Raw genomic sequence first — 288,358 nt, 5'->3', positions numbered from 1 at the left:
AGGAAATGTGTCTAAACTCAGTGTTAAAAGAGAACGTCAATGAATGCATGATACCATCAGATGATGCAGGAAATTCAATTTATTTATTAAACTGAAATGTAAAACCACACAGCAGCAGCAGCAGCAGCAGCAGCCTTATCTGTCCGCCGCAGGGGCTGATGGGAGGTTTGAGGAGCTGTTAGAAACCACGACGCCCTCGTCTGATCTCACAGCTCGTCCTTGTTTGGCCTCAGCTGCATCAGAGCGCCACTTCTCCCCAGGTTCACCAGAGGAAACACCACTGCACAAAATGCTTTTCCTCCCAGCTGCTGCTCTGTGCTGTCTGTGTTCAGGTGAGTGTTTCCAGCCAATCAGGAGCCAACAAACTCAACCTTTAACAAACACTGTCACACTCACCTTCATCTGTGTGTCTGTTTCTCTACAGCGCTGGTTGCCATGGCAGCAGACCTGATTCAGGATGATTTAACATTGACCAGGAGAGATGGTGAAAAAGTCTCCTTCAGATGTAAAGGAACTGATCAGTGTGGTGGTACAAATGTATACTGGCTCCAGAAGAAAGACACAGAAACATTCACAGTGATTCTACATATTGATAAGAATAATGGTAAAATTGATAGAAGGTACAATCATCCCCAGAGAGATGATTTCTCGGCTGCAAGAAAAAAGAACGGCTGTGACTTGGTGATTAAAATTACACCCTCACATTCAGCCACCTACTACTGCGCCTGTTATAAAACTGGCTCCCACAGTGAGAAATGATCCCTGCAGCCTGTACAAAAACCTCCAGATGAACAGATGTCAAACAGTGTTTGTGACAGGAAGAGAGCAGTAAACCACAGCCCAGGTTCACATATTTCACCTCCATCTCAGCCAGAGTCACTAACAAACTGAGCTTTTAAATGTTGATCAGGTATTTCAGAAGGATTCTTGTTGTTCCACACAGTGAAAACAAAGGATGAATACAGAACACATGGACACTTCTTTGACCTTCTGTTGCAATAAATTTCATTCCTCCCTCACAATGCTAATCTGCTCTAAATGCCAAAACTTCCTGTTGCTCCTTCACAATAAAAACCTTCTTGTGCCCTTCCCTATACATCTATCAGCAGATTTCATAATATGAAGTCACTTACATTACTCATGGGTGTAGATTTGAGTGATTACAGAAGGGACATGTCGCTATCAATGTCAAGGTGTTGCTGAATTGTCCCTACCAACATTTTCACCGATCTCAAACATCTTTTCATTTTAACTTGACATGATGTTAACAATAAGATCTCTGCAGAGTTTCCAGGTTTGTGTGTTTTATGCAAAAAGTGGGTTATTATGATAAAGAGTGAAAAAACGTGATATGGGGGATCCCTGACCTGATGATCTGGTAACACAATGTCAAGCCGTTTTGCACATCGTTGACAAGCAGCAGCTCAGCGGCAGCTGCAGCAGAGTAGACATACAGATACACTCACATCCAAAGATTTATAAACAACAAAAGCAGCTGGCAGTCATTCATTTTCAGTGAAAGCTGGTGACAAAGGGCGTCAGACGCCTTGGCAGCAGTGAGCAACGCGATGCCAGAGCCAAGAACGACGAGTTGAAGTTGAGCAGAGTTTAACTATATGCAAATTAGCAGCGACACCGCTGAAGCAGCAACCAATTGCAGATAGGGATTTGATTTTCCACCCATAGCAACCACTGTACTAAAGTTCCTGGCAAACATCTGTTCCATTCCATATTGATTGATTGATTTATTGACTGGGACAGTGTGAAGATTAAAACATTGAAGATGCACTGCACCAGCAGTCAGCTTGTAGCTAGTTTGCATCTGTAGTCCCCAACAAAAAACATACAACAGCACAACGACAAACAGTACAAAGCAAAAAAACAAACAAAAAAAACACACACACAGAACACACCATACAAAATACAAAACTACACACAGAACATCACATACACCCACAATATCAATTAGAACTTGTCAAATTTAAATCAAGACCATAGATGGAGTTTAGACTCAATGGTCACAGCTGATTGGTCTCTTGTAGATTTTTTTAATTTGGCCTTGAATGTATTGATTGAACTACAGTTCTTCACATCATCGGGTAGGGCATTCCACTGAGTTGTGACTTTCACAGAGAAAGCTGACTGCCCAAATGCAGTGCGACGAAATGGTCTGATACAATCTTGTATAGACGATATTCTGGAGGATCTAATAGAACTTACTGAGTGAGTGTACACAAAGTCACATAGTGGAGGAAGGACCAAACCATTTAAAACTAGGCACAAATTTGAGAATAATCTAAAATTGTCAAAGCTCAGTAAATTGTATTTCTTCAGAACCCTACAGTGATGGAAATGCATTGGCTTTTTGTCCTGAGTTTTAAGAGTTTGTTTATATAAGGACTCAAGAGGTCTTATGGCTGTTTCTCCAGCCTGCCCCCAACATGTGATGCAATAAGACATATGGGAAAGAATCATAGCTGCATAAATATCTTGGCTGCGTCCGAGAGACAGTTTCTAATATGTCTAAAATTTGCTAAGTTGTACTTTATGGTTTTAATCGTTTTTTTAACATGTTTCTTAAAGTTCAAATTTGGATCCAGTGTCACACCAAGATATTTAAAATCAGTAACTATGTCAATTTTTTCACCTTTGATGAAAATATCAGCATTAGGAGGTTGTATCATAGTCTTAGAGAAAAACATACCCTTTGTCTTGTTTACATTTAGACTCAGACATGATTGATCAAGCCAATTTGTGATCCTTTCCAATGCAATTGTTAGCTTTGCAGCAGCTAACTCAGCTGTTTTTGCATGTGTGTACACAACAGTGTCATCTGCATACATTTGTAGCTCTGCATCATGACACTGTTGAGGGAGATCATTAATATATAGGATAAATAATAGGGGACCTAACACTGACCCTTGAGGAACACCCATTGTGCATTTCATATTACTGGACAGTGTGTCACCAACTTTAATACATTGTCTCCTATTAGATAAATATGAAGACATCCATGCCAGTGCTCTAGATGAGAAGTTAAATTGAGAGAGTTTCGATATTAAAAGATCACGATTGACTGTGTTGAATGCTTTACACAGATCTAAAAATACAGCACCAACTACTCCTCCTTTGTCAAGTGTCAATTTAATTTGTTCTATTAAGTGCAAGGTAGCAGTTTCGGTGGAATGATTTGCTCTAAAGCCAAATTGCATAAAATGTAGACCAAATTGTTTGTATTAAGAAATGTTGACAGTTGTTTGATGACAATTTTCTCAGCAACCTTTGAGAGTAGTGGCAATATACTTATTGGTCTGTAGTTACTGGCTTCAAGGCGGTCTCCAGATTTAAAAATAGGCGTGACAATGGCACATTTCCAGTCATCAGGAAAGGAGCTGTCTTTAAAAGACAATTAATTAAATGAGCAATAGGGGGAGTTAAAATATGTTTGTGTGATTTGACAAACATGGTGTCAAATTGGAAAGCATCTCTACTTTTGGAGCTTTTTAAGGAGCTGATGATTTTGTTTACTTGTAACTCATTAGTTTCTACCAGCTCGAAAACCTTATACCATCCATAGGAACAATATCCAGTTTCCTTTTCGTAATTTTTTTTTCCTAACTCATTTACAGACTCAAGAAAAAAAATATTAAAGACAGAAGCAACAGTAAGATGATCTTCAATTAACCTTCCCTGTACTTTGAGTTTAAAATCTCCTAAAAATTTTGGGTCCCTCCTTGTGAGATTATCAATGTTTTTCCAGATCAATTTACTGTTGCCTTTTGCCTCATTCAAAATAATGAGATAAAAACGAGATTTAGATTCTCTTAGCTCTTGGATAACTTTGTTCCTTAAACCTTTATAAAGCAGCATGTCAGTGTCTCTTCTAGTTTTAATTGCCTTCCTTAGTGCAGCATCTCTAGATTTCATTAGTTACCATAAATTTTCATTAAACCATGGTAAATTGTTTTTATTTTTAGATTTTATCTGTATCCTCACATTAAATATTTCCCTCACAGAGTTGATTCTGTGAGTAAAAGTATCACAGCCATAGTCCAGATCAACAGAGGACAGTACATCACCCCAGTTCAAGCTGTTAAATTCATTGGTAAATTCTTCTTGCTTAGCTCTGGGTATGCATTGAAGGATCATTGTCATAGGTCTGTATCTTCTGAAACATTGGTATCCAGGCACCATGAACACACTTGCAGGAGTTGTTTGTTTCAACCATGTTTCAGTCAGACAGAGAAAGTCCAGATTTGAGTCAGACACATGATGAGTTCACACGATAATTGCTCTTTGCAGTAATGCTTCTGATGTTAAAATGTCCACCGATTAGCCCCTTTGGTTTCAGCTTCGGGTCCCATAAGGCTTTTGCATGATTGACAGTTTGGAAGGTTTTGAATAACCTCTGCCTCCTCACTGCAGGGTTTCGACACACAGTGGTGCCAGCAGCAGGTTTTATGAGAGAGACACTGGACCTATCGAGGTTTCTACAGCAAGGTAGCGAAAAGTTATTCATTGAGCCATTATGCCTCGTGTTAACAAAGTTTAGTCTGTTAAGGGAGAAGCCCGGCTCAGAAAATTGCTGCTCATTCGTCACTGGCACCAGAGGAGTCCCAGACACATTTGGGCACAAATCAGAATCGAAGTTCTGAAGCACTGATCAGGGGTCACTGATCCAGGATTTAGCTGAACATCTCCGGAGAGCAGGATCAGCATGAAGAGGAGACCTGCTCTTCACTGAAATGGGGTGGCAGATGACCGGTCCACTGGATCGGTGATTCGCTCTGGTACCTGGGCTCGCCCGTGCTGCAGGACAGAGGAATAGATTGCAAAATATCCCAGTAAGTTATGATGAAAACTCACTGTAGGAGTATCAACTGGCCATGAGCCAGCATTTGTCCCAAGCTCAATCACTTGGTGTCCCAGTTGTTTTCCATCAATGTTGAATGCTCTGGCCAGACAGACACGTACAGGCAATACAGCAATGAGTACAAACAGTAGTCCAAAGAGCACTCCATGAAACACAGCCCAGGTGTTTTTGCTGATGAAACACTGCTTTGAATTTGACGCAAGGTTTGACAGGCATGCTCTGTGGTACGATAAATGGCCTCAAAGGACAGTCCTATGTAGCAATCCCATTCAGGATCCTGGTGGCCAGAGGGTAGAAGCTCCTCTTAAGTCCCTCGGAGAAAAGGCCGCCATCCGGGCCGTTAGGAACACCAGAGGATCCATGTGTCCAGGACCGTTTCCTTGGACGTACAGATGGTCTTACTTGATGTTTAATCTGATGTTTATGTTTAAAAGTCTGGACTGGCCTGGTAGCAGAGTTGGCAGGGGGATGAGCTGACCATCTCTTTTGCCCTCAACAGGCACTGATTTATCCACAAACACAGGACCCTTAGAAACAGCTGTAAAATCTGACATATATTTAGGCTGTTTTTCTCCAATTGACCTTTCTGAATTAACTTCAACGATTTCTTCATCCAAACCATCAACCTGTCTCTTAGACCCCATCTCAACTAGGCTGCTTAAGGAAGTCTTGCCCTTAATTAGCACTTCTTTACTAGATATGAGTGCATCATAGCACAGAGACAGCACTGGTGAAAGTCACAAATGATCTCCTGAGTGCATCAGACAAAGGATTTCTCTCTGTACTTGTCTTGTTAGACCTCAGTGCCACATTTGACACAATTGATCATCACATCCTATTACAGAGACTGGAACATTTAAAGGAATTAAAGGAACTGCATTAATCTGGTTTAAGTCCTATTTATCAGATCGATTTCAGTTTGTACACGTTAATTATGAATTCTCCATGAAGGCAAGAGCTAGACACGGAGTTCCACAAGGTTCTGTACTTGGACCAATACTATTCACCTTGTATATGCTTCCGTTAGGTAATATTATTCGGAAACACTCCATAAATTTTCATTGCTATGTAGATGAAACCCAAATATATTTATGAACGAAGCCTGATGAAACCAATCACTTAACTAAAGTCCAAACATGCCTTAAGGACATAAAGACCTGGATGATCTGCAATTTCCTGCAACTAAACTCAGACAAAACATTATTGTGCTTGGCCCTAAACACCTTAGACACATTATCTAATGATATGGCTCTCTAGATGGCATTACCCTGGCCTCCAGCACCACTGTAAGGAATCTGGGAGTTATTTTTGATCAGAATATGTCCTTTAACTCCCACATGAAACAAATTTCAAGGACTGCCTTTTTTCACTTACATAATACTGCAAAAATCAGGCACATCCTTGCCCAAAAAGATGCAGAAAAAATAGTCCACGCATTTGTTACCTCTAGGCTGGATTATTGCAATTCTGTATTATCAGGCGACCCTAACAAGTCTCTAAAGACTCTCCAGCTGGTCCAGAATGCTGTTGCACGTGTATTGACAAAAACTAGAAAAAGATATCATATTTCTACCATCTTAGCTTCGCTGCACTGGCTTCCAGTAAAATCCAGAATTGAATTTAAAATCCTTTTTCTCACCTACAAAGCTCTTAATGGTCAGGCACCATCATATCTTAAAGAGCTCATAGTACCCTAATACCCCACTAGAACACTGCGCTCCCAGACTGCAGGCTTACTGGTGGTTCCTACAGTCTCCAAAAGTAGAATGGGAGGCAGAGCCTTCAGTTAACAGGCTCCTTTCCTGTGAATCCATCTTCCGGATTCGGTCCAGGGGGCAGACATCCTCTCTACGTTTAGGACTAGGCTTAACACTTTCCTTTTTGATAAAGCTTATAGTTAGGGCCGACCAAGCTCACCTTGGACCAGGCCTTGGTTATACTGCTATAGGCCTAGTCTGCCGGGGGACTTCCCATGATGCACTGAGCTACTCTCTCCTCCTCTCCATCTGTATGTATTCATATACCATTACTGTATGTTACTAACTTGGCTTCTTCCCTGGAATTCTTCCTGCTTTCTCATCTGCAGGAAACCCCATGGACCAAGCTGTGGCCCTTAGCCGTGGGGATGTCCTTCTCCAGCTGTTGCTGCTGTTTGTTGTTGCTAGCCATGTATCTGTTGTTGTTGTTGTTGTTGTTGCTCTTGTTGTTCTGCTTCTTTGTGTCCCTTCCTGTTTTATGGGAGTTTTTCCTTACCGCTGTCACCAAGCACTGCTGATGGGGGAATTGTTGGGTCTCTGTAAATTAAAGAGTATGGTCTAGACCTGCTCTATGTGAAAAGTGTCCTGAGATGACTTTTGTTGTGATTTGGCGCTATATAAATAAAATTGAATAAAAATGAAATTGAAATTGAATAAATTCCTCAGAGCTGCACCATGCAGTTTGATACAAATCAGCACCAAATTTGTAGTTCTCCTGGTTGCAAAGTTTGTTGCAAAATAGGGTCGTAAAAAGATATATCTACCGGATATATCAAATATCTAGTACAGTCAAACTAGTAATTACACTGCATCTGGATGATCTATGTTAAGAAAAAGTAAGAATGTTGGTTTATTGCAGATATTTTAGCTAGTATTCTAGAAATGGGGTTTTCGGTTGGTGTTCAGTGTCGGCAGGAATTATGCAGTGCTTCAAACTGTGTTTAAGGAGTTTGTTTGTTATGGATTCAAAATGTTTTTATTCAGCCACATCATGTATTAAACTGCCTCCTGAATGCTTATCAATATGTTAACAATTGCAGTAGATTAATGCCTAACTTTCCTGCAACTAGAACTGGTTCAACTAGAATCGGTTTCTATGGTAACATACTTTGAAAAAAAAAACTGTAACACAGCGAAATAGAGGAAAATACTTCCGAGTGGCGGGTCCTCTGGTCAGCCAATTGCAAAGTTTCAAATTCTGGATTTCAAATTCAATTCGTCCCTGAGAAGCTCTAAAATCTACATTTTTTTTTTTTTTTTTGAAAGAACATCATCATACAGTTACATAAAACAACACAAATAACATAACAGCTCAGATACCTACATGACACAAAGACAATTCAGCAGTGTCCATAGGAACTACCATAGCAACAACAGAAAGCTTGCAAGAATCTCCATAATAACCAACAAACTAATCATATACATTCACTGAACGAATATCCTGCTAGAAATGTTATCAAAACACATTTTAATGCAGAAACTATCTTAAAATATTACATTTTCCACTGAGAATAAAAGGAATGGCAGCCATGACTTTTTGTTTGAGCAGACAGAAACTTGACAGTAACGTGACGTGGATGCAGGCCGATAACAAAGAATAGGCCACAAATATTGTAGGAATCTCACTAATTTAGAGCCATTATTGTAAAACTAATACATTTTGCGCTGTGGACCATTGTAGCTATTATACATTTTGATGTGAGACTGTTTATTGTAATACAGCTGCATTAAACAGCATATGTATACACTATCAATATGAAAATTATGTAATCCTCTTTATGTTGCCTCTCTTTGCTCTCTGTGTTGGTTTTCTTCTCACGTGGACCAGAGTCTGTTTGACCGGTGTCTGAAATAGACAGCCGTTTGTTTGGTTTTAGCCATTTCTCCATGTTGCTAATTCTAAAATTAATAACAACAAAAACAGTTCTTCTTTTTCTTTGTGCTTGTGTGTTTGTGTGTTTGTAGCTACATTTTAAGTGCCATATACTGAACCACGTTCCTGCAGATGTTTCACAATAAAAGTCTTGTTAAGGAAGGGATTCTGTCCACTGAAACGCTAGAAGGCTTTTAATTTAAAATGGATACAGGGAGTGTTGAGTTTGTATTAACAGCGTAATGCAGGGCAAATGAGAACGGATCAAAATGTGGCTTCGCACTAAAATATGACCAATTACTATACTTATCAAACAGAGGGAATTAGAAATAAAGGACTGATACCTTCTGCAGTTGAGGTAAATAAAGGCTCGGGTCACTATTTGAGGATATATAGACTATGTCTATAAGGGCCATAGCATCTTTTTAAAATATATATTGTATTGTTTGACAGAGTCCTTGCAATTACACCACATACCACTAGGGGTCGGCAGTCCACGGGTTGAGAAACAATGCTGCAGTAGATGACCTAATCAAATTATACTTTGCAATTGGATTTAGCAACAAGGAAATACTCATAATTTTAGCCCAGCATCACCATATTATCAGAAGTATCCTGACTTTGAAGAGACATTCCTGTGAACTGAGTCTATTCAGAAGAAAACAACATAGTGATTTGGATGATGGTGATGGCTTTTATGCATCAAAAACTACAACGCAATGGACAGATGTAAGAATATCACTGGTTACATCTACGGCCAATTCAAATGATATTTGTGATAAAGAAATACGATAGATCATCAATCACTATTCTATTTTATTCAAACACACTTTTTCTTATAAACGTATGACTTTATAGTCTCAGAGAGTATTCAAATTTTTTTCTCGTAAATTTAAGACTTTAATCTTGAAAATTCTGATTTTTTTCCTCAGAATATTACCCTCCCTCCCTGAGCTCCGTTACTTTTTTTTAACCTATGATGGCCCTAATATGCTGTTGTAGTTGTCTGTTTTAATCTTTTATGATTTTCTCTAATTTTTATTTAATGACTTTTTCATATGTACTGTCCCCACTTTCTTTCCAAAGAAACCATGTAAATGGTATTTTATGAACAGTAATACTCATTGTTCTGATTTTCTCCTTTCCTCCTTGTGTATGTGTACAGTTTTAAACACGTCTTTTTCGGGGTTTTTTAAAGCACTTTGAGCTGCATTCTGTGCATGAAAGGTGCTATATAAATGAAGTTCATTCATTCATTCATTCATTCATTCATTCATTCATTCATTCATTCATTCATTCATTCATTCATTCATGATGAGATGTGTTTGCTGCCCCCAGTGGTCGATAAGGCTTTTCTGTCAAAGCTCCAGTAGATGTATTATTATAACACACTGGCTGTTACCAACAGTAAACACAAGTTATCAACAAGGACCAAAATCTAAAGGATTCTAACTTCAAATGACAGTCTGAGGATAAAGTACAAGTCAGGAAGAGTATTTTGACTTTTATGGAGGACACTTTTGTCACACTGAGTGTCTAGGACACTCAGGCTACAGACCGGCTGAATTTCACATTACATATTTATGTTATTTTTCTATTTTTTCACAGCTACTGATCCCGGTGTAAAATCAAATTTTATTAAACTGACAGACAACATGTGTCATGTATTGGACTGATTAGAAATGTAGCAGGATCCCGCCTCTCTCTACCTCAGTAGGCTGAAATAAAGAGAAATACAACAAAAGAAGAGACAGTCATGTTGATATGAACATTAGAGAAACACATCATGGAGATGAAATATGATACTGGTTAATAATTTGGATTTATTCGCCTCAGCTGACACATTCAACAGCAGACAGGTTTTTGTCACAGTCACATTCACTGTGGGAGCTGATGACTACCTCATCTTTGGCTCTGGCACTAAACTGTTTGTAACAGGTAAGACTAAACTTTCATTTTCCTTCAGTTGTTTTATTGTAAAAGTTCTTAAGTTTATTTTCTGCTGCTTGAGGATTTACACATTCATTTTCCATAATAATTAGAGAATTCATTGTGCAACCATTCTATCATTAAATAAGCATCAGAAAGGAGTTTGTCTTCATATGTTTCTTGGAAAGTAAAATCTTTAAACTCTTCCAAATACTCAGAGAAACTCAGCACTGATATTCTAATTTCATTCTGTATTCTCATCAGCTGCTGTTCAATGAAACTTCTTCTCTCTCTCCTGAAAGAAATTAAATTCTAGATGAATGATTGTTGAAGATTTTCCTGCTCTGATCATCTGTTGACTTTTTATACACAATCTTGAGATAATTTAAGTAAATTTCATTGATGAGCAGGATTCTTCAGTCTCATACAGATTCAGAGTTGATTTCATTAAGCTCTCAGTCTCAGTCCGTCATTTCATTTACTACATTTCAGTGGAAACTACAATCACTAATTTCATCAACATGGTCAGAAAGTACAAAGTATGAATACAGATTTAATGTCAGCAAATTAGGACTTATATATTGTATTTTATTATGGATATATTATGGTCTATGGTGTTATGGTATTTATGGAGGTAAATATGTTGTGTTTTATAAGATATATTTAATATGATATAAAATGCAGCTTGACTAATGTTAAAAATTGGAGGCCATACCAACATCTATATTTGATTTTTTTAATTATTATCATAAAAGAATTGTGAGCAAAGTGTGAAATAAGCAGGATATTTTACAGCTGAAAACTTGTTAGTGCTGTCTGGTGGACAAACTATGTATTACTGGATTATCTTTGTCATCTTTGTTGTGTTATTTCTGGTTATTTATCTGCAGACATGTATGTGGTGATACCAGTTTATATATATATATATGTGTGTGTGTTTTTAATGTGTTTGTTTTATTTTATGTTATTATTATTTTATTGTAAATGTATTGGGACCATGCTGCATGGTGATTCTGCATTTTAAAGAAAACTGATTGATACATTTATATATCAATATACTGTACATATGTATTGCTGTGCAAATGTATAGTTTTTCAATCTCATGTATGATGAAGCATGGCATAAAGTTTAGTGATATATATCATAAAATATAGGAAACACAATTTATTTCTATTTTATGATGATGGTTAATATTCTGCATTCTGCAAATGTAATTTTATTATATTTTATATTATATTGTTTTTTTATGAATTATATGTAACAATTTAAATATTAATGAACAGAACTCTGTGTTGTCATCTTTTCATTTTTTTCTTTAACTTTTATCTAGATGAAGATATATATGAAAATATGTATCAGTGTAGATGATGTTTGTGGTGTATTGATGAGTAGTTTAGTGATCATGTAGTTTCCAGGATCAGATTGAATGCAGTGCAGTGCTGTAAGCTGCTGTTGACTGTGTGAATGTGTGTCTGTGCTGCTTGTTGCTGCTGTCAAGCTGCTGTTGAGCAGGTAGTGAAGCCCGTGGTGAGCGTGTACCCAGCAGCCCACCTGGAGGGGAAGAGCTCCCTGCTGTGTCTGGCCTCAGCCATGTCTCCTCCTCTGGTCCAGTTCTCCTGGAAAAGACAGAAGAAGAACGGCCGGCTGGAGGATCTGCCCCCTGCTGAGGGAGAGCAGCTGGAGCTCAGAGAGCAGAAACACACTGCCTCCATCCTGCTGCTCCATCAGCAAGAGAAGAGCACATATAAATACCGCTGCTATGTCAAGCACGAAGGGGGCACAGTGAGGGCCCAAACAGAACAAGGTAATGAAGGCTTGGTGACTGTGTTCAGCAGTGATTCAGCTTCATCTGGAGATGCTGTCAGAGAGAGCGAAGTAGCAGAGTACTGACATTTGTTTTTAACTTTTTTTTCTGTTTCAGATATTTCTACTCTTCATTCACCAACATCAGCTTCAACTGCAGCTCCACCAGCAACTCCAACACCAGCTCCATCAGCAGATCCACCAGCAGATCCACCAGCAGATCCACCAGCAGCTCCACCAGCAGCTCTTGTCCCGTCTCAGTACAAGGTGAAGCTGCTCTGTGTGCTGTACACAGTGCTGATAGTGAAGAGTCTGGTGTACTGCTGTGGACTCTCTCTGCTGATGATCCTCAGAAACAAGGGACCGTCCACCAACTGCACACATGCTGACTGATTGTTTTCTGCTCGCCTTTTCTCACCATCACATCTCATCAGTTCATCTCATCAATCACTTTGATCAGTGTTCAGAAATGTCACTTATGATGTGTTGTGGTTGGTTGTAAATTTATGTTTAAGACACAGTTGTCCTAAAACTATAAATACACACACGCACACAAACACAGTATATTTGCAGTTACTAAGTGTAAATTCTGTAGAACATTAATATCTTGATGCTCCAGTTTAATTCCACTTTTAATCATGACTTGTATAATAGTGTAAAATGAAGTTGAATCATTAGTTACCTGGTAGATATTTAAGTGCTTATAATATTTCTTTCTTGTGTATTTTCTTTTTAATTCATTATGCAGAGGGTGGCAGGTTTATCAAAGTCATTCAGAGTAACATTCTCAATAAACTGAAACATCACAGTTTTTGTCATTTATAGTCATCCATATTTTCATTGATTTGACTTTGGCTTCACATAATACACATAATCAGACACAGAATCCAGTAAATTAGCCAAGTTTGAAACATACAAGTAATTTGACTCTTGTCGTCAGTAGATCTCAGTAAACTTTCACATAGTGCTAAAAACAAATGTACAGGAAGATACAAAGAAAAGCTTACAGCTAAACGGAAACAACAAAGTAAAGACAAGTAAACATAAACATAAAGTTATTAAACATAAGCAAGTAGGTGTGGTGTGCCAACAAGTTCGGTGATGGGTCCCCTCATTATTTAGCTTGTGTATTGATCATCTTTTATAATTGTTTAAGTGTGAATGTACAACTCTATGCTGAAGACACTGTTGTTTACACACATGACGAAACAGCAGAGAGCTGCTTTGAAGCTACAGCTGCAATAAAAACGATCACACAGCGGCTTCATTAGTCTGCACTGAAGCCTGAATGTTGTCAAAATGATGGGTGTGTTTTTTAATTTTTTTCTAAATCACCAAAATACTGATCAGTTCTTGCAGTTTTATCAAGACAAAATCGATTGGTACATTTCCATATAATATGATTATAAGAAAATTAAGATTATTTATTAATTCTACTGCTCTGATTGATGATAACAAATGTAGGGTGTAGTTTTTTAAACGTCGCAGAGAGAAGTGGATGTTATAAATATTCTAACATTGTAAATTTAAACACTCGGCAGTCAAAAACTTCAATTTAGAAGAATATGAAAGATTTCAGAAACACCACAATTTAAAAATTGGTTTGTTGTATTAGCAAAAACAACTTCATAATAGAAACTGATAGTAAAACAAACAGGAACAATAAAGTAATACAACTATTAAATATAAAATCTTTATTATTAAAATATATATATTAATTATTGAATTAGTACATGTAATTTTATAAAATATTTATAGTATTATTAATTTGGGTTTTGTTATTCAATCAATCATTTATTATAATTAAGCTGGAATATGTGAGAAAATGAACTTGGTTCACACCAACATATGTATATGTGTATATGTGCACTTATATTTTTAATGAATAGGAATAGATGTATTCACTCAAAATATTTTAAATAATATGATTTAAGTTGGGTTCTTTGTATCAAAATCTATTTCTGCTTTCTTTTCTATGAGTCATGCATTTATTATCATTATTATTATTATTAGGATGTTCAACACCTCAATCACAATTTCAACCATTTTATTTTGATCTATTTGTTTAAACTTATTGAGTAATGTATTTGTGAACTCAGTACAGACTGTGGGACCTGAGCAGACTGCAGGAGTTTGAACGTCTCCCTTGATTTAATGATGTCAGTTTCTCAGCTCTGAGTTTAGGATTTGAGCTGCTTCTCTCACACATTAATAACACAGATTAAAACTGAGACAGCGAGCGCTGAATTCATACTGAAGTTCCTGGAATGATTCTTTAACCAGAGTCGATGGTTGTAACCGTCATTGTGTAAAGTGAAAAACCACAGCGAACAGTGTGGAGGCTGCTGAGCAGAAACCCACACGGCCCGTCTGCTGCAGGAAAGGAAGTGTTGATTCGCTGTCAACAGTTTTATATGAGTCCTAATAACCGCCGAGAACAGATTCATACCTGCTGCTGTACACTCATGAACTTCCCTCCCTCTCATTTGTCATGTGGGTCTTTTCTCTTGTTGTCTGTAAACCTTTTTTCCACTGAGCCCTCCACCCACACAGTCAAACTGAGCCCAGCCACCAATAAAGGCCACACATCTGGAGGTCTTGTCACTTTTTCTTTTTTGTTTTTAGCAAAGGTGCACTTTACAGCAGGGGAGGAATGTAATTAACTACAATTGTGAGGTATTTTACATGAGTATTTCCATTTTATGCTTCTTTATACGTCCACTCCACTACATTTCAGAGGGAGATATTTTACTTTCTACTCCACTACATTTACTTCACAGCTATAAGTACTAGTTACTTTTCAGATTTAGATTTTACTAGTAAAGCTGATGACGTATTTTATATTTGAAATACATTTAGTTCACTTCATAGGGATTTATTTTCATTTTACATATAAGGGTTTTTTCAGTGTTCAAAAAGCCACATTAAATCCCCTTTGACTCCATGTTTTAAAACAATACAACATGAAACATTTCAAGAGTGGTGAATACTTTTCACAGGCTCTGTATATATGTATATGATCAATGTAACCAATTTACATAAAGGGTACTTTTACTTTTGATACTTTAAGTACATTTAGTGAATAATACTTCTGTAATTTTGAAAGTAAAACCATTACTTGTAAAGTAGTATTTTATACTGTATTATTGGTACATTTACTTAAGTAAAACAGTTCAATACTTCTTCCATCACTTTACAGTTTACACTTGTCATTGCCGAGTGCTCATACATAAATGACAGAAGGGGCTGTTTGTCAGTATCCTCCAAATATAACACATATGAGTGTTTTCTGATCTGAACGTCTGATTTGTCAACTAAACTACCTTCAGTTGTCAGAAGATCATGGTCATGCAAATAAATTATTCTTACAGTAAAAGGACTTTTTAACCAGATAAATCCAGGAACTCATGAGCCCTGCACTGCTAGAAGCAAAATAATTATTGCCTTTATTCTTATTCTTCTTTTCATTTTTTTTTACATTTTTGGCATCATGAAATATTACACTTAGGATTTCTACAGTCAATAAAAGATACTAGAAGATTTTGCTGATGTTTGCAACATACATTTTAAAGTAAATAATACATGTACTCAAGAAAGGCTTCAGCAGCTTTTGGGCTCAGATTTCCAATTGTCCTTTGTGTAAAGTATTTGCAGAAATAACTGTCATCAGTTGGTTATCACCTCTATGTGAGGAGCTTTCTAGTGTGAAAACATTAAAGAGGTTTTTGGGAGAAAAACAACAGCATTTTCTGCTTTGACCAGCTGCTGATGTTGCTTGATTATACACGTTTGAAACTTAATTGTGTTATTGTCTGACTGTTTGTGTTCTATTATTATTTGTGTATTTTCTTTTTAATACAAGTAAAGATGACTTGTTTGTCTCAGTGTGGTTTGTGTTCTGCTGCTCTGATTGATGATAACAAATGTAGGATGTATTTTTTTAAATGTTGCAGAGAGGAAGTGAATGTTAAAAATGTTCTTACAGTGTGAATTTAAACACTCTGCAGGTAAAAACCTCAATTTAGAAGAAGATGAAAGATTTCAGAAACAGCACAATTTAAAAACTTAAAAATTATTAAATTAGTAAATGTAATTTTATAAAATGTTAATAGTATTATTAATTTGTGTTTTGTTATTCAATGAATCATCAAGCACGAGGGGGGAACAGTGGAGGCCCAAACAGAACAAGGTAATGAAGGCTTGGTGACTGTGTTCAGCAGAGATTCAGCTTCATCTGGAGACGCTGTCAGAGAGAGCAGAGGAGCAGAGCACTGACATTTCTCACTGCAACTCCAAACATTTGACTCCTTTTGTGTTTCAGAGCTTCCAGCTCCAGCAGCCTCCTGTCCTCCAGAGAGAGAGCCAGCAGACCTGCCAGCTCTGCAGCAAGCTGACTGTAAGATCACCTGCTGCCTCTCTGCATGCTCTGACAGCTCCAATGTCCTGCTGCAGTTAGGGCTGCTCATCATTGAAGGATTTAAACATACACTCCCTGATTCTGATAGAGTGTCCCACAGCACAACAAGTCCCACTGAGAGAGCTTTCACTTCACAGGCTGACAAATAACACCTTTTGGGGGCGCTATACTCAGTTTAAGGCCTCAAGGGTGATAGAACAAGTTTAGGGAGTATATCTTAAAGCTCCACTAATCAATAGTTTTATATTAAGAATGAATCTAATGACTAAATGAGCTTTTTAGCCTCTTTTAGCTCCTAGTTGTGGTTTTGCAGCACATTTCCTGTCTGCTTCAGTCTCAGTGTTTCCAGCAGCAGCAGCAGCTGTTTTCTGATAAACCCACTGTACACTACCTGCCCAGCAGCAAACAGCAGGCAGACCATAATATGTCAGAGGGGAGTTTGTTAGCTTGTTGTGGAGTTCTTCTGCCCCCAAGTGGTAAAAACTTCAAATCTATAGTAACCTGTGTGTTTTTAAACAGTATTTGGACTTTGCTTTTTATCCTTCAGCGATTTTAATTGTTATAAATTGTAGTTAGTTGTGGATTCAAAAGTTATTTTAAGTTGAAAACAGGAAATCAAATCCTGTTTGGGGCCCCTAAAAAGCTGGGTCCGGCCCTGACTTGTTGTATTTAATAAGGGCCTTTGAGCTGTCAGTCAAACTGTAGTCGACCCCTGTCTTCATGTAAAGCTGGTCGTCCCGTCTGGAAAAGTCCAAGTTCTACTGAAGAAAATGTGATGATATTGTGATGAAATGTCCACAGTTGAACAGACTGAAACAGTGTGGAGAGAAGACTGACCTGTGTGTGTGTGTGTCTGTGTGTGTGTGTGTGTGTGTGTGTGTGTGTCAGTGTCCTTCCAGTCTCAGTACCAGGTGAAGCTGCTCTGTGTGCTGTACACAGTGCTGATAGTGAAGAGTCTGGTGTACTGCTGTGGACTCTCTCTGCTGATGATCCTCAGAAACAAGGGACCGTCCACCAACTGCACACATGCTGACTGACTGTTTTCTGCTCGCCTTTTCTCACCATCACATCTCATCAATTCATCTCATTTATCACTTTGATCAGTGATCACAAATGTCACTTATGACGTGTTGTGGTTGGTTTTACATTTTCTCTCTTTATGCACAAGTTAGATACAGTTGTGCTGAATATATAAATACATATATACACATATATATTTACAAATTAAACCTTAACAGTTACTTTTTTAGCTCAGGTTTGTTTTGTTTCCTACTTTTAGCTTTGACTTGTATTATACAAAAAATAAAAAAAGAAATATACTTAGTTTTTAGTATTTTCAAACTTTTATTATGTTTATTGGTGTTTTATTCATTCTGCAAAGTTAAATTTGTCTTTTTTTAATTCATAACTGTGATATTCTCAATAAACTGTAACATCATCACGTTTGTGGTTTATGAAGATCTTTGTCTTTTGTTGATTTTTCTTTAAAATTTGTATTTGTACTGATTTTAATGCGTTATGCCCCAAAAATACACAGTATATTTGTAAATAAAGCCTTAACAGTTACTGATTATGTAATTTTATTGTAGTGTTATGATACTCTAGTTTATTTCCAATAAAGATTAACCTCTGAATGTACAATAAAAAAAAACTACAATTCAATGAATTCATTAACAATGGTTAAATAATTTACATTTTTATCATTTTCTTTAGTTAATTATCTTGTTTTTAATGAATTTTTTAACATGTTATACAATTGTCATTTTTTGTGATAATCTCAGTAATATATCCAGTCATTTGCAAATAAGCTGCATTTTATTGTAGATTTTGTAATATTAGAATTACAATTGAATATATCTAACATAAATGGAAGGAGTCTCTGTCTGTCTCTCTACACCTTGTTTTTCCAGCACATCCCACGAATGCTCGATCAGATTGAGATGTGGGGGATTAGGAGGCCAAGGCAACACCTTGAACTCTTGATCATGTTCCTCAAACCATTCCTGAACAGTTTTTGCAGTGAGGCAGTGTGGCATTATCCTGCTGAAAGAGGCCACTGCCATCAGGGAATACCTTTTCCATTGTCTGTGCTGGCAGGAGTGTGTTTGGTTATTAGCAATAAATAATAATGATCAGAGATAATGATTAATTATTAAACCATTAAATTATTAATATTAATTAATAATACAAGGCATCAATAAGGTAGTCTTAGTAGAGCTGATATCTGGGATGTCAGCATCCACGAGTGAACAGTGACAGTTTAATCCAGAGTTCTGACTCTCAATCAGCCACTTATCACAATAAATATGCACAATAATGACAAAAGACTTCTCTTTAAAGCTATAACTGTGTTCATTAATCTCCACAAGAAACAATAAAGTCAACAAATGTTTCAATTAACAAACACTATACTACCAACAAATACTAATCAAACAATACACATAGAACAGCAGCTGTGTACGGTCAACCACATGTAAGCAGAAGCATGTGTGTGGATGACAAGATGGCGGACATGATCTGGCCAGATGACGTCACGCGAGCTAAGATGGTGGATGTGATCTGGCGAGAGGACATCGCACGAGATCCAACATGGCTGGCGTGACTTTTGGAGGAAGTCACATCACGTAAGAATCAAATGGAGGATGTGACCGCAGCGTTTCTGTTAAACAATAGCAAGATGGTGCCAACCGATGGTCGGTGTCTCGATTTCACCCAATTCAACTTATCAAACACACGTGTCTGATGGCAGATGACGAGGGGCAGAGTGGCTCTGTGTCACACGCTATCTGACTGTCAGATGTGTAATAGAGGTGCGTGTATGGGTGTGTGTGTGTGTGGGTGGGTTAGTAGCGAGAGAGGGAAGAAAGAGGAGGAAAAAACGATTCTCAGCAGGGTCCCACAACCGCAGTGGTTGCTTTATCTACAGAGAGCGTGCATACGGACGGTGAACGGTACGCACGTTGTCAACTTACTTTTCACTCGCTGTGGCACAAACACAGTAGACAACACAAATAGTCTAGAGTGGTGAAAACAAACTAAACAGGCAGCAACTTCAAATACTCCTCAGAGTATAGCAGGCAAAAGGACTCGGCGGCCCGTCAAATCACACAACAAAATACAAGCAACAAGCTTATTAACACACAAAATCTAATACAGTCTCTGCCAAGACGACCTCTAACTTTTATCGTTCTTGGAAGTGAATCGATGTGTTTTTCAGTCTGTCAGTAAAATCCAGCACGGGTCCTACAGTGAGTGGTCCTAGTGGTGCCGTCCTTAGTTCCTCAAGGCTGATGGCGGCTGGTAGTCGACCCAGTTGGTAGACATCCAGGCACAGAAGTTTTCCGCATCTCTGTGAAGAAATCTTTTATCCTTCTCCAGCCACAGTTAAAACAGTGGGTTGCAAACAGTGGTCTCTCTCTTGGATCTGGTGATTGTGTTCGGGTGAACATGGGGCAAAGTCGGTGAGGGGAATTACACGTGCACAGGGTTACCTCCTTTAGTAAACTGGCTCACGGAGAAAGCAAAGCTTCTTTCAGGCGCGGTTACAATGTAAAGGCAATGATGAATTCTAAAGCCTCCTGGTCAGGCTTCAGAGTTTACATGTAGGCCTGCCTTTGTCTGACCCTATGGTTGAGGCCCAACACCATGAAGGGGTATACTTGGTCTGCAACAATGTTTAGGTAGGTGGTACGTGTCAAAGTAACATCCACATGAATGCCAGGACCCAAGGTTTCCCAGTAGAACATTGCTCAGAGCATCACACTGCCTCCACAGGCTTGTCTTCTTCCCATAGTGCATCTTGATACCATCTCTTTTCTCTTAAGAGTTAGTGACGGTGGGCCTCAGGCTGCAGCCAGTGAGTCGTCCTCAAATTAAAGTTTTCATTTGATGAATGTGGGTGCTGATATACTAAATTTAACTGAATGGGTTTTATTTGTATAAAGAAAAGAAAAACTATGGTATGGACGGTGGGCAAGTAATGTAATTGGTGTCTGTCCGAACACTATGTAACACCGGTAACATCGACGACCGTTGCAAGTCTACTGTCCACATGATGTAAAAGAAAACATGATTCATCAGACCAGGCCACCTTCTTCCATTGCTCCATTATTAAGTTCTGATGCTCACGTGCCCATTGTAGGTGCTTTCAGTGGTGGACAGAGGTCAGCATGTTCTGACACCTGTCTATCATAGCCAGCATTGATTTTCAGCAATTTGTGCTACAGTAACTCTTCTGAGGGATCGGACCAGATGGACTTGCCTTCGCTTCCCACGTGCATCAGTGAGCCTTAGGTGCCCATGACCCTGTCACAGGTTCACCGCTTGTTCTTCCTTGGACCACTTTTGCTGTTCTGGAGATGCTCTGACTCAGTCACAATTTGTCCCTTGTCAAAGTGGATCAGATCCTTACGCTTGCTCATTTTTCCTGCTTCCAACACATCAATTTCAAGAACTGACTGTTCACTTGCTGCCCACCCCTTGACAGGTGACATTTTAACAAGATAATTAATGTTATTCATTTCACCTGTCAGTGGTTTTCATGTTTTGGCTGATCGATGTATCTTCTACCTTAAAACGTTACACTCTGGTGGCTTGAATAAAGAATTAGATATATATCTTATTGTCTTTCCGCAGCGGTGGGTCCCATTCCCAGTGTAAAAGCTAACATATATATGTTTTTATTTCAGTATGGGTATGAGTATGTTCATGCTATGGAATTATATTATCCTAATGTGTTTGTAATGTCTTGATCTGCAAGCAATTGGCTTCATGGGTGTTCAAGCCCTGGATCATTGATTAGGTGCACCTGTAGAGTAACCCACATACAGGGTGACTCATCATGCATGTCTGGTTTTGCACTGAGGAAAATCCAACATGAACTGAAACATTTGCACTCTTGCACTGTATGCACTTTTGGACATTGTTTCACTGTCTGTATGGCCTGTAATGTAACAAATAGAAATATTTAAAATCCAGACATTAGTTTGAATTCTTTATTGTTCTCTGTGTGTGAGTCCTTCCTTGCTGCACGATCAACTCATCAATAAAATCAACTAATTGTTGCAGCTCCTGTTATTAGTAACACTTGTGCTTCTCCTGCTAAGACAAGTCACAATGTCTGATGTGACAAACAACTGTTGGTAGTAGTAGTAGTAGTAATAAGTCTGTTTATATAGTGAGGCAGTTTCAATGTGCTTTGGAAACACTTTAAAAAAGAATCAGAAACACAAGAAAGTGTTCAAGTCAAAAGAAAATTGAAAGAATATATATATATATACTCTTTATACACATTTGGGGCCATGAAAACAAAAGTTTGAAGAGACTAGTAGTAGTAGAAGCAATGTGTTGTTGCAGCCACATGAGGGCAGCAGTGTAAAGGTTTTATTACTGACAACTCAGCACAGAGCAGATAGAGGTAATACAATATAAAGTGGAGAATGAGATGTAAACTACAGCTTTAAAGTCTAATAAAATGTCAGAAAAACATAAATAACATAAAATATACTGTGTAAAATGTAATATAAATATTATATAATAAAAAGGGAGAAAATTACATTTGGTTTTGCTCCTGAAAACAGCTGAACATGTAGACTGGTGCAGATTGTATTTGGTACCAACCTTTTATTTAATAATCATGAATAAATATTCAGTTATTTAAAAATAAGCTGCATTTTCTCTTATTGTAATATTAGAATTATTATTGAATATTATACAAAAATTAACATTAGAATATTAGACTTAAAACAACTCTGAAATAAAAACATAGAAGAGATAATAATGAATCTGAAAAACATATTTTTAAATACAGTTTTCTTTGTAACAAAGCATATGAAGCTTATTATTATTATTATTATTATTATTATTATTATTATTATTATTATTAAGAATAATAAGAAAAGTTTCCAAAAATATCAAATCTGTCAGGATGAAATTTGAGGAAATGTGTCTAAACTCAGTGTTAAAAGAGAGCGTCAATGAATGCATGATACCATCAGATGATGCAGGAAATTCAATTCATTTATTAAAGTGGATTAAATAAATATAAGGGGAACATTTAAAGGTTAAAATCACAGTTCAGGAGGAGCTTTGTGGATTTGTAGTTTTTTTTATTTTCATCACATCTGTTCTACAAACAACAGAGAACAATCTGTGTTGCTAAATTCACCACCAACCTGAACGTGTTTGTGGTTCCATGAATGTTTTTGTGTTTTGTTGTGTCCCAGATTTTTGATCTGCTGCCAGATTAAAATCAAGATGAAGAAAATGAAAGTGAAGCACACAGAGAAACAGAGACGTGGAGGAAAACATATGATTAAAAAATAAGAGTCAAATCATTTTAAAAACCAGTTGAGATAATATCAGTCCGTCTCTGCTCTCCATCACTTTCACTGTTAAACTAATATGAGTTTGTGTTTCTGCTTCTTTTAAATGCAGCTGTAATGATTGTAAATATTTGAATAGAGCTGATAAATTCTCACATTAACACCTGTGAACAATCAAACAGTGATGTGTCAGTGACGTCCATCTCCATGGTAACTGTGTGCAGCCTGTTGCTCCTCCACTCAGCGGAAAACCACACAGCAGCAGCAGCAGCAGCAGCCTTATCTGTCCGCCGCAGGGGCTGATGGGAGGTTTGAGGAGCTGTTAGAAACCACGTGGCCCTCGTCTGATCTCACAGCTCGTCCTTGTTTGGCCTCAGCTGCATCAGAGCGCCACTTCTCCCCAGGTTCACCAGAGGAAACACCACTGCACAAAATGCTTTTCCTCCCAGCTGCTGCTCTGTGCTGTCTGTGTTCAGGTGAGTGTTTCCAGCCAATCAGGAGCCAACAAACTCAACCTTTAACAAACACTGTCACACTGACCTTCATCTGTGTGTCTGTTTCTCTACAGCGCTGGTTGCCATGGCAGCAGACCTGATTCAGGATGATTTAACATTGACCAGGAGAGTTGGTGAAAACGTCTCACTCAGCTGTAGAGGAACTGACCAGTGTGGTGGTAGTTATGTATTCTGGTACCAGAAGAAAGACACAGAAACATTCACATTGATTCTTGATATTGACAAGCGTAATGGTAAGCCAGATAAAAGGTACAATCATCCTCAAAAAGATGATTTCTCACCTGTAAATAAAGGGAACGGCTGGGAGTTGTTGATCCAGACAGTTCAACTCTCACATTCAGCCACCTACTACTGCTCGTGTCGTAAAGATGTTTCCCACAGTGAGAAATGATCCCTGCAGCCTGTACAAAAACCTCCAGATGAACAGATGTCAAACAGTGTTTGTGACAGGAAGAGAGCAGTAAACCACAGCCTAGGTTCACATATTTCACCTCCATCTCAGCCAGAGTCACAAACAAACTGAGCTGAGGACTAAATGTTTGTCTGTTGGTGTCAGGATTTTGATTTAAACATTATATTTCATTGATATTATTTATCAGCTATTTCAGCAGGTTTCCTGTTGTTCCACACAGTGAGAACAAAGGAGCAACACAGAAGCACAATGATACAACAAGATGAACACAAACAAACAAACAAACAACAATATAACACAGATAAAAGAGACAAATAATGGAGAGATGAAAAATGAAACTTTATTAACATTTGATTTAATAACAAAAATTGAGAAAATAATAAATAGAAAAAGATGTTTGACAGAGTTGAAAGTTTGAGATGAAGATAAAAATGGTCTTCTTTGACCTGCTGCTGGAATAAAGTTCATTCCTCCTTCACAATAATAATCTGCTGTTAATGAAAACACTTCCTGTGACTATTTCACAATAAAAGCCTTCAGGCAGCATTCTTCACGTCACATCTTTGAGCAGATTTGAACAGATAATTTCACTTTAGTAAAAGATTCAACACAATTCTTGGATTTATGACAATTTCCCCTCAACAGAAATGTGGTAAATGTAAATGGATTTTGCTCTGTGAGCAGCTGAGACTGTCTTCACAAGAGAAACGACAGCAGACACTGTTTGTTTCTTTTAACACGACCACCATCATTTCCTAACTTTAACCACGTGTTTATTATTGTAACCATGACGACGCAGCTCCCCTCATCTTAAGGAGGAAGTCATTTTAACCCAAACCATGATCTTTACCTAAACCTAACTAAACCTTAACCACAGGTTCTGATGTTTACTGTCCATATTCTAAGACAAATGGCTCCACTACAGCATGTACTATTAGAAATTTAATCCTTTATGTGATTCAAAATGTTGAACATCAATTGATTGACAAATAAACAAAAACTACGGCTCCTATGAAAATGTACCTGCATGGCAGCACAGGTACTAATGTCATCCTAACTTGGTTTAGTTCATAATACTCAACAAATCTCCTCAAATATGAACTTTACAACTTTTGAACTTTAATATTTTTATTTAACAAAACAGTAAAGTTGCAGCCGGACAGATAAACAATGAGCTGAAACTCATTATAAAGCTCCGTAAAGCCGAGAGGAGCTGCAGAGTCACTGATAATTCTCTGTAGGTTCATCACTACGAGCCACGACCAACACATTACACACTGACACATCATGGTTATTATAGAAATATTGATTATAGCAGCTTTAAGTAATTTGCATCATTACAAATGTCAGTTTGATTTTAAATGAGCTCTTAGTTGAGTTTAAATGTTGACCTGATGGTGGCGCTAGAGGAAAAGTCAGAGGATCAAAGTTATTATAATTCATCCTGAGGGGAACATGAATATTTCTACTAAATTACATGACAATCCATCCAATAGATGAAAAGATATTTCAGTCTGGACCAAACATGTCAACCTGCTGGTGGCGCTAGATTCAAAGTTAGAATCAATCAAGTCAAATAAATAATTGAATCCTCTGGGGACCGTGAACGTCTGCACAACATTTAATGAACAATCCATCCGTCCTTTGATCCACAATCAGATCCAATGGATCTGCACTTAAGTGGTGGACCGACCAACCGACTGACATTAGCATCCATATAGTCACACTGCTAATGTGGCTAAAATCAAATAAAAGAAGAGACAGTCATGTTGATATGAACATTAGAGAAACACATCATGGAGATGAAATATGATACTGGTTCATAATTTGGATTCGTTCACCTCAGCTGACACATTCAACAGCAGACAGGTTTTTGTCACAGTCTCATTCACTGTGAGGACTCATCTTTGGCTCTGGAACTAAACTGTATGTAGGTAAGACTAAACTTTCATTTTCCTTCAGTTGTTTTATTGAACAAGTTGAAAATGTGTTTTTAGTTTTAGTTTCTGCTGCTTCAGGCTTTACATGTTAGTTTTTTCATATTTAGTAGAGAATTCTTGATGCAGCCATTCTTCCATAAAACTAATCAATAACTCCTGAAAAGAGCTTCAAATCTCACTGCACACCACAAGTTCTTCTTTATTTATGCATCACTTCAAAGTTGGTTTACAGCCAAAAAGTCTGATATCAGTAATGTTACAAATAAACAGTATTTAATAATCTCACTGATTCAGCAGCAGCTCCTGTTTATTAAAAACAAGATGATATATGATGTGAAACATCATTTAATAAATGTTCCTAAATGTCATTTTAGAAGCAAATAGTGATAAATATATTGTGTGTTAAATATACAGTATATATTTGTAAATGGTAAAATGTATCTCATGATAATTGTGTGTTTATGATGATAAATATGTCTTTTAGTGGAAGATAAATTAATGCATGAAGACAAACTCATTTTAAATGTGTGATGAAGCTAAATATAATTTATAGATAAAATGTATAATTGTATATCTTAATCCATATTTAATATAAATCATATTGGTTTATGAAATCAACATGATGTCAAATATATAATGTAAAAAATATTTTAGAAAGTGTTTGATAGAAAATATAATGAATCAGATAATTTACATGTTGTCATTTAATTAAGAATATATATTATTATATTATATTTTATTTACATATCTGAACACGTTGTGGTAATTGTGTTTTATATAAAAACTAAAACTCTTTAAAAAGTTGTTAAAAGTATTGATGTATTGTGTGTCTGATTAGAGTAAAGTATATGCTGGTAAATATACTTCATATAAAACACTATAATCATTTACAAATGTAACATAAATATAATATATTTTAACCAAGTAATAAAACTATACTTCAAATCTTACTAAGACAAACGTCATCATATTATATTATATTATATTATATTATATTATATTATATTATATTATATTATATTAGACGTATCTGAACATGGTAGTCGTGGTGGTGGTAATATTGTTTTAAGTAAAAGATAAAACTCATGTTAAAATTATTTATTGATTTTTATTAATGAAAGTATATGTTGGTAAATATATTTTACATAAAACACTATAATCACTAGCAAATGTATTTTATGTGAGGCTGTTATGTCATGATATATTTTATATTTATAAACTTTATTATATTAGTAACTAATGTTGTGGTAAATATTGATAAAGTGGTAAATGATGTTTTAATCTTTATATATGACATATGATGAGCTTCCATGATGCTTTAGTTTGATATGATTATTGATACAGTGTCCAGTAGATGATGTTTGTGGTGTATTGATGAGTAGTTTAGTGATCATGTAGTTTCCAGGATCAGACTGAATGCAGTGCAGTGCTGTAAGCTGCTGTTGACTGTGTGAATGTGTGTCTGTGCTGCTTGTTGCTGCTGTCAAACTTCAGATGAGCAGGTAGTGAAGCCCGTGGTGAGCGTGTACCCAGCAGCATCCAGAGCCCACCTGGAGGGGAAGAGCTCCCTGCTGTGTCTGGCCTCAGCCATGTCTCCTCCTCTGGTCCAGTTCTCCTGGAAAAGACAGAAGAAGAACGGCCCGCTGGAGAATCTGACCCTTGCTGAGGGAGAGCAGCTGGAGCTCAGAGAGCCGGGACGCATTGCCTCCATCCTGCTGCTCCATCAGCAAGAGAACAGCACATATAAATACCGCTGTTCCGTCAAGCACGAGGGGGGAACAGTGGAGGCCCAAACAGAACAAGGTAATGAAGGCTTGGTGACTGTGTTCAGCAGTGATTCAGCTTCATCTGGAGACGCTGTCAGAGAGAGCAGAGGAGCAGAGCACTGACATTTCTCACTGCAACTCCAAACATTTGACTCCTTTTGTGTTTCAGAGCTTCCAGCTCCAGCAGCCTCCTGTCCTCCAGAGAGAGAGCCAGCAGACCTGCCAGCTCTGCAGCAAGCTGACTGTAAGATCACCTGCTGCCTCTCTGCATGCTCTGACAGCTCCAATGTCCTGCTGCAGTTAGGGCTGCATATCAGTCTGTTCACTTTCTGCTCATCATTGAAGGATTTAAACATACACTCCCTGATTCTGTTAGAGTGTCCCACAGCACAACAAGTCCCACTGAGAGAGCTTTCACTTCACAGGCTGACAAATAACACCTTTTGGGGGCGCTATACTCAGTTTTAGGCCTCCAGGGTGATAGAACAAGTTTAGGGAGTATATCTTAAAGCTCCACTAATCAATAGTTTTATATTAAGAATGAATCTAATGACTAAATGAGCTTTTTAGCCTCTTTTAGCTCCTAGTTGTGGTTTTGCAGCACATTTCCTGTCTGCTTCAGTCTCAGTGTTTCCAGCAGCAGCAGCTGTTTTCTGATAAACCCACTGTACACTACCTGCCCAGCAGCAAACAGTAGACAGACCATAATATGTCAGAGAGGAGTTTGTTAGCTTGTTGTGGAGTTCTTCTGCCCCCAAGTGGTGAAAACTTCAAATCTATAGTAACCTGTGTGTTTTTAAACAGTATTTGGACTTCGCTTTTTATCCTTCAGTGATTTTAATTGTTATAAATTGTAGTTAGTTGTGGATTCAAAAGTTATTTTAAGTTGAAAACAGGAAATCAAATCCTGTTTGGGGCCCCTAAAAAGCTGGGTCCGGCCCTGACTTGTTGTATTTAATAAGGGCCTTTGAGCTGTCAGTCAAACTGTAGTCGACCCCTGTCTTCATGTAAAGCTGGTCGTCCCGTCTGGAAAAGTCCAAGTTCTACTGAAGAAAATGTGATGATATTGTGATGAAATGTCCACAGTTGAACAGACTGAAACAGTGTGGAGAGAAGACTGACCTGTGTGTGTGTGTGTGTGTGTGTGTGTGTGTGTGTGTGTGTGTGTGTGTGTGTGTGTGTGTGTGTGTGTGTGTCAGTGTCCTTCCAGTCTCAGTACCAGGTGAAGCTGCTCTGTGTGCTGTACACAGTGCTGATAGTGAAGAGTCTGGTGTACTGCTGTGGACTCTCTCTGCTGATGATCCTCAGAAACAAGGGACCGTCCACCAACTGCACACATGCTGACTGACTGTTTTCTGCTCGCCTTTTCTCACCATCACATCTCATCAATTCATCTCATTTATCACTTTGATCAGTGTTCACAAATGTCACTTATGACGTGTTGTGCTTGGTTTTACATTTTCTCTCTTTATGCACAAGTTAGATGCAGTTGTGCTAAATATATAAATACATATATACACATATATATTTACCAATTAAACCTTAACAGTTACTTTTTTAGCTCAAGTTTGTTTTGTTTCCTCCTTTTAACTTTGACTTGTATTATACAAAAAATAAAAATAAATATAGAAAACATAACTTAGTTTTTGGTATTTTTAAAACCTTTATTACATTTATTGTTTTGCGTTTTATTCATCCTGCAAAGTTAAATTTGTGTCACTGTATTGATTTTGATGTTTTGTCCTAATATATAAATCCATATGCACAAAAATATTTGCAAATAAAGCCTTAAGAGTTACTGATTATACATTTTTTAGTTCAGTGTTATTATGGTGCTCTAGTTTATTTCCATATCAGTGTAACTTCTGAATGTAGAAAAAAATATATATTTTTCAAATTTAAAAAAATACACACACACACACACACACACACACACACACACACACACATATGAATATATATATAAATAAAAAACTATGGTGAAATATTTTACATTTTTATTATTTCTGTAGTTATTTATATGGTTTATAATTTATTCTGCAACATGTTATACAGACATGATAATCTGTTTAGTTATTTGCAAATAAGCTGCATTTTCTCTTATTGTAGATTTTGTAATATTAGAATTATAATTGAATATATACAAATTAATATTAGAATATCAGAATTAAAAACTTTAAAAAATAGAAATCATAATTAATCTGAAAACAGACATTTTTTAAAAAACTTTTGTAGTGTTGAAGCCTGTGAAATTGAGCTTTGAATTATAAGCAGACATTCAGTAGCAGATAATATTGTGAAATTTTATTAAAAATATTAGATTATACAGAATGGCCATAAATAGATTCAGTCTTTAGATTATAAATAGCCTCTAAATTATTGTAACTGTAACACAAATATTCAGATCAGACTAAAATGATGTATGCTGCACAAAATATTTACAGTGTAAAAACATATTTGGATTGTTAAAGTAATATTTAGTCTAAATATCTTATATATTTTATTAATATTTTAAATGGGTAAAGCAGTGTGTAGTTGTGTCTCCTCATGTTGCAGATGGGTTGTTATCAGTTCCACCAAAGAGACATGTAGACGACACCTGACTTTAAAGTCTTCTGAACCCTCCGGTGGCTTCGTCTTTACAAACTAAACCCTCAGAACTTTATTTCTAATTCTAGTAGAGATCACAAAGCTTCCAAAAATATCAAATCTGTCAGGATGATATTTGAGGAAATGTGTCTAAATTCAGTGTTAAAAGAGAACGTCAATGAATGCATGATACCATCAGATGATGCAGGAAATTCAATTTATTTATTAAACTGAAATGTAAAACCACACAGCAGCAGCAGCAGCAGCAGCAGCCTTATCTGTCCGCCGCAGGGGCTGATGGGAGGTTTGAGGAGCTGTTAGAAACCACGACGCCCTCGTCTGATCTCACAGCTCGTCCTTGTTTGGCCTCAGCTGCATCAGAGCGCCACTTCTCCCCAGGTTCACCAGAGGAAACACCACTGCACAAAATGCTTTTCCTCCCAGCTGCTGCTCTGTGCTGTCTGTGTTCAGGTGAGTGTTTCCAGCCAATCAGGAGCCAACAAACTCAACCTTTGACAAACACTGTCACACTGACCTTCATCTGTGTGTCTGTTTTTCTACAGCGCTGGTTGCCATGGCAGAAGAGCTGATTCAGGAAGATTTAACATTGACCAGGACAGTTGGTGAAAAAGTCTCCTTCAAATGTAAAGGAACAGACAAGTGTGGTGGTACAAATGTATACTGGCTCCAGAGGAAAGACACATCAACATTCACAGTGATTCTACATATTGAAAAGAATGATGGTAAAATTGATAGAAGGTACAATCATCCTCAGAGGAATGATTTCTCAGCTCTAAAAACACACTCTGAGTTGAAGATCCAGGTAGCTGAACTTTCACACTCAGCCACCTACTACTGTGCCTGTTATAAAAGCGGTTCACTCTCCCACAGTGAGAAATGATCCCTGCAGCCTGAACAAAAACCTCTAGATGAACAGATGTCAAACAGTGTTTGTGACAGGAAGAGAGCAGTAAACCACAGCCCAGGTTCACATATTTCACCTCCATCTCAGCCAGAGTCACTAACAAACTGAGCTGAGGACAATTTTCTTGTTTTGCTGCTGTCACTGTTTTTTTTAATATTGTATTTATCCATATGTTTATTATGCATTTCAGCAGCTCTCCTGTTGTCCCACACAGTGAGAACAAAGGATGAATACAGAACACATGTATACGTCTTTGACCTTCTGCTGCAATAAAGTTCATTCCTCCCTCACAATGCTAATCTGCTCTAAATGCCAAAACTTCCTGTTGCTCCTTCACAATAAAAACCTTCTTGTGCTCTTTCCTATACATCTATCAGCAGATTTCATAATATGAAGTCACTTACATTAATCATGGGTGTAGATTTGAGTGAGGACAGAAGGGACATGTCGCTACCAATGTCAAGGTGCTGCTGAATTGTCCCTATCAACATTTTCACCGATCTCAAACATCTTTTCATTTTAACTTGACATGATGTTAACGGTGAGATCTCTGCAGAGTTTCCAGGTTTGTGTGTTTTCTGCAAAAAGTGGGTTATTATGATAAAGAGTGAGAAAACGTGATATGGGGGATCCCTGACCTGACGATCTGGTAACACAATGTCAAGCCGCTTTGCACATTGTTGACAAGCAGCAGCTCAGCGGCAGCTGCAGCAGAGTAGACATACAGATACACTCACATCCAAAGATTTATAAACAACAAAAGCAGCTGGCAGTCATTCATTTTCAGTGAAAGCTGGTGACGAAGGGCTTCAGATTTCGGATTTGATTTTCCTCCCATAGTAACCACTGTACTAAAGTTCCTAGCAAACATCTGTTCCATTCCATATTGATTGATTGATTTATTGACTGGGACAGTGTGAAGATTAAAACATTGAAGATGTTCTACACCAGAGTTAGCTTGTAGCTAGTTTGCATCTGTAGTCCCCAACAAAAAACATACAACAGCACAACAACAAGCAGTACAAAGCAAAAAAAGAAAAAAAAACAAAAAACAAAACAAACAAAAAAAAACACACACAGATACAAAATACACCATACAAAATACAAAATACAAAACTACATACAGCACATCACATACACCCACAATGTCAATTAGACAAATTTAAATCAAGACCATAGATGGAGTTTAGACTCAATGGTCACAGCTGATTGGCCTCTAGTAGATTTTTTAATTTGGCCTTGAATGTATTGATTGAACTACAGTTCTTCACATCATCGGGTAGGGCATTCTCACTGAGTTGTGACTTTCACAGAGAAAACTGACTGCCCAAATGCAGTGTGACGAAATGGTCTGATACAATCTTGTATAGACGATATTCTGGAGGATCTAATAGAACTTACTGAGCGAGTGTACACAAAGTCACATAGTGGAGGAGGGACCAAACCATTTAAAACTAGGCACAAATTTGAGAATAATCTAAAATTCTCAAAACTCAGTAAATTATATTTCTTCAGTACCCTACAGTGATGGAAATGCATTGGCTTTTTGTCCAGAGTTTTAAGAGTTTGTTTGTATAAGGACTCAAGAGGTCTTATGGCTGTTTGTCCAGCCTGCCCTCAGCCTGCCCTCAACATTTGATGCAATAAGACATATGGGAAAGAATCATAGCTGCATAAATATCTTGGCTGCGTCCGAGAGACAGTTTCTAATATATCTAAAATTTGCTAAGTTGTACTTTATGGTTTTTTAAACATGTTTCTTAAAGTTCAAATTTGGATCCAGTGTCACACCAAGATATTTAAAATCAGTAACTATGTCAATTTTTTCACCTTTGATTAAAATATCAGCATTAGGAGGTTGTATCATAGTCTTAGAGAAAAACATACCCTTTGTCTTGTTTACATTTAGACTCAGACATGATTGATCAAGCCAATGTGTGATCCTTTCCAATGCAATTGTTAGCTTTGCAGCAGCTAACTCAGCTGTTTCTGCATGTGTGTACACAACAGTGTCATCTGCATACATTTGTAGCTCTGCATCATGACACTGTTGAGGGAGACCATTAATATATAGGCTAAATAATAGGGGACCTAACACTGACCCTTGAGGAACACCCATTGTGCATTTCATGTTACTGGACAGTGTGTCACCAACTTTAATATATTGTCTCCTATTAGATAAATATGAAGACATCCATGCCAGTGCTCTAGATGAGAAGTTAAATTGAGAGAGTTTTGATATTAAAAGATCATGATTGACTGTGTTGAATGCTTTACACAGATCTAAAAATACAGCACCAACTACTCCTCCTTTGTCAAGTGTCGATTTAATTTAATTGATTTGCTCTAAAGCCAAATTGCATTCAATGTAGACCAAATTGTTTGTATTAAGAAATGTTGTCAGTTGTTTAATGACAACTTTCTCAGCAACCTTTGAGAGTACTGGCAGTATTCTTATTGGTCTGTAGTTACTGGCTTCAAGGCGGTCTCCAGATTTAAAAATAGGCGTGACAATGGCACATTTCCAGTCATCAGGAAAGGAGCTGTCTTTAAAAGACAATTAATTAAATGAGCAATAGGGGGAGTTAAAATATCTTTGTGTGATTTGACAAACATGGTGTCTAATTGGAAAGCATCTCTACTTTTGGAGCTTTTTAAGGAGCTGATGATTTTGTTTACTTGTAACTCATTAGTTTCTACCAGCTCGAAAACCTTATACCATCCATAGGAACAATATCCAGTTTCCTTTTCGTAATTTTTTTTCCTAACTCATTTACAGACTGAAGAAAAAAAATATTAAAGACAGAAGCAACAGTAAGATGATCTTCAATTAACCTTCCCTGTACTTTGAGTTTAAAATTTCCGAAAAATTTTGGGTCACTCGTTGTGAGATTATCAATGTTTTTCCAGATCAATTTACTGTTGCCTTTTGCCTCATTCAAAATAATGAGATAAAAACGAGATTTAGATTCTCTTAGCTCTTGGATAACTTTGTTCCTTAAACCTTTATAAAGCAGCATGTCAGTGTCTCTTCTAGTTTTAATGGCCTTCCTTAGTGCAGCATCTCTAGATTTCGTTAGTTACCACAAATTTTCATTAAACCACAGTAAACTGTTTTTATTTTTAGATTTTATCTGTATTCTCACATTAAATCTTTCCCTCACAGAGTTGATTCTGTGAGTAAAAGTATCACAGCCATAGTCCAGATCAACAGAGGACAGTACATCACCCCAGTTCAAGCTGTTAAATTCATTGATAAATTCTTCTTGCTTAGCTCTGGGTATGCATTGAAGGATCATTGTCTTAGTTGCCGTGGTCTTAAATCTACTTTTAGTCAGTTTTCTTGCACATAGGGTTAGGTTATGATCTGATAAGCCAGTGATTAAATTATAACTTTTAGTTATTCTCTCTGGTTGTAAATATTAGATCAATTTGTGTACTGGAGCATTTTGCTGGATCATTGTTCTAGTTGGAATTTCTCTGTGATCATTTTTAGTTCTTTCCTCTTAGTTTTGTCCTCCCAGTTCACATTAAAATCACCCATAAGTAATAATTCTTTGTTGAGATTGCACTCTTTCAAGACTTCTGTTAGTTGATCATAGAAAGTGTCATCTGCAGAAGGGGGCCTCTAGACACCTATGATGTTAAAAGACATTTGTTGGGATAACATTATGTTGTCCCCATGGAACCCCATGGACCAAGCTGTGGCCCTTAGCCGTGGGGATGTCCTTCTCCAGCTGTTGCTGCTGTTTATTGTTGCTAGCCATGTATCTGTTGTTGTTGTTGTTGTTGTTGCTTTTGTTGTTCTGCTTCTTTGTGTCCCTTCCTGTTAAAGGGGAGTTTTTCCTTACCGCTGTCACCAAGCACTGCTGATGGGGGAATTGTTGGGTCTCTGTAAATTAAAGAGTATGGTCTAGACCTGCTCTATGTGAAAAGTGTCCTGAGATGACTTTTGTTGTGATTTGGCGCTATATAAATAAAATTGAATAAAAATGAAATTGAAATTGAATAAATTCCTCAGAGCTGCACCATGCAGCTTGATACAAATCAGCACCGAAGTTGTAGTTCTCCTGGTTGCAAAGTTTGTTGCAAAATAGGGTCGTAAAAAGATATATCTATCGGATATATCAAATATCTAGTATAGCCAAACTAGTAATTACACTGCATCTGGATGATCTATGTTAAGAAAAAGTAAGAATGTTGGTTTATTGCAGATATTTTAGCTAGTATTCTAGAAATGGGGTTTTCGGTTGGTGTTCAGTGTCGGCAGGAATTATGCAGTGCTTCAAACTGTGTTTAAGGAGTTTGTTTGTTATGGATTCAAAATGTTTTTATTCAGCCACATCATGTATTAAACTGCCTCCTGAATGCTTATCAATATGTTAACAATTGCAGTAGATTAATGCCTAACTTTCCTGCAACTAGAACTGGTTCAACTAGAACCGGTTTCTATGGTAACATACTTTGAAAAAAAAAACTGTAACACAGCGAAATAGAGGAAAATACTTCCGAGTGGCGGGTTCTCTGGTCAGCCAATTGCAAAGTTTCAAATTCTGGATTTCAAATTCAATTCGTCCCTGAGAAGCTCTAAAATCTACATTTTTTTTTTTTTTTTTTTTTTTGAAAGAACATCATCATACAGTTACATAAAACAACACAAATAACATAACAGCTCAGATACCTACACAACACAAAGACAATTCAGCAGTGTCCATAGGAACTACCATAGCAACAACAGAAAGCTTGCAAGAATCTCCATAATAACCAACAAACTAATCATATACATTCACTGAACGAATATCCTGCTAGAAATGTTATCAAAACACATTTTAATGCAGAAACTATCTTAAAATATTACATTTTCCACTGAGAATAAAAGGAATGGAATTTGTTTGGTTTTAGCCATTTCTCCATGTTGCTAATTCTAAAATTAATAACAACAAAAACAGTTCTTCTTTTTCTTTGTGCTTGTGTGTTTGTGTGTTTGTAGCTACATTTTAAGTGCCATATACTGAACCACGTTCCTGCAGATGTTTCACAATAAAAGTCTTGTTAAGGAAGGGATTCTGTCCACTGAAACGCTAGAAGGCTTTTAATTTAAAATGGATACAGGGAGTGTTGAGTTTGTATTAACAGCGTAATGCAGGGCAAATGAGAACGGATCAAAATGTGGCTTCGCACTAAAATATGACCAATTACTATACTTATCAAACAGAGGGAATTAGAAATAAAGGACTGATACCTTCTGCAGTTGAGGTAAATAAAGGCTCGGGTCACTATTTGAGGATATATAGACTATGTCTATAAGGGCCATAGCATCTTTTTAAAATATATATTGTATTGTTTGACAGAGTCCTTGCAATTACACCACATACCACTAGGGGTCGGCAGTCCACGGGTTGAGAAACAATGCTGCAGTAGATGACCTAATCAAATTATACTTTGCAATTGGATTTAGCAACAAGGAAATACTCATAATTTTAGCCCAGAACTACCATATTATCAGAAGCATCCTGACTTTGAAGAGACATTCCTGTGAACTGAGTCTATTCAGAAGAAAACAACATAGTGATTTGGATGATGGTGATGGCTTTTATGCATCAAAAACTACAACGCAATGGACAGATGTAAGAATATCACTGGTTACATCTACGGCCAATTCAAATGATATTTGTGATAAAGAAATACGATAGATTATCAATCACTATTCTATTTTATTCAAACACACTTTTTCTTATAAACGTATGACTTTATAGTCTCAGAGAGTATTCAAATTTTTTTCTCGTAAATTTAAGACTTTAATCTTGAAAATTCTGATTTTTTCCTCAGAATATTACCCTCCCTCCCTGAGCTCCGTCACTTTTTTTTTTAACCTATGATGGCCCTAATATGCTGTTGTAGTTGTCTGTTTTAATCTTTTATGATTTTCTCTAATTTTTATTTAATGACTTTTTCATATGTACTGTCCCCACTTTCTTTCCAAAGAAACCATGTAAATGGTATTTTATGAACAGTAACACTCATTGTTCTGATTTTCTCCTTTCCTCCTTGTGTATGTGTACAGTTTTAAACACGTCTTTTTCGGGGGTTTTTTAAGCACTTTGAGCTGCATTCTGTGCATGAAAGGTGCTATATAAATGAAGTTCATTCATTCATTCATTCATTCATTCATTCATTCATTCATCCATTTATTAATTCATTTATTCATTTCTGACAGAGTGACAAGGTGTGTTTGCTGCCCCCAGTGGTTGATAAGGCTTTTTTGTCAAAGCTCCAGTAGATGTATTATTATAACACACTGGCTGTTACCAACAGTAAACACAAGTTACCAACAAGGACCAAAATCTAAAGGATTCTAACTTCAAATGACAGTCTGAGGATAAAGTACAAGTCAGGAAGAGTATTTTGATTTTTATTGAGGACACTTTTTACTATTGCAGGCTACAGAGCGACTGAATTTTATATCCTGTATTTATGTTATTTTTCTATTTTTTCACAGCTACTGATCCCGATGTATAATCATATTTTATTAAACTGACAGACAACATGTGTCATGTATTGGACTGATTAGAAATGTAGCAGGATCCCGCCTCTCTCTACCTCAGTAGGCTGAAATAAAGAGAAATACAACAGAAGAAGAGACAGTCATGTTGATATGAACATTAGAGAAACACATCATGGAGATGAAATATGATACTGGTTAATAATTTGGATTTATTCGCCTTAGCTGACACATTCAACAGCAGACAGGTTTTTGTCACAGTCACATTCACTGTGGGAGCTGATGACTACCTCATCTTTGGCTCTGGAACTAAACTGTATGTAGGTAAGACTAAACTTTCATTTCACTTCAGTTGTTTTATTGAACAAGTTTTTAAGTTTATTTTCTGCAGCTTCAGGATTTACACATTAATTTTCTATAATAATTAGAGAATTCATTGTGCAACCATTCTATCATTAAATAAGCATCAGAAAGGAGTTTGTCTTCATATGTTTCTTGGAAACTAAAATCTTTAAACTCTTTCAAATACTCAGAGAAACTCAGCACTGATATTCTAATTTCATTCTGTATTCTCATCAGCTGCTGTTCAATGAAACTTCTTCTTTCTCTCCTGAAAGAAATTAAATTCTAGATGAATGATTGTGGAAGATTTTCCTGCTCTGATCATCTGTTGACTTTTTATACACAATCTTGAGATAATTTAAGTAAATTTCATTGATGAGCAGGATTCTTCAGTCTCATACAGATTCAGAGTTGATTTCATTAAGCTCTCAGTCTCAGTCCGTCATTTCATTTACTACATTTCAGTGGAAACTACAATCACTAATTTAATCAACATTAAAAAGTATAAAAGTATTTTATTATGGATATATTATGGTATATGGAGTTATGGTATATATGGAGGTAAATATGTTGTTTTTTATAAGATATATTTTCTATGATATAAAATGCAGCTTGACTAATGTTAAATATTGGAGACCATACCAACATCTATATTTGTTTTTTTTTAAATTATTATTATAAAAGAATTGTGACCAAAGTGTGAAATAAGCAGGATATTTTACAGCTGAAAACTTGTTAGTGCTGTCTGGTGGACAAACTATGTATTACTGGATTATCTTTGTCATCTTTGTTGTGTACATACACAACAAACAGCAATACATGTACATACTGTACTTATGTATTGCTGTGCATATGTATAGTTTTTCAATCTCATGTATGATGAAGCATGGCATAAAGTTTAGCGATATATATCATAAAACAGGGGTTCTCAACTGGTCTCACTCTGGGACCCATATTTTCCCATGGTCATTAAGTCACGACCCACTTTTATAGAATTCAAACCAAGCAAATTTATTTTTCAAAAATATCCTTTGAAAACACACGTATGTCACCTTTTTTTTATAACATAAATACATATATTTACATGTACAAAGTGCATTTCAGAGCACATTATTAAGAAACTGAGGAGGACAATAACAACTGCATGTACACTAAAATAAATATCAAAACTGCACAAAATAAATAAGGCCACAAAATTAGATATTATGGCAAAAATCATAATCACAATTATTTTGGTCAATATTGAGATCACGATTATTTACCACAACATTTACTTTTTGACTCTCATTTTGTCGATTGCCAATGCCGATATATGCACATATTTTTTTCCACCTGGCTGAGGAGAATATTACACATGCAATCATAGATTGTACTAATGATCAAGAAAGACAATATATAAGAGAGGAACTTAGGAAGACTGGAGTTCAGCATTAAAACTTTAATGATCCTGCCAAGTGGGTGGAGCAGTAGTTTTCTTTGACTTTATTAGACAGACAGGATTAATGTGTAGGATTTAATCTTTGGTCCACAGTCCGAGGCAGAGGGTGGCGGTAATACACCTAATACGCTGGTTGCCAACCGCTGATATAAACCAAAAAGGAGAAGAAGAAAAAGGTTTTTCAAACAGAGTGGTACATCTTGTCAGCCGAGGGGTTTTCCATCTGTGCAGCCGAATACCGCAGCACCTCCAAGGACTATAACATCCTGACGGCCCAGGTGCTTCCTCCACAGGCTCCACCTCACTCAGCCAGTTTGTTACTCAGGTTAAAGTGGGAAGAAGCAGCGGGTCTGTCGGGCAGCTGAGTGAAGTGGAGTCTGTGGAGGGTAGCCAAAATCGTAATGGAAAATAAGATTCGAGTAATCGCACAGCCCTATTTCATACTCTGAGTTGCAAGCACTTCACTATATATCAAACACTGGGGTTTCTATCCCTTTTTATCCTCAATGTACGAAAATCCACATTTTAAATACTCCGGGTCATATTTTGCTTCGCCATATTGCCTCTGAACGTCAACACAAACTTAAAGTGCACGTCAATCAAATGATGGTTACCATGGCTACGGCGCGAGACTGCTGCACATCTTTCCCTGTCAGAATATATTTTTTTCAAAATAAAAGACAAGTCCAATATCCGATGCGTATTAAATATTATTTATTTATTTTTGACCAGCTGCCCGCGACCCACCCAGAATGGGTCTGCCACCCACTTTTGGGTCGTGAACCACCAGTTGAGAATCACTGTCATAAAATATAGGAGACACAATTTATTCCTATTTTATGATGAAGGTTAATATTCGACATTCTACAAATGTAAATTTATTATATTTTATATTCTTATTGTTATTAATGAATTATATGTAAGAATTTAAATATTAATGAACAGAACTTTTTGTTGTCAACTTTTATCCAGATGAAGATATATGACATATATGAAAATATGTATCAGTGTAGATGATGTTTGTGGTGTATTGATGAGTAGTTTAGTGATCATGTAGTTTCCAGGATCAGACTGAATGCAGTGCAGTGCTGTAAGCTGCTGTTGACTGTGTGAATGTGTGTCTGTGCTGCTTGTTGCTGCTGTCAAACTTCAGTTAAGCAGGTAGTGAAGCCCGTGGTGAGCGTGTACCCAGCAGCCAACCTGGAGGGGAAGAGCTCCCTGCTGTGTCTGGCCTCAGCCATGTCTCCTCCTGTGGTCCAGTTCTCCTGGAAAAGACAGAAGAAGAACGGCCCGCTGGAGGATCTGCCCCCTGCTGAGGGAGAGCAACTGGAGCTCAGAGAGCTAGAACGCACCGTCGCCATCAGAGTGGTTGATCGGGATGCTCTCTACACATATAAATACCACTGCTACGTCAAGCACAAGGGGGGCACAGCGGTGGCCCAAACAGAACAAGGTAATGAAGGCTTGGTGACTGTATTCAGCTTGATTCAGCTTCATCTGGAGACGCTGTCAGAGAGAGCAGAGGAGCAGAGCACTGACTAATTTGTTTTTCACTTTTTTCTGTTTCAGAGGTTTCTGCTCTTCTTTCACCAACAACAGCTCTAACAGCAGCTCCATCACCATCTCGCACACCAGCTCCATCAGCAGAGCCACCAGCAGCTCCACCAGCAGGTTTTGTCCCATCTCAGTACCAGGTGAAGCTGCTCTGTGTGCTGTACACAGTGCTGATAGTGAAGAGTCTGGTGTACTGCTGTGGACTCTCTCTGCTGATGATCCTCAGAAACAAGGGACCGTCCACCAACTGCACACATGCTGACTGACTGTTTTCTGCTCGCCTTTTCTCACCATCACATCTCATCAATTCATCTCATTTATCACTTTGATCAGTGTTCACAAATGTCACTTATGACGTGTTGTGGTTAAATTTACGGTTAAGACACAGTTGTCCTAAAACTATAAATACACACATGCACACATACAGTATATTTGCAGTTATTAAGTGTAAATTCTGTAGAATATTAATATCTTGATGCTCTATTTTAATTCCACTTTTAATCGTGACTTGTGTAATAGTGTAAAATGAAGTTGAATCATTAGCTACCTGGTAGATATTGAAGTGCTTACAATATTTTTTCTTTCTTGTGTATTTTCTTTTTAATACATTATGCAGAGGTTGGCAGGTTTGTCAAAGTCATTCAGAGAAACATTCTCAATAAACTGAAACATCACAGTTTCTGTCATTTATAATCATCCATGTTTTTATTGATTTGACTTTAGCTTCACATAATACAAATAATCAGACACAGAATCCACTAAATTAGCCAAGTTTGAAACGTACAAGTAATTTGACTCTTGTCGTCAGTAGATCTCAGTGAACTTTCACATAGTGCTAAAAGCAAATGTACAGGAAGATACAAAGAAAAGTTTACAGCTAAACAGAAACAACAAAGTCAAGAGAAGCAAAAATAAATGATGCAAAAATAAGTGATGGGTCCCTGATTATTTAGCTTGTGTATTGATCATCTTTTATAATTGTTTAAGTGTGAATGTATAACTCTATGCTGAAGAAACTGTTGTTTACACACATGACGAAACAGCAGAGAGCTGCTTTGAAGCTACAGCTGCTATAAAAATGATCACACAGCGGCTTGATTAGTCTGGACTGAAGCCTGAATCTTGTCAAAATGATGGGGGTGTTTTTTTTATTTTTTTCTAAATCAACAAAACACTGATCAGCTCTTGCAGTTTTATCAAGACAAAATCGTTTGGTACATTCACATATAATATAATTATAAGAAAATTAAGATTATTTATTTGTTCATCTGCTCTGATTGATGATAACAAATATAGGATGTATTTTTTTTTAAACGTTGCAGAGAGAAGTGGATGTTAAAAATATTCTAACACTGTAAATTTAAACACACGGCAGTCAAAAACTTCAATTTAGAAGAAGATGAAAGATTTCAGAAACACCACAATATAAAAATTGATTTGTTTTATTAACAAAAACAACTTCATGAGAGAAACTGATAATAAAACAAACAGCAACAAGAAAGTAATACAACCGTTAAATATAAAATCTATATTATTAAATAATTTTAATTCATTATTAAATTAGTATATATAATTATGTACAATAGTAATATTCTTATTAATGTGGGTTTTGTTATTCAATCAATCATTTATTATAATTAAGCTGGAATATGTGAGAAAATGAACTTGGTTCACACCAACATATGTATATGTGTATATGTGCACTTATATTTTTACTGAATAGGAAACATAAATGTTATTATTATTATATTATTATTATTATTATTATTATTATTATTATTATATTAGGATGTTCAACACCTCAATCACAATTTCAACCATTTTATTTTTATCTATTTGTTTAAACTTATTGAGTAATGTATTTGTGAACTCAGTACAGACTGTGGGACCTGAGCAGACTGCAGGAGTTTGAACGTCTCCCTTTATTTAATGATGTCAGTTTCTCAGCTCTGAGTTTAGGATTTCAGCTGCTTCTCTCACACATTAATAACACAGATTAAAACTGAGACAGCGAGCGCTGAATTCATACTGAAGTTCCTGGAACCATTCTTTAACCAGAGTTGATGGTTGTAACCGTCATTGTGTCAGTAAAGTGAAAAACCACAGTGAACAGTGTGGAGGCTGCTGAGCAGAAACCCACACGGCCCGTCTGCTGCAGGAAAGGAAGTGTTGATTCGCTGTCAACAGTTTTATATGAGTCCTAATAACCGCCGAGAACAGATTCACACCTGCTGCTGTACACTCATGAACTTCCCTCCCTCTCATTTGTCATGTGGGTCTTTTTTCTTGTTGTCTGTAAACCTTTTTTCCACTGAGCCCTCCACCCACACAGTCAAACTGAGCCCAGCCACCAACAAAGGCCACACATCTGGAGGTCTTGTCACTTTTTCTTTTTTTGGAGTTTTTAGCAAAGGTGCACTTTACAGCAGGGGAGGAATGTAATAAAGAACAATTGTGAGGTATTTTACATGAGTATTTCCATTTTATGCTTCTTTATATGTCCACTCCACCACATTGAAACATTTCAAGAGTGGTGAATACTTTTCACAGGCTCTGTATATATGTATATGATTAATGTAACAGTGTGTGAGGCTAATTTACATAAAGAGTACTTTTACTTTTGATACTTTAAGTACATTTAGCGAATAACACTTCTGTAATTTTGAAAGTAAAACCATTACTTGTAAAGTAGTATTTTATACTGTATTATTGGTACATTTACTTAAGTAAAACAGTTAAATATTTCTTCCATCACTGCTTTACAGTTTACACTTGTCATTGCTGAGTATTCATACATAAATGACAGAAGGGGCTGTTTGTCAGTATCCTCCAAATATAACACATATGAGTGTTTTCTGATCTGAACGTCTGATTTGTCAACTAAACTACCTTCAGTTGTCAGAAGATCATGGTCATGCAAATAAATTATTCTTAAAGTAAAAGGACTTTTTTTTCTTTTTTTACATTTGTCGTATCGTTTAATGTTAAACTAAATATATACATACACACAAATATTACATTTCTTCAGTGAATAAAAGATACTAGAAGATTTTGCTGATGTTCACAACATAAATTTAAAAGTAAATAAATGTACTCAAGAAAGGCTTCAGCAACTTTTGGGCTCAGATTTCCAATTGTCCTTTGGGTAAAGTATTTGCAGAAATAACTGTCATCAGTTGGTTATCACATCTATGTGAGGAGCTTTCTAGTGTGAAAACATTAAAGAGGTTTTTGGGAGAAAAACAACAGCATTTTCTGCTTTGACCAGCTGCTGATGTTGCTTGATTATACACATTTGAAACTTTATTGTGTTATTGTCTGACTGTTTGTGTTCTTATGTTATTTGTGTATTTTCTTTTTAATACAAGTAAAGATGACTTGTTTGTCTCAGTGTGGTTTGTGTTCTGCTGCTCTGATTCATGATAACAAATGTAGGATGTATTTTTTTAAATGTTGCAGAGAGGAAGTGAATGTTAAAAATGTTCTTACAGTGTGAATTTAAACACTCTGCAGGTAAAAACCTCAATTTAGAAGAAGATGAAAGATTTCAGAAACACCACAATTTAAAAACTGGTTTGTTTTATTAACAAAAACAACTTCATGAGAGAAACTGATAATAAAACAAACAGCAACAATAAAATAATACAACTATTAAATATAAAATCTATATTATTAAATTATATATATTAATTATGAAATTAGTAAATGTAATTTTATAAAATATGAATAGTATTATTAATTTGGGTTTTGTTATTCAATGAATCATCAAGCACGAGGGGGGAACAGTGGAGGCCCAAACAGAACAAGGTAATGAAGGCTTGGTGACTGTGTTCAGCAGTGATTCAGCTTCATCTGGAGACGCTGTCAGAGAGAGCAGAGGAGCAGAGCACTGACATTTCTCACTGCAACTCCAAACATTTGACTCCTTTTGTGTTTCAGAGCTTCCAGCTCCAGCAGCCTCCTGTCCTCCAGAGAGAGAGCCAGCAGACCTGCCAGCTCTGCAGCAAGCTGACTGTAAGATCACCTGCTGCCTCTCTGCATGCTCTGACAGCTCCAATGTCCTGCTGCAGTTAGGGCTGCATATCAGTCTGTTCACTTTCTGCTCATCATTGAAGGATTTAAACATACACTCCCTGATTCTGTTAGAGTGTCCCACAGCACAACAAGTCCCACTGAGAGAGCTTTCACTTCACAGGCTGACAAATAACACCTTTTGGGGGCGCTATACTCAGTTTTAGGCCTCCAGGGTGATAGAACAAGTTTAGGGAGTATATCTTAAAGCTCCACTAATCAATAGTTTTATATTAAGAATGAATCTAATGACTAAATGAGCTTTTTAGCCTCTTTTAGCTCCTAGTTGTGGTTTTGCAGCACATTTCCTGTCTGCTTCAGTCTCAGTGTTTCCAGCAGCAGCAGCTGTTTCCTGATAAACCCACTGCACACTACCTGCCCAGCAGCAAACAGCAGACAGACCATAATATGTCAGAGAGGAGTTTGTTAGCTTGTTGTGGAGTTCTTCTGCCCCCAAGTGGTAAAAACTTCAAATTTATAGTAACCTGTGTGTTTTTAAACAGTATTTGGACTTTGCTTTTTATCCTTGATTGATTTTAATTGTTATAAATTGTATAGTTATATTGTTTTTAATATGTTCTACAACATTTTATACAATTGTCATTTTCAAATGTGATAATCTCAATAATCTGTCTAGTTACTTGTAAATAAACTGCATTTTGTCTTACTGTAATGTATATGATATATTTACTCTTTATAAACATTTGGGGTCATGAAAACAAAAGTTTGAAGAGACTAGTAGTAGTAGAAGCAATGTGTTGTTGCAGCCACATGAGGGCAGCAGTGTAAAGGTTTTATTACTGACAGCTCAGCACAGCGCAGAGAGAGGTAATATAATAGAATGATATGTAAACTACATGTTTAAAGTGTAATCAAAAGTTGTTATGATATAAATAATATATGATATAATGTGTAAAATAAAAATATTATATAAAGAAAAGGGAGAGAGTTACTTTTGGTTTTCCTAATGAAAACAGCTGAACATGTAGACTGGTGCAGGTTGTATTTGGTACCAACCTTTTATTTAATAATCATGAATAAATATTCAGTTATTTACAAATAAGCTGCATTTTCTCTTATTGTAGATTTTGTAACATTAGAATTATAATTGAATATTATACACAAATTAACATCAGAATATTAGACTTAAAACAACTCTAAAATAAAAACATAAAAGAGAAATTAATGAATCTGAAAAACATATTTTTAAATACAGTTTTCCTTGTATCAAAGAAAATGAAGCTGAAAGTTGTATTATTATTATTATTATTATTATTAGTAGTAGTAGTAGTAGTAGTAGTAGTAGTAGTAGTATTAGACATTGCAGGAAGTTCAATTCATTTATTAAAGTGGATTAAATAAATATAAGGGGAACATTTAAAGGTTAAAATCACAGTTCAGGAGGAGCTTTGTGGATTTGTAGTTTTTTTTTATTTTCATCACATCTGTTCTACAAACAACAGAGAACAATCTGTGTTGCTAAATTCACCACCAACCTGAACGTGTTTGTGGTTCCATGAATGTTTTTGTGTTTTGTTGTGTCCCAGATTTTTGATCTGCTGCCAGATTAAAATCAAGATGAAGAAAGTGAAAGTGAAGCACACAGAGAAACGTGACGTGGAGGAAAACATATGATTAAAAAATAAGAGTCAAATCATTTTAAAAACCAGTTGAGATAATATCAGTCCGTCTCTGCTCTCCATCACTTTCACTGTTAAACTAATATGAGTTTGTGTTTCTGCTTCTTTTAATTGCAGCTGTAATGATTGTAAATATTTGAATAGAGCTGATAAATTCTCACATTAACACCTATGAACAATCAAACAGTGATGTGTCAATGACGTATTGACAGGAGTTTGATTTTGATTTAAACATTATATTTCATTGATATTATTTATCAGCTATTTCAGCAGGTTTCCTGTTGTTCCACACAGTGAGAACAAAGGAGCAACACAGAAGCACAATGATACAACAAGATGAAGACAAACAAACAAAAAAATATAACATAAAAGAGACAAATAATGGAGAGATCAAAAGTGAAACTTTATTAACATTTGATTTAATAACTAAAATTGAGAAAATAATAAATAGAAAAAGATGTTTGACAGAGTTGAAAGTTTGAGATGAAGATAAAAATGGTCTTCTTTGACCTGCCGCTGGAATAAAGTTCATTCCTCCTTCACAATAATAATCTGCTGTTAATGAAAACACTTCCTGTGACTCTTTCACAATAAAAGCCTTCAGACAGCATTCTTCACGTCACATCTTTGAGCAGATTTCAACAGTAATAGTAAAAGATTCAACACAATTCTTGGATTTATGACAATTTCCCCTCAACAGAAATGTGGTAAATGTAAATGGATTTTGCTCTGTGAGCAGCTGAGACTGTTTTCACAAGAGAAACGACAGCAGACACTGTTTGTTTCTTTTAACACGACCACCATCATTTCCTAACTTTAACCACGTGTTTATTATTGTAACCATGACAACGCAGCTCCCCTCATCTTAAGGAGGAAGTCATTTTAACCCAAACCATGATCTTTACCTAAACCTAACTAAACCTTAACTACAGGTTCTGATGTTTACTGTCCATATTCTAAGACAAATGGCTCCACTACAGCATTTACTATTAGAAATTTAATCCTTTATGTGATTCAAAATGTTAAACAACAAGCAAACAAAAACTACGTCTCCTATGAAAATGTACCTGCATGGCAGCACAGGTACTAATGTAACGAACTTGGTTTAGTTCATAATACTCAACAAATCTCCTCAAATGTGAACTTTACAACTTTTGAACAGCCGGACAGATAAACAATGAGCTGAAACTCACTATAAAGCTCCGTAAAGCCGAGAGGAGCTGCAGAGTCACTGATAATTCTCTGTAGGTTCATCACTACGAGCCACAACCAACACATTACACACTGACACATCATGGTTATTATAAAAATATTGATTATAGCAGCTTTAAGTAATTTGAATTGTAGTTAGTTGTGGATTCAAAAGTTATTTAAGTTGAAAACAGGAAATCAAATCCTGTTTTGGGCCCCTAAAAAGCTGGGTCCGGCCCTGACTTGTTGTATTTAATAAGGGCCTTTGAGCTGTCAGTCAAACTGTAGTCGACCCCTGTCTTCATGTAAAGCTGGTCGTCCCGTCTGGAAAAGTCCAAGTTCTACTGAAGAAAATGTGATGATATTGTGATGAAATGTCCACAGTTGAACAGACTGAAACAGTGTGGAGAGAAGACTGACCTGTGTGTGTGTGTGTGTGTGTGTGTGTGTGTGTGTCAGTGTCCTTCCAGTCTCAGTACCAGGTGAAGCTGCTCTGTGTGCTGTACACAGTGCTGATAGTGAAGAGTCTGGTGTACTGCTGTGGACTCTCTCTGCTGATGATCCTCAGAAACAAGGGACCGTCCACCAACTGCACACATGCTGACTGACTGTTTTCTTCTCGCCTTTTCTCACCATCACATCTCATCAATTCATCTCATTTATCACTTTTTTCAGTGTTCACAAATGTCACTTATGACGTGTTGTGGTTGGTTTTACCTTTTCTCTCTTTATGCACAAGTTAGATACAGTTGTGCTAAATACACATATACACATATATATTTACAAATTAAACCTTAACAGTTACTTTTTTAGTTTAGATTTGTTTTGTTTCCTCCTTTTAACTTTGACTTGTATTATACAAAAAATAAAAATAAATATAGAAAACATAAACAAGTTTTTGGTATTTTTAAAACCTTTATTACATTTATTGTTTTGCGTTTTATTCATCCTGCAAAGCTAAATTTGTTCTTTTAAATCATAACTTTGATATTCTTAATAAACTGTAACATCACAGTGTCCGTTTTTAATAAAGTTACAGTATTTGGTCTCTGTTGATTTCTGTCAAGATTTGTGTCTCTGTATTGATTTTGATGTTTTGTCCTAATGTATAAATCCATATGCACACAAATATTTGCAAATAAAGCCTTAAGAGTTACTGATTATACATTTTTTAGTTCAGTGTTATTATGGTGCTCCAGTTTATTTCCATATTCTGATCGTAGAAAAAAAAATATTGTTTAAATAAAAAAAATACACACACACACACACACACACACACACACACACACACACATATGTGTGAATATATATAAACAAAAAACTATGGTGAAATATTTCACGTTTTTATTATTTATATAGTTAATTATATCATTTATAATTTATTCTGCAACATGTTATACATACATGATAATCAGTTTAGTTATTTGCAAATAAGCTGCATTTTCTCTTATTGTAGATTTTGTAATATTAGAATTATAATTGAATATATACAAATTAATATTAGAAAATCAGAATTAAAAACTTTAAAAAATGGAAATCATTAAGAATCTGAAAACAGACATTTTTTAAAAAACTTTTGTAGTGTTGAAGCCTGTGAAACTGAACTTTGAATTATAAGCAGACATTCAGTAGCAGATAATATTGTGAAATTTTATTAAAAATATTGGATTATACAGAATGGCCATAAAAAGATGCAGTCTTTAGACTACAAATAGCCTCTAAATTATTGTAACTGTAACACAAATATTCAGATCAGACTGAAATGATGTATGTTGCACAAACTATTTAAAGTGTAAAAACATATTTGGATTGTTAAAGTAATATTTAGTCTAAATATCTTTATCTATATTTTATTAATATTTTAAATGGGTAAAGCAGTGTGTAGTTGTGTCTCCTCATGTTGCAGATGGGTTGTTATCAGTTCCACCAAAAAGACATGTAGACGACACCTGACTTTAAACTGTTCTGAACCCTCCGGTGGCTTCGTCTTCACAAACTAAACCCTCAGAACTTTATTTCTAATTCTAGTAGAGATCACAAAGCTTCCAAAAAACCAAATCTGTCAGGATGATATTTGAGGAAATGTGTCTAAACTCAGTGTCAATGAATGCATGATACCATCAGATGATGCAGGAAGTTCAATTTATTTATTAAACTGAAATGTAAAACCACAGCAGCAGCAGCAGCCTTATCTGTCCGCCGCAGGGGCTGATGGGAGGTTTGAGGAGCTGTTAGAAACCACGTGGCCCTCGTCTGATCTCACAGCTCGTCCTTGTTTGGCCTCAGCTGCATCAGAGCGCCACTTCTCCCCAGGTTCACCAGAGGAAACACCACTGCACAAAATGCTTTTCCTCCCAGCTGCTGCTCTGTGCTGTCTGTGTTCAGGTGAGTGTTTTCAGCCAATCAGGAGCCAACAAACTCAACCTTTAACAAACACTGTCACACTCACCTTCATCTGTGAGTCTGTTTCTCTACAGCGCTGGTTGCCATGGCAGCAGACCTGATTCAGGATGATTTAACATTGACCAGGAGAGCTGGTGAAAAAGTCTCCTTCAGCTGTGGAGGAACTAATCAGTGCAGTACATATGTATTCTGGTACCAGAAGAAAGACACAGAAACATTCACAAGGATTCTTCGTATTGAAAAGAGTAATGGTAACGTAGCTAAACCTTACAATCACCCACAGCAAGATGACTTCTCAGCTGTAAATAGACAGAACGACTGTGAGTTGAAGATCCAGACAGTTAAACTCTCACATTCAGCCACCTACTACTGCTCGTGTTGGAAAGATGGTTCCCACAGTGAGAAATGATCCCTGCAGCCTGAACAAAAACCTCCAGATGAACAGACGTCAAACAGTATTTATGACAGGAAGAGAGCAGTAAACCACAGCCCAGGTTCACATATTTCACCTCCATCTCAGCCAGAGTCACAAACAAACTGAGCTGAGGACAATTTTCTTGTGTATTGTATATATTTATATGTTTATTATGTATCTCAGCAGGTTGTCTGTTGTTCCACACAGTGAGAACAAAGGATGAATACAGAACACATGTATACGTCTTTGACCTTCTGCTGCAATAAAGTTCATTCCTCCCTTACAATGCTAATCTGCTCAAAATGCAAAAACTTCCTGCTGCTCCTTCACAATAAAAAAACTTCTGCTCTTCCCTACACATCTGTCAGCAGATTTCATGATATAATATCACTTACGTAAATTATTGGTGTAGATTTGAGTGATTACAGAAGGGACACGTGGCTACCAATGTCAAGGTGCTGCTGAATTGTCCCTTCCAACATTTTCACCGATCTCAAACATCTTTTTATTTTAAGTTGACATAATGTTAACGGTGAGATCTCTGCAGAGTTTCCAGGTTTGTGTGTTTTCTGCAAAAAGTGGGTTATTCTGATAAAGAGTGAGGAAACGTGATATGGGTGATCCCTGACCTGATGATCTGGCAACCCAACTTCAAGCTGTTTTACACATTGTTGACAAGCTGCAGCTCGGCAGCAGCAGCAGCAGAGTCAGTGATGAATGAATGAGTGAATCTGAGGCAGTTAGTATTTATAGTTTAAATGTTTTAAACATAACAGAATATGAAAATGTCTTCACTGGCCAAAACTAAGATCATCTGATCATTGTTTTTAAAGAAGAACCAAAGTGTCAGTAAAAATCAAGAGTAGTTATTATTGCATATGAGTCAATAAGACATGAAAATTATTTATAAGGTAAGGTAGCCAAGGCTTGACCAACTGATCTGTTTGTGACTGTCATCATTTCATTATGAAAATCCACAGCACAGAGACACACAGACAGATGAGCGGCAGGTTCTCAGGTGAGCTCTGATGTCACAGTGAAATATCTTGCCGTAAGTTCAGGGGTTGAAAGGCAAGTCAGAAAATACATATTCAAGGTACATATTACATAACACATATTCAATAAAGTCAACATTTTGCAGTCAGGCTCTTTATGTCTGCACACATGTATGAATATGAAAGTGAAAAGCGAGGTAGAGAGCAAGTGCACATACACAACTATTTTGGCCATCTGACAAAAAATGTTCCTACCAAAGTTAAAACCAAACAACCCCTAAATGTTAGAGGCCAAATCTTTGATTTATGTCCCTAATTGGTTCTGGTCAGGTTTCCTGCTGTGAGCAGTGGGGTCTTTGGTTTAGTCTGTCCATCAAATCAAATCACTGATACAGAGCAAAATGACTATTGTCCAGATCAGATTTCTATAAAATGTTCCTGTTCATGATCCCCTGAGTATGAATTCTAACATTTATGGTGACCTCCTGACCTTTCCATTATCGTCTCCATCAGGACAAAAGTTCCTCTAGATGGACCATTGAGAACATTTTGATTACACTATGTTGCTCAAAGACACTTTGACATAAATGCGAACAGGATTGAACCACCAACCCTGCTATCAATGGAGGACCACTGAGTTCACCAAAAAATATTAGAGGGTTTGGCCACAACCTGCTTTTCAGCTGCTAGAAATGTAGCAGGATCCCACCTCTTTCTACAACAACAGGCCCACTTAAAGAACGTTGAGGCTGGATTTATAGTTCTGTGTTAAGAGGTTCTGGTGGCAGGACAGTAAAAGCTACAGCTCAAAATTAAGTGTCATTTTAGATTCTGGATGTCAAGTGCAGGTACAGTGTGATGGGAGCACCTGAAAAGATGTTGAATGTACAGATAGAGAGCTGAGACGTCAGAGAATAAAAACGTGTGCTCTTACTGTTGAATTGAGCACAACAATTGCGTGTTGAGCTTGTTTTGTCCCACGTGGTCCTCGTCTGATCTCACAGCTCGTCCTTGTTTGGCCTCAGCTGCATCAGAGCGCCACTTCTCCCCAGGTTCACCAGAGGAAACACCACTGCACATAATGCTTTTCCTCCCAGCTGCTGCTCTGTGCTGTCTGTGTTCAGGTGAGTGTTTCCAGCCAATCAGGAGCCAACAAATTCAACCTTTAACAAACACTGTCACACTTACCTTCATCTATGTGTCTGTTTCTCTACAGCGCTGGTTGCCATGGCAGAAGACCTGATTCAGGATGATTTAACATTGACCAGGAGAGCTGGTGAAAATGTCTCCTCAAGCTGTGGAGGAGACAGAGTGATTCTTTATATTGACAGGAGGGATGGTGAGATAGATAGAAGTTACAATCATCCTCAGAAAGATGATTTCTCAGCTGAGAGATGATCGCGGCGGGTCATGTTGGGCAGTAGATTCTCGCCACATGTGGCTGGGACTTACTGCCATTCCCAAGAGGGACTGGGATGAGCTCCTGGGAGCCCCTGTCACCTCTGATGAACTCTTTAGATCCATTTCATTGGTTACTCAGTGCTTTTAACGCCTGGAAGAGAAGTTGCAGCTTAGCCGTCATCAGTCACTCGCCCACCTTCAGAGAGAAGATGAGGCGAGGCGTAACAAAGCGATGGCGAGGAGGAGAGGTCATCCATAGCTCCTGCAACCTCCACTTCTCAGACTACTTTGACAGAAACACAGCAACACCGCCTACCTTGTGACCAAGGAGCGTGGGTGCAGAGCACTGACAGGCTTCACGGCAGTAGAAGGCTCACACTTGGACCGACGGCGCAGAAATAAATGTTGATGGGAAGGAGTGTCTCAACGGCCAGGGCTGTGTTTTCCAGCCGCCCCATACAACATGAGAATGAGGTTTTCCGTCCCCTCTCACCATGCTGTTTATGTTTTTAATGAGATGTTACCTGAAAAAGAGCAAGCTCCTCTACCCTCCACACCTCCCCAGTTTTCTATGACGTCACGGTGAATTCACTTCATTCCGTTTCACACGGTGTATCATGGCTGCCCAGTGAGACACGAGACATACACACACATCTGTTGCCACATAAATGGGATGAAGACAGGGTTACCAAACTGGACTTTACATTTCATATCCCTCATTTAATCCCTGCACTTGTCACTTTGATATATTTCATCAAACTGGACTTTAGATTGTGCATTGCATTCATCCTCTACTGATACATAATGTAATTATTTATGCTTTTTGCTCTTGTAACATTCATTCATTTCATACACTTAATTTCTTTGTCCAGAGCTCAATCCATATTTTCTTTTGTACTATCAATATTTCAAGTTATATCCCATTTCAAAATTATTACTATTCCATTCTGTAAAATTTCCATTCAATTTCAATATTACTTTTATTTCATTACTATTATTATTACCTTACTTTTGTCTACTTTTATTCTTCTGTGTTGTGTTTTTTGGGAGCAAACGCCAAGACACATTCGTTGTATGCTTGCACTGGCTAATAAAACAGAATGATTGAATTGAATTGATTGAATGGGCTACTGTAAGTCATGCTGACATAAAATCTCAAAACCAAGAATTATAACGATATAAAACAATCTCCAGGGTTGTGTAACTGTGCACTGACACCCAAAGATTCATAAACAACAAAAGCAGCTGGTGGTCATTCATTTTCAGTGAAAGCTGGCGATGAAGGGCTTCAGACGTCATGGCAGCAGTGAGCAACACGATGCCAGCACCAAGAACGACAGGTTGAAGTTGAGCAGAGTTTAATTTTATGCAAATTAGCAGTGATGTAGCTGAAGCAGCAACCAATCGCCAACAAAGACCACGCCATTTGAACAGTATAAAAGTAGTTTTATTTGGATTGGCGAGAGGGTTCAGGATTGGATGAGGATAGTGTGTGGTGGGCTGGATGGGGGTTGAGGAGAAGGACGAAGGGGTCGATTGCCGGGGGATGAATGGGAGCTGAAGGTTGGTCTGGGTCGTGTACGGTGGGATGATGGGGTCGAGGAGAGGGATGAAGGGGGTCGATGGCGAGGGGATGACTGAGGACCAAATGGAATCACAATGAGGCTGGAGCCTCAGGGTGGGGGACATGTGTCGATGAGCTTTCTGCTTTGTAATCCCCCTGTGGTTGGTTATGTGGAAGCATTTACCCAAACAAGTATGTCTTTGATGTCGGGAGGAAACCGGAGTATCCAGGGGAAACCCACGCAAACATGGGAGGACATGCAAACTCCACACAGAATGGACCTGGGACAGCCAGTGTTCAAACCCAGGACCTTCTTGCTGTGAGGCATAAATGTTAAACACTGAGCCACTGTGATTCCCACTGAGAGGGGAGAGAGGAGGAAAAAGGGGTTTGGGGGGGAGGGCCATGAGAATTCAGACGAATGGGAGAGAAAGGGATTAGACATGCCCATATAGGTATACACGAATGATTCAATTAGTGAGAAAGAGGGGCACGGTCTTGTTCCCAAACCTTTGTTATAATAGTAACTCGATTTTGATTGATTTGATTTTCTTCCCACAGCAACCACTGTACTAAAGTTCCCAGCAAACATCTGTTCCATTCTATATTGACAATGGAAGAGAAATTGATCAGCTATACGATTTGTCATTGTTTGTTTGCCGTGACACGAACATAACTAGCCAATGATGCTTTATTCCATAGGCTACTCAACCAACAATGTGACATTTTTATTTTTTAATTAACAGAAATATAGACTAGGCACATTTTTCTCTCTCTGAAACTAGATCTGGGATGGTTTGAGTCAATGAAATGAGAAAATCAAAACTTTGTTGTAAGAGCTAAACCAAATACATCTTTGGAAAGGTCTCCACCTGGAGAGTGACATATGTCAGTATGGGGATTCCACGTTGCTCCTGCTGTGAAATACTGACCTTTGAACAGTGACCTCAATGAATATTTGAAGGCTTATAATTCAGGAACAAAATGGGCTGCAGACATGGAACCAACTGTTACAGAGAGCTCTTGACCTCAGCTAACATGACTATAGTCAACAACTGGGGGCACTGTCAAATATGAATAAAACATGGTTAAAATTAATTTTCAACTATTTAACAATTAGATGTTATATATCTGATTACACAAATGAGTTTACCATCCTCTTAAAGTCCTCAATGTACTCTCAATTCAGTATTTACACCTTCCAGTTCAAGGAAAAATACTAATGTTTTTGAAAAAATTACAATTCCTCAGAGCCGCCCCATGCAGCTTGATACAAATCAGCACCACAGTTGTAGTTCGTCCAGGTACCAAAATAGGGTCATAAAATAGGGTCATAAAAAGATATATCTGCTGAATTTATCAAATATCTAGCAAACCTGAAACAGTAATTACACTACATCTAGATTATCTATGTTAAGAAAAAGTAACAATGTTGGTTTATTGCAGATATTTTAGGTACAATGTAAAAAATGGCTGTGAAATCCCAAATAATTTACTGTATTTCTGCACAGTTAATTGCTCTGAATATTTTTACATTATAGCTGTGTATTGGGCCTAAAAATACAGTAATCATAACGATACTGTAGAAATCAGTAGTGAACACACAACTATAGAAAATCACAGTAACCATTATGTGACTGTAAAAAATTACAGTAACTGTTATATTACTGTAGAAAATCACAGTGACTATTTTAGTGCTGTAGAAAATCTCAGTAGCCATACGTTACTGTAGAAAATCACTGTAACTATTATGTTACTGTAAGAAATCACAGTAATTATACGTTACTGTAGAAAATCACAGTAAATATTTTAGAACTGCAGAAAATCTCAGTAGACATATATTGCTGTAGAAAATCACAGTAACCATTATGTTACTGTAGGAAATCTCAGTAACCATTTTAGTACTGTAGAAAATCACGGTAACCATTACGTTACTGTAGAAAATCACAGTAAACATTATATTACTGTAGAAAATCTCAGTAACTATTTTAGTACTGTAGAAAATCACAGTAACCATATGTTACTGTAGAAAATCGCAGCAACTATTATGTTATTATAAGAAATCACAGTAACTATATGTTACTGTAGAAAACACAGTAACCATATGTTACTGTAGAATATAACAGTAACTATTTTAGTACTGTAGAAAATCACAGTAACCATTACGTTACTGTAGAAAATCACAATAAACATTATGTTACTGTAGAAAATCACAATAACTATCTTAGTACTATAGAAAATCACATAACCATATGTTACTGTAGAAAATCACGGTAACCATTATGTTACTGTAAAAAATCACATAACCATATGTTACTGTAGAAAATCACTTTAACTATTTTACTACTGTAGAAAATCACGGTAACCAGTATGTTACTGTAGAAAATCACAGTAAACATTATATTACTGTAGAAAATCACAGTAACTATCTCAGTACTGTAGAAAATCACTGTAACCATATGTTACTGTAGACAATCACAGTAACCATTATGTTACTGTAGAAAATCTCAGTAACTGTTTTAGTACTGTAGAAAATCACAGTAACCATATGTTACTGTAGAAAATCGCAGCAACTATTATGTTATTGTAAGAAATCTCAGTAACTATATGTTACTGTAGAAAATCACAGTAACCATATGTTACTGTAGAATATAACAGTAACTATTTTAGTACTGTAGAAAATCACAGTAACCATTACGTTACTGTAGAAAATCACATAACCATATGTTACTGTAGAAAATCACAGTAACCATATGCTACTGTAGAAAACCACTTTAACTATTTTAGTACTGTAGAAAATCACGGTAACCATTACGTTACTATAGAAAATCACAGTAAACATTATATTACTGTAGAAAATCACAGTAACTATTAGTACTGTAGAAAATCACAGTAACCATATGTTACTGTAGAAAATCAAAGTAACCATTATGTTACTGTAGAAAATCTCAGTAACTATTTTAGTGCCGTAAGAAAACCACAGTAACCATTACGTTACTGTAGAAAATCACAGTAAACATTATGTTACTGTAGAAAATCACACTAACTATCTTAGTACTGTAGAAAATCACAGTAACCATATGTTACTGTAGAAAATCACAGTAACTATCTTAGTACTGTAGAAAATCACAGTAACCATATGTTACTGTAGAAAATCACAGTAACCATTATGTTACTGTAAAAAACTCACAGTAACCATATGTTACTGTAGAAAATCACTTTGACTATTTTAGTACTGTAGAAAATCATGGTAACCATTACGTTACTGTAGAAAATCACAGTAAACATTATATTACTGTAGAAAATCACAGTAACCATATGTTACTGTAGAAAATCACAATAACCATTATGTTACTGGAAAAAATCACAGTAACCATATGTTACTGTAGAAAATCACAGTAACTATTTTAGTACTGTAGAAAATCACAGTAACCATTATGTTACTGTAAAAAACTCACAGTAACCATATGTTACTGTAGAAAATCACTTTGACTATTTTAGTACTGTAGAAAATCATGGTAACCATTACGTTACTGTAGAAAATCACAGTAAACATTATATTACTGTAGAAAATCACAGTAACCATATGTTACTGTAGAAAATCACAATAACCATTATGTTACTGGAAAAAATCACAGTAACCATATGTTACTGTAGAAAATCACAGTAACTATTTTAGTACTGTAGAAAATCACAGTAACCATATCTTACTGTAGAAAATCACAGTAACCATTATGTTACTGTAGAAAATCACAATAACTATTTTAGTACTGTAGAAAATCACAGTAACCATTACGTTACTGTAGAAAATCACAGTAAACATTATATTACTGTAGAAAATCACAGTAACTACATGTTACTGTAGAAAATCACAGTAACCATTATGTTACTGTAAAAAATCACAGTAACTATTTTAGTACTGTAGAAAATCACAGTAACCATTATGTTACTGTAGAAAATCTCAGTAACTATTTTAGTACTGTAGAAAATCACAGTAACCATATGTTACTGTAGAAAATCACAATAACCATTATGTTACTGGAAAAAATCACAGTAACCATATGTTACTGTAGAAAATCACAGTAACTATTTTAGTACTGTAGAAAATCACAGTAACCATATCTTACTGTAGAAAATCACAGTAACCATTATGTTACTGTAGAAAATCACAATAACTATTTTAGTACTGTAGAAAATCACAGTAACCATTACGTTACTGTAGAAAATCACAGTAAACATTATATTACTGTAGAAAATCACAGTAACTACATGTTACTGTAGAAAATCACAGTAACCATTATGTTACTGTAAAAAATCACAGTAACTATTTTAGTACTGTAGAAAATCACAGTAACCATTATGTTACTGTAGAAAATCTCAGTAACTATTTTAGTACTGTAGAAAATCACTGTAACCATATGTTGCTGTAAAATATCACAGCAACTATTATGTTATTGTAAGAAATCACAGTAACCATATGTTACTGTAGAAAATCACAGTAACTATTTTAGTACTGTAGAAAATCACAGTAACCATATCTTACTGTAGATAATCACAGTAACCTTTATGTTACTGTAGAAAATCTCAGTAACTATTTTAGTACTGTAGAAAATTACAGTAATCATATGTTACTGTAAAATATCGCAGCAACTATTATGTTATTGTAAGAAATCACAGTAACCATATGTTACTGTAGAAAATCGCAGCAAATATTATGTTATTGTAAGAAATCACAGTAACCATTATTTTACTGTACAAAATAACTAGCTATTTTAGTACTGTAGAAAATCACGGTAACCATTACGTTACTGTAAAATATCGCAGCAACTATTATGTTATTGTAAGAAATCACAGAAACCATTACTTTACTGTAGAAAATCACAGTAATCATTATGTTACTCTACAAAATAACTAACTATTTTAGTACTGTAGAAAATCACAGTAACCATAATTTACTGTAGAAAATCTCAGTAGCCATTATGTTACTGTAGAAAATCACAGTAATCATTATGTTACTCTACAAAATAACTAACTATTTTAGTACTGTAGAAAATCACAGTAACCATAATTTACTGTAGAAAATCTCAGTAGCCATTATGTTACTGTAGAAAATCACAGTAAACATTATGTTACTGTAGAAAAACACAGTAACCATTATGTTACTGTAGAAAATCACAGTAAACATATGTTACTGTAGAAAATCTCAGCAACCATCCGTTACGGTAGAATATCACTGTAACCATTATGTTACTGTAGGAAATCACAGTAACCATTACGTTGCTGTAGAAAATCACAGTAAACATTATGTTACTGTAGAAAATCACAGAAACTATTTTAGTACTGTAGAAAATCACAGTAACCATATATTACTGTAGAAAATTTCAGTAACTATTTTAGTACTGTAGGAAATCACAGTAACCATATGTTACTGTAGGAAATCGCAGTAATCATTATGTTACTGTGCAAAATAACTAACTATTTTAGTACTGTATTAAATCACAGTAACCATATGTTACGGTAAAACATCACTGTAACCATTATGTTATTGTAAGAAATCACAATAACCATATGTTGCTGTAGAATATCACAGTAACAGTTTGAGCACTGTAGAAATTCACAGTAACCATAATTTACTGTAGAAAATCTCAGTAACCAAGTGTTACCGTAGAAAATCACTGTAACCATTATGTTAATGTAAGAAATCACAGAGACCACCTTAATGTAGAAGATTACAGTAATTATTTTAGTACTGTAGAAAATCTCAGTATCCATATATTACTGTAGAAAATCACAGTAACCATTATGTTACAGTAGAAAGTCACAGTAACCATGTGTTACTATAGAAAATCATAGTAACTATTTTAGTAATGTAGAAAATCACTTTAACCATCTGTTACTGTAGAAAATCTCAGTAGCCATATGTTACGATAGAAAATCACTGTAACCATATGTTACTGTAGAAAATCACAGTAACTATCTTTGTGGTGTAGAAAATCACTGTAACCCTATGTTACCGTAGAAAATCACACAAACCATACTTTAATATAGAAAATCAGAATAACTATTTTAGTACTGTAGAAAATCAAAGTAACCATATGTTACGGTAGAAAATCATTGTAACCATTATATTATTGTAAGAAATCACAGTAACCATATGTTGCTGTAGAATATCATAGTAACACTTTTAGTACTGTAGAAAATCACAGTAACCATAATTTACTGCAGAAAATCTCAGTGGCCATATTTTACTGTAGAAAATCACACTAACCATATTCTATTGTAGAAAATCACAGTAACTATTTTAGTATTGTAGAAAATCACAGCAACCATATTTTACTGTAGAAAATCACCGTAATATTGATATTACTGCAGACACCGTTATGTTACTCTATCTGAGGCAGCAGCTTTCACTTTTGTAAAGAAAATAACTAACTTGCAGATTACTTTGTAATACCTCCAAATAAAACCCTCAAATTCATGGTGCAGAGTAAATAATTTAAAAATTAATTTGAAATAATTATTCTTTGCATATGAATTCAAATATTTGAAGATGACCTTGGTTGTTCATGCTTCTGCAGCTTTTGTAGTTAAATTATTCACATCGATTTCTGGCTGCTCTGAAGTGTGCTGTGCTAACATTCTTTTATTAGCTAATGGTCTGTTAGTGAACAGAATCCATAGTTAACCTGACTACATTGTGTTAAACTGAAACAGCTTCATGTTACAAATCTAACTTGTTAACACGCCTAAACGTTACAGATGTTAACTTTATATATTCTGCCTCACAGCACATGTGAGAGCACTGTAACGTGTATTTAGCCTGTGTCACCCCCTGGCTAACTCAACACTGTTATACTAGTTCACGGTGAAAACATCACCCTGTGTTTTTCATCCCATAATCACAGTATGTTTTTTACAGAAATACGACAGATCATCAAAGCCTATTTTTCCAAGTTTTTTTCTTGCAAATTTGTGACTTTAATTTCCAAGCATTTTTCTCCCAAATTTATGACTTTATAATCTCAGAGAAAATTCTGAGTTTTTTCTCAGAATATTACCCTCCCTCCAGTGGCGGATCTACCGGGGTGGCATGGGGTGGCAGCTGCCACCCTAAAATAATGCCTTGCCTCCCCTGCTGCCACCCCACTTGGCAGCAACGAATTCAAAGAAAAGTTATGGCCAACTTGACTTTTACGAGCGCGAATCTCTGATGTCCTACTGCACCGAATGCAGCACGAGAGCGTCAGAGCGGCACTACTGGACCTTTTCTTTGTTTATTTTATTTTTAAACTGTGTGGCGCGAAGCAGAGGAGCAAGGAGAGAAGACACGGGAGTAAAGAGGTAAATACCGATTAATTATCGAATGATGAAAGTACAGTCCTAGTATAACGTTAGTTGTAAGTTAGTTAGTTAGTGTAACTTGTACAGTTGCTATGTTGCTTTTAAGATGAAAAAATCTAGTTGAAGAAGGTTATTTTGTACATGTAACCGTTACATTAATATTGGCTATCGTCTAATTTAAGCTAACATTGATTAACGTTAAACGTCTGTGAATCCAGCAGAAATGAAGAGGAAAGGTAACATACACAGTTTTTTCGGACCGAAGAGAAAAGCCAAAGAGATTGAAAATGAACAATTGAGCAAGGTAGACGGAGGACATGAGGTGAAAGGAGAGAGAAAAGATGAGGAAGGAGAGAGAGGAGAGGACGAGGTGGAGAGAGAGGGAAAGGAGATGGAAGGAAAGAAAGAAGACAGAGACGAGTTGAAAGGAGAGAGAGAAGGGCAACAGAAACGCGACAGAGTTCAAGGCCAAGGTGACCAGGGACAGGAGGAGGTGACAGAACACAGCGGAGATTATATGGAGGGAGTGCACCACCAAGATGAGGACGGAGAAAATAAGAGAGAAGATGAAGTACAGGGCTCAGAAAGAGAAAGGGAAAGGAGTGAACCATCACCAGCTATCTCCAGTCGAGCTGGTCCACATGGTATGAAATAAGATAATGCATAAGATAAGTTACAGCAGCAAGTGGACAGTAAATAGAGTAAAAAAAACTCAGTAATAGAAAATACTGTATTAAAATAATAACCATGACACAATTTACATTATTTACAAGAGAAAATGTTGGTATTGATTAGTAATATACCACAAGTTAAACTCCATAACTAAGTATTAGCTATTATATGCTAATTAATGCCTTATAAAATTTTGCTACAAGAGACATTGCTTAGACTTCTTCAAATAAATATAAATATTCTTGTTAGTTAGTCTAAATATGAATAATTGGGGAACTTGTAAATGTGAAAGTGTAATTAGATGGGGACAGAATTTTAATATTTTGTTTGAAATGTATTTTAGATTGCCAAAATTAAACACATGAATCAAAAAATACTCTAAATGTTACTCGGTTTTTGGACCCATACCAGGATGTTTTTTATGAGTTGTTCAGATTGTGTAAAATAGCAGTTGTTTTACCTGTGAGCAGTGCATCCTGTGAACGAAGTTTCTCATCTCTTAGGCTCATTAAGACTTATTTGCGGTCTACTATGACAGAAAAGAGACTATCTAGTTTGGCTGTACTCAGCATTGAATCAAAACGCACAAAAGCATTAGATCTAGATAAATTTGTAAAACGTTTTGCTGAGCAGCATGGAAATCGCCGCATTCAACTGTTATAGACATGACATTGGATAGTGACTATTAAATGTCTCTTTCTTTGTTTTACAGTGGTGGGAAAAAAGTGTTCAGACACCCTTAAATATGTCCCCAGTCTCAACTTTTATGGAACCTACTTTATGTTTTTAATGTCTTTAAAATTTATTTAGAGTTTAGCTATGACTGTACTAAAATAAATTGTACTTAAAGACTTAAGAATGATTCTTAATGCAATGTTCAAAATGCATGGGCCCAAAAACTTTTTCACTGTATGTATAAAACTGTCCAGGAACAGTCTACTCACAAAAGTTCTTTGTACATTTTATGACTGGGAGCAAGGTTTATTTTCATGTGACTCCTTTCCAGGTTTGTGGAGATTTTAATTTAACATACTCTTTTGTAATGTTCTGTATTTGATATGATTTTATTGGTAAAAACCTCATTTGTCAAAAGTATGCTCTGAGTAACCATTAAAAGTCATGTCCAGTCCTTGTTTGAATACTGTTTATTTCCATAGTTGACCCAGGGCCATCAGTGACATGAGGTAATCAGATGTAGCAATACTAATTTTAGTACAGCGTACTGCATAGATCGTCATGGGTAAGTTTTACTTTGGATAGTTACTTATACAAATGCATCCTGCAATGCTACCACTCTGACACAGTTTTATTCTTCCTTTCACACATATGTCATTCATCACCAGTGTCCTACCTTAATGCTTTTCATGTGATAATGACCCACATACAGCAGTGTCATCAAAGTTCTTTCTCTCATTCAGTTGACTGTTTCATATGAAACACTGATTGCATGAGATTAAGTTTGTATGAGTTTGTAAATAGTAGCCCATGCCATTATATCCACATATGAGACATGTTTTTGAGTTATGTATAAAGTCCTGCAAGCAGAAGTGTTTGTGTAAATTATGTCTACTATTGTCTTATCAAACTGTGATTTAATTCATTGCCACCCCTTGAAAATTCCTGCCCCCCTTTTGCCACCCCATAAATATTTTTCTAGATCCGCCCCTGCCTCCCTCCCTGAGCTCCGTAACTTTTTTTTTTAAACTTATGATGGCCCTAATATGCTGTTGTAGTTGTCTGCTTTAATCTTTTATGACTTCCTCTAATTTGTATTTAATGACTTTTTCATATGTACTGTCCTCGCTTTCCTTCCAAATAAACTATGTAAATGGTATTTTATAAACAGTAACACTCATTGTTCTTATTTTCTCCCTTCCTCCTTGTGTATGTGTACAGTTTTAAACTTGTCTTTTTTAAAACATGCTGCTGAATTTTAAAGCACTTTGAGCTGCATTCTGTGCATGAAAGGTGCTATATAAATGAAGTTCATACATACATTCATTCATTCATTCATTTCTGACAGAGTGACAAGGTGTGTTTGCTGCCCCCAGTGGTTGATAAGGCCTTTCTGTCAAAACTCCAGTAGATGTATTATTATAACACACTGGCTGTTACCAACAGTAAACAAAAATTATCAACAAGGACCAAAATCTAAAGGATTCTAACTTCAAATGACAGTCTGAGGATAAAGTACAAGTCAGGAAGAGTATTTTTATTCTTATGGAGGACACTTTTTACCATTGCAGGCTACAGAGCGACTGAATTTTATATCCTGTATTTATGTTTGTTTTTTTGTTTTATTTTGTTTTTTCACAGCTACTGATGTAAAATCATATTTTATTAAACTGACAGACAACATGTGTCATGTATTGGACTGATTAGAAATGTAGCAGGATCCCGCCTCTCTCTATGTCAGTAGGCTGAAATAAAGAAAAATACAACAAAAGAAGAGACAGTCATGTTGATGTGAACATTAGAGAAACATATCATGGAGATGAAATATGATACTGGTTAATAATTTGGGTTTACTCGCCTCAGCTGACACATTCAACAGCAGACAGGTTTTTGTCAATATGTGTTTCACTGTGAATGTCATGATCTTTGGCTCTGGAACTAAACTGTTTGTAACAGGTAAGACTAAACTTTCATTTTCCTTCAGTTGTTTTATTGCACAAGTTTTTAAGTTTATTTTCTGCTGCTTGAGGATTTACACATTAATTTTCCATAATAATTAGAGAATTAATTGTGCAATCATTCTATCATTAAATAAACATCAGAAAGGAGTTTTTCTTCACACATTTCTTGGAAACTAAAATCTTTAAACTCTTCCAAATACTCAGAGAAACTCGGCACTGATATTCTAATTTCATTCTGTATTCTCATCAGCTGCTGTTCAATTAAATTTCTCTCTCTCCTGAAAGAAATTAAATTCTAGATGAATGATTGTTGAAGATTTTCCTGCTCTGATCATCTGTTGACATTTTATAACAATTTTGAGATAATTTAAGTAAATTTCATTGATGAGCAGGATTCTTCAGTCTCATACAGATTCAGAGTTGATTTCATTAAGCTCTCAGTCTCAGTCCGTCATTTCATTTACTACATTTCAGTGGAAACTACAATCACTAATTTCATCAACATGGACAGAAAGTACAAAGTATGAACACAGATTTAATGTCAGCAAATTAGGACTTATATATTGTATTTTATTATGGATATATAATGGTATATGGTATTATGGTATATATAGAGGTAAATATGTTGTTTTTTATAAGATATGTTTACTATGATATAAAATGCAGCTTGACTAATGTTAAATATTGGAGGCCATACCAACATCTATATTTGTTTTGTTAATTATTATTATAAAGGAATTGTGACCAAAGTCTGAAATAAGCAGGGTATTTTACAGCTGAAAAGTTGTTAGTGCTGTCTGGTGGACAAACTATGTATTACTGGATTATCTTTGTCATCTTTGTTGTGTTATTTCTGGTTATTTATCCGCAGACATACATGTGGTGATACCAGTTTATATATGTGTGTGTGTGTGTGTGTGTGTGTGTGTGTGTGTGTGTGTTTGTTTTATGTTATTTTATTATTATTTCATTCCCTTACTATATGTTTTGTTTTTTATTGTATTCTCTTTAATTGTAAATGTATTGGAACCATGCTGCATGGCGATTCTGCACTTTCAAGAAAACTGATTGATCTATTTATATATCAATATACTGTACATATGTATTGCTGTGCATATGTATAGTTTTTCAATCTCATGTATGATGAAGCATGGCATAAAGTTTAGTGATATATATCATAAAATATAGGTGACACAATTTATTCCTATTTTATGATGAAGGTTAATATTCTGCATCCTACAAATGAAATTTTATTATATATTATATTGTTTTTCATGAATTATATGTAAAAATTTAAATATTAGCGAAAAGAACTTTGTGTTGTCATTTTTTTCATTTTCTTGAACTTTTATCTAGATGAAGTTATATATGAAAATATGTATCAGTGTAGATGATGTTTGTGGTGTATTGATAAGTAGTTTAGTGATCATGTATTTTCCAGGATCAGACTGAATGCAGTGCAGTGCTGTAAGCTGCTGTTGACTGTGTGAATGTGTGTCTGTGCTGCTTGTTGCTGCTGTCAAACTTCAGATGAGCAGGTAGTGAAGCCCGTGGTGAGCGTGTACCCAGCAGCCAACCTGGAGGGGAAGAGCTCCCTGCTGTGTCTGGCCTCAGCCATGTCTCCTCCTCTGGTCCAGTTCTCCTGGAAAAGACAGAAGAAGAACGGCCAGCTGGAGGATCTGCCCACTGCTGAGGGAGAACGGTTGGAGCTCAGAGAGCCGAGACGCACCGCTTCCATCCTGCTGCTCCATCAGCAAGAGAAGAGCACATATAAATACCGCTGCTCCGTCAAGCACGAAGGGGGCACAGTGAGGGACCAAACAGAACAAGGTAATGAAGACTTGGTAAGGTAAGTGTGTTCAGCAGTGATTTAGCTTCATCTGGAGACGCTGTCAGAGAGAGCAGAGGAGCAGAGCACTGACTAATTTGTTTTTAACTTTTTTCTGTTTCAGATGTTTCTACTCTTCCTCCACCAACAGCAGCTCCAACTACAGCTCCATCAGCATCTCTGACACCACCTCCATCAGCAGATCCACCAGCAGCTCCTCCAGCAGCTCTTGTCCCGTCTCAGTACCAGGTGAAGCTGCTCTGTGTGCTGTACACAGTGCTGATAGTGAAGAGTCTGGTGTACTGCTGTGGACTCTCTCTGCTGATGATCCTCAGAAACAAGGGACCGTCCACCAACTGCACACATGCTGACTGACTGTTTTCTGCTCGCCTTTTCTCACCATCACATCTCATCAATTCATCTCATTTATCACTTTGATCAGTGTTCACAAATGTCACTTATGATGTGTTGTGGTTAAATTTACGGTTAAGACAAAGTTGTCTTAAAACTATAAATACACACACATACAGTATATTTGCAGTTACTAGGTGTAAATTCTGTAGAATATTAATATCTTGATGCTCTAGTTTAATTCCACTTTTAATCATGACTTGTATTATAGTGTAGAATGAAGTTAAAATATTAGCAACCTCTTAGATATTTAAGTGCTTACAGTATTTTTTTCTTTCTTGTGTATTTTCTTTTTAATACATTATGCAGAGGGTGGCAGGCTTGTCAAAGTCATTCAGTGTAACATCCTCAATAAACTGAAACATCACAGTTTCTGTCATTAATAATCATCCATGTTTTTATTGATTTCCGTTTGGCTTCACATAATACACATAATCAGACATAGAATCCACTAAATTAGCCAAGTTTGAAACGTACAAGTAATTTGACTCTTGGCAAATGTACAGGAAGATACAAAGAAAAGCGTACAGCTAAACAGAAACATCAAAGTAAAGACAAGCAAACATAAATATATAGCTATTAAATACAAGCAAGTAGGTGTGGTGTACCAACTGGTTCGGTGATGGGTCCCCTGATCATTTAGCTTGTGTATTGATCATCTTTTATAATTGTTTCAGTGTGAATGTATAACTCTACGCTGAAGACACTGTTGTTTACACACATGAAGAATCAGCAGAGAGCTGCTTTGAAGCTACAGCTGCAATAAAAATGATCACACAGCGGCTTGATTAGTCTGCACTGAAGCCTGAATCTTGTCAAAATGATGGGTGTGTTTTTTTTATTTTTTTCTAAATCACCAAAATACTGATCAGCTCTTGCAGTTTTATCAAGACAAAATCGATTGGTACATTCACATATAATATGATTATAGGAAAACTAAGATTATTTATTAATTCTGCTACTCTGATTGAGGATAACAAAAGGATAACAAATTTTAAGCATTGCAGACAGAAGTGGATGTTAAAAATATTCCAACACTGTAAATTTAAACACACGGCAGTCAAAAACTTCAATTTAGAAGAAGATGAAAGATTTCAGAAACACCACAGTTTAAAAATTGGTTTGTTTTATTAGCAAAAACAACTTCATAATAGAAACTGATGATAAAACAAATGGTAACAAGAAAGTAATACAACCGTTAAATATAAAATCTATATTATTAAATAATGTTTATTCATTATTAAATTATTATATGTAATTATGTACAATATTAATATTCTTATTAATGTCAGTTTTGTTACTCAATCAATCATTTATTATAATTAAACTGGAATATGTGAGACAATGAACTTGTTTCACACCAACATATGTATATGTGTATATTTACCCTGGTATTCTTCTGATTAAGAAACATTTCTTTGCTCTATTCATTAAAAATGAACAGGAGAGTTTTTTTGTTTGTTTTTTTACATACATCTAATGTTTATGTTGTTTTGTAAATATATATCACGTTTGTGTTTTATATTCAATAAAAATATTTCAAATAATATGATTTAAGTTGGGTTTTTAGTATCAAAATCTATTTCTGCTTCTATGAGTCATGCATTATTTATTGTTGTTATTATTAGTATGTTCAACAACTCAATATCATTTACAACCATTTTTTCTTTATCTATTCGTTTAAAGTCAATTTAGTAATGTATTTGTGAACTCAGTACAGACTGTGGGACCTGAGCAGACTGCAGGAGTTTGAACGTCTCCCTTTATTTAATGATGTCAGTTTCTCAGCTCTGAGTTTAGGATTTCAGCTGCTTCTCTCACATATTAATAACACAGATTAAAACTGAGACAGCAAGCGCTGAATTCATACTAAAGTTCCTGGAACGATTCTTTAACCAGAGTCGATGGTTGTAACCGTCATTGTGTTAGTAAAGTGAAAAACCACAGCGAACAGTGTGGAGGCTGCTGAGCAGAAACCCACACGGCCCGTCTGCTGCAGGAAAGGAAGTGTTGATTCACTGTCAACAGTTTTATATGAGTCCTAATAACCGCCGAGAACAGATTCACACCTGCTGCTGTACACTCATGAACTTCCCTCCCTCTCATTTGTCATGTGGGTCTTTTCTCTTGTTGTCTGTAAACCTTTTTTCCACTGAGCCCTCCACCCACACAGTCAAACTGAGCCCAGCCACCAACAGAGGCCACACATCTGGAGGTCTTGTCACTTTTTCTTTTTTGGAGTTTTTAGCAAAGGTGCACTTTACAGCAGGGGAGGAATGTAATAAAGTACAATTGTGAGGTATTTTACATGAGTATTTCTATTTTATGCCTCTTTATACATCCACTCCACTACATTTCAGAGGGAGATATTTTACTTTCTACTCCACTACATTTACTTCACAGCTATAAGTACTACTTACTTTTCAGATGTAGATTTTACTAGTAAAGCTGATGATGTATTTTATATTTGAAATACTTTCACTTTTCAGTGTACAAAAAGCCACATTAAATCCCCTTTGACTCCATGTTTTAAAACAATACAACATGAAACATTTCAAGGGTGGTGAATACTTTTCACAGGCTCTGTATATATGTATATGATCAATGTAACAGTGTGTGGGGCCAATTCACATAAAGAGTACTTTTACTTTTGATACTTTAAGTACATTTTGCAAATAATACTTCAGTAATTTTTAAAGTAAAACCATTACTTGTAAAGTAGTATTTTATGTAACAACTCAGAACCTCATGACCCAAAAGCACATCTTCAGAGACAGGAGCAGAGTCCAATATTCTTTAATCAGTCTAAAAAAACAAGCAGGGGTCACAAACCAGGCAGACAACTCAAAGGGACTAGGCAAATCTCAAGACCAGGAAACGGGCAAGATATCCGGTAACAGGCGAGCGGACAGAAAGATAAAGAAATGCTGGAAAGCTATGCAAACACATTTGACAATCTGGCAAGAAGCATGTGAATGTGAACCAGTATATAAGGAGTGACTGATGAGCCTAATGGGATCCAGGTGAGGAGATGGATGGGGAAACTCAGGTGAGGGGAATGAGGTGATTGCAGGGCAGATGGATGTGGCAGGATCTGCAATCACAGGAGAGTTAGTGATCAGGCAGGTGAACAACATGAAAAATAGTCACCAAGAGGGTGAACCCATGACAATTTTATACTGTATTATTGGTACATTTACTTAAATAAACCAGTTCAATATTTCTTCCATCACTGCTTTACAGTTTACACTTGTCATTGCCGAGTGCTCATACATAAATGACAGAAGGGGCTGTTTGTCAGTATCCTCCAAATATAACACATATGAGTGTTTTCTGATCTGAACATCGGATTTGTCAACTAAACTACCTTCAGTTGTTAGAAGATCATGGTCATGCAAATAAATTATTCTTTAAGTAAAAGGACTTTTTAATTAAATAAACCCAGGAACTCATGAGCCCTGCACTGCTAGAAGCAAAATAATTATTGCCCTTACTCTTATTGTTCTTTTCATTTTTACATTTTTGGTATCATTAAATATTACACTTAGGATTTCTACAGTGAATAAAAGATACTAAAAGATTTTTCTGATGTTCACAACATAAATTTTAAAGAAAATAATAAATGTACTCAAGAAAGGCTTCAGCAGCTTTTGGGCTCAGATTTCCAATTGTCCTTTGTGTAAAGTATTTGCAGAAATAACTGTCATCAGTTGGTTATCACCTCTATGTGAGGAGCTTTCTAGTGTGAAAACATTAAAGAGGTTTTTGGGAGAAAAACAACAGCATTTTTCGCTTTGACCAGCTGCTGATGTTGCTTGATTATACACGTATGAAACTTTATTGTGTTATTGTCTGACTGTTTGTGTTCTTATGTTATTTGTGTATTTTCTTTTTCATACAAGTAAAGATGACTTGTTGATCTTAAAGCTCCACTAATCAATAGTTTTATATTAAGAATGAATCTAATGACTAAATGAGCTTTTTAGCCTCTTTTAGCTCCTAGTTGTGGTTTTGCAGCACATTTCCTGTCTGCTTCAGTCTCAGTGTTTCCAGCAGCAGCAGCTGTTTTCTGATAAACCCACTGTACACTACCTGCCCAGCAGTAAACAGCAGACAGACCATAATATGTCAGAGAGAGAGGAGTTTGTTAGCTTGTTGTGGAGTTCTTCTGCCCCCAAGTGGTAAAAACTTCAAATCTATAGTAACCTGTGTGTTTTTAAACAGTATTTGGACTTTGCTTTTTATCCTTCAGTTATTTTAATTGTTATAAATTGTATAGTTATATTGTTTTAATATGTTCTACAACATTTTATACAATTGTCATTTTCAAGTGTGATAATCTCAATAATCTGTCTAGTTACTTGTAAATAAACTGCATTTTGTCTTATTGTAGATTTTGTAATATTAGAATAAGAATTGAATATATCTAACCAACATGGAAGGAGTCTCTGTCTGTCTCTCTGTACATACACATATATATGATATATTTACTCTTTATACACATTTGGGGTCATGAAAACAAAAGTTTGAAGAGACTAGTAGTAGTTGAAGCAATGTGTTGTTGCAGCCACATGAGGGCAGCAGTGTAAAGGTTTTATTACTGACAGCTCAGCACAGAGCAGATAGAGGTAATATAATATAAAGTGGAGAATGAGATGTAAACTACAGCTTTAAAGTCTAATAAAATGCTGGAACAATATAAATAATATATAAGATAATGTTTCCAATATATTATAAATATTATATAATAAAAAGGGAGAGAGTTACTTTTGGTTTTGCTCCTGAAAACAGCTGAACATGTAGACTGGTGCAGGTTGTATTTGGTACCAACCTTTTATTTAATAATCATGAATAAATATTCAGTTATTTACAAAAAAGCTGAATTTTCTCTTATTGTAGAGTTTGTAATATTATACACAAATTAACATAAGGATATTAGACTTAAAACAACTCTGAAATAAAAACATAGAAGAGATAATAATGAATCTGAAAAACATATTTTTGAATACAGTTTTCTTTGTATCAAAGCATATGAAGCTGAAAGTTATTATTATTATTATTATTATTATTATTATTATTATTATTATTATTATTATTATTATTATTAAGAATAATAACAAAAGTTTCCAAAAATATCAAATCTGTCAGGATGAAATTTGAGGAAAGAGAGCGTCAATGAATGCATGATACCATCAGATGATGCAGGAAATTCAATTCATTTATTAAAGTGGATTAAATAAATATAAGGGGAACATTTAAAGGTTAAAATCACAGTTCAGAAGGAGCTTTGTGGATTTGTAGTTTTTTTTATTTTCATCACATCTGTTCTACAAACAACAGAGAACAATCTGTGTTGCTAAATTCACCACCAACCTGAACGTGTTTGTGGTTCCATGAATGTTTTTGTGTTTTGTTGTGTCCCAGATTTTTGATCTGCTGCCAGATTAAAATCAAGATGAAGAAAGTGAACCTGAAGCACACAGAGAAACAGAGACGTGGAGGAAAACATATGATTAAAAAATAAGAGTCAAATTATTTTAAAAACCAGTTGAGATAATATCAGTCCGTCTCTGCTCTCCATCACTTTCACTGTTAAACTAATATGAGTTTGTGTTTCTGCTTCTTTTAAATGCAGCTGTAATGATTGTAAATATTTGAATAGAGCTGATAAATTCTCACATTAACACCTGTGAACAATCAAACAGTGATGTGTCAGTGACGTCCATCTCCATGGTAACTGTGTGCAGCCTGTTGCCCCTCCACTCAGAGGAAAACCACACAGCAGCAGCAGCAGCAGCAGCCTTATCTGTCCGCCGCAGGGGCTGATGGGAGGTTTGAGGAGCTGTTAGAAACCACGACACCCTCGTCTGATCTCACAGCTCGTCCTTGTTTGGCCTCAGCTGCATCAGAGCGCCACTTCTCCCCAGGTTCACCAGAGGAAACACCACTGCACAAAATGCTTTTCCTCCCAGCTGCTGCTCTGTGCTGTCTGTGTTCAGGTGAGTGTTTCCAGCCAATCAGGAGCCAACAAACTCAACCTTTAACAAACACTGTCACACTGACCTTCATCTGTGTGTCTGTGTTTGTCTACAGTGCTGGTTGCCATGGCAGCAGAGCTGATTCAGGACCAATTATCACTGACTAGGAGAGCTGGTGAAACAGTCTTCTTAAGCTGTGGAGGAACTGACCAGTGTGATAAAAAACAGGTGTACTGGTACCAGAAGACAGAAACAGACCCACTCAAAGTTATTCTACGTATTGATCTCACTGATGGGAGGGTTAATTCACGCTACAATCATCCTCAGAAAGATGATTTCTCAGCTTCAAGAAAAAACTACGGCTGTCAATTGCTCATACAGAAAATAAAACTCTCACATTCAGCCACCTACTACTGCTCCTGTTATAAAAGTGGTTCCCACAGTGAGAAATGATCCCTGCAGCCTGAACAAAAACCTCCAGATGAACAGATGTCAAACAGTGTTTGTGACAGGAAGAGAGCAGTAAACCACAGCCCAGGTTCACATATTTCACCTCCATCTCAGCCAGAGTCACAAGAAAATTCAGCTGCGGGCAAAAATCCTCTGCTTTGACCTGTCCATCACTCTCCTACAATGTTAATCTACACTTGCTACAGATTCTTCACAATAAAAGCCCTTTAGTATGTTTGTGTCATATCTAAACGCATACAGTATATGTACTTCAAATAAATATACTAATTAACATGTTCATTTGTCCCTTTTTCTACATTATCATTATGTCTTTATCTGTTGACAAAACTTGCAATACATTTTGTCTTTTCATTTGTTTTACTCTCATTTTGAATAAGACTAAAACAAATATTTTCATCATAGTTTTTGTTGACAAGATCTTCTTTCATTAGCAAAAAAGGAGGGAAAAACAACAACAACAACAATAACAACAACAACAGTAAAACAAACTTTGTCGACAAAATTAACACCAAGATTATCTGTATAGGTATATACTGTATATATCAACCCAGTCTCACATCAATATGTGTAATAGCACAAAACGTATTAGTTTCATAATAAAGGTGAGATGGTTATGTTCTTTTTGGCCTATTCTTTTCTATTGGCCTGCGTCCACGTCACATGACTGTCAAGTTTCTGTCTGCTTAAACAAAATGGCTGACATTCTTTTTATTCTCAATGGAAAATGCAAAATTTTACAACAGTTTTGGCATCAAAATATGTTTTGATAACATTATTACTGAGCGTGACTGTCAGAAACTTATAATATGAGTAATATTTAGACAAAACATCTGTCAAGGTATTATTTAAAATAAATTTATTGATATTTTATTAAATAAATTATATGCAATGGTAATAATACCAAGAACAACAATAACAACAGAAAAAATAATAATAATAAACTTTATGTCTACAGCCCAATCAATGCTTCAAAATGCAATTACGATTTTTTTTTTTTTTTTTAAAGTGACTATAGATTTAGAGTGACATTTATATATTTATATGCACAGTTCATACTGTTAATTATATGTAAACATGCTAGAAAGGCATCTTGGTGCTGTTGTTAATTATTGGTGTATATAATAATTATTATGTGGACACATTCATCTCAGCTGACGCATTCAGCAGCAGGTTTTTGTCACAGTGTGTCTCACTGTGGGAGGATCCAGTGAATCTGACAGATACCTCATCTTTGGCTCAGGGACAAAACTGTATGTAGGAGGTAAGATTAAACATTCATTTTCCTTCAGCTGTTTTATTGTAGAACTTCTTGAGTTTGTTGACTATTGTTTAGGCTGTTTCTTAAGGCTGTACTGTGGTTTTTGATCATTAGTAAATATTTTGTAATGTGCTGACTACATTAGTATCTGAAAGGTTTACAACATTACAGATAAATAATAAACAATATTTTTACAGTGATTAAGTATCTTGAAATGAGTAATATGAAGGAAAGTCGTATATCTATATCTATATCTATCTATCTATATATATATATATATATATATATATATATATAGATAGATATATATATATATATATATATATAGAGAGAGAGAGAGAGAGAGAGAGAGAGAGAGAGAGAGAGAGAGAGAGAGAGAGACAGAGAGAGAGAGAGAGAGAGAGAGAGAGAGAGACAGAGAGAGAGAGAGAGAGAGAGAGATGATGATGTATTTTAAAATATTTGACCATGGTTTTCTGTATTGATGAGTAGTTTAGTGATCATGTAGTTTCCAGGATCAGACTGAATGCAGTGCAGTGCTGTAAGCTGCTGTTGACTGTGTGAATGTGTGTCTGTGCTGCTTGTTGCTGCTGTCAAACTTCAGATGAGCAGGTAGTGAAGCCCGTGGTGAGCGTGTACCCAGCAGCCCACCTGGAGGGGAAGAGCTCCCTGCTGTGTCTGGCCTCAGCCATGTCTCCTCCTCTGGTCCAGTTCTCCTGGAAAAGACAGAAGAAGAACGGCCCGCTGGAGGATCTGCCCACTGCTGAGGGAGAGCAGCTGGAGCTCAGAGAGCCGGGACGAACCGCCTCCATCCTGCTGCTCCATCAGCAAGAGAACAGCACATATAAATACCACTGCTACGTCAAGCACGAGGGGGGAACAGTGGAGGCCCAAACAGAACAAGGTAATGAAGGCTTGGTGACTGTGTTCAGCAGTGATTCAGCTTCATCTGGAGACGCTGTCGGAGAGAGCAGAGGAGCAGAGCACTGACATTTGTTTTTAACTTTTTTTTCTGTTTCAGAGGTTTCTACTCTTCTTCCACCAACAGCAGCTCCATCAGCAGATCCACCAGCAGCTTTTGTCCCGTCTCAGTACCAGGTGAAGCTGCTCTGTGTGCTGTACACAGTGCTGATAGTGAAGAGTCTGGTGTACTGCTGTGGACTCTCTCTGCTGATGATCCTCAGAAACAAGGGACTGTCCACCAACTGCACACAAATGAATAACTAACTGTTCTCCAGCTTTAACTGCTTACTGAAAACTGTTAAAGCCTGAAGATAAAGTTGACAGCTGATCCTGGGGAAACTGAGGAGCTCATTAGCTTTTTTTTTTCTTTCAAATAAATGACGGTGAATTTAACCTGTTAATAAGTTTTGACTATGTAGAAACAACCTGTCAACACAACTCCACAGACCTGTCCACTGCTGACAAAAACAAATGTAAAAATAAAGAAGACATATTGTTGCATTTGGGTGACATACATATACTGTCATTACGAACAATACAGTTTATCTTATTTACTTTTTTTTTGTCTTTTCTGCAGTGTGAACAACCTCACCAATGAGCACGCTCAGTGATGCTCCTGTCCAGAGACAGAGAATGCATTTGAGGATGAGATAACAAATATTTTTGATGTATGATATGTATAATATTAACATTAAACTGTTCTATCAGGATAACTTCATAAAAAAATGTAAATATGAGTTATGATCAGAAGATAACAGGCTAATTAAGAGTTCCAACCTCAGCTTTTTATTTATATTTTCATTTTCATTTATAAAACTGTATATAATGTTCAATATAATGATTTCTTTCATGTTCATGTTTTTTTTTTCTTATCCTAAAGTTGCACCTTGTTTTTTGCGTTACTGACTATGAAGCACATTTTGTAAAATCTATTCTGTTTGAAAATAAAGTTTCATGTTCTCATTCTCAGTCTTATTAATAATAACAGTAAGTACTTTTATTTCTTTTCTGATGTTGTGTTATTATTTGTTCCAATGCCCAGTTTTCTTTTTTTTTTTTTTTTTCTTTTTTGAAACACAAATATTTAACCTGGGACTTTTTAAATTTTAAATTTTTTTTTCTTTCTTTCTCCCAGAGATGACAAACTATAAATCCTTTCTTTGAGCATGTTATTTAAAAAAATAATTATATATTTTTTTTATTCAAAGTATCACTTAAAATGATCATCAGAAGATTATATCGTCTTCCTGACATACTTTGGTAAGATGAACATTACTTGATTCAGCATATTCGAGGGATATTTTACTTAGAAATTCTCATATTATTGGAAATTATAGACATTATAGATAAAATAAATAAAATTTGTGAAAATAAACAGTGTCAGGTCTAACAAGTGTATTTTGTCATTTTTAAAAAATACTCCCACATTTGTCATTTTCTTGGTATTCTTTTCTCTTCTCACACCAAGTTAAACTATAACTTTTCCCTCATTCCAGTTTTCAGTCTAGTGTTTTCACACTAGAAAGCTCCTCACATAGAGGTGATAACCAACTGATGACAGTTATTTCTGCAAATACTTTATTCAAAGGACAACTGGACATTGGACATTTCTTTGCATGACCATGATCTTCAAACAACTGAAGGTAGTTTAGCTGTCAAATCAGACATTCAGATCAGTAAACAGTCATATATGTTATATTTGGAGGATACTGACAAACAGCCCCTTCTGTCATTTATATATATATATATATATATATATATATATATATATATATATATATATATATATATATTACTAAAGTAAATGCACCAATACCACAGTATAAAATCCTACAAAATTACAGAAGTATTATTCACTAAATGTACAGTATGAAAAGTAAAAGTACTCTTTATGTAAATTGGCCCCACACACTGTTACATTGATCATATACATATATACAGAGCCTGTGAAAAGTATTCACCACTCTTGAAATGTTTCATGTTGTATTGTTTTAAAACATGGAGTCAAAGGGGTTTTAATGTGGCTGTTTGTACACTGAAAAAACCCTTATATGTAAAATGAAAATAAATCCCTGTGAAGTGATCTAAATGTATTTCAAATATAAAATACATCATCAGTTTGGTAGTAAAATGTAAATCTAAAAAGTAAATAGTACCTGTAGCTGTGAAGTAAATGTAGTGGAGTAGAAAGTAAAATATCTCTCTCTGAAATGTAGTGGAGTGGACGTATAAAGAAGCATAAAATGGAAATACTCATGTAAAATACCTCACAATTGTACTTTATTACATTCCTCCCCTGCTGTAAAGTGCACCTTTGCTAAAAACTCCAAAAAAGAAAAAGTGACAAGACCTCCAGATGTGTGGCCTTTGTTGGTGGCTGGGCTCAGTTTGACTGTGTGGGTGGAGGGCTCAGTGGAAAAAAGGTTTACAGACAACAAGAGAAAAGACCCACATGACAAATGAGAGGGAGGGAAGTTCATGAGTGTACAGCAGCAGGTATGAATCTGTTCTCGGCGGTTATTAGGACTCATATAAAACTGTTGACAGCGAATCAACACTTCCTTTCCTGCAGCAGACGGGCCGTGTGGGTTTCTGCTCAGCAGCCTCCACACTGTTCGCTGTGGTTTTTCATTTTATTAACACAATGACGGTTACAACCATCGATTCTGGTTAAAGAATGGTTCCAGGAACTTCAGCAGGAACTTCAGTATGAATTCAGCGCTCGCTGTCTCAGTTTTAATCTGTGTTCTTAATGTGTGAGAGAAGCAGCTGAAATCCTAAACTCAGAGCTGAGAAACTGACATCATTAAATAAAGAGAGACATTCAAACTCCTGCAGTCTGCTCAGGTACCAGTCTGTACTGAGTTCACAAATACATTACTCAATAAGTTTAAAGAAATAGATAAAAATAAAATAGTTGAAATTGTGATTGAGGTGTTGAACATCCTAATAATAATAATAATAATAATAAATAATGCATGACTCATAGAAAAGAAAGTAGAAATAGATTTTGATGCTAAGAACCAAACTTAAATTTTATATTTAGATTTTTATTGAATACAAAACACAAGCAAGCATATATGATGTATATTTACAAAATAACATAAACCTATGTTATATGTAAAAAAAAAAAAAAAAAAAAAAAAAAAAAGGAAAAGAAAAAAAACCTCTCCTGTTCATTTTTTAATGAATGGAGCAAAAAACTGTTTCATTTTCAGCAAAAATAAAAGTGCACATATACGTATGTTGGTGAGAACGAAGTTCATTTTCTCACATATTCCACCTTAATTATAATAAATGATTAATTGAATCACAAAACTAAATTATTTAATACTATTGATATTGTACATAATTACATGTACTAATTTAATAATTAATATAGATTATTTGATAATATAGATTTTATAATTAATAGTTCTTTTACTTTCTTGTTGCTGTTTGTTTTATTATCAGTTTCTCTCATGATGTTGTTTTTGTTAATAAAACTTCCAGTTTTTCAATTGTGGTGTTTCTGAAATCTTTCATCTTCTTCTAAATTGAGGTTTTTGCCTGCAGAGTGTTTAAATTCACACTGTAAGAACATTTTTAACATTCACTTCCTCTCTGCAACCTTTAAAAAAATACATCCTTAATTTGTTTGTACATCATCAATCAGAGCAGCAGAAAACAAACCACACTGAGACAAACAAGTCATCTTTTCTACACTGAATCACTTTTCTATTTCTTTCTGTTGTATAAATCTAAATGAACTTAGTTTTCTTATAATCATATTATGTGAAAATGTACCAATCAATTTTGTCTTGATAAAACTGCAAGAGCTGATCAGTATTTTGGTGATTTAGAAAGAAATCAAAAAACACACCCATCATTTTGACAACATTCAGGCTTCAGTGCAGACTAATCAAGCCGCTGCGTGATCATTTTTATAGTGGCTCTTCAAAGCAGCTCTCTGCTGTTTCTTCATATGTGTAAACAACAGTTTCATCAGCGTAGAGTCGTACATCCACACTGAAACTATATTACAAGATGATACCAACCTGTTGGCACACTACACCTACTTGCTTGCATTTAATAACTTTATGTTTATCTTTGCTTCTCTTGACTTTGTTGTTTCTGTTTAGCTGTAAGCTTTTCTTTGTATCTTCCTGTATATTTGTACTATGTGAAAGTTTACTGATATCTACTCACGACAAGAATAGTGGATTCTGTGTCCGATTATTTGTATTATTTGCATTATTTGCATATCCAAACTGAAATTAATAAAAACATGAATGATTATAAAAGACAGAAACTGTGATGTTTCAGTTTATTATACTCTGAATGACAACAAACCTGCCACCTTCTGCATAATGTTATAAAAATGAAACACGCAGGAGAGAAAAAATACTGTAAGCACTTAAATATCTACCAGGCACCTAATGATGCAACTTCACTTTACACTATTATACAAGTAACAATTAAAAGTGGAATAATAAACAGAGCATCAAGACAATAATATTTTACATAATTTACACTTAGTAACTGCAAATATACTGATATATGTGTGTGTGTGTGTGTATTTTTTCAGGACAACTGTGTCTAAACTGTTTTTAATGAGAAAATGTAAAACCAACCGCAACACGTCAAAAGTGACATTTGTGAACACTGATCAAAGTGATAAATGAGATGAATTGATGAGATGTGATGGTGAGAAAAGGCGAGCAGAAAACAGTCAGTCAGCATGTGTGCAGTTGGTGGACGGTCCCTTGTTTCTGAGGATCATCAGCAGAGAGAGTCCACAGCAGTACACCAGACTCTTCACTATCAGCACTGTGTACAGCACACAGAGCAGCTTCACCTGGTACTGAGACGGGACAGGTGGAGGAAGAGCAGAAACCTCTGAAACAGGAAAAAAACAAATGTCAGTGCTCTGCTCCTCTGCTCTCTCTGACAGCGTCTCCAGATGAAGCTGAATCACTGCTGAACACAGTCACCAAGCCTTCATTACCTTGTTCTGTTTGGGCCTCCACTGTTATCCCCTCGTGCTTGATGTAGCAGTGGTATTTATATGTGCTGTTCTCTTGCCGATGGAGCAGCAGGATGGAGGCGGTGCGTCCCGGCTCTCTGAGCTCCAGCTGCTCTCCCTCAGCAGGGGGCAGATCCTCCAGCAGGCCGTTCTTCTTCTGTCTTTTCCAGGAGAACTGGACCAGAGGAGGAGACATGGCTGAGGCCAGACACAACAGGGAGCTCTTCCCCTCCAGGTTGACTGCTGGGTACACGCTCACCACGGGCTTCACTACCTGCTCATCTGAAGTTTGATAGCAGCAACGAGCAGCACAGACACACATTCACACAGTCAACAGCAGCTTACAGCACTGCACTTCATTCAGTCTGATCCTGGAAACTACATGATCACTAAACTACTCATCAATACACCACAAACATCATCTACTGGACACTGTATCAATAATCATATCAAACTAAAGCATCATGGAAGCTCAAATTCCATGGAAGCTAAAATATATAACATATCATGACATAACAGCCTCATATAAAATACATTTGCTAATGATTATAGTGTTTTATATAAAATATATTTACCACCATATACTTTAATTGATAAAAATCAATAAATAATTGTAACTTAAGAGCTTTAGCTTTTACAAAAAAGTCAATTACCACAATATGTCTGGATATGTCAAATATAATATAATATAATATAATATAATATAATATAATACAAAATAATATGATGACATTTGTCTCAGTAAAATTTAAATTATAGTTTTATTACTCAGTTAAAATATATTATATTTATTTTACATTTGTAAATGATTATAGTGTTTATATGAAGTATATTTACCAGCATATACTTTACTCTAATCAGACACTCAATACATCAATACTTTTAACAACATTTAAATAGTTTTAGCTTTTATATAAAACACAATTACCACAACATGTTCAGATATGTAAATAAAAAATATAATATATCTGATTCATTATATTTCCTATCAAATACTTTCTAAAATATTTTTGACATTGTATATTTGACATCATGTTGATTTCATATAACAATTTGATTTATATTAAATATGGATTAAGATATGCAATTATACATTTTATCTATAAATTATATTTAGCTTCATCACACATTTAAAATGAGTTTGCCTTCATGCATTAATTTATCTTCCACTAAAAGACATATTTATCATCATAAACACACAATTATCATGAGATACATTTTACCATTTACAAATATATACTGTATATTTAACACACAATATATTTATCACTATTTGCTTCTAAAATGACATTTAGGAACATTTATTAAATGATGTTTCACATCATATACCATCTTGTTTTTAATAAACAGGAGCTGCTGCTGAATCAGTGAGATTATTAAATACTGTTTATTTGTAACATTACTGATATCAGACTTTTTGGCTGTAAACAAACTTTGATGTGATGCATAAATAAAGAAGAACTTGTGGTGTGCAGTGAGATTTGAAGCTCTTTTCAGGAGTTATTGATTTGTTTTATGGAAGAATGGCTGCATCAAGAATTCTCTACTAAATATGAAAAAACTAACATGTAAAGCCTGAAGCAGCAGAAACTAAAACTAAAAACACATTTTCAACTTGCTCAATAAAACAACTGAAGGAAAATGAAAGTTTAGTCTTACCTACATACAGTTTAGTTCCAGAGCCAAAGATGGGGTACCAGTTTCCTCCCACAGTGAATGAGACTGTGACAAAAACCTGTCTGCTGTTGAATGTGTCAGCTGAGGTGAACGAATCCAAATTATGAACCAGTATCATATTTCATCTCCATGATGTGTTTCTCTAATGTTCATATCAACATGACTGTCTCTTCTTTTATTTGATTTTAGCCACATTAGCAGTGTGACTATATGGATGCTAATGTCAGTCGGTTGGTCGGTCCACCACTTAAGTGCAGATCGATTGGATCTGATTGTGGATCAAAGGACGGATGGATTGTTCATTAAATGTTGTGCAGACGTTCACGGTCCCCAGAGGATTCAATTATTTATTTGACTTGATTGATTCTAACTTTGAATCTAGCGCCACCAGCAGGTTGACATGTTTGGTCCAGACTGAAATATCTTTTCATCTATTGGATGAATTGTCATGTAATTTAGTAGAAATATTCATGTTCCCCTCAGGATGAATTATAATAATAACAATAATAATAATAATAACTTTATTTATATAGCACCTTTTAAAAACAAAGTTTACAAAGTGCTTTGACAGACAAAGCAAAAGCAGCACATTGCAAAGCAAAGACATGAAACAGAAGACAATAACAGATCTGACCTTAAAAAGATGGCGGCCAAAGGCAAAGACAGACAATAAAAAGATGATAAAAATTTAAAAGAAAGATGAAAAGTTGAAAAAATGAAGTTTAAAAGAAAGATGATCTAAAGACAACATTACATAAAAGCAAGTCCATAAAAATGGGTTTTAAGAGGTAAATTAAAAGAAGTTACTGATTCTGCAAGCCTTATCTCCACAGGCACGTCGTTCCAAAGTCGAGGGGCCCTGATGGAAAAAGCACGGTCACCTTTAGATTTAAGCCTCGACTTTGGAATGGCCAGAAGGGCCCCACCTGAGGATCAAAGGCTGCGGGCTGGCTCGTATGGGGTCAGCATATCTGTTATGTAGCTTGGAGCCAGACCCAGCCGTGTTTTAAGTGATCAGTAAAATCTTAATCAATTCTAAAACGAACAGGGAGCCAATGGAGAGAAGCCAGAATTGGAGTGATGTGATGTTGTCTGTTAAAACCAGTAAGAAGCCGAGCTGCTGCGTTCTGGACTATTGGAGGTGGAACAGGGATTTTTGTGTTATACCGGAGAGGAGGGAGTTGCAGTAATCTAGTCTGGAGAAAATTAAAGCATGGATGATTTTTTCAAGGTCGGAATGGTGGAGCATTGGCTTAATTCTGGAAATGGTTCTGATTTGGAGGAGGCAGGACTGGACAACTTTGTTAATGTGTGGTTTGAAACTTAGACCTGAATCGAACAGTACTCCGAGATTTCTGGCAGTGGGCTTCATGTAGGTGGATAGGGGACCAAGACTGATGGGTTATTTGGAGGACTGAACAGTATGACTTCTGTTTTTGAATTGTTGAGTTGAAGGAAATTTTGTGCCATCCAACAGTTGACATCGCTGAGACAGTCTACAGCAGAAGCTAGGCTTCTTGGGTCACCGGGTCTCAATGGAAGGTATATCTGTGTGTCGTCTGCATAGCAATGAAAGGAAACGTTGTGGTGTTGAGTGATTTGGCCAAGTGGAAGCATATAAATAGAAAATAAAATTGGACCTAAAATCGAACCTTGCGGTACACCACTGATGGACAGGTTTTAAGACGGTCAATTAAAATAGTGTGGTCTACTGTGTCAAAAGCTGCACTTAAATCTAAAAGAATTAAAATTGCGCCCCCCCTTCCTATCAGCTGCTAAAAAGAGGTCATTATTTACTTTGAGGAGGGCAGTTTCTGTGCTATGTAAAGCTCTAAAACCAGACTGAAATTTCTCAAAAATATTATTTTGACACATAAAAGCTAAAAGTTGGGTTAAAACAACAAATAACTTTGATTCTCTGACTTGTCCTCTAGCGCCACCATCACGTCAAAATTTAAACTAAACTAAGAACTCATTCAAAATCAAATCTACATTTGTAATGATGCAAATTACTTAATGCTGTTATAATCAATATTTTTATAATAACCATGATCTGTCAGTGTGTAATGTGTTGGTCGTGGCTCGTAGTGATGAACCTACAGAGAATTATCAGTGACTCTGCAGCTCCTCTCGGCTTTACGGAGCTTTATAGTGAGTTTCAGCTCATTGTTTGTCTGTCCGGCTGCAACTTTACTGTTTTGGTTCACTCTCAGTGCTCTCATAGCGTCGTTTTGGGCCGCAGCAGGCAGCTGTTTTCAGAGAAAAAGCTGTAAAAAGCCACTGTACACTACCTGCTCTGCACCAAACGGCAAACAGACACAGTTAGCTGTAGACTAGCTGCTGAACATAGTGGAGCATTTAGCAGCTAAAGAGCCAGACATTTCCCTCAGGAGTTGGTAGAGAGTAAAAACAGAGCTAAAAGAGTGTGAATAATGGACTTACATTCACCAGGTGGACAGAAACACGACTCCAAATGAATGATAATGTTGCTCCGTAACTGCTGGATGTGGAAATAAGCAACTGTTTGCTAACAAGTTCAACATATCAACTTAAAAGCTGATGATGTGTCAGTGTTGGTCATTACTTGTTTCTGATGAAAACTAGTGGACAAAACATCAGTAAATGCAGGTGTAAAATCCTTCACTACAACTTAACATTACAACAGTATGTTGTGTGGTTCACTCCAGATGTTTAGATAAGAATGATGGACTAAAATAAAATATTATTGTTGTTGATTACAGTTCAAAAGTTGTTAAGTTCACATTTGAGGAGATTTGTTGAGTATTATAAACTAAACCAAGTTAGGATGACATTAGTACCTGTGCTGCCATGCAGGTACATTTTCATAGGAGCCGTAGCTTTTGTTTGCTTGTCAATCAATTGTTGTTTAACATTTTGAATCACATAAAGGATTAAATTTCTAATAGTAAATGCTGTAGTGGAGCCATTTGTCTTAGAATATGGACAGTAAACATCAGAACCTGTGGTTAAGGTTTAGTTAGGTTTAGGTAAAGATCATGGTTTGGGTTAAAATGACTTCCTCCTTAAGATGAGGGGAGCTGCGTCGTCATGGTTACAATAATAAACACGTGGTTAAAGTTAGGAAATGATGGTGGTCGTGTTAAAAGAAACAAACAGTGTCTGCTGTCGTTTCTCTTGTGAAGACAGTCTCAGCTGCTCACAGAGCAAAATCCATTTACATTTACCACATTTCTGTTGAGGGGAAATTGTCATAAATCCAAGAATTGTGATGAATCTTTTACTAAAGTGAAATTATCTGCTGAAATCTGCTCAAAGATGTGACGTGATGAATGCTGCCTGATGCCTTTTACTGTGAAAGAGACACAGGAAGTGTTTTCATTAACAGCAGATTATTATTGTGAAGGAGGAATGAACTTTATTCCAGCAGCAGGTCAAAGAAGACCATTTTTATCTTCATCTCAAACTTTCAACTCTGTCAAACATCTTTTTCTATTTATTATTTTCTCAATTTTTGTTATTAAATCAAATGTTAATAAAGTTTCACTTTTGATCTCTCCATTATTTGTCTCTTTTATCTGTGTTATATTGTTGTTTGTTTGTCTTCATCTTGTTGTATCATTGTGCTTCTGTGTTGCTCCTTTGTTCTCACTGTGTGGAACAACAGGAAACCTGCTGAAATAGCTGATAAATAATATCAATGAAATATAATGTTTAAATCAAAATCCTGACACCAACAGACAAACATTTAGTCCTCAGCTCAGTTTGTTAGTGACTCTGGCTGAGATGGAGGTGAAATATGTGAACCTGGGCTGTGGTTTACTGCTCTCTTCCTGTCACAAACACTGTTTGACATCTGTTTATCTGGAGGTTTTTGTTCAGGCTGCAGGGATCATTTCTCACTGTGGGTATCTCTCTTATAACAGACGCAGTAGTAGGTGGCTGAATGTGAGAGTTTAACTGTCTGGATCTGCAACTCACTGCTGTTCTGTTCTTTTACAACTGAGAAATCATCTTTCTGAGAATGATTGTAACTTCTATCTATGTTACCATTCGTCGTGTCAATATCAAGAATAAATGTGAATGTTTCTGTGTCTTTCTTCTGTAACCAGTATACAAATGGGGATTCACTGTAACACTGGTCAGTTCCTCCACAGCCGAAGGAGACTTTTTCACCAGCTCTCCTGGTCAATGTTAAATCATCCTGAATCAGCTCTGCTGCCATGGCAACCAGCACTGTAGAGAAACAGACACACAGATGAAGGTCAGTGTGACAGTGTTTGTTAAAGGTTGAGTTTGTGGGCTCCTGATTGGCTGGAAACACTCACCTGAACACAGACAGCACAGAGCAGCAGCTGGGAGGAAAAGCATTTTGTGCAGTGGTGTTTCCTCTGGTGAACCTGGGGAGAAGTGGCGCTTTGATGCAGCTGAGGCCAAACAAGGACAAGCTGTGAGATCAGACGAGGGCCACGTGGTTTCTAACAGCTCCTCATACCTCCCATCAGCCCCTGCGGCGGACAGATAAGGCTGCTGTCTGACAGTAGACCTTTTCATAGTAGACATTTTGATTTGTGTTTTAAAAGCAGATTGTTACTAATAACCTTAAAATCCCCCTCAACTTAAAAATATGTTTTTCTTCTTTTTCCTTCAGTTGGATGTTTGAGTTTGTTCTGAAAGTTTCTCTGTATCACCTTAAATCTCAGTTTAACACTTTTACCTACGAGCAGGATTTATGACATCACACCTAGTTTTAAGTCAATCATGGTCCAGTATGCAACTTACACAAGTGTGATGTTGAAACTTGAAGCCTCCAGTACATAAACACTGAAAATGACTTTATAGTGAAGGAGGAGACATCTGATGTTCAGCACTTTATAAATGAACTTTATAAATGAACAACATTTACAGATTTAGAGATTCTTGATTTGGAGGCATGATAACGAACCCAAACATTCAACCAGAGTCATAAAGAACTATCTTCAGCAACAAGAAGAACAAGGAGTCCTGCAACAGATGGTTTGGCCCCCACAGAGTCTTGATTTCAACATCATGGAGTCAGTCTGGGATTAACATGAAGAGACAGAAGCAGCTGAGACGCCTGAATAACTGTGTGCAGGTGAACTGAGGAAAACTGCTGCTGTTTTAAAGGCAAAGCAGCTCACAGCAAATATTGATTTGCTTTAGCTTTCTGCTGTTTACTCAACTTTGTATCAAGTTAATTGATTAATAAAAGTTATTCATGGCATTAAAAGATCCTCACTTTACACTAGTACCTAAAACCTAGATATACAGTACCTATCTACTTATCTTTTGCAGGGAAAAGGGTGAAGGGAAAAGCTAAAACAGACAACTATTAAGACTCACAGGCAATTTAGAGTTAGTTTATTTTTAGTGAACTTTGGACTGTGTGGGGAAAAGGAACATTGTTGGGAGATTATGCAAACTCCACACAGAAAAACCTCGATCGGCCAGCAGGTCTGACGCCAGAGGCTTCTTTCTGTGAGGTGACAGTGCTAACCACTGCACAAAACCATAACATCTGCATTTTGATTCCAGGTATCATGCCCCTCTCTCTGCCCTGTTTCCTGTCTCTCTGCACTTTCAACTGTCAAATAAAGGAAAGAAATGCCCAAAATGTGAAACTTTTTGGTGCAGTCTGATTTTTTTCCAAATACATTTTTAGTTTTTTTTTATTTACAGTTTGAATCTTGTGTACATTTTGTTTTTGTTGCGATCTGAATCTTTGAACTGAAGTTCATTTTAACTTTGTTTGACACAAAACAGCTTTTGTACATTTATAATAGTAATAGTATTTTAAATGTATTGTTTAATTAACTATTTTGGAGTTGCTTTTATCAAAATCAAAATAAGAACCAGGTTTAATGCCAAGCAGGTTTGTACATACAAGGAATTTACCTCAGTGTTGTGGTGCCTAACAGTCAAAAATATACACAGACTTAAGTAATCCTGAATAACATAAAAAAGAAAAAAACTTACAGTAAAAAATATGTCAAATACATTCTAAGTAAGAAGAGCTGCTACAGGTTTAAATTTTACATTGAAGAGAATGAAATGAAATGTACAAAATATTGACCAGAATGTGCAAATGTTCAGTGTAAACAGTATATGCAGTATGTAATTAATAAGACTGAAACAAATACTACTGCTAATAATAATAATGCAAGTTGTCTTTATATTTTGAATTAGTAATTACTAATTTTTAACTAATTTGATCTAAAATGGCAAGGCCAAGTAGTTACTGTACCTCATGGTGAGTTCTGAAATTGAAAATCAAAGAGAAAGACTGCCACCCTGTGGTCATTCAGAGGAGACACAAAGGGATCTTGACAATGCCATCTATGGTCACCATGGCAACATGATGCTTTTCCTCTAATTCTGCTGTCAAGACAGCAGTGACATCTAGTGGATAAAACAACATAATACTGATCTTGAAAGAAAGAATGAAGCACTGTAAAAGCCCTTTGAAATGATTTAAGACACTTTATTTTTAATTAAATTGGTGGTAGCTCAGTTTTTTTTTCTCTGATATTATATACTACTAGAAAAATTCTAAAACAATCAATAAGAATGCAAAGTTCTTGTAAAGTTATGCATTGTATAGCCTATTTTTTTTTTAATCAATTTATTACATTGATATTACAAAATTATTTATTTTTGCATATCTGACTTAAAGGACAGGTTCACAGTTTTTCAAGTGTGTCTGAAAATATTGGTCAGGTGTCCATATGAACAGTGAAAGAGGTTTTCCTCGCTGTAATCATTCCTCTTGTTCATACTGTCCACACAGTCAGTTTAAAAGTTGATGTGAAGCTTATATGAGTCTTCATCAGTCTGAGTTAGTCATATCAAGTGGATATCTGACACATTTACAGTCTTTTTAGCATCAAATTCCCTCTTTGTGTTTCCTCGGACAGTGTTTCCCTGTTGAGCTGCGGTTGAAGTATAGTAACAAAAAGAGGGACTTTGGCACTAAAAAGACTGTAACGTTGAAAGATATCTACTTGATTTGACTCATTTGGATGCTTCTGAAGCTTGTAAGTGCATTATGAAGGGATCTTCTAATGGTCAGTATGAACAGGAGGAATGATTACAGCAAGAAAAAACATGTTTTAATGTTCATTTGGGCTCCTCACTTGTTTTAAGACACACTTGAAAAAGTGTGAACCTGTCCTTTAATATTAATCAATTGCTCATCTGATATAATGGTGTAATGTTTTTTTCTCATAATCCATTGTCTGTATTAGTTCAGGTGTTACATTAAAGTGTGTTTTTATAAACACACTTATGTGGGGTAAAATCCTCAGCCTGACCATAATTCGACTATTCTGCAATTTAATTTAACGTGACACCTTAGTAACACTTAGCAGACCCAGTTTGGTAAATGAATAACTCTTCTTTCGCCAGCGTCCATTCAAAAATCTGTAATTTTTACGCCGCAGGGTTTAACGGTCGAAATCCGTAAAATGTTAAAACTTGACCATACACATTTTAACATGTAAAAATGAATTGTCAGGAGACACCAAATATTCAGTTAGCCGTACATCTAACGAATTATACCTGTATTATTTAAAAAACAAACAAAAAAAAACCCTTTCCCCCAGTCTTCGGCCACCATTACACCCTAGCAGCAGCAAGACCGAACCAAATTTCTAAAAAAAAAAAAATCCTATTAAAATAAAAGCAACTTGATGGATAAATGTGTGACGTATTGTTAAAGAGTCACCCGTTATTTAATTGAAGCATTGGTCTTGTTATTTAATTTCTTAATATTGGCCAGTGAGCAAATAAACAATGAATTGTCATATTTCTGAGCGGAATTCGGCGGCAGCATCTTTTCTCTCAAAGCTCCAGGTCCAGACAGGGAAATTATCGGTTTAACGGGCCGCTCGGTGCGCACCGTTTTGAACAGCCGTTAGTTGGCATACACGGCTTGTTTCAGGCGACTAGCTGTCATTATTGTTTCTATTAACGTTTTCTTGACTAACTAGAAAGTGAGCAGCTCAGAGTCCGGTTAGCAGCAGGCTAGTAGCTACTGCCAAGTTAACCGGTAAACTCGGTAGTCGGTAACATCAGCTAGCTTCATGGCCTAAACTATACAAACCCACAACCCCACAAAACTGTACAAACCGAAGCAGCCAAAACTGGTTTTATTACATCTTAGTGACCAGATTTATTAAAACACTTCGTGAAACAATCCATCAATTCTGCTCATACAGCCATGATTCCGCTTTATTGACTTCCTGACACAACAAAACGTCACTGCAGCGTGTTGCATTCTGGTAAATGTAGTCAATTTAAGGTTAAGATTGCTATTTCTAATCATTTAACAATAAATATTGATTTAGCCAAACAGGTATTCTGTGGTTCCTGATAAATATTGGGAGAAAGATAAAAAGAAAAGACAGTAATTTCGAGTATCGTGAGTGCATATGGGAAAGCAATCACATTGCAAAAACTACAACTCCCACAACTCGACGTCATGACGTAGTTACGTTTTGCAACGGTCAGTTGCCAGAGAAAAAAACAGCCGCTTCCGTGTTGTTCTTGTGTTATTCTGGTAAATAACTCTGGTTAGCAGAGTCGAAGCCCGTCTGACAGCCTGACTATCATGATTCTGTGAAGCTGACACACAGTTTCAGCTTTTCTCCGCCCGAAATGTCGCTGCTGCAGAGCTCAAAGAAGAAAGACAAGCGTATATTGTCTGGTACCTGCCCAGACCCGAAATGTCAGGCGAGGCTCTTCTTCCCCGCTCACGGCTCCGTTAGCATCGAGTGCACCGAGTGTGGTCAGCGCCACGAACAGAAGAACCTGATAAATGTCGAAGAAGTGACGGATCCAGATGTTGTGCTCCACAATCTGCTCAGAAATGCGCTGCTCGGCGTCACCGGGGCCCCAAAGAAAGGGACCGAGCTAGTGAAGGTGATGGGGCTGTCCAACTACCACTGCAAGCTGCTGTCTCCGGTCCTCACCAGGTACGGCATGGACAAACAAACGGGCAAAGCCCGGCTGCTGAGGGACATGAACCAGGGCGAGATGTTTGACTGCTCGCTGCTGGGAGACAGAGCTTTCCTGATCGAGCCGGACCATGTCTCCACCATGGGCTACGGCAAGGACCGGTCCGGGAGTCTCATCTACCTCCACGACACTCTGGAGGAGGTGAAGAAAGCCAATGGCAGCAGAGAATGTCTCATCCCCGTCCATGTGGATGGAGACGGGCACTGCCTGGTCCATGCCGTGTCTAGAGCGCTGGTGGGCAGAGAACTGTTCTGGCACGCCCTGAGAGAGAACCTGAAGCAGAACTTCAAGCAGAACCTGGACCGCTACAAGAGCCTCTTTCAGGATTTTATTGATGCTGCTGAGTGGGAGGACATCATCAACGAGTGCGACCCTCTATTCATCCCGCCTGAAGGTGTCCCGCTCGGGCTTCGCAACATCCACATATTCGGCCTCGCCAACGTCCTGCACCGCCCCATCATCCTGCTGGACTCCCTGAGCGGGATGAGGAGCTCAGGGGATTACTCAGCCACCTTTCTGCCCGGGCTGGTGGCGGAGGAGCAGTGCAGGGGGAAAGACGGGAAGCTCAACAAACCCATCTGCATCGCCTGGAGCAGCTCTGGCAGGAACCACTACATCCCCCTGGTGGGAATCAAGAACACGGTGCTGCCGAAGCTGCCGGCCCGCCTGCTGCCAAAGGCCTGGGGTGTCCCGCAGGAGCTCATCAGGAAGTACATCAAGCTGGAACCGGACGGAAGCTGTGTGATTGGCGGTGACCGCAGCCTGCAGGACAAATATCTGATGAGGCTGGTCAACGCCATGGAAGAGGTGTTCATGGAGAAGCACAGCATCCACCCGTCACTGGTGGCCGACGTGCACCAGTACGTCTACAGACGCACTGGTGTGATCGGCATCCAACCGGAGGAGGTGACTGAGGCAGCTAAGAAGTCGGTGATGGAGAACCGGCTGCACCGCTGCCTGATCTGCGGTGCCCTCTCTGAGCTCCACGTGCCGGCAGAGTGGCTGGTTCCTGGCGGGAAGCTCTACAACTTAGCCAAGTCCACACACGGTCAGCTACGGCCGGACAAGAACTACAGCTTCCCGCTCAACAATGTAGTCTGCTCGTATGACCCCCAGAGAGACGTCCTCATCCCAGATTACAAACTGAGCTCCCTCAACACCTGCAACTGGTGTCATGGCACATCAGTACGCCACATCCACGGCAACGGGTCGGTGGTTTACCTGGACGGGGACAGAACCAACACCCGCTCCCAGGGCGGGAAGTGTGGGTGTGGCTTTAAGCATTACTGGGAAGGGAAGGAGTACGACAACCTCCCTGAGGCCTTCCCCATCACACTGGAGTGGGGGGGCCGGGTGGTGCGGGAGACGGTGTACTGGTTCCAGTATGAGACTGAACCGGCTTTGAACAGCAATGTGTATGATGTGGCCATGAAGCTGGTCACTAAACACTTCCCAGGGGAGTTTGGCAGCGAGATCCTGGTGCAGAAAGTCGTCAACACCATCCTACATCACACTGCCAAGAAGAACCCCGACGAGTACAACCCGGTGTCCATCGACGGGGCCCACGCCCAGCGCCTCACCGACACCACGGAGACTCCGCAGGTGGTGGACCCCCAGCCGCCCACCAAGATCATCCTGACAGGTCAGAAAGCAAAGACGCTCCACAAGGAGGAGCTGACGATGAGCCGGGCGGAGCGCAGCTTGCAGCAGAGCATCAGCGAGCAGGCCTTCGTCACACAGAAACGCCGGACCGACCGGCTGAAGCAGGAGCAGAAAGGCCACGGCCGGACATCTTCCCCCAGCGGGTCTCCTGAAACCTCCTCCTCCTCAGCTCCGGCCACGCCCACCAAATCCTCCTCCCCCTCCTCGTCCAGTAAGGAGAAGAAAATCCGTGTGACCACCAGTGACGGCAGGCAGGCCATGCTGACCCTGCAGGCCCACACCACCTTCTCAGAGCTGCAGAGGAGCATCGCAAACCAGTTCAGCGTGCCGCCGGCGCAGCAGTGCATCCGCTACGGCTTCCCGCCCAAAGAGCTGGTCCCGCCTAAGGATGGCGAGGAGAACGAGCCGGTGGCGCTGCAGCACGGCGACAGGGTGACGGTGGAGATACTGAGGGGCCCTGAGGACAAGAGCCCCGCGGCCTCCATACCTCGCGCCTCCAGCTCACACTCAGTGAAGAGTGAGGACGCCGTGACGTCCGGCAGGATGAGCAGCCGTGAACTCCAAGACAGCATTGACCTTGAGATGTCCTCCCTCTGTCTCCTAGCAACCCTGATGGGTAAGAATACAGAGAAGTGTGACATGTAGGATGCCTCCCCTGAGGCCTCCTCCACCTCCTCCTCATGAGATTACCTACAAACACACACAGTTCAGCTGTGACAGAGAGAAAAACACATCATCCAGGTGGAAGGTGTCGGGTCACTTTATCAGCTGGACTAAGGTCACAGATTGAGTGATTAGCGTCATCATTGATTATTTTTTTTTAACTGATCAGTTAGATTGAAAATCTCAAAATGATTCAGTTGGGTGATGTCAAACAGAGAAAAGCAGAATATTTTAACATTGTCTACAATATTAATATAATAATAAATAGTATTTTTCTAGAACCACCAAATATTTAATATTTTTATTGATTATCGGTGAGAATAATTCAATCACGTGATTCGTTCAACGAACTGTTTCAGAGCCAAACCAGATTCACATCAAATATATCTGTAATTCTACTGACCAGTCAGAAGTGAAAGTCATATCTGACTGTAGTTTCACAAATTCATTTCAATGAGTTTCTCAGACTAAAGTTAGTTTCGTCACTTCTGTTGCATCGACGTCCAGTTAAAGACTCATAACTCATATTTCAGACAGCTCCACTTCAGTTAAATCCATCTTTGATTAAAGTTTAACTTGAGTTCCCACAGTATTACTAGTGACAACGTAAAGATCTACAACAGGAGTGAAGAGATCTTGATTTTGAGTTATTACTGTTCAGAACTGTTTTTTAAGACTCTTTGTCTTCTTTCCTTATGGTTCGACCCGATAATTCCTAATTTAAGTCGTCATCCTGCTTTTATTTTGGCAGTTATTTGTGTTCTGTCTTATTCTTGTATGGTAGTTAAAGAAGTTTGACTTCATTAGTTAAGTCATGAAAAAAGGCTTTGAGCAAAGACGGATTAGTTTTACTTTTCTTTGGTGTTGTTTTCACATTCATCTGCTGAAGGAGGAAAGTTTCACTCTGCTGACCTTTAAAGGGAAGTTCAGAATTTTTCAAGTGTGTTTTAAATCAACAGTCAGGAGCCCAAAAAGCTGTTTTTCTTGCTGTAATCATTCCTCCCGTTCATACTGACCATTAGAAGATCCCTTCATAATGACCTTACAATGGAAGTGATGGAGGACAAAATCCACAGTTTCTGCACAAAAATGTATTTCAAAGTTTATCTGAAGCTAATATGAAGCTTCAGGGTCCAAATGAGTCAAATCAAGTAGATATCTTTCAACATTACAGTCTTTTTAGTGCCAAAGTTCCTCTTTTTGTTACTATACTTCCACCTGCAGCTCAACAGGGAAACACAAAGAGGGAATTTGATGCTAAAAAGACTGTAAATGTGTCAGATATCCACTTGATATGACTAACTCAGACTGCTGAAGCTGAATAGAAGCTTCACACAGACTTTTAAATGACTGTGTGGAAACACTGTGGATTTTGGCCTCCATCACTTCCATTGAAGGAGATCTTTTACGATATTAGACATAATTATTCAAAGTATTTTTGTATGTTATATGTTTGGCGGGAATCTTTAAGGTTTGCAAAAAAGTGTTGTTTTAAATGAAAACCAGCAGACAGGATCACTTTTTTTGGCCCGTGTTGAAACATTTTCAACTCAAGCAGAAGTGTCTTCAGCTCGGTTTTTACCGCCTGTACTGAATCTGCATCTGTTTGCCTCCGTGTGGGTGTTTCCACTGACGCTGACTGTGTTCACGTTGCTTCTAAATGTCACCTCTCATTGTTTAATGCAGCTGCATTTGGTCCAGAGTGACCTGCAGCGGGGGGCTTTTTGTGGAGTGAGAGCAGAGTGGCTGTAATGCTGCATGAGAGGAAACTTGTTGCTGCTGCTGCTGCTGCTTCAGTCTGCTCACATACTCTGGTCCAGGTGTACGCCTCAGGTGCATGCCGGTTCCCGATTGGTCGTCGCAACAGGCAGGTGAATAACAAGCCGCAGGCATCGGCTGAGAAGCAGATTGAGCTCAGAGGTCACAGGCGACGCCCACCACAGCAGGACTGTGTGTGTGTGTGTGTGTGTGTGTTGACTGTGCTGACTCAGGCATCTGGTCCCAGTCCCGTCTCACCTGCCAACAGGGTCAAAGGTCGCGGCTGCGTTCAGATAAACAGATCGGCCGGTCAGCAGGCAGCGTAACAGAGAGCGTCTGTTTCATCTGCACTCTGAGCTCCTGAACGCTCCGCAGGCCTGACGCTGCACTTCCTGTTAGCAAGAGCTCATATTCAATAATCCTCCCGTCCAGTTTTCAAACAAAACATCATCAGTCAGCTTCTGTAAACTGAGAGTTCACACAGCTGAGTGTCAGAAATAATGTTTAGATACTAATATCATATCTGCTTTTACATAGTCATACCTTGTTTTTTTGTCAAGATTACACACATATTTTATTTTTAAACATATGATATAATATATTAAATGTCTCCATTTGAAAAATCTTTCATAACATGTTAACAAAAGTAATGTATTTTTGCTAAAATGAGTGAAAGTGCACAGTCACAGTGCTTTATAAATCTAAAAAAAATGAATCTTTTCAGATTGATGTATTATTTTGAGTAAAATTTTGACATCACAGCGATACTGAATAGACAATTTAAAATGATTGTCATAGAGCCGAAGCGATTAGTCATTTTCTTTAAGCAAAAATGCCAAATATTTGCAAGTTGCAGCTTCTTAAATGTGAAGATTTGAAGCTTTTCTGTGTGGTAGATGATAATAAAACAAATATCTTTGGATTTTGGACTGTTGATCAGACAAAACAAGACAACTGAAGACGTCGCCTCGAGCTCTAAGAAGTTAGAACAGGCGTTTCTGACATTTTATAGACAAAATGAGAAAATAATCGTTAGTTGCAGCCCCTCGATAAAATAAGCCGATTGATGTTTTGTTCATCCCAAGAAATCAATTTAAATTTCTAGTTTTGATTGTGATTGTAATTTTTATCAAAAGAGGATGTATGAAGAATTAGATGATGTGAATTATTATCGCTGTAAAAATCGAGGTATTATTTTTACCTTCACTGGTTTTTTTCTACCTGTTTAGTGTTAGGGTAGAGTTTTATCAATCATCGCTCTGCAGTTTCTTCAGCTGCTTCAGTTTACAGACGGACTCAGAGACTCAACTCAACAACAGGGTTTATAGTGAAGTCCAGTTGGATTCTGAACCAGAGGGCTGCAGCTAACAATTATTTTTATTATCAGTTAATCTGTTGATTTTTTTTTTCTAATTAATCAATTAGTTGTCTAGATCATAATAAAACAGAAAATGGTGAAAAATGTCAATCAGGTTTTCCCAAAACCAAAGACGACGTCCTCAAATGTCTTGTTTTTCCAAAGAAGCCAGAAAATATTCACTGGAAGAAGCTGGAATGAGAAAATATGGATTTTTTTTCTAAAGGATGATTCTTAACCATTAATCAATTATTAAAATGGTTGGCGATTCATTGAAGTTGGCGACTAATCCATTAATCAAGGTCTCTAAGGTTTAAGCTGCAGTCAAATCAAACTGGGGAGTAAAAAGTTTTTGATGAAATAATGGAGCAATCTACAAAAACAAGACCTGGACTGTAAAAAAACAGGAAATTGTCCTTTTAAGACAGCAGTTCTATCAGCTGTGGATTGTTATAACTTGTACAGATTATATCCAGCCTGCAGAAACATTTGAATGTTGTGCTGAGTTTCCGAGTCTCGGATGTGTTTTTTTTTTAAATCTTTGTTTCTCTCTGCGTCTCTTCCAGGTGAGGACGTTTGGTCGTACGCAAAGAAGCTGCCGCACTTATTCCAGCAGGGAGGCGTCTTTTACAACATTGTCAAAAAGGACATGGGTACGTTTGTTTTTTAGCTCAAGCTGTTCGTTTTCATGCAGATAAGTAACAAGGCGGTGCGGAAGAATTATTTAGATCTTTAGTACAAGTACACGTCCTGCATTCAAAATGTTACTTAAGTAAAAGTACAAAAGTATCACCAGCAAAATGTACTGAAAGTAAAAGTACTCATCATGCAAACCGGCACCATGCAGAGTGCATTTATTATACTTGAACTGTTTTTACTGATGCATTTAATGCAATGTGGAGCTCATTTCACACTTTTTATATTGTTGGGTAGTTTAGTTTGTAACAAAGCATCAAGATGTGTTTGAATCTTAAAAGTGACTAAAGCTTCTTTCTGAAATGTAGTGAAGTAGAAACATAAAGTAGCATAACATGTAAAAACTGATTTAAAGGACCTCAAAAAATGTACTTATTATGTACAATATTTGAGTCGTTACATTGACCACTGTAAACAGGTTACAGTCAGCTTTTTGCAGTAAATCGTGAACAAGACGTCTGGTCATGTGCATACAAGAGTTCACAGTAACCAGTTTTTACTACATTGCAGTAAACTTGAAGTAACCTCATTTATCCAACTAACCAGGTTTCCTGTGTCCAATAATCAATCAATTAAAATCAACCGCAATTCATTTGTAGAGCCCCTCTCATACAGTATTACAATGTAGTAAACAGTAAAAGAATTTGAGACTAATGTGCATTAGAAATAAATATTATGAAAATGTAATAAAATAAAATATTAAAAATATATATAATAATAATAATAGAGTGAAATAAAAAGCTAGATAAAATAAACAAAAAATAAAGATATAAAATTGATAAGAGGGAATAAATTGCAACACAAATATAATAAGTGATTAAAATAAAGTAAATAATGTCTACAAGTCATTCTTAATCAAAAGACAAATGAGGTTTTAAGTTTAAAGACATCAACACTTTTATAATGTCAGTAATATTTTAATAATGTCTTAATAGTGAATGAATTGTGTTCTTGGCATTTAGTTTCAAAAACTGTCATGAAAACAGTGATGATGAAACCAAACTTTCTAAAGCACTGAGGTGGTTGATTGTCTAAAAACATGTGGAGATGAACTGGAGACATCTGCTGGGCAAACTGTGGTACTGCATGTATGGAAGGTTCAAAGGACCAGTTCACAGTTTTTCAAGTGTGTGTTAAACCAGCAGTCAGGTGTCCATATGAACAGTGAAAGAGGTTTTCCTCGCTGTAATCATTCCTCCTGTTCATACTGGATATTAAAAGATCCTTCAAATGTGCTTTCAATGGAAGTGATGGAGGCCAAAATCCACAATGTGTCCACACAGTCATTTAAAAGTTGATGTGAAGCTTCTATTCAGCTTCATCAGTCTGAGTTAGTCATATCAAGTGGATATCTGACACATTTACAGTCTTTTTAGCATCAAATTCCCTCTTTGTGTTTCCTCGGACAGTGTTTCCCTGTTGAGCTGCAGGTGGAAGTATAGTAACAAAAAGAGGGACTTTGGCACTAAAAAGACTGTAACGTTGAAAGATATCTACTTGATTTGACTCATTTGGACGCTGAAGCTTCATATTAGCTTCAGATAAACTTTTAAATACATTTTTGCACAGAAGGAGGACTGTGGATTTTGTCCTCCATCACTTCCATTGTAAGGTCATTATGAAGGGATCTTCTAATGGTCAGTATGAACAGGAGGAATGATTACAGCAAGAAAAACAGGTTTCAATGTTCATTTGGGCTCCTGACTGTTGTTTTAAGATTCACTCAAAATATCAGTGAAGTCACTGCCGACATGCTTGATATTTTAAGGTTATATGATCAAATCAAACACTTGTAAGGCTTTACTTTATTTATTGTGGCAGATTGACACAAACACATCCCATATTCAAAACCAGCAACACGTTCTGCTGATTAGTGATTCTTTTACTGTGAAAGGTTGATACTGAGTCGAGTAGTCTGTTTCCAGCAAAACATCGTAGACTGAAAGTTGGCAAGTTTTGTTCACTTCTTTTTTTGATCATATATTTCCTGATTTAAATCACTTTTCTTCATTTCTTACTGTATCTTTGGTAACTCAAATTCTCAAAACTCAACATTTAACAACTAAGTTTTGTGGAAAAGTATTTATACTCACGTTAAAAAGTAAGGTTTCATAATGGCATCAATATAAAAACAATCAAAGCATAACCAGCCCTGTTTACTATATTTAGGTTACACTGAACCTCGTTATATTCAGGTAACTTCTGCAATATCAGATTAGACTGAGAGATAACTTTTGATTTGGTGTCCTGAACAGTCTTCACTCATCGTCTCTTTCAGGGCTGATGGACGGGAAGCACTGCACTCTGCCTCACCTGACGGGGAAGACGTTTGTCTACAACGCAGCAGAGGAGCGGCTGGAGCTCTGCGTGGACACTGCCGGTCACTTCCCCGTCGGCCCCGAGGTGGAGGAGCTGGTGAAGGAGGCGCTGGTCCAGCTGCGCTCGGAGGCGGCCACCAGGGGCAGCAGAGAGGGGAGTCCGTCCCACGGCGTGCTGCGGCTGGGCAGTGGCGGCGTGGTGCGCAAGAAGGAGCAGCTGCAGAGCGTCACTGCCTTCCAGGGTAAAGGCCACTCTCTGGGCAGCAGCGGGGGCTCCTCCCCTCCAGAACACCGACCTATCACGCGCCAGCACAGCAGCGGCGTGGACCTGAGCGCCAGCGTGTCCCGAGGCCCCCCGGACCTGTCGGACATCCCCGAGGACGCCACCAGGGAGCTGGTCCGCATGGCGCCGGGCTTCGTCACCATGAAGGACGGCCGCGGCGTGGACCCCAGCCTGATGGAGCAGCAGCGGAGGAAGCTGCAGGAGATGGTGTCCTCCATCCAGGCCTCCATGGAGCGCCACCTGAGAGAGCAGCAGAGCACGGCTGCCGCAGGGGGAGGGGCCAGCCAGGAGCGGACAGGCGGGACTAAGACGGGAGCCGGCCAGCCAACATCTGCCACCAACCACGAACCCCCAGCTGCAGCAGGTGCGGCGGAGGTTGCGGCGGCGGCAGCCAGCAAACCAGAGGGGAAGACGGAGGAACCAGAGGAGATGGAGAGCCAGGACGCCGAGCAGAGCAACGCCACTGAACCAATGGATCACTCCTGATCACTCTGCCGAGATCCCCGCCCCGCCTCCACCCCGCCCGGCCGGCATCTGTGGGTCGTAACGCCTCAGGTCGGATCCTAAAGCTTTGGTCTTCATCGTGTTTCGTTGTCTTTACTGCATGACTTAAGAGCGGGCCGACCGTCCTCACCTCTCTACAGACTCTGCGAGGGAAAAGTCGTGGATACATGGAGACACGATCCGTGCGATACATCATTGATACTTTCACACCGATATCACACTTGTGTTGCAATACCGAGGCTGCTGCTGTGTGTGTTTGAACTCTATGCACTTTGGTACACACTCTCATCTCAGCTGTCAAACTGAAAACTTCAGAATGCAGTAAAAAAAAAAAATAAATAAATACAGCGTATGATTGATTCCCGCTTTTTGAAAGAAGTTCTTTTGCCTTTTCGTTAGGATAAGTTTCCCTCTTCAGTTGATGATGTATCGTAAACGACTGTCTTGCAGTATATCGCAGAGTCGCCCGTGTGGTGGTAGGATTGTATCTTTTATCCCTGAGATTCCCACCTGCAGACGTCTAATCTTCTCGCTATAAACACGCTTCGAGATCCGAGGATTTAAAAAAACAAAAAACAAAAAAACAAACTCGGATTCATGTGTGAGACGCATTCCTGTAGATAGAAGAATCCTGTGAGTCTTAACCTGCCGTCAGGAGGAGGAGGAGGAGGAGGAGGAGGAGGAGGGGGGGGGGGGGAGCTGCTGCTGCTGGTGTGCCGGCGGCGTAACGTCCCGCGAACATGCTTCCGTCAAAAGTGCACGCTCTGAGAAGTGAAGTGCACCGGCCTCTCTGTACGCATCAACGCCTTCATCACCCGAATACGCTTTCCCCCCCCACGTCGTCCCGACTCCCGTGTTGTCCGAAGACTTCCAGATCTGTGTTTGCTCGACTTGTCCCGCTTCCTTCTCGACCGCCATAAAAGGGTCACCACTTAAAATTCACATTTATTATTCCAGTTTCTCAGCACACACGGTCACTGATGTGAAGCACCTGGCTCAGCCGCGGCTCCGGACCCACCTGCGCCACCTGGAGGTAAGGAGAGTAACAGCTGCTGCGAGGTCGACGCTTTAAAAAGTGTTTTTGGAGTGAAACACTCAGCGAGCCAATAAATCAGCTCTGCCATAAATTCTACTTTTATGAAGCTTCTACATTTTCAGTTTGTATGTTCATGTATGTTAACGGGACGGACACACAACCACCACCCCCCCTCTAGCACCTCAATAATAAACATCAAGTAGAATTATCACCTTTCTGACAATGTCAACAAAATCTGAAAATGTAGAAACTTCATAAAAGTAGCTTTTAATTGCAGAGCTGTTGTTGGATCGCACTAGATCACACCTAATAAAGTGCTCAGTGAGAGTATATTTTACATTTGAAACCTGTTTAAATATCAGATTTGTTTACCGCTAAATACAGTCATCATTAATATCAATATGTCTGCTGATTAGTAACAATAACTGTCAGCACAGAAATGCCAAAGACTAAGAAACCTTAAAGAACAGTGATGAGTTTGTTTTTCAAATGTAAAATGTCTCCTTGATAACCACGTTTAAATGTTCTTATTAAAACTATAAAAAAATAAAAAAAAAGACCAACAACATTTTGATTTTGGCCTCACAAATCCAATATTGATCTGGCTCCAAAAGGATCAATGTAGGTGTTTAGTTTTTGTTTCTGAGTGTTTGAACTGTTGCTTATTGATCCAACAGTTAATTATTTCTCCACATATTCACACTCAGACTCTTTTATCTGATGGTAAAACGACCCAAAGAGCTTCGTATGAAGTCCTGTTCATACAGGTTTAAAGCACAAGCTGAACCGTGTTTCAGGTTGAGTTTTTATGATTAACTGGAGGTCAGTGTGACACAATGATCCACAAAAAAAAAGCTGCGGTTGTAACACTAAACGTCAGACTAGCAGCAGCTGTTTCTGTCCTGTTGGTCTCTCTTTTAAAAAAAGCTAAAACACTAAAATAAACGTTCAATAATCTACTCAACTATAAAACCTAAACAACATGGAAGCTCTGTCAAAGCCTCACAGGGAACCGTGGTTGTCAACATAATCATTCTTAAATGTCTTCATTTGATCCTAGAGGACGTAGAGGGAAACCTGGTGTCATGTCTGATGAAAGCAGGCTGCTGGTCTCATGAGGTGCTTCACATCTTAAAGAACAAGCGCCGCCCTGTGTGAGTGGATTAAGCACTCGTTAGAATTAATAAGACTTCCCAAATATCCAAATACTAAGAATTTCCTCAGTTGACTCATCATTTATTTCCTTTTTTTTTTTTTTTTTTTTCAAAAGAGACATAACTTTTACTTCAGATGGAAGTTATTGAAATGCAGTAGCGAGCGACAAATTAAGGGGGAAAAGAAAGCAAACGGTGGTTAATTGTGGTTTAATTGTGAGTTATTTGTTTCTTTGCTTCATGTTTGAAACCTCCCATTAAAAAAAAAAAAAAAAAAACATGGCCAAAGAATTAATCAGATGAAAGTGTGTTGATCTGATATTTGGCCTTCATGCTTCTGTCCTATGCAACAATCTCCACTGAACTTCCAAAAAAAAAAAAAAAAAAAACCGACATAAACGTGATAAAATCACCTTCCTGTTGGTTTACAGTCACCACAGGGAGGCGCTAAAGAGTCTGTAAGACTAAATCACATTAACCTGATGTTTCACTGCTGAGAGATGATGATCAAAACTTTTCCCAGTGTGGTGATAAAAAAAAAACTTTAACTTTGTGTCTTTATTTTATTTTTTCTCTGATCTTCTTTTTGGCCAAATATTCACCGTGTAGGAAGAAAAGCAACAAGTCACGCAAACAAACAGCTGCAGACGTCTTTATAAACATCTGGAGCTCCTGTAGTTTTAAAGCATCAGTTTGTGCCTCGTTTCATGATCAGTGTTTCTTTCATATTTCAGAAGCAGTGATTCACATTTATGCTCATACGAGTCACAGAAATTAGACGCCATGTTTGTTAAAATCACACGGCAGTAAACGCAGCAGGTTGGTTAACAAAACTTATGTGCGTTTGTGTGCGAAATATGTGCAAGAAATGTCCTCGAAGATTTTATTATGCAGCTACAACCTGCACGATATGGCCAAAAGTATGTGGACAGCTCTGCTGATTTTATTTAGCTGCAAACACACCGATCAAAGGAATAACATGTTAAAGTGAACATGTTCCCCAAAAAAGCTTTTCATTTTTACTTTTGTCTCTTCTCTGTTTCATTTCATAAAAAGATTTCCTGCAGACTAACAAAAAAAGTATAAGATGCAAAAACTATTTATTACATGTGCAAAAAGTGATGCAGTGAAAAAAATTTACCAGGTAGTGAAACTGATGGTCAGGATAACTTACAGATCACATGACTCTGGAGACATACATACGCTGTCAGATGACCAATCAGGACGAGAGAGAAGTTAGAGGCAGAAAGTCTGCAATAAGCAGGTGAGCTAATCAGCTACATATTGCAGCTGCAGTCACACAACCTGCAAGGAAACCATGGTAACAGACAGATGTGAGTGTGTGGACACTGTGAGTTTGTCTCCAGAATAAAGTTCTGTGTAGGTTGTGCTCATGATGTTCCCTTGACTCCTTTGACTGTTTGACACTTTTTGCACATGAAAATCTTAAGAATCTTTTCTACTTCTTACAGCAAAAACAAACTTTGCATATTAGATAAACAACCTGCTTCTTGTCTCATTTAAATTTAAATTCCTACGTCCCCCAGAGCTCCCAACACTATTAACTGCTCCCTTAACATTTCAGTTTTATTACATTAGAAAAGTTCGTTTACTTTCTAAATCGTCTCTTTGTCGAGAAGAATTTGAGTTTGAAACGTTTTTTTTTTTCATATTATAATAAAATAGAAGTTTTCAGGCTGCGTTAATCAGTGTTCAGGAGGCAGAAATCACACAGGAAGTTTTATTTTGGACTCCTGTGTGTGTGTGTGTGTGTTGCACACTGATTTTATTTTTTAATATCAAACATATGATTTATGTATGGACAGCAGACATTAAAAAAAAAATGTGAATAACATGTTAAAGTGGAAACAAGAAGACAAAGAAAAGACAAAACAAACATAAAACTAAACAATAAAATCCTGAAAATTACATCACCACAAATAAATACATAAATAAATACATAAATCCAAACATCAAAACAGCTAGGAGGACAGTTTGATGGCTGAACTAAACATAGAAATGACAATTTAATTATTCCATAAATAAATCCCGACCTGACTTTTTTTTTTTTTTTTTTTTTCAACGCTGCTTCTTATTTTGAAAGAAATCAGCTGTGGATGATTCATGAGGATCCATAATATCCTGACTAACTGATGCTTATAAAGAAGTCTACAGCAGCTCTCTTGCACGGTTTGTTGCTTTTCTCCCACCAATGATCTCTTCTGGGTGTCGATTCAGAGCTTTAGAGTTTGATCTGAACCACCTGAAGGTTCAGCTTTCAGCGTCTGAGGCCTCAGCAGTAAAACCGGAAGTCAGTTTACACTCGTGTGTTGCCAACAAAATGTTTTTCCACATGTCCATCTCGCTCTTGAAATGACTTGTTGGACGAACTAATCATCAGGCCTTAAAAAAAATCGATATATAATTTTACATGAAATCCCTTTTTATTTTTACATCAAGGTTCTTTTTTTAAAAAAAACATTGAACAGTTTTATTTTGAAATATCTTTAGTTGAACCTTTTGTTTTTGTGGCAAAAAAAAGAGAAAAAGCAGCTCAGTTGTTGTCTCAAAATGTGAAACACAAGTCCTTTTGTGGAGTTTATTTTGCCGTTGAGGTGAACAAATTGAAGACTTAGCACTTTGTTTGAGAAAGAGAGGGAATGTTAGCGTAGCAGACTCGTGTTAGCTGTATGTGAGTCATCAGTCAGTCAGTCAGTCAGTCAGAGAGGAAACCGGTTCGGACGAATCGAAAAGGAAGAAAAAGTTTGCTCCGACGACACTGCTGTAACAGACTTGAAGTTTTTTCTTTGTGACTGCTGTACTAATGACATGAATTGTAATCCACTTGTATAATAGTATATATTGTAGTATATTTGGACCTGTACAGAAAACACAGATTGTTCAGTTCCTTTCAGTTCTTTTTTGTTAACTTCTCTCTCGTTTGCTAATAAAACATCGATGATACACGGCTTCGACATTGCTGTTTGCATGTGTGATGAATTTTCAACCCCAACAATAAAATCACTTCCTTCACTTGTTTTTGTATTTTGTCGTCACTGACAGATTTTTTCTGTTTGTCCGTTTTTAAAGGTAAAAAAAAAAAAAAGACGTTTGTTTGTTTGTTTGTTGGCGTTGTTTGTCGTCCATAATCTCACAGTCTTTTATCGACGTATGAGTGTTTTTTTTTCTTTCTTCCAGACAGCTGTTGGTTCAAAGTTGTATTATTGTGGCAAATCTGAACCTAAACCAGCTGTAACTATGACAACAGCAGCAGTCAAACTCAAAACTGCAAACTGAATTTAAGTCGGTGTAGATACAATATTTAAAGGATTCAGTGACTGATACTAAATGCTTTGAAATTTATTTCAATTCTTAAAAAAAAAAAAAAAAGTTAATATTTGTCTTAAATGCAGCAGATGTTACCTTACAGGAACCTTTACAGAAATATTTTAAACTTTATTGATTTTATTACAAATTAAAGGCACCACAGAACATGTCATCAGCTTATTGAAATAGACATGAAATACATATATTGACTGACAGATGTAGAAAAAATATCAAAGAATGATAATGAGGATTTAATCTAAGAAAAAAAGGAAAGTGACAATAAAAATATATTTGCCTATAATTTTAAAAAAGTACATCGTGAAATAAGATGCCTTCTAAAAGAGCAAAAAATGCAAACTTAAATAACAAGATTTAATAAAGGAAATCCTAAAAGACCCAAATAATTTAATCCTACAAATGATGATTTCACAAGCACCAAGTATATTATACAGACACATAAAATAATCATTTAACATAACATCACATAGCAACTGATACATAAAAGAAGGCAGATTCTTGGTTTTCTGTAAAACTTGAGACTCATTGAAAGGGTTTTATAACATGATTTAAGGTATTTAATTAAAGGGTGTCTTCTAACAACAGTCAGCAGTCAACAGTTTATCTGAAGCTAATATGAAGCTTCAGCGTCCAAATGAGTCAAATCAAGTAGATATCTTTCAACGTTACAGTCTTTTTAGTGCCAAAGTTCCTCTTTTTGTTACTATACTTCCACCTGCAGCTCAACAGGGAAACACTGTCCGAGGAAACACAAAGAGGGAATTTGATGCTAAAAAGACTGTAAATGTGTCAGATATCCACTTGATATGACTAACTCAGACTGCTGAAGCTGAATAGAAGCTTCACACAGACTTTTAAATGACTGTGTGGACACACTGTGGATTTTGGCCTCCATCACTTCCACTGAAAGCACATTTGAAGGATCTTTTAATATCCAGTATGAACAGGAGGAATGATTACAGTGAGGAAAACCTCTTTCACTGTTCATATGGACACCTGACTGCTGGTTTAACACACACTTGAATAATTGTGAACCTGTCCTTTAAGTGTTTTTCCAGGTGTGACCACAGAGGGCGCTGTTGCATAGATGATTTTTATAAGTGGTTTCTTATCAATGTTATTCTGTCTTTAAGATAAATGAGAGAAATGCCAAGTACCAGACAAAATTTGGATGACTTTTGAAAAAAAAATGTAATAAATGTAATAAATCTAACGTGGCATTTTTATAAAAGTGCCCTTCACAAAAAACAAACAAAAATCAACCAGTTGAAGAGACTTCAGGGTGCTTTAACATTTGTGAAACTGAAACACGACTGATTGATCCAACAACATGTGGAGGAAATCAAACTCCTGAAGATGCAGGAAAGACTGCGACCATCTCATCTACCACGACATTTCTCTCCAGGTACTAATGTTTTACTGGTGGATACTGAATAAAATCTGTATTTATTTAAATGAATTTAAATTGTCAAACACTTGTTAAATTGTGAATGAAACTGCCGTTAAAGTCAAATGTTCATACCACTAATTTGATTTGAAAGACCCCTGAGATTTTAAACGGGTCTAGTTTTGAGTAAGTTGATGCTTTAAAAACCAAAAATCTGAAAGTGATTATTTCTATAACTTCTTTTTTCTAGAACTTCTGTAATTCTGTATTTCTAGCAGTGGAGGGAGGCCAGTATGACTTGGTCTCTGACAGTGTGTGAAAGAAGTAATGTAAGTTATTATAGGATATAGACGTGCAAAAACTCTTATATTAGCATTTATATCACAGTCTTTGCTTCTGAGACTTAAGATTAGAGATGCAACGATTAATCGGTTAGTTGCCAACGACTACTATTAATTGTTTTGAGTCATTATTTTAAGAGGGAAATATTTTCTGGTTTCTTCAGTCCTCTATGACAGTAATATAGTTATATATAGTCTATCTTACACAGAATATTGATATTCAATGATCAGTGAATTAATTGATTAGTTGCCAACTCTTCAAGGATTTGTTATACTCCAAAATAATAACTTCATGAGACTTTTTTTTTTTTTTTGTCATAACTGCCATTTTCATGGTCAAGCTTAAGTAGAGCTGCAACTTTTTCTCGATTAATCAATCAATGATTTGGTTTATAAATGTCAGAAAATGGTGAAAACAAAATTGTTGGTGATTAATTGGCAACTAATCGATTAATCGTTGCAGCACTACCTGAAACAATTAATCAATTATCAAAATAGTTGCAGGGTAATTTTCTGCCAATCGATTAATCATTGCAGCTCTAGTATTTTTTTTTAATAATCATGCCGTTTGTTGATACTCTTTTCCTAAAACTGTCTTTAATCTTTTACCTGCCAGTCATGAATCTGAGCTGCACTAGGACCCAGAGCAGAGCGGTGCAGCTGTCACAGTCCGTGCAGTAATTATAGCAACAGCAGCGTGTTGATCTGAGCACTTCAGGGTCATGAGGAGACCTGAACTGCACGGCTCAGCCTGAAATCTCCGTCCTCCGTCTGCAGGATCCAACGAGAAACACTTTGCTGTAAAAACCACAGAGAGAGAACATCATCCTCATCTTCATCATCACCAGCAGCAGCAGCGGCGGCAGCAGCAGCCTGAAGATCAGCTGACTGCTGGATGTGAGGGCGTCCTTGGTGAGGGAGTGACGTTCACTGACTACTGACTCAATTGCTTGGTTTATTTAATGTATTTATCAGTCTTATTGTTTCTTTGTATTTTTGCAAGTAAACTACACATCAGAAGAAGAACAAGCTCCTTTATTGATTAATTGAGTCGTTTTTTTTAAAGGTTATTTTTTTAAGTGATGGGGGACAAAATCCACAGTCCTCCTTCTTTTTAAATGTATTTAAAAAGTTTATCTGAAGCTAATATGAAGCCTCAGCGTCCAAATGAGTCAAATCAACTAGATATCTTTCAACGTTACAGTCTTTTTTGTGCCAAAGTACTGATAAACTGTGTCCTTTAATAATATTTGATAAGTACATATTGGCTTCTAATATTTTTTTTGTTGGTAAAGAATGAATATCAAACATTTATACCAGAATTGTGTCAGTTCTCTGGTGAACTGTAACAGCGACGATGTTTCTAAATGACCTCAAACGTTTCTGCTGCATACAGCACAAAAAACACACAACAAGCTCAGTGTTTGTCCTCAGGCAGCATTGAAGATCAGTTTTTTTTTTTTTTTCTCATTTAATTAAATGTCAATTAACTGTTTGATTAATTGACTAATTGTTTACCTGCTGTCAGAGTAAAGAAAATGACTCACGTGCTTCTTTCTCTTCAGGCAGCAGTTCCCTGTGAGCCTCAGTGACTGAGTAAGGAAGCCTGTGAGGGTCAGTTCTCCAGGATGCTGCAGCTGTGTAAAGTCACCAGCGCTCTGTTCATCAGCAACGCTCGCTCAGCCTGCAGCGATGAGCTCATCCAGCAGGAGGCGGTGACGCTCTGCATCAACGTGTCCAAGCAGCAGCCGTTTCCCTCCTCCTCCGGCGTCACCAAGCTGCAGATCCCCGTCTACGACGACCCCAATGAGGACCTGTACAGCCACTTCGACCGCTGCGCCGACGCCATCCAGAAGGAGGCGAAGCGTGGCGGACGCAGCGTTGTCTACTGCAAGAACGGCCGCAGCCGCTCGGCCACCGTCTGCATCGCTTACCTGATGAAGCACCGCAAACTGACGCTGACAGACGCTGTACAGGTGAGCGACACGGAGGCTGTTTGTTCTGATTGATTCAGTGAGGAAGAGGGAAACAGGAATGTGCAGGTTTTCACCAAGCGGTAACCTCCGGGGCTGTAAAATGAAGCCAATGCAGAAGTGCCAAAAACTGCAGTTCCTTGAATGGCCACTTGAGGCTCCAAATGCGAGTCAATCCCCATAGACCCCCATGTTAAAATGCCCAACTTTACAGCAGAAATAAACATGTTTACAGCCTGGTACAAACAACGGTTTTGGTCTCTGTAGCTAATTTCCTCTTTCATGACAACTGTACGGTGGTGAATTTTTTTATAACTCACCCGTTTAAATTTTATTAAGCCGTAAAGTTCTGCATAATGAAGGACATGGCTGCTTTGAGTGACAGGTCCGCCAGCCGCTAGGCCTCTTTGCCCATTTTTGATTGGCTGGGAGTTAAGCAGCGTCACGCACTGCCAAGATGGCGACGGCCGGAGCGGCTCGCTTTGAGCTTCAGAACCGATCTTCAGAAACCAACGGGTGACGTCACTGTAATTACGTCCATATTTTTATACAGTCTATGGTTTTCACGCTACAATTATCGTTGGTAGAATTATCGCGGTGAACGGTATTATCACGATAATCATTAACGTCTCTTGAAATCCTTCTATTAGCGCTAAAATACAATTAAACGATTTCACACCTGGTTCACATCGGATTCTATTCACTGAACAACCGTCTGTATGTTGCAGCTTTGTTGGACTTTGTTGGCTTGATAAGAAATATCATCAAAAACAAACTCAGTGAGCAAAAGCAGGTTTAAAGTTTAATACAGCTGACTGTAAATCACTTTAAATGCATCTCAGTGTCTCTTAGATTCTACACGTAGCTGTTAAACAAGCCAAGGGGTTTCATAAATTCATTTGGACGAGAAAATAAAGACGAACAGTAAAATTATAATTCATCACCGTTTACAGACCCTCTGCCCGCTTCAGCTTTGACCTACTGTAACACAGACTTTCTGTTGATTGATGGATTATTGCAATATTTCAGGTGCGCTTACTTTCATTCTGACCTCCAGATAAAATGTTTTACATAATCTGGACCTGTCAGACTTCTTTGTAATCTCAGATATTAACGTGGTGAAGAAACATTATTATTACAGACAGAAATAATAGATAAAACCCAAGTTATAGAAACTAGAATGATCTTTTAACACAGTCTAATGACCAATCAAACAGCTCTGTGTGTTCCAATCAAAAAGAGTCACAAACCTGCTTTCTAACAGGTTTAGTTGACTTAAATTTACAGAACTTTGTGCTTCAGTCAGGACAAAGAAATAGTTTGAGACCCTGTTTTGCTCCACATGATGAGCTGTTAACTAGAAGCAGCTGCTGGTCGAAGGTCTTCTGTCAGATTTAGTTGAAGCTGAAGCTGAGAGTTTAGAAACTAAAGCTTTCATTCAAGCTGAGGGATCCATTGCCAAGGTGCCCCTGAGCAGAACGCTGACGGAGACGCTGTTCAGTGACTTTCACTGAGGGACTGGATTTATGCTCAAATGACACAACAAACCTGTCAATTCTCCTGAACTTCATGTTGAATTCATTTGAAATAGTAAATAGTAGATTAACCATCACCTGATCCCTGTAGGGTTGATAGGATGATTTCTTTTATGCTGTTTTCATTAGTTGTAATAAGGGGTGTCGCGATAACCGTGATATATAAAAAATTAAATATTGATATCATGTCAGTAATACACACACACACTTTGTGGATGTTTTGTTTATCAGTTCATCTGGTTGTCTTTTCACTATCCATTAGGTGTAATTGTTCTTGTTGTACGCTTCTGTACATCTATGATCACAGACTCTTTCTCCACCTCCCTACACTCGTATTTTGATTTTAATTCATCTGCCAGAAAAATAGATGAAACCAGACAAGAAACAAGACATCAAGATAACATCGTTGTTGTGTCGTGTAGTGAGAATCTGATGTCGTGACATCCCTAGTCGTCGTCATCTAAAACTCATCAGGCGGTATTTGAAAACCTTTAATCATCCTGTTCTTGAGAATGAACAATTTTTTATTTTATTAACAAATGATTGAAATGACTGAAATATTACTCCACAGTTGGAAAGACAATTCAAGTTATGTGTGTGTGTTTCTATTAATATTATACGTTGTGTTAACTTGAACTAAATGTTTGAATCTTTCTGCAAGAACAGAATCTGCATCGGTCGGACTGTCCAGTGACAAATCCAATAAAGTTTATTCAAACAAGATGACCACATCCAGAGAGAAAGGCAGCGTTACTTTGTGTAATTCTACCAGGAAAAAAATCTATCAGACGACAGTTTAACTACAACATGTTAAATATCCTCCAATCAAACAAGCTCGCTGCAGTTTATAACAGCAGCCATGTTGGAAATCTGCAGACAGACGACCAGCTGATTAATCACATGACCTCAAACTGCACGTCAAACAACAACCAATTTGACAGAAATTCAGCCCCAGTTTGAGGTTAAAATTAGACTTAATCTGTATTAAGGCTGCAACCATCAGTCAGTTAATTGACTAGTCTATGGACAGAAAATTAATTGAATAATCATTTTAGTCAATTTTTTTAAGCAAAAACACCAAATACTTGCTGGTTCCAGTGTCTCAAATGTGAAGTTTTGAAGCTTTTCTTTGTCATATATGATAGTTAACTGTTGTCGCCTTTGGCTCTAAGAAAGTACAACTGGCATTTTTCACTATTTTATTACATTTTATGGACAAAACAATGAATCTAGTAAAATAAATGGCAGATGAATCGATAATGAAAATCCTGGTTAGTTGCAGCTCTAATACATACAGTGTCTGGGCAACTTTAAATAGTATAATAATAATATATTAATGCCCTTGTTTGCACAGAGAGTGAAAACGGCTCGTCATGTGATCGATCCGAACCCCGGCTTCATGTCTCAGCTGCAGAGATACGAACAGGAGCTGAAGAAGAGACGAGGAGAAGCCGACTGACCGACAGAGACAGAGAGAGAGAGTGTCGATGTGAAAACAGCCAACAGGTGAACTCACACTGGAGTCTCTCCCCTCTGTGCACCTTCACTGTATATTAATCTGTTAACGTTTGTCTCTACAGCATCACATCTCCAGTTAGTTTTCACCTGAATCCTGTTTTCTCATCTCATATTATATTTTCAGACTTTGACGCAAAGGTAAGAATATTAAAAGCAGGATAAATATAAATATGGAAGTGAACAGAAACGTCTCCAGCAGACATTAAGGTCTTAATATTTACTTATTTTACTGTGAAGATTTTGAAAATAAGATGTGATGAGTCTCCGAGACTCCGAGAAACAGAAAAATGTATAATAACTTTATTTGTATATCGCTTTTCTTAACATAGTCACAAAGTGCTTAAACAAAGAACATGAGGCAGTTAGGTAGAATAATGCAGCGTAGAGTAAAACTGGATAAATGAGATCAAATAAAAACAGAGTCCAGAAGATATGAAAGATAATAAGTAGACATTTAAAAGAAAATACAGAAAACATGCATTTTAAAGCTCCATTCAGACAGGCTGAACATCACGGGGGGGGGGGGGGGGAGGAAATAATTGACGTCCTGGTTCTGGACGTCATGTGAACCAAATGACAAGGTTTTGAATAGACAGAACATTCAGCAGAAGAAAGCCAGAAGAGTTGAAGGTGAGACAAAGATACTGTGTGCAGAACATGTCTGAGAATCATCTCAATCCACTGGTAGTTGTCTGTACATTGTGTTACACTGCAAACAGGAACTGCTAACAGCTGATTCAGCAGACTTTTAACGGAGACTATTTGACAAAATGTGAACATATCTGTTGTAAAAACGTGTCTGAAAGAGAACAGCAGCAGCTACCTGTAGCTGACGTTACAACAGCACGTTTGAGGAGCTTTTATGGGGTCTTTTATGTTTTTGTGTCATCGTATTAGTTCCCAAACAGGCCGATATGTTCATCAGCATGTTTCCATCTGTCAGATCAGCAACATTTTTGTAAAAGAAGGAAAAAAAATGAGAGATCCACTTTAAAATACAAGGACATCTCATTTCAGCTGTAATTATTACTGAACATACAGACAGCGACTGGATTAAAATCACTTCACCTCCCCTACAGACAGAGATGCTATCCAAATGGAGCTTTAGTAAAACATGTCCACTTAGAAAGAGCTTTTTCTGCCGGTCAGAAACACACTATGTAACACATTATACTCTTTAAACAGGTCATATTTATTGCAGAGTTGTTGTATTTCTGTGCATTGTATCTACAGGTGTTCCTGTTACTTTTGTCCAGCAACTGCAGTAAAACAACTGATGAGATTTTGGTCATTAAGATGAAAAAAAGAGATGTGAAAACAGGGCTGAAAAACAGTAAGAGATGTTACTTTTCTGCTGTCTGTCAGCCTAAATCTTTTGAACACTTTTCTGTGTAAATGCAGATGTTACTTGAATTTTTCTGTTGTATCTCCTTTAAAGGACCAGTGTGTAAGATTTAGAGGGCTCAATTGGCAGATATGGGATATTCATAATTATGTTTTAATTGGTGTATAATCACCTGAAAATAAGAATCGCTGTGATTTCGGTCCTCTTCCACGGGGTCCGTCATGTTGCACCGCCATGTTTCTACAGTAGCCTCGACCGCACAAACCAAACACTGGCTCTAGAGAAGGAGGGGGTGGGGGGGTGGGGGGGGTATCCAGTTGGTTGCAATCTGCAACCTCACTGCGAGATGCCACTAAATCTACACACTGCTCCTTTGACACAAGGGGGCTGCAGTTCCACCTTCTACCTCTAGATGGAAGCATTTCCATAGAAAACATGCAGTGCGTACGTTGAAGTTTCACAATGTTCAAAGTGTTCCTCTGCGGGCAGGGTGAGATAGACAAAAAATAAATAAATAAATAAAAATGGAAATTTAATCTGATCTGAACCTTTAAACCTTCATTACCTTCAGCTCAGCATTTAACATCCTGACTCTAAAGATGAATAAAAGCACATAAAAGTCATGCGACAACATAAACTCCTCGTCCTGCAGCAGCTGTTGTTTGGTTCGGTATCAGGTGTTATCCTGTGAACCTGATGACCAGAGCAGACCTGCATTCTGACACCACAGACAGGAAGTAACCTGAGGAAACTGTGACTCACTGACCGCAGGTTTTAATGTAACACGAGTCTGTTAGAAAGTCAAACAGAGATTCTGAACTGAAGGTTTTTCTGTCAGTCTCACCTCTGCAGTCAGTTGGATATGAAGAGTTTTGCCCCAGAAAAGAACATTTAAAGGTGTTTAAACTCGTCTGTTTCATTATCTATACTAAGTAATTATAAGTAGTAAGAGCTGCAACAATTTATTAACAGTTTATTAATCGACAGAAAATTAATCACCAACTTTTGAGGACTGATTAATTGTTTGTTTTTTAAGCAATATTGTAAATATTCACCACTTCGAGCTCCTGAAATTAGATGATTTTGTGATTTTTCTCTGTCATACATGACAGTAAACTAAAAATCTTTTGGACTGTGGGTGGAATTAAATGAGCAATTAACATGGTATTCTGGTATTTCCCCGTCAGCCCTTAAAGGATACAGTATGTCTGGTGATTTTCTGGTGATGTCTGAGAAAAAAACCAGACTGATCCTTTAAACACATGTAGATCATGTGTTCAGAGACCCAGTCAGGACCATATAACGGTCTGTTCTGTTTCATTGATTTTAATCAGTCCCTGAACTATTGATTTGAATTTCCTGGCGTCGGAATTGTTAAAAATTGTACTTTTTAAAATTGTTTTTCTCCAAAAAGTTTAAGACTGCTGTTTTTTTTTTTTAAATACACAGTATGCAGGTAATAATAATAATAATAATTGGAGACCTTATCTTGTAATTATTACACAGCTCACAATTTTTCAAAAGTGTCTTAAAACATCAGTCAGGTGTCCATATGAGCAGTGAAAGAGGTTTTTCCTCGCTGTAATCATTCCTCCTGTTCATACTGGATATTAAAAGATCCTTCAAATGTGCAAAAATGCATTTAAAAGTAGATGTGAATATGAGGCTTCTGTTTTGGTCACATCAAGTGGTTAAGACGGACTTGAGAAATTGTTAAAACTATCCTTTAATATGAGGCTTCAGATGTCTGAGTTACACAGATCAAATGAGAAACTTCCAAAATTGTTTTAGTATAAAATTCCCTCTTTGTCTTGCACGCATGCAAACTTAAAAAGGAAACTCTACACTAAAAGACTCGTGATTTGATTAATTAAGACTGTTTAAAAGACTCAGATTAGTCTTAAAGAGCAGTGTGAACAGGAGGAATGATTACAGCAAACTGACTACTGTTAGAAGACAGACATGAGATGTTTTCCTGCCAACAACTAGACTGCTGTTGTGCAGTAAAACACAGTGAATTGAGAAGATCTTTAGTTTTGTTGTACCTAACCTTTACCTTTTTATTTGTACATGACCTTTGTTGACCTGTGGAGAAAAGTGCTAGATCCTTTAAGCCTTCAGTTATAACATCTGGCTTTAAACAGGCACTAAATTGTGAATATAACATTTTTATTGCATATACACTAAAAAAATAAATTCTTATTTTAACAACCTATACATGATTAATGCTGCAAGAAGCCAATAGCACAGATTTAAGACATAATCTCAGGTTAAATAATTATAAGTAGAGTAAATCTGCTGTGAAAATGTATTCAAACTGCTTTAAAAACTAATATCAGCAAGATGTTGAGATCCTGATTTTACAAAGTGATGTCAAAGCTGCAAATCGCTTTAAATGTTTCATGTCTAATGTGTCATTTTAAAGCAGTTGATAGTTAAATATTGTCTGATCATACTGGGGGTAACAATGATTCATTTTAAGCCTGGAACAAGTGACTGTGGATATAAACGCAGGATCAATGTGTGTGTGTGTTGAAGTGTGTATCTCAGGTGTATCTTCTTGTTGTGTGGTGCTTAATTAACAGCAATAATTCAGACTACACAGATGTCATCGTGAACCACATCAGACCTCAGTATGTGTTTTAATGAGTCTGTGATGATGAAACAAACAGACCTGCTGTGTTGAGCGTTAGCAGCTAAAACTAAACTTGAGAACATTTTAACATATATTTTAACTCAATATGACTCTCTGTCCCTTTAAGACTCTGCTACTGTACAAACATTAAATGTCTGTCAGTTTTATTCTTGAAAAATGAAATAAAATTCAGTGTCCGTCACTCAATAATCAGCTCTGTGTATTCTGTGGAACTGCTTATGTGGTGATTTATGATTCATTAGAAAGTGGTTTGTTTTAATAAGACTGAGTGCTGAGCGGAAACATATCACAACCTAAGAGGACATCAGAACAGCTGGAATTAGTGGGCTTTTTAGGAATAGAGGAATAACCATAGTAGCCAATTAAATTTGCTTCTCAAGGTTTAGAAAACCACCAACCAACCACAGCCAAGCCTGTGGTGGAGGAGATGTTACTGTAATTGGAAGCAAACTCAGCAACCCACAACTTTCTCCAACAATAGGCTCTTTTCACGGCAGACATAAGACACTAAGTACACTGACTCATTTCACATGTCTATGAGTTGTTAACAGCTCCACCAAATAGTGATTTTTCCCTCTAAACTTCTTCACATGCTTTCATTTCAATAAATGTTCAAATGATCCAATATTTCAGCAAAAATCAAAGATTAGAGAAAAAGTCCAAAAACTGAAAACAGATTTGTGTATCAGAACTTTGTTTTTTCTTCTTTCTTCTCCCATTAATCATCTCACCACCCCTCAGATTTATCTGCTGACCCTTTGGAGGGGCCCGACCCCTAGGTTGGGAACCACTGGACTAAACTAGCTAACTGTATATAAAGTAGTGTAAACTAGCTCCACCTCCAGCAGCTACAACAGTAACATGCTGCTCTAACACTGATGCTTCACTATTAATAATCTAATGATGTCATATATAATAATATATCAGTCAGAGGGACCAAACCACTACTTTTACTGCAATACTTTAACTACATCAAGCTCATAATACTTATGTACTTTTACTGCAATACTTTAACTACATCAAGCTCATAATACTTATGTACTTTTACTGCAATACTTTAACTACACAAAGCTTACAATACTTATGTACTTTTACTGCAATACTTTAACTACACAAAGCTTATAATACTTATGTACTTGTACTGCAATACTTTAACTAAATCAAGCTCATAATACTTATGTGTTTTTACTGCAATACTTTAACTACATCAAGCTCATAATACTTATGTACTTTTACTGCAATACTTTAACTACACAAAGCTTATAATACTTATGTACTTTTACTGCAATACTTTAACTACACAAAGCTTATAATACTTATGTACTTTTACTGCAATACTTTAACTACACAAAGCTTATAATACTTATGTACTTTTACTGCAATACTTTAACTAAATCAAGCTCAAAATACTTATGTGTTTTTACTGCAATACTTTAACTACATCAAGCTCATAATACTTATGTACTTTTACTGCAATACTTTAACTACACAAAGCTTATAATACTTATGTACTTGTACTGCAATACTTTAACTAAATCAAGCTCATAATACTTATGTGTTTTTACTGCAATACTTTAACTACATCAAGCTCATAATACTTATGTACTTTTACTGCAATACTTTAACTACACAAAGCTTATAATACTTATGTACTTTTACTGCAATACTTTAACTACACAAAGCTTATAATACTTATGTACTTTTACTGCAATACTTTAACTACACAAAGCTTATAATACTTATGTACTTTTACTGCAATACTTTAACTAAATCAAGCTCAAAATACTTATGTGTTTTTACTGCAATACTTTAACTACATCAAGCTCATAATACTTATGTACTTTTACTGCAATACTTTAACTACATCAAGCTCATAATACTTATGTACTTTTACTGCAATACTTTAACTACATCAAGCTCATAATACTTATGTACTTTTACTGCAATACTTTCACTACATCAAGCTCATAATACTTATGTACTTTTACTGCAATACTTTCACTACATCAAGCTCATAATACTTATGTACTTTTACTGCAATACTTTAACTACATCAAGCTCATAATACTTATGTACTTTTACTGCAATACTTTAACTACATCAAGCTCATAATACTTATGTACTTTTACTGCAATACTTTCACTACATCAAGCTCATAATACTTATGTACTTTTACTGCAATACTTTAACTACATCAAGCTCATAATACTTATGTACTTTTACTGCAATACTTTAACTACATCAAGCTCATAATACTTATGTACTTTTACTGTACTATGTACTGGAGGATTTTTCATGCAGGACTTTTACTTGTAATGGAGTATTTTTACACTGATGTATTGGTACTTTTACTTAAAGCTATAGTATGTAACTATTCAGCATTAAAATGTCTAAAAACGACTAGACCTATGTCATATATTTTGTTGAGTTGTGTACTTACATTATACTAAATGTTTCCAACAATTTTCAAACCCAGAGAAATCTGTAATTTTAATCAATGTAACAGTCTGTTTAATTTGATTGCCTCGTTATTGGCATCATACCTCCTCTACCAATGAGTATACACACACAAGACGATGATCATCTTGTTTAAAGGTTTGTATGTGAAACTTCCCCTTTGATTTTCCTCCTTTTTGATTGTGTTGTCTTTTCTGCTGTAGGCATCAATACTAATTCTGACCAGTTACTCGGCTGAACTTGCCAGCATTTATTAAAAGGTTTTTGGGGTTTTCTATTTTTCTATGTATTTTTCTATATAGTAGTTTTTACAATATATACAATATCATTAATTGTTTTTTGTTCTTTTTTATTCTTTTATGTGATTCATGATCTATATTTGATTCAACTTTTGTAGTGTTGTATTTCATATGTGCCTGTATAATATTGATCTTGATGTTTCCAATTGTTTTTGCCCTTTTTCACAGAGGCGTGCTCTGTCCCCCATGTGGGAGTATCAGACAGTGTCGTCCAGCTCTGCTCTGATTGGACCAGCTTGAGAGCAGATTGACTCTCAATCATGCAGATCACACTCATCCTGAGTGATGAATGCATTTGTGCCTACATATTGCTTGTCCTGCTTTGTGGTGGTGATTTGACGATTCCTGATGAAGATCTCTGGTAGACCGAATCGTTGCTCAATTAAAATTGCTGGGAGCTACTAGCAGAGTGTGTGGATCTCTAGTCTGATTCTTACTATGCGTTTTTTTTTTTGGACCACATCACTAAGGTGGCTCAATTGAATGACACTGGTGGTGAAAAAGGAAAGCAAAGCCTCTTGAGAGTAAATCAGTTTATTTAACAAAGCGTGTCACATTCCTACTGCACTGAGGGCCTTTATGTGGGTTTAACAGACCAAACTAGGTGAGCTGTTGGGGTTGGAGGTGGGTTTAGACACCATGGGGTTGTTGTGGATTATGAGCTCTGTCCCATTCTTCACGCACTCCGTTGATCCAGTCGTTGTAGTTGGACACCTTAGTGTAGATGCCCAACTTGTCCTCCATCCCACAGCCCTCGCCCCAGGACACCAGGCCCACCAGGAACCAGGTGTCTCGGTAAAGGGTGACCATCGGTCCGCCGCTGTCCCCCTTGCAGGTGTCCTTTCTCTGTCCGAGGATCCCGGCGCAGAGGAAGTTTTCAGAGATGTTATGGGACATCTGGCTGGTGCAGATGCTGTGGCTGACCAGCGGCACTTTGATGACGTTGAGTGCCGAGCTGTAGTGGTTGCTGTCCAGGCTGTCACTGCCCCAGCCGGTCACCACGGTGATGGTTCCGTTCAGGTGTAACACCCGCTCAGCCATCTTGCGCCCCGGCAGGCAAACAGGGACGATGTACTTTGTGGTCGGGGCGGGAGTCTCCAGACGCAGCAGGGCGATGTCGTTGTCGACCATCTCTCTGTTGTAGTAGTTTGGGTGCTTGAAGGTTCGTTTGACCCTTAGAGTCACCTCGGTGCCTTCTTCTCTGAAGCGCTCGTAGTCACCTAAAGAGACAGATCACAGAGTTCTGGATCCTCATGAATGAGGAGGTTTTCTTTTATGCAACTGAGATTCAGCATTTTTTTAAAGGTTCAACAAAATCAGACAGGAAAATTACAGGTAAATTTAGGGGAAATTTGAGAAATAATTTGTGCACTTAATTCTTTAATTAATTCATAATTCTGAGAGAACAAATGACCTAATTTGCTTCTTGTATGTATTAAGAACATTTACAAACTACTTAATTTGTTTACTCAATCATTCTTTTCATGAATTGATTATCCCAGAGGAGGTGACAGGAGGCATAGAGCCGTTCAAGTGAAGAGAAACATTGGGCCACATGGAAGAATATTTTTCTACACCTCACGAGTTGTTGAGGTTCACTATTCAAAGTTGAATTCAACAAACAAATAACGGCACAAATTTGTATGTTGCTCATTTGGACATGTTGTTTTCTTTCTGCTAAGTCTCATAAAAATGTTCCCAAAGAGTCAAAAGAAGAATTTGAGTTTGCTGCTGTCAGAAACCATATTACAGCCTACAGTAGGTGATGTTACACTGTCACATGATACTGAGAGACTGCAGGAAGAAAAATATAGTGTTTTTTCCCCCCGTGAAGAAGGACAAACCATCTGTTAATACACGGCTCTTGCATGAGGCTCGTTGAGCAATGTTTTGCTGCAGAGATTTAATAACAGTAATAAAGTTTTTGATAATAATGTCATGGATTCTTGGCTCAGTGTTTTGAGTGTTTTAGTGTCTGCAGACTGAAACTCACCCAGTCGTACACTGAATTTCAGGTTATTGTCGAGGCAGTGAGCAGCTGTCAGCACCCAACTCTCATCGATGAGGACACCTCCGCAGTGAAAACGCCCTTTTGCGTTCAGCAACAGCACCTGCACACAAAAGCACTCCTGTAGAACCTCATTTTTATTATTTTTGCACTATATATTTAGTTCTTATAGGCCTACATACTAAACAAAATTACTATTTGTTTCTTTTTTCAATACAGCCTGCTATGAGAAAAATTATTCATGTCTCCGCCCAGTTACTGCAGCTACAATCAAGCGCAGATGTCCAACAATAAACTGATATAACACCTACATGTGTCTCATGTTTTACCTGTAAGACTCGTGTTTTAATGCTGTTGTTTGTCATCTGTGATGTGAAAACATCAGACTTCCAAAGTCAGAGAAATAAAAAGTGTGCTTCATGGTTTTAATTCAGTTATAACATTCAAGCGCAGCATTGAGCGTCTCTCCTGATTGGCTGCTGACAGCTGAAGAGTCGATCACACTGGACGGTAGAGACACTGGTATGACTGTTTAAACAGGAGTTTAGCCGACGTCACTGCATTTAACACCAGAGCTGAGAGCGTCAGTCGGAGCAGGAAACAGTAGCTCTGTGTCAAGCTGTCCTTTCAAAGTTAAGTATTTAGGTCATTTAGAGACAAGAATCTGTAAAAGTTTACAGCCCGTCATGTTGTCATGCTGAGTGGACGTAGCCACCGTGATGTCACCCGTTGGTTTGTGGACTTCTGTTTTGAAGCATGGATTTCTAAAGAGAACTGGATACAGCGTCGGAGCTCTTCTAGACTTCCCAAATGTTATTGGACCCAATGGGTCGTTTCAACAAGTTGTGACGCTCAAAAAAATGTATCCACCATTTTGCAGCCGCTCCTTTTCCTTTATGATTATGTGCAGGAAAAAGTCCTTTTGGGCCCAATGGCATTGCGTGACCTACCCAGACGTTGTAATTACACAGTTTGGCCACTTTGTCAAATTGGCTACAAAGCCAACACAGTTTACAGTTTGTGATTCCTCTGAATAATATTTATTAATTACCCGCCTCAGAAACGCAACATCACTTCCTTTTTCAGAAACGCACCTTTACTGACATAAATGACAAAACTGTGTGTGAAGTGTCCAGTGTGTGTTGTACTTTAGTTTTCCCGTCTGTTTGCATCTCAGATGAGCAGTGACAGTAAAACTTTGTTACCTGCCATGGACTCTCCCCCTTCTTGCCCACCTCCCCTCCCACCATCCAGGGCTGCAGGCCGTCCTTCGGTTCGGTGTACGATGACCTGTCGACCAGCAGCTGACCACAGGATGAGAAACCTGCAGGGAGATTTGGTTCATTTAATCTCTCCATTGTTGATATTTACACAGCCCAATAAGTACTGCTCTCAAATTTATAATTCAAGCGCACAAATTAAGCTACATATAACAGGAAGCTTTATCAGCATTTTAACATGTTTAAACCTGCAATAACAGATTTTTGTCCCTTTGGATGCAGCAGAGACAACATTACACATAAAAAATACAAATTAGAGAGTTTCTGTACATGAATAAAGTAATTAAAGAGTATGAATTCCTAATTGATGTGGACTAATTAAGTAATTTGAGAGCACAAACTAGATACAAAAAAATCTTAAAATAAATTAAAGCTGTAAGCAGCGTTGAACAGGCCCTTGCCATCAGGCCGCAATGCAATTGATGGTCTTCTGTCACGGACATGTAGATGTCTTCAGACCCGGCCTGTTTTCAGACAGTGCAAGAAGGAGATAAACATCACTTCCTTTGTTCACTATTATGCCTGCTGCTGGGGCTGCTTCACTGAAATTTCGTAGGGGGCGCTATTCAGCCAGTTTGCATCACTGATGGAATATTGTCATGTGGACGTGTTCAGGCCGGGAGAAGTTTGGTGCAGACTGGAGCATTTACGATAAAGTTATAGCAACTTCCTCTGTCATGGCGAAACATCAAATCTCAACGGTGTGAGAATTTTCTGCAGGGTGAGACATGTCTGTCTTGCTCACACCTGTGTCATCAAAATCATGCAAGTTTTGGGCCCATTCACTTGAATTTCAGTTGGTAAATTGAAAACTCTTGATGAGTTTGTGTGTAAAACAAATTAATTTCCCAATTTTCATCAAGTCTATTTTTAGAAAAGTAAAGTCTTTTGACCCACATGACCTGGTCAAAGTTTGATTGAAATGTGTACTGTCAGGTGTGTAGGTGTGTGGAGGTGTGAGGGCCCCTTCAACACTGCTTGCAGCTTTAATTTTTAAATGCATCCCTTATTTTAGGCTATTTGAAATGAAAAATACCATTTATTTATGATTAGAGTACTTATTATTTATATCATCTGTGCATAACTGAATGTCAGTTTCTTTCATATTGTTGGTGTATATACTCATCAGCCATTTTATTAGGTGCACCTGTTCAACTGCTTGTTAACGCAAATATCTAACCAGCCAATCATGTGGCAGAAACTCAATGCATTTTGGGAATGTAGACACGGTCTAGACAATCTGCTGAAGTTCAAACCAAGCATCAGAATGGGGAAGAAAGGTGATTTAAATGTCTTTGAACGTGGCATGGTTGTTGGTGCCAGACGGTTGGTTTGAGTATTTCAGAAACTGCTGATCTTAAGAGTTTACAGAGAATGGTCCGAAAAAGAGAAACTACCCAGTGAGCGACGGTTTTCTGGGTAGAAATGCTTTGTTGATGGCAGAGGTCAGAGGAGAATGGCCAGACTGGTTCAAGCTGATAGAAAGGCAACAGTAACTCAAATAACCACTCGTTACAACCGAGATATGCAGAAGAGCATCTCTGAATGCACAACATGTCAAACCTTGAAGCTGATGGGCTACAGCAGCAGAAGACCAGACTGGGCACCACTCCTGTAAGCTAGGAACAGGAAACTGAGCATACAATTGGCACAGGCTCACCAAAACTGGACAACAGAAGATTGGAAAAATGTTGCCTGGTCTGATGAGTCTGATTTCTGCTGCAATATTGAGGTTGTAGGGTCAGAATTTGGTGTAAACAACATGAAAACATGGATCCATCCTGGTCTCCATAGTCACCAGATCTCAATCCAGTAGAGGATGTGGTGAAATGGGAGATTTGCATCATGGATTTGCAGCTGACAAATCTGCAACAACTGCGTGATGCTGCTATGTCAATATGGACCAAAATCTCTGAGGAATGTTTCCAGCACCTTGTTGAATCTATGCGACAAAGAATTAAGGTAGTTCTGAAGGCAAAAGGGGGTCCAACCCCGTACTAGCAAGGTGTACCTAATAAAGTGGCTGATGAGTGTATACATTCACACCTCACATCAACTGTATTAATTTTTATATGCATTGAATCAGTGGCCGGAGGCCAACCAATCGGCCCGTTCCGAACAGGCACATTTTGAACAGGCACTGCGATACTCACCTGACGTCCACATTGACACCAGTTGAACTAAATGTCATGTTCTCACCTTTCGTTTTACATTTCTTGGAGTCTTCGTCCAGTGTGTATCCATTCACACAGCTACAGGTCCTCCTCAGGCCGCCTGCACTCTCTGAACACTCGTGGTCACAGTCGCCGTTGTTGACAGAGCAGTTAGTCGCTGTTTGAGCTGAAAAATAACAGACGACAGGCATATTTACATCAACTTTTACACATATACAGTATATCATCACAAGTTTTAGTAGGAGCAAAGTTGTTGTGGTGTGACTGGTGGATCCTCTGTAAGAGAAATCTAGCAACAACTAATTTTAGAGATTATTTATTGTGTGATACACAAGCAGTGGTGGAAGAAGTATTCAGATCCTTCACTTAAGTAAAAGTACCAATACATCAATGTAAAAATACTCCATTACAAGTAGAAGTCCTGCATGAAACATCCCACTACAGTAAAAGTACATAAGTATTATGAGCCTGATGTAGTTAAAGTCTTGCAGTAAAAGTAGTGGTTTGGTCCCTCTGACTGATATATTATTATATATGACATCATTAGATTATTAATAGTGAAGCATCAGTGTTAGAGCAGCATGTTACTGTTGTAGCTGCTGGAGGTGGAGCTAGTTTACACTACTTTATATACAGTTAGCTAGTTTAGTCCAGTGGTTCCCAACCTAGGGGTCGGGCCCCTCCAAAGGGTCATCAGATAAATCTGAGGGGTGGTGAGATGATTAATGGGAGAGGAAAGAAGAAAAAACAAAGTTCTGATACACAAATCTGTTTTCAGTTTTTTGACTTTTTCTCTAATGTTTGATTTTTTGGTGAAATATTGGATCATTTGAACATTTATTGAAATGAAAGCATGTGAGAAGTTTAGAGGGAAAAATCACTATTTGGTGGAGCTGTTAACAACTCATAGACATGTGAAAAGTAACTAAAGCTGTCAAATAAATACAGTGGAGTAGAAAGTACAATATTTCCCTCTGAAATGTAGTGGAGTGGAAGTATAAAGTAGCATCAAATGGAAATACTAAAGTAAAGTACAAGTACCTCAAAACTGTACTTAAATACAGTACTTGAGTAAATGTACTTTCCACCTCTGCGTACACGTGTAACCAATCACATGGACCATTAAGACACATTTGCAGTGGTGAAACATTTGTCAGACAAGAACAGAACCTTCTTACATATAACAATTATATGAGTATATACAAGTTTTAGAGGATTATTCATTTATCACATTGAAAAACACTTGTATGAAAGCAACAGTAGAAAATTGTGATGATTTGGAGCAGCTGGTTCTCTTTCATGTCCACTCTAAAGATAAACATGAATTGAAACACCCAGTGGTGAAAGTATAAAAATTCATCAAGTACATAATAAATATAATAATACAAGTAAAAGCCCTGTATTAAAAAATAAATTACAAGTATTTTCAGATAAATTTACTGTGATTAACAAAAGGAAAAGAACTGTAGAACTCACCAATTTCATAGTGATATATACAGTATATATTTTATTTTTGGATTATTATTATTATTAATATGGAGGTGGCATTTGACTGTTGCAGCTTGTGGAGATGGAGCTACTGTAGTTTTGGGTAGTTCAGTCAAACTCTGGCAAAAAACAAACTTATTTTCTTAATACAAATGAAAAATATGAAAAATAATCTGCTCTGAATCAGAAAGAGTTCCTCCATCTGTTTGAACCTGTGACAGTATAAGATGTGTTGCTGCACTACAATTATGATAAATTAAACTTGATTTTAGAAAACACTGACAAATTAATCTGCTGTCAAAACAGGCTGGAATATTTTCATTGCACCAGTGTTTCACGTTTTGAGAAAATAAGGAGTTGAGACTCAGCTATACAGTAAAGATTTGATAAATCTGCATAACTAGTACTTTTACTTTTGATACTTAAAGTACATTTTGATGATAATACTTCTGTACTTTTACTTAAGTAACATTTTGAATTCAGGACTTTTACTTGTATTGAAGTATTTTAGACGACAGTATTTCGACTTCTACTTAAATAACGGATCTGAATACTTCTTCTACCACTGTCACAAGCTAATTATAGATTTTATTTGGAACATTTATAGCTGTTTTTATTGCTCCTTCATGCCCGTTCTGTTCTTTCAGTCAGGAACAGATTTAATTTATTTTATTTGTGTTACTATTACTTAATTATTTCTACATGTGTGTGAGAAAGGACGTCCCGTCTCTCTCTCGTATCCCTGCTGGGAGGAGCTGAGAGATGAGGAATAGATGTGAGTGAGGGACACGAGGAGCCATGTTTGCTAAATGGAAAGAACCCACAAACTCACGATGGTTACAGTATTTTCCCTCATATCCATGGTCACAGTTGCAGCTGTAGGCTTGGTACAGATCCACACAGACTCCATGAACACACATGTTGGATTCACACTGGTTCCCATCTGAAACACAGCCAGGTCAAAATGAATATACATTTCCCACAATGCTCTGCAGGTGCCGCTCAAAATAAGGCTACGTTCACATTACATGCTGAGTGGCCCAAATCCGATTTTTTTTTTTTTTTTTTTTTTTTACCTCCAAGTGACTCCGATCAGATTTTTTCACAGAAGTGTCAACAAACCAAATCAGATTTTTTCATATAAGATTTTTGACACTTTCAGTAATGCTTTATTTTACATGTCCTTTAATTTTATTATAATTACCTGGAAATTTGCAGGTGTTTAACTGTTAATTATTTAACTGACAGAAAATACTCAGTTGTCAGTGGTAGTTATGTGTGTCAAACTACATTTTAGCACATTAGGTTGTTTCATAAAAACTCTGTAATGAGCACATTTCCCATATTCTAAAATAGTACATAACTCTTTCAAAGAAATGTCCTAAGAATGAACAGTTACACAGCAGCTACTTTTAGGAAATTTCTGGAAAACCCTAACATGCTAATATATCGATTGACACACAAAAATACACACTGAAAACTGAGTATCTTTCAGTTAATACATTTGTACCAAACTGCACCACTGTCTTTGCAAAATGTCCTAAAGAATAACCATGAAATACCTGCAAATTACTCAGAAGATTTCTAAGAAATTAGTTAAAAATTAAAGGACTTATAAAATAAAGCGCTCCCACACTTTCACATGCGGTCCTGGATCTGATTCATATCTGATCTCTGACTATGCACGGTGGGTCAGTTTCTGTCTCAATGAATTTACTAAGCTCTGTCCTGCTGATAAGATTACTGATTATTGCAGCTGTTCTAATAAACATTGCCTCTCTCCAAACTTCTGTTTGTTTGTTCCACAAGCACATGAGCCTCCGAGCTGGGAGCTCCTCTCTCTTCTCTCCTCCTGTCCTCTCAAGCATCTCTTGCTGCACATCTCTTCTGTGCCCAACCTTTAATTTTTATTCTCTTTGATGAATCAGAGCCAGATAATTACTCTGCTGAAATACGAGAAGAAGCAGCAGATCCTGCATCAGGCTTTCTCACAACTTCTCTCTATCATTACAGAAACATTTACACAACAGAAAATACAGTTTTTATGAAAACTGGGAAATTTCACTCATCTTTTTTAATGGACATAAAAGCAAGTGGACAGAAACATACTTTATGTTGTACTGTACGTCATACAAGAGGAGGCTCAGTGTTTCATACTGAAAGAGAAGCTTTTCTTACCCGTGTACACCGTCCAGAACTCCAGCTGTAAACACACAAAACAAAAAGTTAAAGTCTCCCTCCACTCAAAAAAAAAAGTTTTTCTTCTTGCTCCTTAGTTTGATGTTTGAGCTTCACTGTGCAGAGTGATTTACGTGCAGTGAGTTAATTTCCACATTCATCTGCTGAAAGTGGAAAGTTTCCCTGAGCTCACTGAAAATCTGATTTTTTAGGGGCGGGCCTACAAACAGGATTTATGACATCACAACTAGTTTAGAGCCAATCATGGTCCAGTATTCAACTTACAAGTGTGATGTGGAAACTTGAAGCCTCCAGTGCACAAGCACTGAGAATAGACCTTAAAGTGAAGTAGGAGAACATTTGAAATGAAATATATTTGCATATTCATAGAGTGTATTATTTTTAATGAGTCAGAAGTAGTCAATGTCATTTAAAAGGATCTTAAAGTGTGTCTGCTTTTTGGTGGGGAAATCATATCAGACACACATTATTGTTCTAAGAGTATTTTTATATGCCTTAATGTATGTCTGGAGGGATCAGGAACTGTTGACTTCACATTAATACTGAAAATCACATGAAGGACCAACAAATATTCATCCACTGCAGACAGAAGAGCAGCCAGAGTTTCTGTTTAATGGGAGTTTCTCACATATCCAAAGCCGGCCTTTCACTTGGCATGAGGCCTGAATCTGCTCCTCATTCAGTCTCGTCAACAAACATCAGTTATAACGTTTGACTGAATAAACAGCCCTACTGGTGAGACTGTAACCATTAACGTTAATCCAGTAATAACATGTCAATGCTAATGACACCGATTAACAGCGGACTACATTTCCTAACGCGTATAAAAAACTTCCATACAAACCCTCAGATGGTTCAGAAAAGCAGAGCTCATGGTGAAAAATTCTTATATTTAGTATTTGCTGCTCTGTGGCTGCAAACATCACAGTTTTGTCTTTCCATGTATATTTCCTTCACTGTGAATTGATGTGACCTGCTCGATGTCTCAAACTCATGAAATAAACTTGAATTAGTCTGATCTCATCAGCTCCCACTTATCTTTATGAAACAGATTACATCCTGTTTCAGTTTTTTAGGCTCATTCAAGACAGACTTATCACTGTAATTGTAGGTCAGACTTATTTAAACCTCCGTTATAAAACAGAATTTCACAAAAATAAGACAGATTTAAATAAATAAGCCTGGTTCTGGTGGTAATCCTGCTTTATGAAACGCTCCTCTAGTCAGAAGATAGACTGTCATGGTTTTGGCAAATCACAAAAAAAACGTAACAACAATGTGCAAGATTCTTTGAGGGCTAAATAGGTGAACAGTAGAGCTGCAACAATTAAATGAATCAATTAGTTGCCAACTATTAAATGAATCCCAAACTATTCTCATAATCGATTAATTATTTGGAGTCATTTTGAGAGAAATGTGAATGTTTTCTGATTTCAATGACAGTATATTTGGTTTGTGGGAAACAGATATCAAAATATAGACTTTTTATAAACCAAAAAACTAATCAATTGAATATAAAAATAATCATCAGATTAATCAACAATGAAAATAATCATTAGTTGCAGCTTTAGTGAACAGCTGCAAATATGAGATATGAACAGAGGGTTAAAGCTGCCTGAACATGAAGTAAAATATACTAAATATACTTCATATCCTTGTTACTCATTCTCCAAATCATCTATCAGTTCTTTGATGGATTTTCTACCTTCCAGGCAGCTGTTCATGCAGAAACCTGCTGCAAATAAATGAATTACCATCAACATTCAGTAAACTCAGGTCGTGAACAGGACCTTGAAAGCATTTCTTTAATGCTACCTTCAAGGTAACTCGGACATCTGGGATTTCAGAGTCGGGTGCAGAACAGCAACCAGCATGAACAAATAAATGCTGAACATCCTTGAATGTGCCACCAAGAAGACTTTAGAGAACAACCTGCATGTTGGATCATTTATATGCAGCAGCAGCACTCATGTCTCTGCAAGTAGAGTTTTTTCACAGCGTTCTGAAATGAACTGAAATCAAGCTGAAAACATGTAGTCCACTTCTGAAAATAGTCATAAATGATGTAAAACATTAATAATTTATATACATTTTTTTTGTGAATGAGAGAAATTTTTAGTTCAACATATAAAAAACTACCCGGTAAAGCATCTTTCAGTTATTTCAGAAAGGAGTCTGGTTGAAACAAACAGAAATAAAACGTCTTACTGTGGCTTCCCTGGTTTGGAAAATCTCTCTGGCTTCCTCAAAGTCACATCTTTCCTCCACACACTCACGCTCCTTGGAGGGTGGATGCAGCTCCTCCAGGAACGAGTTGGCACGACGAGACCGGAGCAGCATGTGAGCCTCCGGGGCGTCTGAGAACACTGTACAAGCCCAAGAGGAAGAAGACTACTGTTTTAGTTTAAAGCTGCTACATGTTGCATCTTTGAGGGTTAGTTAAACCAAATTACAGAAGAAAAAATACTTTCCTTCCTCTAGTGGAGAGATTATTCATCTGGGTTTTGATACTATATATCTGTCTTTGAGATTTCAGCCTCCACCCAAAAGCAATGGAGGTGAGTAAAATGTAGTTTGCTGTGCTCACAACATAGAACAAGACTAAAAATGTGTTCAGATTTATAAAGCCATGTGTACATATGGTTCTGTTTTTTAAATCTCAATCATTGTGGAATTGGACGCATGTGCACGAGCCTCATTTTCACTCCACAATGAGCCATAAATGGATGAAGACACCATTAACCAGCTGTTGTCATTTCAATTCACTGCCTGGTCCACCAACAAGTCTTCACCAACAAGTCCTCAAAATTAAACGACCACTAGCTCATTTGACCATGTGACTCCAGAACCACCAATAGGAGTGTTTTCTAATCAGGCGCCTCTATCAGCAGTAATCATCAGGACAACATCATTTGTCAAATCTCTGTTAAACAATAATGATGTTTTATGTTGTGACAACACTGTGGTTAAGGTCTGGTTAAGTTTAGGCCCAAAGGTTTAGGGAAAGATCACTTGAAACGTGGTGTAGTTACTACTTCCTCTAAGTTAGGAGGCCTTCGTCATCATGGCTGCAGTAAACGCCACAACAATCGTAGTTACGTTTTTCAAAAAACTATCCCAACTCACAGATGGAAACAGGAAGCGAACAGCGGTCTCCTGCAAAAAAGTCCACTTTTTTGCAAGTTAGGATCTAAACGTCACCTCAGATTATTTGGAAATTTGTCACCTTGTATAGACGTCATCTGAACTGCTCCACTTCTGCGGGTCATAATTACATCTGCTAGAAGCATCTGTCACTCAAATGTAACTAACGGCCATTTTTGCCGACTGACATTACGACTTATTGTGTCGTTTTTCTTGGGAGGAGAAAGAAAAATTCATCACATGCACTGTAAACCTTCGTCAGCAGTGATATCTCAGAAATGTAATCAATGATTAGTTTGTAGCTCATATCTGAACCGACTTTTCAAGGTGCGTCACAATAAAGGATAAAATAAAAAGAATATTAACAGCAAAATGTGCCTTTGATTGACATTTTGTGTAAATGCAAAAAAAAAAAAAAAATCACACAATCAGTGCAGCTTAAAACTTAAAAAACAACACTTTACCGAAATATTCTGTCTCTCAGTTTATATTTCATCTCCGCCTCATCTCATCACCCTCAGCTCGCTCGAGAAAAACATGTGTACGCTGGTCTGAAGTCAGAGTGAGGTGTAAACATTGTGTGTGTATAAATACCAGTTTATGTGCAGGGAATGACGTTTGCATGTTTTTTTGTGCGTATACATCATTCATGTATCTAGCCCCAGTTCTTTCTGTTATTTCCCTTCAGTCTCTCTCAAATATGTGTCTTATCGTGTCTTTCCACTGAATTCTAGAGCCGCGCCAGCAGATCTTCTGCCCTAAACGATGCTGACTCAAGTGACATCATTTGAGTCAATTTATCAGATTTCACACAGCTGGCTGCAGCTGTATATTAGATTTGAATTTTGAAGACTCTGATCCGGGTCAGGAGTTAAAATGTGATCCTGACTTTTAACTGAGCTTTGTGACTTTCTAGCAAGTCATGTTAATAAAAATCAGCCCGTTCAGTAATCCATCCGTTCACACTCACCTGCCAGACTGAGGACTGACGCCGACCACAGAGCCACGATGACGGACACACAGAGGACGAGGCGGGACATGTCAGCCAAACCTGCAGCCAATGAGACGAGGCAGACATGAAGGTACGAGCCAATCATCTCCTCTCCTCAGTGTTCATATTTACCCCACTGTGTCCAGTAAAGCAGTAAGAGTGATACAAATATTAATATTCATAATCCATATCTTGGTGATGGTGCGAAGGTTAACGTGACTCACCGAAAGTTGAATTCTGGAGGAACTGGAGACAAAACAGAAAGAAAATCACAAACATATCAGTGTAATATATTTTTATGTAATTGTTTTAAATGTTTTAAATAATCTCTCAGCAGTGTCAGCGAAACATTTCTAGACTATTGATCTTTTTCAGCTGAAAACACAGAGGCCCCCGGACAGACACACAGCAGGAGGCGATCCCCGTTTGAACCTCTACGACCTTTGACCCCATGAGCTGAACGTCTGGAGCCAGAGAACGAGGCAGAGACTACGTCCTAAAACTGTCAAGACACTGAAACATATAAGAACGAGTGAATTTCTGAGACTGAGGAGCGTTTTTTTTTTTTTTTTTTACTTACGAGTGAAGATTCGATGCCGTGGACAGAGACGACGGTGCGCTCTGTGTCTGGTGTGTTAATGACTAACTATCAGTGTTTACTGAGAGTCCACAGTCTGCAGCTGAACACTGTCTGCCAACACACACACACACCTCCCCTTTAACCTCCACCCACTCATCCCTGCAACACATCAGAGCCCCGTTACCCAAAAGATTTTCTTAAAGGATCACAATTCGTTCAAGTGTGTCTTAAAACATCAGTCAGGTGCCCATTAAGGGTGTGCCCGAATACAAATACATTATTCTGCAAAGCACAAATAGTGTTTTTTTTTTTTAACAAATATTTCTTTCATACAAATATTTTTTAAAATATTTGTTAGTTACAGGTCTGTCTGCAATGAGGTGATGAGTAAAGTTGTAGCTCAGTAGTCAGCACAGTTGTCTATGATCTTCTTCGTAAGGTAGTTTATTCATGAACATTTATTGTAACACTTGAATTTTCTAGAATTAAAAGCGTAATAAAAGCAAAAATAGGATTTTTAAGCCTCTTCCCACTTTTATTCGAATACAAATACAATAATTTTTCTGCCTCAACAAATACAGATACAAATACAAATACTAGGCTTTCTGCACATCCCTAGTGCGCATATGAGCAATGAAACATGTGTCAAGATGTTTCAAGATCCCCTTCAAATGTGAGCGCACCATCGTCTCTGTCCACAGCTTTAAATCTTCACATGTAAGTTGAAAAAAAAAAAAAAGAGAAACACCCCTCAGTCTCAGGAATTCACTCCTTCTTATATGTTTTGGTGTCTTGACAGTTTTAGGATGTAGTGTCGGCCTCATTTTCTGGCTCCTGACGTTGAAAAAAAAGTTTTCTGTAACTTTAATCTAAAAAATAATTGATTTCACATCAATACAAACTGGTTAAAATTCTGTTATCCATCAATCAATAATTTTGTCATCCTTATTTTCCATATTGTTATTTTGCTCTTTTGGTCTCTTCTGAACACACATGTATTGCATGTCTGTCTGTCCTTGAAGAGAGGGATCCTGTTCTTCTTTAAGTTTTCTTCCATTTTTTAAAATGGGTTAAAAGGGTTTTATTTTTTTGTTCTTTTGTGGGAGTATTTCTTTATCCTAGAGGGTCTAAGGATAGAGGATATTCTATGCTGTACACATTGTAAAGCCCCTTGAGGCAAGTTTGTGATATGTGATATTGGGCTGCACAAATAAAAATTGACTTTACCTGTCAAAAGTGTTCGAGCTGCAGATGATGAGGCTTTAGCCCCGCCTACCACCAGTCATTATGAAAACACCTGTAACAAAAACACGGTCAGAAAAAAAGCTGATAATGAGACATAAAGAGGCTTCTGGGACTTTGATGCAGCTTCTTTTTTCCATTTGAATTATGTAACACACCCAAGATAAAACCTGTGGTATCAAATAAAACTGCTGTGAGATCTGAATGATATCAACAGACAAATGAAGATGAAAAGAGGACAAGTATACACCTCCTCTCAAACACACACACACACACACACACACACACACACACACACACACACACAGAAACCACTGTCTTTTAATCTAACCTCAGAAAAAAAACAAGCCTTAACCCTAAACTTTCATGTTTTACCTTGAAAACACATTTACGTCTTTATCAGTGATGCTTCACCTGAGTGGAATGAGGCTGATCAGGCGAGTCCAGGTGAAGCCACGTTTGTTGAATATATGTGTAAGATCCTCTTCAGACACAAGCAATTTAAAATCAGAGCACTAAAGACGACTACAGCATCTACAGCCATGCTAACAGCTCTGAGGCTATACATGAGCTAAACAAATTAAAAATTTGACCATATAGTGGCACTAGATGAAAAGTCAGAGGATCAAAGTTACTGCAATTCATCCTCTGTGGAACATGAATGTGTGAACCGAATTGCAGAGAAATCCACCCAATACTTGCTGAGGTATTTCATGAAGAACTAAAAAGTCAACCTCATGTTGGCGCTAGAGGAAAAGTTGGTGGATCACCAAAGTCAGTTGGATTCATCCTCTGAGGAACATGAATTTCTGAAAAAAAACATTCACAGCAATCCAACCAATAGTTGTTGAGATATTTCAGTCTGGACCTGGAAATGGTGAACTGACCAGCAGACATGTACAGACAGATAAACAGTATTTGACAAAACAATCTCACCACAAGTTCAATGTAGCAGCTTTCAGTTCTATCACAACCTTCCTCAGCACATGTTGTTAGCCAGGTTATCATGGAAATTTCATTTTTTTTTTAAGCATTTTCAGGACTTCGGTCCATGTTGGCTTAAAACAAAAGTCCTTAAAATGCTCAGAGAAATGGAAATAGAAGCTTAACGTCTACAACAGCTATCTACTGATGGAGAATGTTACGATGAATACAATGAAAAACTTAAGAATACCTGTTAAATGAACATTTTATTTTGTCACGTCCTGTTTCCAAGGTCAAGAATGAACTTTCAGTCTCAGACAGACAGTATGTTTATACAACATGTGTGACACGGTTATCACATGACACTGTGAAAACGTGACCTGTCCCACTCAGGTGACACAGGTGACAGTTTGTTGTATTTCTGACATCTGACTGAGCCTCGGTTGTCCTCACCAGCTCACAATAAACAGTAAAACCCTTCAAACAGGAATGCAGGTGTCGTTGATCCGGCCTCCAGTGTGTCGCTGAGCGCCGCCGGCTGTGGAAACCAGGACACTTATTAAGGTTAAGTATTCATCTCCTTGTCTTCTTTTGTGCCACAGCCTCGTTCCCTCAGCTCAGTTTACCTTTGTGTTTTCGACTGTTTTGATTTTTCAGAACACAAGCTGCCTGAGGACATAAAGGAGCCGTCTCTGGTTCCACAGGCGACTTGGAGATGGGGTGACTAACAGCGTTTTGGAAAGTAGCGAGGGAGGGCGTGATGTTCCCAAGCATACCTTTCTTCTGAGCTGGTCTGAGAATTGGCCTGCCGCCTGCTGCCTTGTGTTTGGACCAACTTCCTGTTTGTTCCCTTCTCTTCCATGAACTGCTTTAAAGAGGGTTTGTGTTTTTGTCTGCAGAGGGCAGTTTCACTGATATGGGTTTGGATGTATAGTCGATGCTTCTGGTTGAAGGTGCAAAACTGATTTCTACTTCAAGCAATATGGTTTTTAACAATGCTGTGGTCAAGAAACCACATGGCACCATTTAGATCCTCACGTTCGCAGAAATTACAGCGAATTGGATTATCATCCAATGGCCGCCTACTAAGAGCCGGGTTCTGCTTGAGGTTTCTACCCGTTAAAGGGGAGTCTTTCCTTACTGCTGTCGCCAAGTGCTGCTCATGGGGGAATTGTTGGGTTTCTGTAAATTAAAGAGTACGATCTAGACCTGCTCTATGTGAAAAGTGCCCTGAAATGACTTTTTGTTGTGATTTGGTGCTATATAAATAAAAATTGATTGATTGATTGATTGATTGATACTATTTTATATTTCATTTTCAAAAGCACAAAGGGAGCTCCACATATGAAAATAATGACATGACAAAATTTCAAACAAGTTTAATTGTACCTTTTTTTTTACAATCAAATGTTAGAAATATATATATATATATATATATATATATATATATATATATATATATACTAAAGTTTCAAGGGAATGGGAAAGTGTGTTGAAACTTTTGACCGGTACTGTACATATTTTTAGAAAACCCATCCACTTCACAAGGTTCAGAATTTTTCAAGTCTGTCCTAAAACAATATCCAGGTGCCTTAACGAACATTGGAACATGTTTTTCTGGCCGTAATCATTCCTCCTGTTCATACTGACCATTATTATCCACAGTCCTCCTTCCATGTAACAGTGTGGATATACAGATATCCACTTGATATGACTAACTCACACTGTTGAAACCTCATATAAACTCCACAACAACTTTTAAATGCATTTTTGCACTAGATGACTGTGTACATTGAAAGCACATTTGAAGGGGAATGTATTTTTTGTGGCTTTAAAGAGAGTTAAAAAGAGCTTAACTGATCAACTGATTTGTTGAATTCATTCAGTCACTCAGTGATTTCGTTTTCTAAAGGAGGAAGTGAAGCGTAACAACAGCAGCAACAGCGAGTCGTCTGAAGGAGATCTGTTTACAGTCTGAGCTTCTTATCGCACATCGACACAAAAAGTGACAAAAGAAAAGACAGAGGTGGAGAAGAATGGAGTGAGAGGGAATGGCAGATGGAGAGATGGAGGTGAAGGGAGGGAAGATGGCTCTCAAATCCCTCTACTTCAGCAATAAAACAAAACAGAAGTACACAAGTATTAAAATAAATATTTAAGTAACCGGTGATGAGTGTAATGATACACTGGTTTATCAAAGTTTATGTCTTCTATGTCTCTGCGTCTTCTATGTATTATTTGTTCTCTTTAGTTGTTTGTAATTTGATTTGTAATGTAATGTAATTAGTTTTATTATTATCATGTATTCAGACAATCCCATGAGGTGATGTTAAAGAATTAAATGATTGTCATCTGCAGTGAAACGTGCTAAAAAAAAAGTAGGCTGCTCATTGTGAAGACTGGGTTCCTCCACAGTGTTAGATTTCTGTATCATGGCGCCAACTGAGCTGTTTGTTAAACATATTCTAGTTTAGGTCTAGTTATAGTACAATGCAAGAAAAAAATCCCCCACTTTACCTGGTATTTTTGTCCATTGTGGAGTCTACTATTTCTGCCTATTTCTAACAACAACTCACTTTGTTCTAGGAATGTTGTAGAAGTGTAAGTAAGAAGACAGAATGAGGCAGTTCGCTGCACTATGACCAAGAAATATCAAACTTTACTGTAGAAAAGTCTCAAAACATGTTGATTTCTTTCGAGACTGAATGATGGTTGGTCATGTGAGGTTGGTCAAATGAAGTAACTGCCTGAAAAATTTGAATTGATGTACTTCACACCTCTGTAAGCTACATGAAATATCAAACTCATTTGCAGTCAGATCTAAAACAGAGAGAGACTGCTGCCTTCTGTATTTTGTGATTAAACTGTGGAGATAAGCTTTTATCAACTTACAGTCTTTTACAGGATGTGCAAAAAAATCTGATCACTCATTGCAGATTTAAACTGAATCTGTCTGATTTGACTTTAACATCAGATATGATGCTGGGTCAGTCTTTACATGATGTCTAAAAGCTTGTGTCATCAGGCTGAAAAAAGCTGCTAACTGTGTGACATTTTGGAGGTTTTAATTCTCCAGCACCCACATTTAACGGTGAACAATCAAGTCAAGAAGCAGAACCTCTAAATTGGACTGAATAAGATGGACTTGAATAATGTCATAAATCTGGTTAAAGTCTAGTGATATTTTTTTTTCTTGTGCAGATGTGCAGATCTAAACCAACAATGAACTGATCTACTAACAATTATTGTGTGTGTACCCTAAGCCTGATATATCTTATTCCTCTGTGCCATAGACCTCCATTCCAAAAACTATTAAAAACATGTCAGTAAGCCACATCACTGCACTGTATGACATGTTCCTTCATCAGCATAAACACACACACTGACTCATTATTTTGACTCAATCCCACACACACACACACACCGTCCTGCTGCCAGAAATATTCACTAGAGCAGCAATTGTGCAATTGTCCACCACTGAAAATAGTCCCTAGCTAATGCACTATTTACTCTTGTTTGTTTGTTAAAAAACTACAGTGACCAGCTGTTTGAGAGACGGACTTGTTGAACACATTGTTGGTTTGGATCTGCACATAGAATTTGTTGGTTTTATGGTCTCAGATATTTCATTGCTTTTTCAGAGACTTTTCTTCCCTGATAAAAAATAAACTCTGCAGGGAAAAAGAACTGGAAATCAAGGAATTCATTTACATTATTAGCACAAAATTGTTTCTGGTAGAAGCCCACAATGATCTAAATATTCTTACAGAGGATGATGAATAAAGAAGAGTTGTGCAAAGGGTTGTGCAAAAGGAAGATTAAAGAGTGAATCTTGTTTCCTGAAAGGATGAGACACAGAGGAGGGTGGAGAACGATGGAAAGATAAACAGAGAGGCGTCTCTTCTTTCTGCTCTGAATGTATTTTGCGGTTTCATGGTGAAGGAGGTCACGTCGCAGGCAGAAGACCCAGTTCTTCTTCAGCAGGACAATAAGGACACACCTCCCCTCCCTCCCGCTGCGGGCCTGGCAGGTGAGACGGAGACTGAAAGACGTTTTGTTTTGGGTGAGGCCTATAAATGGATCAAAGCCTCCTCACCCCTGCTCATCTTCCCACAAATCCTCGTTCAGACGATGCTGCACGACTCCGACAGAGCGGTGAGTCTTTCCTACAACCCTTCAGGATTTTATTTTCATATTTAGGAGCAGTTCAGGCAGAGAGGAATATTATTTAGTTTTGTTTTTGATCTGTGGGTTTCAGTGACTGAACAATTTGTGGAAGAACAGAGAACAAATTAAACAAACGTGTCAAAACTTTAAAAAACTAAACAAAACCAAAAAAACTGACACAAAAATGTTCTATTGTGGCATAAATTTCAATCCACAACTCTTTTATCAATCTAAGTCTTTAAGTTCTTAAGTCTTTGTCTTAGTCTTGAAGTTCTCAACTGGTGGATTCAATCATAGAAACCTGAGCCAACAGAGCAAACCACTGAGCAACTGTGATGCTTCAATAGCTGGTTTCTATTTAATAATGCACACTGTTTAAGTGCATTACTCCACAAAACTGATTTATATTGGTTGATTAATTCCTGTGAAGTTTCTGAGCAGTAGTAGCTCTATGGTGCAATGTTTTTAGTCGTATTCAATATACGACTCCTAAAAAATGTATTTCCCAAAAAACAAAAATCCGCCAGTTTGAGGAGATCCTTTTCATGTTTCCAAATCAATTTGTTTCAAAAACATTTTCCAGAGATGAGTGTCAGTTTGCTAAACAAGTCAGAAAGTGGCAGTTTTTAAAATAATTTACGGAAAAAGGAACAAAAGGACTCAAGACGCGACCAAATGATGCAGATTATGTATATATATATTTTTCGGCGTAATTATCTTAGCTTCCTTTTCTGACATGCCTCCTTCCTCCGGGCTCCCATGATCCTCCTCTCCTGCTCCAGATGTTGTGGAGGCTGTTGGGACTCCTTATCCTGTCCTCCCTTTGCTCCGCCATGCTGCTACCAAACAGCCCCTCAGTGGAGTCCAGCGAAGAGGAAGGCTCCACCTTGGACCCCAACACCTACCACTGGCCAGCTTCAGATGAGTCTTCGGAGGAAATGCCCCCCTGGCCACCCGTCCCCCGCAGTGCCCCCCTGCAGATGCCCCCCACAGGTCTACCGTGGCCACCCAGCAGCAACATGAGCGAAGGCTCCGGCAAGCTCCGGATGATGGGGGCCACAGACCCGGTGATACCCCCCATGCCTGATACGGCAATCTGCGACATACTGCTGAACGCGCCAGTACCGCCACCCCCTGACCAGATTCCATTTTTCTGCCTCTGCTCACACTGTAAGGGCACCGTGGGGCCCAAAGGAGAACGTGGAGACCGGGGCCCTTCAGGCATGTAGACCACGTCTATTTACCTGTTTGAATTTTGGTGAAAAACAGGATGTGTTCGGGAGCTGGCAGCAGCTTTGTTTTCATTTTTGTTTGACTTCTCTTACATGGAGACATCAAACTGTTTTTGTGATCACTGCCTGGTAACAGCTTTCGTTTGACCTGTCCAAGGTGGGACTAGACCTGAATCTTGCTTTACATGATTAAAAATTGATTTAGCTTTTTTTTCTGCTAAAACAGGCAGGAAATGAGCTTGAAAAGTGGATTATATTTTTGACACACTCATATCTCAAACATCTAGCTTAAACTAAATTAATTCACTTGTTTCAAGAATCAGAGCACTATTAGAACTAGTCAAGACAAAAACACTTTTTTTAATAGGTTGATGTCATAGTCTAAGTAAGTGTTTCCCAAACTTGGGGTCATAGGTCCGTTGTAGGGGGCAAGACCGGGTGTAAAAACATGGAGCGTAACTCAAGAGCCAATCTGATTCTTGAAGGATTAATAACAGTGCTCTGATGCTAGCAACACAACAGAGATTCAGGTTAACAAGAGCCACAAGACACAAGGCTCCATATGCAAACATTTCATGAATTAGAAAATGTTATGTCAAAGTTACACTTTTTTACATTTTCTCACTAGTTTTCCTAATATTGTTAATGGATAATAAAAATGTACTTCAGTTTTCATGTGAGAAATGATGTTTTTCCTGCTTCTAAATGGGGAATGACAAATAAATATTTGAGAACTACTGGCCTCTGCAAGATTTTGATAATAACAATTAAAGAGTCAGTGAAGAACAGCATTAACACTGTCAGGGTTGGTAGTTTGATTTCAAGACTTTAATATTACAATTAGAAAAAATTATAAAACTGAAGGTATTACCAGGAGTTTTTGAAAAAAAACTGACCTGACTAACATTTGAACAGGTGAACCTGGGAGTCCCGGGAGAAGAGGAATGACAGGGTTCAAAGGTCGTCCAGGATTCACAGGCCCTATGGGGATGAAGGGTGAGTAACACATCAAGACCTCTCTGTCCCTGCACTGTTAAAATATACATAATAACGCCCTAATTAATGCCTAACTTTACAATAAATCAGTAACAACATAACAATGATAGTCAGATAAGAGGATGAATATCAGCTTCATCTCCAGGGTCCAGGATGTGTTTAGCCTAGCTTAGCACCAAGACTGGATGCAAATGGAAAGTGCTAGCCTCACTCAATCAAAGGGGAAAAAATCACCTTCCAAAAACACCGAAGTTGTTGTGATTTTTTTCCATCTTCTTGTCTGATTCTGAATAACAATGTCAAACTTTTTTTATGGGCACTTTGTGTAGAATTAGTTATAAGGCTGTAGCATATTTTTAATATTCTTGGTGTCATAAATGTTTATTAGTAGAAACATGAAATTATCTTGGTGAAAACTGCTCATTCATCAGTTACTTTCAGGAAGTTACAATTTTGTGATGGCAATAATAAACGCAAATTCAATCTCTGCAGTATTTGCAGAGAGCTTGCAATTTTGCTAAATTGCCGCAACTTTTCCGCATGAAATGGCCAAATCAACAGACCGCTTATGATTTGGACTAAATGCGCACATCACAGTGTGCATTCATCAAGGATTTGGGTAGAAGAAACAACAGCATCTACAAGTTAGTGTTGTCTAGCTGAAGGAGATCAACTATAAAACCTGAGCCTTGTTTTTTTTTGTACCACAGACAATGACTTTGAGAGAGGAGAGATGGAGTATCTCAGATGACACTGAATTGTAGTTCCATACATGAGCTGTATACACCTCCATAGGTTTAGGAGATGACACTCTGTTTTTCATTTAACCTGCACTATGCCTTTGGTTTGCATTCAGTTAGTTGGAAGAATGCAAGAAATTAAACTATATTTTTTCTGTTAATCACAAAAAAACTCAATGAAATCATTCACTCAATGGTTAATTTGTGCTGAAGTGAAAGTCGTCAACTCTAATGCAGATTAAACTGGATGCAAATCAACTGAAAATCAGAGTCTTGGTGCAGTTTGTGGCTTGAAAGCATAGGATTTTCTGATTGAAGTTAAGTAATATTACATTAATTAAAACTACTACTACTATTACATCCATCCACTGATCATCAACTGTCAAGAAGGCAATCTTTACACTGTGAGTGGTCGATAAATAAACACATCAGGTTCAATAAAGCGGCACATGACCTTCTGTCAAGAATTCAATTTTCCTTTGTGGGTCTACATAGCTTTGATGATGCAGAGTGACATCACCAAAGCTGTCCAATCAATGAGGTACCTGTCAGTTTGTATAACATCATGTTTAAACTTATTGGTTTGTCTGTAAGAGGTCAGGTTTAGTTTTTTGTGTTTTTTTTTTATTTTCTTTTTTGTTGCTATACATTCTTTAACTTTTAACATCAACCTACTCCTGGACTACAGTTTAAAATAGGGCACCAACCAAGTCAATGTTTTTCTTATGTATCTCTCATTCTGCTGCTGTTGGATCCACCTTCAAATGTATCTTTAAAACAAAGCAACAGACCTAAGAATAGTCAGTTTTTGTATCACTCAGTAAAACCTAAATTTAATATGCTAATCTCAGTGCAGGTCAACTCCTCTTGTTTGTGTCTTTTCTCATCATTTCTGTCTCTGTTTTAACAGGTCAGAAGGGAGATGACGGGGAGAAGGGGCAGCTTGGTGCCACTGGTTTCACTGGGATGAAGGGCGAACGAGGCTTCAAAGGTCTGCTAAGATCAATCTCTGTTATAGTATTTCGGTGTTGTAACACCCATATGTACAAGCCAACCAAAAGAAAAAGAATTTAAATGACAAATACACTGATTGTAATTGCCCTCCAGAAGGACACATATAAGTGTTTTCTGATCTGATGCCACTATCAGCAGGGTGACATCAATGGTCTGTTCCCAAAACTGTTACAAATCACTGTTGAAAAAATAAAAACGTTTTCTGATCCCATTTAGTTAAGTTAGGTTTAGGCGCAATGACTTGGTTTGGACTTGGTTAAATGAAACCAATATTGTTTGTTTGTAGGATATGGGAGGTGAACAATGTTCTGCCATGTAAAAGTCTGGTGATTTATTGAGCTATCCATCCAATCCAACCTCCTGTCTTTTTGGAAAGAAGAAGACGGGAAATATTTCCTCCTTTGCTCCTGATTCCTTATGGCCGCTAGAGGTCTTTGACACTTGAATGTAAACGTATGTAGTTTTTGGGTATTCATTGAAATGACTGATGGTCTCATTTTGCTTGGAAGGACAGTCTCACCAAAAGATAATCTGGATGGAGATGCAGATGCTCATGATAAGCCTCCTGAATTGCAACCTCCATAGTCCTCCAAACAGAAGAAGAAATATTTTAAGAAATAAAAATCTTTCAAGAGAAAGAAAGATAGGAGGAAAGAAAAAATACAATCCAAAGTTTTTACTTTGCAGATGTAAATGGGTCAACCCCATTGGGGAAATTTAGGGAGAAAATCAAGAGTTAACAAAGTTAAAAGGGTTTCATACTAAACTCTGATACAAATATTGTTAATGTTTCTGTGTCTTCAGGAGAGAAAGGAGACCGAGGAATGATAGGGCCCCAAGGTCCACATGGTCCCCAGGGAGAAACCGGGACATGCCCTGCTTCCTGTGAGAGTGTCCAGGGCCCGCCGGGTCAACAAGGCCTCCCTGGACCAGCTGGAGCTCGAGGCCTGCCTGGAGTCTTTGGTTCTGTGGGACCTAAAGGTTTTAAAGGTGATAAGGGTGACCTGGGCATGGCCGGTACCCCTGGGATGAATGGCCAGAAGGGTGATCGAGGCGAGCAGGGGTTGTGTAACTGCAGAGATGGGGAGGATGGCACAGATGGGAGACCAGGAGAAAGGGGGCCTAAAGGGGACAAAGGTGACATTGGTGCCCAGGGTATACAAGGCCCAATAGGCCTAAAGGGCAACCAGGGCATCATCGGCCTAATGGGGCCGCCCGGGCCCTGCTCCTCGGCCATCCAATCAGCATTTTCTGTGTCTCTCAACGAGTCATTTCCTGCTCCAGATTGGCCTGTTCCTTTCCCAAACATTCTTACCAACCAGCAGGGGCATTTCAACCCCTCCATGGGCATCTACACTGCCCCCGTCAATGGCACCTACATCTTCTCCCTCCACCTTGCAGTCTCCAACAGGATGCTTAAGGTCGGCCTGTTCCACAACTTCTACCCCGTCATCAAAACAACAGAAGGAACCAACCAGGTCACCACCAGCCAGACTGTTGTACTCCACCTCAGCATGGGAGACCAGGTGTGGCTGCAGGTGAAAGACTCCATGACCAACGGCATGTTCACCGACAATGAGAGCAGCAGCACGTTTTCAGGATATCTGCTAAATCCTGACTCCTGTGAATTCCCTGTGGGTCGACAATTCCTGCCGCCGATGGACTATGAGAAAGGAGACTTCAGCTGGGATGGTCCACCACCTGCAACCACCACTCAATCACCACATTAGGCTCTAGCCAGTCAGAGGCAAAGTTTTAGATGAAGCATCCACACATACCCAATCAAACACTCCGTGTGTTTATAACTGCAAATTTTAAAGGAGGGGTATTGTAGAGAAGCAGAATTGTCCAGTTTTTTGAGGTGGAGTTTTCTGTCAGAGAAGTCATTGTAGCACTTTACAAGTCATGTAACTGGTTCTCCTGATTCTTTTCTGATGAAATGACATTCGAGCAAGTGATTCCATATCCAATCTTTTTTTTTTCTCAATGATTTGCCATGAAATTGGTACACATGCTCATGTTCCCCTTAGGATGAACTGTAATAACTTGATCCTGACTTTCCGTCTAGCACCATCATCAGGTCAAAACTTTACTTTGTCCAATACTTTGGTTCATAACCAAATACCTGCAGAACTATTCATTCCCATCAGCCTCAGCTGTAGCTTGGTTTTAGTCCAATAAGCAAATGTTTGCATGCGAACACACTAACGAAAGATGGTAAATACAGTAAACATTATACATTTGAAACCATCAGCATTTTAGGATTTAGTTCAAAGCCGAGTACAGAGCCTTTAGCATGACGGCAGACTTTAAAAATGGACCTGTGCGATCTTCAGTCAAAGAAAATCTGTCGGAGCAGTAAAAATATTTCATCCTGTTTCTAATGCAAATCAAGGTTGTTTTTTCTCTAGTACAGCCATGTTTTTTCCTGTTTCAGGATACAGAAACTAATTTCTTTAAAAAATTCTTGAAACAGTCTGACTTCTATTTGAAAGATGTTGAAATTTTTTTTTTGTTTGTTTGTTTGTTTTTTTAAATAAGAGTTTTAAGACAAAATTCTAGACAAAAATTAAGATATTTTGTTGGAGTTCTGCAAACCAAACAACAACTTGATGAAACTGAAAAGATACTTGAAGAAATGAAGAAATATGATACAGAAATTAAGCATGAAACTACCCCCCCTTTAAATGTGGAAATAAATTCACTCACACTATGATTCAGCACTCACTGAAATATGAAAATGCGTGTAGGCTTACATGTACCAGCTTGATATCTACATTTGATCATGCACTTATTTTAATGATTGGCTATTTAGCCAAGCTAGCCACAAAGTTTTTCTGTCGGCTGTAGATATTCAAACCTGCTCTAATGATAAATGTCTTCAAAGCACTTTGCAGCTTTTTGCAGGTTAGTTTTAGCACTTTTATCACCTCTTCTCTACAAATGTTGATGATGGATTAAATTTGATGCTTGAGAAAAAACAAATTAAATTGCAACCTAAGTGGTTGCGTCGATCACAATTCGTCTGACATTTTATTTTTGTCACATACAGAAAATTTCATATTTCACTGTGTCTGATGTAGAGTTTTCAACCTTTACAGCAGATTCAGAGTACTTACAGCCCTCTCATTGGACATATTTGTACAGCAACAAGAAAGAAACATCTCACACAGAAACATCCACTCTCCGTTGTTTTTTTTTTCCACAACCTGGGTTAGTGTAGTTTTGGCTAGTAAATCTTTAGGTTAGCTCTGCCAGAAACACCTTTACAGTCCAAAGAGGTCAAGAAAATACTTGTAAAACAGTCCAAGCTGAATTTTCTATCAAAAAAATTGAATTTTGAAGTAAAGTTTCATCCCTAATTACCCATTCAAGTGTAGGTAGCTACTTCTGAGTTTAGTCTGCAGGTCAATCCAGAAAACTCACTGATGTCCCTTCTAAGGCTTGTATACTCTTTTGGACTGTTTGCACTCCTATTTAAGGCTGTTTCCAGCAGATCTGTTATCTCCATGATCTCTACAGCAGTTCTGGTCATTACAATGTTGTGCTGAGCTCCCTGGCAGCCAAAATGGCACACTTGGTTGCCAGACTCATGTCAGAATTGTGATGAATTAAGTTTCAGAATCAAGCCCATTGTTTGCTGGTCTGGGAATGGGTACCGAAACTGACCTGGGTGCTGCTAACTGGAGCTGATTGTCACTCTAAATTGGTTGAAGGCCATACAGACAGTACCTAGCCAAATTTGACCAGCCAGGGCCGGCTCATATTTTAGTCTGCTGGTGCCAAGACACAGCCAACTATGCTGATACCCAGCCACAACAGGGCCAACTCAGCTGGCTACCTGGGTTCTGGATATTGTTTTTTTAATGTGTTTTTATACTTGTGTCGTAAAAATGAATTTCCCTTCAAGAGACTCCAAGTTCACACACAGCCCTTAAATTCTTGCAGTTTTGTTTACCTATTTATGTTTGATTGCAGAAATGCAGTTTTTAAATGCAAGTCCGGTACATAATCTATTACAGTAAGGGCTTTGATTTAGATGAGTAATTCGTACCCAAAATAAATCTGCCAAAGTAATTTTTCTGCAGTACCTGCTTTTAATTAGAGTGCTGATTTGGCAGCACAGATTGTAATAGGTGTTTTATTTTTGAAAGAAAATGTAATTATGTGAATCAGAGCGGGCTCATTCAGACAGAGGTTTGATTACCTGAAGAGGTTTAAACAGAGAAGAAGCAGACGAGCAGGTAAGGAGAAATGCTGGTAAGGAAACAAGACAGCGGAGAAATGAAGAAGGCTGAAGATAAGGCATTGAGCCATGTACAGGTAATGTCCTGGGCTGTTTAAAGAGAATCATATGACACACTATCTAGGAATAAAAAACAAAATCAATAAAAATGCTGTAATTTGCATTAGATCCAAAACTCAGCTAAGGATTATTAATGAGATTCTAAACCACAGTTTAGAATGAACAAAATGGATGAAAAGCCTTGTTTTAATTAACAACCTATTAAACTCCTCGTGGTGAAGTTGAAACAAATTTAAAAGGAAGATGTTATACTCAAGCACTATAGGACACCTTCAGATGTTTCTGAACATGTTGCTAGACGATTTAGACGGTGATCAGAGTCCAAAGAAATGAGATGTAATACGTATAAAATCTCATCGTCAGCCCTCACAGAAATGTTTCCAGTCATCATGTATTTGTGCGCCTCATCTGTAATCTGTACATTGTGGTTTTTGTCTGAAATTAAAAATTAAATTACTCCTGAGCCTGGTGCTCGACTGGTTCTTTGGTGGTTACTTTTTTTTACATCAAAACATATCCAGATTTTTGGGAGCTTTTAGGTCCCAATGTACTGAAATTGATCCTATAGTTAAATAGGATACTTAAAGAAGGATAAATCTACTGATAAATATATATTTTTTAACCAATCTCATGTGCAGATCCAAACCAACAATAAATTGATCTAATGCCATAGTATACTGTCCTGCTGCCAGAAACTCACTAGACCACCAAATGTCAGTGGTGGAGGAAGTATTCAGATCCTTTACTGCAGTAAAAGTACCAATACAGAAATGTAAAAATACTCCATTAAAAGTAAAAGTCTTACATAAAAAATAGTTCATAGTATATAGTATTAATACATATTATATTATATATATAGTTCCCAACAAATGCACCGTTTCCTCCTGTTTGTATGTTAAAAACTACAGTAGTCAGCTGTTTTAGCAAATAACTGAGCCTCAGAGACAAACTGGTTTAAGTCTTTTCATTGGATTTGATTACAGTGAGAAAAATACAAAATATCACCAGCCATATCCTTTAAAACCAATTATTTTTAAATATCAAAAAAAATATCAATGTTAATATGTGTAATTATATATATAATTAATATATAATATATATTAATACATAAGCAATAAAAATCTGTACATCATGTGACCTACAGCATGTGGAGCCCTGAGGCTGTGAAACTATTACACCAAGAAAAAAGCACCTAATGCAAGAATGGCTCAATCAGCTTTTATTGTCACAGAGTTCAAACTGCAGTCACACAGAGCATCACATTTCCTTTAAATGCTAAATACAGCTTAGCCTTCTATATAAATGTCGATACAGTAAATCTGAATTCATCAGCAGTTTCACAGTGAGCAACATAACTGACGAGTCACAGTCCGCTCATTTCCTCCAAAGCCGAGCAAACAGGAAAGTCAGCTGTTTGATTTCTGTGTTGGCTGGTCTCCACACTGATTTGATATTAAGAATTTATGCAAATGCATCTAATCCACTTTATTTACGAGAGCTTGCAAGTTGTCCAATCTTTGCAATATTTATGTTGTTAAATAAAATGAATGCTTGGACATTTTAACAAACACTGCTTTCTAACGTGTAAAATAGTCAAATTGAGAGCTATTAATATATGGTCCCATATTAAATATAATTTAACTTTAGCTTCACCAACCAACTTCTTTGCATTCTCAGTCTCGTCCAGTCAGTCACAACACACTCGTTCTCTGGTTGTAGAAAATGAGCTGATGACTCATGATGTCGTATGAGTTACATCAAATCTCAACACGCAGTTAAAAGTCAGCAAGTACGTTACTAAGAATACAAAAGCACTAAAAATTACCCAAACAAATTAAGTTAAAAAGATACTTTACACATTTTACTTAAAGGACCATAGCAGTGGTTCTGCATGTTAGCCAGCAAATGTTGGCTAGAGGAAATAATCTAGGATACAACTGAACTGCAACTTTAACTGATATTGTATCAAACATTAAGTTATTAGTAATTATATCAGTTTTTTTCCCTTTCAGGGAAGCTCAACTCATTTCAAAAGACACATTTAATATAAGCATAATCAGCATAGAATCAATACTCCCACATTGCCTTGCAAAGAACACAAAATATTTTGTCTGGTTTTAAATAATTATTTGAGCTACATGCTAATTCTATAGAGATTCATGTTATTAGAGACATACTCAAATATGTGCAGTCGGCACTTATAGTTCATTGTATTTTCCCAGGTTGCATGCTTCAAGGCTCCATTAAGGGTCTAATGAAGCTAATGTGAAAGTGTCTCTCACAGCACAGAACCCACTGAGAATAAACACATCTATGCAGCTCTTAGGGCCCTCAGCTTTCATAACCCCTCTATATAAAACAGCAGGAAGATGGCCGACGAAGTTAGAGACAAGCAGGTGAAGAAAGTGGAACATCTGGCAGCTAAAGAGCCACATGTCTTTGTTTCAGGTCAGGAGTTGGTGGAGACCAAATCAGAGCTCAAGGTAAGTGAATATATCATCAGGTAGACACAAACATCACTCCAGTGGGATGATCATGTTGCTCTGTGTCTGCTGGATGTGGAAGTAGGCAGCTAAGAGGTTTGTTTGCCATAACAAAAAAAAGTTAATTGTATATCAAGGCTGATTCTGTCATTAGTTTTGTCTTTCTGATCCCGTTGGTCAAAAGCCACTTAATACAACTTCAATCTGAAGACAACTGAAGGTCAACTGCAACATGAGATGAATGTTATACACTGACAGAGTAAAGCATGTTGGTCTCACCTCTCATCACAAATAAAGATTAACATTATACAATTTGTGTAAACGTACCCATTGGACACATACATGTGTGAAGTTAAAATGGGTCCTCCAAACACTTCCTTATTGTTGTGACAAAATACTATGTTAATGATGGCGGTGTGTCAGTGAGAGATGGAGACAGTAATGAACTCTGAAACATAACAGGATTCTTTATAAAAGGATCAGCCATGATGTGAAGTACACCTGATTGGTTGTAAAAACAAGCAAAATCACAGATATGGTCCTTAAATTAAGCCTTAACGTTTTCTAACTCTCGAACTCTGAGGTGACTCAAACTCCCAGCTGTCTTTGTTTCAGCCGTCGTCACCCTGATTGACTCTTGCTTCTATTTCTCTTTGGGCGCCATGTCGTCACCTCCCGACACGTTGCCATCCTCGTCCTCATTGTCAGCAATCATCCCCTTCAGGTAGGAGCGCTTGAACTCCTGGAAAACCATCTCCTCCTCCATTTCACTACAGACAACAACACAATTAGAGAAGAACTTTTAGCATTTACTGTCAGTGACACAACAGCAGGATTTATCACACAGTAGGAAAAGCACACTGCAAATAAAAGGAAATCCAAGAAACTTAAATAATAATAATAATATCTTATTTTAGGACGCTTAAACCTTATTTTTTCATATCAAAGACAAATACTACAAGTACATGAGATAAAGGCAGGCCTGCACGCAAGCCACACAGCCTGATAACAGGACACAGGAGAACAAAGGGAGTCCGTTTTGGACTCCATATCCCAACATGCACTGCTCAATTCACACCTAGATGTTAAACCGGAAACTAGTCTCTCATTGGAGAGACGCTCCCAGCACAGAGGAAGTCCTGGTAACACAGCTGTGACATCACTGACTCTTTAAGAACTGAGGGCACCTAGAAATTATTGCACTCCATTGTAACCGAGCTGGGGGAAAGCTTCGCTGCCTCCGTGGACCAGTTTACTGACGGAGGTAAATTCATGCACGTGCTTTTCCCCCACCGACTGGAAGTTTCTGCCCTTGCTGGATGAGCTGCCTGTTTAGTTCAAAGTGTCTGAAGCTATTAATTCCTAAACTGAGACGAATTAAAAAAACTCCTAAACGCATAAACTGAGGTGACTTTAAAAGACAAATAATTCAGTTTCAAGCATCTTTAACTTGAATTTCTTCTTATATGAAGCCAAACAGGATTAAATCTTTCTTTTTTTTAAAAAAAACAACTGGTTTTAAGGTTAGATTGTGTTTGATAGTAGCTAGATTTTATACTAGTTTCAAGAAAACTTATGAAGTCATGTTTGCTGACTCCATTGACAGATTTTCTTATTTAAAAAGATCAAATTTAACTAGTTCAAAGAATAGTTTGAACAGAAAAGCTAAAGACAAACAAAGGAAAGCCGACACTGCTGATGAAGGCACAGGAGTATAAACAGGAACTAAGATGATTGAAGGCCCAAAAAAACAAGCTGACTAAGTGATAAAAGATCCGGGAACGTGATCCAATCCCTGGATGAAGTGAACAAAAGCGACAACAGACAGAGGACATTTACACCAAGTGTCACAATAAACACAAGGATGTTCATCCTGAGGCACAACGATTACACCCACTGTCTGATCGCACAATGAAAAACCTGAGTCAGTTCTGTTCATGTATTCATTCACAACTCCGGGACTAATGCCTCTCTGAGAGTAGATTAAGACTAAAAAAGCACATTTTAATTAATTAATTTATCTATTCAATTTTTGTTTTGAAAACCATCTTACCTCTCTTTCACTGCAGCAGCAGCAAGAAAGAAAGAAGAAAAGAAAAGACCAGAAGAACCAGGAAGGTTTAGATTCAGTTTGACTGTTGCCCCCTTTGTTTCATCTGACTATTAAAGTGTGAACATGAATAATAAATCAAGTTTGAACATATTTACATACATGAATAAATGCAACAGTTATATAGTTATTTTAGTGTAAATAATGTTATTCATTACATGTAGATGCTTTTGGGGGCAGCTACATGTCAACACACACACACAGTAAAATGTGTATGTTTGCTTACCTGCATCAGGTTTAGGATGCATCAGTTTGAAGGGAATTTCCAGGCCGACCTCACTGCAACACAAACCAAACATTTCTCATTGTGATTATTATCATATTAAAGAGGACAAAAGTTGGGTTGCTCAATTTAGTGTTGAGCAACACAAATGAAAGGGAAAAAAATGCAGTTTCAAATGTAGTTTACTTTTTTCATTTCATTTTTTCCATCATTTTCTCTGCCTCTGAGAAAATGCTGAATGACATCCTGTCATTTTGTTACTTTCACTTTGGAATTACACTTCTATACTCAAATAAAAACAGGGTAAGGACTTGATTGATGAAAACAAAGAGACATTGACCCACCTTGATCCCATCATCCTGCGAGCATGGCAAAGATCAGAATTGGAACAGAAGTAGACAAACAAAATGAGTTTTGATTCTTAGAGAAAAGAACATAACGCACACAAGCATGTGAAAAACAGCAACAGTCAGGATGCGGCCAGTTCTACGTCAACACGAAATCAGAAACGTTTTCATAATCATATCACAGCTTTAAAGATATTTAACAAAATGATTTAAGACAGAGACAAAGGATGTTGATATAGTTGTCAACTTTTGTCTTTAATGTTGGTCTAGAGGCTCCTTTGCACTGTGTGATTTTTGGCTGTCAAAAAAGACAAAAGTTCACAATTGTAAGAGAGAATGTGGTGAAAGCTTTAGTCATCAATCGTGAACAGTTGTTTTATTTCCTACTGTGAAAGAAAATTGGTGAAATTGGCTACAATTTCAAACCACGAGAAATGTAGCCAAACAATTATGATATGAGTTGATGATATGTCTCTGATAGCATGAGGGATTTTGTTCTACTCATCATAGTGTTAAAATTCACCAGGCTTACATGGCAGCATCTGACATCGATCGATGCACCATCTGGCACAGATTGTGACCAAGATTTATTACAGCCATCTCACACAGAGTGACGTGGAATGAACTTGTAATATTGTTGTTATCGCACACTATGTATAGTCACAATAAGCAACAGTAAAGTCCAAGTCTTTTCTGGGACACACACACACACACACATAGATGACTAACCCTCCAACGATGAGCTTCACCATGACTCTGTATGAAACCATGATTCCCATAACCTCCTTCAGCACACCTTCCTTGACACTGAAAGAGAAAAAAACTATTTAAATCACAAGTTCTAGTAAAGACACATGAATCCACCTCGACGACTCAGCTGACAGTTCATCGCAGTGCAGAAACTTTTAAGGAAGTCGGCTGCGTCTCCGATTGTTCACTCACATGCTCGATGATGCCAAGTTGGTGTCTTCATGCTTCAGTTTGCCGTCCAGAGCGATGCCCCTCCTCTCCCTGTTATTGGCCAGCAGAGGCAGCAGCTTGTAGTCTTTCTGCAGCGTCGCTCCAGAAGACACTGAATCACTGAGACATGAAGAGACAGATACATCACAACACAGAAAACAACCTGCTGCAACATGAACACATTACACTTTAGTAAAAAACAGAAAACCATTGTACAGATAATTCTATGAATGGTTAATGACGTCAGGGACACTGCCTGATTGTGCAAATCTTAAATATCCTCCTGATTCACTGAGAGGTTTTCAAACTCTAGTTCACAGTTGAATTTTATAATAACAGCAAGCCGGGAGGAAGGTTTGAGATTAAGGGAAGCTAAATCAGGAAGTGTATATGATGAAAAATATGAATACAAATTTTATCCTTATTAATGTTCCTTTACTGCAAAATTGAAATAGAGGTCAGGCTTTTTAAAAGCATGCATACACAAAAATAAAATAAACACGTGAACCAATGAGGCTTCTTTAGTTTTCTGCCCAAACAAATGACTTTATTGTGACTAGTAAAATGTTTTAAATTGATGATATTTTTGCTTTACAAGGAACAATCATGAATTAATAGAAGCGTGATACATAAAAAGTGCTTGAAATTGCTCTAAATGACAAATGATGAGTTTAAAAACAGAAAAACAGAAAGACAGAAAAGTATAAGACTATACTGTATATATTGTACAACTTAGTCACATGAGCCAAAAAATCATATCTAAATATTAGTATAGTTTTTTTGGGACATTTGTTATTTTATGTTTTATTTATTTTTAAGCTTGCTTATTTTTCAATGTTGAAATCGACATGCATTATTCTTTTTACAGATCATTTCCTATTCTTCTCATTATGAATTTAAATTAAACCAGAAGATGCATTTAAATCAGCATAAAAAATAACATTTAATGTGGTTAAAGAAGGAGCATCAGAAGTTATCTGTTTTATCTATGAATATGACACATCAGACTGGTCGGTGCATCTTGGCATCCATTTCAGCTTTTTTTTTTTTTCATTACCGCACTACAACAACAACAACCTGTCACTGTGTCACTATTTCTAAGACCAGTGGTGTGACTGCAAGTGTATTTATCTATTAACACTTCCTCCAACCTATGTTCAACTTCAGCTCCAGCCAGGGCTTTCATTATCAATCAATCTGCCAATCTTTTCTTGATTAATCAATGAATCATTTGGTTTGTAAAATGGTCATAGTGAAAAATATCCACCGTAGTTTCCAAAAGTCCAAGGTGACGTCTTTCAACTTTCTTCATCATGTAAATAATCTCATCTCATCTAACAATCTTCTACTTTCACAAAAATCTTTCCTGGTAAAATCTTCACTGGTTTTTTATTTCCAGTGTAAATAAATGGAAACAGTCTGTCAGTGAAAGTGTGTGTGAAGGTGTGTATGTGTTTTTTAGTATCAGGATCAGAGAATGACAACGTTTCTCTGTCCCAGTCCAGATTCACTCGGATCCTTTGGAACATCCTCTTTGGTAGGAGAGCAGTGGGTGGATCTGATCCGGAGACTGCACTGTGTTCACCGTCAGAGTATCGTACTCTCCATAATCCAGACTGTGTGATTCCTTTCCTCTCCACAGTCTCTGCCAACACACCCAGTGCCCATCTTGTGCCATCTCCCACCTCAACATCCCAGCTGTGGGTCCCTGAGTTAAAGCCCTCAGAGCCCAGTATAGCGACATAGTCACCAAACCTCTCAGGGTTTTCAGGAAGCTGCTGTTCCTCTCCTCGGCTCACACTTGTCAGATCCTCGGACAGAATGAGGTTTGGATGAGCAGTGTTTGGATCCAGAATGACAGGAATGTAGGAGACTATCTCCTTCATCTTGTTCCAGATGTTGAAGGTCAGGTTGCCCAGGTGTTTGGCCTGGTCTATGAGGGCTCCTGTGCCCAGCTGTGGATCATCCAGCAGGGGGCAGCGCTGGACTTTTTCCACTGCAGCTTTGTAGTTTAACATGAATGAGACGTCTTCAGCTCTCAGCTTCTCCTCTGTGGCTCTGACTGTGTGTGAAAGAGCTGCTATCTCTCTGCTCAGAGCCTCCATCTTCTCCTTCATCATCTGATTCTTCTGCTCCTCTTCCTCCCTCAGAGCAGCCATCCTGGCCTCCTCTTCCTCTTCTAGAAACTGATGAAGCTTCTTAAACTGCTCCTTAATCTGCCTCTCTGTGTGTTGGGCCTGGACCTTAATGTGTTCTGCTGTTTTATCAAACTTTGTTTTAACTTGATCAAAATCCTTTAACTTCTCCTTTAAGGGCTTCAGAGTTTCCTCAAGTTTCTTCTTGTGTTGTTGCGCAGCTTCATCGATGGGTTTGAATCTGTGGTTGGTGTGTGTTTCTGCATGCTGACAAACGACACACACTGGCTGCTGATGGTCCACACAGAAGAGTTTGAGTTTCTCAGAGTGCAGACTACAGAGAGCGTCAGAGCCTGCTGAAGCTCTCTGATCTCTCTCCTGTATGAAGGTCTCACACAGGTTCCTTAACATAAAATTACAAGGAGGGAATTCCTTTGAAAATTTTCTCTTGCAAACTGGACATTCACGGATTGCTCTCTCTGTCCACCAGCTCTGCAGACAGACTCTACAGAAGCTGTGGCAACATGACAGAATGACAGGATCTTTATAGATCTCATGGCAGACAGAACAGCAGAGATCATTCTCCAACATGGAAGCCATGATGTTTCCGTGTGAAGCTTACAACACAGCAGGCAAGTAGCTCAAAGTGGAAAACAATCAGTCAGTCATCCTGTTACTCCTTTCTCCTCCGAAAATTTAACTGGAAGTTGGTCTTTTTTCTTGGAGAACTTCAGTGTGTGGAGTTGTCAGCAGGTTGAAGCAGCAGTATTCCCAGTCCCTCCTTTAGCTGCCCTCTCTTTGGGAATAGCGAGTTTGCTCCGCAGGCGAATTCTTCATCAGTGTCTCTCCTCGGTGAGGTAGAATAATATCAGTTTCCTGGGTTTTGTCAGGTGAGCCGAAGCTTTATCAGTCCAGAGGTCATTTTTGTTTAAATCTGATAACAAAATAACACTTACAGACCAGGAATGTTTGAAGGTGACATTCTGTTAATGTTCAACAGAATCTATGACAACTTTAAGTTTCATTCGAATGTGTTGCTCTCATTTCTCAGTGAGTGTAGGTAGAGTCTGATATACAGAAATCAGATTCATGTCCAAATCAACCACCAGACGAGTTTGATTGATTGAGCTTGACTTGAATGCACAAGATATGTTTATGCACTACAGGCTAAAAACATTTTTTTCTTGTCTCCTCTTTTGATTCTGTTGTTCTCTGTACATTTTAACATAGTTACAAATTTCTACATGTTGGCACTGCAATGTACACATGAAACATCACATCTATGATGTCTCTTTGTAAATTTGTAACATGTAGTTTGTGTTGTCCATTACCCAAATTCCTCGATGGCCACAGATTTGACGTAGCTGTCGTTGGAGTACAACACCACGTTGGAGATTTGATCCACTGAGGAGGACAAGAGGAGACATGAAGAAACATGACATATAAATTATGTTTAAACCAGTTCAGTTTTTTTTTTTGACATGCAACAAAATTCAAACATTTTGATGCTGCACAGGCTTCATACAAATGTAACTCCATACATCTCCGTACTACAGTGTTTCAATGTTTTTTGAAGTACTAAGAGCTCTTGCACTAACAATATACTGTAAAGTATCATGTTTACCAGAGACGATGATGTTCTTGATGTTTTTGCTGGAGTTGTTTGTGACGTCGACGTGCACTTTGACGACCTCGCCATGGTAATAAATCTGGAAACAGGAAACAAAGTCAGAAAAGGTAAACATCTATTAACATAATATCTTTTAAAACTACTTACAATGTGTGGAGTTATTTTCAGACAGTTAACAAACTGATTAAAATCTGCCTTCAGATGGAGACAGATAAATAATTAAGTAATAAATACAAATAAAAACCCTTATGTTCAAGTTTATACAACATAAAACATGATTATAATGCAGAACTGACAGGTTTGCTATGAAACCAAAGGGTTAAATGTTGTCATTTGAGATGGAGGTGTGACTGTGCAGGAATATGAGCACTCTGTGCAGCAGAATTAAATAATCTGATCCACTGAGATTTCAGACTTTGGATGCAGCAGCTGATGAAAAAGTGACTGATGGCTGTTGAATGCCTTTAGTGTGACATGTACTGAAAGAAAAACATTAACTACATCATGTTTTTAGTGTTTCTGAAGCTGAAAGCTCTGAAGCAACCCACCTCTTTGTCCAGACTGGCCTTGACATGCAGCGGTTTGTCTGACATAACAAACTCCTTGGTGGTTTCGACAGAAGGCGCCTCTCCCTCTCCTTCTGGAGCGTACTGGACCTTCCTGAGCATCAGATTCACTGAACTCCTGTTGGACAAAGCAGAGAAAACATGTGGAAATAATAACTTACAGAGCCTGTGTGAGACTTACTGTCTTATTCTGACTCATTACTATTTCTGTGAATGAATTGTATTTTGTAGATTTTTATGATCAAGCTATTATCATAACTTTATCCATTTTTACAATCATCAAAAAGCCATTTCGTCTCGTATATTACAGGGTTTTTAAGACATTTTAATACCACATAGAATCCAATTTAATACCTGTTTCATGGTAAATATATGAAAGATATAAATAAAAGACATTAGCAATGATAAAGGTTAGTGCAATATGAAATGTTTTTTGTCATTACTTCCTGTCAGTATATAACAATCATTCCCAATAATGCAATTAACGATTCATTAGTCATGACCTGAATGTGACTAAGCAATAGAAAAAGGATGAATGGATGGAAAGATGCACTGATTTAAAAATAACTAATTCATTTAAGGTCAGAGGTCTGGAACAACAGAACTGGGGATTTTCCAGCCAAAAAAACATTATAAGTAACATTACCACCTACTGCATCCTAGACAAAATATTTAAGACCTTTGTGAATTAAATTTAAGACCTTTAAATACCATCTAAGGCCTTTTTTTTTTTTGAGGAAATCTAAATTAATGCTTTCTAAGACATTTCAAGATCTGTAGATATCCTGTATTAGTCTCAATTAGTCCTAAATCAAATTGTTTTTTAAATGTTCAGTCTTTATGAAGGATGACAGATTATGAAACATGAATTTGAGTTACTGAGTTGATGAAGTTGAACAGCATCAACCAGTGATGAACCGGAACTGCTTTGTAACATTCATCTGTTTCAAGAAAACTGTAATCAATACCACTTTTTTATTATTAGCTGCTACTCACCGTTTGCGTACTTTAGCGTCCTGACTCTCAGCGCTGAACGCTCTGATCTCAAACTCCACAGCACAATGCTACAGAAGAAGAGAAGAGCTGTTACCATCCTGTGATGTGGTCATTTCACATCTGGCTGATCGGTACAGTTTGATTCCTCTAACAGGATCTTACCTTGCCGACATCATGGGGTGATGGCTGGAGAGCCACTGAGCAAGGAAGGTTGTCAGGAAACTGAGGAGACAAAAGAACAATATCAATCAAACAAGCTTTTTTACTTTGTTCTTCTTGTGCAATGCATCACATGTCTTTACTTTAGAGGAAATCGCCTGATTTGCTTTCGACTTCAGTATATTTAAAGTGCACATTGCCCACAGAGTCTGTACAAAAAAAAAAAAAAACATGACTTCACATATAAAAGTCATGTACACACACACATACACAGGTAAGAATATAAATATAACAACAGAGTTGAGGTTAAGAATTTAAAAATAGAGCTCATATAACCAGAACAGAGTTGGGGTAATTATTTGTCAAAGAGGAAAACAGTGATTTGATTTCTTGTAGAGAATTATATGAGCTTAACATAAAGACTGGAAACAAGGGGAAACACCCTGCATGGATCTGTCCAAAGCTAACAAATCCACCTACCAGCACCTCTAAAGTTCATTAAGTAACACATTATATCTCATTTGTTTACACTGTATAAAAACCAAAGTGCAAAAACAACAGTTCACCATTTTATGGAGGGTTAATTGGTGGACTAATTCTTATCTCTAAGCAGCTGCAGGCAACCAGCTGACAGTCCAGGAAGTTATTGTGTCCAGTCAAGAAACAGTTCAGCTATGAGCTTATCCTGCATTTCATTTGTGCCAATGTATTGTGGCACAATAGTGTACATCAACAACACACTCAAAGAAAAATCAAGTATTTTTAACTCTATGTACTGACTATATTTTATTTACAAAATTTCTGAACCACAAATTATTCATAAATACCTCAACAGTCACAGATAATCTTTAATGAAGCTTTCAGAGAGCAGACAGACTGTATTTTTTTCACTTTTTGTTTATGAAGAAAAAGCATTTACAATCACACTATATAATGGTTGTATGTTACATAAAACAGAGGAACATAATTTAATTTAGATTGTATTGAATGTGAAGAATGCAAAAATGTTTTTAATGGTGATTTTTATTATTTTGAATAGATATGGGTCAATCATTCTCTACAAAAAATGTGTGTCAGCTGCACAAAAATGCTTGTAAAAAGTAGAAATATTTCCATGTTTGTATATTCTGGTTCACATTAGGAGAAAACATAAAATTTGAGGCTGAAAGAAAGTAGTGTTTAGGGTGTTTTTACTGCTCTCAAATGTAAAAATGGTTCAAATTTGACCCTGAACAGTATGTAAGGGTGAAATATTGTTTTACTGATGTAAAAGACTTCATACAGCCTGTGACTCTCACCTCGAAGAAGAACGGGTAGGCGTTGTCTCCCAGCTTGCGCATCAGTTTGGCTTGTATCCTCGTGTGGATTCCCTTCTCGCGGTCCTGCAGAGGCGGGTAGACCTGGCGGGTAGATAGGTAAAGCTCTCTGCGGAACGCTATCCCCATCACATCCATGTCATCTCTGCCGTAGCGAAAGATGCAGGACAGGGTGACGAACACTAGAGGGCAGAGCAGAGGCTCAGTCACTGTGATGGACGGGTCACTTTAATAAAACCTCCTGAGGGCTTTCAGTGTTCAGAAACTCAGCATGTACATAAACTGAAAATCATTTTAAATCTAATCTGTACATCTTTCTAGTTTCATAGCAAATATTTGCAACTTGTATTTTGTATTTATGGCTAGTTTCTATACATATGTGTTTATATATATGCAACCTTTCTAGGGAAAAGTATTGGAAATTACTTTAGGCTGCATTAGTCTACTCAGTGAATTATATCTGCTTATGTATTTGTAAGCAAATAAGCATGAATGTACAAATCCAACATAACAAAAGCTGAAAGTATTTCTTAAAATGTGTCTGTGTACTCCATGATTAGATGTATTATGGAAGCATTGTATTAAAAAAATCTTAAAGTAGGATGGATGAAGATGTGAATAACCGTTGTTACATGTCTTTAACCATTTAAAGCTGCTGTCAGTCTGATTATTGAGGAAACATGTCTATTATAATGATCAGACATCTAAAATATTTCCATGCGATGGATCGGTGCAGCCATAAAAACATGGAGTCTTGTGTTTGAATCTTTCACTCAGTCTGAACATCACGTAGCTTCAATGAAGAGCAGCAGCGTGGACTAAAATTATTTTGATAACCTTTAATCTACTTAAGGGATCTTAAGGGATAAAGACTAAAAACATCCATAAAGGCTCCATGTGACTTATTTTCCCCGTGTGACCGGACAGACTTTAGTAGAAAACAGAGCACAGAGGTGTGAGGATGGAAAACAAGACAGGTGAGCAGCTTCAAATGAAACAGATCCCCATTTATTTATAGAGGAGTGTGTGAGGTGAACATGATCAACATCCTGTAATATTGCTGGGTGACAACAGTGTTTGGATACTGACCTTTCCTCCCCTGCAGAGCCTCAGGATCAATGAGGATGATGCCATCTAGTGGTAAAAAAAAAAAAAAGGTCAAAGCTCTTAAAGTGATGAGAATGGAACTGAAACTAAGTTCAACCCTTTTAGTAACCAGGATAATCAAAATGTCCTAAAGCTACCTCAGGGCACAGTTAAGCATCTCTGAAGTTTTACTGTAAATTAAGTGAACTTCATATTGTTCTACACATTATACATGAGCCTGGTCCATGGATGAGAACGTCAATTTCTTATCCAAGTGCAAGAATTTGACTTTTTTTTTATTCGATCAATTTGAGCCTCAGGAAATGAGCAATGTGGGGTTTAAGACTTTATGACAAAGATATATGTTTTGATACTTGATGGATATCAGCTGTCATTTTTTTTTAACTGTTTAAACAAAATTGCATGAATTATAATGAAAAATATGAGCATCACTGGAACAAAGAGACACTGTTGTGATTCCAGAAGCTCTTCATACAGTCTGCAGAGGACCAAATAATACATTTTGGTGCCTCATCGAGGCGCCTCAAGGCGCGGCTCTTCCAGTCATCAGATCCAAATTGATTAAAAAGAGACGGACTTCTTATACAGTGGCAGAAAATCCAGTAAAACCATGAAATCGTCAACACTGACCGGCCCATATTTGTTAATATTAATAGCAGCACTGGTTTGATGCATCAGGAACCAGCTTTAACCTCATGACATACTGTACGTGTGACTGCTAATTTACTGTCTGACTGGTGGATGTTTGTTGATGTGTTTTTGTGGACAAACTCACCTACTGGATCCACGGAGTCAACACGATCGACAAAGTCTCTTGTACCCATGTAGACTCCAACCTGAAGCAGGAGAACAGATACAATGAACATCTGACATTGAAGACATCTACCAGATCTCTGTGCACTCTTCATGACAGCAGAGACAGAGAGACTTTGGTTCACATAAGACCCAACATATTGCACTATTACCTTTTTCTAACGGCTTTGAGGGGCTCTGACTGATCTGGAATAGAATCAACAGCTCTCTGAGGTTTTTCACTACATTTCTTCTTCGTTTCGTACAAGTAGAATCATATTTTGATTTGTGCAGCTGAACAGAGTGCTCTGCCTGCTCTGTAATCTGACATAAAGCTGTCAATCACACACGATGCTCAGCTCGGCTCACGTTGTGACTTTGTGTTGACCTCCTGCAGATCAGTCAGACGAGCAGCTGAATCTCTTCACAGAATTAAATTCAGTGAGACGGAAAATTCACTGAAAGAAAAACATTTATTGATCCAGTGTATCTGATGTCATTATTACAAAGCAATGTCCGAGAGAAGACTTAGTGGGTAAGAGCAGGTTAAGGATCAAGGGTCAATGTCAGGTGCATAAAGCATATTATGCATCTGGCATCTGATAACACTTATGGAAAACATATGCAATGTTTCCTTAGTAGCTCCGATAATATTTCTTTAAAAAAAAATTAAAAACTTAGTTTGAGCCCTTTAGTATAATTTGCTCAGCTTTTTATTTATGCAAGTCAGTTCAGATCTTTATTGTCCCTTATGGGGAAATTTGATTTGCAGTAAGAAGGAAAAAACACAAACACAACATACAAGTGGACATCGGATATAAATCACAATCAAACAGTTACAGCAAACAACCAAAAAAATAAAATGCAAAAAGTATCAAGCCGTTGGAATGGTAGCCATGATAAAGTGCTGCTGAGCAGTGCAGTCAAGGTTTAGTGCAAATTAAGCAGATTTATTGAATTTGGAACAAAATAAAATTTAAACCTAATGCTTTTTACTCAAGATCGACTGTGCCTTCTGCAAAACTTGTCTGTCATAGAGATCTGCTGAATAAAGCTGCTGCCAATTATTTTGCTGGCTACTTTAACAATATTGAACAAAGGATTTTTGTTTTGCACTGTAAGGTTCCCCACATATCCTTAAATAAATCTGGTTTTATCATCACATGTTTTTGAGGCACTGAAGAATTCTTCAAGACTGTTTTCCTCTGCAATAAAGAACTAAACAATGATGTTGAATCTTGTGCAACACAAAATGAGACATTGTGGTTTTAGCCTTGGAGCTAGTTGATGACCAACAACTGCTGGGCACAGTGACTGTAGGACACAACTACAGACAGTCCTGTCATCATAGAGAGGTTTTCAGGTCTGAACTCTGTTCTAACTCTGTCAACTAAACCAGCTGACTAGAGGATGTACTGGAGACTGTTAGCTAACAAGATACGACATGGTTCTTAAAAATCTCTCATTTATGTGGGTTTGTAGTGGTTTTTATGATGTATTATTTTTTTATTATATTTTATATTGTTGTATGATGTATCTCTCTTCTCTTTCTATACACAACACATAAAGCTTTTTATTTATAATACTACTACTACTATTATTATTATTCTAATCAAAGTGTTTTAATGTATGCCATATCAAATAGGCACATTTTTGGATTAACACATCCTCTATACAAACCCAAGTACCACCCCTTAGTTGCACTTTTCCAGGTAATGGACCAAATATGGTGTCACCCATGTCCCTCCTTGGACACTTCCCGTGCCTCTGTTAATCTGGGACAACGATCGGCCTGAAGCCACATGACCATATATCCAACCCATCTTTGTAGATGCCCCATTGGCTGATATGTGTCTGGATGTACATGATTGGTTGTCTTTTATATATGTATATATATATATTTTTTTACCTTTTTTATACCTAACTTATTCTATTTAAATGTTGTCTGGAATGTATTTTGGGATGACCCTGATGAAGGCCACAAGCCAAAACATATCGGTCAACAAATGAAGTTGTTCTTTATACAACAAATGTTGCTGGAGTTCTGATCTCAAGTCAATGTTGGACTGTGGGTAACTGCAATAATTCAGACCGTGTATGAAGATACTGTGAGTGATATTCATCTCTGTATTTCATCTGAGATGCTTCACTCACCGACTTGTCCTTGCAGATCTTCTTGAAAACGACACTTTTCGGACTCATGTTGGTGCAGATTGAGGTCAGCAGCGCCTGAGAGAAAGAAAAAAGACAAATGAGCATCTTTGAAGACTTAAAGCAGATCGTCACAACTCTGATCATCTATTTCTCTAAAGCTCAACCATTAATGTTTGCTGAAAACTACATTTTACACAAATGTGTTATTTCATAATTATCTCTACTGTGGGACATGATTAAAGGATTTAGCCCAGAGGTAATCAATACTTAGTTACATATTAATTACACATCTGAATTTTACCAAATGTCAGTAAAATGCACCAGAATAAATGAAGGTCAACAAGATGTCCATAACATATCGATGACCTCATACATCCAACAGCCCGTCATGTGACTTAACTAGAACCACAAATATTCTGACATCTTTCACAAATCATTGACTAACCGTTACAATTGGTTGTCATGGTGATGGCATTGCTTCTTGTGATAAAGCAGGAGTAAATGCACACACATGAAGTCAATTCTGTAGTCCTGCAGTGTTACATACTGTTTACACACACATAAAATACATCACATAACAGGCTGACTGACTAATGGTCCAGAGTCGTTTCCAGTTCAATCCAGACTATGACAACCTGGTTTACCACATTTCAAGTCCATTGCTTCCAACATTTCCCGTAAGTTTTGCCAGAAAGCCCCAACACACTGTGTTTGTGCTTATTTTCATTTGATTAAACCTCTTCTCAGTACTAAGAGATGTCTCCCTCACTCTCCACTTAACTTTTTTGCTCATAGTACTGTGGGATAATTCACACCTTTGTTATTAGTACATAGAGTTTAATGACATCAACTAATTAACAGAGTACTAATCAGCCAGAATAACTGAAAACACCTGAGTGAGTGACTCTTCAAACCATCTGGATGAAAAAATATGACATCATTTGGGTGATGAAAAGAGATTCTTACTCAGTTTCCCAAATTTCACCTCTTTATCTTAATTCAAACACTGTTAGCCAGACTTGTTTGTGCTTTGTATGACGTGAAACAAAATTGGAAGGTTTTATTATAAGTTTTATTTACCTAAATTGCTATCATTTTTATACAGAATAACATGTCAATATTGTTTTTATGTTGCACAAAAAGACCAAGGAGAAATGTAATTTCTGGCTACCTGGATTATAGGAAACAGAGTCCAGCTTGAGAGACAGGTTAAAAATCTTCTGCAGCATACATAACATTTTTATATCTGGATGGTTAGAAGAGTCTTAGCGGATTTTAAAAATATACAAGTAAAAGTCCTGCATGAAAATTCCTACTACAGTAAAAGTACATAAGTATTATGAGCTTGATGTAGTTAAAGTCTTGCAGTAAAAGTAGTGGTTTGGTCCCTCTGACTGATATATTATTATATATGACATCATTAGATTATTAATAGTGAAGCATCAGTGTTAGAGCAGCATGTTACTGTTGTAGCTGCTGGAGGTGGAGCTAGTTTACACTACTTTATATACAGTTAGCTAGTTTAGTCCAGTGGTTCCCAACCTAGAGGTCAGGCCCTTCTAAAGGGTCAGCAGATAAATCTGAGGGGTCGTGAGATGATTAATGGGAGAGGAAAGAAGAAAAAACAAAGTTCTGATACACAAATCTGTTTCCAGTTTTTGGACTTTTTCTCTAATCTTTGATTTTTGCTGAAATATTGGATCATTTGAACATTTATTGAAATGAAAGCATGTGAGAAGTTTAGAGGGAAAAACTACTATTTGGTGGAGCTGTTAACAACTCATAGACATGTGAAATGTGACCCCGACTACACACTGCTTTTTGTAAGACGTCAAAAGCCAAAAAGGTTGGAAACCACTGGTTTCATCTTTAACAATGTGTTGTATTTTAAAAGCTTGTTATATTATCCATTGTGTCAAATCTGCATCTGAAAAGTAACTAAAGCTGTCAAATAAATGTAGTGGAGTAGAAAGTACAATATTTCCCTCTGAAATGTAGAAAGTAGCATCACATGGAAATACGCAAGTAAAGTACAAGTACCTCAAAATTGTGCTTAAGTACAGTATTTGAGTAAATGTACTTAGTCACTTTCCACCACTGGAAAAAGGGAGTGACGTCATCAATGCTCTTCATTTTTAACTGTCAAAATGACAAATTACCTTTTTCCCAACTGGTGTTCACAAACGTTTTCACTTATTGTGTCAAGAGTGTTTACTGGAAAACCAGGTCTAAACACAGCTGTAGAAATAGTTCAAATATAAAGAATAAGAAAATAGCAACTGTATACTTCTGCCATACTCACATGTTATACACCTGGACTTAAATATTATTTTGGCATATATAATCTTAATTTTACATAATTTCAACTCAAATCAAGTCTAGTCCATTTTATTTATGTTGCTCAGAATTGCAGATTTATCTCACAGGGATTTACAATACAATCAAAATCTATCTTTAGACCATATTTGGATAAAGAGTGTTTCTATTTGTGAGTCCTTCTGTTTGTTATTGAGTCCCAGAAATCATATTTTCTTAAAACAAGTGAAACTATCTGCCAGTGTGGACGACATTAAATCAAAACCCAACAAACAAATCCACTTGGTTCAAAATTGTCCAACAGAAAGATGTACGTTTTCTTGGTTCTAGTGCAGTGATGCTCACTTTAGATTTTTAAGACACAAAAACAGACAAAAGGACCCAAATGTTTTTACAGCAGAGATGTCTTTTAGAATCAGAATCACTCACCTGTGTTGCAGAAGTGGAAGGTGTGTTGTTGGATCAGAGGAGGAGACGGGCGTTTGTCAGAGAAGCACTATAAGTAAACACCTGCTGTCCGTCACAGCCTCCCTGAGTCCCAGCAGCCAATCAGGTGACCCGGCTGTGAACTTTGACCAACCCTCGCTACTCAGTACCAACCCTCGTCCACCCCCCACAAAACCACAGCATCCAGACCGACTCAGACTTCCTGTGAATGAGCCGACTGAGAGGATTGAAGCTGGTTCCCCCTCAGTCAGCACAACAGGGTCAGATTAGAGAGAGAGATGATAATGAAGTGCAGACCGAGTGCTCACAGCCTGGCTGTACAAACATTAGGAGAGTGATTCTGACAACAAACAGTGTGGACGAGCACAAAGTTTATATTTGTCCAGGAACAATTTTCCCCAAAACCCTAACCCTAACCCTAACCCTAACCCTAACCCTAACCCTAACCCTAATTACAGTTCAGGTGATGAAAAACGAGTGAGTCAGACTAACCTGCTGGTTCTACATCAGACCTCAGATCTATTTTCTTATTTAGTCAGTTAGTTTATAATTATTTTGCTATTTATTTATACATATTTTAATTATTAATCTTAATTTTATGTTTTCATATTTCTTTTAATGAAAAAATATTTGTTCGGTTCCACCCATATTATTCTTATTATTATTAGTGTTCATTATACACATGCACACACACATATAAAACACATATGTATGATAATTTATCTCTCTTTTTGTGATTGTGATTTCTTTTTCTTGGCTAATGTTTAAAAATAAACATCTTTTTTTTTTTAAGGAAATATGTGAAATCTGCTGTTGATGCAGTTAGTTTCAAACACACTGTTTAATTGTTTATTATTACATACATCATACATACTAGGGGTGTGCCTGAATACAAATACATTATTTGGCAAAGCACAAATAATGGGTTTTTTAATGAATATTTGTTTCATACAAATATTTTTAAAAATATTTGTTAGTTAGAGGTCTGTCTGCAAACAGGTGAAGAGTAAAGTTTTAGCTCAGTAATCAGCACACTCGTCTATGATCTGGGAGACTCCAGGTCGAGACCCAGTGTGGGGACCTTCTTAGTTTATTCATAAACACTTATTGTAACACGTTAATTTTCTAAAATTAAAATCGTAATAACAGCAAAAACAGGATTTGTAAGCCTCTTTCCACAACTGTGCAATCCAATGCAACCAAACAATGCTGTTTGGTTGCATTGGATTGCACAGTTGTTCCTAATAAACTGCTTGGTGAGTGAACATATGACGTATAAATGTTATATCAGTAATCATACCGTGCAAAAATAGCACATTTCATACACAAGGGCTATTCAAGGTGCTTTATATAATGCATTGAACTTTTATCTAAAAAAAAAAAGAACAAAACAGCATAAAACAGAGTGCAAAATGATGTACAGAATGTTAAGAACAGAGACATAAATAAAGGAGAAGTAAAGATATTAGATGGTTAATGAGGAATACTTGAGGTTCAAACAGAGTCCGTGCACGACATCAAAGTTTTGAATCTGGATTGAAAGAGTCTAATATATTCTAGAAGTTTGTTGCAGCTCTGTGCTGCACAATAACTAAATGCTGCTTCTTCATGTTTAGTTTGCAGCCCCAAACCTGAATAAACCACCAGAGAGAGAGAGAGATAGAGAGAGAGAGAGCTACATGTTATTATTTATTTATTTATTTATTTATTTATTTATTTATTATTATTATCAGTTTATCTTCACTACATCCTTTACCTGTTATGTCAGTTATGGGGTCTTTGTATTACTGCTACATGTTAGCAATGATAAAGTATTTTTAAAAAGAAAACATACAACATGCTGTCATAGACCATAGACCATGTACTGTATAATTACATTGTCATCCTAATGAAGAAATAGTTTCATGTATGTTAAATGTTAATCTGCAGAGTCACCAGATACTCCAGCTGTCAGATGAATGAAGTGGAGTAAAAGTTGTTTTGATCTTTTCCAAAATGGGAAACTAAAGTACCAGAATCTCTAAACTGTACATCATTTAAGGAAGTATACTTATCTACTGTCTACATGTGACATTTATGTGTTTTTGTTTGCAGAAATGAGTGTTGACATGATGGAAAATAAAGACTGTGCAGACTTTTGACATCCAGAGTTTGTCCAGAGGCAGCCTGAAGGTTGAGCAGCAGGTTTGATCCGGTCCACAGTGAGTGTGACCAGACTATAGATAGACGGAGTGATGCTGTGGAGCTTTAATCCACTGTTCTGCCTGTCAGCAGGTAAACAGACAGAGGTGGATTACTGCACTGCAGTGCATTAATCATCATTATTACACAAGAGATTACACACACACACACACACACACACACACACACACACACACACACACACACGCACACACACACACACACACACACACACACGTGACTGAAATGACAGCCTGTCATACAGCATGTGCAGGATGACATAACTTTATTTATATATCATGTAGGGACAAGCTGAGGAAAGCAGTGTGAAGTGCTGATGGGGGCTTTTCACATAGTATTTCATTTATATATTTCAAACTGTGAATTATTATTTTCAGTAATATTAATATTAATTAAAATCACTTCACATGTAAATAGACTGTATTATAGTTTGATTTTTTATATTTTTCTAATATATTTGTATGAACTGTGAAACAATATTTTTTACAACCTTGAATATTTCTATCTATTTATTTTGATAGATATTATATATATTGGCTACATATACATTATATTACACATATTATTATTATTATTATTATTATTATTATTATTATTAGTGGTATATAATTATCATCCTATAATGTATTATTATGTGTGTGTGTGTGTTTGTAATGTAACATGTAAGCACCAAAGACACAAAGCCTTCATTTATTATATAACAAACTTTATTCAGAAATCAGTAAACTCTGAATGAGATTACACAATCATTCACGATGATCCACAAATTATCATATAACTACTACATATTACTTATTACATATGTACCCCCACAACTCAAATTGAAAAACAAATATTAAAATGTTTCAAATATTTCAAAAAACCAGAAAACAGAAAAAAACATGTTCATGGTTTGTAAAATGTTGGTCAAAATCCTGAAAGTATGTAGAGGACATGGTGTGTGTGTGTGTGTGTGTGTGTGTGTGTGTGTGTGTGTGTGTGTGTGTGTGTGTGTGTGTGTGTGCGTGTGTGTGTGTGTGTGTGTGTGTTCAGACGTAAGCTCTGGCCGTATCTGGATCTGACTTGGCTGTAGCCGTGTAGACCTTCTGTGGCTGGTTTCCATAGTAGGCGCTGCAAAATAGGACAAAGATGAAGTCAGACTCAAACTGTAAGATTAAAGGACAGTTTCACAATTATTCAACCATATGAACAATGAAAGAGGTTTTTTCCATTTAGTGCAAAAATGCATTTAAAAGTTGATGTGAAGCTTTGACTCATTTGGACGCTGAAGCTTCATATTAGCTTAAGATAAACTTTTAAATACACTTTTGCACAGAAGGAGGACTGTGGATTTTGTCCTCCATCACTTCCATTGTAAGGTCATTATGAAGGGATCTTCTAATGGTCAGTATGAACAGGAGGAATGATTACAGCAAGAAAAACAGGTTTCACTGTTCATTTGGGCTACTTGTTTTAAGACACACTTGAATACTTGTGAACACATCCTTTAAGTGTTTATTAATTAACAGTATTTGTCAACAATTATAACTTATCATATGAAGGCATATTTTATAGAGAAAAACAACAGAGTGGGTCATAATGACAATTATAAACTGACAATGAAAATGTCAGTTATATATGTTATAAAACATTTATTAACTCATTATATACAGATTACAAATGCTAAATAGTGGGACTTTAAGTTACATGTTATCAAAATTGTAATTATTTCAATAAGTAACACTAATTTGATGAACTACTGCAGAATTTATTTTATTAACATATATATATCATAAGTATAAGAAAATGTCAAACCATCAGCAGATTGATGAATAATCCATAAAACTGTTGTTTCCTCTTAAAACATGTGAGCACCGAAACCACAACTAAAACTGAAGTTAAGCTGATGAAACTCTTTTTAATAAAATAGTAAAAACAGAGGATAAAAAGTTGAATTGTGCTCAGGTGAGGTTATTGTTCTTACCCTTTCTTTCCACCAGCTGACGCTCTCTTGCAGGCAGAACAAAGACAACTTCCACCCAACAAGGCCAGACAGGCTCCACCCCACCCCATGTAGAGGCCCACACCCAGCTCGAACCTGCAGACACACATGACAGCACATTTCAACACACTAACACACATGACAGCATGTTGCAACACGCTAACACACATCAGTGTAAAAAAAACACACTGTGCTGCAGGAGGGTAAAAAAACATATTTCACATATTTTTTAATGTTTAACAGTAGAAAATTAAAATTTTCAGGGTACAACTGCTGTAGTTATAATACTGTAAGACAAAAATAGGATAAAAATGACAAATAAGTAAATATATCATAAATAAAATCTTTAATCCTGAATGTAGAATAATAATTTTAATAATGTTTTTAAATGTATAAGATAAAAAAAGATATAATATGATCCAGACTAGAAATTACACGTCAAGATAATCAACAACAAATGATTGGATGGTTCATTACATTGAAAAAAAAAATGAAATGTGGATTTCTATCAAAAGAAAAAGAAAATCTGCCTCAGAATACAAATCTGTAAACCTTTAGTTTTTATTTGATCTTTCAGAACTTAATTTATTTATTTACTTATTTATTTTCCTCAGTCCTTGCTTAGTTCTGTTGTTTTTAAAGAAGAATATATGATTCAGATTTTACGGTGCTGTGCCTCTCATGCTTTTCATTTTCCTGCATTGGGTTTAATATATTGTTCTTGTTCTCTTTGTACATTATATACATTTTTTTTTTGCAAAACAAAGTTGTTTTAATTTGATGTTCTCAGTGTTTCTGTATAAAGACCAAACCAAACTTTTGGTTGACGTCTGATCAGGTCAACTCACTTTATGCCGCCGTAGAACGGGTTGTTGAAGTCTTCAACCACTCTGACGGCGTACCAGGAAACTGCTGTCATACAGCACAGACCTGCAGACACAAACGCAAACATGAAACAACGTCAGGTCAGTTCAAAACAGTTTTGAAATTCTCATTTTCAGAATAATTCATAATCAATTCATAATTTACGATGTGTGACATGTCGCACAACTCCACTCGACAACATGGTTTTTCTAATAAAAAGAAAATAATATATTGCATTTGTGTTTAAATTTGGAGTTATACAGATATAAACTGTTTCGGGCTAATTTTGTCAACCATCAAGTCTCGCATATTACTGCGAGATTAAACGTGAAGGGTTGAACGCGCCGCACCGAGAATTTTGGGAGCTAGTTGGTAGCAAACAGTAGTAAACATGCAATTTGCCTGAATGAACAGAAGAAGAAAGTCCTCAGGAGATTCTACACTGAGACGTGTTGCCTGCAGCTCTTTGAAGGGTGAGTTTAGCTGTTACAGATTTTCACAATGGCAGTATTAAAGTCTGTATCGGAGACCTGTCAGTGGTGCTGTGGTGGTTTCAGTATAGATTACAAAAGCACTTAAATTCAGGCTTGTGAGTTATTTTTTGGTATTTTGGTGGAATTAACCAGACAACCTCATGGCTCACCTCAGTTCATGGCTGCTGTATTGGATTGCATTAGATTGTATAGGTGTATCTAATAAAGTGACCAGAGTGTGCAGATGACTACTGTACTACTCCTCCAGTCTACTGTAGTCTGAAACTACTTGCAGAAAATTTTAATCTAAAGCTCTCAGAAGTGAAACACGCTGGTGTTTGAAGACAGCTGCTCTAAAAGTATCTGAAACTGAACATGAACTAATAACTCCCTCACCAGCGATGATGCTCAGGATTCCTCCGGTGACGGCGATCTTGGCCTTGGATTGTTCGGTGGCCGAGCCGATCCTGATGCACTTGAGTCCGAGCAGAGACACGATCATGGAGCCGAGGCCGGCCAGCAGAGAGACGATCATCAGAGCGCGAGCCGCCTGGATGTGACCTGCAGGGAGGGAAAGATATTCCAACATTTACACTGAGAAACATTAATAATAATCATCACAATCAGCTCCTCAGTGAGAACAACAAACAGAAGCTGTTCAGGCTTTAGAGGCAAATTTTACTGAGTCTCTGCTGCTCTGTTCATTAAAAACACCACTTTTAACATGTTTTTTCCTCTTCAGGGAGGCAAGATGGGACACAAAGCAACAAGGCTGATGGGAAATGCGGAAATATTTGGGAAAATCATCAGGCTTAAAAACAGGCTTCCAGGTACTAAACATGCTGCACACAGCATCTTTAAACATAAACTTGAAGATAACTTGAAGATATAAACAAAAACAGACGAACAGTAACAGAATACACATTTGTGTGATTTGGTGGCAGAGAATTAATGAACTGTATGGAAGAATATTAGTGCCAAAATCAGAGATTTCAAGAATTAAGGTGCAATATTTTGAAAAAAAAATCAACTACTATGAAAACAAACTTGTATTTTTTCAAGAAAAGTCACAATATTATGAAAATAGTGACTGTTTTTACACAATACAGTTCATTTATACAATTCATTAAGTAGCTACATCATTTTAAATTTAATCTTTACTACATATTCAAAGATATGATGATCTTCATGATTTTTTGTAGATTCATTTAGTGATGTCAGCAGTAGAAGCTTCATGTTTTAAATCACTGATATTACAAGTAGCCAACAATCATGAGATCGAAGGTCAGAAGCCACTGAAGGAACAAATATTTCTATGAACATAGATTGATGATCAATTGCGGACAGAAGAAGGAGAGACAGAATAGGCAGTGTTGTCATGGCAACAAAAAATATTGCTATTTAGACATTTAGGCAGATTGAATTGTTTTCTAGGTCTTTATTCTAATCCTGGTTTGGTAAAACAAACTGGAATCTAGACACAGCTTTAAGTCCAGTGTAGAGTCAGAGCATCAGACAGGTTGTTGATGAACACAGAAGAATTATTTAGAACTGAAGAGAAAGGTAAACGGAATAAAAATGTACTGTGACTGTAAATAAATCTCCACTTCATGTTGAGCATGTTGTAGAGCTTTTTCTCGGAAAACAGCTGCCTGCTGCGGCCCAAAAACGACGCTATGAGAGCGCTGAGAGTGAACCAAAACAGTAAAGTTGCAGCCGGACAGATAAACAATGAGCTGAAACTCACTATAAAGCTCCGTAAAGCCGAGAGGAGCTGCAGAGTCACTGATAATTCTCTGTAGGTTCATCACTACGAGCCACGACCAACACATTACACACTGACACACATACATTGTTATTATGAAAAAATATTGATTATAGCAGCGTTAAACTGTGGTCTTGTTGAAACACAATGTGATGTCTCATTTCCTTCAAGAAAATTGCTCATAACTGACAAGAATCATTGCCAACAGTATAAAATGAACCTTGTATCCGTAGAAGAAAAAGGAGGAGGAAGTGGAATTAATATTACGTGTGTGTTCTGCAGTACCCAGCTGAACAGGTGGAGTCATATATTAACAAAATGAACTCTAATCATCATAAAAACCAACCGCGCCTATTTATGGGCCATATAGAGTTTCAGGAGAGACAAACAGTGAGCTGGCAATAAAACAGGCCAAAGGGCTGAACAATGAACACATACAGTTCGACATTCACTATCACGAGTCAGGCTTCCATGACTACTGAAACATGATCAAGTATGATATGTAAGTTTTAAAGTCAAGCTCAAGCGCATCAAATAAAAGGTTCTCTATTCAAACAGAGGCCTTGGTTTCAAGACCCTAAAACTCCAGCGGTTTTATCTTTAAAAACTCATCCAAAAAATTCCAAAGGCACAAAATCTAGGAGTTTTTCATTTGACAGAATGGTGCAACCATAAAAAACATGGAGTCTTGGGTTTCAATATTTCACTGAATCAACAGAATGTAATGATGTTTTTTTGTTTTTTTTTAACTTTAAAGAGGCTTAATGGGTTTGAACAGCTTAAATTGCTGTTCAAACCCATTTAACTACTTAACAAAGCCATGAGAAAACAAATCAAACAACAAAAAAATGACTTTGAACTTTAATTATACATCTACATACATACTTTTACGTCAGCTTAAAGCAAAATAAACCAAACTAAAGTGAAGAAAAAGCAACATTACTGGTTCCTTCTGTTTGGTCTTAACATGTGTTTCCCTCCATTTTGCTCTCAGTGGAAGAGGAGCCTCAAAATGGCAGTCAAAAGATAATTGAACATGGCACATTGTGGGAAAAAGAAACAATCAAACAATTAAGTATAGTAACCCATAAAATGAACACCTTTATACACACTGTGTGTAATCTAGTAGTCATTATAACAAACAGTTTAAACAGTGACTGATCTTCAAGATGTTTTAGGCGGGAAACTTCTGGCTGTAAAATGCACCAACCTTTGGACGACTGAAATGGTGCCACATCATGCTGGCCTACTTTCTGTACAGTGAACCTGATATGCTTTTAATAAAACAACATAAAAACACTAAAATAAACTTTATTTGAGGGTTTTTCTTAAGATTTATTTGTTTCTGAGAAACAGTTGAGGATAAAATGGTTGGAGTTCACCAGATCCTGAACTTAGATTATGGATTATGGACTTCCCTGAGCAACTTTCTGACCTCATATACACAAGGAACTTGACAGTGACGTCTTCTTCTCTTCTCAGGTCACTTAATAAGTTTTAAATCTTATTTGTTTCACAAAAAAAAGACATCTTTTGTACTCTAACAGAGCGCCCATATGGAACCTATTTTAGAAAACATAAGGTAGATCTCGTCTTACCGGGGAGGGCCAGCATCGATTCAAAGTCACGACACTCGGCGATGCCGGCGCTATTCTCGGCGCAGGCTTGCCACAAGTTTTCAAACTGTCTCTGGGAGATGATGACGCTGCCAGACACGGTCGAAATCTTCCAGGAGTCATTAGCCAGCGCCGCTCCGGTGACCAGCCAGCTGACTATGCACATGATGAACCCGGTTGCTTCCACAGCCGTCGACATGATTGCAACGTTTCCAAGAAAAGACTTGAGATGAAACAACAGAGGAATCCAACTGCCTCAAACAGTCTAAAAACAACAAGGCCTTCAAGTTAAGCCTTCAAAATGTGGAACTGCCAAGAATAACAAGGTCACAAGGCCTGGTCCTCCGAGGTGAAGCCACAAGTGAATTCAGAGGCAGGTTGGGTTGTTGGAGGATCTGGTCCCACCTCTTCAGTTCTGTCTTGTCAATGTGACGTCTGTGGCTCCAACAGGAGGACTTTACACTCTGTCAGGGGCCATAAATTGCTGAAAGCCGCTCCCTGTAGTTTCCCCCCCACCTCACTCCCACTCAGTATTAATCATGATGTTGACGATGATGGTGAGTCTTCACCAACGCCTCAAATAACCCTTCAATCCCTCCATAGGTCTTCCTGTAGACAATATAGCAGAGGACAGCAGTGACGTCACATCATTGGCCAGGTTTCTCACAGTATTTGTTGGGGATATTTTACCTGGTGTAGTGGAAACTTAGGCCTATGTTGTTGTTTTTTTTATTAATTTCTTTTAATTCACTTAAGAATAAAAGCGATTTATAACACTGTTAAGGATTGTATCTGATTGGGAATAAATGGAATCAGCACATCATTTGTGTTTGTGAAGAAAAAATCTGTTATAGGCTGAAGTTGCGGAAGAAGTTAGAATTCACACATTAAACTTTAATTTCTGGTTTATTAGATATCATTTCAGCACCGTGCACTGTTCAAATAGTATGTCGCAATGCAACCATAGTTTTACTGCCTCTCCTCATGTGGGGACAGTATTGGATGTTATGTAACAATGATTAGGATTTACAGGAGCCTTGTGTTTGTTTTGTTATCTACAGTAGATTTGTGAAAAATTCTATAAAAGTTTCGATGTAAACTATGAAAGTCAAAACTTTCAATAGGAGGACAAATATTTTCGCTGCATGGCTGGATTTGGCCCACAGGCCACTGTTTGCCTACCACTGCTGTATATGTAACAGGTTTCCTAATGGAAGCTACAGAAAACAAACATCAAGTGTTTGAATAAATACAAAGTCAAAATACTAAACTGCAATCACAACAGGAAAAGGCCAAAAGGTCTGTAGAACATTTAAATGCATTAGGAGCATCCTCTAGTGTCTAATGTTTGGATTGGTTACCAGGCTGTTGCTAAGGTGCTGCTAACAGTGTAGCTATATGTGTTTTATATTGTTGGCAGGAGGTTGTAGGTGTTTGTAATGTTCCTACAGTGGTACAAGGTGTTAAGGTGCCACAATTATTCTAGCTGGTTTTAAAGGTGTTTGAAGTAGTCAGCAGGGTATTACTAAGTGGTTGGTAGGGTACAGGAGGTAGTTGCTATGGTGATTCTAGGTAGTTGCAAGTAAGTAGTGTATGGTTGCTAGTGAGTATTCTGTAAATGTGACAAAAATTGCATTTGATGTGCATTTGTTTTTAGAAAAAAGTGTTTTGAATAATTTGACAATGAGCTGCATGTTTGTGGGATAAAACTGTGGGACAAAAACATGTCAAGAAGAAGAACAATATTTAATATTCGAGATGTAGTATGATATTCAATCTGAAGCTGGAATATGTTTATAAAACACTTAGACTTGTAATCTATTTTGAAAAGAGTATGTTCACATAAAAAAGCAAGTATGGAAAACACAGACATTCTGTTGACTATATTCCATAATTTTATAAAAATACAAATTCTGTACAAAGAAATACATTTCCATTAAAAGATTATATCTCTATCTCTACATTAAAGATCAAATGAAAATGAAACAGAATGAACCAGCAGCAATTATTGCTTTGAAACTGAGATAAACATTTATTGCAGTGCAGTTTCTCTCACACCTGCTCAGCATCTGTTTCTTTATTCTGTTGCTCCACATTGTGTGTTGAAGGGAACTGAAACCCCAACAATGTTAGAGTTGATTTTACTACACTGGACTGCAAACTGAAGTTCACCCACCATATATTTCCTCTAATGGACCAGTTATCTGTTATGATCACTGAGAAAATGGGAAGTCTGGCTGTGATGTTTTTACAGCAGGAAGTAAAGGGATAATAAACATTTTTAAGTCCAAATAAGGAACTCCAGGTCCAGCCATCATTACACTGACACAATAACTTCCCCTAACAACATACAAGACCAATGATGACATCATTTATCCACTATTTTGAAGTTCACAATAACTTCAATTGTATTCACTCAAAATACTGTTAAATTGACTTTCTGTTAACATGGTTTGATCATTTCAAAGCTAAAAACTTATAGCAGAACTTGCTCTGGACGTTTAAAACATATAGAATTTAAATTACTGCATTGAGTGAAAGGGATAAAAACAAAGATTTCAGAGTTGTTACAGATGTTTTGGCAGTGACAGACAGATGTGTCATGTGTGTGTACTGGTTTCAGGGTGATATAAAGACACAGAGAGGCGGATGGTTAGATGGCAGGTTGTGTAAGCTGCTCAGTTTTATAGCTTTATGGTTGGAGACAGTTAATGTTTGATCATCATGAGAGTCCAAAGTCTGATATTCCATACTTTCTTTTCTCTCCAGAGTGAAGCAGACACACAGATTAACATACATTACTTAATTTTCTAATTTCAGTATTAAAAGAGAAGTATCACTCCTCCTTTTTCTAAACAGTAGCTCTTCTTTTTCTTACTGTTATAGAGCAACTACCACTGATGAGTCTTTCTGATTACATGCTGTTGCTGTATAATTGTTCTATATTATACACTGTTGTTAATTAGAAGGTTTAAGGATGGGAACAATCACGTCATCTGTCAACTCACGAAGGTTTTATGATAACTGAGTCGGTCGTATGAGGTTTTAAAATAGTGTGCATTGACAAAATTACATTAAATGCATTTAATTTGGGTTTAATTACATTGAATGATGGACTCTGGCTGATGTGAGGTGTTGTTTGTTTGGTTTTCAGGCACTTACATTTACTCAAAATTTTGAGATACTTTAACCACCACACACTGAAATAACAGTAAAGTCATTTCAGTGTGTGGTGGTTAATACTGATTTTCACCTAAGATGTTCCTGCAACCAACCAGCACCTGACTGAAAATACTGGCTGTGTTTAGAGAGGTCTGTTCACTGAGCTACTTGTACTTTACTTGAGTATTTCCATGTGATGCTACTTTCTACATTTCAGAGGGAAATATTGTACTTTCTACTCCACTACATTTATTTGACAGCTTTAGTTACTTTTCAGATGAAGAGTTGACACAATGGATAATATAACAAGCTTTTAAAATACAACACATTGTTAAAGATGAAACCAGTGGTTTCCAACTTTTTTGGCTTTTGACGTCTTACAAAAAGCAGTGTGTAGTCGGGGTCACATTTCACATGTCTATGAGTTGTTAACAGCTCCACCAAATAGTGATTTTTCCCTCTAAACTTCTCACATGCTTTCATTTCAATAAATGTTCAAATGATCCAATATTTCGGCAAAAATCAAAGATTAGAGAAAAAGTCCAAAAACTGGAAACAGATTTGTGTATCAGAACTTTGTTTTTTCTTCTTTCCTCTCCCATTAATCATCTCACCACCCCTCAGATTTATCTGCTGACCCTTTGGAGGGGCCCGACCCCTAGGTTGGGAACCACTGGACTAAACTAGCTAACTGTATATAAAGTAGTGTAAACTAGCTCCACCTCCAGCAGCTACAACAGTAACATGCTGCTCTAACACTGATGCTTCACTATTAATAATCTAATGATGTCATATATAATAATATATCAGTCAGAGGGACCAAACCACTACTTTTACTGCAATACTTTAACTACATCAAGCTCATAATACTTATGTACTTTTACTGCAATACTTTAACTACATCAAGCTCATAATACTTATGTACTTTTATTGCAATACTTTAACTACATCAAGCTCATAATACTTATGTGCTTTTACTGCAATACTTTAACTACATCAAGCTCATAATACTTATGTACTTTTACTGCAATACTTTAACTACATCAAGCTCATAATACTTATGTACTTTTACTGCAATATTTTAACTAAATCAAGCTCATAATAGTTATGTACTTTTACTGTAGTAGGATTTTTCATGCAGGACTTTTACTTGTAATGGAGTATTTTTACATTGCTGTATTGGTACTTTTACTGAAGTAAAGGATCTGAATACTTCTTCAACCGCTGCACTTCTGTATAATGAAGTGCTGCCAAGTCAGATATATCGTAGCTCTCAGATTAATCCCAGTTTCCCTGTCAAAATTGGAGGTTGACATGAATGTTATTTACAAATATATTTAAAATAGCATTTACCTAATTGACCAAACATCATCTCAATTCTTGCATTAGTGGCAAAATATTTTATAGATTTTTTTAAATTAGAGGGATTAACCAATATATTGTATCGGAATAAATGAGGCATTTTTGTTCAAAATCTGTGTATAACTAGTGTGAAGTGGGACACAGTGGTGGAGGAGGAGGCCTTTGTGTCGTTTTATCATAACATCCTGAGACTCTGCGTCCAACTAAAACATCAACAAACGACTAAACATAAGCTGAGTTTAAAAGTAAATTTAATAGAGGCACATGCCAGAGCTCCTGCAGGCTATGAAGATTCAGATGCACATACCAGCAGCTCTATAGGCCCATATACTCTGTTCATATTTCATAAGGTGTGTTATGAGTTAAACCTGTATATTAACAGTGACAGATGACACCCTGAGGGAGCTGACAACAAGTCAGACCGGCTCTGCAGCCCAAATTCCAGCTGCAGCATCCGGACACACCAGCTTTTCTCTTCAGAGGCTTGCAGAGACGCTCACGTAGCTCCCATTTCTAAGAAGTGAAACTGCTTTTGCTTAGACAAACAGCTCAGAGGTTGAACTAAAATCAGGTTTATATTCACCTCTTGGATGTGAAGGATGTGAATGCAAACGACTCCAGAAATGTGCGCGGTGTGAAAAATGGTGTAAAATCATATATTTTATGCTGGATCAGTTTATCTGCAGGTCACTGATGGGATTTGGACATGATCGACCTGACTTGACCAGATTTATTCCTCCTTGGTTCTGGAGATGAACAGTCTGGTCATGAGACTGAGACAAACTGGGAGTCTGCTGCTGCTGCTGATGATGATGGTCCTGCTGGACTTGACAAACTGTGAGTTTTAAACTGATACGACACAAACACAGTGGAATCTCTTTCATTTTCTATTTTCATTCATCTATTCAGCCTTCTAGTGTAAAACTCTGCACATCCATCATTCTGCACAATGAAGCTCAAACATCAACTGTAGCAGTGGAGGAAGAAACACTGAGATCCTTTAATCAAGTAAAAGTAGCAATGCAGCAACATAAAAATCCTCCATTACAAGTAAAAATGCATTTACACCTGCCTGCATTACCTATCTGGTTGTTAAATTTGGAGGACTTGATTACAAGTAGATAAGTATTAAGTTCTTAATACTGAATAAGTACTAAATTTAAAGTATTAAAAGTACTTATTTTGCAGAAAGTCAGCAGCTATATGACTATAGCTGCTGATATATTAAATCAGTCTGTTAAAGGAAAGAAGAAAAAGCAAAGTTCTCCCTCACAATGTTTAATTATTTTTTCAGATTTTTCTCTAAACTTTGCATTTTTGTGAAATATTGTAACGTTTTACCTCTTTTGGCCTCAATAATTATTCATTTGATAGAACTGCGAACAACTCAAACATCTGTAACATGACAAAGAGCCACAACTACACACAGTGGTTACACACCAACTGATGGTTTAATCTTTAAGATATATATATTTTTTGTATTTTATAAGCTTATCATATATAATTTAATGTAAATGTTTATCCTAAAAAATAACTAAAGCAACTTAGTTACGTTCCACCACTGAACTGTAGAAACAAGAACAAAAAAACCCATTTTTGAGCGGAGTCTGGTGTTGTGTCTCGTGCTTCCAGTCACTGCAGACTTTGTTCTGTATAAAACAAAAAACACAATCTTTCTCTAACATCAACCAAATAAACACAATCATAATAAAGTGCAAGATCTGATATTTTGGTGGAAAACAAAATTTAAAACGTTATCACTGAACATTTCACTCGTACGTTCAGTATCAACATTTTTTGCAACTTGCCAGATAATTAACAATATTTTCTCATCATTTTGACAGGTTTGCACTGAAATATTAAGTTGAAACGTTACACAAAACATTACAGAATATTATTAATTAAAATAAATAAAACATAAGTCATATTTAAAGAATACTACTCTCTTTTGTATCAAGCTAAGTAACTTCTTTCCCTGAGAGCTGATGTTGATTGTACTTGGTCTTATCTTACACAACAACGTCAAGGTGTTCAAATGTTAGTCTCCAGTACAGCAGTAGATGGAAAAAATACCTCAGGAACACATCTTTTCATAAAACCAGAGAAATATTGAGCACAAGCTATTAAAAGCTAATGAAAACAGAAGCTAACACAGACATTGAGCAGGACCTCTGTTCTCTCTGTCAGCTGATGTCTGAGCCTTGTTTGTCTGAACCTCATTGTGTCAAAAGATGTTTGGATGCTGCCGGCGCCCAGCAGAGTTTCCATGGAGTCTGTTGACATGAGACACACACTGAAGTGGCGCCCCCTGCAGTCTCACTGCAACTCAACAGTCCTCTACTCCGTCCGGTTCCAGGGGTGAGTTAGAAATAAACAAAACATCACATCACTGCTGATCATTTTCCAAATCATCCATCAGCTTTAAGTTTCTTTACTTTCTTCCTGCTGTCAGAGACACTAAAGCACCAAATGTGGAAAACAAATTCTTCCTGTTTGTTTGCTACAATGTGAGCCGCATGCATACAAAAATAAAGACAATAATATCACATTATAAACATGGATGACATGGCCATGCAGCATCAGGTTACAATGAATTCCTTCCAGTCTTATAAGCATGCGGAACAAAAACAAACAAAAACATCATTATACTACAACACCCTTATACTACATTGTCAGGTACTATTTAAAACATGCAAAACATAATATAAGATATGCAAAACAAACATGCAACGTAGAAGCACAGACATAAAAAGCATGCACAGTGTATAAAATACATAAATCAGTCTGACACAATGAAAGCAAGACCACAATAAGACACGCATGCAGGTACATGAGGGCAAGAGAGCGACAGGTGACGGCAGACAGCAAGGGAAGTTCAGCACAGACAGACTGAGGACAGTAAGGTGCAACTGAGTTTCAGTGCTGACAGAGTTGAGAACTAATTAACCATTTCTTTAAAAATGAGCTCTAAATGAACTGTATGTGTCCGGTTCTTTAATAGCTGCTGAGATGTTTGTTTTCACGGGGCTGTGAGGTGTCGACACTGAATGATGACGACAGGGGATAAACGCAGAGAAATAAGATGTTAAAAAAAAAAAAAGTCTAATCTGAGTGTTCTGACAGCAGTCGGACAGCCAGAGATCAGATATGAATCAGATCTATAGGATCACATGTACGAGATCTGATATGAAAAAATCAGATTTGGTTTGTTCACACTTCTGTGAAAAAATCTGGTCTGAGTCACCAAAAATCAGATTTGTGCCACTTCAGCATGTAATGTGAACGCAGCCTTAGTCTGTAAAAATATCTTAGTTTTGACTCATGTTCCTGAATTAAATCCAATTTTTATTTAGTTTACTCACAAGTCCACAGGAAGCAGGGAGAATTTATTGGAGGTTACATGAAGCCTGATCCGTTACCGACTTGTTGTATTCCTAAACTGTAACACACACGTTATTATAGTAGCTACATCTTATACACAGTCAAAGACTTGTTTCAATCAAAACTTATTTGCAGATTCCTCTACATATATGTGTCCCTGAATTCCAGCATCCAAGAACAATAATATATCCTCTTCAAAATATACTTGAACTGTACATAAACTGTTGCGTGAACTTAAATAATGTTACAATATATGTAGCATTTGATTACAACAGAAACAATTGACCAGATATCTACATGTGCCTGAGTGTGAACCAGTGGAGAGACAAAGAGTAAGGAAGTCAGGAAGTGTAGAGAGACGGACTAACACGTGGCTGGTTTTGTTTCCTTTGTTTTTTTAATGGAATTTGTTAGAAATTGATAAATAATATCATTAATATCATCAATTGAAAAATGCCAGTGTCTTTGAATGCACCACCAAGAAGAATTATACCCACTAAAAATCACTGGGTAAAAATTTTATCCAGTTTGGGTCAATATAGCACCAACACAGTACAGTACAGAGTTAATGTTGTTTTGACCCAGTTTTAGTGATATTTTTTATTTAACTAAAGTTTGTTATAATCTACAGTTTGTTATTGATGGTTACTAACTTGTGTATCTTTTAAATGTCATACACACATCATTTTGTACAAGAAACAATAAATTTGTGACAGTTTTTAGATAAAGCTTGGTGTGTGTAACTGGGTCACAATAACTTTTTTTTTGCATCTGGGTAAAGTTAATTGAATGTTGTGTTGGTGATATATTATATATAACTGGGTTAAAATTTGACCTACTCAAGTGTTCATGTTTGATTCAACTTGATGATTATTCTGGAGGCTGTTTTCTGCTGCTGCTGTTGAACTGTGTTGGCTTTTATACGGAGAGGTGTTTTTCACCCTCATTGACAAAGACTCAAGACAACTTTATTGTCATCTCTTCCACACACAAGTACAAAAGGCCGACGGTGCTGCATTCAAGTAGTTTAGACAAGGTTTAAACAAAGACAACGTAAAAGTGCCAAAGGCAAAACAAAACAGTGCAAGGATGTGAAATGCAAACATTGCAGATATTTGGCTGTAGGCTGTCGTTGTGGTAAAGTGGATGTGTGCATTTAAAGGACGGGTTCACAGTTTTTCGAGATGATCTTAAAACAACAATCAGGTGTTTATATGTACAGTGAAAGAAGTTTTTCCTTTCAAATGTGCTTTCAATGTAAGTGATGGAGGCCAAAATCCACAGTGTGTCCACACAGTCATTTAAAAGTCTCTGTGAAGCTTATATGAGGCTTCATCAGTCTGAGTTAGTCATATCAAGTGGATATCTGACACATTTACAATCTTTTTAGCATCAAATTCCCTCTTTGTGTTTCCTCAGACAGTGTTTCCCTGTTGAGCTGCAGGTGGAAGTATAGTAACAAAAAGAGGAACTTTGGCACTAAAAAGACTGTAACGTTGAAAGATATCTACTTGATTTGACTCATTTGGAGTCATATTTGCTTCAGATAAACTTTTAAATAATTTTTTTTTGCACAGAAGGAGGACTGTGGATTTTGTCCTCCATCACTTCCATTGTAAGGTCATTATGAAGGGATCTTCTAATGGTCAGTATGAACAGGAGGAATGATTACAGCAAGAAAAACAGGTTTCACTGTTCATTTGGGCTCCTGACTGTTGTTTTAAGACAGACTTGAATAAATATGAACCCGTCCTATAAGTTAGTTAAAGAAAGTTAAAGATATAAATGGGTTTGATGAAATATTAGAAACATCTATCAGTATAAAGAAATACAATTCGACAGCAGCAAAAACTACAGCCTCCAAAACCACCATGAAGTTGAATGAACGCCTTTAGAAAACAACTTTAACAAAAGACAGTTACACATACAGTTAAATATATCATTAAATATATGAACACATTATTACATTTTACTCAAATATATTGTTTGGATTATTAAAATACTTTTCAAAGCTCAAAATTTGAGCTCTATTCCAGTAACAAACTGACAACTGAATGTACAATATGCTGTATGTATGTGTTGTAGGGCTGCAACCAACAATTATTTTCACTCACAATTAATCTGCTGTAAATTTTCTGCATTAATTGTTTGTTTTAACAGAAAAATTAAACCAACAGTCCAAAATCCCCAAATATTCAGTTTACTGTCATAGACGACGAAGAAAACCAGTAAATATTCACATTTCAGAAGCAGGAATCAGTGAATCTGTAGTGTAGCATATATAAACTGTAATAATAATAATAATAATAAGAAGAAGAAGAAGAAATTTTATTTATACAGTGGAGGTGACACAGACTTAAAAGGAGAAAACAAATACAATAAAAGAAAATAAAGCATTAGTTAAAATCAGCTTTAAAAACTTTTTGAGAGAATATTAAGTTTACTCAGATACAGTTTGACAGTGAAATATGTGAAATATGTGAAATATGCCAATTAAAATACATCCAACCTAATGAAACAGAAATTAGTGACATGCCCGTAATGCTTATAATCAGCAGGTTTGTTGTGGCAGCTGTCAATCAGAGGAGACTTACTGACATTCCTGTGGTTGTTCTGAAGTCTCTTACTGCCTGTTAATCAACAGTGTGTAGAGTTCAACTGAAGGCTCATATTTGTATCTTTAACCTCTTGAAGAGTTGATTTTTATTCCTTAAAGCAGCTATAATAATATGTTTGGAACCTTTGAGAAATGCATTCAAATTTAAAGTAAAGTTCTTTGGGTTTGAACTAAACCTGCCCCAAGATGTTTGATCTGTGTTGTTTATTACATCGACAGTAATAAATGTCACCTAACAGGTATAGGCTCCACCCGTCAGAGGACTGAAATGATGAGTCATTTTCACTGATGTGCAGTAAACAGACGTCCAGCTGCGTGTGGAGTTTTGAGTCATTATTGAGGCCAAACTGTCTTGTATCAATAGGATTATACAAGCTGTAAACATGTTGCCTAAACTAATGAAACAAATCAAAGTGTGAGAGGTCAACTGATGTTTGCAAGATTGTTTATGTTTATTATTTTAGGTATTTCCTTCTGTTAACTGTTCTATATTGGTTATCAGGGTCCCCACACTTTGTTTTTGAGTATCATTCCATTCATTTTATTTAAGAGGTTAATTTGAAATTGCATACATATTCATTGTTATGCAGGTAATCTTTATAATCCAATATGTACTGATCTAACATGTTTTTCCCAGGATACAGTGTTCATGATATAGTATTTAATGCAATATTGATGTTTGTGGATGTGCTGTATGGCAAGTTTTGAAGCAAGAGTAGAAGAAGAACAACTTCTTATGTTGTTGTTGTACATTGCAGTAGTTTGTAGAAAGCTAGCTGTATTTAGCAGTAGAGAAAATGTGCTGGTGGACTGTAAACGAACATATACTGCTTTGTTGTGGTTGTAAAGTGCGGAAGTAAAGACGCTGCAAGTTTATTTTTAATATTAAAAAAAATATAAAAAAAGATTTTGAATGAACACAAACATACAGATAAAAGCAGCTCTGTATCTGGGGTCACCTTACATAATCAGTAACCCTCTTTCAGGCGTTAAGAAGGAATTGATGCTGTTTGAATGTAATATGATAATAAGTTGACACGTATGATAGAGTTTCCTTCATGACATCACACATGGTTTTAACTTATATAAATTAATAAAATGATGTGAGCTGTAGAAATTGGTCTTTATACTGAACTCTGACCTTAAAGCTACATTAACTGAGATTTTAGACATTGTCTGATCATCAAATCTATACGGGGTATGATGTGGTGTCTCTGAACTGGACTATCACACCCAGCATTACTGTGCTACCTGCAGCCTTTCTGTTGTTATTTCAGCCTGTGTTGTCAAAGTACGAGTAAAAGTAAGTGAAAGTTCATTATAGTCACTTTAAATCTCAGTTAAGAGATTTGTGCAGCAGGTTTACTTTAAACTTTGGATACAGTGACCTCTACTGCATTTAAGTGGTTACTGCAGGACACGCCTGAGATTTTAATAAATATATTTTTCTTTAATATATGCATATTTGCTGCATAAATAATAGCTAGAAAATCTATGCCAAAAAAAGCAACATAATCAATGCTCAGGACACACACCTGCAACACAAACGGATGCTGGTGAGATCATTTCTGCCTCCACATGAACCTCTCTGTGTGTCCGTGTGTCCTTCAGGGAGTTCGAGCTGATGTTCCTGAACGGCAGCTGGGTGGACGCTCCTGACTGCCAGCAGATCCGCCACACTCACTGTGACCTGACCTTTGACCTGGGATCTGACTCTGACTACAACCTCCAAGTCAGAGCGCAGTGCGGCTCGTTGCTGTCGCCCTGGACTCGACTCAGCCGACCCTTCAACCGCAGAGACAGTAAGACACAAACTACCGATGATGACGTGCAGCAGGTTTTCAAACCAGCTGGTTTCATGTACAATAAAATATTAAAGAAGTACTCAGATCCTTAAATAATACATTAAAAACATTATAGTTTTTTAAATGTTTTGAGATGAGATTGTACAGTGAGGCCGCGAGAAGCTTTAACCTATAAACAGCGGTGGAAGAAGTATTCAGATCCTTTATTTAAGTAAAAGTACATAAGTATTATGAGCTTGATGTAGTTAAAGTATTGCAGTAAAAGTACATAAGTATTATGAGCTTGATGTAGTTAAAGTATTGCAGTAAAAGTACATAAGTATTATGAGCTTGATGTAGTTAAAGTATTGCAGTAAAAGTACATAAGTATTATGAGCTTGATGTAGTTAAAGTATTGCATTAAAAGTAGATAAGTATTATGAGCTTGATGTAGTTAAAGTATTGCAGTAAAAGTACATAAGTATTATGAGCTTGATGTAGTTAAAGTATTGCAGTAAAAGTAGTGGTTTGGTTCCTCTGACTGATATATTATTATATATGACATCATTAGATTATTAATAGTGAAGCATCAGTGTTAGAGCAGCATGTTACTGTTGTAGCTGCTGGAGGTGGAGCTAGTTTACACTACTTTATATACAGTTAGCTAGTTTAGTCCAGTGGTTCCCAACCTAGGGGTCGGGCCCCTCCAAAGGGTCAGCAGATAAATCTGAGGGGTCATGAGATGATTAATGGGAGAGGAAAGAAGAAAAAACAAAGTTCTGATACACAAATCTGTTTTCAGTTTTTGGACTTTTTCTCTAATCTTTGATTTTTGCTGAAATATTGGATCATTTGAACATTTATTGAAATGAAAGCATGTGAGAAGTTTAGAGGGAAAAATATTTTCACACAAAGTATACAAGTAGGGAGTTACAGAAAAGTTTTAAAACATTTTTTTTAAATTGTTGATGTAGAGGAGACATCTGGCTCTGTGTTCTTCCTCTTTCTGAGCAGTATTTGTAAAAATAAATGAATCTTGTGCCGGCAGCGGTCCTGTCGATGCCTGAGATGACGGTGACGGCGGTAGGCGACGCTCTTCAGGTGTCTTTCAAGAAGCTGCCTCTCACAGCCACCATCAACGTGACGGTGTGGAAGAGAGGCGACGAGCTGCAGGTCAGAGTTCAACTTTTACTTTCTTCAGACATTTTATTTCCTCTATTACTGTGTCTGTCTTCCTTCACATCCTTCCTTTGTTAACTTCTTTCTTCTGTTCTGTTAATCTTTATTTGCTTTTCCTCTTATTTTTTTATTTCATTCTTCCCTTTGTTCCTTGTTTTTTCTGTTTCTTCACTTTTTTTTTTCTTGTGCTTCCTCCCATCTTCCTTTTCGTGTATTCTCCTCTTTTTTCTTAATCTTTAACCCTTTCTTTATGTCCTTTTCCTCTTCATCCATGTCCCTTCTCTCCTTTTATTTCTCCTTTTACTATCTGCCATCCCTTCTTTCTAGTCTTCTTCTCATCTTCCAACTTTCTTTACTGTTTATTTCCTTTCTTTTCTTATACCCTTTTATTTTTTCCTCTTTCCATTTTGGCTTGCATGACCTGTTTTTATTCATAACCCACAATCACATGAAACTTTTTCAGTTGTAGATATTTAGAAGAATATATTTCTTTTTTCTTTTTGTCATGTTGTTGTTGCGATGTTGTTGAATGCCCCCCCGCCCCTTCTCCTCCCTCTGTATCAGGCTGATGTCTACATGATGCCAGCTGAGCAGACCCCGCTGCATGTCGCCGCCCTGCAGGAGGGAGCAGAGTACTGCGTCAGAGCTCAGACCGTCCTGGACACTCAGCTCCACAGCAGCAGCACCGACACTCACTGTGTGTCTATCACAGGTACAGTGCGCACACACACACACGCACACACACACATACACACACACTCCAAAGTCCTCACTTTCCATATTCAGACTTCTCCATAAATGTCCCCTTTTTCTTTATTCATACTTTCTAAAAATGTTCTTACTTCACTAAACTGTCGTACATTTACAAAATGTTCCCACTTTACTAAATTTCAAAACTTTTCCACAATTCCCCCACAAGATATCCTCACTTTTTAAAATGTTTTTGGGAGCATTTCAAGCCTTAATTAGAGAGCTGATACTAGAGACATGACAGGAAATGAGGAACAGATGTTGCTGTTCATGACCAAAACATCTTCACTTTAAAAAAATGCCTTCATTTTGCAAAATAACGTCACACTCCAAAATGTCCTAACTTTACAAAATCTTCCAAGAATTTCCTCACATTCCATGTTCTTACTTTCCTAAATGTTTCTAAAATTTTAAAAAAGTTTCCAAAATGTCCCCAGTTTGCTTAAGTGTCCTCACGTCCAATATTCCCACTTTGAAAAATGTTGTCACTTTGTAGTGAGGATCACTAACCTGTTCTCATTTTCATAAATGTCTCCTGATTTCAGAAATCGTAACCCTAAAATAAAACTTGAGGACTGGCTCTACTGTCAGACACACAGAGTTTATTTCTAAAACATCCTTTATCCTTTTTGTTAGAAAAAAATTAAGACATGGTGCTTTAGTTGCTTTAATGTGTTTAAACTGATTAAACACAGTGCGGTTGTTTATCACACTGAACAAATAAACCATATCATGCTGCACTGCACCACTCAGATTTAACATTAAATCTCTCTGCAGGTCCAGATGCTTCGTGGAAGCAGACGACCACTGTGACCGTCACTGTCATCGTCATGGCCGGTCTGCTGTTGGCTGTGTTCTGGTCCATCATTCACTGCTGTCCAGATTTCTGCCAAACATATTTCCATAAAGAGCCACTGCCTCTCTCACTGGTCAGTCCCACACCCTATAAATACATAAACACAAAATAAATCTAGTAGAGTAGAAATAAACTTACTTAACGGTTTAATGCAAACATGTCCCCAAGTAAAGGAAAGAAAAATTACTGAAAAGCTTCTTAAACCTGGACGAAAGTTTGAATTTATTTTATACATGTTTTATGTTGTGGATCTTTAATATCATTTAATACAGATGATTTAATATTCTGTTTTATTGTTTCTCCATATTTTTAGTGATAAAAATATCATATGGAAAAATGTCATTTTACCAAAGATCTATCAGAACCTGAGATCCTAAATCTAAAATACCATGCCTTACTAAATGTACTTTTGTATATTTTAGGAATTTTAAACAGTAATACAGACACATATACACACGGTACATATTTCACTCAACAGGACAACACCAGTTTAACTCAACTGCACAATTTTGAAAATGTAACGATCATAACAGTGTGTGTGATGAATCTTTCAGTTATGATGTGAAATAGAAAATCCATCATCCACAGTTGAATCAGGTCTTCTGTTTCCTCTGCAGCGACCTGATTGGGACATTCAGATCCTGATGAACGTTCAGGAGGCGGAGCTTTGTGAGCAGATCCATGTGGTGCCGGAACATCTGGAAGACCAAAGTACTGAACTGAACATGATGGATTTTGTGGAGTAAAAGTTTCTCTCGTGGAGGTTTTGGAGTTTGTGCCACATTCAAATCTGAAGCAAAAGGAGAAAATGAAACAACAGCAAGACGCAGTGAGACAACGGAGCTGCTTAGTTTGAGGGTCAAACTATGCAGTAAGCAGTCTTACGGTGGTCTGATGGTGACCTGCAGACCAGAGTTTGTGGCGTAGCTGCTTATAAAGATGAACGTAGTGAGGTGTGACGTCCCCCGTTGAGTTTGAGCGGTTTGAGCAGAGAAGGGTGGTAGATAACTACGTTTAACCCTAAGCAAGCTGTCAATAAAGAGAACAGCACTCACATGAAGCCATCCACCATTACTGTTATTGTCGTTGTGTTTCTTCTTCTTCCTCTTCCAATGAAACGCTGTGCTGCTGTCACCATCTGTTCTGTCAGCAATATGACAGCATTTCTACAAAGCTCCATTTTCCCCATACACACTCAGCGTTTTCACATTTACACACTCTGAAAACTGTTTTGGAAAAGCTCCGTTTTAGTCTGGACAGAGGAACAAAACAGAGAGAAGAAGATGTGTTTATGAATCTAGCCAGCTTAGTGTGAACATGGTGTCCTTCTCTGGCACTTCCAAAGGGCAAGGGCAAACAGGCAAAAACATCTAAATCAGCAAAATTAAATCAGTAGCAAAGAATTTCCATAGAAATATATCTGAAGATATTTCATAAGCACTGAAAAATTTGTCAAATTATTTTTTCTATTATAACAGATTTATTGTACATAGATGAAAGGCTCAGCAGCAGTGTTACTTTAAACATTGTTATATATTTCACAGTTAGATATTCAGTTGCTAATAAAATGCAAATAATTGCAGACTTTCTTTGCCTCCACAGTCTGGGAGTGTAAGAGGTTAAGTGCAGTAATTAATATGCAGGTAAACCCACATAATTTGTGACTCCATTGTAAATCCAGAGTGAGTGATTGGACAGGGTTGTACTAGCTGATTGCTAATGTCTTTAGCTTTAGGTTGCTAAATGGCAACATGTGGCTTCAAACGCAGCACCAACACTAAGTAAATTGAATTATAGCTCGTCAAAGTTGAGACAATTTACATTGTATGATGCTTTAAAATGGAATATTACTTCTTGGTGGGAGAATTTGGTCATATATTATATTAGTGGAGCCTTGTAACATAATAGTTTCCCATTTCCATACATGACCAACAGGTTTAGAAATTCCATAGTTTAACTCTCCACCTCATTCAGATTACAGCCAGTGTTCTGCTGCCATCCTGTGGACAAAGTTTGAACTGTGAGAACTTGTTATGTGTTCAAACAGATGGAGCACAGTAATTACAACCTCCACAACTAGTGACACTCATTAAGAGATCCCATCGTTCACGATTTCTAACACAATGCAACCATTTCAATCAATGTGGTGAATATAAATTAAGATTTTTTTATCAGGTGATTTTTGAACATTATTGAAAATTTGTTAAAGGGAAATTTCACCACTTTTTATGTGGATGTCCAATCAGTGTTGATGGTAAATGTACTCAATTGAAGCATTAAATTCCTGCATGCTATGTTGACGCAGAAAGCACTTTACATGTATTAATATTTTTTTATTGCCAATGAGTGAAAGGGTAATGTAAAAACTGAGACCTTCTCAGACTTTCTCAGTTGTCTGTATGAGCCTGTGGACTGATTTCTATGTGAAGGACCCGGGCTGGATTTTCCATGAAAATCCAATGGAAGTGATGTTTTTGTGCACTCCTGAGTGCCTTGCCTCTCTCCCAATGACGTCAACAAATGACCGGCATAACGACACAACAAAAACGGTGTTATCCATCTAGAAACACACTGTAGATATCAGCTAATGAAACAGCTAGCTGCCTCCTTCAACCACTACACATTTCACAACAAAACATAATGACAAGTTGCCCACTCCCAAGCACACACAGCTAAAACATTTCGTTTTTCCTGTTAGCAGTCCAAAGGTCATAATAAGCACACATTTTACAACAAAACCGCAGCGTGTTGCTTCCCAGCCACAGCGCATTGCTCCCCGACAACAGCTCACTGAGCCTACCGGTGTTTAGTAAACACGGTTGGCGGTTTGTGGGTCGGATCAGGTTCGGGTGGTTGATTAACGCATATTTGTGTGAGTTGGGCAGTGTGGATTGGCTCTCACCGGTCAGCAGCCACAGCACAGCAGGAGCCTCGGTGTGTGTGTTTGTGTGAGAGCAAGCAAGCATACATACATACAGTGGGATGAGACTGACTGACTGGGAATGAGAGATACTTTGCTGAAACACGGTGCAAAACCAGCCCGTTCTCACTCCCAACTCCTCACACAATCGAAGCTTGGTCAGGACCCCGTGGCATCACTTTTTAATGCACTGGGAACCCCTTTAGCATCATATTTTAACGTGCAGGGTAGTCCAGTAGACTTCTGTTGAGCTCCCACAACATCTGAAATAGACGCCATGAGACCAGTGTTGCTAAATAAGGTGACAAATTTCAGCCAGGTCACCAGAATAAAACGTTGGCGTTGTATGTTTCTGCAAACTACAGATACGTTGAATATGTACATTTCAACACCTGTAATATGGAGCATATTAACATTTCAACAATACGTATCATATTGATATTTCTGAAGTGACGTACTTCACATGACATCTATATTAGCTGACTTACTTTCTTATTACGAGGTGGAGGGGTTGGTGGATGGCTTGTAATGATGTTGGCAGAAACTTGGAAATCAGCACAGAACAGCACAGAGTACGGTTCAAAACCACATCGCCGTTTTTATTTTATTTCTTATTTTTTATTTTAACCCCAAACCCTAACCCTAACCCTAACCCTAACCCACCATGATCTTTTCCTAACCCTAGCCAGGTGGTTTTTGTGCCTAAACCTAACCAGACCTTAACCACCACATTATCACACCATAAAATATAGTTATTTTCTAACAGTGACTACCGTGATACTGCGTGTTGAAAAATGACGCTAAAGGGATACCCTGTGCGTTAAAAAGTGACGCCACGGGGTCCTGACCAAGCGTCGATTTGTGACGAGTTGGAAGTGAGAACGTGTTGCACAACGTTAGAGATCTTTTATGTAATTATGAGAAGTGTAAGCGAGGTAAAAGACATCACCTGCAATAGTCTTGTGCCATGAGCATCAGGATGTTGACTGCACCTCATTTAATGGCCACAGGTGTCACTAATGAGAGGAATTTCTGATTCCTACATACAGAAATATTTTTTTCTGTTAAGATGTGTGGAGTTATTAGAGCTGCTGATTTACTTTTACATTGGTCTTATGAAGTTTTTTTCAGTTACTAGTTCCAGCACTAAACACTCAGACATTTGTCACCAGGCACAACTGTACACAGACTGTACTTTTGTCTTTACCATCACGTTACCTTTTTAAACAGTACATGCAATTAACTCCTCCCAAATACAAATGTACAAATGATAATTGTAAGCAGTTTCAGTATGTGTGTCATACATATTTGTGCTTGAGCTTTTATTAGTCATAATAATTTAAGTCTTGGTCTTTCAGTATTGAGACTGTCTGAATACATCACTCTTGGTCCTGTTTTATTCTTTGTTTATTATTTGTATCAGAATGGATCTTCTCTTCATCTTGGTGATATCTGTTTAGGTCTTGTTATGGTTTTGGTCTTAATTAGACTTGACTTGATTTTGTCTTTAGTTTTGACTGAGAGGAGATGACTCTAGTGGAGTTTCCCCTCTCTGTCTACTCTAGCCATGTAGGCCTACTCTGCTTTTTCTACACTAGAACTTTATTATTCCACTACGGCAGGAACTTTGTCTTTGTCTCACCATTAAAACACAACAACACAAGAAAAAAACAATAACAATGACAGTGACTTGAAATTCAAAATTCTCATCGCTGGTGATCTCTGCCTCACTGTCTTGGCCTTCATTCATATTAGAATCTATGTCAGAAACAGGCACAGTCTCGTCTTGTTCGGCATCGGCCTCTGCCTCATCTTGTTTGGTATCAGTCTCTGCCTCGTCTTTTTTGTCATCAGCCTCTGCCTCGTCTTTTTTGGCATCGGACTCTGCCTCGTCTTGTTTGGCATTGGCCTCTGCCTCGTCTTGGTTGGCATCGGCCTCTGCCTCGTCTTGTTTGGTATCGGCCTCTGCCTCGTCTTTTGTGTCATCAGCCTCTGCCTCGTCTTGTTTGGTATCGGTCTCAGCCCCTTTATCCATGTTCTCTGCTTTTTCTCTCATGTCCACCAGGGACTGAACTCGTTGATTCCATCCTGACGTGACATCGGCCTCTGCCTCATCTTGTTTGGTATTGGCCTCTGCCTCGTCTTTTTTGTCATCAGCCTCTGCCTCGTCTTGTTTGGCATCGGCCTCTATCTCGTCTTGTTTGGCATCTGCCTCTGCCTCGCCTTGGTTAGCATCGGCCTCTGCCTCTTCTTGTTTGGCATCGGCCTCTGCCTCGTCTTGTTTGGTATCGGCCTCTGCCTCGTCTTGTTTGGTATCGGCCTCTGCCTCGTCTTGTTTGGTATCGGCCTCTGCTTTGTCTTGGTTGGTATCGGTATCTGCTTTGTCTTGTTTGGTATCGGCCTCAGCCCCTTTATCCATGTTCTCTGCTTTTTCTCTCATGTCCACCAGGGACTGAACTCGTTGATTCCATCCTGACTTGACCTCACGTTTCTCTCCCTCAATAAGCAGGTCAATGTACTCTGGAGTGGAGAGAGGATTTGGCTTCGGGGCTATCTCTATGAGTCTGTTTAAACATTTTGCAGAACTTTCCATCAATTTCACTACCATCACCTGTATACGATCATATTCAGCCTTCAATTTTTTAATCAAAGCCTGAAAAGTTGTCTTACCCTCTGCAGCTTTTAGATATTTTTCTTTCAGCTCTCTCACTGTTTGTTTTTCTTTAACCTCCTGATAGTCCCATCTGTACTTCTGATTAAAATGTACATTCCAATAACATTTGCCGGGGCACCGAGCACAGTATCCATCTGGTTCCATTGCACAGCAGTGTATTTTATCTGCATCATCTGCAAAGTGACAATTATCGTGGCAGGTATAGTGACACTGCTGACAATTGGTGAGATGAATTCCAGTACCAGAAATATCTACTTGAACAGGCTTTGTGACGGTGACTTCGAACTCAAAATTCTCATTTCTGCTGATCTCTGCCTCATGCTCTTTCAGTTTTTCAGTTGTCTCTTTTATCTTCTCAAGCTTGGCTAACCCAAATTTAACATCCTTCTGCAAGTTTTCAACTGAATTTTTGAATTCATCCATCTTGTTGGTGAGTGTTGCTTCTGGTATTGTGATGTGATCTCTGGTCTGAACCTGTATAAAATGTAATATAAAAAACTATATTACACATAATTGAACCCAAAGTTCAAGCTGCCATGACAGTGCACCACTTGTGATAATATTGCTTCCATCATAAAATCACAATAAGAACATTTTCAGAATACTATAGTCCTACAGCACACACATGTATACACACCATATATACACATGATTATAATACACTCTCAAACTTAATCAAACACACACACATCTGCATATATCTAAACTAATGCACACATCCTGACAGTGCAATGATACAAGTACTGTATGTTGACAACCAATATAAGAAATATATAAGAACAATAAGAACAGTCCACAATTCATCAGTTATTAGTCATATTTTAAACACATTGGGCCCCATGCAAGAACAGTTTTGTAGTTTTATCCTACGAGGTTTGCTCGTATGTGTGATCAGAGTTGGATTTAACAAACTCTCATAACTGTCTGAACTTGTTGTAAATTGCTCATTTCAACCAGATGAATGTCAGCTGTTCATGATTAGGTGTGCATTTGTGAGATGTGATCATTAGCATAATCCACGCCCCTAAAATTGCCATGTAAGGCTCCGTTTATGGGAAAGTTTCATTCACAAAAAAAGTTCCCAAAGAATAAAAACACCTTGCTTTCAGATATCCGTAGATAAAAACAAAACAAATGTAGCAGTGTCAGAAGTAGGAGAACCAAAACAACAAAAACAAAGTATGAATCCAGCTACCAATGACGTATCAGGTCTGCACTGTGACACAAATAAAGCAGGAATGCTTTGACACATGAAGTAGGAAGCTAAAAAAGTTTTTTTTACTGGTCCATAATGGGAGGCAGTCAAGGGATGTGACAGGCACAGAGATATTAGAGGAGAATTTTATAGTCTACAGGTGATGTTACACTGTCAAATGCAACACAACATGATACTGGACAGAAACCTGCAGAGCGATGTTTCCTAATAACTTCTGAAATTTAGAAGTTGCTCCACCAAAATATGCCAATAAAAATCCTAAAATCTAAAAAACCTTTTAGTAAATTATCAGCCATGATGGTGATAATATAGTAAACAGAACAGAACAGTGCTACATACGACAGGTCTGAACTTGTAAATTTTGTTTATACTAAGTATGAGAAAATTAATGAAATGTTCTTAAATCATTTGTATGTGCATCTTAAGAAGGAATCTGTTTATAGGGGCGGTTCTTGCATGAGGCCTACTATGTGTTGATGTAGATGGAGACCTTGTGTCCATACAGCTAATCACATCTTGCATAAAGCAATAACATGTTATTCTATCATAGGCAGATCAGACATCACACTGAGCCTGATAGCATCCTGCTACACAACAAAAAAGCCACAGACTCTACAAACAAAAACAACAACCAACCCAGGTTTTGTTCCTGATTGCAGCTGCTAACCATTCTAGTAAAAATACTATTTTTTTTTAAAATTGCTGGCGATGAATTACAGTAACAAACCTCTGTTGGCTGTTCTCAGTCCAGTCATCTGGCTCAGGATCCAACAGCTGTTGGGATTCAAAATGCTGCTCGTGATTTAAACCATCATCTCCAAAACTCCTAGAATACAAAATGAATGAGTTGTCTTAGAAAAGCAAGACATACTGATGGTCCAGTAATTCTATTTCAAAACCTAATTTGTCTTTATGACCATTGTACAAATCATGAATAGAAAACATTTTGTCATTTACCTTACATGTCATCTGTCATAGGCACTGCAGAGGAACACATCACTATGGAAGTTCAAAGTGTCCAAAATCTGATGTTCCTTGATGTCTTTTAATTGGTGTAAACAGCAAAAACCTGCGTGAAGTCACAAAAACATCAGATTATATCTCATTTACATGTTGAATTTTTTTTGTAAATTAAATCTTCATTAAAAGACAGTAATGTATCCTGGAGTTAGAAGAGCTGGTGTTTAAATCTTTGGAGATGTAAGAATTAATATACTTCAGTCCAGCAGCTGATGGTCATAAAGTATAGAAAGAGTCTGCACATACACTAGCAACATTTGCACAGTCTGCAACATTTCAGCTTCTCTATCAGGATGTGTTGTAAATTAACCTCACTGTTTATTACTATATTATATTAGAACAGCACTGCAAACTGTCAGCTGTAAGAAACCCAAGGTATATGAAAAAATAATATTAACATTTAAGAGTAATTTCAATTAATTACATTTTTAAGTCTTGTCAAGAGCCCCAATACAGCCAAATAGGGCTTCCTTTCATTCTACACACACACACACACACACACACACACACACACAAACACACACACACACATAATGCTTTAAAGGAGTAGACAGGAGTGTGCTGGTGAGATTAAAAAAATAACAAAAGAAATGGGCCTATAAAGACATCTCACATCCAAAACCAAGTTTAAAATGAAGAAAAAAATACATAACACAGTAGCACAGCATAAAAAAAGAAAACAGATGAAAAGTGTGCAAATAAACATATGATGTATGTCAATTGCAGTGCATAAAACTGGAAGGCTACAACTTAGAAAATCCAAGTAGTTCAGCTCATCAAATAAGATTTAAGCGTAAATTTAAAGTTTGTGAGAAATTAAGTTTGTGTTTCCCTTTGATGGTAAATCCTTGTTCAGTGTCCCTGTCTGTGTAGATTTCCCAAATTACGTTGCAATTGAATGACACATTCAAGAGTTATGTCAGTTATACAATCTTATATATCAAACATCTTTGAGTATCTTGAAAAGCAAATAAAAAGTATTATTATTATGTCATTCCTACAGAAATATGGTAACCATTTATAGACCAATGGTAGGAGGTATTCAAAAACAAATGCTTGCAGCAATCACACAAACAAACAAAAACTAAATTAATTCCGAAATTAAATCATGCAATTATGTTTTTACAATTAACATCTGCAAAACATCAAAAACAGTGAAACAATATAAAGTGGACTAACAGTTCAGTGTGTTCAGCAACTTACCGTTCAGTTGACCTCTGATCAGGAAGGGAGGGTGAGCTGTGTTTCAGGTTCCTCTGCTGCTCCTATTTTATACACACACATAGGTGTGGCTTCACTTTGCCTCAGTGAGTTGATAAAAATATTTATTAAGAAATTGATGGATCAACAGGCAGACACTGAGGTATTTGACATGTGATTTGAGGTAGAGCTCATGACGCAAACATAACAACAAAAACAAACATAAATCAGTTAAAAATTTTAAGCACAACTCTGCAATTAACTATTACTTAGTTAACATTGAATATTCTCTTAATAGAAAATTCATGTTGCTCTGCTCCTCCTCTTTGCCTCAGAAACACAACAGGAACTTTTATGACCTGAAGATGACCCACTACATACTCAATCAGTGTGTACTACATACTGCCTACTAAATGAAGGATTAAGTTTACCATTACCAGGAGACTGTTTACACTGAAGTATGCAGCCAAGTATCTCAGAATGCATATTGCACAAACCAGCAGCAAAAGAGGAGATTTTAAATAAATAAATAAATGAATAAATATGTCACTTTATTAGATTTTGATATTCTTTTCAGGGGAGAAAGTCACCATATAGATTCCCAAGCAGTCTGAAGAGACCCGATCCATTTTGGGGAGATTGAGTGAGCCCAGTAAGCTCACGCTGCATACTCTTGTTAATCTGGTATACATGCAGGCATTTCTCTCGTATAGAAAATCCACATACTATCTAGTTGGAACACGCTACATATTCAATTTGATGTCATACATAGTAGGAATAGTACATCATTATGCAATTCTGAACACAGACTGAGATTGGGCTAATGACTTTACTGTGAGAGAGACCATTTCCCAAAGTCCAGACCCTGTGTACCTGAAACTGAAAGTAAAAATAACATTCATGTATGCCCAAGATAAGAGAGATAAGGTAAAAACTTAATTGTCCGATATAAAAGAGCAACATGACCTTTAGCATGTAGTCAGGAATAGGTCAGGATTAAATGTATAAAATGTGTGTTTTCCAACCAAATGCTGGACAGAAAAACTTTTTCATTCGAAGTGTATATTTTTAATCCAGCTTCCTGTTAGTTAAGCAGAGTTTCAGAAAGTTACTCTGGATAATCTGATATATCTCATATGTAATGATAAATGTCAGTACATCAGTTTTTTTTATTTTATCCACTGACCTTTATCATTATTACAGAGGTGGAGTACAATTGATAAGTTTTCCCCACCCTGTACATTCTGCAGGTCATTTCTGGGTAATCAGCTTGCTTCTCCTCAGTACTCCCTCCTATTCATTAATGGACACCAGTGATGAGGCAATCAGTTCAATTTATATTATATTTTTTATATATATTATATTTTTAATATGAACACAGTTGATTATACATCTGGGAATTTTAATTTGATGTACGTATAAACTGGTTTGTTGCTGCAGTAAGTGAAACAATAAGTTTGCAGGGGTTTATTAGGCCAAAAAACATATAGAAGTTTCTCAACCAACAGGAGATCAAGTAGTCTTGAAATCTTAAATCTGCATTATGAGGTTTTCAAATGCTTTATTTTACTCTTGATTTCAGTGGAATTTGTCTTTGTTGCAGCAACAAAAGGTGACAGATGACCAGCAGTTTGGAAAGCAGGAGAGTCACAGGAGTGAAATAAGCAACAAGTCCTGCAAATTAAACGGCCACATAGGTCGAGTGTACCTGCACTCCAGAACAACCCATAGGAGCGTTTTCAGAACGATCTCTAGGAACATAATATGCTGCTTTCCAAAACCGTTACGAATCACTGTTAAAAAATAATGATGTTTTATGATGTGACCACAGAAAATATGGTCTGGTTAGGTTTAGGCACAGAAACCACTTGGTTAGGGTTTAGTAAAGATCATGATTTGGGTGAAAATGACCACTTGAAACATGGTTAGTTCTTCCCTAAAGTTAGGCAACCTTCATCGTAATGGCAACATGACACACCACGTTACAGTTTTTAAAAAAATATGCCGAGTCACAGTTGAAAACATGACACCGGCGGTTAAAAACAGGAAGTGAACAATGGTCTCCTGAGGCTTACGAAGCAAGTTCAACATACCCAGGATGTCTTTTTGTTATCTGGCTTCATTGAACCTAACATTGGCCATCCAGATAACCAGTACTATGAAGCTGGTGATCAACTAGCTCAGTCACCCCAGGGTTTTCCAGCTATGAGCATGTTCATGTGAAAGAGGCGAGGTTGTTAATTACGAGTCACATCATCAGAACCATAAATGAAGAACTTCATGATATGAGATGAAAGTAGCTGCGGAAAGCCTCTGTTTAAGAGACAGCAAAAAGTCATATTAAACGAAATGAAATGTAAACGAGCCTGTAATCATACAACAGAATACGAAGATGTAGAAACACTAGAAATAATTTCCACTCATTAAAAGTAGGCTACGGCTTAAAATACATGTAGGAATTATTATAAATAACTTAAGTACAGAGAGAATTTTTGCTATTTAGTTGGATGATGAAGAAACCATCTGAATATGTCACATAAAAAAACAAACTTAAAAGTAATGCCAGACTGTTTCTGCTACCGAAGCAAAGAGTGGAAAAGTATTTAATGACTGATGAGTCTATCTGACTGAAATGTTGCTTTATAATCATGGGGGCCAATTAACAGTGTTCAGTGTCGTAAATGATCTCTCTGTTTGTTAGAAGCTCTGTTTTAAAACCAGAGTGGAAACAGACAGTCTGGAACAATAAAATGTTTCCACTGACCTGTAAAAATATATATTGCTTTTTTTACTTGTCACTGTATTGTAAACTCAGGACTTTTGTCCATGTCAGCATCTTGTAAATATGATGACTCTTTTTTTCCAGTGATCTGATTGGTCAGTGGTAACAGTGTTGACAGGTTGTGATCCGATCCTCTGAAGTTAACCAGAGCAGGTTAGCTGTTCAGCATAAGTTACCACGGTGATGAACCCCGGTAAGAAGTGAACCAGCATCGTAGGACTGAAAACCCAGAATTAAACCTGAAGTTACCTCACTAATCCCAAATCCTGCTTCGTAGTACAGATCTCAGGTCTAGATCTCAGGTCTCTTCCCATTTTTTGCCTTATCAAGGAAGTCTCCTTATACTGACGTCATCTGAACTGCGTCTCTTCTCCAAGTTATAATTACTACAGCTGCTAGATGGGGTCTGCCACTCAAATATAACTTTAGGTTGTTTTTGGCCGCTGAATTTACAGCCTATAGTGTTGTTTTTCTTGGAAGGACAGGCTCCACCTAACATTGTTTTCCGTACTTTAGACTTTGAGATGGATCCTGAAGCCAGCAGAATGGAGTTGGCAGCATGTGGCCGACCTTTCAGCCTCTGCATATACATATCGTTCTCTCTCATTAGCTCATCTGCTTTAAAATCACAGCATTTCAGTTCAAGTTTTGTTTCAGGGTTTTGCATAGTATTCATTCAGATTAACGAAGCTGTGGAAATCTGAACTGTGACCAACTCATTAAAAGATAAGAGAGATAAGATAAAAACTTAATTGTCTGTTAACACGAAAATATGTCTTGCATAACAGGCTCCAACAATCATCAGAGAAACACATTAAAACATAAAAGAACAACATGACCTTTACCATGTGGTTAGGAATAAATGTATAAAATGTGCATTTTCCAACCAGTTTACTAGACAGAAAAAAACTTTTTAATTTGAAGTGTATGTTCTTAATCCAGCTTCCTGTTACTTAAGCAGAGTTTCAGGAAGTTACTCTGGATAATCCACAGACAACATTGTGAAGATTTTTTCATTGAAACTTCCTTCTACCAAAGAAATATTCCTTTGTGATCTGATATATCTGATATATAATGATAAATGTCAGTACATTCTGCAGGTCGTTCCTGGGAAATCAACCTGCTTCTCTTAATTACTGCTTTGTATTTATGAATGGACAATTTTTTTCAACTAATAACACACTGGTGATGAGGCAATCAGTTCAAATTATATTAGAGCATTTTTATATGAACACAGTTGATTAGAAATTAGGGAATTTTAATTTGCTGTTTGTGTAAACTGGCTTGTTGCAGCAGTAAAGGAATAATTTTCAGAAAATATTAAAAGATAACATTTAAAGTTTAGGCTTCTTCTTTCCATAAAGGAGAAAAATACAATTGTTTTTTTTATAGTTTGTCATTGGGTTTGCAGGGGTTTATTAGGCCAAAAAACATAGAAGTTTCTCAACCAACAGGAGATCAATGGGAGGTCTTGAAACTTGAAAAACATAAATCACTTAAATCAGCATTATGAGGTTTTCACCCAAAACCAACATGTTTTATTTTACTATTGATTTCGGTGGAGCTTCTCTTTGTTGCGGCACCAAAAGGTGACAGACGACTAACAGTTTGGAAAGCAGGAGACTCACAGTAGTAAATTAACATGCTGTTTCCCAAGTTCAGATTTTGAGATGGATCCTGCAGTCAGCAGAACGATGGAGTTGGCAGCACTCGGCCGGCCTTTCAGCCTCGGGATGCTGTACGACTGCCACCAGGACTCACTCATCTCTGGTAAGAGTTCACATGTAAAACGTAGATTTACTAAATGTAACCAAATGAACTGAAACCAAACCTACAGTGTTAATACAATAAGGTGCAGTTTTTTAATATTAAATCTTCTTAAGTCTTAAGATTGATTGGATTAAATACACGCCTGAAAATTTTAGACAATTGAAAACCTTTTTCATTTATTTCATACTCTACATATAATATATGATTTATACTTGGCGATTTCAATAATAATTTGTTAAATGGTCATAAAAAGATATTAGACTTTATTAACACAATGCTCAGCATTAGCCCATTAGCCCTTTGCAATGATTATAAAACCAAATAGAATAACAACAGATAGTGCAACATTAATAGATAACATATTTATAAACATAATTGATAGAGAACTGGTGCATGGATTGCCTATAAATGATAGAAGTGACCCTCTAACAGTCTTTGCTATTCTTCAGAAGGATCTTAAATTCAAAGCTGATATTAATGATTGCAAACTGGTACAACAGAGAACACAGGAGGCCATCAATGCATTTAAGGAAGACTTAATGAAACAAGACTGGACAGAGGTTTATGTTGATGAACCAGACAAAGCCTACAATGCTTTCCTGGCTACATTAACAGAACCCTATGAAAAAAAATTGCTTGTAAAAAAAACCAGAGGGAGGCATAAATATGTAGAGAAACCATAGATTACTAAGGGGCTGCAGAATGCATGCAAGACAGAAAAAAAAAAACTCTACAGAGAATTCCTAAAATGCAGAACAAAAGAAAATTAAAATAAATATAAGAGATAGAAAAATAAATTGATAAGCATTATGAGATGTAACAAGAAGGAGTATTATAGCAAATTGTTGGAGCAACATGCTCAACAACGCTCAACAGCATAATCGAAAAACATAAGAAAACAGAAGTAATATGAAGGGAACATGGAAGTGCTCAACTGCATAATCAAAAAATGTAGAGCGAAAGCAGATTACCCTAGTTATTTTGTTAAAAATCAAAATGTAACTATAAATGACATAAAAGAAGACGCTGATGAATCTAATGACTACTTTGTAAAATTTGGACCACGTTAGCAAACGACTGAGCCGAATAACTATGAAGGTATAGAAGATGAGAGCTCTGTTAAAAACGACACCGTTGCTCAGCTGTAACAAAATTTCACTTTTTTAAACATTTTTAAACAATGACATTTTTTTCTGCATTTTAACATCATGTTTGATAAAACAGCTAGATATTTTATAAACATATAACTGTCACATCATGGATTCAGTCAAACTTTTAGTACTTGATAGTTTTTTATACTACATGATACAACTCACTTTAAAGACACTTTGCTTTATTCCCCAAACTTCTTCGGGTTTCTTGCCTTCACCTTTCTGTTGTCATTTTTATAATAGATTAAGATGAAAGCCTCCTGAAATACAAACAAATTCCAGAATAAACACAATCAATACAATTATATTTGGCCAGTTTTTTGTGCAAAGTTTTTTAGTTTGTGTGGTATTTTATTATTTTATTTTTTATTTTTTTTAAGACATAATTTGTATTTTCACTGCTGGCCGGCGATTCAGTGTTATCATCCAGGATTTATATTGAGGGTTAAGTGGACCTCAGGCGTACCTCATTTTGAAGCTGCAGCTCTTTCAGAGGATGCAGCCTGCAGGTGTTTCCTTCCTGCTTCTTTGCTCATTTCCACTGCCAGTGAAAGCAGAGATGTTTGTGTTCATCACGGTGAACAGATGAAGGTTGTCTGTGTGAATGTGGAAGTTCTTCACACCTCTTAACATCTTCTGAGCCTGAACGTGGTCTTAGATCATCTAACGAGTTACTTCTCGCTGTTCCCAGGTCCAGTTTTGTGATGAGAGGGGATCAGACTTTTACTGTCAGGACCCCCAAACTCTGGAGTTCACTTCCTGTAGAGATCAGACTGTCCACATCTGTGTCAGCATTTAAAAAACATTTAAAAACCTGCTTCTTTGAGATGACATTCTTGTAATGTACCAATGTTTGTTGTGTGTGTTCTATATAGATGTATATTCATGTTTTTGTCTAGATATATATCTCTGTATATTTGTTCTTGATCTACCTCAGCACTGTTTTGTCTTAATAGTTACTTTATTGCCTTTACTTTTATTTAATCTGTACTGTTTTTATCTCCTTGTGAAGCACTTTGTAACATCTGTTTTGAAAAGTGCTCTATAAATAAATATTATTATAAAACCCAGCAGTCATCAAACTCCTGATTTCTGTCATTGTAATCAGAAGAAATGCCTCATTTTATATCAATCATTACATACATTAGTGTTATAAGCAGGTTTACTACCGAGGCACACCCGCAGTGATGGCGGCTTGTTAACTTCCGTCTACGATTAATTATTACGATTATGATTAATATATAAAGTCATCACCTTTTTCCTTAAACTCACAGACTCAAACTAATGGTGAGTTCATGTCTTGCTTTTCAACTTATATTTCAGCATCAGAAAGTTTTCCTCAGACACCAAGTGTTGTGTCTTGTTAGCTAACAAGCTAGTCAGTAGTCCATCCTGTAGTCTGCTGGGTGCTGCTAAAACTACAATATCTCCTTTTTATATTTCTATATCTACATCTGTTCAATACACAACATGCAGCATGTAAATCAGACTCTGGAGTTGCTCTAAGGTAGATTTTTTTCTCTTTTAATGGAGCTAGGCTAGCAGTTTTCATCGCTTGCAGTGTTTGTGCTAAGCTAAGCTTAACACATCCTGGCCTGTCCAGTCTATGTACTGGGCACTCAGAGATGAAATTGATATCAATCTGAAACATCTGAGTCTGGAGAAAACAAGACAAAATGTTTCTTTAAGACCTCTGAGGAAAACTGACATCTCATCACTTTCAACCTCGCTGTGTCAAATATTTAATTTGACAATTTTATATTTTCACGTCTTTCACCAACACATTTAGTTTTTCTTGTTTTGAATAATTTCTATAAAACACTTCTGCAGCTCTGCTCTGCTGTTACTTTAGTGACGTAGAAATAAACTTTAACAAGAAAGTAAAACTTTTATATGCAGCACATTTATTGCTTCACAAAACATTCAATTGTCCATACATGAAGACATGCACATGTTAAATGATAACAAATTGTAATTAAACTTGTTAACAACAAAGAAAACTAAGCTAATGAAATACACAGGAGAAAACAAATATAGAAAGTCTGCTTTAAATTTATATTAACTCTTAAATCTCCACATTTGTTGTGCTGTTTCCAAACTGTCAGGTTACATTTTAGGGAAATAAGTTTAAAATAATGAACAAGACATCTGGACTTTCTCTATTTAATATAATGATGCAGCAAAAAAAAACACATGCAGTCTTAGTCAGTGTGAACATTGACATTTTAACAATGTAAAGTCAATGTAAATGTGTCGGGGTTAGCTCAGTAGTTAATTTGCACCTGCAGTCCTGACACGACTAAAACATGACAAACAGATAAAACACTTCATACATAATAAAGCTGCAATCAATATAAGAGGAAAAGAAAAACTGGAGAAAATGTATCACAACTCTTTGTCCTTAAACAATCTTCAACAATCAATATAATCAAACAGGCATAAAACTGAGAGTCAATCTATAAAAACATCATTCATGAGTACATATCATATATAGTTACGTATATAGCTTCATGCACAATATATATGTGATACTGTCAGATTAAGAACTAGTTTAAATCAATAACAATTTAATGTTACAGAAGATGTCAAAGCAAGAAGGTGATTTAATATTTCTAATTTCAAACATGAGAAAAATGCAGGTGTAGTTTTGATTGTTCATCTGGTGTTGTGTATATATGTGAGATGTATCATTGAATCATAGTACGTCCACACTGCAGCGGGTACATTTGAAGACGCATCTTTTTCTCTCCATTTCAGCCCTCAGTTCAGACTAAAACTGCATTTTTCTCACCCAAAACTGAGCTCTTCTGAGATGTTCTCCAGACTGTTTGAATCTAAAACAGCCAGCTTGGTGTTTCAGTGTGTTCGAGGAAAGTACACATTCTTGCTCTATACTATACAAGAGAGTAAAACTATTCATAAATACCCATAACTCCACTCTAAAAAGATGACATTTTAATCTTTAATTGGTTTAATTAGATAATTAAAGCAGTATATTAAAAGGTAAAAAATTATATTTGATTCATATATTTTCAACATATTACAACTAAATAAAGTACAAAACGTTTTTATGCCGCTTCAATCCAGTTAATTCTCATCTTAGAATATAAGGAAAACTAAAAAAAATAGCAAAATGGTATTTCAGGTAATCATTGATCTTGTTGATGATTTAAAGGTCTCTGAAACTTGTGATGATGATACAAATGGCGTTATAGGCGTAATTATCTGATGCAAAGATTATTTATTTTTATGGCCTCTAGAGGGGTTTCTCTCCTCTCTCTACTTTAGCCAGGCACTCTGCTTTTTCTCTCATGGCCATCAGGGACTGAACTCGTTGATTCCATCCTGGTTTGGCCTCAGATTTCTCTCCCTCAATAAGCATGTCAATGTACTCTGGAGTGGAGAGAGGATTTGGCCTCAGTGCTATCTCTTTGAGTCTGTTTAAACACTTTCCAGACCTCTCCATCAATGTCACCACCTCCACCTGGACATGATCATATTCAGCCTTCAGTTTATCAATCACAGCCTGAACAGACATCTCAGCCTCTGCAGCTTTTAGGTACTTTTCTTTCAGCTCTTTCAGTGTTTGTTTTTCTGTAACATCCTTATAATCCCAACTGTACTTCTGATTAAAATGTTCATTCCAGTAACATTTGCCGGGGCACTGAGTACAGTTCCCATCTGGTCCCATTGCACCACAGCCTCTTTTATCTGCATCACTTGGAATGGCACAAGGATAGTGGCAGGTATGGTGACACAGCTGACAATTGGTGATGTAATTTCCAGAACCAGAAATATCTACTTGAACAGCCTTTTTGAAGGTAACTTCAATCTCAAAATTCTCATTTCTGCTGATCTCTGCCTCATGCTCTTTCAGTTTTTCAGTCGTCTCTGTTATCTCTTCAAGCTTGGCTAACCCAACTTTAACCTGCTTCTGCAAATTTTCAACTGAAATCTCAAGCTGCTTTCTTTCTCTGAGGACCTCCTGCGTCATTGTCAAGCTTTTGGTTTCTATGTCATTCAAAGCAGCAAAAAACCTCTTCATACTTCTTGCTCCCATGTCCCAAAACATCTGATCAAAGCCTCCTTCTTCGTCATCGTCATCATTGCTGTTTGCTGCAGATGATTTGTTGTCTGCAAATAAGGCTGAGTTATTGAATTTGAAGTAAATTGGCAGCCCTCCTTTTGTTTTAGGACATGGGACACCTGAAGCATTGATTCCCTCTAGAACTGGTGGACGTTGGCCGTCTGCGAATGTCACCAGAACCCTGATGTTTTCTGCCACATCTTTCCCAAAGATTGAAAGCACAGAATCAAACACATACTTCTGTGATGGTGTGAGTCGTGCTAATGAAGCTTGAGCTACAAAACAGATGGCATCAATTTCACTGACACCAAGCTCAGCAGAGAAGAGATTACGTAGCTGCTCTGTGATCATTCTGTCTCTTTCTATGCCTCTTGTATCTCCAAAGCCTGGAGTGTCCACAATAGTCAGAGAGTGATCGATCTTAAAGCCTTCTTGGTGGTTGATTTTGTACGCTGTGACCTCAGAAGTCTGACTGTGAGCTTGTGATTTGGACTGACCCTCATCAACTAACTTAAACCGAAATGAATCATCCCATGTGACACCTAAAATGTAATTGATCATTCCATTGATCAGAGTTGACTTCCCAGCCCCAGTTGCTCCAAGAACCATTATGGTACGATTATGTTTAGTGGACTCTTTCCCAAAACTGAAACGCTTGCACCCAGGAATGTTGATTTGTTCCTCTTTAAGGGGAATTACATAAACAGAGAGAGGCCCTTTCTGTATCTGTTTGCTCTTTTCTTTAACGGCACAAGCGAGCCGAACATCTGATTTTGATGATGTTAAGACTGATGAAACTGATGTCGAAACTGACTTATAAGCTGATTGAATGAAAGATTCCATTATGGTGAAGGTAAGCAATTATGCCTGTAGTATTACTTTTATATTTACAATTTTCAGTTGGTAACAGGATCAGCCCTTTGGACAGGTAAGCTATTTCATATGAGAAAATGGAAACACACTATTGTCGGAGAAGTTCATCCATCTGGTTGGTGAGTGTTGCCTCTGTTGATCTCTGCTCTGAATCTGTATAAAATGAAATATAAAAAACAATATTACACATAAGCTAACCCAAAGTTAGAGCTACCATGACAGTGAACCACTTTGTGATCATATTGCTTGTAGTCTAAAACTGTGCAACAGCTGCTTTAGTGATGGATGGTAAAAGAAAACTTTGTCAAGTTCATCTCTCACATAAATAATTGCCAGATGACAGTTGGAGCTTTTCAACACTGTAATGAACATGAAATTCTCAGTGTTGAGTCATCATTGAAAAACCGTCAATAACTCTTAGTTGACTTCTCTCTTAACAACTTTATAGTCCAACAAATTAAATAGTTTTTTTTGTCTTCTACAGCATACATAACTGTCCTGTAAATTTCTTGTGTGTAGTTTTGTATCATTTGATCAAATAAGTTTTTATTTTTGTTCATTTCTTTGTTTTGGATCTCTTTTAGCTCAAGGCTAATCTCCCAAGAGTTCATCTTAAAATCACAATAACAACATTTTCAGAATACTATGAGCCCACAGCACACATGCATACACACCATATACAGTATACAAATGATTATAATACACTCTCAAGGTTAATCATACATAGAATATACATGATTCATTTACACCACAATAAATCTGCATATATCTAAACTAATACACACATTCTGACAGTGCAATGATATTAGTAGTGTATGTCGACAGCCACAATAAGAACTATGATAAGAACAATAAGAACAGTCCACAATATGTCAGTTATTAGACATATTGTAAACACATTGGGCCTCATGCAAGAACATTTTTGTATTTTTATCCTAAAACTCTCTCTCTTTTTTCTGTGAGGTTTGCTTGTACATGTGTTCGAAGTCAGATTAAACAAACTCTCCTATCTGCCTGAACTTGTCGTAAATTGCTTGTTTCAGCCTGATGAATGCAACTGGTTCTTGAGTAGGTGCACATTCGTAAGATGTGACCATTAGCATAATTCATGCCCTTAGAACTGCCATATATAGCTCCATGTTCTGCTCTGTTTGTGGGTGAGTTTCATTCAAAAAAAATGTTCCCAAAGAGTAAAAACACCACGCAGCTTCAAGTCCTGCTATCAGAATCAGTAGATAAACAAAACAAAGTGTCAGTAGTAGGAGACCCAAAACAAATAGATAATATGAATCCAGCTACCAACGGCATGACATCAGAGCAGCTCTGCACTGTGACAGAAATAGAGCTGCTTTGACACATGAAGTTAGATGCTAAAAAACGTCTTTCTAAAGCAAACTGGTCCATGATGGGAGGCAGTCAAGGGAGAGATGTTAGACCAGACAATAATATAGTCTACAGGTGATGTTACACTGTCAGCTGCAACACAAGATGATACTGGACAGAAACCTGCAGAGATAAGTTGCTGCGCCAAAATATGCCAATAAAAATCCTAAAATCTAAGAAACCTTTCAGCAAATTGGCAGTCATGATGATCATAACATTGAAAACAGAATATTAATTTTGTTTGTTTTAGTTATACATTTAGTTTTTGTTCATTTCAGTATGATATTTAAACTCCAAATTAATTCAGATTAGGACATTACAATTGTAAGTGTTTCTCCCATGTGAAGAAAGGCAGAGCTGATCTATTAATGAAACGTATGACAGGTCTGAACTTGTAAATTTTGTTTGTACCTCAAAATTCTAAGTATGCAAAAAGTGATGAATTCTACAAATGTTTTTATAACATTTGTATGTGCATCTTAAGAACAAATCTGTTTGTAGGAGTTGTTCTTGCATGAGGCCCAATATGTGTTGATGTAGATGGAGACCCTGTTTCCATACAGCCAATCACATCTTGCATAAAGCAATAACATGATACTCTATCATTGGCAGATCAGATGTCAAACTGAGCCTGATAGCATTCTGCTACACAACAAAAAAGCTGCAGACTACAAACAACAACCCACATTAACTTTCCTTCTAAAGTCTCCTTTTTTTCTAACTTACAAACATGAACACACATCTTGCTCTGCACCTCAGCTTGTTGAACAAACCACCAGACATTCACCACAGAAAAGTACACCACTAACGCCAGTTAGCAGGCTAGACAGCTAAATAGCTTCTGAATAACTGCTGTCAATCAAACACAGACACAGCCACGCCCCTCCAGCCAGCTGAGAAAAAAAGACCTTTTTTTTCTTCATTTATAATAATAAAAAACTATTAACAATAAAATAAAAATATAATGACATTATTGGGGATGTCTAAGTGGGATTTCAGTTGGACACTAGAAGAGAATTCAACTACGAGTCTCAGACAGCATTGCAGTAAGAAATATTATAGATTTTGTTGCAAAGTTCTCTGATCAATTTTGGATCAATTTAGCCGCTATGGCGCAGGTTTTATTCCTTATTGCAGCTGCTGACCATTCTAGTCAAAATGTTAGTATTACTTTTTTAAAAAGCTGCTGGAGATGAATTACAGTAACAAACCTCTGTTGGCTGTTCTCAGTCCAGTCGTCTGACTCAGGATCCAACAGCTGTTGGGATTCAAAATGCTGCTCGTGATTTAAACCATCATCTCCAAAACTCCTAGAATACAAAATGAATAAAGTGTCTTAGAAAAGCAAGAAATACTGATGGTCCTGTAATTCTATTTCAAAACCTAGTTTGTCTTTATGACCATTGTACAGATCCTGAATATATAGAGAACACATTCGCATTCACACATTTTGTCATTTACCTTACATGTCATCTGTCATAGGCACTGCAGAGGAACACGTCACTATGGAAGTTCAAAGTGTCCAAAATCTGATGTTACTTGATGTCTTCTGATTGGTGTCAACAGCAAAAACCTGCATGGAGTCACAAAAACAGGGCAGACAGGACATTAGATTATCTCTCATTTACATGTTTTTATTTTTCTTTACATTAAAAGACAGTAATGTATCCTGGAGTTAGAATGCCTTCCCATCAGAGCTGCTGTTTAAATCTGCCAAAACCAAGATGCCTGTTTTGTCTTCCTCTGTCTGAAATTTATTTTAATAATTACTTTGATTTTTTTAGTGTTAAATTGACCATTATTATCACTGAAAACTACACATGTGCTGTGCTTGAATGGAGAGCTTGACATGAATAGCAACAGTTTTTCATCAGTTGTTTTTGTAAATAAACTGTAGAACAAGAAGATTTTCTCAATGTTTTTGAATCTCCAAGTTAAGCGACTTTTATGTTTTCACATTTTCTCTTTGGGATCCTGAGAACCTGAAAGTTTAAAGATGTAAAGGTTGATTTACTTCAGTCCAGCAGCTGATGGTTATAAAGTACAGAAAGAGTCTGCACATATACTAACAACATCTGCACAGTCTGCATCAGTTACTCTATTAGGATGCAGTGTTTCTCCTATATTCATTCATTAATGAGCTCAGCTGCTAAAATTTCACACCATCATTAATATCAATGGGCTGTTAATGATTTTCGCTCGCACACTGTGCAGCAAGATATCACCCTACGTTACAGTGGAATTGTATTGAGTCAGCCTCCCTCTCCTCATTCTTCAAAGGACACCTTCATGAAAGCTACTGTTAGAAGAGTAGTGTAGCTCCGTTCAGGAAAAGGGCAACACGTAATGTTTGTGCGTAACGAGCAGCAGAAAAGTGACGTGAATGTGAGCGGAGCAGAGGAAAAGGTTTGCAGTAAGTTGTCAGTCTGGTGGTAAATGTGCAGAACAGGCTGCAGTGTCAGTTAATAAATGCTGCAGCTTCTCAAGACTAAGATGAGACTCGTCTATCGAAGGAACCTGTCCAGACTCACTGAAGGTGGGCGGATCTTTAAGGGGAACCAGCTATTCTCTATTCACTACAGTAACCTAATGTAGACAAATAGTAAGAGATATTCAAAAACAAATGCTTGCAGGAATCACACGAACGAACAAAAACTAAAATAATTCTAAATTCTAAATCATGCAATTTATATCTTCAACATCACAGACAGTGAAACAACATAAAGTATGAAGTGGACTAACAGTTCAATGAATTCAGCAACTTACCACTCAGTTTGCCTCTCAACAGAAAGGAAGGATGAGTTGTGTGTCAGTTTCTCCTGCTGCTCCTGTATTTTTATAGGGTGTACACACACACACACACACACACACACGTAGGCGTGGCTTCACTTTGTGCAGAGATTTGTTGCCTAAGTGAACTGAAAGATAAACAGAGACTCATGCTGGGCTGATGACTTTACTATAAGAGAGGCCATTTCCCAGAAACCAGAGCCTGAAAACCTGAAAGTTAAAGTAAATGACCTTGTTTCATGCACAATTTATAACACCCCAGTGAGTGTGCAAAATCTAGTTTTATATGAGCACCTGCATAAACATATTGTTCTCTTCCAGCAGCTCATCTACTTTAAAATCACATCATTTTGATGAGCTGGGTTTTGGTTCAGGGTTTTGCAAAGTATCAAATCAGATTTAAGAGGTTGTGAAAGTCTGAACTGTGACCAACTCATGACCTTTAGCATGTTATTAGGAATATATGTATAAAATTCATATTTTTCTACCAATTTTCTAGACAGGTAAACCTTTTCATTTAAAATGTATATTTTTAATCCAGCTTCCTGGTAGTTAAGCAGAGTCTCAGGAAGTTATTCTGGATAATCCACAGAAAACATTGTGAAGAATTTTCATTGAAACTTCCTTCTACCAAAGAAATATTCCTTTGTTGTCTGTCTGCCCCACCCTTTACATTCTGCAGCTCATTTCTGGGAAATCAGCCTGCTTCTCTTCACTACTGCCTCATATTCACGAATAGAGATCAAGGGGTGAATGTGCAAAATCTAGATTTATCCGAACACCTGCATATACATATTATTCTATCCTAGTAGCTCATCTGCTTTAAAATCACATCATTTTGATGAGCTTCAGTTTGGTTTCAGGGTTTTGCAAAGTATCAAATCAGATTTAAGAGGTTGTGAAAGATTGAACTGTGACCAACTCATGACCTTTAGCATGTTATTAGGAATATATGTATAAAATTCATATTTTTCTACCAATTTTCTAGACAGGTAAACCTTTTCATTTAAAATGTATATTTTTAATCCAGCTTCCTGGTAGTTAAGCAGAGTTTCAGGAAGTTATTCTGGATAATCCACAGAAAACATTGTGAAGAATTTTCATTGAAACTTCCTTCTACCAAAGAAATATTCCTTTGTTGTCTGTCTGCCCCACCCTTTACATTCTGCAGCTCATTTCTGGGAAATCAGCCTGCTTCTCTTCACTACTGCCTCATATTCACGAATAGAGATCAAGGGGTGAATGTGCAAAATCTAGATTTATCTGAACACCTGCATATACATATTATTCTATCCTAGTAGCTCATCTGCTTTAAAATCACATCATTTTGATGAGCTTCAGTTTGGTTTCAGGGTTTTGCAAAGTAACAAATCAGATTTAAGAGGTTGTGAAAGATTGAACTGTGACAAACCCATGAGTTTCATTCCTTAAAGCTATAATATGTAATTATTCCGCATTAAAATGTCTAAAAACTAGACCTATGTTATATATGTTGTTGAGTTGTGTACTTACATTATCCTAAATGTTTCCAACAATATTCAAACCCAGAGAAATCTGTAATTTTAAATCAAGGTAATGGTCTCTTTCATTTGGTCGCCTGTCAATGGCGTCATACCTCCTCTACCAAAGAGTATAGTGCACAAGATGCATGTGTTGGTGTTGTGTTTGTCCGCTACAATGGCGTCTACCAAAGAGTAACTTACACACATACAAGATAATACATCAGTGTTGTGGTTGTTTGACAGAAACTGTTATAAATTGACTTTTATTCATTTTTAAGCCACATTTTCATGATAAACTTTTTAGATTTTGGTTGTTTTTAACTATATCTTTTAACTGGATGAAGGATTTTAGTCATCGGACATCTGGATCTTAGGTTGTCACAAAAATAAGCTGGACAAACATCAGCAGCAGCTCGGCTAGCAGCCCCTACCGGATGTCTGGTGCTCGCCAAACATCTTTGGAGAAACATTGTTTTTTTGTTGGTTTTTTTTGGTGAAACATCTTTATTCAGAATTTTAACCAATTTTAATCTGTGTGTACGTTTGTTTTTGGAGAAGAGGAGACCTCTGCGGATAATTCGGCCACCAGTAGGAACCTGCCAAACGTCTGGATCTTCAGTTATAAGAGAAATAAACTGAGAAAATGTTGGCAGCAGCTCGGCTAACAGCCCCTACTGGACATCGAATTCAAGAAACACAGCGTCAGAGAAACACTGATTTTTTTTTTTACGTGAAACTGCTTTATTCAGTATTTTTACAGTTTAAATCCCCGTGTGTGCTTCTTTTGGAGAGTATGAGACCTCTGTGGGTAATTCGGCCCCCAAAGTAAAAACATCCTGAACGATGAACGCTGGAGTAATCCTATCCTGAAGAAGCTGGTTGTTTAACAATGAAGACAACTCCCATCATCCCTTGCTACTTCACACAGTCATCACACTCCGTCTTTTGTTATTGTTTTGATCGAGAGACGCCTAGCGGCTGAAATTACATATCGATGGCCAAAGCACAAAACCTCCTGTCTGCAGAATTTTCTGATTGGCGGATTTCACTTTGGATGATGAGAACAAGGAAGGCTGCTCATATTCAGTCTGTCTGCAAGATCATCCTGCCCTTCGTTGTGACAGAAAAGTCACACAAACAAAAACACAACTCAGAGTCCCTGGATGTGTAGAGAGGCTACAGCACGAGTGAATTACACAATCACTGAACATTCATCTCCAGTGGACGAGGAAGCAAATACACTGAATTTAAGGAATTCTGACCCTAGTATACTACAATGTAGTAACTATTGCATTTACTGCATCTTTTTACCTGAAAACAAACTTAATTTTATTTTTAATTTAATTTTAATTATTAACTTAATTTAGAGCATCGTTTTGTAGAACCTCTTCCAACTTGCACCAAGCGCAAAAGCTCCTATCTGCACTTTATGAGACATTAATATATAGTCGATATTGTTAACACATAATATAATAATATAGTCCAAACACAGTGTGTTATGTGTTGGGTATCCTTAACAAATAGCATTCTGCAAGAAAACAAGTTTTTTTTAGTTTTCTCAAAAAAGTGCATTTTTCAGATAGGAGATTTTGCTCTTCGGCCGTCGATATTGTGTGTTTAAAGGAGAAAATTACAATTGTTTTTATAGTATGTCTTTTATGTTTGCAGGGCCAAAACATATAGACCCAACCTGTACATCCTGCAAGCCATTTCTGGGAAATCAGCCTGCTTCTCTTCACTACTGCCTCATATTCATGAATAGAGATCAAGGGGTGAATGTGCAAAATCTAGTTTCATATGAGCACCTGCAAATTGTTCTCTTCCAGCAGCTCATCTACTTTAAAATCACATCATTTTGATGAGCTTCAGTTTAGTTTCAGGGTTTTGCAAAGTATCAAATCAGATTTAAGAGGTTGTGAAAGTCTGAACTGTGACCAACTCGTGACCTTTAGCATGTTATTAGGAATATATGTATAAAATTCATATTTTTCTACCAATTTTCTAGACAGGTAAACCTTTTCATTTAAAATGTATATTTTTAATCCAGTTTCCTGGTAGTTAAGCAGAGTTTCAGGAAGTTATTCTGGATAATCCACAGAAAACATTGTGAAGAATTTTCATTGAAACTTCCTTCTACCAAAGAAATATTCCTTTGTTGTCTGTCTGTCCCACCCTTTACATTCTGCAGCTCATTTCTGGGAAATCAGCCGCTTCTCTTCACTACTGCCTCCTACTCATGAATAAAGATCAGGGGGGTGTTTCTTTCTCAGAGAGGATATAAAGACTGAACCTGCAGCACTGCCTCAGAGGATCACACACATTTCTACTGTAAGTACACTGATGCTCTTTTTCTTCATGTGCTGTTTCATGTACAATTCTGCTATGTGTCTTTAGGTGTTTCATCTGAGTCCTGAAGTTTCTGGTTGTTTTACCAAAGACTGCGTAGAGTTTAAAAGATGTAAACAGTAATGAATTGATGAATGCTGTGTGTAACTGATCATCCTGTAAATCCTATTTAACCAGACATACAATTAGTACACAAATTGTAAATAAAAGTAGAATAATAAAAGAGTTACAGAAGTTTAGAAAGCAACCTTTTGGTTTTTAATTGATTTTTAGAAAAATTTGACTGTGCTGACAGAAATTTTCACTAGTACGGGAGTAAAATAGTGCTACATTAGCATTGTTGTTCTAGAGATGTCAGTGTTGGTTAGTCAGTCAGTCTATCAGAAATATGTCAACAAATATTGGATGTAGCACAGTGGTGCTTTAAGCCAATTGCTACAGTCAGCATGTTCACATGCACAATGTCAATTTTGAACAAGCTGATGTTTATCATATAAAATGTTTACATCATACTGTATCATGTCAGCATGCTAACCTTTACTAATCACAAACACAACATGCAGCTGAGGCTGATGGGAAAGTCAGTTTCACAGGTATTTGGTCATAAACCAAACAACTGAACACAATCAAATTTTTACCTGATGATGGCGCTAGAAGAAAAGTCAGATGATCACCAAAATTATTAGAATTTATCTTGAAGGGAACTTGAATGTCTGAATTTGAATGACTGATGAGAAGAGTAACACCTGGGGTCCGTTTCACAAAGCAGGTTTAGTGAAAACTCAGAGTCCGTTAACCCTGAAATGAGGGACACTGAATTTTCCGTTTCAAAAAGGGAGGTAACTCAAACCAGAGAAAGAGGGATAACTAGCCTGTTTCAGAGAGAGAGATAACTTAAGCTCTTGGTCAGTTACCGTACTAACAGACTCTATGAACCTAACCTGGTCGGGACCAGGTTTTTCCTCAATGAACCTCGATTTTCTCTCAGTCTCCGCCCTCTGTCAGAGCCACACACTCCATTTGATTTCCTCATTCATTCAGTCAGCAGGTGAGTTTTGGCGTAGCCTAGTTCTGCCGTCTGTCATTTAAAAAAAATCATTAAAAAAAAAAATCAGAGTCAGTATATTAGAAGTCCATTGGGCACAGTGGGTGGCGACTTTTTTCACATGGCATGTCCTTTTGATAACGATCCCGTGGATGAAGGTGCAGCATTACTGCGCAGAGAATTAGCCTAAATATTCGTCGGCAGATGGTTATCAGACCGAGCATAGATGTTCTAGCATTTCCAGAGAATTATCTTTTTGATCTTACGGCCAGCTCCTCTGCCTCCGTTAGAGGTGGCGGTGCTGGACCACCACCCGTTTTACGGGCATCTGCCTTCTTTCTGTTGGCTGAGTAGAAGTCTGTGTTAGTTTAAATAGGCTTAATTATTTAACAGAACATGATGTAGATGAGAAGACATTTGTGTGTGAAACCAGCGTTATGTTTGGGATAAAACAACAGCACAGTCAAACAGCCACTTAATATTTACTTCAAAATGTAAAACATGATCAAAATGAGGTTCCCCCATGAGATTATGCCGAGGTTTTACCTGTTTGAACAATGGTTTTATATTTCATCCTAAACTGCTGCCAAGTGCGCTTCTCCCCCGCGGGATTGCACCTAAATGGAATAAATGAATAGGCGCCATTCAAGCAGTTTTCCCCTGTAATATTATTGTGATTGCAAAGGACTACATTTAAACTTACGCATTGACCCGAGCAGCAATGTTCGCCCACGCCGTCTCCCTCTCTTTTGTAGCTGCAGCGGTGTTGCACTTCTTTCTGAAAACATGTTCAAACTCGCCGTATGAGCGAATTAAGATTTCTGGTGACTCGTTGAATTGGGGCTCCATTGATACTGGCTTTTTATAGTTGTGGTGCACGCGCTTAACTCCAGGTGAAACTACTCCGAGTTGAATAAACTGACTCAAATCAGCTGTTCTGGAACCGGAAACTCAGAGTTTTCTTTCTCAGAGTAGATTAACTCAGAGTTCAGGATTAGACTCAGAGTTTGTTGAACCTGCTTTGTGAAACGGACCCCTGCTCACTCACTCCAAACCACAAATTTATTTAGATAAGAAACACTGTTGGGTCTTTGTCACGTCAAGAAAAAGATTCTGATCCTGACTTAAGTTTATGGTTTGGAGCATCTGAACACCTGTATATACACATTGTTCATCCCCAGCAGCTCGTCAGCATATTGATGAGTTCCAATTTGGTCATAAATTTCTCAACCAACAGGAGATGAAGTAGTCTTGAAGTTTGAATAACACAAATCAGTTAAATTGGCATTATGAGGTTTTCATGTTTTATTTTACTCTTGATTTCAGTGGAGTTTGTCTTTGTTGCAGCAGCAAAAGGTGACAAATGACTAACAGATGTGGAAAGCAGGAGACTCTCAAGAGTGAACTAACAAACTGTTTTTCCTAGTTCAGACTCTGAGATGGATCCTGCAGCCAGCAGAACGATGGAGTTGGCGGCGCTCGGCCGGCCTTTCAGCCTCGGGATGCTGTACGATTGCCGCCAAGACTCACTCATCCCTGGTAAGAGTTCACATGTAAAACATGCAGATTTACTAAATGTAACCAAATAAACCAAAACCTACAGTGTTAATACAATAAGGTGCAGTTTTTTAATATAAAATCTTCTTCAGTCTTAAGATTTGGATTAAATACATGCCCGAAAATTTTAGATATTTGAAAATATCATTCAGTTCATACTCATACTATGATATATAATTTATATTTGGTGATTTCAGTATTGATCTGTTAAACCCAAATGGTCATAAAGACATTAGACTTTATTAACACAATGCTCAGCATTAGTCTATATCCCACGATTATAAAACCAAGTAGAATAACAACATTATAACAACATTAATAGATAATGTATTTACAAATGTAACTTATAGAGGACTGAGGTCTGTACTATGAAGCAGGATTTGGGGTTAGCAAGGTAACTTCAGATTTAACTCTGGGTTTTCAAGGTTACAATGGTGGTTCACTTACCATGGTAATTTTTGCTGAACAGTTAACCTGCTCCAGAGCAGGTTAACTTCAGAGAATCAGATCACAACCTGTCAACACCGCAACCACTAACCAATCAGATCTCTAGAAATAGGCTCAGTGAAGCCAGATAATGAAAAGATAATCCTGGGTATGTTGAACTTGCTTTGTAGTACAGGCCCCGTGTAGGTGGATTGCCTATAAACAGTCTTTGCTATTCTTCAGAAGGATCTTAAATTCAAAGCTGATATTAATGATTGCAAACTGCCATCAATGCATTTAAGTAAGACTGAACGAAAGAAGACTGGAAAGAGGTTTACGTTGATGAACCAGACAAAGCCTACAATGCTTTCCTGGCAACATTAACAGAACTCTATGAGAAAAATTCCCTGTTAAAGAAATCCAGAGGGAGGCATAACTATGTGGATAAACCATGGATTACTAAGGGGCTGCAGAATACATGCAAGAAGATTGATGAAAATAAAATATAAGAAATAGAAAATAAATATAAGAAATAGAGAAATAAATTGGTAAGCATTATGAGATGTAACAAGAAGTAGTATTATTATCAAATTGTTGGAACAACATGCTCAACAGCGCTCAACAGCATAATCGAAAAACATAATAGGAAAGTAGATTACCCTAGTTATTTTGTTAAAAATCAAAATGTAACTATAAATAACATAAAAGAGGTTGCTGATGAATTTAATTGCTACTTTGTTAAAGTTGGACCTACTTTAGCAAATTACTGAGCCAAGTAAGGACATATAATTTTGGACCAAATCAGACGGTGCGGTGAAAACACCAGTCCTCCCATTCATTTGAAGGGGGGAAGTGCGTTTTGGTCCCAGCGGCACCACAACAGACTGCGGCTGGAAAGTTGAGGCAGAGAGAGAAACGCAACCTGACATCACTGTGGCTGAAGGCTGTGGCGGCCAATCACAGCTGGGGATCAGACTGATCAGTGCTGTAAACTCTGCCATGAAGGAGCACAAAGATGTTACAAGGAGGGGGGGAGGACATTTCTCTTCATTCGATAACGTTAAAAGTATATAAAAAAAATATAAAAAGACGAGCGAGAGAGAGAGAGAATAGCTGTGGTCAAGCGACCTAGAGAGTGAATGAAGAGAGGAGCACTGGTAGCAAGGAAGCAGGTGAATCAGATCAATAAAACGTTATTTTCTGATTGTTTCACAGTGGTTACATTCTAGAGCACAAATAAACACGCCCACAACCCCACACATCTCTGCTCAACCCTGCGGCTGAACACAGCACCATCTGATTTGCTCTGGCCTAACTAGGAAGGTATAGAGGATGAAAACGAACAAGTTCATGAAAATAAGGTTGTTGATATGGTTAATGAATTCAGGAAGAAAAAGAGATAGACATTTATTTTCCAATCACAGACCGGTGTCTCTCCTTCCCCAATTCTCAAATATATTAGAACAATTATTTGTACAAACACTTGACAACTTTATTGATAAACATAACTTATCAAGTGACCACCAGTTTAGATTTTGAGCTAAGCGGTCTACCCTTATCATTAGCGCTGTGGAAGTAGTAGAGAATATTTGAACTGCACTAGACAATAAAGAATATATAGTTGGACTATTTATAGATCTCATTAAAGCGTTTGATACAGTTGATCGGGGTTTATTTGTGAATATGGTATTAGAGGGGTAATATACTCCTGGTTGAGAATCTGTCTTAAAACAGATATCAGTATGTTCAAGTAATTAATTTAGATTCAGAACTTATGAAGGTCACCTGTGGGGTTCCACAAGGCTTGATGCTGGGTCCAAAGCTCTTTATACTCTATATAAATTATATTTATAAGGTGTCAAAATTGTTGCATCTTGTTATATTTGCTGAAGACACAAATTTATTTTGTTCAGAGAAAAATTTGTTCAGAGAAGCAATTTTGGATACAGTTGAAGGGGAATTAGAAACCCTAAAGAAGTGGTTTGATACCAATAAACTGTCATGAAATCTAAGTTAAACAAAATTCATTGTGTTTGGAAATCAATTCTTAAGTAACTCTTATAAATGATGTACACATTGAAAGAGTGTATGAAAACAAATTCTTAGGAGTGATAATGTACCATAAACTCTGTTGAAAACCTCAAATAAATCACATCAAATCAAAACAGTGTAAATCCATTGCAATACTGCACAAAACTGAGGACATCTCGAATCACAGCTCATTATTTACTCTATACTGCTCACTCATAGTTCATACATTACATACTGTGTGGAAGTATGGGGGAACACAAAACTAGCACAAACCCCATCATTATACTGCAAAAAAGTAAAGCCTTAACAATTGTCAATAACGCTGATTACTATGACCTAATCAACCCATAATTTAAAGCAAAAGACAGAACACTTCCTGACTGTATCCAACAGTTGTTTTCATTGAGGGAGAGCAGGTATCCATTCAGGGGAAACTTTGTTTAAAAAAAAGAGGGTAAGAACAAATGTGAAAAATAGATGTGTGACAATTAAAGGGGTCAAATTATGGAATAGTTGTAACAATGAAATAAAATAATGTAGCAATATGTGTTAATTTAAGAAAACTTTCAAAAACATTATATTTGAAACACAAAATATGTGACCGACACTGAGAAATGCCTGACTATTATGATTTGTCTTTGTTTTGTTTATCTGTCTCTGTTTTTAGTGATGTTGTGTTTCTTTATTATATTTTTTCTTTGTTTAGTTTTAAGGGTAGGCAGAGCTGGTTGATTCAGCTCCTGTCGGGAGATTATTCTGAAATGGAGACCAAAAAACAAACATCAATATACTACATACAAGTATAAAATAAACAGCCATATGAACATATACAAGTGGCCCCCATACACGTTTGCCAATGTGAAGCCCAGAGAGGCATAATTCCAGCTTTAGCGTTTCTCTTATTTCAGTCAGGACCACTTAAGTCCAAGAAAACTTTTATTGTCACTTGCAGTAATTAGATTTGGTGGTATGACTCTGTTCTGGGAGCAGCAGCAAAGACCCCAGGTACAGAACAGAGCAGGCAGCAATGACAACAGAAATTACATTGTTTAACTCAGAGACAGAATTGGTGCTTTGCAATATGCTAATGTGTCTCCTCACTTCCGTCACTTGCATCTCTTTCTCACGTCTCATCTCCTCACAGCAAGGATGCGAGAGAGAGATGTGAGGAAGAGATGCGAGGATGGAGGAGTTTTCCCATTTAATGGGACGTCCTCGCTCACTCTGGCCTCATTTTGATGAGATGACAACTACTGATGACACACAGCACCTCAACTGTTAAATATGAAGAGGTCAGCTATCAATATGTAAATATTATTAAGTAACAGTTTAAACTCCAAAGTTTAAACTTAAAATTCATGTACAATAAATTCAAACTTAAAACTGTTACTTAATAATTTCTACATATTGATAGCTGGAAAGAAAACATCTGATAACTGCTCCAGTGTTTTATCATTTGATTATAGATCTATAGCAGCATCTGGCTGTCACAGTTGCAGCCTGCAGAATATGTTTAAATAAAATTCACGCTCAGGATAATTTTATAGGAGACATGCAGCTGTGCTGCGTCATATTTTCCTGAAGGAGCTGAGATGTACTGAAACAGAAAAGAATAAAAGAAGCCTTTGGCTTATAAAAAAATAATAATCTTACAAGAGTGTTTTTGTGATTGATTCATGATTTAGTCATTTTTATTTTATGAATAAATATGAAAAGCTGCTGTTGGTGCAGTCATTCCTGTTACACAGGTAGTTTATCTGATCTGCTGCATTACAACAACAACCCGACTGTTAACTGTCCCGTCAGATCAGCTGACCAATCAGTGAACACATTGGATCAAAGGGGTGTTGCCATTTGGTATAAAACTTTGGCGTAGGATACATCTGTGGTTCCTCACTTTAAGCTCCTCCAGGAGCCTTTTCTCTCCTCACTCCTCGTTTCGTCCAGGTGCATTTAAGGAATTGGAGGATCTCCATGATGATGGAGGGGGAACGACTTCCAGGTCAGGGGAGAAGAGAGGACGTGAGGAAGCATAATTAGCATAAAAGCACCCCTTTTAAGGATGAGCTAGGGTGGAGGCGAGTTGCAAGTGGCTTACAGAGGGCAAGATTAGACAGGCTGAAGCAGCTTAATAAGGAACCATGTATGAGATTTGCCAATTGAATGCATAGAAGAGAATCAGCTGATGTGGGCTGGATTGTGAGCTGAGCATGACTTTGTGGCCTGCCTGAACTAACACGATGCTCAATTTGTATCTAAAAGACTTTATCAATCCTTACTGTCATGTAATGAAAGGCGGTTTAACATATTCTCTGGTTTTTGCAGGCATGACACTATGGGACTGTGATGACCTGGAAAAAGATACGAGAGAAAGACCAAAACCTAACAGTGACTTTGAGATTGTTGCATCTGAATCAACTGAGGATAAATCTTCAGCGCTAAAAGTTGAAGCATCTCTAAAAGCAAGTTTCTTGGGTGGACTAGTAGAGGTTGAAGGATCAGCTAAATACCTTAACGATCATAAGAAATCCAAAAATCAGGCCAGAGTAACACTGAACTACAAAACTACCACAAAGTTCCAGGAGCTGTCAATGAATCATCTTGGAAGAGGCAATGTCAAGCATCCATATGTCTTTGATAAAGGAATAGCAACACACGTCGTCACAGGTATCCTTTATGGGGCACAAGCCTTCTTTGTCTTTGACCGTGAGATGTCTGAACAGGAAAATCACCAAGACATTCAGGGCAACTTGAAGGTGATGATCAAGAAAATCCCTAGCCTCGCAATAGAAGGGGAAGGTTCCTTGAAAATGGAAGACAAAGACATAGCGAATGTTGAGAAATTCTCCTGCAAATTCCATGGAGATTTTTTACTGGAGAAAACTCCAACATCCTTTCAAGATGCCATACAAGTCTACCAAAGCCTGCCAAAATTGCTGGGGGCCAATGGAGAAAAAGCTGTACCAGTGAAAGTCTGGCTGTTGCCACTGGTAAGTTTAGATTCTTCTGCTGCACAACTTGTACGTCAGATAAGTATAAGATTAGTGCAGGAATCCCAGAGTGTCCTGGAGGACTTCACTGAGCTGGAAATGAGGTGCAATGATGCAATGAGAACCCCCACTGCACAGCAGTTCCCACAGATTGGTAAAAAACTAAAAAATTTTAAAGAATTTTGCTCTGAGTTCAAGCTTGAATTCCAACGAACTTTGGCAAAAAAACTTCCGTCAATCCGGGGAGGAGGGGAAGAGGAGGCTGTGCTCGCAGAGATCCTGAAGAAAAGACATTCTTCTCCTTTCAACAGCAAAAACCTCCATGAGTGGATGGACTGTAAAGACAGAGAAATCTGCATCTTAAAATCTTACACCAAAATGATGAAAAACACCAAGATCATCCCATCTAAAAATGTGCTTCATGAGGAAATTTTCAGTGCAGAGCATGCTGTGTGTTTTGTTTTCACCTCACTGGGAAGTGCTGAGCCGTATCTCTCAGCTTTATCAAACTACTTAAAAGAAATACCCAAACCAGACGACCCCAAAGATCCACATTGTCATGACATAGAGAGGACACAATGGTACCTTTCAAACAAAGTACTTGATGCAATGACACATAAAGCAAAGCTATTCAGTGATTTTGCAGAGGCCAACAAGGACAATGAGAACATAAAGTTCCTGACAGTAGGTTTAACAAATGAGACACAGAAAGGTTCAAGCATCTACCTTTATAAAGGCGGCCATTCTGTCAGTGAGAACTTTGAGCTGCCTTCAAAGCCTGAAACAGTGACAGCAGGTGATGTAACCCACAACAGTGTGACACTAAAGATTTGTCCACCAAGATTTGGATCAGAGAATGTCACCTCCTACTCTGTAGAGTACTGTGTCAGTGGAGAGGATGGATGGCAACAAAAACCAGCACCAAAGGCTGAAGAAGTCACAGTGAGCGGCCTGACTCCTAACACAGGGTATATATTCAGATGCAGAGCAGTGACCTCAGTAGGTGTTGGGCCAGCCAGTGAAGTCAGCAGTCCCATTAAAACCTTACCTTGCAGCCCTCCTGGAAAACCTCAAATTGAAACAAACTCAAGTGAGGTATCGGTTAGCTGGGAGAAACCTGCAGAGATTGGACAAGATGTTTTGAGCTACATCGTGGAGTACGCCCAAACAGACAAAGGGGTAAAAGATGAAGATCTTCAGTGGAACCACATAATGTCAGGAGCTGAGAGGGTGATCATTTCAGGGCTTCAGTCAGAGACAAAATATGCTGTTAGGGTCAGATGTGATTGTGGTGTAGCAGGCAGAAGCAAAGAAAGCATCACTGTGAATGTTTGTACAGCAAAACGTGAATTTGCACGCCTCGCTGAATTCCTGAAACATATCAGCAAGAGTACAAATTCTGAATCCCCCTCACTTTACAAACTGCCTCTGAAAGAAGAAGATATGGACATAGATGGTTGCCGCAGATATAACTTTGGCAAAGAAAGTATGAGACAAAATCGTACCATAATGCTTCTTGGAGCAACCGGATCAGGAAAGTCCACTCTCATCAATGGAATGATCAACTATGTTGTTGGCGTGGAGTGGAAGGACAATTTCAGATTTAAATTAATTGATGAGGATCAGTCAAAATCACAAGCTGAAAGCCAGACTTCTGAAGTCACTGTGTACAAAATCAACCACCAGGAGGGGTTTCAAACTCCCTTCTCTCTGACCATTGTGGACACTCCAGGCTTTGGAGATACAAGAGGAGTCAGAAGAGACAAAGAGATCACAGAGCAAATCCGGAAGCTTTTCACCTCTGTGAATGGAGTCAGTGAGATTGATGCAGTGTGTTTTGTTACTCAGGCCTCTCTCGCACGACTGACAGCAACACAACGATATGTGTTTGACTCGGTGCTCTCCATTTTTGGCAAAGACGTGGCCGAGAACATTCAGATGGTGGTGACTTTCGCAGATGGCAAGCAGCCACCGGTTCTTGAAGCAATAAATGTCTCTGGGGTTCCATGCCCAAAAAATGACATAGGGCTTCCAGTTCACTTCAAATTCAACAACTCTGCATTGTTTGCAGACAACGGATGCATCAGTGAGAGGGCCCATGATGAGGATTCTGATGAAGATGACGACAAGTTTGATGAAATGTTTTGGAACATGGGTGCCAAAAGTATGGAGAAGTTCTTCACCGCTTTGGGGAAAATGACAACAAAAAGCTTGCTAATGACCCAGGAGGTTCTGAAAGAACGCAAGCACCTTGAAACAGCTGTTGAAGGTTTGCAACCGCAAGTTAAAGCTGGATTAGCAAAGCTTGAAGAAATTAAGACAACAAAAGAAAAAATTAAAGAGCATGAAACAGTCATGACTTCAAATGAAAACTTCGAGATTGAGGTGGATATCATTAAGCCAGTCAAAAAACAGCTCACAAAGAAAGGAGAGTTCATTACCAACTGCCAGAAATGTTCAGTGACATGCCACTACCCATGTGGAATAGCAAATGATAATCGGAAACGTGACTGTACAGCAATGGATGGGGCAGGGATGTGCACTGTCTGTCCTGGAAAATGCATTTGGAGTGTGCATTTGAACCAGACATACAAATGGGATTATGTTAAAGTCAAAGAGAAGCAGACAGTGCAGGAGTTAAAAGAAAAGTACGAAAAAGCTACGAAAGAGAAGCTGACTATTCAAGACTTGATTGAGAGGCAAGAAGAAGAGATTGTTCGCCTTCAAGAGAGGATAGTGACCCTCATGGATCAGTCATCCCAATGTATAACTCGTCTGCAAGAGATCGCCCTCAGGCCCAATCCTCTGACCACTCCAGAGTACATTGACATGCTGATTGAAGGGGAAAAGTCAGAGGCCAAAGAGGGTTACCAGGCCCGAATTCAGTCTCTGGAGGCAATGAAGGACAGGGCAAAAATCATCTCCAAAGTAGCTAAAAGAGATAAGCTTGCAAAAACAGAGGAGGAATTGTCTGAAGAAAAACAGAAGAAGCAAGAAAAGAAAGGTTTCCTGAAAAAAGTTGCAAATTTCTTTGGATATTAGGGAAAAACAAGACAAAAGGTCTGCAGCCATGTTAGCGGCATTGTGAGGTTGTAATGCAGGTGGTTTCCTATGATTGGATCACTTGAAGGGATTGCTGATGAGGGACAGCTGATAACAACCTCCCCTTCCCCTCTTCCACTTCCAACAATGGAGGCCGTTCCTCAGCAGTTTGGATTTGTGTTTATTGTGAGTGATTGTAAGTAGAAGCAGCACGTGTTCAGACTAGGAGCTTCTTGTAAACTTATACTGTAATAAGTTGGGTTGTTTTGGGGGTGGGGGTGGGGGTGGGGGCAGGGGGGGTCTGAAAATTGAAAATAATGAATTTCATGGACTAATTCATTGTAAAATGTAAATATTTCAAACTAGTAGTAGCAGTTGGTAGGAGTAAGAAGCCCTTTTCTTTTGCAATCATTTTTCTCATGTTTTCAGTTAGGAGGTTAGAGCTTTGTCATTTATTTCAATTTTGGGTTTTTGTAGGGAAGTTTAGGGTTTGGGCTTAGAAAGCTTTTGTTTGTTGTTTTGGGCATTGCTCATCTCCGAAACTTTGTTCAAAAACATAAACTGCTACTACAGTATGCTATGTTATGTCAAGGTTTCCCTTAGAAACGTAATAAACTGAAAATCATAGCATAACTGAAATCACACAGTGCTGTTTTAACTACACTCTATCATACAGGAGAATACACTGATTGAAAGATATTACAGCGTTTATGATTGTCCTATATTTTAACTTGTGACACATTTTGGGGTATTTGTCTCTTTTATTGCTTTTTGTTGCCCAATTGTACCTTCAGTACTAGAAATGACATGTAAATAATCACAATGAAATTTGACTATTAAGATGTCAGTAATAGATTGAATTGTTATGTGACTGAGATGTGATAATAAATCAGTTTTGTTGGATATGTGTTATTTTCTCTCTCTTTCTTTTTCTTATTGGCTCAGACTGTTTACTACAGGTTATGTTGATATTTTGAGGCCAGGTAAAGGTTTCATATAAGTTTAACTTTCACATAGCACAAGTGCAACTATTTTAGACCTTCTGTTGAATGTTATTATTGCTATTTGTGTTGTTGAAATACTTTTAAGTCTGCATATTTAGGTTCTTGCTTGTACAGTTACTGTGCATTCAGTTACATGCTTGCAAGCTTAATTTTATAAGCTGTAAAGCAAAAAGAAAAAAAGATAACACACAGGTGTTTTTGTGTCTTCATACTTACAGACTTGACAAGTTCTTTTTTTAAGAAAATAGAGGGTCTCTAAAGAGAGAGGTTGGGACATTCAACTTCTCTAATCAGTTTCTTTGAAGGTGATACAACCTATACAGTTGGCTTCATAATTACCGTACAGTCACCGTACTGTGAGTTCCGAGTTACTGTAATTACCAGTTTTAAACTTGTAAGTAGGATTCACATCAACATCTAACTTGTAGTTACGATGGGGACACATGTTTCAATGAAATATGTTTCCATGACACTCTGAACACGTAACACTTTTATCAGAGAGGTGTTGGGCTGGTTTTGAATACAGGATGTGTTTCTCAGTATTTAAAAACATCTGGAGAATCTTTTTTAAAAAGTGATCAGTTTTTATAGTGCAGACCATATTGAACAAAATATTGATAATGAAAGCAGTAAGACCACCTGTATTCTGACTGTTCATGATCATGGTCTCAGATTTAAGCCATCCATACAAAAGCAACACCAAGAGTTGTTCAGCAGATTTCGCCATTTCACTGCATCAAATGCTGCAAAACTGAAACATTTTCAACACAATTGCTTCATATTGTTTCAGTACCTCAGAAAATACACTTTGACATTACTTTTAGTATTTTTGCACTGTTGTGTTGGTACTTTAACTGAGATAAAACATGTGACTTCTTCACCTCTCAGAGGAGCTAAATGTGTCTAAAGACACAAACTTTTTTTTGTCTAAGAGATAATTTAGAGGTGCTTTCTCAAAAACTTTTCTGTCCATCTGGCTCAAGAATTTAACATCTGCAGCACAAAGAGATGTTTTTTCAAGTTATTGGTTCTTATTCCTCAGTCAAACAAAGATGGTCACAAATAGTGACACATCTCCTCACTCTGCTTTAAGGACAGATACACACATGAACACCTTGTAGTAACTAAGACAGGTTCACAGTTTTTGTGTGTCTTTCTAGTGTGTCTTAAACCAACAGTCAGGAGCCCAAATGAACAGTGAAACATGTTTTTCTTGCTGTAATCATTCCTCCTGTTCATACTGACCATTAGAAGATCCCTTCATAATGCACTTAAAATGGAAGTGATGGGGGACAAAATCCACATTTGTTGTGCTGTTTCCAAACTGTCAGGTTACATTTCATGGAAATAAGTTTAAAATAATGAACAAGACATCTGGACTTTCTCTATTTAATATAATGATGCAGCAAAAAAAACACATGCAGTCTTAGTCAGTGTAAACATTGACATTTTAACAATGTAAAGTCAATGTAAATGTGTCGGGGTTAGCTCAGTAGTTAATTTGCACCTGCAGTCCTGACACGACTAAAACATGACAAAAAGATAAAACACTTCATATATAATAAAGCTGCAATCAATATAAGAGGAAAAGAAAAATTGAAGAAAATGTATCACAACTCTTTGTCCTTAAACAATCTTCAACAATCAATCTAATCAAACAGGCATAAAACTGAGTCAATCTATAAAAACATCATTCATGAGTACATATCATATATAGTTACGTATATAGCTTCATGCACAATATATATGTGATACTGTCAGATTAAGAACTAGTTTAAATCAATAACAATTTAATGTTACAGAAGATGTCAAAGCAAGTAGGAGATTTAATATTTCAAATGTGAAGCATGAGAAAAATGCAGGTGTAGTTTTGATTGTTCATCTGGCGTTGTGTATATATGTGAGATGTATCATTGAATCATAGTACGTCCACACTGCAGCGGGTACATTTGAAGACTCATCTTTTTCAAATATTACCTGAAATACAAACTGTATCATATTTGATTCATAAATTTTCAACATGATATTAGGACAAAATAAAGTACATAGGCTAATGTTTTTATGCTGCTTCAATCCATTTAATTCTCATCTTAGTGAGTAAGTAAGTAAGTAAAAGTAAGTAAAAATAAAGAAATTGCAAAATAAGTAGCTTGGTAAGTCACGTGAGCTGCAGCTCAGAGGCAGACATCTTGAATTTGGTAAAAAAGGGATCTCTACATCCTGCATTGCTCTGATGATCCACTAGAGGGCAGCTAACATGAGCCTGATTGTAAACAATACATCTTTCAGGTAATCATTGATCTTGTTGATGATGTAGAGGTCTCTGAAACTCATGTATCAAATATGATACAAATGGCTTTATAGGCTTAATTATTTGATGTAATCCTTATTTATTTTCATGGCCTCTGGAGGAGTGTCTCTCCTCTCTCTACTTTAACCATGAACTCTGCTTTTTCTCTCATGGCCATCAGAGACTGAACTCGTTGATTCCATCCTGGTTTGGCCTCAGATTTCTCTCCCTCAATAAGCATGTCAATGTACTCTGGAGTGGAGAGAGGATTTGGCTTCAGGGCTATCTCTTTGAGTCTATTTAAACACTTTGCAGACCTCTCCATTAATGTCACCACCTCCACCTGGACACGATCATATTCAGCCTTCAGTTTTTCAAACAAAGCCTGAACAGGCATCTCAGCCTCTGTGACTTTTAGGTACTTTTCTTTCAGCTCTTTCACTGTTCGTTTTTCTTTAACCTCCTTATAGTCCCATCTGTACTTCTGATTAAAATGTACATTCCAATAACATTTGCCGGGGCACTGAGTACAGTATCCACCTGATCCCATTGATGAACAGTGTTTCTTTTCTGCATCATCTGCATAGGCACAAGGATAGTGGCAGGTATAGTGACACTGCTGACAATTGGTGATGTAATTTCTAGTATCAGAAATATCTACTTGAACAGGCTTTTTGATGGTGACTTCAAACGCAAAATTCTCATTTCTGCTGATCTCTGCCTCATGCTCTTTCAGTTTTTCAGTCGTCTCTTTTATCTCCTCAAGCTTGGCTAACCCAAGTTTAACCTGCTTCTGCAAATTTTCAACTGAATTCTCGAGCGGCTCTCTTTCTCTGAGGACCTCCTTCGTCATTTTCAAGCTTTTAGTGTCTATGTCATTCAACGCAACAAAAAACCTCTTCATACTTCTTGTTCCCATGTCCCAAAACATCTGATCAAAGCCTCCATCTTCATCATCTTCATCTGTGTTTTTAGCTGCAGATGATTTGTTGTCTGCAAATAACGCTGAGTTATTGAATTTGAAGTGAATTGGCAGCCCGTCTTTTGTTTTAGGACATGGGACACCTGAAGCATTTATTGCCTCTAGAACTGGTGGGTGTTGGCCGTCTGCGAATGTCACCAGAACCCTGATGTTTTCTGCCACATCTTTCCCAAAGATTGAAAGCACAGAATCAAACACATACTTCTGTGATAGTGTGAGTCGTGCTAAACCAGCTTGAGCTACAAAACACACAGCATCAATTTCACTGACACCAAGTGTAGCAGAAAAGAGATTATGTAGCTGCTCTGTGATCTCTCTGTCTCTTTCTATGCCTCTTGCATCTCCAAAGCCTGGAGTGTCCACAATGGTCAGAGAGAAGGGGATTTTAAACCCCTCTTGGTGGTTGATTTTGTACACAGTGACTTCAGAGGTCTGGCTTTCAGCTTGTGATTTTGACTGATCCTCATCAATTAATTTAAATCTGAAATTGTCCTTCCACTCTACACCAACAACATAGTTGATCATTCCATTGATGAGGGTGGACTTTCCTGATCCAGTTGCTCCAAAAAGCATTATATTGCGATTCTGTCTCATGCTTTCTTTGCCGAAGTTATACCTCCGGCAACCATCTATGTTCATATCTTCTTCTTTCAGAGGAAGTTTATAAAGTGAGGGGGATTCAGAATTTATGCTTTCGCTTCCATGTTTGAGGATTTCCACGAGTCGTGTAAATTTTGTTGTGCAGACATTCACAGCGATGCTTTCTTTGCTTCTGCCACCTCCACCACAATCACACCTGATCCTGACAGCATATTCTGTCTCTGACTGAAGTCCTGAAATTATCCCCTTTTCAGCTCTTGACACCATTTGGTTCCACTGGAGATCTTCATCTTTCACCCCTTTCTCTTTTTGAGCGTACTCCACAATGTAGCTGAAAATTTGGACATCTTGTCCAATCTCAGCAGGTTTCTCCCAACTAACTGATATCTCACTTGTGTTTGTTTCAACTTGAGGTTTTCCAGGAGGGCTGCAAGGTAAGGTTTTAATGGAGCTGCTGATTTCACTGGCTGGCCCAAAATCATTTGCATAGTGACAATTATCATGGTAGGAATGTTGACACAGCTGACAATTGATGTAATTTCCAGTACCAGAAATATCTACCTGAACAGGCTTTCTGACGGTGAATTCAAACTCAAAATTCTCATTTCTGCTGATCGCTGCCTCATGCTCTTTCAGTTTTTCAGTCATCTCTTTTATTTCCTCAAGTTTGGCTAACCCAAGTTTAACCTGCTTCTGCAATATTTCAACTGAATTCTCAAGCTGCTTTCTTTCTCTGAGGTTCTCCTTTGTCATTGTCAAGCTTTTGGTGTCTATGAAATTCAGAGCAATAAAAAAACTCTTCATACTTTTCATTCCCATGTCCCAAAACATCTGATCAAAGCTTTCATCTTCATCATCTCCATCTGAGCTATTTGCTGCAGATGATTTGCTGTCTGCAAATAACACTGAATTATTGAATTTGAAGTGAACTGGCAGCCCGTCTTTTGTTTTAGGACATGGGACACCTGAAGCATTGATTGCCTCTAGGACTGGTGGACGTTTGCCGTCTGTGAATGTCACCAGAACCCTGATGTTTTCTGCCACATCTTTGCCAAAGATTGAAAGCACAGAATCAAACACATACTTCTGTGATGGTGTGAGTCGTGTTAACGCAGCTGAAACTACAAAACACACAGCATCAATTTCACTGACACCAAACTCAGAGGAGAAGAGATTACGCAGCTGCTCTGTGATCTCTTTGTCTCTTTCGATTTGTCTTGTATCCCCTAAGCCTGGAGTGTCCACAATGGTCAGAGAGAAGGGGGTTTTAAACCCGTATTGGTGGTTGATTTTGTACACAGTGACTTCAGAGGTCTGGCTTTCAGCTTGTGATTTTGACTGATCCTCATCAATTAATTTAAATCTGAAATTGTCCTTCCACTCTACACCAACAATGTAGTTGATCATTCCATTGATGAGGGTGGACTTTCCTGAGCCGGTCGCTCCAAAAAACATTATAGTGCGATTTTGTCTCATGCTTTCTTTGCCGAAGTTATACCTCCGGCAACCATCTATTTTCATATCTTCTTCTTTCAGAGGCAGTTTGTAAAGTGAGGGGGATTCAGAATTTATGCTTTCACTTGTGTTCACTTTTGTTGTGCACACATTCACAGTGATGCTTTCTTTGCTAATGCCAGATATACCACAGTCACATCTGACCCTGACAGCATATTCTCTCTTTGAATGAAGCCCTGAAATTATCCCCTTTTCAGCTCTTGACTTCATGTGGTTCCACTGAAGATCTTCTTCTTTCATGTCTTTGTCTGTTTGAGCGTACTCCACGATGTAGTTCAAAATGTGGACACCTTGTCCAATCTCTGCAGGTTTCTCCCAGCTAACTGATATCTCACTTGAGTTTGTTTCAACTTGAGGTTTTCCAGGAGGGCTACAAGGTAAGGTTTTAATGGGACTGCTGACTTCACTGGCTGGCCCAACACCTACTGAGGTCACTGCTCTGCATCTGAATATATACCCTGTGTTAGGAGTCAGACCGCTCATGGTGACTTCTTCAGCTTTTGGTGCTGGTTTTTGTTGCCATCCATCCTCTCCACTGACACAGTACTCTACAGAGTAGGAGGTGATGTTCTCTGCTCCAAATCTTGGTGGACAAATCTTCAGTGTCACACTGTTGTGGGTAACATCACCTGCTGTCACTGTTTCAGGCTTTGAGGGCGGCTCAAAGTTCTCACTGACAGAAAAGCCGTCTTTATAAAGGTAAATGCTTGAACCTTTCTGTGTCTCATTTGTTAAACCTACTGTCAGGAACTTTATGTTCTCCTTCTCCTTGTTGGCCTCTGCAAAATCACTGAAAAGCTTTGCTTTGTCCCTCATTCTATCTGATACTTCTGGTGAGGCGTACCATTGTTCCCTCTCTATGTCATGACAATGTGGATCTTGGAGGTCGTCTGGTTTGGGTGTTTCTTTTAAGTTGTTTGATAAAGCTGAGAGGTACGGTTCAGCACTTCCCAGTGAGGTGAAAACAAAACACACAGCATGTTCTGCGCTGACAATGTCCTCATCAAGCCCATTTTGAGATGGGACGATCTTGGTGTTTTTCATCATTTCAGTGTAAGATTTTAAGATGCAGATTTCTCTCTCTTTACAGTCCATCCACTCATGGAGGTTTTTGCTGTTGAAAGGAGAAGAATGTCTCCTCTTCAGGATATCTGCAAGCACAGCCTCCTCTTCCCCTCCTCCCCGGATTGATGGAAGTTTCTTTGCTAAGATTTGCTGGAATTCCAGTTTGAACTCAGAGCAAAATTTTGCAAAATCTTTAAGTTTTTTACCAATCTGTGGGAACTGCTGTGCAGTGGTGGTTCTTATTGTGTCATTGCACCTATTTCCCAGCTCAGTGAAATCCTCCAGGACACTCTGGGATTCCTGCACTAATCTTATACTTATCTGATGGACAAGTTTAGCAGCAGAAGAATCTAAACTCACAAGTGGCATCAGCCAGACCTTTACTGGTACAGCATTTTCTCCATTTGTTCCCAGCAATTGTGGCAGGCTTTGGTAGACTTGTACGGCATCCTGAAAGGATGTTGGAGTTTTCTCCAGTAAAAGGTCTCCATGGAATATGCAGGAGAACTTCTCCGCCCTTTCAAAGTCCTTGTCATCCATTTGGGGGAAACCTTCCCCCTCTAGTGTGAGGCAGGGGATTTTCTTGATCATCACCTTCATGTTGCCCTGAATGTCTTCATAACTTTCTTCATCAGACACCTCACGGTCGAAGACAAAGAAGGCTTGTGCCCCATAAAGGATAGCTGTGACTACATGTGTTGCTATTCCTTTATCAAAGACATACGGATGCTTCACATTGTCTCTTCCAAGATGATTCATTGACAGTTCCTTAATCTTTGTGTTTGCTTGGTACTTCAGTGTTACTCTGGCCTGATTTTTGGATGTTTTACTATCATTCAGGTATTTGGCAGATCCTCCAACCTCTACCAGTCCACTAAAGAAACTTGCCTTGAGGGATGCTTCTACATGTAATGCTGAAAATTTATCTGCAATTGATTCAGATGCAACTATGTCAAAATTGTTGTAGTGCTGTGGTCTTTCTTGTATATTCTTTACCAGGTCATCATGGTCCCACAATGCCATGCCTGCAAAAGAAGGGGCAAAAATCAAGATCAGCTTCCTTTGATGAATGAATGAATGTTCTGCCATTTCATGTCCCATCCCTTATGGAATTATAAGACACCTTTAACAGACATACAACAGAGAAGTGGTCACTGCTAATCATGAATCAGTCTAGGTGATCTAATAATAAAAAGCAATAATTGTTCATGCCTTATGTTTTATTCCTGAACTCCCATGCATTCACTAAATAAGTCAATAATTTAAAGGTCTCTTTTTCAAACAACCATCTCAGATCATGGTTGATGACTAGACAATGTGAGTATCTCATATCCAGCAACTCACTTTTATCCTTTATGACACTAAAAAAAAGACAAAAAATTCATCATTTTCTATTTCTCGTAGATCACACACAGGGAAAAATCAACTGTTTTCCTCCAAAGCAGTTTACCAACCCATTTCAATGTTCAGAGTGTTTTGGTTGTTCGTGGTTTTGGTTGTTGGGTAGTATACATTAAGTATTTCTACATGTGAATTCTTACCAGGGATGAGTGAGTCATTGCGGCAGTCATACAGCATCCCAAGGCTAAAAGGCCGGCCGAGTGCTGCCACCTCCATTGTCCCCGCGGCGCCGGAGTCCATTGCTTAGTGTGAACTGGAAAAAATGGACAAGAGCTTGTTAGTTCTCCCTGTTGTCTGTCACCTTGTAATGTGGCTGCAACACGAAGGTACTGCAGAATCTATCAACACTAAATAAAATAATAACCATAAACATACACTTATGGGATAAATATTCTTTGAGATATCACAAATACAGAGGGTCTTAGGACTTTCTAAGATTTACAAAAATCCACAGAGATACAGTGGTATGGAAGGCTTCCTAAATGGGTCAGTGGTAACACAAGAGAAAGAAAATGGAGGGGAGCTGTTTGTTACAGAAAATGGAGAAAATGTAATCGGCTCAATGTGTGTGTAAACTGAAATCCAGACTAGCTGCCCATCACTTTTTGTGTTCCTTGTGCCTTTAAGTTCCTGCATATGTGCTCATGTTGAGCAGATAAACTGCTCTGAATCTAATATCTCTAAAAGTATTAATTGGATTGCCATCAAATTTTGTACAGAAATATGTGCTCCACAGAGGATGATCCTGAGTCCCCTGACTTTTCCTCTAGCACCATAAGAATTGTTGGATGGGTTGTCAAGAAATTAGTTTCACACATTCATGTTCCCCTCAGGATGTAATAACTTTGATCCTGACTTTTCATCTAGTGCCATCATCTGGTCAAAATTTTAATGCGTTTAATACTTTGGTTTATGACAAAATACATGCAAAACTAATGACACTTCCACCAGCAGTTTATTTACTCAAGTGCAGGCCTTAATAGAAGACAGAGAGCAACAGAACACTGAAAAATGCCCATCATACTCTAGTATCCCAGAGCACAAGGTGACTTTATCAAATGTCTTGTTTGTCCAACAAACAGTCTAAAACTCAACGATATTCAGCAGCAATCCACCAACACAAGCCATCTGGTGGAAAGTGTTACTTCTTTTTAAGTAAATCTTGTTTATAAAATAAAAAATAACATTATTATCATCATCAGCGATCACTCAAAGTCGAGTATGATGGTCCTCCTAGGGGGTCCTTATTGTGGATCTTCAAATGACTAAAGAGGCCAATTCTGGAACCACAAACTTTCTTGTGGTGTGGGAATTGATGTGAGGTGCTGGCAGTGGAATGTGAGAGAGCCTTTTTGGTGGCTCTCTCCTTTCATTGCTGCTGCTTGACTCTGGCAGGTCCTCATGGAAAGTGGCTCCTTCAGGTAAACTAGGTCTTCCCAGTTAGAGCTGTTTATGTGGAATTTTTTGAGGTTGTCCTGATGTTGTCCTTGAAACACTTTTTCTGACCTCCAGGTGCTGATTAACGAGCATTGAGTTCTGAGTAGAGGACCTGTTTTGGGAGACATGTATCAGGCATTCATATTAGATGGCCTGTCCATCTTAGCTGGTGTTTAATGATGGTAGTGGCAATGCTGTTGATGTCTGCTCCCTCAAGAACACCGATGTTAGTGTGCTTCTCTTTCCAGTCCAGGTCTCTGCACCATATAAAAGTGTGGACAAGATAACTACCTTATAGACCAGCAGCTTGGTCTTTGAAAGCAGGTCAGAGATTTGAAAGACTTCTGCAGAGCTTTGCAAAAGTCCCACTGGCACAGCAAATACGATGGTGTGCATCGCTGTCGATGTCTGCCCCTGAGGAGAGGTGACTTCTGTGGTAGGGGAACTGGTCCACATTTTCAAGGCTTACAATAACAATTGTTATTGTTACCAGGGGTGTGGAGGTGGCCAATGGGGGCTGATGGAGAACCTTGGTCTTTTTTATGTTCATGGTCAAACCAAGGAGTGTGTACATCCTGGCAAAAGCATCAAGCTCACTGAGGATCTTTTTCTGTGTGGGCAACAATGGCTTTATTATTTGTGTATTGCAGCTCCACGATGGATTGAGAAAGATCTTGGAATTGGCCTTGAAACTGTTTAAGTTTAGCAGCTTGCCCTCTGTTCTATAGATGATCTGGACACCAGGGAGTAAACTGTGACCCATTAGGTGGAGAATGGCATCCTTGTTTTACACCAGTTTCTGCCTTGAAAGATTCAGTCTCACTGCCATTGGAGAACTGTTGCTGACATGTCATTGTGAAGAAGCCTCAGAATGCTAACGACATCCACACTTTGATAGGATTGTCTAGAGGCCAGGTGGTTCACAGAGTCAAATGCTTTGGTAAGGTCGATAAAGGCCACGTATAATGGTTGTTTTTGTTCCTTGCATTTTTCTTGTAACTGACTGGCTGTGAAGATCATGTCAGGTGTGCCATAGGCAGGATGGAAACCACACTGGGATTTGTGAAAGAAAATTGAATAGTAAGTTATCATTTTATAAATCTTTTGTATATATGTTACAAATGTTTTCAAACTAAAGGGTCAGTGTTTGTTATCAACTGAATGTGATGTAATGCCATTGTCCTTTTGGGGATACATGCTGGTGAAGAAGTCTAGTTGAACTCTTGAACTTGTTTCTATCTGAAGACTGCTTGCTGGCCTCTGGGGTTAGCTAGAGATGTCTTTGTCTGTTTCAGAGACTGTGTGGATCATGAGGTACCTAGACAAGCTAAAGTTGAAGGGTGTCCATGTTTGAAGTTATTGATTGACCATGAGGTCTCTGTTAAATTGTATGACTATACTTGTTTGTAAGGAGGTGTAACAGTTTGTGGAAGTGTCCATTTAGGGACCAGACTGTTTTTAGCTTTGCTTCTGGAGAGGTATAAAGCTGTCTAGTTTGGGTTTACAATCTTTGGAGAAAGGACTGGCTTTAGGGAAAGGACCAGTTGAACAACATGATTTCTCTCCAAAAATACAAGATGATTGTATTTCTGTTTGTGTTTGGACATTCGTATAATTGTTACTGATGATGTGATGGATTGTACAGTTGTACAGTGTCTACAACTGCTTAAACAAGTAATAATGTTTAATGCTTTCTTTATGTCTCCATGTGCCTCTTTATGAAAGAAACTTTCCCCAACAGATTCAAGGAGGATTTTTTCAGATAGTGGGAGTAGTCTTTTTAAGAGAATGCGGGCAATAATCCTCCTAGTTGTGGTCTTGTTTTGGGATGTCTGACAGGATGTTGTCTAGACTGGTGAAGAATGCTTCGTTGATGTCCTTTTGTGAGTCCAGAGTGGGAGCATATGCACTCACAACAGTGGCCATCTGGTTGCTGTCCAACTTTAGCTGAACAGTCATTAGGTGTTTGATGATCCCCTGGGGCAATTCCGTAAGATAGCTGACCAGATTATTTCTGATGGCAAAGCGAATATATCCTGGATTCAACAGCAGACTTTCCTTTCCAGAAGAAGGTGTATCCTTCCTTTTCCTCCCTCAGTTGTCATTCTTCTGCCAATCTGGTCTCAGATAGGGCTGCAATGTCAATGTTAAACCTCCATAATTCTCTTGTTATAAAGGCTGTTCATCTCTCTGGCCATTAGCTCCTTATTTCCATGCAGTAAATCAAACTTTTCATAAAGCGATAACGTGTCTTTCTATCATAGGCAGAGCAGACGGTCACAATAAGCCTGATAGCATCCTGCTACACAACACAAGAGCCACAGACTCTGAACAAAACCCACAGTAGCTTGCCTCCTGCTAAAGTCTCCTTCTAATCTAACTGACAAACATGAACAGACGTCTTGTGCTGCACCTTAACTTGTTCAACGAGTCACCAAACAAACATTCACTGAAGACTAGATAGTTGGGATGTGCAGAGAGCCCAGTATTTGTACTTGTATCTATATTTGTTGAGGTAGCAAAATGATTTATATTTGTAATTGTATTTGAATAGAAGTGGAAATAAGTTTAAAAATACAGTTTTTGTTTTTATTACGCTTTTAATTTCAGGAGAGTAAAGTGTTAGAATACGAAGGAGGTCCCCGAACCCGAGTCTCCCTGATCATAGACACCCATAACACGGCACAGCATGTAACGTGTAGGGAAGAACTTCAAAGGCAATTATTGCTTCGCACTTTTCATGTGAGAGAAAGGGGGACAAAAGGTTATGGAGAGTCCCTTGAGAGCACTTCGCTTGTGTCAGTAGCTCAGCTTTATCTCTGGGGAACACCCCCCAACTCTGGGAGTGATGTCCAAATAAAGAAATGTGTGTCATGTAGCAGGTGGATGTAACTCCTCTAGTTGAGACCTGCTGATAGACGTAACAGAGGAGCAGAGGAGAGAGACTGAGATAGCGATGTAACCGACCTGTGCACTGAAATTTGACGTTTTTTTTTCTTCCCGAAAACAAATAATTAAAAAAAATATTTGTTCAAAATAAATGTTCGTAAAAAACCCACTATTTGTGCTTTGCCAGATAACGTATTTGGATTTGGGCCCATCCCCACTAGATGGCTAATTAGCTGCTCAGCTGCAGCACATTAAACACCATCTAAACATACCTGCAAATGTCACTTCAGGTCTGTTAGATGCTGGATTGTTACAATGTTACAATTTCATTTATCTGACGCCTTTATCCAAAGCGACCTACATCTGAGAGTTAATACAACACAAGCAAGGATCTAGTTAGGAGATGCAAGTAAGTGCAAAAAAGCTAAGTTCAAGTGCACAGTAGCAATGCATGGAGTACATAGAAGCAGATTGTGGAGGTGTTTGCGAAAGGGTCTTTAGCCTTTTCTTAAAGATTGAGAGGGACACTGCAGATCGAATGGAGTTTGGTAACTCATTCCACCATCAGGGAGCTACATGAGAGAAGATTCTGACTAGCGACTTAGGGCTCTGTTGTGGTAGTAGTATCAGGTGCCTTTCATTGGCAGAGTGTCGTGAGCGGGAAGGAGTGTAGACCTGAATGAGGGAGTTCAGGTAGGTGGGAGCTGTTTTACTCGCTGTTTTGTAAGCGAGCATCAAGGTTTTAAATTTGATGTGGGCAGCAACTGGGAGCCAGTGGAGGGATATGAACAGCAGGGTGACATGTGCTGTTTTGGGCTGGTTGAAGACCAGACACACTGCTGTGTTCTGGATCATCTGCAGAGGTTTGAACATGCATGGACACCTGTCAGTGAGGAATTGCAGTAGTGAATGTGTGATATTACCAGAGTCTGCACCAGGAGTTGTGCTGCATGCTCAGACAGGTAGGGTCTGATCTTCCTAATGGTGTACAGGACAAATCAACACAACCAAGCAATCAAGGCCATGTGAACCTTATAGGTTAGTCGTTGCTTTTCAGTACCACTGCTAACAACACACTGTCTGTCCATGACTTGTAGCTACAGCAGTTTGTTTACTTTGTCTCCATTCCATATGGTGTAATACTGGCACTCAGCATGCTAGCTGCTGTCAATCAAACAATTAACAATAAAATAAAATAAAAATGTTATGACATTATTGGGATGTGTAAACAGGATTTCATTTGGACATTAGGAGAGAATTCAACTTCGAGTCTCGGAGAGCATTGCAGTAAGTAATATCTTAGATTTTGTTGCAAAGTTCTCTGATAGGATCAATCTTGGATCAATTTAGCAGCTAAGGTGCAGGATTTGTCGTTGATGGTCCCATAATTCTATTTCAAAACCTAATTTGTCTTTATGACCATCGAAGAGATCATGAATATATAGAAAACATTAACACAGTTTGTCATTTACCTTACATGTATTCTGTAGGCACTGCAGAGCAACATGTGGAAGCTCAAAGTATCCAAAATCTGAAGTTCCTTGATGTCTTCTAATTGGTGTTAACAGCAAAAACCTGCATGGAGTCACAAAAACAGGTCAGGGCATCAGATTATCTCTCATTTACATGCTGTTGTTTTTTTTCTGTTGTAAATTAAATCTTGATTAAAAGACAGTAATGTACCCTGGAGTTAGAATATCTTCTAATTTGCCACTGTCTGAAATTGTCAAATATTACTCTGATTACTATGATAGTGTTACATTTTACCATTGTTATCACGGAAAACTACACATGTGCTGTGCTAGAATGGAAAACTTGATATGAATTGCAACAGTAACCGAGTAATTGAGTCAATTCTTTTGTAAATAAACACATTTCACATTTTCTCTTTGGGATCCTGAGAACCTGACAGTTTGGAGATGTAAATGTTGATTTACTTCAGTCCAGCAGCTGATGGTCATGAAGTACAGAAAGAGTCTGTACATATACTAACAACATTTGAAGTCTGCAACATTTCAGCTTCTCCATTAGGATTTGTTGTACATTAACTTCACTGTTTAATGCTATATTACATTAGAACAGCACTGCAAACTGTAAGGTATAAGAAACCTGAGGCATATTAAAAAATAATACTCTATTAATATTTAAGCTGAATTTCAATTAATGACACTTTAAAGTCTTGTCCATTTTAAAGTTGATGATGATGATGAATGAATAGTTTATTTCGGTCCTACATTACAAGGAACAAAACAACAACTTGTGTTGTTATGCAACTGACAAAACATCATCATAAATCCCACAGATCAAAACCCATCCATTTCACACAATAAAATTCACGCAGTCAATGACCTAAGAAGGAATAGGCCAAAGCCCACGGCATATTTTTGCCTATCCTATACAATCTAGAAAATAACCCAGAATATCAGCAGAAAATTTACTCTAAATTGTAGTCCTAAGTCTTTTACATTTTAAGGCTTTTTTGAAACTCAGTTACTCAATACCAACTCATCACTAGTCTTGTCAAGATTTGTTGAGGAGGCGCAATGCGGCTGAATGGGACTTCCTTTCATATAAGGATTGATTTAGTTCATTTATTTGTAACAAGACGCACACGCACACACACACACAATGTATTAAAGGAGTAGAAAGGAGTGTGCTGGTGAGATTAAAAAACTATGGGCCCATAAAGACATGTCACCAAAAATAAATTAAACAATAACATCTAAAATCAAAGTTTATCAATGAAGGAAAAATATATAATACATAAGCAGAGCTTATAAAAAGAAAATAGCTGAAAAGTGTACCAACATGCATACACACACAAGCGGTGTGCTATAATGCTGTTCCTTAATGAAAACTGATCTAAAGATACAATATGTTCCAAATATGGAACCAGATATTTCACTGGATGTTTTAGTTATAATGTGGCAATCATCAGCAGTTTAAAGTGTCATGTGACATGGTCATTATCTGTTGCTGTTTCCAAATCGCCTTATACTTTTGGTTTTGGCAATTTAATTTGGCCTAATTAAACAATATATTACAAGCTACAGTCCTCTGGAAAAGTGGTTTAGGTCTGTTGATATGGAGACTGAGTGTAGTCAGAAAATCAGGTCAGAGAAAATTAAGTCAATGGACTTTATTAAAGGGACATAAACAGCAACATATTTGTGAGCTACAAATTATTTAAAATAATGAGATGAAATCAGTAACACCATACATGCAGATACAAGTTTCAATCAAGTTTCATGAAATATAAATAATCTTAGTTTTAATCCATTCAAACAATTAAGACATGATCTTTGAATTTTGCATTGCTGTAAATATATATGATCCAGGGTTAAAAACTGCAATACCTGAATAAACATGGATTTAAATGTACACTGTCTGAAGAGAAGATGAATATCAGTTTCATCTCTGCGTCCAGCATTGGTTTAGCCTAGCTTAGCACTAAGACTGGATCCAGGGGGAAACTGCTAGCCCAGCCCCATCAAAGGAGGACAAATCTACCTTCCAACAACTCCTAAAATGTCTGATTTATATATTGGAACTTTTTATATGACAGGAATTAGGATGAAGCTCAAACTTGGCAACCCCTCTGAGGACAGAACTGTTGAGACGCCACATGCAGTCACATCACCCAGCAGTTGTTGGCCAACAAATAACATCAAGGTTAACAGCTGCTAAAACCATAATGCCTCCTTTTCACATGTCTATTTCTACAACCATTCAATAAACAAGATGGAACATGTTAATAGTACAACTTTGGAGTTGTTATTTACATTCAGAAAAACAAACTACAAGTGTGCAGATTCTACATCATTAAGACACAATGACTTAAAAAAGTAAAACTTACATAATGTACATAAGATAATAAGTAAGCAGGAAAAAAGAAAATTGTCACAAACATAATTGAATGAGAATAAAAATACAAATTCAAAGTATGAATCACAATATCAATGTAAGAGCATCGTTGCAAAAGACAAAACAAAACAAAACAAAGAAACCAAAACGTACAGTTAAGATGAATTAACGCCTTTAATTAAGTTCTTAAAAATATAGTGTTTGATGATGATTTAAGTCTGTTTTCATGCACTTTGTCGCATTTTGCTCTTATCATTGACTTTACTGCCTCAGCCAAGTGTATTTTTCAGCATATCCACTCACAAACTGAAACTGAAGTGTACCTAATGCAACTGGATACCATCGACAAAAAAATATAGGAAAAAATTGAAAGGAATTTGGCTTTTATGTGTTTTATGTGTTATGTGTCATTTGGTAGTATTACATGTTTCAATTGTGTTGACATTTTTGTGATTTTTGTGACAAATCCTGTCTTTAAGTGACAAGAGCAAGAGCTGTATACATTTAGGTTATTTATAGGGTGTATGTATTGTGACTTCTGTGGCTGCCCCAACACCTGCTGAGGTCACTGCTCTGCATCTGAATATATACTGTATGGCAGGCTTCAGACTGTTCACTTTAACTTCTGCATTTTTCGCGTCTTCTCCAGCTGTTGATGCTCTTGTTTGTTGCCATTCAGCCTCTCCACTGACACAGTACTCAACAGAGTATGAGATGATGTTCTCTGCTCCATATTTGGGTGGAGAAATTTTCAGTGTCACGCTGTCCTGAGTTATTTCACTTGGTGTTTCTACTTCAGGCTTTGACGGTGGCTCAAAGTCCTCATTGACAGGAAAACCTTCTTTATAAAGGTAGATGCGTGGACCTTTCTGTGCCTCATTTGGTAAACCCACTGTTAGGAACTTAATGGTGTTGTCCTCCTTGTTGGCTTCTGCAAAATCACTGAAGAGCTGTGCTTTACGCCTCACTTCATCATCCATCACTTCATCACCTCTTGAAAAGAACCATTCCTTTTCTGCGTTTTCAGTTTGTGGTTGTTGAGTATAATCTGGGTTGTTTGACAAAGCTGAGAGGTACGGTTCAGCACTTCCCAATAAGGTGAACACAAAACACACAGCATGTTCTGCACCGACAATTTCCTTATACAGGTCATTTTCAGATGGAACGATCTTGGTGTTTTTCATCATGTTGGTGAAAGACATGAAGTTGTAGATTTCTTTCTCTTTACAATCCATCCACTTGTTCAGGTTTGTGTTTTTGAAGAGAGAAGATTGACTTTTTCTCAGGATCTCTGAGAGTGCATCCTCATCTTCCTCTCCTCCCCGGATTGATGGAAGTTTCTTTGCCAAGTCTCGTTGGAATTCCATCTTGAAATCAAAGCAAAGTTCTTTAAACATTTTAAGATTTTTGCCAACCTCTGGGAACTGCTGTGCAATTGTGCTTTTCAGTGCATCATTGCACCTCATTTCCAGCTCAGACATGTCCTCTAAGAGATTCAGCGTTCTGCGTACTAACGGTGCACTTATCTGTCGTACTAGCTGAGTAGCACCTGAATTTAGGCATGTCAATGGCAACAGCCAGACCTTCAGTGGTACAACATTTTCTCTATTTGCATCCAGAAGTTTTGGCAGGCTTTGATAGACTTGTACTGCATCCTGAAAAGACATTGGGTTTTTCTCAAGGAAAAAGTCTCCATGGAATTTGCAGGTGAATTTCTCCATACTTGTACTGTCCTTGTCTTCCATATGTAGGTTCCCTTCACCTTCTATCGAAAGGCTGGGAATCTTCTTGATTGTCAACTTCAATTTGCCTTGAATGTCTTGAAGATCCTCCTCTTTAGACACCTCACGGTCGAAGACAAAGAAGGCTTGTGCCCCATAAAGGATAGCTGTGACTACATGTGTTGCTACTCCTTTATCAAAGACATACTGATGCTTCACATTGCCTCTTCCAAGATGATTCATCGAAAGTTCCTGGAACTTTGTGGTAGCTTCATACTTCAGTGTTACTCTGACTTGATTTTTGGATGTCTTCTGATTCTTCAGGTATTTGGCAGATCCTTCAACCTCTACCAGTCCAGTCATGAAACTTGCCTTCAGGGATGCATCAACATTAAGTGCTGAAGATTTGCCCTCAGTTGATTCAGATGTAACTACCTCAAAGTCATTGTGGAAGTGAGGTCTTTCTCCTATATGTTCTAACAGATCATTGTGGTCCCACAATGATATGCCTGCAAGAAAAGAGAAAATCTTATCTTTCTTTCTTAACTGTAGACAATGAGAAAATCTTTTACATGCCAATGAGCCAAAAATGTGAAGATAACTTGTACTACTATAACAATCTAATCTGGTTCATACAGGCAGCAATTTAGTTGATAGTCAATATGAACTTATTTAGATGCTAATTGTAATGTTTGGAAATAAGAAGTGATAATTTGTGAAGCATACAAATAATAGGTAATAACTTATTAACCTGCATCATCATCCTGATGAGTTATCATCAGAGCTCTATAAAGTTTTTGTGTTACAGCTTGACGAGCTAGAGGGCAACTGCCACTTAGAACCAGAGCCGAAGCCCAGCCTGCTATTTGGAGAGAGACACACTGAGAGCAGGCTGAGCAGGCAGAGAGTGGGAGAGTTTCTGCCAAAAACAAGCACCAATACCCAGGGAGACATGAGAGCAGCTGCTCACTAACAGCTCTGTGTGTTTACAGCAGAGAGAAGGAGGGAGGACAGACGTCTCACTCCACTACTCTGTGCCGCTACTCTGCTGCTGCTGCTGCTGCTGCTACAGTTACGGAGCAGACACTTTCAGTTTATAATTGTCCAACTAAGTATTGATAACAAGCTTGGTATTTTACAAATTAGAGTTTTTTTATTTGATGAACGTGGGCACTAATACACAAAAATAAACTAAATGGGTTGTAGGAACATCCACATTTATTAATAAACCTTGTGATAGGGACACCACCTCCCAGGTTATTTTTCTTAATTGTGCTGGGAGGAAACACAGACACAGTTTTTTTTTATCAATCTCACATCTGAAGTAGTGTGTCATGATACAGGGATCTAATTCTCTGCTTTAAATTGAAGCCACAGACAATGCCCTGCTGATAAATCCATATTTATTTAACTGAAATGGTTAAGTGAATAAATGAGGTATCACTGCAAACAGCTAAATGAATAGTCAACCAGAATGAGGGTAATATGTTCTAAACAGAGTATTATAAGTTGTAATTATTCCATTCCATGGTCTGGGTGAATACTGTTTTCTGATTGGCTGGCAGGTGTCCATTATAACCGTTTAATGCACACGTTGTTCAGCTCAAGTTTAATCACCTTCTAAATTCATCCGCTACCCAACCCACAACCATAGCCACATTAAAGAGCACAGCTGTCAAGTTTTGAAGAATGGGACGCAGCAGAGGGAAAAGAAATGGAGACGAAAAAAGAAACCAAGCAAAAAATGGCAAAAGGGACTGACACCTAAAGAGCTTAAATTGATAGAGGAAGAGAACGATGAGATTAATACAGAAAAGGCAACAAAATAGGCAGTTAATATACTGAGAGACTTTCTCTACCAAAAACAAAGAAACACTGATTTTGAGACATATGCTGCGGTTATGCTTAATGACACCTTAAATGAATTTTATGCCTCAGTCCAGGCTGGTGGCCAGTACACTCTGGCAAGTTGTCATTACAATTGTAAGCTCTTGCTTCATTACCTTTCGGATTTGAGTGCAAAACTTTCACCAAAAATGTGCGAATGCTTTTACTTTACATTGTTGGCAAATGACCATGGTATAAGCAGGATAATCAGCTTGATAATCAACTTCACATTGGGTGGTTCTTGGCCTCCATGTTGTGCCATAAAACCATTTAACGCACACCAACTCATTGATTATACCTTACATGACTAATGATGAAATGTCAATGATAATGTAACTGAAAGTTAGATGAGGCTGAGGTAATTTAACGGACCAACTTCTCTAAGAATAAAACTGGAGAGGTCAATTCAAAAGACACAAACTAGTAGTACCAAAAGTTGTGACTTATGACTTAAATATTCAAAGTTTCAAAGTACATTTAGTATCTTTACATGTCAGTTCTTACCAGGGACGAGTGAGTCATTGCGGCAGTCATACAGCATCCCAATGTTAAAAGGCCGTCCAAGCGCAGCAACACTTATCGTCTTGTTGTGTTCAAAGTCCATGGCTTATTCGTAACTGGAGAAAACTGACAACAAAGAGTTAATGTTTTACTGTCTGGTGTATCACCTTGTAACATTGCTGCAACACAGAGGAGCTCCAGTGAGGTCAAGAGTAAAATAAAACATTTTGTTACTCCAGTGAGTTAAAATAAATCTCTCGCCTTTTATTATGAGTTTCCTTAACCCACCAGAAAAAGAAAAAAATGTCTCGAAATTATGATAAGTGACATTGTCAACTTTAACAACTTTAATAGTTTGTGCAGTGACCACTGAGCTACCGTGGGGTATGTCATAAAATATTTATGAAAACAACTACAATATCTGCTTGCAATGAAATCACAATGGGAGCCAATGGATCAAAGAACTAAATTTAAACCTCATATAGTGAAAACATTTTAATCAATCAATCACTATTTGTCTATATTTCTGTCTAAAAGTCTATGCTGAAAATGATCCTCCTACTGGACTTCAGCTCAGGTGGAAATTGTATCTCTCCTCACTCAATCCAAAATATTTAAATCTAGTGGTTTATTGAAATGTTTCTCAAATTGTTATCAATCCCTGTTTCCATATCAATGTTTCCCTTGTTGGTCGTATTTATACTGTGGGAAATGACTGAGGTGACTGCTTCCATTCCAAGCAATAGGCAAGTTGGGCATCGACTGTCCCACCTCACAGAAAGACAAGGGTGAAATGTAGAGTTTCAGTGGCCCAATCCAATAAGAATCTGAATGGTTACCCTGCTCACAGCTTATCAAGCAGAGCTTCTGAAATATAATGCCTTCTGGATAGAGATTCTCCCAGTCTTTATATGTATGTAAATATATGTCTTTACAGATCTCATTCTCTTTCTGTCTAAAGGTGCTGTTCAGGGATAAATACGTTTATTTATATTGTACCTTGCAAGAGCAGAATATCACAAAGTTTTTCAATATAAAAACAAAGCCACAGGCATACAACACTGACTTAAGAGGAGTAAAAATATAAATTGATAAAGATGACTACACAAAGGAAAGTCTAAACAGGTGGGTCCTGAATGAGTTCTGAAGTTCAGGAGGAGCAAGGAGCAACCAACAAACCCCGATAAGAGGAACTTGGGGACGTACTGGTGACATAGAGCTGCATTATATCTCTCATGTAGACACACACCTGATCATGCAGAGTTTTACAAGTGCTCACAAGAACTGAATTTGATGTGGAACAAGTGAAAAGAAATCAAGATCCATGCCATTTGAGACCTTTTTGATGACCTGGTCAAAGGCTTTGCAGCAGCATTGTAGGATGCTTGTTAGTTGTCCAGGCATGTAACAGTGCATTATGTAATAACACCACATGATGTAATTACTTGGAAAAATGTAAAAATGTTCACTTCTTTATGTAATAACACCTGCATTTTGTAATAGTCTCCAGTTTTTATAATATACAGCTTGAATACAGAATATAATACATTTTCCTGCACTTGGGGTCCACCAGTGTGGACATCTGTCTCTATCTCAGCTTGAGACACAAAGGGATGGAGTTTAGCAATGTTACTCAGCTAGAAGAAAACAGAAACAGGACTGGACCGAATAACTATTTAATTCAGACTGGGAAAAATATTTAACAGCAATCTGACCCAGACACCTTTAGACTGACACATCACTATCACGTCACCTCAGCTGTCATCAATCAACCACTAGTTGTCACAGTTAGCAAGGCTGTTGTCAGATGTACAAATTCCACTTAATAAAGTAAAATGGCTTTTTCAAAACTAAAAAAGAAATATTGAAAACCATGCATTTAAGGATAAAGGGACTGAGAAATATATGTCCATCTTGCCTGAGGGAAATACAAGACCATTGTGCCTTATTGCAATGAAGCAGTGTCCATAATGAAGGGTGGGAATGCAAAACACCACTACGACACCAAACATGCCTGTTTTAAACAAAACTATCCCAAAAACATGGAGATAAAAACCACAAAACTACATCAGCTGAAGTTGTGATATCAAGACTCCAGCAGAATAATTGTAAGATCAAACATTTTCAACACTGAATGTAGTGAAGAAATCATTAATGAGCACTCACACCAGTGTCTCCTGTTCATCGCACCTTTTATGCTCAAGTTTAGGGATTCCGTTACAGAAAAAAGGTGTCACTTCTCTCATTAATGCACAAATGCTGTTCGTGTGCAGAGTTCTGTTTTTTCTGAGTTTTTGTTCTGAAATATCATCATGTAATGCACCCTTACACATAATTATCAGCAGCAGCTGAGAGACTCAGAGAGGTTGGAAAAGAACCACTCCAAGACTGACCCAGAGTTGGGACTTTGATTAATAGCCAGAGGTCCCATTGGGACCTGAAATTCATTGGCTGGTGTTTGTATATTTTATGGAGTAATAAAAAATAATAATTTATCTTTCAAATTGAGTACAGCAAAGATTTTTGGTGCCAAATATCAATATAATTGTGTAAAAATAACAAAAAACTCGAGGCTCATGAGATACTAAATAGCATTTTATTAACCCATGCATACAGTAATAGACATACTGCAGTAGTAATATCCTGAAGATCTGTGGTAACATCATGATCATGATCATGAGCTCTTGTATAATTTCCCTAAGAAAATTCCAGTTTTCTAATACGGTGGAAATTCTATATTAATTACAAAAGCATGGCCTGTAAATTGAGGAAGTGGTTCTTACCTCACAATAATTTCCACCAAACAGGCGGAGGAAAATGCAGAGGAAAATACTTATTCATTTTTAAAAAATGCCTGTAAATTTATGAAGCACCCCTTAGCTCACAATTACACAATAATTTCCACTAAACAAGCAACAATTTTTTAACATTTACTCAACATTTACCTTTAATTACCTTCAATTGTACAGGAATTCTCTCTACACAATTACCAACAGTATACTATTGTGCAAATATAATTTAATTAACCAGGCATGGCCTCTAGATTTCAAAAGTAAAGTAAAAAGAGCTGATAAAGATTTATCATTACTTGTATTATGTAATGCAATGCACTTCACTTTGGAGGACAGGTGGGGATGGACACTAGCACCTCAGCTCTGTGCAGACCAGGATGACTGTAGTTTCTGCACAGGGGGTCTGCCTTAAATAAAAACTAAAACGTGTAGCTTTTTCCAACCTGCTATATAAATCAGTCATAACCAGTGACAGGGGGTATAAATTTAAGTGAGGCCAGATGCCCTGCATATACTACACATTTTATTTTCACTAAAATAATGAAAAAAAAAAAATAAATAAATACAAATAAATGAGTACTTACTCCAGTGGCACTTGGCTCTGTGAAGGTGCCTCTCTGTGTTTTTGTCACACTGACTGTAGGTGGCAGCAAAAGCTCTATTAATGCCCAGAAGCGCATCAGGTGGTCATACCTAGGATGAAAACCTGCATAATACAATTTAATCACCATTTAATCTTCCTTTCTAACAATGCCTTACACAAATGTTTATTCATTAATCAAAGTCATTGTCAGTGTAGTCTTGACATCTTACCCTTTGAAAAAGTGAATATCCCTGTCTGAGCCAGCAAAACGGTGGGTGCCAAACCACTGCTTCAAAATGAGTTCCTCTACCCGTTTCCTCAGCTTGAGGGGGAGAAAAAAACACTGTGGTGCCTGGATGCCTGGTTACAAAAGCTCAGATGTGCACGACAAGATGCTGTGACAGCTTGTGGAGCCTTCAGGCTTGATGTGAAAGACGCGATGATGTCATTTTTGGCGTGCGCACCCTCGTGCCGGGGACACTGCGTTGAGCATAAACCAAGCTTTATTCTTGAATCAGATTATTCAGATTTATATAATAAATTTCCCAATTTTAGACTGTATTTCATTTATTTAGACACTAGGTTTTTGTACGACTGCTTATGATTAGACGGCATTTAACATTTGAGAGCTTTTTCTGTTAAATGAAAAAAAAAACATTTTGGTAGAAAACATGTTTATATTTCTGAAAGGAAGATATCATTTATTTTGAAACTCAGATACTGTATCAGCATTAATAAAGAAATGTTTAAAACGATGCTACTGTAGGAGTTCTGACAGCACAGCTTTATGGCTTGTATACAGAGGCTGAAAGAAGGGTCTATCTGCAGTCTTGCAGACTTACACTTAATTTCAATAGTGAGCAAATTACTAGGTAATTAAATGAATATTTCTAAATTATTTTGCACTAAGTGATTGCAAGTTCATTTCAATAGTTGACCTATTACTGGGTAATCGTTATGTAATTGTACATGTGTACCTGTAATTTACTGGGTTACCAAACTCCACTGCCAAAAAATATAAACAAGCATACTGAAAAATGTATAGCTAATAATAACAGTAATGTATATATTTTACTAATGACCATATTAACATATCTTGAAATATTCTGTCTCAGTTGGCTAAAAGATCAACTGGTCTCTGTGGCCACAGGTCAGACCTCAGATTACACAGTACAAAATCTGAATTGATAAAACAATATTAGTGTACTTACAATGAAAAGGTGCGTGCTCCATCGAGACTGCTGTGTGCTCTGTTGAGGCTGCTGTGCTGGTTCACTATTTATATCCTCTCTGCCATGACAGGTGTGACCAGCCTATGACACCATGTATAAGAAATCAGGCTGATTCTCCTCCAAAACTGCAATGATAAGGTGGAGTTTCTCTTTCAGAAAGGATTGTGGCAGAAGTATGGAGGCCCTGAGGTGCTTAACACTACAACATTGGACAAAACAAATACCAAAATACAAAACACCAACATCATTTTTGCTTTTGTGTTTTCTGTTTTGTTAATGTGTTCTTTGCACTTAGGACCACCGTGCTGAAGAGAATCAGGCTGATTTCCCAGAAAGGGTGTGATAGGCTGGTCACACCATTTCACTGCAGATAAGATTTAAAGACTGAGGCTAGCACAGTAACTTCAACGGAGTGCACAGCAGCCTCAACTGAGCACACACACCTTTTCATGTAAGTACATTAATACTGATGTTTTTCACTTCTGATGTTTAAATCCCATTTATACTGCATGTCTTTTTATATTGCCTTGTCTTTGTCTTATGTCATGTGTTAATGTCTTTTTATCACTGAATCACTTTGAATTGCCCTGTTGTTAAAAGGTGGTATATAAACTTGTCTTGTGTTGCCTTAAAAATAAGGTGGATACCTGTTTAACTTTCTAAAAGCAAAGTTAGAAAGTGGCGGTGAATTTCAGTGGCTGGAAAGCAGGACAGTCACAAGAGTAAACTAAGATGTTGTTGCCTGTGTCCCCATTTCAGATTGAAAGATGGACCCTGATGCCAAACAGACGGTACAGATGGCGGCGCTCGGCCGACCTTTTAATCTTGGGATGCTATATGACTGCCGGAAAGATTCACTCATCCCTAGTAAGGATTCACATGTATACTAAATGCATCACAATAGACTTTCTGCACAGCACATATTTGGACTTGCCACAATATTGATGTGACTCTATTACTGCGATTTTTGCAGTACAAAACAGAAATCATTGATATTGTTAGTTACACCTGTGTTTGACAAAAAAAATATCTGCTGTGAAAAAAGTCAATGATAAAATTAAAAGTTTCCCTGTTTAAAGTCATAAGCCACACCATTTGGTAGTTTGGTTTTATTAGATGAGGTTGTAAGATATCCTTCTCTTGCATTTTTACTACCACACCAGTACAGTGGAGGGGAATGGAAATATACTTTTGATCCTCAAATAATAAATAAAAAAAATACCTCACCATGACTGCTAAGGATCAAAAAGAAACCATGTGTTAATCACAAACTGAATGTTGAAAACTACACTGAAAAAATGGTACTTTGGACCAAATTTTAAAAATTACTCTAATTTGTTACAGCCAAATGTATTAGTATATCTTAAATTATATCTATGATTTCATTGAAACCTTAAATTTTGATTTAATATCAATCAAAAATATTTCTTTTGCCAAAGACAAAAATGCACATTCATGCAATGAAAAACAAAACACAGAGACCATACAGTATTTTTTACTTGGTTACAACCTAATTTTTTCATGTTAGAATTACCTAATATTTATGTTTACATCTAAGTATAGTTTTTTTTTTTTACTTTTGAATAAACTAGTTAAAACAATCTAATTTTGTTACAGGCAATTGTATTAACTTTTTTGTCAAATGTTTGATTCAGTACAAACTATGATTTTTAATTATACCTTAATCAATACATTTTATTTAGTCACAAGCCAAAATGTTATGTAATGTAGGTCAATACATTAATATCTTTTGCCTTTTTACAACTTAAATTTTTACCATAAACTAAAAAAGCTAAATTTGCTATGATAGAAAAGTATAATTTTCACTTCAGATAAAACTAAAAAGATGTTGTTATAGTCAATGTTTAATTTAGTTTAGTTACTATAAATAAAAACAGAAATATTCTCTTCAAAACCTTTAAGTTTATTGTGATCTCCTTTTAAAATATACATTGCCTTTTCTGTTACGTACTACAAAAAAAGAAAACCACTCCAAAAAATAAATAGAAACCGCAGTGATTTTTGCAGCCAGTAAAACTAGCCAGTATGTGTAGTATAAAAGTAAGTATAAAATTAAGTAAATTATTATAATATGCAACCTTTTTGTAACCTTAACCACATAGATTTAACCACATCTGTCCTTTAAAACTTGAGATATATAATCTAATAGCCTTTAAGTATAACAATAGAGTTTCTAACAGTGTTAAAACTTGGCTATCCTTTGATAAAATGACCAGAATGTATGAATGTCACATTATTTTGGACCATTACAAATGCAGATCAAGAGACCAAAAGAACTAACCAGGGAAAAATACAGTTCAATTGCCGGGGGTGCAATTTATGAACAAAAGTTGGTCTTTTATGCATAAGTCAGTTTAATAAAAAAAAACATTACCATTACTAGTACTATTGAATTGCTGGTCATTGTGAATTTAGTATTATTCACATTTTCAGTGTTAATATCAGTGCCACAATAATTATACCACAGAAAGAATTCTTAACGCCTGGGCCACACAGCCGTCCTCTACCTGAGCAGATCTAGGCGTCGCTGAACTGTGTCCACACAGACAGCTGCTACTACTGCCAGCACTATCGTTCTACATAGAGTTTGACTTTGATGATGGCCATGAAATAGAGTGTTTCGTATCATTTCATTATAAATTTCATCTATATTTAGTTCAGATGATAAAAGGTTAAGAAGCGTGTGCTCAATTGTGAAAAATATATAAATAATATGTGAGTTGAAAGAGGCCTTCTTTCTGATGGGCATGGTGGGTCTGGTTGGGGCTACTTATGTGTCAGCCACATACATGCCTCACACAGGATGGGTTTTTTTATTGATTATATTGATTATTCCACCAGTTAAACCCCCGCTGTCACTGATCCAAGTGACCAGATGACACCAAGTTCCCCAAACGAGCCAAACACACTCTAACAAACAAACCTCCAAATTGTCAGGAGAGAAACTGACAACAAATAAGAAAAGTAACAACACCAAATCTCTGCCTGGAAGCAGGTGAAACAACAGGCAGGTGCCCCGTTTTGAACTACTATCACAGAAAGCAAGCAAGCGAGTCAAGAAAAGAACCTCCATGTGTAGGGCTGTGTGGAGACCTTTAGAGGGGCAGGTGCTCAAAGTTAAAAAGGGGCACGTGGAACAAGATTCTAGAACACCATACACCAACATAATTTATAGCATGACCTGTTGAATTATAGCAATTATTATTATTGAATTAATTCAAACAGAATGTAACAAGGGATCTTACAACAAACTGCATCATACTATATCACTGTTCCCCTCCTGATGAAATCAGAGGGGGATAGTGTAGATCATAAACTGTGGGAACTGAGGTTTTGTCTTTGTAAGAGCAAATGAATGGCAGGATTAAGGCTTCAGTATTTTTGTCTTAAAGACTCAGTTTATAATGTTTGACTGAACAGCAAGACGTTTAGCATATACATATTGTTTCTAAACAAAGAATATGCTTTTGATATGGCGACAATCTCTGATCCAGAGCATGACATGTAGCTCTTCAAATCCCACAAAGACATGTTAATAAACTACAAAGCATACAACAACTGGGATGGAAAGGGGAGAATCTTTAAAGGCAGTAAAATACGGCTTCAAATAATGGAGGCAGAGTTCAAAAGTAGTGCAAGAGACAGTTAGACACAATCATGCAGCTATAAAGTCTTATCTTAAAAGACACCGACAAGTTAGATGCAAGCAGCACATGGCTGTCATTTCATAATTTATTTGAAGTTAGATCTTTTTTTCTGCAAAAGTAAAAAAAAATATTCTGAGATCCATATTTAATGGCTCAAAGCAACAAGGTGGATAAATATTAATAAATCCTTGGGCACCGTTTGCGGTATTTCAGAAATTGAAATTGATTGGCTGAAATACCTTATTGGATCTGAAGCAGGTGAACACGACAACATTGCTTGGCATGTTCTAAAGACCTGTACTGATATTGTAGCTCCTGTGGTCACTATACTCAACCTCTCTCAACCTCTTTAATGAGCAGTCCGTGATTCCCACTTTGACCATATCCACTAGTATCTGTGTACCAAATAATGCTTCACCAGGCTTCCTGAACAACTGCTGCCCTGTATCCTTTATCTCAGTGATCATGAAGTGCTTTGAGAAGCTTAATAAAGACTACATCTGCACCTCCATACTAAACACCCCATAGCCACTACAGTTTGCTTGTCAACCAACAGATCTATAGCCAACACTACTACTGTACCACCCACATCCACATTTGGAAAACAGGAGGGGGGACTATATAAGATTGTTGTTCATAGACTTAAGTTCTACTATCAATGCCATAATCCCCACCAGACTGACTGCTAAACTGGGTATAACCTGGGAGTAAACCCCTCCCTCTGTGCCTGGATTTTGGACTTCCTGATGAACAGAACTCTGATTGTCAGAGTGGAAAATCACACCTTTAACTCCCTCATCCTCAGCACAGGTGCCTCCCTTAGTTGTAAAATTTGTCTCCTGCTGTACTCCCTGTACAAAGTAGACTGTGGGGATTGGAACAGTTCCAACTCTATTGTCAAACCAATGATAAGCTGTGATAGGCCGGCAACGATGAGAAGGCCTACCCGGAAGAGGTGGGGGACCTGTCACAATGGTGCAAAGATAACAACCTCTTACAACCTTCTTCGTGTGTTCTGCACCTTTCAGGCCATTTAGTGGCAACACTCAGTACTGGAAATCTTGAAATATTCAATACATTTAGAAGTCAGGACCTGGGCATACTAAGACAAATGTCACAAACACTTTCCAGTACTAGTGTATACATTGATAGGTTAACAGTGTTGAAGGTGTTTTTTTATACTTAAAATCATATCATATAACATTCATCATCATACGGTACCTGTTACTCAGACTACATTTTAACTTACCTTTTTTTTACTTTTATTGAATTAAATTTACAAATAGTTTTATTGAGTGAAATTTCTTTAAAGTAACAGTATTTTTATTTGAGTAAAAATATTCTAGTACTCTTTCCATCCCTGTCTATTGTTGGAATGGTGAGGATCCTTTCTAATCCTACTAGCTGTGGTTCTGTACCTTCTACTATTTAAATCCTGCAGATTGGGGAGTGTGGATCCGTTGGTATGTGCAACCAAGCGAACCACTTTCTCTGTAGGGCTCCACGATCTTGAGTAGAGCAGTTTCCATAGTGATGTCTCCTGTTAGGATGTTTTCCACAGCACAATAGTAGAGGGTCTTTAGGGCCCCCAGAGAGGTTTTTAGCATTGCACTTACTGACCGTTCCCCTATCACTTCCAGGCAGGCCTTATTGATGTGTGCAGTGGAGGGGTTTAGAGGTGTGATATACTCACCCTTTTCACCTGATTTTGACTGTCCAGAAGTCCAGAATCGAGACACGGAGGGAGGAGTTTAATCCTACGTCCATTAGGTTAGGAGTCAGTTTGGTGGAGATTATGTTATTGAAAGCTGAACTGAAGTCTATAAACAGCAATCTACCTGTTCAAGTGGGTGAGGGTAGGGTATAGTACCTGGGAGTCATCTGTAGATCTGTCAGTAAGCGGTCATTAAGCAATTTGGGTTGAGGGTGCTAGTATTTTAAATCCTGCATTGTTTAGATCCATGTTGACTAGCATGAAGTTTTCTTCTTCTCTACCTTTGCTGGCACATTGCTGCATTTCTCAATGCATTACCGCTACCTTTAGATCAGTGGAATAGTGTGAAATGACTGGTAGGACTGTGTACTGCATCACCCGCATGCACATGAGTTCAAAAACAATATTGTTCTTCACATAATATAGTATATTTTGTGAACAGATTATCTATACTTATAAAATATTATGTCCAATATCCTGTAGAACTGTTAGAGAAATGAAATGGGATTATAATTATAGAATACATGTCTCTTTCCAGCTTTATAGGAATGATTTAAGGTTTTTAAAATTCTGCCAAACTTTTTTTTATAATTATTTTGTTGAACTCTTCTCTTGCAGGCATGACATTGTGGGACCATGATGATCTGTTGAACCATATAGGAGAAAGACCACAGTGCTTCAATGACTTTGAGATAGTTGCATCTGAATCAATAGAGGACAAATCTTCATCACTAAATGTTGATGCATCGCTGAAGCTAAGTGTATTGTTTGGACTTTTAAACACTAACGGATCTGCCAAATACCTGGAAGACTGTAAGAAATCCAAAAATCAAGCCAGAGTAACACTGAAATATGAAGCTACCACAAAGTTTCGGGAACTATCGATGAATCATCTTGGAGGAGTCAACATAAAGTATCCTGATGTCTTTGATAAAGGAGTAGCGACACATGTGGTCACAGCTATCCTTTATGGGGCACAGGCCTTCTTTGTCTTTGACCGTGAGGTGTCTCAAGAGGAGAATCATCAAGTTGCTGAGGGCAATTTGAAATCCATGATCAAGATGATTCCCGGTATGAAAGGCGATGAGTCCTTGCAATTGAATGATGAGACACTTGCAAAAGTTGAGAAATTCTCCTGCAAATTCCATGGAGACTTTTTCCTTGATAAAAATCCTGTGTCTTATCAGGATGCAGTGCAAGTCTATCAAAGCCTGCCAAAACTTCTGGGTGCAAAGAGAGAAAAAGTTGTACCACTGAAAGTCTGGCTGTTGCCACTGGCATGCTTAGATTCAGGTGCTACTCAACTAGTACGCCAGATAAGTACACTATTTGTACGCAGAGTGCAGACTGTCATAGAGGACTTCTCTGAGCTGGAAATGAGGAGCAATGATGCAATTAAAACCATGATTGCACAGCAGTTCCCAGAGGTTGGCAAAAAGCTTAAAACGTTTAAAAAAGTATGCTTTGACTTTAAAGAGAAATTCCAGCAAGACTTGGCAAAGAAACTTCCATTAATCCGGGGAGGAGAGGAAGAGGAGGTACTTCCGAATCCTTTCAACATGGACAAACTGATGAAGTGGATGGATTGTGCAGAGAAAGAAATCTACATTTTACAATCTTTCATCAACATGATGAAAAACATCAAGATTGTCCCATCTGAAAATGATCTGCATAAGGAAACTCTCAGTGCAGAGCATGCTGTGTGTTTTGTGTTCACCCCATTAGGGAGTGCTGAACCGTATCTCTCAGCTTTACCAACCTACCTAAATGAAACAGACAAACCAGTTCCTCTTGAAACAAAAGAAGTATTGGATGCAATGAGGCATAAAGCAAAACTCTTTGGGGATTTTTCTGAGGCCAACAAGGAGAACAAAAACATTAAGTTCCTGATAGTGGCTTTACCAAATAAGGCACAGAAAGGTTCAAGCATCCACCTTTATAAAGACGGCTTTCCTGTTACTGAGGATTTTGAGCCACCATCAAAGCCTGAAACAGTAAAAGAAAGGCACATAACTCACAACAGTGTGATGGTCAACATTTGCCCACCCCGATTTGGAGCAAAGAACATCACTTCATACTCTGTTGAGTACTGTGTCAGTGGAGAGGATGAATGGCAGGAAACAAGAGCATCAACAGCGCTATATGTCACAGTGAGCAGTCTGAAGCCAGCCACACAGTATATGTTCAAATGCAGAGCAGTGACTTCAGAGGGTGTTGGGCCAGCAAGAGAAGTTCATCATTCAATTAAAACATTACCTTCTGAGGAGCCAGAGACAGAATATGATGCCAGTTGTAAGTGTGGTATACCTCTAAAAAGTAAAGAAACCATCACTATTCATGTCTGCACAAAAACATGTGAATTTCCGGAGGCAGCACAGAGTGTCCTGGAGGACTTCACTGAGCTGGAAATGAGATGCAACAATGCAATGACAACCACCATTGCACAGCAGTTCCCACAGATTGGCAAAAAGCTTAAAACTTTTAAAGAACTCTGCTCTGTGTTCAAGCTGGAATTCCAACTAACCGTGGCAGAGAAACTTCCATCAATCTTGAAAGGAGGGGAAGAGGAGGTTGTGCTTGCAGACATCTTGAAAAAGAGACATTCTTCTCCTTTTAACAACACAAACCTGATGAAGTGGATGGATTGTAAAGAGAAGGAAATAAGCATCTTAAAGTTTTTCACCAAAATGATGAACAACACCAAGATCGTCCCATCTCAAAATGATCTTCATGAGGAAATTATCAGCGCAGGACATGCTGTGTGTTTTGTTTTCACCTCATTGGGAAGTGCTGAACCGTACCTCTCAGCTTTATCAAACTACTTAATAGAAACACCCAAACCAGACAACCTTCAAGATACACATTGTCAAGACATAGAGAAGGAACAATGGTACGCCTCACCAGAAGTATCAGATGCAATGAGGAACAAAGCAAAGCTATTTAGTGATTTTGCAGAGGCCAACCAAGAGAAGAACATAAAGTTCCTGACAGTAGGTTTAACAAATGAGACACAGAAAGGTTCAAGCATCTACGTTTATAACGATCCCCTTTCTGTCAATGAGAACTTTGAGCCGCCTTCAAAGCCTGAAACAGTGACAGCAAGTGATGTAACCCACAACAGTGTGACACTGAAGATCTTTCCGCCCAGATTTGGAGCAGAGAACATCACCTCCTACTCTGTAGAGTACTGTGTCAGTGGAGAGGATGGATGGCAACAAATACTAGCACCAAAAACTGAAAAAGTTACAGTGAGTGGCCTGACTCCTAACACAGGGTATATATTGAGATGCAGAGCAGTGACCTCAGTAGGTGTTGGGCCAGCCGTTGAAGTCAGCAGTCCCATTAAAGCCTTACCTTGCAGCCCTTTTGGAAAACCTCAAATTGAAACAAGTGAGGAGGTTCTGAAAGAACAAAAGAACCTTGAAGTCATTGAAAGTTTGCAACCACAAGTTAAAGCTGGATTAGCAAAGCTTGAAGAAATGAAGACAACAAAAGAAGAAAATAAAGACCATGAAACAGTCATGACTTCAAATGAAAACATGATTGAGGTGGATATTATTAAACCAGTCCAAAAACAGCTCACAGAGAAAGGAGAGCTTATTGCCAACTGCCAGAAATGTTCAGTAACATGCTGTGCATCAGTGGATGGAACAGGGATGTGCACTGTCTGCCCTGGAAAATGCATTTGGAGTGTGCATTTCAACCAGATATATAAGTTGGAGTATGTTAAGGTAAAAGAGAAGCAGACACTGCAGGAGTTGAAAAACAAGTACGAAAATGCTACGAAAGAAAAGTTGACTATTCAAGACTTGATTGAGAGGCAAGAAGGCGAGATTGTTCATCTTCAAGACTGGATAGTGTCCCTCATGGATCAGTCAGCTCACTGTATAACTCGTCTGCAAGAGATCGCCCTCAGGCCCAATCCTCTGACCACTCCAGAGTACATTGATATGCTGATTGAAGGAGAAAAGTCAGAGGCAGAAGAGGGTTACCAGGCCCGAATTCAGTCTCTGGAGGCAATGAAGGACAGGGCAAAAATCATCTCCAAAGTAACCAAATGAGATAAGTTTACAAAAACAGAGGAAGAATTGTCTGAAGAAAAACAGGAGAGGAAAGAAACGAAAGGTTTCCTGAATGAAGTTGAAAATTTCTTTGGACTTTAAGAAAAAACAAGACAAAAGGTCTGCAGCCATGTTAGCAGCATTGTTAGATCATAATGCTTGTTAGAACCTAAACAAAACTGGTGGGTTGATGAAAAATTCAGAATTTAAAAACATAACTGAGCCATGGTATGGCCATTAGTATGTTAAAATAATTGCAATTAATGTATACATTTTATATTATCATAGCAAAATGCTAACATTTTTAACATTTCAAGTTATCATTGTAAAGTAGCAAGTTAGCATGATATCTTACATGTTACCACTAACACTTCAGGTATGCATGCTGATTGGAATTCTGTGTCTCTTGAATGTACCAAATGGTTTTGTAATTGGACAAGAATCACACTGACCTGCATGATATGTTTGCAGGACCTGAATGTTTTGTTAAATATGATAAATTGCTTCTTATCTATGTTTTATGTCATTTAATGACCTCCATCAGCAGGAGCATTGGTGCCCTTAGTTGTTGGCAAACAGATGTTTGGAGGAAAATAAGTATATTCTAAAATTATTTAGAATATACTTATAATAATTAGCATAATTGTAATTTTATACTAAAAGGTTATGATTAAAGACATTCTGCAGTCACTGTAACTTTTTTGTATTTAAGATGTCAGTGTAGATAAATACAGTTATACAATTGCTGTTTATTTTACATGAATAAATTCTTGATTTGGTGTAACTTTTGCACATTAAAGCTGCAATCGGATCAAACTGCAGCACAGATGGCAGAGCTTCATGTGTGCACTTTATGAAGTTTCATTGCTGTGTTTAGATGGTAAAGATAATATTATGCAGGACAAATGAGCTCCAATTATCAACATTTCTCAGTAGAGTATGGAAAGCATCTCCAACCACTTGCATCAAGAAACTGTCCATTTCTTGTCGATGGTTATTACAGTTAGGGAGGCACGGAGCTCTTAAAGAATCTGAAAGCAACCATATGTTATGACCCATAGTCATTTGTTGTGGTATTTTATTTCTAACAGATCTCTCTCTTCCTCTTGCTCAGCCTGTATATTCAGTGTTTATATGTGTGATGAGCTGCAGGTGGTGTCCTATGATTGGATCATTTGAAGGGATTGCTGCTGAGGGACAGCTGACAACAACCTCCCCTTCCCCTCTTCCACTTCAACAATGGAGGCTGTTCCTCAGCAGTTTGGATTTGTTTATTGTGAGTGATTGTAAGTAGAAGCAGCATGTGTGTCCAGACTAGGAGCTTCTTGTAGACTTATGTTAAGTCATTTTTTGTTCTAAATTTTTAAAATAAATTTCATGGACACTTTCATTGTAAAATGTAAATATTTAATACCAGTAGTAGCAATTGGTAGGAGTGAGAGGCCTAATTCTTTTGCAATCATTTTTCTCATGTTTTCAGTTAGGAGATTAGGTCAGAGCTTTGTCATTTATTTCAATTTTGGTTTTTGTATGGAAGTTTAGGGTTTTGTCTTAGTAAACTTTGGTTTGTTGTTTTGGGCATTGCTCATCTCCAAAACTATGTTAAAAAAACATAAACTGCTACTTTTTGAACTTTGATAACTGCATTGCTGGCCAATCTCTATCATACAGGAGAATACACTGATTGAAAGATATTACAGAGTTTATGATTGTCCTATATTTTAACCCATGACACATTTTGGGGTCTCCTTTCACTGCTTTTAGTTGCCCAGTTGTACCTTCAGTACTAGAAATTACATGCAAATAATCACATTGAAATTTGACCATTTAGATATCAGTACTAGACTGAAATGTTATGTGACTGATATGTGATAATAAAACAGTTTTGTTGGATATGTGTTGTTTCTCTCTTTTGTCTTTATTTTTAGCTCCTCTTTACCTTAAATGAACCTTACTTTTCTTATTGGCTCAGACTGTTTACTGCAGGTAATGTTGATATTTTCAAGTCAGGTAAAGGTTTCATATAAGTTTAGGTTTCACACAGCACAAGTGTAACTATTTTAGACCTTACATGTAATGTTAGGATTGCTTTTTGTGATATATGAAATACTTTTAAGTCTGATTACTTAGGTTCATGCATGGGCATTTGTGTGTCTTCGTACAAACAGGCTCTACAAGTCTTTTTTTTTTTTAAAAAGGGTCTGTAGAGAGGGGTTGGGACAATTATAAGACAGGCTCACAATTTTTCAAGTCTGTCTTTAAACAACAGTCAGGAGCCCAAATGAATTCTGAAACATGTTTTTCTTGCTGTAATCATTCCTCCTGTTCATACTGACCATTAGAAGATCCCTTCATAATGCACTTACAATGTAAGTGATGGAGGACAAAATCCACAGTCCTCCTTCTGTGCAAAACTGTATATAATAGATCTGAAGATAATTTGCAGCTTCAGGGTCCAAATGAGTCAAATCAAGTAGATATCTTTCAGCGTTACAGTCTTTGTAGTCCTTCTTTTTGTTACTATACTTCCACTGCAGCTCAACAAGGAAACACTGTCCGAGGAAACACAGAGGGAATTTGATGCTAAAAGGAAGTGAATCTTTTAGCAGGATCCTTCGCCTGAATACATGGCTGACATTGGCGTGCCTCACCCATGGGATAAAGTTTATTGACAATTTCAATATCTTCTGGAACTGTAAAGCCCACTTTAAACCTGATAGGGTTCATCCCAACATCACTGGATCCAGACTCCTTGGCAACAATCTACGTCATGCCCTTCGGACACTAAACACAAACAAAAATGTATGGATAAGTGCGAGGAACAGTGCACACAACAGACAGCCTGTATATCTCCCCCCTGACCTGATAACTGAAAAGAAATTGCACTGTATGTTTTTAGTTGAGACCTGGCTAAACAGCACTACTGGTGTAGCAACACTGATAGAGGTTTGTCCTCCAAACTATCATTTCTATCAGTCAGTAAGTCAAAACAGGAGAGCAGGAAGAATTGCAGCCATTTTCTCTACACAGTTTGTCTGATGACATTTATGTCATTTGAATATCTTGCTGCGGAACTCAAGGAAAACAGAAATATCAGTACTTGTCATTAGATTATATCAGCCACCCAGATATTCTTCACTATTCCTGCAGGGATTCTCAGAGCTGATCTCACTTGGTGTCACTAGATATGATGGTTAATCCTGAATGGAGACCTGAACATTCATATTATTAAAAAGGATGAATCCAAACCTGTGGAGCTTATGAATTTAGTGGACAGCTTTGAACTCACCCAGCATGTAAATTAAGCCAAGTAATAACAAAAGGTTTAAACACTGAAAATGTTTCAGTATTTGAACTACTTATTTCTGACCATCATTGTGTGTTCTTTGACGTCAATGTAACCCTAACAAAGACTAAAAGCTCATTTTTGGTTCAAAAGAGATTCCTAGATGACAAGGCTGGAACAATGTTATCTAATATTATGAGATCACTTGAGCCATATAGTTATGACTGCACTTTAAATGACATGGTTGAAAATTTCAACAACCTTGTTATCTGCTTTAAATCTGTTGCTCAACTAAAAGTAAAAAAAGAGAACTGACAGAATCTCCTCCTGGTTAAACAATAACAGTGTTAATGAGATCAAGAGAATCTGTCGGGCAGCTGAAAGAAAATGGAAGAAAACTAGACTCACAGTTTACTGTAATATATAAAAAGAAGCCCCTCCTTCCTTAGAATTGACTTTATGGTCCTCATCTTTAAATACAAAGCCCTTAATGGACTAGGACTGCACTACATCGCTAACTCCCTTGTTAACTGCCTTCTGCCCTCAAGAACCCTGTGATCATCTGCTGCTGGTTTATTGCAGATTCCAGCAACAGCCAAAAGAAAATTGGGGATGCAGCCTTTGTCAGTTATGTCCCCAAACTATGGAACATACAACCGATAGATATCAGAGAAGCCAGCTCACTAAATCTTTTTAAAAGAAAGCTAAAAAACGTATCTCTTCACCTCTGCCTTTAACTAGCTTTTGTCCCAGCTTTGCACTTATGCTCTGCTGCACTCCTTTTAAAATGCTGAATTTTACTTGATTTTATACATTCTATGTATTCTATGTTTTAACTTTGTTTTTATTTTATTAATTTTATTTTATTTTTATTTGTAATCTTATTTTATTATGTATTCTATTTTCACTTTATTTTATCTAATATCAAAATATTTTATTTTACCTCTTACATACATTTACACGTTTTAATGTTCATTTTATGTCTTTTATGTCTTTCTTGATATGAAGCACTTTGTGCATTATTATTATTGTTATTATTATTATTATTAATATTAATATTACAACAACAATAATAATAATAGCAATGATAATAATAATAATAACAATAATAATAATAATAATAATAATAATAATAATAATAACAACAACAACAACAACAACAAACAACAACAATAATAATAATAATAATAATAATAATAATAATAATAATAATAATAATAATAATAATAATGATAATAATAATAATAAATTGTCAAAAACAAAATTCATTGTGTTTGGTAATTGTAAAATCAATTCTGAAATACACATTACATACTCAGTTTGGAAATGGTCTCTTACAGTAAAGTCATTAGACCAGTCTCAGTCCATGTTCAGAATCGCATAATAATATACTATTCATACTAATTATGATGTCAGACCCTGCAAACATGAAAGTGAAGGTAAAAATAACCTTCACTCATGCCCATTTTATAATCCCCCACCACATGCCGCCCCACCCACCACAAGATAAGAGAGATAAGATAAAAACTTTATTGTCCATTCACAAGAAAATGTGTCTTGCATCACAGGCTCCAACAATCATCAGAGTAACATAATACATCATAAAAGAACAACATGACCTTTAGCATACGGTTAGGAATAGGTCAGGATTAAAAGTATGAAATGCATATTTTCCTACCAATTTCCTAGACAGGTAAACTTTATTTAAAATGCATATTTTTTCACACAAGTGATGAGACAATGAGTTCAACTTATATCAGAGCCTTTTTTATGTGAACACAGTTGATTAGAAATTTGGGGATTTTAATTTGCTGTTTGTGTAAACTGGCTTGTTGCAGCAGTAAAGGAAACAATAATTTACAGAAAACATTTAAAGATAACATTTAAAGTTTACGGTTCTCCTTTCCATAAAGGATGTCACTGGGTTTGCAGGGGTTTATTAGGTCAAAAAACATATAGAAGTTTCTCAACCAACAGGAGATCAAGTAGTCTTGAAACTTGAAAAATACAAATCATCTAAATTGTCATTATGAGGTTTTCGCCTGTTTTATTTTACTCTTGATTTCAATTTGTTGCAGCAACAAAAGGTGACAGATGACTAACAGTTTGGAAAGCAGGAGAGTCACAGGAGTGAAATAACCAACAAGTCCAAATTAAACAACCACATAGGTCGATCTGAACTCCAGAAGGACTCATTGGAGTGTTTTCACAACAATCCTTTGAAGCATAATATGCTGCTCTCCAAAACCATTATGAATCACTGTTAAAAAAATAATGATGTTTTATGATGTGACCACACTGTGGTTAAGGTCTGGTTAGGTTTAGGCACAAAAACCACTTGGTTAGGATTTTGTTAAAGATCGTGATTTTGGTGAAAATGATCATTTGAAATGTGGTTAGTACTTTCTTAAATTTAGGCAAACTTTGTCATCATTGCAACAGTACACATCACAATATGGTTTGACACATGACACTCGCAGTTGGAAACAGGAAGCGAACAGTGGTCTCTTGGTCTCTTTCCACTTTTTGCCTTATCAAGGAAGTCTCCTTATATTGAGACACAGGTCATCTGAACTGTGTCTCTTCTCCAAGTTATAATTACTATGGCTGCTAGATGGGGTCTGCCACTCAAATATAACTATAGGTTGTTTTTGGCTGCTGAATTTACAAGCTATATGTTGTTTTTCTTGGGTGGACAGGCTCCAACTAACATTGTTTTCCCTACTTTAGACTTTGAGATGGATCCTGAAGCCAGCAGAATGGAGTTGGCAGCACTTGGCTGGCATTTCAGCCTCTGCACATATATATTGTTCTTTCCAAGCAGCTCCTCTGCCTTAAAATTGCAGCATTTTGATAAGTTCCAGTTTTGTCTCAGGGTTTTGCATAGTATCAAATCAGTTTAATGAAGTTGTCGAAATCTGAACTGTGACCAACTCATGAAAAGATAAGAGAGATAAGATAAAAACTCTCTTACATGTGCCAACAATGATCAGAGCAGCATAATCCATTGAAACTGTCTTCTTACAAAGAGATATTCCTTTGTTATCTGTTGTTTATTTTAACCACTAACATTTATCATTATCACAGAGGTGGAGTACAACTGATAAGTTTTTCCCACCCTGTACATCATGCAGGTCATTTCTGTGAAATCAGCCTGCTTCTCTTCAGTACTGCCTCCTATTCATGAATGGACACAATTTTTAAAACCAATTTGTTGTAACACACCAGTGATGAGACAATCAGTTTAAATTATATTAGAAGCTTTTTTATGTGAACATAGTTGATTATAAATTTGGGAATTTTAATTTGCTGTTTGTATAAACTGGCTTGTTGCAGCAGGAAATGAAACAATAATTCACCGAAAATATTTAAAGATAACATTTAAAAGTTTACTTTCGATGAAGCAGAAAAATACAATAGTCTTTATAGTATTTCACTGGGTTTGCAGGGGTTTATTAGGCCAAACAACATATACCTTTTTTATATGTTTTGTTTTACTCTTGATTTCAGTGGAGTTTATCTTTGTTGCAGCAATGAAAGGTGACAGAAAACTGACAGTTTGGAAAGCAGGAGAGTCACAGGAGTGAAATAACCAACAACCAACTCCAAATTAAACGACAACATAGGTCAATTGTACCTGCACTCTGGAACGACACCTTGAAACAGCCATTGAAGGTTTGCAACTGCAAGTGAAATCTGGATTAGCAAAGCTTGAAGAAATGAAGACAACAAAAGAGCATGAAACAGTCATGACTTCAAATGAAAACTTCGAGATTGAGGTGGATATCATTAAGCCAGTCAAAAAACAGCTCACAAAGAAAGGAGAGTTCATTACCAATTGCCAGAAATGTTCAGTAACATGCCACTACCCATGTGCAATAGCAAATGATGATGAAAAATGTGGCTGTGCATCAATGGATCGAACACGGATGTGCACTGTCTGTCCTGGAAAATGCATTTGGAGTGTGCATTTCAACAAGACATACAAGTGGGAGTATGTTAAAGTCAAAGAGAAGCAGACACTGCAGGAGTTAAAAGACAAGTACGAAAATGCTACGAAAGAAAAGTTGACTATTCAAGACTTGATTGAGAGGCAAGAAGGCGAGATTGTTCATCTTCAAGAGAGGATAGTGTCCCTCATGGATAAGTCATCCCAATATATAACTCGTCTGCGCGAGATCGCCCTCAGGCCCAATCCTCTGACCACTCCAGAGTACATTGACATGCTGATTGAAGGAGAAAGGTCAGAGGCAGAAGAGGGTTACCAGGCCCGAATTCAGTCTCTGGAGGCAATGAAGGACAGGGCAAAAATCATCTCCAAAGTAGCCAAACGAGATACACTTACAAAAACAGAGGAGTGTTGAAGAAAATCACTCAAGTCCTCGTTCAAAGTTTGCTGTGGTGGAAGTGATTTAATAACATTCCGGAAATGCAGTGAGCTTACTGATACAGTGGACTGACCCAGAGCAGAAGGGATGGAAACACTTTATACCGTAAGATCAATTGGTAACCAAAAGGTAGGGAGGTAGGGCATTTGCATACAGGATCAAGGCAGCATAGTAGGGGAGGGGGGGCTCAGGGGGGTGAAATCAAGGGGGCAAAAACAGGAAGGGGTGCTGCATTCAGACAGGATCAAAAAGGTCAAATCAGCAGGGGTCAAAGGCAGGAAAGACACACAGTTGGCATCTTGTTGATCAAGGAGTTGTTCCCAGACATCACTTGAATATCAAGTCTCTACCCAAATGTGTATTTTCTTCCTCAGAAGGAATTGTCTGAAGAAAAACTGAAGAGGAAAGAAAAGAAAAGTTTACTGATTAAAGTTGCAAATTTCTTTGGACTTTAGGAAAAAACAAGACAAAAGGTCTGCAGCCATGTTAGCAGCATTGTGAGGTTGTAATGCTTGTTACAACTAGAACAAAACTGATGGGTTGATGAAAAATTCAAAAGTCAAAAGCACAACTGAGCCAATAGTATGTTAAAATTATTACAATATGTAATGTATGCATTTTATATAATAATACTAACATTTTTAAAATTTCAATTATCATGCTTAAGTCAGCATGTTACATGTTACCACTAACACTTCTGTTAACATTAACAAGCTTTGTTGGCCAAATGGAAATATTGACTAGCTGGTGGAAATTAAATAAATTCTTAAGGGATCATGAATGTATCAAATGTCAGGTCAATCCATCCAACAGTTTTGTAATTGGACAAGAAACACAGTGATCTGCATTATATGTTTGCAGGACCTGAATGTTTTGTTAAATATGATAAATTGCTTCTTATCTATGTTTTATGTCATTTGATGACCTCCATTAGCAGGAGCATTGGTGCCATTAGATGTTGGCAAACAGATGTTTGTTGGTAATAGTGAAACTATTTAGAATATACTTATAATAATTAGAATAATGGTAATTATATGCTAAAATATTATGATTATAGACATTTTGCAGTCACTGTAACTTTTTTGTATTTAAGATGTTGGTGTAGATAAATACAGTTATACAATTGCTGTTTATTTTACATGAATAAATTCTTGATTTGGTGTAACTTTTACACATTAAAGCTGCAATCAGATCAAACTGCAGCACAGATGGCAGAGCTTCATGTGTGCACTTTATGAAGTTTCATTGCCGTGTTTAGATGGTAAAGATAATATTAACCAGAACAAATGAGCTCCAATAATTATCAGCATTTCTCAGTAGAGTATGTGGAGCATCTCCAACCACTTGCATCAAGAAACTGTCCATTTCTTGCCAATGGTTAATACAGTTAGTTATGACCCATAGTCATTTGTTGTGGTATTTTATTTCTCTCTCTCTCTCTCTCTCTGTTGCTCAGCTTGTATATTCAGTGTTTATATGTGTGATGAGCTGCAGGTGGTGTCCTATGATTGTATCATTTGAAGGGATTGCTGCTGAGGGACAGCTGACAACAACCTCCCCTTCCACTTCAACAATGGAGGCCGTTCCTCAGCAGTTTGGATTTGTGTTTATTGTGAGTGATTGTAAGTAGAAGCAGCATGGGTGTTCAGACTAGGAGCTTCTTGTAGACTTATGTTAAGTCTTTTTTTGTTCTAAAATTAAAAATAACAAATTTCATGGACTAATTCATTGTAAAATGTAAATATTTAATACTAGCAGTAGCAGTTGCCCTTTTCTTTTGCAATTATTTCTCTCATGTTTTCAGTTAGGAGATGAGGTTAGAGCTTTGTCATCTATTTTAATTTTGTGTTTTTTTTGTGAAGGAAGTTTAGAGTTATGACTGAGTAAACTTTGATTTGTTGTTTTGGGCATTGCTCATCTCTGAAACTTAAAAAATAACTGCTACGTTATGTCAAGGTTTCCACAGACTGGAAACAAAACAAATACATGTAGAAATCATGCAGTGTTGTTTTAACCACACTCTCCCATAAGATAAGATAAAGTAAGATAAGATAACACTTTTTTGATTCAATGTGTCACAACAGCAAAGATATACAGCAGATAAAAGTTACCATCAGCAACAACAAGATAAAGTGCATTAAATAATAAAAATAGTAATAAAAGTAATAAAAACTGTGCAACACAGTCAGAGCTGTCTGATGGCTGTTGGCACAAAGCGAACCGTTCCGTTTTGTACCTGGGGGGAGTGTGAGCCTCTGGCTGAAGGTGCCACAGCTCCTCATAGAGGATACAAGAGAATACACTGGTTGAACGATACTACAGATTTTATGATTTTATTTTTTTTGCCCAGTTGTACCGTTGATACTAGAAATGACATGCAAATAATCACATTGACACTTGACTATTAAGATATCAGTAGTAGATTGAAATGTTATGTGATTGAGATGTGATAATAAATCAGTTTTGTTCTTTATTTTTCTTATTGGCTCAGACTTTACTGAGCCAATAAGACTTTACTGCAGGTAATGTTGATATTTTCAGGTCAGGTAAAGGTTTTATATTAGTTTAGATTTCATACAGCACAAGTGCAACTATTTTAGACCTTGTATTGAATGTTATTATTGCTTTTTGTGTTGTTGAAATACTTTTAAGTCTGCATATTTAGGTTCTTGCCTGTATACTTTGTTTTAAATTACTGTTTAGTTATTTGCTTGCAAGCTTAATTTTATAAGCTATTAAATAAACCTATACAATTGTCCACATAATAACATCACCATACTGCGACTTCAGAGTTACTGTTATTACCGGTTTTCAACTTGTAGGTAGAATTCACATCAACATCTAACTTGCAGTCATGATGGAGAAACCAACTCACCACCTAATAATCCAGAAGTGCCTGAAAACTAAACATATGTGATGCCTCATGTTGGCAAACGTCCATCTTTCAAGGTTACTGAACCACCTTTAATGAGTTCTAACTTATTGTCAGTACACAGTATTTTTAAACCTCACATGACCAACTTTGCATTCATAACTGTCTTGAGTTGTTCAATAACATGAACTCTCACAAGCTGTCAACATGAGAAATATGTACTAACTGTACCATCCATCTCATATAATGTGAAGGCAGCATGAGCCTCAAGTAACAAAGCAGACTAGTAGACACAATATCGACCTTTCAAAGCAAATGTGTTATGGAAACACGTTTCAGTGAAATGTGTTTCCATGGGCTGGTTTTGAATACAGGAAGTGCTTCTCAGTATTTAAAAACATCTGAAGAATCTTTTTTAAAAAGTGATCAGTTTTTATAGTGTAGACCACATTGAACAAAAGATTAATAATGAAAGCAGTAAGACCACCTGTATTCTGACTGTTCATGATCATGGTCTCAGATTTAAGCCATCCATACAAAAGCAACACCAAGAGTTGTCCAGCAGATTTTGCCATTTCACTGCATCAAATGCTGCAAAACTGGAACTTTTTCAACACAATTGCTTCATATTGTTTCAGTGCTTCAAAAGATACATTTACACTAAACACTTTTACTTGTAGGATTTATACACTGAAATAAAACATGTGACTTCTTCACCTTTCAGAGGAACTAAATGTGTCTAAAGATGGAAACTTTTGTTTGTCTAAGAGATAACTTACAGGTGCTTTCTCAGAAACTCAAAATACTTTTCTGTCCATCTGGCTCAAGAATTATAACATCTGCAGCACAATAAGATGTTTTTTTAAGTTATTGGTTCTTATTTCCTCAGTCAAACAAAGATGGTCACAAATAGTGACACATCTCCTCACTCTGCTTTAAGGACAGATACACACATGAACACCTTGTAGTAATTATGAGATGGAGGACAAAATCCACAGTCCTCCTTCTGTGCAAAAATATTTTTAAAAGTTTATCTGAAGCTAATATGAAGCTTCAGTGTCCAAATGAGTCAAATCAAGATGGTATCTCTCAATGTTACAGTTTTTCAACAAACAAAGATCAATGTACTTAAAAGTTTTCTTTGAGCCACAGGCTGTTTATAGTGTTTTCATTGTGTTCTGGTGGTGATGTAACAATTGGTAAAGTTGGTTGGTTGGTAAAGTAATATTGTTGTGCTCTTTACTTTAATATAAGTGCATTTAGTACCTATACATGTAAACCCTTAGTGGTAGTATGAAGCTGGTGGTAGCTATGGTGATTTCACCAGATGGCTTATATATTATATTATTATATATACACCTACTGAGGTCACTGCTCTGCATCTGAACATAAAATAAAAAAATAGCCCCAAAACTAATGCTAGGCCAAGATCCAGGAGAAATATAGCTAACTACATTAAACACAGGAAAGCTGATAAGATTAACCAAAACCTGAGAAAAACCACTGCTACACCAAGGACCAGAAGAAGAGATGCTGCTCCAGACACTATCCTGACAGGGGACTCTATAACCAAGCATGTAAAAATGGCAAGAACTGAAAATCTAACTGTGGATAGTACATCTGTCAGTGAGCTAACAGATGCTGCAAACTATCCTCTCTACACATCCAAGTGATATGAACATCATTATACACACTGGATCCTTTGACATTGCGCAAAGGAAAACTGGCTCTGAGATCCTCCTGAGACTTTTCCTTGTTACTGGAAAAGCTGAGTGACAGCCAACTGTAACTTTCATACTAGGGGTGTGCCCGAATACAAATACATTATCCGGCAAAGCACAAATAGTGGGTTTTATATGAATTTTTGTTTCATACAAATATTTTAAAAATTATTTGTTGGGAGTGTCATGCAACTTGAGTCCCCAACCTCTGACAAATATTTATTGAACTGTCCTTGGCCATGGAAATAGGTGAATCTGCATGCTAAAAAAAGTTCATAGGACAGATTTAAAGTCACCCACTTCCTTTCAGAATTCCAACGATGGCTGTGATCCTCTGCAATGAGCCTCAGCAAGCCTTATCCTGAGAATAAAAAAGCAGAAAATATGTATCATGCTCTTAAAAGTACCTGCACACCAACAGGTGTCAACGTTGTTGCCTGTATTTTTTTCAATGTACACAGAAAGGCAACTTTGCCTCCGACCCTCACAGCAGTGGCAGAGGGGAGCCATGAGGCTGGCGCTCTTAAGGAGTGCAGTTTGCCACTTGAACAGGAACTGAGCATGATGAAACTTTGCCTCTTTTAGTGCAGGGACATTAAGGCTCAAGACTGTCTGAAATTAAGGTTGGGGCCAGAACAAGCTGTTCTTTAAATGTGATCAACAAAATCTTAAAACCATTTGTCAGACGGATATGTTGGATAGTTGCTTGTAATTACCGTCAAATACTATTTATATATAGTAAATCCCATGGAAAAGTCTGTAGACAGTTGCTTGTTATTACTTTCAAATAATGTTTATATGAAGTAATGATTATTGAAATTTAGTTAGTTTTTGTATGGATAATTCTATGAATTTACAAAAGAATACTGTATATAACAAGCCTTTATTTAAATTAGGTAATTTAAAAGTATTTCTTCAATGTTTTAAATTTTTTTGTGCAGATTTATACATTTCTTTAACACTCTAGCAATATTTTATATCGTAAGGCTCGAAGGGGCCACGGCTGGGGGACCTGCACAGGAGCCTCGAGCCTTACCTTGCGTCGTCGTCGTTTCTTCGGCCGTCCGTCTGTAGACTTACATGCAAGTGATTTGACTTTCAAGGGTATTTCATAGCTGTTAATTGAAACTCACTGTAGTCTTCACTGTTAGTAGAAGATGGAGAATTTGGGTGTTGTGAGAAAATTTTAAGGAGACCGATTGTTTGGGGGCCAAGGTCAGATTTGTCGTGTGTGGTGCGTTGTGGGCTGTTGCATGAGTGAGGCTAACCCTCATAGAAGACTGGGCCACGTTCAAGGTTTGTTAACACTGCTAGGTTGCCCTAGCCTGGCCAGTCAGGTCTGAAGATCCTAGGTCTCGTGACTTTTAAAACTGGGTTGTGGAGCCTATGTCGCCTCTGTTCCTTACACCTCACAGCCGCGGGAATTGCTGGTTTTAAGCTAAAAACTAAGCAAAAGTAGTGGTTTTGAAGGCAATTTCCTGTGCCCCGTACACCGCACGACCCCAGGAAATTCATGCTATCTGAGAGAGCCTAATTTGTAGAGAACTATAAAATGAAAAAGATACTGTTTAAGAGCAATTTCCTGTGCCCCGTGCACTGCACAACCCCAGGATATGCCATTATACTTACCATTATACTCCAGGAACGGAAATCAGTGTCATGCTGACATTCAGTTTGTAGGTGCCTTTATAAATAGAGCATAAAACTGTTATTTTCTACTTTTACAGCAAAATACTGTTACAAGCAGTGTAAATTAACAGTAGCTTGTGTATTACTGTTAATTTGAACTTTTCACATTTGGCATATTTACAGATTTTTACCATAAACAGAAAAATGAACGACATACTACTCGACAGACTATTGTGTGACTACTAACAGTGAGTACTACAGTGAGTTTCAACTAACAAGAACAACATCTGAATACTCAACAACTAGTCAAATCACTTGCATGTAAGTGCAGTCTATTGGCAGAAACAAACACATTACTGTTCTTGGTTTCATTACATAATGTTTGTGTGGTACCTGTGTTAGTGAGGAGCTTGGTGGCTTCCAGTAGCTTCTCTGTGTAGACTCCAGGTTCATAATTATCCATTTCAGAAGTGAATGGTGGAAAACTCTGGCAGCACAGCCTCGAATAGCCCCAGCAGTGCGATCCAAACCGTCGACATCTTTCTCCTGCAGAGCGATGACACTTATTCACATCCTCTAGCATGTAGTTCTCTGGGACATAAAACAATGATGCAGTTAGTTGTACATGTGTTTTTAGTCAACCACCTTGTTGCAAACATGTCTGCCTGGATACAAAGGTCAGAAGGTAGTGCAGGAATATATTCATTTTTTTTAACCTGAGACATGCTTTAACCAAAGATGGAACATGTCACTGTTGAGTAGATTTGGTTTGTCAAAGACAAACTTTAACTAACTGACTGCTAACAGTGAGGACTGTGGTGAGTTTAAATTTTAAATATTTTTTCCACAAACCTTGTTACTTGACATAATTACTCAGACAGTATTTACAACAGTGAATAAACAGCCATTTGAATTGTGACTTCAAATGTTAAGACAAATTATAAAACTTCAAAGTGTTTCTTTCAAACCGTGTCTCACTTTATTAACATTATAAATGAATGATGCTAAACATTTGTACACAATTATAAAGTAATTGAACAAAGCATGGAGTTTATTCAGGTAGCTAAACATTCAAAAGTCATTTAAAATGTCAATATTCAAACAAGTAGTGTAGTCTGTCTGAACATTGTACACAAATAAAGACAAAATATATCAACATGCTCCTCTAACTGTTGCATGTCAAAAAATGCTGGGACGATTGAACTGGAAAAATGATATGGTTAAAGATCAATGGGACAGCTTTAGTGGGTGTGTGTCAGTAGCGTAAGAATCTGATAGTTTGGTACAGTACATCTGTAATTGTTGCCATGTACTAATGCTCACCACATTACTATGAGTAATCAAGACTAACTCAGTGAGTAACTGAAAAGTGTGGCTAACAGACTGATTGTGTGGGTGGGTGAGAGGGTTCGCTGCCCCATTCAAGAGTCCATTAGTTTCTTTAGGAGACACACAAGGGTTGACTGGTGTCATCTTTCTCCATCTTTAGTGAAAGGACAGGGTGCCTCTCAGTGTTTATCCCTGTGAACCACCTGAAAAACAAAAACAGTGTGTATCATAAACTGTAGTAGTAGTATAAATAGCACACTTCAGTGTTGCATCCATCCGGAATGCAACACTGAAGGACTGGGATATTGCTGCAAATTGCTGATGTGTTTCATATAGGCCACTAGAGTAATAAATTGACAAGTACACAACACTACACAGACAGCGATGGGATATTATCGACATAAAATTAAGTTATTTGGGCATGTTGTCATATAACACAAAGTAAAATGAAACTCACTGTGTAATTTAGAGCATCAGAATCACAAGTCCAGCTCCGCTCTCAGAAATGTTGACTTGCTGCTGAAACAAGACATTTTAGCAACAGTACAGATCTAGTAGTTAGCAAGACTGATTTCAAAACTTAACTCCAACATCTTCAGTCCTATGCCTTTTACATTTCAACGGAATTAAATTCACTTCAGGAAAACAATTTGAGCAAAAACTCCAAATCGTCAAGATTGGTCAGTAAGTCGGAAAGAATCTCAAAGAATAGATCACAGGCTTAAGGAAAAAAATATATACCGGTAAAATACCTTTTTGTTTGATGTTGTGATCGGATGACACGGTACCAAATCGTTATCATGACAAAAGCAAGGGCATATAGCACAATTCAAACTGATTGGAAATGTAATGTATTTTGACAATGCTGCCAAGCAAAGCAAAAAGGAAGTCACCTGGTGATTTGCTGGATGAAGATGGGTGAGAAAAAAAATAAATAAAAGTCATACGCTGCTGTCCAGGTTAACATGTGCCAACTCTACTGAGAGCTGCTGCCGGCTGCTGCTACAATAGTGTGATCACTTGCAGTAATTACACTAATTATCAGCCTTGACATACAGTATTACATACACACATGCTCACACTCACACAGTTTGGACATGGGGATGAAGGGACTGTTTAGTACAACCCCAGAAGTTAAGAGATATTACAGCACCGTAATGTAAAGCTGCCTGTTCCCTTTTACTCAGCATCTACTGATCACTGTCTGTCTCTCACCCCTCCTCTCCCTTTCCCTCCCTCATTTTTAGACCCACTAGTGTTCTTTTTATTTTCTTACATGAATAGGTAATTGGCAAAAAGCAAATCTCTTCATTTACATGCAATACAATTTAAAAGTTGAACCAAGTTTAACCAGAGTCGATGGTTGTAACCGTCATTGTGTTAATAAAATGAAAAACCACAGCGAACAGTGTGGAGGCTGCTGAGCAGAAACCCACACGGCCCGTCTGCTGCAGGAAAGGAAGTGTTGATTCGCTGTCAACAGTTTTATATGAGTCCTAATAACCCGAGTTTTTAGAAAAGGTGCACTTTACAGCTGGGGAGGAATGTAATAAAGTGCAATTGTGAGGTACTTTACATGAGTATTTCCATTTTATGCTTTTTTATATGTCCACTTCACTACATTTCAGAGAGAGATATTTTACTTTCTACTCCACTACGTTTACTTCACAGCTATAGGTACTAATTATTTTTCAGATTTATATTTTACTAGTAAGGCTGATGATGTATTTTATATTTGAAATACATTTAATTCACTTTGTAGAGATCTATTTTCACTTTGACATATGAGGGTCTTTTCAGTGTACAAAAGGTCACATTAAATCCCCTTTGACTCCATGTTTTGAACACTGAAACATGTTTTTCTTGCTGTAATCATTCCTCCTGTTCGTACTGACCATTAGAAAATGTTTTCATAATGACCTTACAATGGAAGTGATGGAGGACAAAATCCACAGTCCTCCTTCTGTGCAAAAATGTATTTAAAAGTTTATCTGAAGCTAATATGAAGCTTCAGCGTCCAAATGAGACAAATCAAGTAGAAATCTTTCAACGTTACAGTCTTTTTAGTGCCAAAGTCCCTCTTTTTGTTACTATACTTCCACTGCAGCTCAACAGGGAAACAATGTCCAAGGAAACACAAAGAAGCAGATATCCACTTGATATGACTAACTCAGACAACTGAAGCCTCATATAAGCTTCACATCAACTTTTAAATGACTGTGTGGACACGCTGTGGATTTTGGCCTCCATCAATTACATTGAAAGCACATTTGAAGGATCTTTTAATATCCAGTATGAACAGGAGGAATGATTACAGCGAGGAAAACCTCTTTCACTGCTCATATAGACACCTGACTGATGTTTTAATACAGAATTAAAAAATTATGAACCTGTTCTTTAAGTCAGATATGCAAAAATAAATAATTATGTAATATTAAAAAGAAAAAAAATAGACTACAAGGCATAACTTTACAAGAACTTTGCATTCTTACTGATTGTTTTAGAATTTTTCTAGTAGTATATAATATCAGAGAAAAAAAACCTGAGCCACCACCATTTTATTTAAAAATAAAGTGTCTTAAATCATTTCAAAGGGCTTTTACAGCGCTTCATTCTTTCTTTCAAGATCAGTATTATGTTGTTTTATCTACTAGATGTCACTCCTGATTGAAGAATTAGAGGAAAAGCATCATGTTGCCATGGTGACCATAGATGGCATTGTCTGGATCCCTTTGTGTTTCATCTGAATGACCACAGGGTGGCGGTCTTTCTCTTTGATTTTTAATTTCAGAACTCACCATGAGGTACAGTAACTACTTGGCCACAACACAGTTCAGTTCCTGTCTCAGTTAAATCCATCACACAGCCATAATGTACGCTTCTTTTATTGTTGTTATGCCTATTTAAGACTGTAAATAGATGTTGTTGTTTGGTGATAAGTTTGCAACTTCTTGTCAATCTTCTATGACAAGATATTAAGATATTATCAGGACTTTAAGGGCCTTTCATTGGGAAAGATCAAACTGTTTAGAGTTAGTTAAAGTTAGAGTCAGTTCAGAGTAAATATGGGAACTGTTTAGATGATAGAAAAGCAGCAGAACAAACATTTCTTAGAATAACATTAAATGTATCCCAGCTGATTATGAAGCTTCTTAAAGGAACAGTCTGGCTTTCGTCTGGTTTGGTTTCGTGTATTATTCCATTAAAAGTAGATTTGAGAATAACTTTTCAGAAAGATCTAATTATTACGCTGCTCTTTGTGTTAATGTAACGTGCCATGTTAGATCAAATTAGTTCAACTAATTCAAAATATAAGGCACCACAACACTAAGGTAAATTCCCTAACCCTAACTCCAAAATTGTTAATTAAATAATACAATTAAAATACAATTACTATTATTGATTTCCAAAAGCTGTTTGTGTCAAAGTTAAAAACTTTGAACTTCAGTTCAAAGACTCAGATTGCAATAAAAACAAATCAAACTGAAAATAACAAAAATATATATACAAAAAATCTGCACCAAAATGTTTTACATTGTCCAAAAATTGAATTTAATAAAGAAATAATAGACATTTTCTTCTATTTTCACCTTCTTTTTTGTTTTTTTTTTTCCTTTATTTGACAGTTGAAAGTGCAGAAAGACAGGAAACAGGGCAGAGAGAGGGGCATGATAGCTGGAATCAAAATGCAGATGGTATGGTTTTGTGCAGTGGTTAGCACTGTCACCTCACAGAAAGAAGCTTCTGGCATCAGACCCGCTGGCTGTTTGAGGTTTTTCTGTGTGGAGTTTGCATAATCTCCCTGCAATGTTCCTTTTCCCCACACAGTCCAAAGTTCACTAAAAATAAACTAACTCTAAATTGCCTGTGAGTCTTAATAGTTGACTCTGTTGGGCCAAACCATCTGTTGCAGGACTCCTTGTTCTTCTTGTTGCTGAAGATAGTTCTTTATGACTCTGGTTGAATGTTTGGGTTCGTTGTCATGCCTCCAAATCCGGAATCTCTGAATCTGTAAATATTGTTCATTTCTTAAGTTTTCCTGCTGAACATCAGATGTCTCCTCCTTCACTATGAAGTCATTTTCAGTGTTTATGTACTGGAGGCTTCAAGTTTCCACATCACACTTGTGTAAGTTGCATATTGGATCATGATTGACTCCAAACTAGGTGTGATGTCATAAATCCTGCTCGTAGGTAAAAGTGTTAAACTGAGTTTAAGGTGATACAGAGAAACTTTCAGAACAAACTCAAACATCCAACTGAAGGAAAAAGAAGAAAACATATTTTTAAGTTGAGGGGGATTTTAAGGTTATTAGTAACAATCTGCTTTTCAAATACAAATCAAAATGTCTACTATGAAAAGGTCTACTGTCAGACAGCAGCCTTATCTGTCCGCCGCAGGGGCTGATGGGAGGTTTGAGGAGCTGTTAGAAACCACGTGGCCCTCGTCTGATCTCACAGCTCGTCCTTGTTTGGCCTCAGCTGCATCAGAGCGCCACTTCTCCCCAGGTTCACCAGAGGAAACACCACTGCACAAAATGCTTTTCCTCCCAGCTGCTGCTCTGTGCTGTCTGTGTTCAGGTGAGTGTTTCCAGCCAATCAGGAGCCAACAAACTCAACCTTTAACAAACACTGTCACACTCACCTTCATCTGTATGTCTGTTTTTCTACAGCGCTGGTCGCCATGGCAGCAGAGCTGATTCAGGATGATTTAACATTGACCAGGAGAGCTGGTGAAACAGTCTCCTTCAGCTGTGGAGGAACTGACCAGTGTGACAGTGAACGCCCATTTGTATACTGGTTACAGAAGAAAGACAAAGAAACATTCACATTTATTCTTGATATTGACATGACGAATGGTAACATAGATAGAAGGTCCAATCATCCTCAGAAAGATGATTTCTCAGCTGTAAATAAACAGAACAGCAGTGAGTTGTTGATCCAGACAGTTAAACTCTCACATTCAGCCACCTACTACTGCCTCTGTGAGAAAGATGATGCCCACAGTGAGAAATGATCCCTGCAGCCTGTACAAAAACCTCCAGATGAACAGATGTCAAACAGTGTTTGTGACAGGAAGACAGCAGTAAACCACAGTCCAGGTTCACATATTTCACCTCCATCTCAGCCAGAGTCACAAACAAACTGAGCTGAGGACTAAATGTTTGTCTGTTGGTGTCAGGATTTTGATTTAAACATTATATTTAATTGATATTATTTATCAGCTATTTCAGCAGATTTCCTGTTGTTCCACACAGTGAGAACAAAGGAGCAACACAGAAGCACAATGATACAACAAGATGAAGACAAACAAACAAACAACAATATAACACAGATAAAAGAGACAAATAATGGAGAGATCAAAAGTGATACTTTATTAACTTTTGATTTAATAACAAAAATTGAGAAAATAATAAATAGAAAAAGATGTTTGACAGAGTTGAAAGTTTGAGATGAAGATAAAAATGGTCTTCTTTGACCTGCTGCTGGAATAAAGTTCATTCCTCCTTCACAATAATAATCTGCTGTTAATGAAAACACTTCCTGTGTCTCTTTCAAAATAAAAGCCTTCAGGCAGCATTCTTCACATCACATCTTTGAGCAGATTTCAACAGATAATTTCACTTTAGTAAAAGATTCAACACAATTCTTGGATTTATGACAATTTCCCCTCAACAGAAATGTGGTAAATGTAAATGGATTTTGCTCTGTGAGCAGCTGAGACTGTCTTCACAAGAGAAACGACAGCAGACACTGTTTGTTTCTTTTAACACGACCACCATCATTTCCTAACTTTAACCACGTGTTTATTATTGTAACCATGACGATGCAGCTCCCCTCATCTTAAAAAGGAAGTCATTTTAACCCAAACCATGATCTTTACCTAAACCTAACTAAACCTTAACCACAGGTTCTGATGTTTACTGTCCATATTCTAAGACAAATGGCTCCACTACAGCATTTACTATTAGAAATTTAATCCTTTATGTGATTCAAAATGTTAAACAGCAATTGATTGACAAGAAAACAAAAACTACAGCTCCTATGAAAATGTACCTGCATGGCAGCACAGGTACTAATGTCATCCTAACATTTACTGATGTTTTGTCCACTAGTTTTCATCAGAGACAAGTAGTGACCAACACTGACACATCATCAGCTTTTAAGTTGATATGTTGAACTTGTTAGCAAACACTTGCTTATTTCCACATCCAGCAGTTACGGAGCAACATTATCATTCATTTGGAGTCGTGTTTCTGTCCACCTGGTGAATGTAAGTCCAATATTCACTCTCTTTTAGCTCTGTTTTTACTCTCTACCAACTCCTGAGGGAAATATCTGGCTCTTTAGCTGCTAAATACTCCACTATGTTCACCAGCTAGTCTACAGCTAACTGTGTCTGTTTGCCGTTTGGTGCTGAGCAGGTAGTGTACAGTGGCTTTTTACAGCCTTTTCTCTGAAAACAGCTGCCTGCTGCGGCCCAAAACGACGCTATAAGAGCGCTGAGAGTGAACCAAAACAGTAAAGTTGCAGCCGGACAGATAAACAATGAGCTGAAACTCACTATAAAGCTCCGTAAAGCCAAGAGGAGCTGCAGAGTCACTGATAATTCTCTGTAGGTTCATCACTACGAGCCACGATCAACACATTACACACTGACACATCATGGTTATTATAAAAATATTGATTATAACAGCTTTAAGTAATTTGCATCATTACAGTAT

General features: G+C 37.4%; 16 protein-coding genes across 23 annotated transcripts; 7 read left to right on the top strand and 9 right to left on the bottom strand.

Moving 5' to 3' along the window:
* The first annotated feature begins 9,832 nt into the window (after window positions 1-9,832).
* LOC137194750 (uncharacterized) lies at window positions 9,833-13,059 on the top strand. The gene is made up of 3 exons (XM_067606878.1): window positions 9,833-10,441; window positions 11,931-12,236; window positions 12,354-13,059. Exons 1-3 carry the CDS (start codon window positions 10,303-10,305, stop codon window positions 12,626-12,628), a joined length of 720 nt encoding a protein of 239 aa, XP_067462979.1. The 5' UTR covers window positions 9,833-10,302; the 3' UTR covers window positions 12,629-13,059.
* Window positions 13,060-80,488: 67,429 nt separating this feature from the next.
* LOC137193463 (uncharacterized) lies at window positions 80,489-87,228 on the bottom strand. Its single transcript, XM_067604687.1, has 5 exons — window positions 87,186-87,228; window positions 86,761-87,093; window positions 82,861-82,905; window positions 81,184-81,483; window positions 80,489-81,074 (listed from the first exon to the last, which is right to left on the bottom strand). Exons 1-5 carry the CDS (start codon window positions 87,226-87,228, stop codon window positions 80,908-80,910), a joined length of 888 nt encoding a protein of 295 aa, XP_067460788.1. The 3' UTR covers window positions 80,489-80,907.
* A 4,029-nt stretch (window positions 87,229-91,257) lies between these two features.
* Window positions 91,258-106,357, top strand: vcpip1 (valosin containing protein (p97)/p47 complex interacting protein 1). The gene is made up of 3 exons (XM_067606876.1): window positions 91,258-94,171; window positions 97,900-97,986; window positions 100,308-106,357. Exons 1-3 carry the CDS (start codon window positions 91,534-91,536, stop codon window positions 101,114-101,116), a joined length of 3,534 nt encoding a protein of 1,177 aa, XP_067462977.1. The 5' UTR covers window positions 91,258-91,533; the 3' UTR covers window positions 101,117-106,357.
* Window positions 106,358-108,733: 2,376 nt separating this feature from the next.
* On the top strand, window positions 108,734-120,141 carry dusp28 (dual specificity phosphatase 28). Of its 3 annotated transcripts, none has more exons than XM_067606875.1 (4): window positions 108,734-109,309; window positions 109,963-110,373; window positions 113,260-113,411; window positions 120,085-120,141. In XM_067606875.1, exons 2-3 carry the CDS (start codon window positions 110,026-110,028, stop codon window positions 113,362-113,364), a joined length of 453 nt encoding a protein of 150 aa, XP_067462976.1. In that variant the 5' UTR covers window positions 108,734-109,309; window positions 109,963-110,025; the 3' UTR covers window positions 113,365-113,411; window positions 120,085-120,141. The 3 variants fall into 3 exon arrangements, with proteins under 3 accessions (XP_067462976.1, XP_067462975.1, XP_067462974.1); XM_067606874.1 differs by lacking the exon at window positions 120,085-120,141 and adding an exon at window positions 114,657-117,780; XM_067606873.1 differs by lacking the exon at window positions 120,085-120,141 and having other exon boundaries at window positions 108,735-109,309; window positions 113,260-113,948.
* Window positions 120,142-120,698: 557 nt separating this feature from the next.
* On the bottom strand, window positions 120,699-134,120 carry proca (protein C (inactivator of coagulation factors Va and VIIIa), a). Its single transcript, XM_067606872.1, has 10 exons — window positions 134,045-134,120; window positions 133,689-133,710; window positions 133,444-133,524; window positions 131,538-131,695; window positions 129,309-129,333; window positions 127,963-128,073; window positions 125,668-125,808; window positions 123,394-123,512; window positions 122,174-122,291; window positions 120,699-121,400 (listed from the first exon to the last, which is right to left on the bottom strand). Exons 3-10 carry the CDS (start codon window positions 133,511-133,513, stop codon window positions 120,811-120,813), a joined length of 1,332 nt encoding a protein of 443 aa, XP_067462973.1. The 5' UTR covers window positions 133,514-133,524; window positions 133,689-133,710; window positions 134,045-134,120; the 3' UTR covers window positions 120,699-120,810.
* Window positions 134,121-141,156: 7,036 nt separating this feature from the next.
* Window positions 141,157-146,218, top strand: LOC137194745 (complement C1q and tumor necrosis factor-related protein 9-like). Its single transcript, XM_067606870.1, has 4 exons — window positions 141,157-141,598; window positions 142,525-142,605; window positions 144,256-144,336; window positions 145,164-146,218. The coding sequence occupies exons 1-4, from the start codon at window positions 141,160-141,162 to the stop codon at window positions 146,087-146,089; spliced, it is 1,527 nt and encodes a 508-aa protein (XP_067462971.1). The 5' UTR covers window positions 141,157-141,159; the 3' UTR covers window positions 146,090-146,218.
* A 3,651-nt stretch (window positions 146,219-149,869) lies between these two features.
* On the bottom strand, window positions 149,870-168,418 carry saga (S-antigen; retina and pineal gland (arrestin) a). Its single transcript, XM_067606871.1, has 15 exons — window positions 168,389-168,418; window positions 165,644-165,718; window positions 163,473-163,533; window positions 162,680-162,724; window positions 161,573-161,772; window positions 160,278-160,337; window positions 160,116-160,183; window positions 159,102-159,237; window positions 158,548-158,632; window positions 158,255-158,327; window positions 154,771-154,908; window positions 154,543-154,635; window positions 153,485-153,537; window positions 153,202-153,211; window positions 149,870-151,918 (listed from the first exon to the last, which is right to left on the bottom strand). The coding sequence occupies exons 2-15, from the start codon at window positions 165,689-165,691 to the stop codon at window positions 151,792-151,794; spliced, it is 1,197 nt and encodes a 398-aa protein (XP_067462972.1). The 5' UTR covers window positions 165,692-165,718; window positions 168,389-168,418; the 3' UTR covers window positions 149,870-151,791.
* On the bottom strand, window positions 156,123-157,710 carry LOC137193488 (E3 ubiquitin-protein ligase TRIM39-like). Its single transcript, XM_067604704.1, has one exon. The coding sequence runs from the start codon at window positions 157,521-157,523 to the stop codon at window positions 156,123-156,125; it is 1,401 nt and encodes a 466-aa protein (XP_067460805.1). The 5' UTR covers window positions 157,524-157,710.
* A 3,126-nt stretch (window positions 168,419-171,544) lies between the features above and the next one.
* Window positions 171,545-177,755, bottom strand: cldn15la (claudin 15-like a). The gene is made up of 5 exons (XM_067606868.1): window positions 177,290-177,755; window positions 174,323-174,487; window positions 173,438-173,519; window positions 172,572-172,685; window positions 171,545-171,718 (listed from the first exon to the last, which is right to left on the bottom strand). The coding sequence occupies exons 1-5, from the start codon at window positions 177,504-177,506 to the stop codon at window positions 171,637-171,639; spliced, it is 660 nt and encodes a 219-aa protein (XP_067462969.1). The 5' UTR covers window positions 177,507-177,755; the 3' UTR covers window positions 171,545-171,636.
* Window positions 177,756-182,187: 4,432 nt separating this feature from the next.
* On the top strand, window positions 182,188-194,709 carry crfb16 (cytokine receptor family member B16). The gene is made up of 7 exons (XM_067606867.1): window positions 182,188-182,668; window positions 184,063-184,189; window positions 189,441-189,631; window positions 190,662-190,786; window positions 191,357-191,504; window positions 192,320-192,471; window positions 193,016-194,709. Exons 1-7 carry the CDS (start codon window positions 182,584-182,586, stop codon window positions 193,142-193,144), a joined length of 957 nt encoding a protein of 318 aa, XP_067462968.1. The 5' UTR covers window positions 182,188-182,583; the 3' UTR covers window positions 193,145-194,709.
* Window positions 194,710-195,159: 450 nt separating this feature from the next.
* Window positions 195,160-201,463, bottom strand: LOC137194742 (high mobility group nucleosome-binding domain-containing protein 5-like). 2 transcript variants are annotated; one of them, XM_067606866.1, is made up of 4 exons: window positions 201,432-201,463; window positions 200,166-200,250; window positions 199,936-200,034; window positions 195,160-198,466 (listed from the first exon to the last, which is right to left on the bottom strand). In XM_067606866.1, the coding sequence occupies exon 4, from the start codon at window positions 198,413-198,415 to the stop codon at window positions 196,913-196,915; it is 1,503 nt and encodes a 500-aa protein (XP_067462967.1). In that variant the 5' UTR covers window positions 198,416-198,466; window positions 199,936-200,034; window positions 200,166-200,250; window positions 201,432-201,463; the 3' UTR covers window positions 195,160-196,912. The 2 variants fall into 2 exon arrangements, with proteins under 2 accessions (XP_067462967.1, XP_067462966.1); XM_067606865.1 differs by lacking the exon at window positions 201,432-201,463 and having other exon boundaries at window positions 200,166-200,297.
* Window positions 201,464-209,216: 7,753 nt separating this feature from the next.
* On the bottom strand, window positions 209,217-216,304 carry LOC137194741 (uncharacterized). Of its 2 annotated transcripts, none has more exons than XM_067606863.1 (4): window positions 216,241-216,304; window positions 214,936-215,047; window positions 214,686-214,784; window positions 209,217-212,244 (listed from the first exon to the last, which is right to left on the bottom strand). In XM_067606863.1, exon 4 carries the CDS (start codon window positions 212,059-212,061, stop codon window positions 210,388-210,390), a length of 1,674 nt encoding a protein of 557 aa, XP_067462964.1. In that variant the 5' UTR covers window positions 212,062-212,244; window positions 214,686-214,784; window positions 214,936-215,047; window positions 216,241-216,304; the 3' UTR covers window positions 209,217-210,387. The 2 variants fall into 2 exon arrangements, with proteins under 2 accessions (XP_067462964.1, XP_067462965.1); XM_067606864.1 differs by having other exon boundaries at window positions 214,941-215,047.
* A 3,753-nt stretch (window positions 216,305-220,057) lies between these two features.
* Window positions 220,058-232,106, top strand: LOC137194739 (uncharacterized). 2 transcript variants are annotated; one of them, XM_067606860.1, is made up of 3 exons: window positions 220,058-220,094; window positions 222,589-222,696; window positions 227,497-232,106. In XM_067606860.1, the coding sequence occupies exons 2-3, from the start codon at window positions 222,597-222,599 to the stop codon at window positions 231,201-231,203; spliced, it is 3,807 nt and encodes a 1,268-aa protein (XP_067462961.1). In that variant the 5' UTR covers window positions 220,058-220,094; window positions 222,589-222,596; the 3' UTR covers window positions 231,204-232,106. The 2 variants fall into 2 exon arrangements, with proteins under 2 accessions (XP_067462961.1, XP_067462960.1); XM_067606859.1 differs by having other exon boundaries at window positions 220,071-220,094; window positions 222,584-222,696.
* A 1,476-nt stretch (window positions 232,107-233,582) lies between these two features.
* On the bottom strand, window positions 233,583-245,957 carry LOC137194738 (uncharacterized). 2 transcript variants are annotated; one of them, XM_067606857.1, is made up of 3 exons: window positions 245,859-245,957; window positions 240,201-240,313; window positions 233,583-239,684 (listed from the first exon to the last, which is right to left on the bottom strand). In XM_067606857.1, the coding sequence occupies exons 2-3, from the start codon at window positions 240,298-240,300 to the stop codon at window positions 234,604-234,606; spliced, it is 5,181 nt and encodes a 1,726-aa protein (XP_067462958.1). In that variant the 5' UTR covers window positions 240,301-240,313; window positions 245,859-245,957; the 3' UTR covers window positions 233,583-234,603. The 2 variants fall into 2 exon arrangements, with proteins under 2 accessions (XP_067462958.1, XP_067462959.1); XM_067606858.1 differs by lacking the exon at window positions 245,859-245,957 and having other exon boundaries at window positions 240,201-241,222.
* A 1,380-nt stretch (window positions 245,958-247,337) lies between these two features.
* Window positions 247,338-257,088, bottom strand: LOC137194737 (stonustoxin subunit alpha-like). The gene is made up of 5 exons (XM_067606856.1): window positions 256,946-257,088; window positions 255,965-256,214; window positions 255,736-255,857; window positions 252,363-252,485; window positions 247,338-250,480 (listed from the first exon to the last, which is right to left on the bottom strand). The coding sequence occupies exons 4-5, from the start codon at window positions 252,460-252,462 to the stop codon at window positions 248,760-248,762; spliced, it is 1,821 nt and encodes a 606-aa protein (XP_067462957.1). The 5' UTR covers window positions 252,463-252,485; window positions 255,736-255,857; window positions 255,965-256,214; window positions 256,946-257,088; the 3' UTR covers window positions 247,338-248,759.
* A 1-nt stretch (window position 257,089) lies between these two features.
* Window positions 257,090-268,249, top strand: LOC137194736 (uncharacterized). 2 transcript variants are annotated; one of them, XR_010931014.1, is made up of 5 exons: window positions 257,090-257,155; window positions 257,262-257,417; window positions 257,726-257,833; window positions 262,967-266,570; window positions 267,562-268,249. XR_010931014.1 is itself a non-coding variant. In XM_067606855.1 (4 exons), the coding sequence occupies exons 3-4, from the start codon at window positions 257,734-257,736 to the stop codon at window positions 266,407-266,409; spliced, it is 3,543 nt and encodes a 1,180-aa protein (XP_067462956.1). In that variant the 5' UTR covers window positions 257,090-257,155; window positions 257,262-257,417; window positions 257,726-257,733; the 3' UTR covers window positions 266,410-268,249. The 2 variants fall into 2 exon arrangements, 1 of the variants encoding a protein (XP_067462956.1); XM_067606855.1 differs by having other exon boundaries at window positions 262,967-268,249.
* The last annotated feature ends 20,109 nt before the right edge of the window (window positions 268,250-288,358 follow it).

This window comes from Thunnus thynnus, chromosome 12 (assembly GCF_963924715.1).
Source record: "Thunnus thynnus chromosome 12, fThuThy2.1, whole genome shotgun sequence".
NCBI lineage: Eukaryota > Metazoa > Chordata > Actinopteri > Scombriformes > Scombridae > Thunnus > Thunnus thynnus.
This window is presented reverse-complemented; position numbering and strand designations above follow the sequence as displayed.

Bases quoted from the DNA above. Each gene is read 5' to 3' on its own strand.
- LOC137194742 (XM_067606866.1), bottom strand. From the start codon at position 198,415: ATGGATGAATTCAAAAATTCAGTTGAAAACTTGCAGAAGGATGTTAAA.
- LOC137194745 (XM_067606870.1), top strand. From the start codon at position 141,160: ATGTTGTGGAGGCTGTTGGGACTCCTTATCCTGTCCTCCCTTTGCTCC. The intron at 141,599-142,524 runs GCATGTAGACCA...ACATTTGAACAG, and splicing joins TGGAGACCGGGGCCCTTCAG to GTGAACCTGGGAGTCCCGGG. The intron at 142,606-144,255 runs GTGAGTAACACA...CTGTTTTAACAG, and splicing joins AGGCCCTATGGGGATGAAGG to GTCAGAAGGGAGATGACGGG.
- proca (XM_067606872.1), bottom strand. From the start codon at position 133,513: ATGTCCCGCCTCGTCCTCTGTGTGTCCGTCATCGTGGCTCTGTGGTCG. The intron at 131,696-133,443 runs GTGAGTGTGAAC...GGGCTTGTACAG, and splicing joins GTCAGTCCTCAGTCTGGCAG to TGTTCTCAGACGCCCCGGAG. The intron at 128,074-129,308 runs GTAAGAAAAGCT...GCTGTGTTTCAG, and splicing joins GTTCTGGACGGTGTACACGG to ATGGGAACCAGTGTGAATCC.
- cldn15la (XM_067606868.1), bottom strand. From the start codon at position 177,506: ATGTCGACGGCTGTGGAAGCAACCGGGTTCATCATGTGCATAGTCAGC. The intron at 174,488-177,289 runs GTAAGACGAGAT...CCCTCCCTGCAG, and splicing joins ATCGATGCTGGCCCTCCCCG to GTCACATCCAGGCGGCTCGC. The intron at 171,719-172,571 runs GTAAGAACAATA...CCTATTTTGCAG, and splicing joins TCAGCTGGTGGAAAGAAAGG to CGCCTACTATGGAAACCAGC.
- LOC137193463 (XM_067604687.1), bottom strand. From the start codon at position 87,228: ATGCTTTTCCTCCCAGCTGCTGCTCTGTGCTGTCTGTGTTCAG. The intron at 82,906-86,760 runs GTGAGAAATGAT...TCACTGTGGGAG, and splicing joins TTATAAGAGAGATACCCACA to GAAACTGGTACCCCATCTTT. The intron at 81,075-81,183 runs GTAATGAAGGCT...TTCCTGTTTCAG, and splicing joins GGAGGCCCAAACAGAACAAG to AGGTTTCTGCTCTTCCTCCA.
- LOC137193488 (XM_067604704.1), bottom strand. From the start codon at position 157,523: ATGGCTTCCATGTTGGAGAATGATCTCTGCTGTTCTGTCTGCCATGAG.
- LOC137194736 (XM_067606855.1), top strand. From the start codon at position 257,734: ATGGACCCTGATGCCAAACAGACGGTACAGATGGCGGCGCTCGGCCGA. The intron at 257,834-262,966 runs GTAAGGATTCAC...CTTCTCTTGCAG, and splicing joins GAAAGATTCACTCATCCCTA to GCATGACATTGTGGGACCAT.
- LOC137194737 (XM_067606856.1), bottom strand. From the start codon at position 252,462: ATGGACTTTGAACACAACAAGACGATAAGTGTTGCTGCGCTTGGACGG. The intron at 250,481-252,362 runs GTAAGAACTGAC...CTTTTCTTGCAG, and splicing joins CAATGACTCACTCGTCCCTG to GCATATCATTGTGGGACCAC.
- dusp28 (XM_067606875.1), top strand. From the start codon at position 110,026: ATGCTGCAGCTGTGTAAAGTCACCAGCGCTCTGTTCATCAGCAACGCT. The intron at 110,374-113,259 runs GTGAGCGACACG...TTGTTTGCACAG, and splicing joins CGCTGACAGACGCTGTACAG to AGAGTGAAAACGGCTCGTCA.
- saga (XM_067606871.1), bottom strand. From the start codon at position 165,691: ATGAGTCCGAAAAGTGTCGTTTTCAAGAAGATCTGCAAGGACAAGTCG. The intron at 163,534-165,643 runs GTGAGTGAAGCA...CTCCTGCTTCAG, and splicing joins AGATCTGCAAGGACAAGTCG to GTTGGAGTCTACATGGGTAC. The intron at 158,328-158,547 runs GTAAACATGATA...TGTCCTCCTCAG, and splicing joins CAAGAACATCATCGTCTCTG to TGGATCAAATCTCCAACGTG.
- LOC137194739 (XM_067606860.1), top strand. From the start codon at position 222,597: ATGGATCCTGCAGCCAGCAGAACGATGGAGTTGGCGGCGCTCGGCCGG. The intron at 222,697-227,496 runs GTAAGAGTTCAC...TGGTTTTTGCAG, and splicing joins CCAAGACTCACTCATCCCTG to GCATGACACTATGGGACTGT.
- LOC137194741 (XM_067606863.1), bottom strand. From the start codon at position 212,061: ATGGAATCTTTCATTCAATCAGCTTATAAGTCAGTTTCGACATCAGTT.
- vcpip1 (XM_067606876.1), top strand. From the start codon at position 91,534: ATGTCGCTGCTGCAGAGCTCAAAGAAGAAAGACAAGCGTATATTGTCT. The intron at 94,172-97,899 runs GTAAGAATACAG...CGTCTCTTCCAG, and splicing joins TCTCCTAGCAACCCTGATGG to GTGAGGACGTTTGGTCGTAC. The intron at 97,987-100,307 runs GTACGTTTGTTT...CGTCTCTTTCAG, and splicing joins CATTGTCAAAAAGGACATGG to GGCTGATGGACGGGAAGCAC.
- LOC137194738 (XM_067606857.1), bottom strand. From the start codon at position 240,300: ATGGACTCCGGCGCCGCGGGGACAATGGAGGTGGCAGCACTCGGCCGG. The intron at 239,685-240,200 runs GTAAGAATTCAC...CTTCTTTTGCAG, and splicing joins CAATGACTCACTCATCCCTG to GCATGGCATTGTGGGACCAT.
- LOC137194750 (XM_067606878.1), top strand. From the start codon at position 10,303: ATGATACTGGTTAATAATTTGGATTTATTCGCCTCAGCTGACACATTC. The intron at 10,442-11,930 runs GTAAGACTAAAC...GCTGCTGTCAAG, and splicing joins CACTAAACTGTTTGTAACAG to CTGCTGTTGAGCAGGTAGTG. The intron at 12,237-12,353 runs GTAATGAAGGCT...TTTCTGTTTCAG, and splicing joins GAGGGCCCAAACAGAACAAG to ATATTTCTACTCTTCATTCA.
- crfb16 (XM_067606867.1), top strand. From the start codon at position 182,584: ATGAACAGTCTGGTCATGAGACTGAGACAAACTGGGAGTCTGCTGCTG. The intron at 184,190-189,440 runs GTGAGTTAGAAA...TGTGTCCTTCAG, and splicing joins TACTCCGTCCGGTTCCAGGG to GGAGTTCGAGCTGATGTTCC. The intron at 189,632-190,661 runs GTAAGACACAAA...TTGTGCCGGCAG, and splicing joins ACCCTTCAACCGCAGAGACA to CGGTCCTGTCGATGCCTGAG.